At 38.5% G+C, this 288,358-nt stretch overlaps 5 protein-coding genes across 23 annotated transcripts in view; 2 read left to right on the top strand and 3 right to left on the bottom strand.

The window, feature by feature from the left end:
• The window catches only part of LOC127452713 (triple functional domain protein-like), a 226,143-nt gene extending 191,809 nt beyond the window's left edge, over window positions 1-34,334 (top strand). For 2 of the 6 annotated variants that reach the window (XM_051718336.1, XM_051718339.1), the window contains 23 exons: window positions 6,020-6,303; window positions 7,869-8,039; window positions 9,878-9,967; window positions 10,045-10,193; window positions 16,329-16,395; window positions 17,263-17,366; window positions 17,778-17,847; window positions 19,219-19,308; window positions 19,409-19,501; window positions 19,651-19,701; window positions 20,261-20,338; window positions 20,677-20,868; window positions 20,964-21,144; window positions 22,353-22,987; window positions 24,001-24,248; window positions 26,022-26,160; window positions 26,717-26,744; window positions 26,860-27,025; window positions 27,337-27,458; window positions 27,653-27,725; window positions 32,423-32,623; window positions 33,023-33,161; window positions 33,596-34,334. In XM_051718336.1, coding sequence (XP_051574296.1) covers window positions 6,020-6,303; window positions 7,869-8,039; window positions 9,878-9,967; window positions 10,045-10,193; window positions 16,329-16,395; window positions 17,263-17,366; window positions 17,778-17,847; window positions 19,219-19,308; window positions 19,409-19,501; window positions 19,651-19,701; window positions 20,261-20,338; window positions 20,677-20,868; window positions 20,964-21,144; window positions 22,353-22,987; window positions 24,001-24,248; window positions 26,022-26,160; window positions 26,717-26,744; window positions 26,860-27,025; window positions 27,337-27,458; window positions 27,653-27,725; window positions 32,423-32,623; window positions 33,023-33,161; window positions 33,596-34,141 — 3,917 coding nt within the window. In that variant the 3' untranslated portion in view covers window positions 34,142-34,334. Of the gene's footprint in view, window positions 1-6,019; window positions 6,304-7,868; window positions 8,040-9,877; window positions 9,968-10,044; window positions 10,194-16,328; window positions 16,396-17,262; window positions 17,367-17,777; window positions 17,848-19,218; window positions 19,309-19,408; window positions 19,502-19,650; window positions 19,702-20,260; window positions 20,339-20,676; window positions 20,869-20,963; window positions 21,145-22,352; window positions 22,988-24,000; window positions 24,249-26,021; window positions 26,161-26,716; window positions 26,745-26,859; window positions 27,026-27,336; window positions 27,459-27,652; window positions 27,726-32,422; window positions 32,624-33,022; window positions 33,162-33,595 lie in introns of those variants that run through there. The other 4 variants (XM_051718338.1, XM_051718337.1, XM_051718340.1 and 1 more) reach the window with 4 other exon arrangements.
• Window positions 1-73,102, bottom strand: part of LOC127452718 (C-C chemokine receptor type 4-like) — a 218,248-nt gene extending 145,146 nt beyond the window's left edge. The window contains exons 1-2 of one of the 2 annotated variants that reach the window (XR_007899298.1): window positions 72,966-73,102; window positions 68,160-70,270 (exon numbers count right to left, since the gene is read on the bottom strand). Coding sequence is in view for 1 of the 2 variants with exons in the window: in XM_051718360.1 (XP_051574320.1) it covers window positions 69,241-70,270; window positions 72,966-72,988 (1,053 nt within the window). In the remaining variant the exon portion in view is untranslated. Of the gene's footprint in view, window positions 1-66,535; window positions 70,271-72,965 lie in introns of those variants that run through there. The other variant, XM_051718360.1, reaches the window with a different exon arrangement.
• On the bottom strand, window positions 52,980-57,034 carry LOC127452716 (C-C chemokine receptor type 5-like). Of its 4 annotated transcripts, none has more exons than XM_051718355.1 (4): window positions 56,937-57,034; window positions 55,329-55,376; window positions 54,903-54,971; window positions 52,980-54,460 (listed from the first exon to the last, which is right to left on the bottom strand). In XM_051718355.1, exons 3-4 carry the CDS (start codon window positions 54,968-54,970, stop codon window positions 53,377-53,379), a joined length of 1,152 nt encoding a protein of 383 aa, XP_051574315.1. In that variant the 5' UTR covers window position 54,971; window positions 55,329-55,376; window positions 56,937-57,034; the 3' UTR covers window positions 52,980-53,376. The 4 variants fall into 4 exon arrangements, with proteins under 4 accessions (XP_051574315.1, XP_051574318.1, XP_051574317.1 ...); XM_051718358.1 differs by having other exon boundaries at window positions 52,980-54,415; XM_051718357.1 differs by lacking the exon at window positions 56,937-57,034 and adding an exon at window positions 56,641-56,911 and having other exon boundaries at window positions 52,980-54,415.
• Window positions 73,103-91,674: 18,572 nt separating the features above from the next.
• On the bottom strand, window positions 91,675-94,215 carry LOC127452717 (C-C chemokine receptor type 5-like). Its single transcript, XM_051718359.1, has 2 exons — window positions 94,144-94,215; window positions 91,675-93,245 (listed from the first exon to the last, which is right to left on the bottom strand). Exons 1-2 carry the CDS (start codon window positions 94,175-94,177, stop codon window positions 92,212-92,214), a joined length of 1,068 nt encoding a protein of 355 aa, XP_051574319.1. The 5' UTR covers window positions 94,178-94,215; the 3' UTR covers window positions 91,675-92,211.
• A 2,424-nt stretch (window positions 94,216-96,639) lies between these two features.
• Window positions 96,640-262,341, top strand: LOC127452714 (protein cordon-bleu-like). 10 transcript variants are annotated; one of them, XM_051718344.1, is made up of 16 exons: window positions 96,640-96,719; window positions 97,033-97,166; window positions 176,294-176,485; window positions 180,274-180,484; window positions 189,068-189,296; window positions 191,789-191,833; window positions 194,107-194,195; window positions 194,524-194,601; window positions 204,785-204,955; window positions 216,602-217,133; window positions 240,090-240,366; window positions 244,404-244,522; window positions 244,766-246,564; window positions 246,720-246,839; window positions 260,106-260,372; window positions 261,033-262,341. In XM_051718344.1, exons 2-16 carry the CDS (start codon window positions 97,129-97,131, stop codon window positions 261,114-261,116), a joined length of 4,251 nt encoding a protein of 1,416 aa, XP_051574304.1. In that variant the 5' UTR covers window positions 96,640-96,719; window positions 97,033-97,128; the 3' UTR covers window positions 261,117-262,341. The 10 variants fall into 10 exon arrangements, with proteins under 10 accessions (XP_051574304.1, XP_051574305.1, XP_051574302.1 ...); XM_051718345.1 differs by having other exon boundaries at window positions 194,104-194,195; window positions 244,407-244,522; XM_051718342.1 differs by having other exon boundaries at window positions 194,104-194,195.
• The last annotated feature ends 26,017 nt before the right edge of the window (window positions 262,342-288,358 follow it).

The following is a 288,358-nucleotide window of genomic DNA, read 5'->3' as shown; positions in this document are numbered from 1 at the left end:
AGAAGAAAGCACCTTTTCTTTGGCAAAGGTCATGGGAAATGTCAAACAGCTGGTTCTCTTTCAGCAAGGACCATCAGTATTTATAGAATGTGAAATAGGAACCGTCATAACTCACGATGATCAGTGTGTTCAAACCTCTTCAAATTGCTGACCAGCATAATGTGTTAGCTGGAATGTTCTAGGTATATTTGTAAGGCTGCTGGTGTGTTGCAATGTATTCATAGGAGCTGAAAAATCCAGCTTTTCAATGTGAGACTAAGGCAGAATGTTGATTAGTCCTGGCATGAGCAATTACCGGTCTATTTGTAAGAGTAACACACACTCTTATGTGTGTATATAGGCAAAGGAAGCAGTCTGACTGGCCACAGCCCAGCAACTGTGAAGCAACCAAACACACTTTAACAGGGAGATCTTTGTGGCCACTCGCCCCAGTGCAGGCTCTGTGAGAGGCAGAGGTTTGTTTAGATGATATAGAAGTTTTATAGAAAAATAAGTTTCTTTTCTTTTTTCTTTTTATCTTTTTTCTTTTTATTATTTAAACAAAATATGATTTCTTCATAATTTTTTTCTAATGATTTTTGGGGTTAAATTTGACCTGAAATGTTTTTTTATGAGATTTACCCAATTAGAAGACACTCTGAATAAGTTGAGATGGTCTGGCTCTTCTAGAATGCCATCTTTCATATTCAGCATGGAGGTTGTAGATTACACCTCTGCTGGCTCTAATTCCTCCTCTTTGAATCTTCTCATCCGGCCTTCTCTTCCTCCCTCCCTCTCTCTCTCTCTCTCTCTTTCTCTCTCTCTCATTCTGAGCATTACTCACTCACAGCTGTGCATGGAACACCAAACCTTGCTCTTTTTTTTTCCGCCCCCTCCCTCCTTCTCTCTCCCTCTCTCTCTTTCATTGTCCATCACTCTCTTCTTAGCATTATGTGGTAAAATCCATTCAGTCTAGAGGAGTAGTTTAAGTTTGCATATCCCGTTCAGATCGCTTTTTGACATTGCACATGGAATATAACAATTTTTGTCAGTCAGTCCATTCTGTCACATGGGTTCGGCTTCAGGACGCTCAGAGAACTGCAAGTATTGGCTGCTGGATTTAGGTATGTAATTTATACTGGACAAAAACACTGTCAGGACTGAATGCAGTATCATCCATCAGTATCGTGAATACAGTCATACATTCTGGTTTATTAAAGGTTTATTGAAGTGGTTTAAATAAATTTGGTTTGAACTTAGCTAGAAGGTTTTGAGAAAGTTTAGAAAAGAACACAATGTATGTTGATATGCATTTAAATAATATCTAAAGTTTTATTTTATCGGTCATATTAGATGCTTTTTTGGGATTTATACAGAAACTGCATAAAGAGTCAAATTTAAATAGGATTCCGATGGTATTCTGATGAATTATTGGTCAGTGATCTATATTATACAGCATTTATGAGAAAAATTATTATATTATAATGCAACAGTTAGTTATTTGTCCTGATTAGACAAGCAGTGCTTCAAGAGTGCTAATATTTAGCATAACAGCATAATGAATCATTCCACTATTTCTGTAGTTGACTGGTGACACGCACAATCTTATATATATTAATGACTTCCTGGTCAAAAAAATAGCTAAAACAATTATTCTCTGTTCGTCCTGTTCCAGAATTTTGTAGATGTTTGGTATTGAGGTCTATTAGTTTAATGGATGTCTATAAAACCTCATGCTCACTGCAGTTAATTTTTTACACAATGCTGATTTTTATCTAAGGGTTGGACTGCCATACTTTTAAAAGGAGTCTATGGCAGCCTGCTTTTTATATTTACAAGGCCAAAGTCAATAGAATACATTATTGATGATGTTTACAGTATATTAGACTTTTGTTCACAGCCTGATTGACTGAGATGTTTTGTTGCTGTTTACATGCAAGGGCACTGTCTGCCATACAGTAAAGTTTGCCACACACATCTAACAAAATAATATGAAAACTATGTTTGTAAATGGGTTTTACCATTGTTCATTCAAAACTAAGAGGCTTTTTGAGAAACAGACCAGATTTTGAAGCTTATTTGAACATAAACATTTCTGTCATAAATCAGAACTGCTCGTAAGGTGTCAAGCAAACCTCTTTGTAATATTACCTCTGAGACCTTGAAGTTAGAGATTCAAAGAATGTGACAGCATCCTTCTGCCATGCCTGCACACTGTGATGTCACGCCCCTTCCTGGTTAAGAAAAGTGTAATGTACAGTACAAAAATATGCTAACGCGGTAATGTGCCATTAAACACGCTCCTTTAGCCTATTTAAAGCGTTACATTTCAATGTAAATGACAAATTATAACAAATGCATTACAAAAGTATGCATTACTAAGTGTTTTTTACGTAGGTCCCTACTGAAATCGGTTTTATTTTTTCCTAAATCCTGTGTTTTCCATTTAATTTTATGCTTTTAGAATTTAATGTTTTAAAGTTTAATTAAATTTGTATTATCAAAATAGTGTCTAATCAAATTAATTCCTAAAACGTTCAACCAAAGAATATTGAACAACTACTTTATAACATACCATTGCATTTTTTTTACCTAACTTTTGTTCAGTGCAACAGCACTCTTGATTTAATATGTATTGTTTAATTATTATTATTTAATAATGATTCTATTATTATTATTAATCATTGTTATTTATTTTTATTATTATTACACCAAGTGTTAGGACGAATGGGAATCGAAACTAGAATCATTAAATGCCTTGCAATTCCCATCACTATGTGTTTGGCTTGTGTGTGAGGAGAGTGAGACCCTTCGAACTTGAGAAGAGCACATCAACACAAACATACCCGCTTTTTAAAACACATGCCTGAACAAAAATGATGTATTCATCAGCTCTTGATTTTTCCTCTCCTCCTCTGAAAACGGTCTGTCAGAGGCCATGGAGGTGGTTCTCCTGCACATCAGTAGAATGAAAAGAATATCTTATGCAAGCTTTATGTAAGGAAGTGCTCTCTGAGGAACAGAGCAAGGTCTTTACAGAGCGTTTCGCCGTTTCAATTTTGAAGAGGACTGAAAATACAAAGCTCTCTGAAGTGAAAATTAGAGCCACAATTTGCATCACTATGAGAGTCACCTTGCTGAGAGAAAAACACATTCACACACTTTAACCTGATAAGAAACTCCACAATACATGTTAGTCATTAGTGTAACTCTTTTCCAACTTTACAATGAAAATACTACAGGTACATTTTTTTGTAATTATGCAATTTCAGGTTTTCATATAGATACAGTATAGTGCAAAAGTCTTAGGCACATTACATGTTTCACAAAAGTATTGTTATTTTATATTATCTGCTTTAGTGTGTCAATAGGAAATATACATGTTAGATTTCCAAACATTCCTTTTGCGAATAGAATAGAAGTAGAACAAGAAGTCCTGCAACCGAATCTCAACATCATTGAGTCAGTCTGGGATTACATGAAGAGACAGAAGCAGCTGAGACAGCATGAATACACAGAACTATGTCAAGTGCCCCAAGATGCTCTGAACAATCTTGAAAAACTGTGTGCATGTGTACCTTGGAGAATTGGTGCTGTTTTTAAGGGGCCATGACATGAGGAATCAAAATGTCCTTGATCTTTTAACATAAACAGGTCATTGTACAATAAAAACATATTGTAAGTTTCAGAACTCAAAACTTCCTCCACGCCATAAAAAGAGCATTTGTTGAAACCAAGCAGCCAAAACTACTCATTCTCTTCTTCCTCCATCTAATGATGTCACACTGTGCATCTGACCACATTTCAAACAGAGGGTCAGAATGAGAGTGGAAAATGATCATGTTTTACAAGTAAATGACTTTTTTGTGTGCAAATAATTTAACTGATAATACAAGTGAACCTCAAGGTAAGACTGGGCAGTTTTTCCGATTTTTCCGATTAATTCAAATTTGCGTTTTGATTCAATTTTTTTATTTCCTTTTTTAATGGAGATTTTGCGGCTGAATAAGGAAGAGAAAAAGAATTCACAGCGCTTGTCTTAATGCCACTCCCGATCTGATCAGCTGCACGTATATGGCTTGCTCCAAATGAACGTGACAGGTTAACAAAATGGAGACTGATATAAAAGACAGTGGTAATATTCCCAGTACAATTGTACACAGTATGATTGTAGCACAGCTTCGTCCATCATGCAGGTGTACACCAGCTTAAGACCATAACTGGCCTCAGCGTGCACGTTGATGAACGGTCTCCTTTCTTTTAACCCATAAAAATCGTTAGTTCAGTGACAGCTATGGGTGCTTCATTTCAAATCATGGAGAGGCTATATATGGGAGAATCAAACATTCGCCTCTCATTTTACCATGATGGTACAGATAGATCGCTAACTATTGCTTTGTTCTGTGACGTGTTTCAAGTGTACTGCACCTATAGCCAACATTTGGCAAGCTATCATTTTGACAAACTTTGCGAGTTGAATTAGGAAAAATTATTTCATATTGCTGCGCTGCTCAGCGTGAACCGCTAGAGGGCGTGTCTCTATCTGCAGGGGTTTATGAATATACGCACAAATTGTTTGATATACAAAGAGTACTTTCTAGATAAACTTGATAATTTATAGATATTGATTTCTAGATAACTTTCTAGATAGACTTGATTTGGATTAAATGAATACCTACACTGGCTAAGCATTATTTAGCATTATTTATTAGATTTTAATTTATTTTACATTAACTCTCTGTTGACAGCTTCCCCCTGTGGTGCATTTGGTGTGTTTGTACATTTTTCTTGCACACCTTTGTTTCCTATAATGAAAAGTAATTGGATTTCTCTAACCAGGTTGCCTTCTAATAAAAAAAAACATGCAATTTGAATCATGTTGGAGTACATTTTAAAAGTTGCAAAAAACAAAACATGAATTGTCCATAAGTTTGATAAAAATCGAGATTTTATTTTTTTGTCATATCGCCCAGCCCTACCTCAAGGAACATATTAAAATAATAAAAAAGGCATGACATGACCCCTTTAAAGGCATAGGGTGGTCACATCAAATACTGATTTAGTTTTTTTTGTTTTATGTCTTCTGCACTTTGCATGAAGTTAATTGATAAATAAAAAATATTCATGGCATTATTTTTGAAAGCATCCCCTGCCTAACTGTCTTAAACTTTTGCACAGTACTGTAAAAAAACATTTAAAAAAAACTTGAGTGCACCTTTAAAACATACATTACAACATTACAACAGTATACTGTATTTATAAATGTGTTACAGGTGGCACTTTATAATAAATTTCATTAAAAATATTATCAGCGACATTATATAATGCTGATGAAAACAGATCATTAGTTAATGTATATTTAAACAGTTTTAAATATCTGTAGCCTTGGAGTCATATATATTTATATCGTATTTGAATGCTAATGATCTGTTAAGCATTACATCATGTTTAATAATAAATTATTAATAAGTACTGAAAGTTATCACAAAGTGTTATTGTGTTACTTGCATAGGTCTGTACTTCATCGAAATATACAATAGCCACAAAATGTATTCAGACCCTTAAGCCACACTTAAAATGTCATGGATGTCATTGCATTAAATAACAAAATATCACACCATGTGGCATTTATTTTAAAGAAATGTAGCACAAGTACACTTAAATTTTTTCACAAAAATAGTTCAATTATAAAATAATATGTTGTTAAACTTATTTGCAAAAATGGCTCCAAGTTATTTCTGAGAAAAGGTCTAGCAAACCACTTTGTTTGATATTTTGCTATACAATGAATTGACATTCATACATTAAGTGTAACTTAAGTGTCCAAGTACTTTTTGGGACCACTGTTCAAATCAAAGCGTCATTGAAGATGGACAATTTAGTTTTGTTTAAGGTAGTAAAAACAATTATTTGTTTTCTTCTCAATTAAATGTTCCCCGTATTTAAATGGGAAAACACATTGACCTTCACTCTATCTAACTGTAAAGTTCAGCTAAACAGCTAAAATGACATCACTGTTTTTCTCTCACTCTCTCTTTAGACACACTGTCAGTGTCCAGTAATGAAGGAGGTCTGTCAGGCAGTGCCACACTTCAGCCGGGTCATTTGCAGAGTTCCCCTGGACCCAAGCGACCCGGAAACACTCTACGTAAGTGGCTGACCAGCCCCGTCAGACGCCTCAGCAGTGGCAAAGCAGACGGACACATAAAGAAACTCGCACACAAGCACAAGAAGAGCCGAGATGTGCGAAAGAATGCAGACCCTGGCTCGCAGAAAGACTCTGACGACAGTGCCGCCACACCGCAGGATGAGACTATAGAGGAGGTGAGTGACCTGGAAACCAAACACCTCCAGATTGCCCTGCCCCTTTAGTTTTGTCAGTTTAATGAGTAGTTGATATGGAAAAACTTGTGGGAACTTGACATGTTCTGCACTGTGATGTGCTTTACTACATCTAAATCCATTTTAAACAGCATTATTTTATCATTATTAAGAATGCATTTTACATGACCTCATATTAATTGAGAGACTGCATGCAATAGTTGTACTAAGGAAGGCAAAAGGTGATTAAAATGGTGATAAACTGAAATTATGACCAGTCGCAGCATCTAAAATGTTCAATCTTTAAGTAGTGGACATTTTAAGAAATAAGCATAATGTGAAGTATTTAATTTAACTTAAACTAAAATACATATTTGTGCCTAATTATTAATAAGGTACATTATCCAGTTTGATGGAAATTTGTCATACAAATAAAATACATAAATCTTACAAATAGACAGAAAGTGTGTATATATTGTCTACACAAATGTTCATTGTGAACATTCATATAAATTGGAACCTAAAATCTTGATGTTGACAGTGTTGGGTAGTAATGCCTAATGTTATGTAGATTATGTAGTTTGAGTACAAAAATCAAGTACTTGTAATTATATTACTTATTTCATGTAATCTGATTGCAGTTACTTTTCTGTGGATTAAATGTTTACATAAGGATTATGTAAGGAAAGTAGTGGCACATAATGTGGCACTTAATACACTTTTTCAGTAAAAAAATGCAATGAGTAATCCAAAAGTAATCAGATTAGATTGTCTAAAAAGTATATCATAGATTACATTACTGATTAAAGTTTTTTTATAATGTATATGAATAATTTTTAATTAGTACCAGATTATATTTCAGAAGTAAACTTCCCAACACAGGATGTTGATAAAAAAAAAAAGCGCATGAAAAACTACCCTACATATTTTATGTAATATCATTGTAACGGGTTCAGGATGGGCAAGATGGAGGCGGGAACTGGCAGATCAGTCAACATAACTTTAATGACAGAACTGAAACATAACATAAAACACATAGACACACACACACACACAGTGGCCGCGTATGTCTCTCTCTCCCTCGATCTGGCACCCCCGGCTCGTCTTTATCCCCCTACTGGCTGATTAGGTGACTCAGCACCGGCCACACCCTCCTCCTCGTCACACTCATAAAGGTGAACAATTAAAATTAAAAATGTTTCCTTATGCATTTTGCCTAAGAGTTCTATTGCAACAGTGTGTAAAGTCAAAACAGCTCCCAGACGAGTAAATGTGTGTTATTACAGTATATGGTAGTTGTCAGTCATATCCTGGTTACTGCATCATTTGAAATGTCAATAAAGGCAAAAGAGAACTGTATCTGTCTTATAAATGCTCCACAATGTCATAAGTGTTATTTATGTCTTGTGGTTTCCATTGTAGAGCAGTTATAAATACAGTGTGGTGCTTCCGCTGGAACTGTTTTGGTTTAAAAATGTGCCACAACTGCTGAGCTGTTTAGTATAAGAATGTTATCTAATTTTTCTCTCTCTCTTTCTCTGTTTTTCTCTTTCTCTCCTTTTTCACAGAGGATGAGAAACGAGGGATTGAGCAGTGGCACTCTGTCGAAGTCTTCTTCCTCAGGGATGCAGAGCTGTGGTGAGGAGGAGGGCGAGGAAGGCCCAGACTCTGTTCCTCTGCCGCCCCCCATGGCCATCCAGCAGCACAGCCTTCTGCACCAGGACTCACAGGAGGAAAAGGTAAATTTCACTCATACACCTAGACTTATTGTGCAAGATTCATTGGTGTTAGTTATTCCAAAGGGGAAGAAAATATCATTTTTTATTCATCATATTCTTTTATGTTTATGTAGCTCAGCTGGTTGAGCATGGCACTAGCTATGTCAAGGTCATGGGTTAAATTCTCATGGAACATGGGGGCAAATTCACTAAACAGTTGCGCCACATTTCTGCATGGTATTTTTGTATGGTATACAAAAAACCCGCTCCTCGCTCCAGGCAAAATCATGCCGCTCTGCTTGCTCTCCGCTCACATACTCTGATCCAGATGCGCGGTGTAATCAAACGCACTTTCAGCATGTTAAAGATGATCCAGGTGTCTGGTTCACAGCATTGGAGTGATGCTGTAAAGTCCTGGCAGGGTGTACCATGATCACATTGGTCTGCTGCATTTTCCGCTATTTAGTGCTCAGTACTGGCCAGTGAGAATGGAATTGCGTTTGCAAAATGCATTCAGCACAGATTTTGTGGGCATCTTTGCGCCGTTGCATGATCTGCATAATTCCTTTAGTGAATCGGGCTCTAAATCAGCGCAGACAGTGCGTGCAAATAACTGGTGCTTTTACCGGCCACAATTCATTCTTAGTAAATTTCCCGCACAAATTGTCAAATATCTTTTTAGGCTTTGTTTTAGACTACTGTTGTATGTGATGCAGCCTTTCTAAAATTTTGCCATTAGGGAAAACAGTCATTTAATATCGGTTTATGTTAATATAAAATAGGTTATGACAAAATGAGCAAATAATGATTACCATTGGGATATGTCAAGATGTTCTTGAGGGTGAAATAGACCTTCAGACTCCATGTCCCAGTCAAAAAGCCTCTTCAAAAGTGGGTGCCGGCAGTGTTTCAGGAGGGGAGGAGTCCTCCACAATTGACATGCAAACTTACATTCCAGTCTGGCTCCATTGTGTTATGACACACCTACTCTTCATGATACAATCAGAACCTGATAGATAGATCAAGTCCAACCTGTTTATTTTATTTTTTTCCTTTTTTTTTCTGGTTTTGAATGCCGTTTCATGTTGACTTTAACCTGTGACCCTATGATGATATAGCTTAGAAGATCAGTGAGGTGTCTGATAGATCTCTAACTGCTGTGCATTTTCTCTTTGTTTTTAATGTTCTCCAGCATTATGTTGATTTCTGTTCTGCCTCTGTTTTGTCTCAGTTTCCCTATCTTTCCATGTAGTCTTCTCTCCTTCAGCCTTCTCCTCCTTTTTCTTTCTACTTTCAAACCTCATCCTCATGTTACTTTTTTGCCTTCTCGTCCTTTAACCTTTGTTTGAACACAATCAGTTGTGCTTTACCAGAACGTATTTCTTGAGGCGCAGAACTGATCCTGTCCATTAGTATTTCTACAAATGTAAACTCATGACTGTTATAGCTTGAGAAAGCCCTTCTGTTCATGACCCGTCATGTGCTCTTAATGGAGTGTACATGCAGCGGATGGTCATGTGTGGTGCACTTACTCTTTACCTAAAACAACCCAAATCTTCCAAACCAAAGTTCCTACTTCCATTCCACCCCGTATTACCTCCACCACTCTGAAATCAGTCCCTGATTGGCTGACGAATCGAGAAACCACACCCATTACAATATTTGGACTGGAACGTTTCCACCCTCAGTGTCAGAGTACTACAGTGGTGAGCATCATTACAGATTTACATTATAAATGGAGACTGAAGCCTGGCCAAGCTTGTTAAAGTTGTTTATACGGCAGGGTAATCATAACAAATGGTAATACTTCCACCTCAGTGAGACCATGAACATTGCTTCTTTCTTCTGTTGTTGCATAGGCTCGCCTCTCTGGACATCCCAGCAGTTCAGAGACGCCGAGTGCAGCTGATCTGGTCAGTGCCATTCAGGAACTCGTCAAGAACAAAATGGTAGGAGAGGTGTTTTAACTAATGTCTTAACATTTTATATTTTATATGATCCTCTAAATCACCTTCCTCTCTCACAGAGTCTAGAGGACAGGCCCAGTTCTCTCCCTGTTGAGCAAGGAGACAGCAGTAGCCCCTCCTGCAACCCCTCAGATAACTCCCTCCTGTCTTCCTCCTCCCCCATTGATGAGATGGAAGAACGCAAGACTGGCTTCCTCAAGAGACGACAGTGCGTCCCTCTCTTACATTATCTCAAATATTTATATATTTTCTGCTGAAAAGACCAGCTTGTGCCATCGTGGAAATTCATTCTGGTCAGGTCAGAATGAAGCAGGTTTTTTCTAAAGGTTTATGTTGATTAGTGTTGGTTATGTCATTGTTTGCTGGTTGGTGTTTGATGTATGTTGTTCAACAGTAAAAAAAAAAATTCTGGTTAGCCAGCATGGTCTTTCTGATGAACAGGGTTTGCGCAAGGTCCTTAAAGTGCTTAAAATGCTTGAATTTAGCTTTTATGAATTTATGTCTTGGAATATCTTTGAAAGTGCTTGAATTTTTCTTCTGTTTAATGTGTGTCACCATTCTGGGTAAACTCTAGAGACTGTTGTGTGTGAAAATCCCAGGAGATCAGCAGTTACAGAAATACTCAAACCAGCCCGTCTGGCACCAACAATCATGCCACGGTCCAAATAACTGAGATACATTTTTTTTTCACCATTCTGATGGTTGATGTGAACATTAACTGAAGCTGTCTGAAGAATGAAGATACTGACCCATATCTGCGTGATTTTAAAGTGGTCACTGAGTGTACGGTGTATACAGGTACAGCTCTGGAAAAAATTAAGAGACCATTGCAAATTTATCAGTTTCTCTGGATTTACTATATATAGGCATGTGTTTGAGTAAAATGAAAATGTTTGTTTTATTCTATAAAGTACTGACAACATTTCTCCAAAATTCCAAATAACAATATTGTAATTTAGAGCATTTATTTGCAGAAAATGACAACTGGTCAAAATAACAAAAAAGATGCAGTGTTTTCAGACCTCGAATAATGCAAAGAAAACAAGTTCAAATTCATTTTTAAACAACACTATACTAATGTTTTAACTTAGGAAGAGTTCCGAAATCAATATTTGGTGGAATAACCCTGATTTTCAATCACAGCTTTCATGCATCTTGGTATGCTCTCTACCAGTCTTTCACATTGCTGTTGGGTGACTTTATGCCACTCCTGGCGCAAACATTCAAGCAGCTCGGCTTTGTTTGATGGCTTGTGGCCATCCATCTTCCTCTTGATCACATTCCAGAGGTTTTCAATGGGTTCAGGTCTGGAGATTGGGCTGGCCATGACAGGGTCTTGATCCGGTAGTCCTCCATCCACACTTTGATTGACCTGGCTGTGTTGCATGGAGCATTGTCCTGCTGGAAAAACCAATCTTCAGAGTTGGGGAACACTGTCAGAGCAGAAGGAAGCAAGTTTTCTTCCAGGATAAACTTGTATGTTGTATGTGGAAATACCAGGAAGCCAAAAGGATACTGAAGGAGCATGACATCAAATTCCAGACACGATTCCCGGCCAAGCTAAAGGTTTTTTACGCTGAAGACACAGCTCTCTACAATTCCCCAGAGGAGGCAGCGACCGATATGGAAAAAAGAGGTCTTCCGATGACAGTAAACAATTCACCTCCCTCAGTGATTGAGCGGATTTGGCAGCTGACCTGGAGACAGACCGGTAAACAACGCGGAGCTTCTGCCTCCATGTGCCCATCCTACAAAGAAAAACTCCTCACATTTAGAAGTCCACAAACAGAAGATGAGTGAGTGGAAAGCTGTGAAATATGCGCAAAATTAATGTAGATACCTTAAGTTTCTCTTTAATTACCTTCTTTGGTTTTTTGCCATATTTTATTTTTAAGTTCTACTTCCTGAAATAAACAGACAAGAAGTAAAAATTATGTATTTCAAGTGCAAATTGAGCCAATGGAAAAATGAATATTTCCAGAGACAATAGAAATTCAAGTACATGGGCCCTCAGTACATTGCAAGTACAAGAGGCTAATCCCGTGGAGCATTTTTATCATCAATGCTCACTTAAGGGTCGATATAATTTGACCCCTAACTTGGAAGTCATGGTGTTATCTTTATTTTGGTTTGTTTCTTTTGACTTGAAAGTTCTTATTGTTCTTTTTTACATGTTGATTCATTTTCACTATTAAACCAGAAGGGGGCGTTAAAACACAACTATTATAAGAGCTTTAGGCATAGGGGACAAAAAATAGGGAAAATAAACAGATAAAAGAAAATGAGTAAATATACAAGTAGCATCGTTTAATGTCAACGTCTTGCTGAATCCTGTAAAGAGAAGTAAGATCCTAACCAAACTTAAAAAAGAAAAAATTGAGATCGCAATGCTACACGAGACACACCTTAATGAAATAGAACATAACAATTTGAATCGGATGGGGTTTAAATATGTTTTTTCAGCTTCATTTGGATCTGGACATTGAAGAGGGGTTGCAGTTTTAATCTCTAACAAAATTACTTATGAACACCTTTCTGAATTTAAAGATCGAGAAGGGATATATATAATGATAAGAGGTAGAATTGAGGGCACCCTAATAACTATTCTTAATGTCTATGCACCACCAGGCAGTAATTGCTCCTTTTTTAAGACTGTGATAAGTCTGATAGCATCTGAATCACAAGGAATTTTTATATGTGGGGGTGACTTCAATGTCACATTAAATCCCAAATTGGATACTTCAAATCCTTCTGCCCAAATAGCGAACCTAGTGAGTAAACAAATAAACATAATGTTGAAGGAAATAGGATTGACTGATGTATGGAGAGAGTTTCATCCAGGGCAAAGAGACTACACAAATTATTCAAATCCACATTCATCATACTCTAGAATTGATTATTTTTTTGCATTTGGAAAAGACAAATTTAGAATTGAAAACTGTGATATGGGATTAATTGATATCTTTGACCATGCATTGGTATCACTTTCACTCAATTTAGGGAGTAAACCAAAAAACACTTTATGGAAATTAAATTCTGCCATTCTAAATATTAGAGAGATTAAACAACAACTTATAACAGAAACAGAACAATATTTAGAGCAGAATGATAATGGTCAAGTGTCCCCTATTATATTGTGGGATGCTTGTAAAGCGGTCTTCAGGGGTAAAATTATAGCTATTACTTCCAAATTGAAGAAATGTAGACAACAAAAACTAAACACACTTAAAAATAATTTAAATCAATTAGAAATGAACAATAAGCAAAATCCTAATAAAAATGCATTTCAGGAAATTAAGAAAATTAAAGTGGAAATAGATCATTTATATACTCAGGAAATAGTGAAAAAACTAATGTTTTTAAAGCAGAAATATTACGAATCTGGAGGAAAAGCAATGAAATTACTGGCTAGAAAGTTACGCAAACAACATGCTGATTCAATTATACAGAAAATACAAGATCCTAGGTCAAAACTAATATTCCATAAATCAGAGGATATTCAGAGAGTGTTTTAAAGCTACTACAGGAGACTGTATTCCCAAACACAGATTGTAGATCCTTTGAAAATTGATTCTTTGCTCTCATCTTTAAAACTTCCCTATATTAGTGATATCCAAAATGCTAAGCTATCAGAAGATATAACTAAGGAGGAAATAAATAAAGCTATATCCAGACTCAAAACAAATAAATCCCCAGGCCCAGATGGATTTACTTCTGAATGGTATAAGATATTTAGGCAACAAATTACTCCAATCTTATTATCATCTTTTAATTATGTGTTACAAGGTGGCGAATTGCCGCCCTCATGGCGTGAAGCTGTTATTTCTGTGATTCCAAAGGAGGGGAAAAAATAAACAGGATTGTGCAGCATATAGACCAGTTTCTGTTTTAAATGTGGATTATAAGTTATTTGCATCTATTTTAGCAAAAAGGATTGAAATGGTAATGCCGGAACTAATAAATTCAGACCAAACAGGTTTTATTCAAGGTAGACAAAGGCAAGACAATATTAGACAGACCCTCCATATTATCAACCATATCCAGGAATGTAATTTACAGGCTGTACTTTTAAGCCTTGATGCCGAAAAGGTCTTTGACTCAGTTAATTGGCTTGTTCTTAAGAGTGTACTTTCGAAATTTAAATTTCACAAAAAGCTTATACAAGTAATACAAAACATATATTTTAGACCATCTGCAAGAATTAAAATAAATGGTGATTTATCAAAATTGTTCACACTGGAAAGGGGCACAAGACAAGGGTGCCCTCTTTCCCCACTTCTCTTCGCATTGTTTATTGAACCCCTGGGACAGTGGATTAGGCAAAATGTAAAAATTAAAGGAATCAACATAGAAGAAGACAAACATAAAATAGCGCTATTCGCTGATGATGTGTTATTGTTCTTAAATGATCCATCAGAATCATTTGTTGAACTCATGGAAATACTAAAAATCTTGGGATCCTTTTCAGGATTTAAATTGAACATTTTAAAAACACAAATATTGACTTTTAATTACAACCCCCCAAAAGAAATAAAAAAGGAGTATAACTTAAATTGGGATCTTAAATATATTAAATACTTAGGAATACACATCCCTAAGGATATAAAAGACTTATAAATGCTAAATTATGGTCCCATTAATAAAAAAAATTAAAACAGACATAGCAAGATGGAATCTACTACCTTTTTTTAATATGGGATCTAGAATAGACTCAATTAAACAAAATATACTTCCAAGGCTTCTATATTTGTTCCAGTCTCTACCCATCATCTTGCCTAAAGGGGCAGTGGTGGCTCAGTGGTTAAGGCTCTGGGTTACTGATCAGAAGGTTGGGGGTTGAAGCCCCAGCACTGCCAAGATGCCGCTGTTGGGCCCTTGAGCAAGGCCCTTGACCCTATCTGCTCCAGGCGCACTGTATCATGGCTGACCCTGCACTCTGACCCAGCTTAGCTGGGATATGTGAAATAAAGAATTTCACTGTATATGTTTTAAAAAATATTTTTACCATGGAGAAAATTACATTCTATGTGAACCTTCAGAGAGAAGTATTTGTTGAGTACTGGTCCAATTGGATTGAATATATAACCCCTATTGAGCCAAACACTTTCTGCCTATAGATTGTATTTTGCATGAGCTTCTGTGATTGTTGCGACCCCTTCCCCCTTCTTTGTACATCGTTTTTAGTATTGAAACTTTAAATGACTTTAAGAGATACATGTAATTGTTATTTGTGAGGAATTTGTCACTTTAGAAATCTGTCACTCTTGTTTTAAAGATTAATGCATTTTGCTTTTATGGGAGTAATCTTACTAGAAGATATGTGTAGGTTGGAAAACTGTAAAAGTGACAAATGTCATAAACAAATGTTGAAAAAATGTATCCTTTAAGCAAGAAAAACTTAAATAATAATAAAAAAAAATATTTGTGAGAAATGTTGTCAGTACGTTATAGAATAAAACAAAAATGTTAATTTTACTCAAACACATGCCTATAAATAGTAAATCCAGAGAAACTGATACTCTTCTTTTTTTCCATAGCTATATATATATATATATATATACACACTTACATACATACAGTATATATCTTATACAGTTTTTAATAATCTGTTTGTGCCATATCATAATTACTGTAATTATGAGTTTCCTACTAGTAAATTCTGTTTACGTCACTCATAATACAAGTTGGAAACTCTTAATTATATGTATGTGCTGAGTTCTCTCATTTGTTTGAAGTCCTTAAAAATGAAAAACTTTTGCTGAAAAAAGTACTTGAAAGGCCTGGATTTTCATTCATTGTAGCTTGTATGTACCCTGGATTAGGCTGGTTTACCAAGGTAGGCTTGCTGGTTAGGCTAGTCAAGAAGCCTGGTGGGGACCAGCATCTCAAACTTAGTGAACTGCCTTACTGTCTATTGCCTACATTTCCTAACATCCTAACCAAAATGGAACTTCATAAGTGACTGATTTGGAACAGTGTTTATAGGCAGCAACTCACATGACACACCAATAATGCTCCTCACTCTGCAGCTGGTTGCAAGAAACCCCTTAAGTTAAGTAAACCCATAGTGGCAATAGCCTAACAATTATACATGAATAAGTTCAGGCATGAAACTGAAAGTTTCAACAAGTATATTTATAATTGACATTTCCCTTGACTCGTCTGCCATTATAGATAAATATTTTCACTGAGCTTGTCAGGAATTGCGTTCTCTGCAAAGGGTACATGCAATGCTGCATTTGGAACTGAGCTGCTGACTATATACTGTATATATATATATATATATATATTAATGATTCATTTGAATTTGAAGATCATGTGTGTCTCTTTTTGTTGTGTTCAGTTATGTTCTGCTGGAGCTAGTAGAGACAGAGAGAGACTATGTGAGAGACCTTGGTGCAGTTGTGGAGGTGGGTGTATCTTCTGTTCTTATGCTCCCAATAAATACTGCTGTGAGATCCCTATGGTGACCACATGTGACTGAAGAATATTTCTCATTTGTTTTCTCAATAGGGAAAACTAACCAGCTTAATCGGACCATTACAAATTGTAAAAAAAAAAAAAAAGATATATATCTTTTTATATATATAAAAACTGTGTACTTTATATATTATATTATATTATATTATATTATGGAATGAACTGCACATCCCATGAAGCATTGCGAATTACATCTTTTGATTTTTTCAAAACAAGTATAGATATGATTATTTATATAATATATGATTATAACACACACAAAAAATACATACACAATATGTTTACTTTGCAATATGTTAATTTGTGGTTTGAGAATGTAGGGAAATCAACTCTGCTTTGTGTGAATGGGTTGTGGCAGCTCAGCTCTTTTGCCTTTTTACATTCAGTTGTGGTTTCTACAAAAGCATATATCATTGCTTAACAATCTCGAAGCTCATGGTTGGTCTTTTTTGTTAAAGGTTTATACATCATCGTTAAAAATCTTTTCCTCTGTGGAGAAAATGAATGGGATTTTTACTTCTGAAAGTCAAGTGTTGTGCTCTGTTGAGGGATTTGTTACATACTGTTGCGATACTGTTGTTGAAATGATCACATGATGTTTTTGACTGGTAAGGGTGTCTCTGAATGCCCTGTGTCAGCAGTGTTAGCACAGTTTCGTATAATGCCAAAGTGTTGCAGAGGAAGTGAGAGTGGTTTGAGTTTGCTACTTCCTCTGAATGGTAGCTCAATGAGATTGCATGTTTTGTACGTGTCACTGTCTCCATGGTAACCGTGTCCATGTGTTGTGGCACCTGCAGGGCTACATGAGCAGGATGAAAGAGGAGGGGGTACCCGATGATATGAAGGGCAAAGACAAAATCGTGTTCGGGAACATTCACCAGATCTATGACTGGCATAAAGAGTACGTAAAGATAAGATGCAGAGCTCCCATTCCAGAGATTGACCAGTTTTGATTTGTTTTGTTTATTACCAATACTGATTATTATTTTATGTTTTAGTGTCCAATAAGCAATATACAGAAAAATGTGTCATTGTTTTATTTCTGCTTTTTGAAAACACTGGTAACTAAATAATCTGTAGACTACATAAAAAAAACAACATTTTATTTATTTATTTATTATGAATATTTTAAGAATAATTATGAAAATAGTATTGTTGATGAACTAAGTCAATTAAGACAAAGAATGATTTGGGATGATTTTGGAATGAGAATAAGCAATTTATCGGTAGACCCAAAATGAAGAACCGATAAGAACCGATTGAGTCCCAACTACTGTATTTTTTCTGTCATTAATGTCTCTGTATTTTATAGCTTCTTTCTAGGTGAAGTAGAGAAGTGCTTGGAGGATCCTGATAGACTTGCACCCCTGTTTATCAGACAAGTATGAAATGGTTCAATGTGTGGTTTCATTCTTATAAAAAAAAAATAATAATAATTCTTAAAATTACATCAATGAGCAACTGCACATTTGTGTTAGATTTAAGGCCAAGTTTGTATTTCTGCTCTACTAGCACCACCAAACAGAATTACAAAGATAATGGCTGTTTTTGAATGTTAAAGTTTCCCAAACACTCACCTCTCTGCCTTTAGTCAAGAAACGGATAGTTCCTCCCTAACTTGTCATTAATTAAAGAGATAGTTCACCCAAAAATTTAATTCGCTCATCATTTACTCACCCTCATGCCATCCCAGATGTAAAACTTAATTTCTTCTGCAGAAAACAAACAAAGATTTTAAAAAGAATATTTCAGCTCTGTTGGTCCATACAATACAAGTTAATGGTTGCCAAACTTTGAAGCTCCATAAAGCACATAAAGTCAGCATAAAAATAATCCATAAGAGTGTCTTTTGAAGCGATACAGTCAGTTTTGGTTGAGAACCAACCAAAATGTAACTCCTTTTTTACTGTACATCTTGCCAGTGCAATCTTTTGGCACAATCATAATTTCAAGCTTGATTACACTTCCAAGTGGTTGATGCATGTGCAGAGCACTACATGGCGCTATAGGAAGTGTAATCGAGCTTGAAATCTATTAAATCTGTAAAGATTTATAGTGAAAAAGTAGTTATATTTTGGTTTGTTCTCACCCAAAATCAATAAGATCACTTCAGAAGACATGGATTAAACCACTGGAGTCTTATGGATTACTTTTATGCTGCCTTTTTGTGCTTTTTGGACCTTCAAAGTTTTGGTCACCATTCAATTACATTTTGAGGACCTACAGAGCTGAGATATTCTTCTAAAAATCTTCATTTGTGTTCTGCAGAAGAAAGTCTTACACATCTGAGATGGCATGAGGATGAGTAAATGATGAGAGTCTGTTCATTTTTGGGTGAAATATTCCTTTTAAGTTTTGTCACAGCATTATTGTGCTGTGGTGAATGTAGTCACCGTTGTTAGGCACAACATTTTAGCATGACATAGAAAGTCCTATTCCTTTTCTAAAACAGTCCTACCATATATGATAAAAAAATATTAAGAACACATTTTTATTTAAAAAAAATTTCATCAAGCACATTTATTAAATGTCATTATATTGCTAGAATTGTAAACTAAAGGTAATAGTTGGGTGCTGTGCAGTCATATACAGTATCTAGTTTATCTAGTTTACCTACTTTTTAGTTTATTTCAGCACTACTGGAAAGCTATTGACCAATCAGCATTCACTTTGAATGTTTTACTATCTTTTTCAACAATTGTATTTAACACAATAATTATGTTCTGTCTGAAATGTTTTTATTATGTTTACAGGAACGGAGACTGCACATGTACATTGTCTACTGCCAAAACAAGCCTAAATCAGAGCACATTGTTTCTGAGTACATCGACACATACTTTGAGGTAAGACCCATGTTGCTGCCCACGTCCTGCCCGACATGATTCATGGAAAGTGTCACAGACTGTCTTGACCACACACTCTCATTCTCTTTATCTGCATCAGGATCTAAAGCTGAGGTTGGGTCACAGACTACAGATCACAGACCTGCTCATCAAGCCAGTGCAGAGGATCATGAAGTACCAGCTTCTGCTGAAGGTCAGGCAGGGGAAATGACATGCTCTTCCAGTACTAATGACCCACACAGTCTCATGCTTGTGTAACGAATGGTGTTTTAAAGAGAAGCAATCATTATCTTGATTATCTTTTGATTGTTTCTCATCATTATTCTGGTTGGTTAATTTTAGGATTTCCTCAAGTTCTCCAAAAAGGCTGGTTTGGACACCATAGAAGTAGAGGTAAGATTGTTAGTTAAAAGGATGTCATTTACTCCCCCTTTTGTCACTCCAAACCCGTGTGACTTTCTTGGTTCTATTAAACATAAAAGGAGTCACCATTCACTTTCATTGTATTGAAAAAAGATGCAATGAAAGTGAATGGTAACATTCTGATTTGAACAAACCCCTAGATATTATTAAACTTTGGTTCATTTTAGACATAATTATACCTGTAAATAGTGCTGCTTGTTGAGCAGAGGTGTGCTATTACTTCACTAAGTATTCAGACTTAGAATGTCCACCTGATTGACTATAGAACAGTTGACATTGAGTCCCATAGACTTCAATTTACACCTTAAGACTTCAATAAGCAACCACCCAAATCACTCAAGCAACCACATAGCAACATGCTAAAATGCACTCATAACAGCTTAACAACCATATAGCAATGCTCTGCAACACCCACAACATCCTAGCATGACATGAAATAGAGTTTTGCAATGGCAAGGATCGCTGAGTTTGTCTATTTGTTGACATTGTGTTGAAATATACCTATGTTCTCTCTTGTGTTTTCTCACAGAAAGCAGTAGAGGTGATGTGTGTGGTTCCTAAACGCTGCAATGACATGATGAATGTTGGACGCCTTCAAGGCTTTGATGTAAGAAGCCTTTCTCTTTACTTCTTTCCAAAAGTTATGAGCAAATTAAAGCAATTCAAAATTAAACAGGGCATTGACAGCAGATTATCTGCAACTAAACCAAAAAAAAAAAAATAAGCACCAAAAAATAATAATAATAATCTGATCATCACTGTACAAAGTATGAAGACATTCATCGAGGTGCATTCTTTCCTTTTAAAGTCTTGCTGTACCGTATGTATGATTTCAATTTCATTTGCACTTTTTGTTTTACTTTTGTTCTTTTGTTCTATTTGCATTTGTTTTAACACAGGGTTCTGTGGTCTGAACACTGTTTATTGTGTTATGTATATTTTCAGGGTAAAATCGTAGCCCAGGGCCGACTGCTTCTCCAGGACACCTTCATGGTCTCGGACCAGGACGGTAGTCTTCTTTCCCGTATGAAGGAGAGGCGTGTCTTCCTCTTTGAGCAGATAGTTATCTTCAGTGAACCTCTAGATAAGAAGAAGGGCTTCTCCATGCCAGGCTATCTGTTTAAGAACAGCATAAAGGTGTGTAGAACCTCCTGAAATGTGCTAAAACGCACCTTGTGACACTTGTACACTTTCTTCACAATCCTTACAAAAATCTTTCTCTCTCCCTGCAGGTCAGTTGGTTGGGTCTAGAGGAGAGTCCTGACAAGGACCCTTGTAAGTTTATTTTGACGTCGAGGTCATCGACTAGCAGTACAGAGCACTATGTCCTCCACTCCTCCAACCGGGCAGTTTGCCAAGCCTGGATACAGCAGATCAGCAGCATCCTGGAGAACCAGAGAAACTTCCTCAATGGTAATGGCCAATTTTAGAGCAGTGCCTCTCAACTAGTGGGTTGCGACAGGGCAAGACAGTGCTAAATGCAAACATTAAAATGCATATCATAATAAAATCCACATAATTGTGCATAGTTAGGATAACAAAATAAATACACTTATCAACTTTTAAAAGAGAGGAGAAAATGATTCACATATCTTTTGTTTTTGAAATCAAAGGCGGTCCATCCATTCGAACTCTACGGCATCCTGAAGCAAAACCATTGAGAACTACGATCTTATAGTTCAACTCGAACAAAAATGCCCTTTTGGTTGATAGGCGTTGCAATTTGTGATGTGCTGAGGTACAGTAGATTTGATGTAAGAATTGAGTAATAATTGAGGAGGTAGCCTAGTGAATACAAAATGGGCTGATTACCACTGTTAGGACAATTAAGCTGTTGAGACTGTCCCCTGACAGTGTACTGTTACTCACTTTAGATAAAAGTGTTAGCTAAGTGAATAAGTAGTTGTAAATAAATATTAATTATATGAAGAAAACTGGAAATTATGGGTGGGAGAAACAAGCAAAAATGTACATCGCGTTATTCTTGACATTTTTGGTCGTTAACGAAATACAGTATATCATGACACGCATTTTTATGGAAAGTAATTAAAAACTTGAAATGAAAGTTCCTTTTTCGATTTAAATAAATGCCCAAAGTAATGGAACACCTGTCGTGTCCAATGCGATGTTACAACTTTATCAATACTTATTAAAAGTAATATTTTATCTATTTTATCTTCTCTGCATCATTTCAATCCAAGCATTAAAAAAAAATGAGGCTTCTCTCTTTTTAGTTGTACATACAGTATACGCATTTGCTTTTATTCTAAGCAAACCGCTCACACATTTGTTTTGGATTAGCCTTCCATTGGATACTGGAAGCATTTTTGGTGACTATATTCTATATATTAATGCAGGATCTACAAATTCCTGGGGTAATTTACTCAGTGCAATTGCTTCTCTCTCCGTGTTTGCGGCAGAACACATGCCAGTCGAAATGCTTGATGGGGTTTTGAAGGCATTTTGCATAACTGTGTTTCTACCTGTTAACACATTTCTAGTGGTAAATCGATTTAACTGGTATATCACCTACCCATTATGGCAATGTTTATAGTTTTGCTCTTCGACTTAACACTACTACATTCATCAATACAAATGTCTTCAACAATGTTTCCTCTTAGCACTCACGTCACCTATTGAATACCAACGGAACCATGTTGGGGCGAGTGGTCTTGGGGGACCCAGCAGCAGTGGACTCCCGGGGGGTAGCAGCAGCTCAGCCATAGGTCCCGGCTGTGGCTCCCGGTCCCGAGGTTCCAGAATCCCTCAGCCTTCCTCTCGTCTCCCACAGCCTGTGCAGCACCACCATGCCCCCGCCCCAGACGACCGCACCTCAGGTACGTGCACTCTCCCTGACCAGGACCTAAATGGTGAGGTCCCAAGGATGCGAGTCTTGAAGGAGCTGCAGGAGGAGGCCCAGTCAGGGGCGCCCATCCCAAGAGCCACAGTGGCTCCCCTGTCTCTCACCCTAACGAAGCCCCGTCTCGGGGTCCCCTCGCCCATTCTTTCCCCCCTGATCCCTCAGACTTTCACACCCTTCATGCCAGGTATCCTAGTCCAGAAGGGCTCCCCGTTTTGTGACTCCATGCCAGTCTCGCCCACTGGCAGGCCTGGCTCTTACACAGAGCAGAGTAACACACTGAGTCGCAGCCAGAGTCAGACCCGCCGGCACTCCACCCACAGTAAGGAGCTGGACCGCATCAGCACCTGCTCCTCCACCAGTGAGCAGTCCCTGCTCTCCACTCACAGCAATGGGGTAAGAGCCAAACTCTAGCTCCAGGCTTCAGTGAGACCTAGTCCTGCTTCACCTGCACCTCTGGCTTCATACTAACCTGCTGTGGGTGTGTATGCGTGCATCGTCCTGGAGCTAGAAGATGATTCTCACAGGCTGTTGTGGATATTAACCAGCCTGGTTTGATTGTGCTGAGCAACTAACAATGTACACTGTAACCTGGATAACTCCTCAAGAGTTTTTTAGAAACTCAACACTGCCCTTGAGCATCTCTGCTGACTCTGTATGCTCTGAACTTGCAGGATTTTCTGCAAACAAGCATTGTGAGCACATAAACCAGCAAACTAACAATTACTAACACGTACTTCTTTTTAACCATGCTTTTTTTTTTTTTTTTTTTACAGATTTCCGTTTAGGCGTTGCGTTCTTGAGATGACTTTTACAAAGATTGCAGCAGTGTTTTAAGGGTGTTAGATTTCTTCTGTTAACCAACAGAGCTTTCAGTGTAGCTCTGAAGAGGATCTTCTAAAGTGAAGCTGAGACAGTATAAGGAGAAGGAAACCGTCCACTCGCAGAAAAAATAAAAAGGGAAAAACCGTTATGCTCAAAATGGCGGCCGTAAGAATGGAAGTCCTGCCTTTCTATTAAAAGAGTCAATCGGCTTTTGATAGAGTTTGGTTACCCAAGAATGCACTGGCACTTTCAATGGACCAGCCTGAAAAATAAAATTTTGAAGCATATTTTGAATTAAAGGAGCCAAATTACATAGAAAATAGCTACCGGGGGGGCATTACCAAAATGGTCACCGAGTGACCTGACTTGCCTTAAAGGGACTTTGACTGCAGTGTCTTTGCCATGTAAACTGTATTTTCCTTCAAATGCTGTCTTGCTTGATTATTACTCTCTAACATAGCCAGCTCTCTAAATGTCTTCAACACTCCAGATTAATTTTTTTTATGTGGTTTGACATACTCAATATAGCTTAAAATGTAGAGCTTAATAATAATAATGTAAAATGTGCGTGTTTCTGTTCTCAGAGTGAAAACAGCAGCAGCAGCAGTGTGTCCACCATGTTGGTGACCCAGGACTACGTAGCTCTAAAGGAGGATGAGATCAGTGTATATCAAGGAGAGGTTGTGCAGATATTGGCCTCTAATAAGCAGAATATGTTTCTGGTTTTCCGCGCTGCCACAGAACAAGGCCCAGCGGCCGAGGGCTGGATCCCTGGCTACGTTCTGGGTCACACCTCCACCATCATTCCCGACTTCCCTGACGGAACCCTCAAGTGAGGACTGTTTATTGATTGTTATTGATTGACTGATCATTAAGGTGTAGAGGAAGAATTGTGGTGTGGCTCGACTATATATCATGCCACTTTCGTGAAACATGTTAACTTGGCAAAAAATTGCCAGTATAACTTTTCCAGTAAAGGTACCACATCTGTTATTCACTCAAGCAGGGGCTTTCCATTTTTTTTACATGTTGCTATTGTTCACACACCACCATCTAAATGCTGTCAAAACTCTATATTTTTCATTTGCCGAAAATCACCAGCTGTGCTTGAAATATCATAAGATACAATCGTTTGAAAAATGATGGGCATGATTTATTTGCAGCTGAATGCAGAATGTCCACAATGTAATGTCTGCTAGTTAAATCAAGATAATAGATTTTCAACTACCATGTCACACTGGCTACTACTAATTGGGGATACTACTATACCTTTAGAGCATTGTGATTGACTTAGACTTTTTTTATGTCAGAGCGTTTGAACTTTTTATAGACTTGAAACATTAATATCATTGCTTTGTTCACACATTAGCATCAATATAGAAATTCAATTTTGCAGCTTTATTTCAACATCAGGTTGTGTTTACACAACCTATTAACAGACAAATGCTGTTAAAGTCAACATGAAATGGCATTCACAACCCATTTTACTTACATGATATGATGTATTCCAAAGTAAAACAGGATATATAACAAAAATAAATAAAAATAGGGTGGGACCTGATTTTATCCACCAGGTATTAATTGAATTGTGAAAAATTTGTAAAAAAAAAAAAAAGTAAACAAATTAGAGGGCTTTGTGACATCAGCCAAAAAAAAAAGTATTCAGTATTCAGATGCAGTGAAAGATTGCAAAGATAAGTTTTTTCTTTAAAATACTATGCACGAGGAATTTATATTAAGGATAGATGGATGGATGGATGGATGGATACAGACAGAAAGATACAGACGGACACACAGAGACAGACAGATTGATGGATGGACAGACAGACAGATAGATTATACTGTAGACAGAAAGACAGATTAATTGAATTGTGAAAGTATTCAGGATTCAGATGCAGTGAAAGATTATAAAGATAAAAGTTTTTTCTTAAAAATAATATAAACCGAGTAATTTATATTAAAGATGGATAGATAGATAGATAGATAGGTAGATAGATAGATGGAGACAGACAGAAAGATACAGACGGACATACAGAGAGGGACAGACAGACAGACAGATAGATTATACTGTAGATAGATAGGTAGATAGATGATGGATGGATGGATGGAGAGAGAGAGACAGAAGATACAGATGGACACACATAGACAGACGGACTGACGGACAGACAGACAGACAGATAAATTATACTGTAGACGGACAGACAGACAGAAAAATTATACTGTAGATGGACAGACAGACAGATAGATGGATGGATGGATGGATGGAGAGAGAGAGAGAGAGACAGAAATATACAGAGGGACACAGAGACTGATGGACAGACAGACAGATAAATTATACTTTAGACAGATAGATAGATAGACAGATAGGTAGATAGATAGATGAAGACAGATAGATAAACAAATAGATAGAAAGACAGAAGGACACACAAACAGGTAGACAGTTAGATAGATGAAGATAGACAGACAGACAGATAGATAATTTTCTATATATTTTCTGTCTCTGTATTTTCTGCTTTACCATCCGCTGTGATTTACCATTAGTTATTCTCTTAAAAAAAACAATGCTGTGTCTAAGAACTATATTTCTCTTCCACTGTCCATTCAGGAAGTCTTCATCATGGCACACAACTCTCCGCATCAGACGAAAGTCTGAAAAAAGAGATAAAGAGGGCTGGAAGGAGAGCAAACCGGAGAATGGCTATCGCAGGTCTAGAGATGCAACGGACAATAAGGTTTCTGTAAAGGTGCTGTTTTTTTTTTGTTTGTTTTTTTAAATCCCCCTTTTTCTCCCCAATTTGGAATGCCCAATTCCCACTACTTAGTAGGTCCTCGTGGTGGCGTGGTTACTCACCTCAATCCTGGTGGCGGAGGACAAATCTCAGTTGCCTCCGCTTCTGAGACGTCAATCCGTGCATCTTATCACATGGCTCGTTGTGCATGACACCGCGGAGACTCCCAGCACGTGGAGGCTCATGCTATTCTCCGCGATCCACGCACAACTTATCACGCACCCCACTGAGAGTGAGAACCACTAATCGCGACCACGAGGAGGTTACCCCATACCCTCCCTAGCAACCAGGCCAATTTGGTTGCTTAGGAGACCTGGCTGGAGTCACTCAGCACACCCTGGATTCGAACCCGTGACTCCAGGGGTGGTAGTCAAAGTCAGTACTCGCTGAGCTACCCACGCCCCCAAGGTGCTGCATTAAAAGTAATCCATTATATAATGAGTTCATTTCAGGGTTTTTACACATGAGACATCACGCTGTTTTTCATTATAATATCTGTTCAATTTTACAGCTTTTGAATCCCAACTACATCTATGATGGTAAGTTTAAATACTGTTCTTTTGTTCTTGGAAGTCTCTCTTCAATGAATGAAACATGCTCATGTGTCATAATGAGAAACAGCTAAATGACTGTAAGTTTGTGTATTTCTGGCAGCAGTCCCCCCAGAGATCGTGGTCCCTCTGTGTGAGGTGGTGTGTGACAGGGGCAACAGCGTGACTCTCCGCTGTAAGATCTATGGGCAGCCCAAAGCCTCGGTCTCATGGAGAGGACCAGACCAGAGCACTCTCAGCAATGCTGGCAGATACACTCTCACACACAGGTGAAACCAGCAAACGTATGCACAGCATTATACATGTCATGCAGTTATATGGGCTGCAGGTGGCACTTTCGCTCTATGGTTTCTGTTCCGACATATTGAGTGGGTTGAATGCAGTCATTTTGTGCCTTTCATGTTGATTTTGCTGTGTTTACTGAAAAAAAAAATCGTCGAAAATTTCTGTGAAATTGTCTAAATGTTAGTTTATCTGATTTAATTTGCTTAAAAACACTTTCAAATGTTAAACCTCAATTGCAAAAAGAAATTTCAAACCGTCTATTGGTTAGTCGCTTAATTGTTTCCTTTGTGTTCAGTGAAACAGGTGAAGTGACCCTTCGTATCTCGCCTGCCACTCTAGAGGACAGCGGCACTTACACCTGCATCGCCTCTAATGACGTGGGCTCAGTGACATCATCAGCCTACCTCAGAGTGCTTGGTCAGCTGATTTGATCGTAAAACCTCCACAACCTCTCCTCTTCAACTCTCTCATATTTACCACTACCTAACTTGTTCTAGACTAAATGAATCCTGGAATAAATGAAACTTTTCTTTTGAAAGCCTAGACTTGATCTGTGTTGAAGTTGAATTTTAACGTTGTTAAGACACTGATTTTGTTGGTGTTTTTCTCAGGCACGTCTTGTGACGGTATCCTCTGGAAGGATAACTTTGAGTTCCTCTACACTGAGGTCATGGAACTGGGGAGGTACAGTACATACAGTATTTAGGCCTACTCACATCCTCTAAATGGCTAAATAGAACTAAACAACAATTACCCATTTGTCTCTCTGCACATTGCAAAACGTATGTGAGACTACACTGCAAGACACTTTCTTAATGAGCGTTTTTGCCTTGTTTTCCAGTAAACGTTTAATAACTTTAAAACAATAGAAATATTACGTTTTATATTTTTCACCCCCTTTTTGTTAGATTTAGGCTTAAAAAAATGAAAATGGGATAAGAAATATAAACTTTAAAGATATTTTGTATAAAAACAAATCTTATTGTCTTAAAGAATTTTCCTTCTGGATTTTTAGATACTTTTACTGGAAAGCAAGACAAAAATAGTAGGGCTGTCGATTTAACATGTTAATTTGGTGTGATTAATTATATAAAGAAATTAAGCGTGTCATAATAAAGGGGTCTCGCTATGCGTTACGACAGTGAACTACGTCTTGTAATTTTAGTGGTGCAATTTTCGTGCCTAGGCAAAAGGTCCTTGTAAATTAAGTGGTGCAAAGCCTTATTTGCTTTTTTGATGAAAAATATGTCAATGCACTTAAGACGTCTGAGAACCACGTCTATTCTTAGCGCAGTCTAAACTCAGTCTGTGCATTTTTTATTTTGGGGATTTCACCAGCAGGTGTTATTATAAGTTCATGTCTCTGGAATTACAGTAGAACATAAAATTATGTCATTAGCAATTACAGTTAAAACATGATGTTGTGTGTCAGTAGAGCAATATGACGAAATACATTATACTTGCCATTTCTATCATTTAATGGAGCCTACATCCAATTTAGGGCTGCCCCCGACCAAAGATTTTCCTAGTCGACTAGCAGTCATTAGTTTAGGCCGACTAGTTGTCGCACATTTATGACATTCATTTAATTACTTAAATATATATTTTTTGGCGGGCATCAGAAAATGGTTTGAGTTCCAGGGCTGAGAAAGAATGTTCTAAGTAACATTGCTAACACTGTTCTACATTACAGAGAAATACTAAACCATAATAATGAGCCTTTAAAATGTTAATTTTACAAGCGCACACAAGAAAAAGAGGTAATGGTTCTGAATGTGTCAGTAAAACCAGCAAGGACTGTCTGAACATTTTGTTCATTTATCGAGAGAAATGCACATTAGGGTTGTGCCAAACGACGATAATCTCAGGGATCGACGATGGTCAGAGTGATCACCAATAGCTGCCTTTGACGATGTCAAGATGACATTTGGCTCCTTTTCCCATTAATGTATTAAATTATTATTATTAGGCTATTATTATTATCAAATTAATATTACAAATAATTTGCCCGTAGACACACAGACATGTGCTTTAAGAAACACACTTTATTATATTATTAAGAACAGATGACAGAAAAGCCGTCTATGCTCATATATGACGCGCTGATACGGAGGCGTGCAGTTTCGTGGAACACGCGTATGTAAAACTTTGTTTCTGTCATGTTTTTTTTTTTTTTTTTTTTAAAGAACAGTATTGTCTGAGTGCTGAAAATGACCTCAGACATCTCAGCTCAGGAGTTGCTTTGAGTTCAGTTCACTTTATTTCTACAGAGCAGTTCATTATGAACGCAGCTCTGCAGCCTGTAAAATAATACAAAATATATCAAATAATACAAAAACACATTCACCTTGAACCATAATTTATATTTCAGTGATTATTATCATCATTATAATTATTATTTTTACATTTAGAATTGTTTTTATGTCTTCATTTGTGTAAGTAATTTTCCGCCTGCATGTTTAGACGGATTCTTGCCTGACGGTAAATGGAAAGGTGTATATATATATATATATTATTCTTTTATCACTTCATTATTTTATGTGCTTTTTTGTATGTTTGGAGTGCAGTTTGAATTTAGAAAAGTATTTGATTTAAGTTTTTCATTTTTTAAATAAATTAATTTAATTTTCAATGCAAAATCACTAAAGCAAGAATATTCACCGATCCCTCAGCCCAGGGGTTGACGATGTAATTGTGTGTGTGTGTGTATATATATATATATATATATATATATATATATATATATATATATATATATATATATATATATATATATATATATATATATATATATATATATATATATATATATACAGAGTTGGGGAGTAACGGAATACATGTAACGGGATTACGTATTTAAAATACAAAATATAAGTAACTGTATTCCTCTACAGTTACAATTTAAATCATTGGTAATTAGAATACAGTTACATTCAAAAAGTATTTTGATTACTGAAGAGATTACTTTGCATTTTATTGTCATTTGTTTCATTTAATATTTAGTCCTTTCAGATGGAAAACATTTATACATATAAATGATGAGATCCAAAGTGCATTTGAACAGCGGTGAAACACTTTCTTATGATGTGTTACATTCATATGAGCAGACAGAGAAGTAAGTTTGAAGTAAGTTTAGAGCAGAAGAAATAGAAATAAACCTTGTGTAAATTGTCAGCTTTACGCTAAGCTAAAATGCTATTTCTAGCCATTTTACATGCACATGTTACCAGGCACGATCATATTTTTTTATCAAGAAAATTCTCGTTAGATCATAATTTCTTTTTTTCTAGTAAGACCTTTGATATTAGGGCAAAACTTGTATTCTTGAAAATAATTTTTGTATTGTTTTCATGTAGAAATATCTAAAAATCTTTCAAACAAGTTCAATTTGATTTATCTTGTTTTAGAAACAACACTGCATAAGATATTTAGGTTTTTCAGAGAATGTATTTTAACGTGTATTTTGTCTTACTGTACTGACAGAGTTTTTATAGTCAAAACAAGTGAAAAAATCTACCAGTGCTGAAGAAGTAATCCAAAGTATTTAGAATATGTTACTGACCTTGAGTAATCTAACGGAATACGTTACAAATGACATTTTACAGCATGTATTCTGTAATCTGTAGTGGAATACATTTCAAAAGTAACCCTCCCAACCCTGTGTGTATATATATATATATATATATATATATATATATATATATATATATATATATATATATATATATATATATATGTATGTATCGTGAAGGAGGGAACAAAACAAATTTATTCACACACATGATGTATTTTCCCGGACAACGAAATTGGTAGAGAATGCACAGATGAAGTAAGAGATCTTGCCCTTCACAAGTGTTGTAAAGCCATCTTTCAAAAAGCTGAACAACACACATTTTAATTTCACTTCATTTTTTTTCCAGTTTCATTTGAATTTTTGGTTAAAATAAATAAAAAATAAAGTTTAAAGTTTGAAATCAAGGTGTCTTGCTTTATTGTGTAGGCTTAACCATAACCCTGCTTAATGAAAATTACCCCATAGTACCACCTAGCGTCCAGCCAGTGGTAATACCGGTGTTCGTCAATTTCCTGTGGAGTTGTTTTTTGCGACCAACCGACCAATCAAAACTTGGTTGACCAAGACTCTTCTCATTGACTAAGGTTTGGTCGACTATCAGGGGGCAGCCCTAATCCAATTAGTCCGGATGAGCACCACCTGTTCCATGTGTATAAAGAGCGTGTCATAGATGTATACCTGACATTCAAGAATGACACAGTTACTTTGTTTTTGATTTCAGTGGGACAGTCAGACAGTTTTTCCAGAGTCTAATATACAGTATATGCCTATGTTTTGTGTTTGATCGGTCGCTATTCATTTCCAGTGGTGCTGAAATACTGCGTCTTCACCATTTACTGGATCTTTAATCTCTTCTTTCTTCATGTTTGCTTAAAACTGCAGTTGCAGTGAGCCTTTCAAATCTTAATTTTAAACTAATCTGATAGAAGATATTTTCTTTCTGAATCCTCCTCGTACCAGTCGTTAAAACATTAAACTTTGCTCCATTAAATATTATCCTTCACTAGTCAGTAGGCATGGGATCCAGGATCCTCTCGATTGTTTAGGTTACCCAGCTGCAAGAACATAAATCGGCACCTCTGCTTTCAGCCCAATTACACTACCAAATTCTTAAGAATGGGCTGTCCTCATTTATTTTGTCAACCCATGTACATGTAGACTTAGCGAATGCTTGCACAAAAATACCAAATCATCACGGCCATTCCCACTGATTTCGCATAGATGAGGTATCGCACAGCACAGCCTTAAAATAGTGCTCAGTGTCTTAAAAAATGCTGTTTATGGCATAAAACGCTGAAAAGAGAAGCAACACAACAAAAGTGAGGTGCTTCAAAATTGTCCATCTGACACATGTGCACATAGACTATAAATAGCGTAGACGCAATGCAAGAACATGTCCTGTGAAAACAAGCAAAGTCTACCTCGAACAGATCAACAAACTCAACTGCAAAATGAACAGATGTGGATTATAAACCAGTAATAGGCCTATGTTCAATTATATAGAAAAAAGCAATATATTGACTTCTAAAGCCACTTTTTTATTGTCTAATCTATGTAGTAATGCATTGGGATTATCTGAATGATTATATTTATTATACACATTACATATATAATTGGTTGAATAACCATATCTTGAAACAAATTTATTTGGGGGGGGGATAGATGCGATTTAATTGTGATTTGATTAATTAATCAACAACTTAATTGATTCGATTCAAAATATGAATTGATTGACAGACATAGAAATACTGATTAAGGAACTGATTTGTTGCAGTGTAGCTAAAGAATGTTGTCTCTCTGTCTGTAGAGGCAGGTTTGCCGTCACAAAGTGGTGTGAGCAGAGAGGGAGCAGGCGATCAGTGGCCGCTAAACTGGTGAATAAGAAGCTAATGCATCGAGAGCAGGTGATTCAGGAGCTGGGGGTCCTGCAGTGTCTTCAGAATCCACATGTGGTGGGCCTGCTCGACACCTACGAGACCCCAGCCAGTTACATTCTCATTCTGGAGATGTACGTAGACTTCTCTGGTTCTTTTCTATTACTATTGTGTTATTATGTCAAACCAACATTATAAATGCTTGACGTAACCTTTTCTGTGTTAAGTTAAATCCAATATAGTAAGCGATTTTATCACCCTAAACCTCATGTTTACACATATATTGTTTACGTTTTGTGAATATACTTATAATACACAATGTGTATTTTTTAGTGGTTAACGCCGGCCCTATTCACGTCCATTTTAAGTGTCATTTTTGCCTTTTTATATAAATGAGGGACGAGTCGAACTTTTGTGGTAATCAACATTATACCACAAATGCTGTTGATTGAGCATAACTTGTATTGAACCCGGAACATTCCTTTAGTTTTTCTGTATTGTTGTAACATTTGTTCTCCTTTTCTCCACATCAGCGCTGATCAAGGACGTCTCCTCGACTATATTGTTAGCTGGGGGAACCTGACTGAAGAAAAAGTGGCTCTTTATCTGCGGGATATTCTAGAAGCTTTACACTACCTTCATGCATGCAGGATAGCTCATCTAGACTTGAAGGTGAGACAGTGGGCCTTCCTGTGGAATTATTCATAATAAATTAGTAGATCACTTGAAGTTGCAGAACCAAATTCATTTTGAGAGCATGGATACAATGTACTTATGTACACACATGTTGTTGCATTGTACTTACATTTAAAGTACCCTGTTAACCTTAACCCTAAACCTAACCCTATCCCAACCCTTACCCTATCCCTACCCGTACATCAACCTCAGTAGGAGCAAATGTGAAACTTGTGAGAATGTTGCAGAACAACGTGTAGTTACACAATAAATACATTGTATTGCATATAATTAATGATAGTACATAGTAGTTAAAGACACTTAATATAAAGTGGGACCATAGTTTTTCTAAGTTCCCTCTATATTGTTAATATCTTTGTGAATAATTCAGTTACAATGGCCAATACATTTATATTGTGTTACTCTTCTAGCCTGAGAATGTACTGATCGAGCATACGTCAACCCAGCCTCTGGTCAAACTGACGGACTTCGGTGATGCGGCGCATCTCTCCAACATCCCGTACATCCACCCTCTGCTAGGCAGCCCTGAGTTCTCCGCCCCTGAGCTGGTCTTGGGGGAGCCCGCGGCTCTAGGGTCTGATCTCTGGAGTCTGGGTGTGCTGGCGTACGTGATGCTCAGCGGGGCGTCCCCATTTCTGGATGAAAGCGTCGAAGAGACCTGCCTGAACATCTGTCGCCTCGACTTCAGCTTCCCGGATGACTACTTCCGTGGCGTGAGTCAGGCGGCGCGGGACTTCGTATGCATCTTACTGCAAGGCAAACCGTGCAGACGTCCCTCTGCGCTGGTTTGCCTGCGGAAGGAGCCCTGGCTGCAGCCGAACGCAGCATCTGGAACAGCTCGCCTCGACACTTCCAGACTCATCTCCTTTATAGAGCGGAGGAAACACCTGAATGACCTGCGACCTGTTGCCAGTCTCAAAGCCTTCCTGCATAGTCGCCTCCTCAGCCAGGCCTGAAGGAATAGTAATCACATTTTCTAGCTGGTTCTGAGAGTATAACCCACAATAATCAAACCATAGTCTCCTGAGTTAAAGGGATAGTTCACCCAAAAATGAATATTCTCTCATGATTTACTCACTTGCGCCATCCCAGATGTGTATGACTTTATTTCTTCTGCTGAGCACAAAGATTTTTAGAAGAATATTTCAGCTCTGTAGGTCCTCAAAATGCAAGTGAAAGGTGACCAAAACTTTGAAGGTCCAAAAAGCACATGAAGGCAGCATAAAAGTAATCCATAAGACTCCAGTGGTTTAATCCATATCTTCAGAAGCGATAGGTGTGGATAAGAAACAGATCAATATTTAAGTCTTTTTTTTTTTTTTTTTACTATAAATCTACTTTAAAAAATAGCCCTCATGCAAGTTCACGAGAGTTCTTCTTCTGTTTATTTGCCGATTTGCATTCTTCATGCATATCGCCACCTACTGGGCTGTTGTGCAAATATGATTTATTTATTATTTTCCTTTGCTTTATCCCTCACTATTTTTCTTTATCCTAGGTGGCGATATGCACAAAGATATGCAGGAAGAATGCAGTTGCTAAAATACAGAAAAAGTAGAACTCGGTTCTCTTGTAAAGGAGCGTAGGAGGGCTGGTAGATTTATTGTAAAAAAAATACTTAAATATTTTTCTGTTTCTCACCCACACTTATAAAATTGCTTCTGAAGAAATTGATTTAACCACTGGAGTCATATGAATTACTTTTAAGCTGTCTTTATGTGCTTTTTGGAGCTTCATATGTCTGGTCACCATTCACTTGCACTGTATGGACCTACAGAGCTGAAATGTTCTTCTAAAAAATACTCACTTGGGTTCTGCAGAAGAAAGGAAGTCACACACATATGAGATGGCATGAGGGTGAGTAAATGATGAGAGAATTTTCATTTTTGGATGAACTATCCCTTTTAGGTTACAGTGGCAAAAAAATATCTGTATTAAAGGAATAGTTCACCCAAAAAATAAATAAATACATAAAAAATGGAAAATGTTAATTTCTCACCCTCATGTCTTTGGAAACCTTTCTTCATGACTTTCTTTCTTCAATGAAACACTAAAGGAGAAATTTACAGCTTAATAACATAAACATTCAGTCTCTTCCTCACAAAGCTATTGTGTGGCTTCAGAAGACTTTGAAAAATAGTGTATGAGTTGTATAGACTACTTTTATGATGCTTTTTTTTTTCTCTTTGGAGCTTGACAGCCCCTGTTCACCATCCACTTTTAATTGTATGTAAAAGAGCAGCATGGACATTGTACTAAGCATCTCCTTTTGTGTTCCATGGAAGAAGAAAAAATATAGGCAGACAGGTTTGGAATGACGTGATGGTGAGTTAATCACACAACTAACTATCCCTTTAATGACAATCTCTCCTCCAGTTAAGAGCAAAACATTGAAGACAGCAGGAGAAAATATGGAAAATGAAGAAAGAAAATACTATATGCTGAAATCTCATCCTTGTTTTAGAGCCAATAATGAAATGGTTCTGGGTCTCTATAAACTGCTGCTGAAAAAACTCTGAAGTCCCCTTCCCTACCCTTCAACAAATCATTTCAGCTACACATATGTGCTCTATTTGTATGGATGGCATTCACAAGAAATAAAATGTGAATAAAGAAGGGAGGAAAGGTTTTCTTTTTTTTTTTTTTTCGGGTATTGTTCCCTGAGCCAGAAAGGTTTAGCTTTGTGTTCAGACAGTATTTAAATCAGGTTGTTTCAGTGGAGTACTGTAATTTGAAAGCTACATTCAGGAAAGATTACATTTTGTACAAACCATGTATAGAAGCACAGTAAAGATGATATCTTTATCCTGAACATTTTGAAAAAAAAAAAAAAAAAAAAAAAAAAGCTTATTTAAAGATAAGGAAAATAAAATTAGTTACATTATGGCATTCATCTCAAGACCATTATAGCTGTACGCAAGTTTTCATGTTTGATAAGCATATTTGAAATCATACTGTAATGAAACAACTTTTAACAGCTGCAACTCTTTTCATATAGAGTAAAAGATGAGCTTTTCATTTCGATTCACGTGTCTATAAGCCTTATGTTGTAAATAAACTGGACCTGCCTTCATTCATGTCCATTTGCAGTGTTAGAAATGCTATCTCGTTGGCCACTGAAGGCAAAAAGTGTTGGTAACCACGGCAAATGTGCACTCTTTGTAATTTGTTGAAATTTCTATGTGCAATGTTGGGGCTTTAACATTTTGCAGCTATTTATAACATTTTGTGTTAAATCAACATTGTTAGATACATGTATCAGCCACTGCGAGTTGAGATATGACGTGTCTGTGGCTCTTTTGCTGGTTTCTCTGTGTTCAGTATTATTTTGTAAAAGCTTAAGCCTCGTTGGTGAAATTGAATCATTTGTGTCTACGTCACACTTCCGTTATGAATGTCGTTATTGATTTTTATCGTTATACCAAAGTTAATCCTCATGTACCTAAACAATTCTCCCTGTTTGGTGGTTCTAATTTGTAACAATAAGTTATGAATGCAATTCTGACTCCAAGAGCTGGAGTTTACATGTATTGATTGTCGATTTATTTATTGCGTCTTGTTCGGTTTTTGTTAATCGAATTTAAGTAGTGTTTCATTATGTCAGATTAAGAATTTTCATTTGTGTATCTGCTCATAGCAGTAGACTATTAATGTAAGTTTGCATGACTAAATGACAAATTAGAAAATATTCCATTCCCATGAGATGTGTTTGCTTTCAGTTCGTTTTGTTTGAAATACTCTAGCTGTAGTACAAGGAGAAAGCAGCAAGTGAATTCTAGTTCCTTCCGTACCAAATCGTGGGTTTAAGAGGCAAGTTGCAGTAGTACAATAACCCAAAAAAACAACTGTCAACGCATGTCACTAAAACCTATTTGCAATTACTCTATTGCTGAATTTAAATAACATGATTGGTCAGTAAAGTGTGGGTTTACAGGTTCTTAGTTTTATTTAAGTTAGTTTCTCATATTGTATAGATGTACAGACAACATGAAACCTGGACGTAGCAACACCCTGTTTTTTACATTACAGTATAATGTCATTTTGAATGTTTTTGACTCTATATTAATTTTGCATGTACATTTCTTTGTACAGAACCCATACTTGTTTGCACATTCTGTGCTGTACATAAGTTACTTTACCCTCAGTTATTTTTTAGATTAAACATCTGAAACATTTTATTGGTATGCGTAGTCTCTGATGTTTTTATTGTTTACAATTATGGTTTGGCTTCTGTACACGCCATACTGTCATTTTGAAGTTTTATACATTAAAAATGACCTGAGAATGAGTATTTTTACATTATTTCGTGCATAGGTCTCTGGAGGCCTCGCTCAGACCATGTGAAAATCCTGGCAGATGTGAAATGTTCAGCTGCAGGTGTTCTGAACTGCTTTAGTCCCAAAAACAGATAAATGGCAAATTAATTCTCCCCTGATCTTACCGCAGATGTGTCAAAATGTGCAGACAACTGTAAATGCATGACACAGAGAAGTTATGTTTCCATATTTCAGTACGATATATTTTTCAGAACAAAAAGTCCCATGCACTGACAACGCAGCATCTAGATTTGTATCATTTAATCAGACACAGACATTTATGTTTGTAGTTTGGCCTTTTTGTTTATGCATAAACACTATATGGGTAGTTGATATACAGTATGTCCATTGACTTTTATTCTGATAAGATTTTTGGTTGTATATTTTAGGTCCTGTAACCGGCCACCATTTCTTTTAAGCTTTTAACCATCTTTAATCACCCTTTTGCCTTCACCAGTTAATTTTAAAAGGTTCTGTGGAGTGAAATTATTATTATTATTTTTTTTTTTTTTAATAAAAATATATATATTAGCCTATTTTTAAGATTTACGCATTTCAATTTGATAACACAATTTCATCAAACTGAATTGTGTAATGTTTGACCAAATTAAATTAATAAAGCCTAAAATATTTAATTTTGTATAAAATTAAAGATTACTTAAATTAAATGGAATTTTGTTATGAAATTTAAATGTGTATGCCTTAAAAATATTTTTCTGAGTGCATTTAGGCACTCAATTAGCAGCAAGTATAATAATTCCAGAAGAACTGGATGGAAAACATTTTGTGTGCATGTGCAAAAAAGAGAGAGAGAAACACGCACAGGTATGCATGCATGCATGCATGTCAACAAAGATATGTAACACCCAAAAAAAATGCATAAGTTGGTGTTACATGTCTTTGTTAACATGCATGCATGCGTGTTTTATTTTATTTATTTAAAAAAAATAAAAATAAAATGCATTTACCTGAAGGGTTTGTGATTTGAACTTGGGCTGTTTTTTACACTTGTAGCTTTTGTGGTTGTTCGTCTGATTGTGTGAATATAACTGCCCTGTTTTTTAAGAGGTATGAGCAGAACATGGGGGTCAGAGTATATGCTGTGGCTACTGTTGCTCTGCAGGCACCCACACACTACTATCAGTTTATACTGTTTTCTCTTTGAAACACCATGCGTCCCTCCCTCTGATTTAATGTACAACACTTCTGAATTATTCTAAAAACATTTAATGGTATCTGCCCCATTTAGGCTTTGAGATGTCGCTTAACGTGCAAGCTCGCTAACCAAAGACTGATAAGATCTTGCCTTTTACAATGAGAACAGACCTCCAACTCACTTCCAACTCATATTTCCAAAAATCTAAAGTTCCCCATTGAAACAGCTTTCTAAGAAATAGTGAACGTAGTTACTTTGACTCATTTTTGTCATTTGCTAATAGTCATTCATGTTTTAAATGAGTTGTCTGTTAACAATGTTGTAATGGAGGGGATTTTAGATGTGCACTCAAAGTACCATCTAGCGGCACTCTTGAATAGGATGGGCTGAGGTTTCAAGCACTTATTTGTTATCCTGTTTGATCTTGTTGCAACTTATTAAAAGAATGTTACATTTGTGGTTTGTAACTGTGGTATTGATTTAATCAGGTCTCTTCCAAGATCACTCATAATTTAGCAGAGATACTAAGTTGTTGGTTCTTCTCTGCAAATGCAATTTTTGATGGAACATGGAAACATAATGTGATCCAGATGTTAGTTTAGGTCATGTACAGGAGCTTCAAATAAACTATCAGTCAATGTTTAAAAGGTAAGAATGCCTTTTTTAGTTGTATTGAAGCTTATTACAAGGCAAGATAAAACAAATGAACAACAATAATGTAGCTGATAGTTTCATGCATTCAACAGAAATCTATATTTTAACAGAATAATAATTTCATTCAAGACCTTTTTGTAGATATAATTTTAGATCAAAAGTTTAAGGAAACTGACAGATCAAGTGAAGTATATAACCATGTTGTTTGTTTGTTTTTTATATGTGGATGTTGTGTACAGTAGCTTCTCTACTGTTTTTTCCAAAGTATTTTTTTTAAATAATTTTTATTGCAATATACAATTTAATAGGAACATATCAACAAAAAAGACAAAGATATAGATAAACGCTAGTCCTGCATAATGATATCACAATTCTTATGGAATACAAAGACAATTGACAGGATATTTCAAGAGATTTCTGGGCATTGTAATATGTAATATACATTACACATATTAAATGCATAAAATGTGCCCAGGCAATTATTGGGTCTTTTTTTTTTTTTTCCAAGAGAGAAGCTACAGTACTTCATAATGTTGCCAAGCAAGTAGTGTCAATAAGATGACAAATCACTCAAGCAAACCGTTTTGTCACATTGAGTAACTACTATTTCTATTTTAGATTGTTTATTAATTTTGTTCATAGTGTTCATATTAGTCAGACATTTAGCTGTTTTCAAAAGATTATTTTTTATATAATCTATTTTCATATCTATATGTTTAAATGATCAAATTAAATAACGGAAAACAAATATAAGTAAGTACATTATATTGTGTTCACGATACAGTATTGTGCAATCTGCAATCTTACATCTGTGACAAATACTTACAATTTCCAATGTCATTGGAGTGTAGAAACAACTGCATCAAATAAAGCACTGAACTCATGATTTTTCTACATTATTTTTCGAAATGCATACTTTGTTTTTGTTTTGTTTTTCTCTCCCCCTTTTCTCCCCAATTTGGCATGCCCAGTACCCATTGCGCTCTAAATCCTCATGTTGGCGTAGTGGCACGCCTCAATCCGGGTGGTGGAGCACGAATCTCAGTTTCCTCTGAGACAGTCAATCAGCGCATTTTACCACGTGACTTATTGAGCGCGTTACAGCAGAGACATAGCGTGTGTGGAGACTTCACGCTATTCTCCGCTGCATCCACGCACAACTCCCCACGCGCCCCACCGAGAGCGAGAACCACATTATAGCGACCAATAGCTGGAGTCACACAGCACGCCCTGGATTCGAACTCAAGGCTCCAGGTTGTTGTTGTCAGCGCAACCCCTGGTCATGCTTAACTCATGTTTATTCAGAATCACCAAAACTTAACAGTCACTCCACTTAACAGGTTTGCCAACATACTGTATTTGCTCTGTACCGAATTTGCAAAAGAAGGAATAATTTCCTGTTACCTGTTACACTCTTCCAAGCCTTTTGGTGTTGGTGTCATCTCTTTCAAACCTGCTACTGCACAGAGGACCTCAAGGAGGCGACATCTGCTCAAGCAATTTCGTTCCTATGGCAACAATGAACTAGAAGTGTTTAGGTGTGTGTGTGTGTGTGTGTGTGTGTGTGTGTGTGTGTGTGTGTGTGTGTGTGTGTGTGTGTGTGTACAAATAAGATTCTCTGAATTTTCAGGCACACCTTCTAAATTTGACTGAGGACCTAAGACAAGAAGTCATGGCCAATTTTGAGGACAATATACAGTAAAGGTTTTGTTGTTGTTGTTGTTGTTGTTTTTCAAAATCAAGATTTAAGGTTAAAATGCCTATACATATATATAAGGGAAAGTGTATGTTTTTACATGATTTCACTAGTTCATTTCAATGGCCCTGCAGTATGACAAATACAATTTTAAAAGTATTCCATGTAGTATCTCAATTAATAAGAGGTCACGAAAACTGGATGTACAATAAGTACAATACAATTTTTTTTATTTTATTTTATTTTATTTTTTATGCTGTTTAAAATAGCATTAGATGGAGTTTAGCATGTCCCACTGCATTTGACCTTCAGTGCATTATTGACATACAGAGGGTATAGAAAATAACTACCCCTTTAAAATATTCACCTATGCACGGGAAATTCTGCAGGCAAATTACAGTCATCTCAATGGAAATCCAATAAACAATTACAAGACTGTTTGAGGAAGTAATTTTTTTTGTTCCTTGAAAATTTCTTGCTAGTTGTGTGCAGTGCTGGGAGGTAACTGATTACATGTAATCATAATCAGACTGCTGTTACTTTTTATAGATTACATGATTACATATTAACAAGGCAACGGCAGTAAATTGTTAATAATTTATTGATCATCCTAATCCTCTTTTTATAATCATTTACATTTTTCATTCTAAATCAGATGATATACATTCGGTAAGTCTTTGAGTTTTTTTGGAAGAGAGCATTTAACCACTGGATCTACAGAGATCATTTAATTTTAAGAATGAAATTACACCAATGGTGTGCAGCTCACACACTGAACTTACTGTAATTGCTTCAAAGGATCTAGTGGATGCCATCTCTAAGGGTCCTGCCCACAGGGTACGCAATAGTTCAACTGAAAAATGTGCAGTAATATGAAATAAAACTGATGCAGTGGAGTTCACTGCATGAAACTTGACATAAACTTGACACAATTGTTCCTTGTGTGACTTGGTGGAACTCTGCTGTTTTAAAATATTCTACTCTTTTAGAATATTCTTGTTGTTTAAAAGATAATATCTTGCTTTTCAGCTTTGGAATAGGTGATGAACCATCAGTAAACAGTAAGGGTTAAAAGTGTTTCAGTGTTTTAGATGAAAGCTTTGACCTAGCAACATCATTGCTGTTGATTTCATGATCATTAATGTTCGAAATGTTGCCATTGTTTTTTTTCATGGTCATTAATGTTCGAAATGTTGCCATTGTTTTATGCACTTAAAAGGAATTTGATGTCTCAGTGATTTGAATTTTAAACTTAGGCCACATGCACTGTCATTGCTGTTAGATTTAATGTTTATTTAATTCATGTAATGTTTAATACACTTTTTAAAAATGTCATTAGGAGCTCTTTTTGTGAGGATTTATGTTAGTAATAAAGAATGGAATACATTTTCTTCACATGACATAAAATAAAATAGAATTAGGTTGAAAGTAATCCAAATGTAATCAGATTAGATAACTCAAAAATGTACAGTGTAATCTACAAGATTACATTACTGATTACATTTTGTCATATAATTTGTAATCAGCACCGGATTACAAGTAATCCGCCCAGGACTTGTGTGTTCCAAATGGGATAAGTCACCCTCCGAAGGGCACTTTGAATGGAGAACAATCTTGATAGTCATGCTGTAAAATTGCTTCAAACTGAATTTCCAATAAAAGGGCAGATTGTATGCTGCTCATTTACATACAGCAAAAAGAAGCTGCCCGAGAGCGTTCCAAAGATGTCCATCGAGTGACATGACTTCAAAGTCTTTCTAGCAAGTCAGTCCACTGTTGGCCATCTTTGGAATGCTATCGGGAGGCTATTTCCAGTAATGCCAGTGCAGCTCCTATCTACTTAAATGGGGAAAACCCGAAATCACAAAAACGGTTGGTCAAAATTACAATCGAAGGACATATTTCAAATCAGCAATCAAATCTGATAATGTTGGAATCATAAATTGTGCTTCTTTACCTTTTATTATGCTAAAACACGCACTTTGCCTGGCTTGTACAGCTTATGCAAATGTGTGTTAGCAAGCTGATTGACAGGCGATGTCTGTATCTAAAAGGTGATTGGCTCTTTTACCTGCAAAGCGGAATATAATGGATATTGCAGTCTAGGTGGACAAAGTTAGTAGATACATATTCAAAGAGACTCATGACTGTAATTCAAGCAAATGGCTTGGTGGTTCCACCAAGTATCAGCTCAGGGGGTTGTTCACTTGAGGTTTATTTTTAATTTCAGTGGGATATTGTGAGTTATTGTGTGTAAATACACTGGCAGCCAAAAGTTTGGAATAATGTACAGATTAAACAAAGTGGCATTCAGCTGATCACAAAGTATAGTCAGGACATTACTAATGTAAAAAACAGCACCATCACTATTTGAAAAAAGTCATTTTTGATCAAATCTAGACAGGCCCCATTTCCAGCAGCCATCACTCCAACACCTTATCCTTGAGTAATCATGTTAAATTGCTAATTTGGTACTAGAAAATCACTTGCCATTATATCAAACACAGTTAAAAACTAGTTGGCTGGTTAAATAAAGCTTAACATTGTCTTTGTAAAATGTAAATGTAAAAAAAATGTAAAAACATCTTTATGTTTGTTTTTGATTGCCACAGTATGCAATAGATGCATGTCTTAAGGTCAATATTAGGTCAAAAATGGCAAAAAAAAAGACGCATTCTCTAGAAACTCATCAGTCAATCATTGTTTTGAGGAATGAAGGCTATACAATGCTTGAAATTGCCAAAAAACTGAAGATTTCATACAAAGGTGTGCACTACAGTCTTCAAAGACAAAGGACAACTGGCTCTAACAAGGACAGAAAGAGATGTGGAGGGCCAGATGTACAACTAAACAAGAGGATAAGTACATCAGAGTCTCTAGTTTGAGAAATAGACGCCTCACATGTCCTCAGCTGACAGCTTCATTGAATTCTACCCACTCAACACCAGTAAAGAGAAGACTCAGGGGTGCAGACCTTATGGGAAGAATTGCAAAGAAAAAGCCACTTTTGAAACAGAAAAACAAAAAGAAAAGGTTAGAGTGGGCAAAGAAACACAGACATTGGACAACAGATCACTGGAAAAGAGTGTTATGGATCTTAACCCCATTGAGCTTTTGTGGGATCAGCTGGACTGTAAGGTGCGTGAGAAGTGCCCGACAAGACAGCCACATCTATGGCAAGTGCTACAGGAAGTGTGGGGTGAAATGTCACTTGAGTATCTGGACAAACTGGCAGCTAGAATAACAAGGATCTGCAAAGTTGTCATTGCTGCACATGGAGGATTTTTTGATGAGAACTCTTTGAAGTAGTTTAAGAAGTTCTGAACATTTTTTTGTAAAATTGTAAAAGTAATTTTTCATGTTATTAATGTCCTGACTATACATTGTAATCAGTTGAATGCCACTTTGGTGAATAAAAGTACCAATTTAATTCCATAAGAGCAAAATCTACATTATTCCAAATTTTTGGCCGACAGTGTACATCGAGAAAAAAGTCTAGTTGTATAGTTTTTTTTTTTTTCATTTTATGTTACAAGACAACTAAAGGTGAATATTTCACCTATAGAAGTCCACAAATTATATTTATCACTATATTGCAGGACATGACAGAGATATGAACATTTGTCCATTCAAATATATCCAATATATATATATTTTATCTCTCTTAAAAAAAATAAAAAATAAAATAAAAAATAAAACAGGTGGCATGTAATTTCCATTCGCTGATGTGTGTTTTGTTCACTGACTTCACTTTTACCTGTAGTCTTTCTTTCTCTCTCTCTCTCTCTCTCTCTCTCTCTCTCTCTCTCTCTCTCTCTCTCTCTCTCTCTCTCTCTATCTCTCTCTATTAAGAAAACTTTCCAAATTTGCAGAAGGCAAAAACAATGTTAGTGCCAGTTTCATGTCAGCAGTAGGGATAGTCCCTCAGGAGGTTTAAGCATGTTTTTTTTATTTAAGTCTAGTAAATGACTGATGTCTACCACACAGTGATGTTTAAACTTGACTGGCCATTGAATATCATAACCACCAGTATTTGTCAGAGATGAGAAGAGACCACACATGATTTCATTACAAGAGCCATTATGAGAATACTACACAGAAGTCAAGATATGATGATAATCTATGTTTGAGTCTTTGTGGAGTCTGCTCATCATGAGAGAAACATAGTTGAGCATAGTTTTAATCACTCAAGGTTTTGCTGCAGTAATGGCTGGTGGTCTGTGGTTAAACTTGTGACCCAGTTTCTACGTTTGCAGCTCTACATGAGTTGAGTGCTGGGTCTTTTTAGTGCTTTTTTGCAAGTGATGTGTTAAATATCGGTAACATTCCCTATGATTTGGACATGTACCATATATATATTCCCTGTGAACATGTGATGGGAAAACTACGTTTGGCAACCAAGTTTCTCATAATTTACAGATGACAAACAACAGAAAAGCTCAGGGACATTTTTAGACTTTTATCAGCATATACAGTATATATATATATATATACTACACACACACACAGTTGTGCTCAAACGTTTGCATACCCTCGCAGAAATTGTGAAATTTTGACATTGATTTTGAAAATATGACTGATCATGCAAAAGAACAAAAACAAAAAAAAACTGTCTTTTATTTAAGGATGGTGATCATATGAAGCCATTTATTATCGCATAGTTGTTTGGCTCCTTTTTAAATCATAATGATAACAGAAATCACTCAAATGGCCCTGATCAAAAGTTTACATACCCTTGAATGTTTGGCCTTGTTACAGACACACAAGGTGACACACAGGTTTAAATGGCAATTAAAGGTTAATTTTCCACACCTGTGACTTTTTAAATTGCAATTAGTGTCTGTGTATAAATAGTCAATGAGTTTGTTAGCTCTCACGTGGATGCACTGAGCAGGCTAGATACTGAGCCATGGGGAGCAGAAAAGAACTGTCAAAAGACCTGCGTAACAAGGTAATGGAACTTTATAAAAATGGAAAAGGATATAAAAAGATCTCCAAAGCCTTGAAAATGCCAGTCAGTACTGTTCAATCACTTATAAAGAAGTGGAAAATTCGGGGATCTCTTGATACCAAGCCAAGGTCAGGTAGACCAAGAAAGATTTCAGCCACAACTGCCAGAAGAATTGTTCAGGATACAAAGAAAAACCCACAGGTAACCTCAGGAGAAATACAGGCTGCTCTGGAAAAAGAGGGTGTGGTTGTTTCAAGGAGCACAATACGACGATACTTGAACAAAAATGAGCTGCATGGTCGAGTTGCCATAAAGAAGCCTTTACTGTGCCAATGCCACAAAAAAGCCTGGATACAATATGCCCAACAACACCTTGACATGCCTCACAGCTTCTGGCACACTGTAATTTGGAGTGACTAGACCAAAATGGAGCTTTATGGCCACAACCATAAGCGCTATGTTTGGAGAGGGGTCAACAAGGCCAATAGTGAAAAGAATACCATCCCCACTGTGAACATGGTGGTGGCTCACTGATGTTTTGGGGGTGTGTGAGCTCTAATGGAACAGGGAATCTTGTGAAAATTGATGGCAAGATGAATGCAGCATGTTATCAGAAATTACTGGCAGACAATTTGCATTCTTCTGCACAAAAGCTGCGCATGGGACACTCTTTGACTTTCTAGCACGACAATGACCCTAAGCACAAGGCCAAGTTGACCCTCCAGTGGTTACAGCAGAAAAAGGTGAAGGTTCTGGAGTGGCCATCACAGTCTCCTGACCTTAATATCATCGAGCCACTCTGGGGAGATCTCAAATGTGCGGTTCATGCAAGATGACCAAAGACTTTGCATGACCTGGAGGCATTTTGCCAAAATGAAAGGGCAGCTATACCACCTGCAGGAATTTGGGGCCTCATAGACAACTATTACAAAAGACTGCATGTTGTCATTGATGCTAAAGGGGGCAATACAGAGTATTAAGTACTAAGGGTATGCAGACTTTTGAACAGGGGTCATTTCACTTTTTTTTCTATGTTACCATGTTTTGTTTTATGATTGTGCCATTCTGTTATAACCTACAGTTGAATATGAAACCCATAAGAAATAAAAGAAATGTGTTTTGCCTGCTCACTCATGTATTCTTTAAAAATGGTACATATATAACCAATTCTCCAAGGGTATGCAAACTTTTGAGCACAACTGTATATCACAGTTAGTTCCGTTCCTTGAATCTGACCGGACGAGAGGCGTTCCAAAAGTGCTGATAGCTTAGACCATCAGCACTGGGATGCTTTACTGTTTGTATCACTCTGCATGTGTTTGTTGTGTTCCAAACTAAAGTGTAAGAGCAGTGCAGATGTGTAAGAGCAGCTAGATGTGTGAATTTTCAATCATCCCTGTGACTTAAAAAAATTTGAGCCAGCAGGTGGCGACAAAAGATTATCTGACATTGAAAGAGACTGCACCATCGGTGCACGAGTTTCTTTGAAATCATCCAGTGCTGTGCCGAAATCTGACTTCCCTCCCAGAATCCTTTCTCCCTGCTAATAGGGAGTCAAAAATCAGTATGACACCAGCATTGTCACTCACTCCATGATTGCTCGGATTACTCCAACACTATAGATTAGAAATGGAGATAAACTAACAACTCAAGCACTCTTGCCTATCACAGCTGAGAATCGCGACAGATAGAGTTATTACATATGCTCAGGGCATCTACCTATCAGTTTCTGAATTGGGAGTACACATAAACTTTCCACATGGCAAAGGAGAGAACGCCTGAAAGTGAGTGAAATACTCACAGGACAATTCCGATAGCACATATGGCAGCATCACTTCATGATCTATTGTGGAATACTACCACATTACAGTTGAGAATTAGAGTTAAACTAACAGCTTCTGCATTACTGCTTATCACTGCAATAGATGCAGGTGTAGTGAGAATCACCCTGGCACCAACTGAAATGTACTGGGCCTCACACAAGACACCAAAGTATTTGGTGATTTTTAATCACACTTCACTTAAGGTGAATGTCTGTGTGATTATTAATATAAGAAGGCCCCTCCCTCCATCCTTGGGACACCAGCTAAGGAGTTTCACCTTAACAGTAAAAGAATGATCCAAATGGACCATTCAATAAATTAAAACAATGTAAATTGTAGGGAGTTGGTCATCTGAATAATCTGAAGGATTCAAGAGCAGCATAACCCTTTAGGGCTCTTCTGTATCATCAACACAAGGAACACACAGTTGTAATACAAATTAGTTTTATTTTCAAAAAGATAAACAAGAATAACTAACAAAAACTACAAAATGGTACTAATATGCTAAAAGATTCAATAAATGAATAGGTAAATAAAGTGCATCGGATGGAAAGATGTAAGTGGTTCAGTTGGATGTATGACTAGCAATGGCAAAGTATGACTGTTATCTTATGGAGGGATAAATAATAATAAGGTGAAAACTTTGTTTCTATTTAAACAAATAACTCAAAATGTATTTGCTAGACATTTGATACACAGGCTATGCAATCTAAGGAACATTAGATAATCATAAACAGTATACACTAATGCCAAGGTCTCTGGAAAGAGGTTTAGTGATATATACTTTCTCCTTGATCGATCGATGAGTTTGGTGATGATGATGTCTTCCACTGGGACTCAATGCCACATTACAGTGGGGAAGGAACTGGATTACATTTCAACAGACTTGGACACAAAGGAGCTGAGGAATGTTGATCACCTGGAAGCACAGAGAGGGTTCTTGCAATCTGGAACACGCAGATATACAGCCCTTATATTGGTGCAAGATTCATCATCTGGAACACGCAGATACACAAAACTTGAAGAGAAGGTTTGCTTGCCAGATCTAAACCTTGTCGCTGTAGTTATCTCCTTCGTATAGGATTCCAAACTTGGCATTGCAATAGTCTCTTGTTGTGAGACTTGGTACTTGGTCAATCTTCTTCTGTCTCTCGGATGGACACTAAGAACGTTGGGTGATTTGTTATCCTCTCTCTCTCTGTGAAACAGAGATTTAGCAGAGAAGTGTTATAGAAGTGTATCCTGTTAATGACCCTCTGGACAGGGACTCAGGACAAAGGTGTTTTAGAAGTGTGTCTGGTTAATGACCCTCTGGACAGGAACTCAGAACAAAGGTGTGGTCATCCGGAGGATAGATTTATACGTTCCTGATGAGGAGGAGATTTCAGTTTGGCACTTCTTGTTTCAGGGTTATGATTGGCTGCTGACATCGGAGGGGGCCCACACAGTGTGACTTACCCTCCCTTCTCTGTGTGGAACATTTGCATATTTTAAAGTACATAGTTAGAACAATGTTTTTAAAGTTTTATCTATGCATTGTTCCTTTTCCAAACCTCTTCAAAAATACTCTTGCCATTTTTCTGAAGATAAAGAGACCAAACATGATATTGAAAGATTACATATTACGCATGCATTAATTTATATCACCATGGATCAGTTTGCGTGAACTATTGTGCTAATTGAATAACTGCAATTTACATAAACAGTTCTGTGAACAAACATGGAGTGGATGTGTTGCAGTTAGTGTTCATGTTAGGAATAAATGTTTGTGTATAAAGATTTGTCTTTTTGGCTTCTTTGTTTCAACTTTTGCCACATGGTAAATTAATGCTGCTTCGAGAGGTCTTAAAGAATATTTATGGCCTTTATCTTAACTCTGGTCTTGGGGAAAACCTTAGGATGGGGGGTTGAGTGGTTGTTAACCCTCTGGGGTCTGAGGGTGTTTTTGGGACCTGGAGAAGTTTTGACATGCCTTGACATTTGTGCTTTTTTCAGTTGCTTAAAAACATATTAATGGCTAAAGTCTGTAGCCATTAACACTGTATAAACTGTATAACACTGTATAACACTGTATTCAGCATAAACTTGGCTACAATAATATGTGAGCAACATGTATGTACATGTTTGTATTTTTGAGAAAATAACGTTTATGCGTGGTTTTTGAAAAAAACTGAAATAAGGCCATATAACACATACTAAACATTTGTTCACAAGACTTTTGAGAACTGGATCTTATAACCTAGAGTTTTTGCTACAAAATGATGTGAAAACCATCCTGATCACTCATTCATACAAAATATAGTTATTTAACTTTTGTAAGACACTTTTAGCGTTAGAAAGGCCATATGTGAGGAGGCGTGAATGATAATGAATATTGATGTGATTCACACCTGAGGAGACAAAGACCCCTCCCCTGGGAACAGAATGAAATGTAATATCTGATATAGGGCATATACACAATATATTAAAAAAAAATCAGGATTCTTTGATGAATAGAAAGTTCAAAATAACAGCATTTATCTGAAATAGAAAGCTTTTGTAACATTATAAATGTCTTTACTGTCACTTTTGATCAATATAATTCATCCTTGCTGAATAAAAGTATTAATTTCTTTCCAAAAAAATTTTTTTTTAAAAATATATTACTGACCCCAAACTTTTGAACGGTAGTGTATAATGTTACAAAAGCTATCTATTTCAGATAAATGCTGTTATTTTGAACTTTCTATTCATCAAAGTATCCTGAAAAGAAATTGCACACAACTGTTTTCAACATTGTTAATAATAATAAATGTTTCTTGAGCAGCAAATCAGCATATTAGAATGATTTCTGAAGGATCATGTGACACTGAAGACTGGAGTAATGATGCTGAAAATTCAGCTTTACATCACAGGAATAAAGTGCTTTGTTTCATACAGATTACATTTCAGGAGAATATTTGTTTTAAATTTGAATTGTTTTATTTAAAAGTAGACATTTTAAGCTTTCTTTAGACATATGTTTCATGTTTGAGTGATAAGTATTCACTGAGTTTCAGTTCATTTTTGTGACGTGTTTCAGAAAGATGCTTGTGGAGACAGAGACGGCTGAAAGCGCACCCTGTTTATTTTCTTTATTTTACAAAAGCATAAGGTTTTGTTGTTATTGTGAGTGTACACAAATAAAAGTAGACCCTTTATGGTTTCTAATAATATCTTACACTTATCTGTATGCCCAAAATGACAGAGTATTTTAAGTTGTTTCCACTGTTATAAGGAACAAATCCAGCAGGATGCGCCGGCGAATCCGCCGACCCCTATGGGTTAAGAAACAACCCATGGACCAATGAGAATTCTTTTCCAATGTATTGGAAGATCTTACTGCCTTGTGAGGGGTGCCTAGCAGTTGTCCGAGCAGCTTATCTGATAGCTGTGCTTGGTATTTGTTTGTGTTGGTCCTGCCACGATCCAATCAAAATGGAGCCACTCTTCTTTGCCTTGACAGTTAGGTAGGGGATCTGCCATAAACTGGCTCATGGAATGTCATCTGGTCCGATTGTTCACCACACAGGTAATTACATGCTCAGTCTTTCTTTCCCTCTTGTGCTCTCTCTCTCACTATCTCTCTCTCTCTCTCTCTCTCTCAAACACACACACACACACACACACACATATATATATATATATATATATATATATATATATATATATATATATATATATATATATATATATATATATATGTATATACTGTATATTGTTATGCATTTATGTGCATGAATGTGCATGAATGTACAAGGCTACAAAGCATTTCTAAAAGACTTGTTCACATTACACAGCACTTGTTGAAGTTTCTAAATATTACCATTTTAAAAAGTAATAGCCTGTTACTAAATAATTACCATATTCATGCACCATGTTATTTACATAATCCAATAATAATAATGCAATGGCACTTTGTGCTTTCATGTCAAGTTAGAGTCTTGATTCTCTTTTGTTGGAAAATGTCTTTAAAATGAGTCGTTCAAAAACTGCACATGCAAGTGTTGAACTTTCTGTTATACAGACCTTCTTTATCGCTGACAAACAAAAGGATGCTTTTGCATATTTTATTTTCAAATTGATTATAGGTTAATGTTCACTTCTTCCAGTGCTATGTTTGTTCACTGTCTCCTAAAGCAGTGGTTCTCATCATGTTTCAAAACATCCTCTGGGACAGCAAAATCAACCTTTTGACATTGTACCTCTAGGAATCAGGAACATTTTGCAGTGCATAGTGACACAATGTTAAAGAAAAGGGGCTGTGGTACTTTATGCTGCTATTTAGTGTCTTGGGAGAAAAATCAAATCAAAGGGGCCTTTAGCCCCATTGTACCCAATTCATTAACAATCCTTCATCATACTTTACAATTTAATCAGAACCATATTTTTCTGGCACAAATACACAGATTTTAAATGAATAAACATGAATCATTTAGTGAATCATTTGGCTAATAAGAATTGTCTGAATGAACCAATTTACTCTATTCAGTTCTGATATAGATTAGAAAATAGAATAGGAAACTGTATCAGACTTTTTTTCCAATTCTATATATGAGGATACTTGAGAGTGCATTGAGCTTGCATGCACAATAGACCTTATTCAGAGTAGCGCCATATTTAATTTTTTTATTTCAATTTAACTAAACATTTACTGAAACACTTTCCATTTTGTGACTGATAGAGTTTTGATTCAATTCTGTGGAGCTTCAGTTCAGCAGATTCAGAAAATAAATAAATAATATGAATTGAAAAATGTAAATTGATGTTGTTCTCACTGTTGTACAATTGTCACTCTACAATGTAAGTCACACACTTATATACATGTTTATGGAAGGTATTTCTTTTATTCATTAAAATATTGTTTATCTAGTCATACTTTTACTAAGCAAATACTTGTTTATAAAGAAATGAGTTTATTTTTAGACAAAAACAAAACCAACCTCTGCCCAAACAAGCATGTAACATAATTACGTTTAAGTCCTTTTTGTGGTAGTTACATTATCTATTGATGATCCATTGCTAGGAAAACAAACAAAAAACAATAAACAAACACAAAATAAATGGCCAAATAAAAAAAAATTATATGTATGTTTATATATACAGTATATATATATATATATATATATATATATATATATATATATATATATATATATATATATATATATATACAGTATATAAGTCTTTGAATGCAAAACCTGCCCACTTATAGCCAACAATTTTTTTTATTTTTTTTTGGTAATTCCTAAACTTGTAGGCTGAAATAAATAATAATAGCAGAATAGTATAGGTAGATAATGGTAAATATATATGTTTAAAATGTCAGTGCAACATAAGCATTAATTTTACTGAGTGCACTTTTAATAAACCAAGCAAAATTATAACAACATTAGTGGATGTATATTAGGAATGGGGGCACATGTGATCACATATTTTGTAATTGCATTAGACTGTAGAGCAGGCCACATATAAGCAATAATGTACCCTGTGCTGCCCCAGAAAACTGTGCCGCACCATGCAAATAAATCCTTGATGGTTCTTTGCCTGTTTTCCCTACCCAGATGAATCCTCCAATCACACTGCTGTAGTAGATCTCTCATCCACACTTGTGGTCTGTGAATAAACAGACCCTGTGGCCTGTGTAAGGTAACTCTTCATGAACTGTAATCTGATGCAGGGTGTCTTGTACAGGAGTCTGAACAGATGCCTCCTAAATTTCTCTCCCACAAACACATAGAGAATGGGATTCAGGCAGCTGTGTGAGTAAGCTACGGCTTCTGTAATCTGCAGACTAAGAGTGATTGCATTGCTGCTTTCACAGGAGTGAGCTATGAGCTCTTTAAGCTCTAAGGCTTTCACAAAAGCTGCAAAATTGTATGGAGCCCAACAGATGAAAAAGACAACCATCACCACAATGACAAGGCGCATGGCCTGCTTCCTGGAAGAGCGAGCTGTGAGGAGTCTGCTCAGAATCATTGAGTAACAAAATCCAATTACAATGAGTGGGATAATTAAGCCTAAAATATTCATCTTAAAGATACCAAAAGTCTTTGAAAAATGTTTAGAACTTTGATCATCTGGGGGATAAGAAGTACAGAGTTTTTCTGTGATATTTTTATAACTGATTTTCAGATACATTAGCTCTGGAAAGGATGATGAAACAGCAATGATCCAGATGACCACACTGGCTAAGATCCCATATGTTCTGGTTCTGACTCTCAAAGCAAACACAGCATGAACCACAGCTAAGTATCTATCAACACTCATGAGTACAATGAAGAAAATCCCACTGTAGAATCCAATGTGGTAGGCACTGAGAACGATGGTGCACATGACCCCTCCGAAGATCCACTGGTCCCTGGCATAGTGTGCCAAGAAGGGAAGGGAGGAGACCAGCAGCAGATCAGCTAAAGCCAGGTTCAGGAGACAGATGTCAGTCATGCTTCTCAGCTTTACACCCATCAAGAGCACCCAGACCACCAGAATGTTACCCAGAAAACCCACCACGAAGAACAGGGAGTATAACACAGGGAGGATGTTTGCTCCATGACCTCCATATTTACAGGGAGAGAATGCAGATGGATCCAAATTTCCATTGTAGTAGTCATCATAGCTGTATGAGGGAGAGGTTGGTTCATCATCTACGTGCCCATTCACACTTGATCAAAAAAACAAAAAAAACAAAGAAAAGAAAAGAAATGAAAAAGAATATATATATATATATTTATAGGGAAGATGTTATAAGGCTTCCACCCTCTAGGGGAAGCTGTAATTTCTTATGTTCCAAATTGTGTTACTGAGCCCTTCATTAGAGTGTTGAAGCTGTTGCTATGCAACAGCTTTGTGTTCCCTCTGGGAAGGTAAGAAGTGTGCTCTTAATCTAAGAGGTAATCTAATTAATTTCTTTATCAATATTGCCCATCCGTGTTCTGCAGTACAATTATTCACATGTTAAAATGTTTGTAGAAAGGTAGATGGTGTTATTTGTACATATAGATACTATAAGCAAAGCAGAGTTCCACTTTCAATTGTGTATAATAAATATAGCTTTCACTATGTTTACAGTCATTATGTGATATAAACATGTGATATGACATCACCTGGATGATGTATACAGTTGAGGGGTACTGTTGGATACCAGTCCTTTCCATGGAGTCTGTGCAGTCATCCTGTTCATGACAAAAAAAAAAAAAAAAAGTCAAATAAATGTATTACTCTGTGCATATGCCACTTCAATTAACAAATAGTTGATAGTGGGAACTGTACATCTGAAATAGCAAGAATAACACTCTGGTCAGGTATAATGCATCAATGGCCATCAGTTATGGTTTCCAGAAATTACAACTCTAAGCAAGCCATCCGTAGGTAGATTCCTTCTGTAAGTGTAAACACTGTGGCTCTATGCCACTATCAAAACATTTTAGGAGGACTGTTTTAGCTGAAAAAATGCTGACTGGGGGAGTGTTTACTTTTAATGCTCTGCTGTACCTAATTGAAATATTTTATGAGATGATGTTTGGTCTTACCTCAGCGGGATATCAGAAGAATTCACAATCGAACTGGATGTGTTATAACTGTGTGATAGACCACAAATAGTGTTTACAATAATAAAGCTAATAGACCATATTTAAAGCAATAGTACAAACTGAATTACAATAACTATGTGTGGCTGATCAAGCATTAGTAACATTAGTAGAAATATCTGAATTAATGTATTTATATTGTTACCAGCATAATGCTCAATTTTTACAGAAGAACAGCAGCATGCATGGACCATCTGATCCATAGTGCTCACAAAAATAGCAATAGCTGGCAAAGAAATTGCCAGTTCCAGTCTGATTGAGTGTCTTTACACAAGTGGCTTTAGGGTCCACAGGTTTTTATCAGTCATGTTTACAAGGTGCCAGACTATTACAAGAAGCGCTTCCAACAAACCACTAATTGCTGGATTGAATCACTTTGTTTTATACTGGCCTGTTATTGTGATATCGTTGATCTAGTTATGCAAAGTTATTTTATTTTTATTTTTAGATGGGATAATCACATTCCTTTATAATGGAATTAAATATGAATGAAGTACTTATAATGTACCATGAGATTAGTTTTATCATCTATTTTATTTTATTTTATTTTACTGTTGTCATTTATTTTAAATAATTGAGGCACATAATGTATAGAAAAAGTTGCTGTTTTCATACATTTCAACACAGCTTAATTTCTTATCATGGATTGCAATTTTGAGGAAAAGCAACTCCCTGAAATAGTGTGCACCCAATAGGGGTGAAAGATTGAGTCTACACGTCATGCACATTTTTATTTAGTGATATCTACATATCATGTATTTACATTCTTGTCTTGCAGACACTAGCAGTGGAAAAATGTCCTTGCTCATAAAGCACAAGTGTGAATCACCAGGCACTTATACTGGTTGAAACATTTCCTGCTGTTCTATTCTCTTTCTATTTCATATTCAATGTTACTGTCCTACTAATAATACAAGTTATTATTATCATCATCAGAAGAAGATGAATCAGTTATTGTTTAGTATCTTTCTGTGGTAAAAGTAAAAGATGCCTCATTTTATTACAATAGCTGGTGTCCATCTTAACACATTGTTAAATGTTTAACCCACCACAAAATCATGGCTTCTCATACTGGCCAAACATATAAAAATAAAACTGCCTGCATTACTGTAGTATTCTGTGGAGATATCACCAAAATTGTTTTACTACTTTTATGCCTTATGTCTCCCAATGCAGGAAATTATAATGTCTTTTACTTTGTACATAATAACTGAAGTTATATAACTATTATTGTTACATAGAAGGTTTGACATACCTATGCACTCTCCAAGCATCGATTTGTGGTGCAAACCACTTGTTGACATTCAGGTTTATTCTGACACTCAGTGTTTCCAACAACTGGTTTACCAACTTAAGAGATGAAGTGTCATCATGGGATGCTTTTAAAAAAGTGTGAAACCATACTTTCACAGGTGTTTGCTATGAAGATGGGGGTTACAGTGCTCCCCAACCATATTCATTCCAATATTAATCAATTATTTCACCTAGCATATACTTGTGTGGATTATTTAAAAACAATGACAAGTCAATCAGCATTTCAGCAATACTCACACAACTGTGATAAATGGAGTTGCCCTCTGACCTTCCAAGCCAAGATGGGAGGTTGCGATGAGAAGAGATAAGATTGTTTGAGATCAGACAAGCTAAATGAGATCTAATGTAGATATTTTTTTTTAGGGCATTGGTTTGACACTTCCTCTGGGTAAATTGGGGTAGGGTCTTTGCAGCTGCAGGACTAGTTTCACAAGTGCTCAGTTCAGTTGCAATGACATGATTGGCTCCCACCATGTTTCGAAAAGTATAGAGGAAAGTTCTTCAGTAAACACCTATGTTCAATCTTTTATATGAGAAAGGGAAAAGTACAGGTGCAGTACTGCAATATAAATTTAGTGCTAAAATGAATTGTACAACATGTTCTGGAACAAGTAAACAACTCAAAAACACATCAAAAATTACACAGGTTTTCTAATAGCTGAGCAATGGTGTTTCTTGCGGTTTACACACTCTGCACATGCCTGGCAACTGCATGAAAGGTGCTCAAGTGACATTTATAAAAGACAGGCATACACTAAACAGCCTGACACATAGGTTTTTCCATTTTTATTGTAAGACGGCCTCTAGTATTCTTCAAGTACTGTATCATTACATGATGTCACGTTTGACATCAACATATTTGAATAGTAACACTTAATGAAGTGAATGGAGGTGATGGATCACCTTTGTTCTTTTGTGGGTTTTTGCTTGCCTTGTAAGCATTCAATATACATTTTTTTGCAGCACACTTCTTTGATTCTATACACTTTCCTCCCTCTTTACATCTGGCTTTAACAGATTTAAGTCATTTTTTATCTTTTTGTTAAGGATTAATTAGGAATATGTTAATAAATCACGTTTCATCAACTGCAGATCTCTTATGCACACCAAGGTAATGCAGCTGCACAAAGATGACGCTTTGAAGTGAGAATGACATTCTATTTTACGAAAACATCTCCCTTTGATTCATCCGTCTTCACATCTCATCCTTTCTGAGTGCCCTAAGGTGAAGGAGCTAGGATGCAAGGAAATGAAATGAGAATGCACAGTTTTAGAAATGAGAAGCACCCTTTGTTTTAGGTACTGTAAAAATTAAAAGATATTCGATGCACCATTTGGTGTTCCTCTGCTGCAACATGGTCGCAACCATCACTGTAAAATAAAAGGATGTAAAATAGTGGTAGATGCATGGCAGCACAGGCTGCCAAACATTTACCATAAACTGAAATAACAGTTGTAGACCATGAAGTGAATTAAAATGTTTAGACTGCAAAGTTTAGGTTTTTCAACCATAAACTAAAATAACATGTTTAAAATGTAATTTCAAAGAACATGTTTCAACTATTAAATGAAATTATTTGTTTTGACTGTTCATTTAGAAAAATAAACATGTGTAGACCATAAATTAAAAAAACATGTTTTGACTGTAAATAGAAATAACATTGCTAGACCATTGATTAAAAAACAACAACAACATGTTTTCACTGTAATTATTGTGCCTTGCCAACAAATTCATTTCTGTTTTTTAACCCTAAGAGTTAAAGTGGGTTTACTCCACCATGCACTTTAAACTAATTTAGACTAAGACTTATAAACTTTTCATTTCAGGACATTTTAAGCTCAAGCTCGACTCTACACCACAGTGGTAACCCCCAAAACGCCAACATTACAGAAACTCTTCTAAATCTCAACAGAACATAAAATACTTACAAATCGCCCCCTTTATTCATCTTGCACCAAAACACATAAAATTGCTCTTAATTTTAATATTTACTCTCCCCATTAAGTCTCATGCAAAGCTTGCTGGTAAAAAAATCCACAGTGAAATACCGTAAATTACAGTTCATTACCATTTATATTATTAAATGTTAAAAACTTCAAATATGAGCCTGCTGGAACTACAAATATCTGTTTTTCACTTTATCTGCTTTTCATTTATTTTTAGTCTATAAGGTTAAACACTGTTAAACACTACTAAAGGCCACATGATGACTTAAAGTTCATCATGAGTGACTTTTCCAGGAACAATAATTCAGAATCAAAATCAGCTTTATTGCCAAGTATGCTTACACATACAAGGAATTTGTCTTGGGGACAGGAGCTTCCAGTGTTCAACAATACAAAAACAGCAGCAAGACATAGATGATAATAAAAAATAAAAAATAATTATACACATACATACATACACACATACACATATATAGTGCAAATCTAATACAAATCTGTTATCTGTTATGTAAAGTGCAAATACAATCTGTTATGTACACTGCAAATGTTTTTTTTTTTTTTTTTTTTTCAGAGGAATGAAATGGCAGAAGAGGTTGGATGTGTTAGATACATATAAAAAAGACTAAACTGTGTATTGCACATAGTTATTGCTCAATGGGGCAATTTAACTGTTCATGAGATGGATAGCCTGAGGGAAAAACTCTTCCTGTGCCTGACGGTTCTGTTGCTCAGAGCTCTGAAGCGTCAGCCAGAAGGCAACAATTCAAAAAGGTAGTGGGCAGGGTGAGTGGGGTCCAGAGTGATTTTTTCAGCCTTTTTCCTCACTCTGGAAGTGTACAGTTCTTGAAGGGGGGGCAGCGGGCAAGCAATAATCCTCTCAGCAGTCCGAACTGTCCTTTGTAGTCTTCTGATATCTGATTTCGTAGCTGAACCAAATCAGACAGTTATAGAAGTGCAGAGGACAGACTCAATGACTGCTGAGTAGAACTGTATCAGCAGCGCCTGTGGCAGGTTGAACTTCCTCAGCTGGCAAAGGAAGTACAACCTCTGCTGGGCCTTTTTCACAGTGGAGTCAATGTGTGTCTCCCACTTCAGGTCCTGTGAGATGGTAGTGCCCAGGAACCTGAATGACTCCACTGCTGCGACAGTGCTGTTTAGAATGGTGAGGGGGGACCGTGTTGGGGTGTTCCTCCTAAAGTCCACAATCATCTCCACCATTTTGAGCATGTTCAGCTCAAGGTTGTTTTGACTGCACCAGAGAGCCAGCTGTTCAACCTCCCTTCTGTATGCAGACTCATCGTCATCTCGGATGAGGCCGATGACAGTGGTGTCGTCTGCAAACTTCAGGAGCTTGACAGAGGGGTCCTTGGCAATGCAGTCATTGGTGTAGAGGGAGAAGAGTAGTGGGGAGAGCACACATCCCTGGGGGGCACCAGTGCTGATTGTACAGGTGCTGGAAGTGAGTTTCCCCTGTCTCACAAGCTGCTGCCTGTCCGTCAGAAAGCTGGTAATCCACTGACAGATAGACATGGGAACAGAGAGTTGGTGAAATTTATTCTGGAGTATAGCTGGGATGATTGTGTTGAAAGCCGAACTGAAGTCCACAAAAAGGATCCTTGCATATGTCCCTGGTCTGTCCAGATGTTGCAGGATATGATGCAATCCCATGTTGACTGCATCATCCACAGACCTGTTTGCTCGATAAGCAAATTTAAGGGGATCTAGAAAGGGTCCAGTGATGTTTTCAGGTTGGTCAACACCAGTCTCTCAAATGATTTCATGACCACAGACGTCAGGGCGACAGGGCTGTAGTCATTAAGTCCTGTGATTTTTGCTTTCTTTGGGACTGGAATAATGATTGAGCATTTGAAGCAGCATAGGACTTCACACTGCTCCAGTGATCTATTGAAGATCTGTGTGAAGATGGGGTCCAGCTGGTTAGCACAGGATCGAAGACACGCTGGTGAGACGCCATCTGGGCCTGAAGCTTTCCTCGTCTTTTGTTTCTGAAAGACCCGGCTCACATCATCTTCACAGATCTTAAGTGCAGGTTGAGTAGCAGGAGGGGGGAGGAGGGGGGTTGCAGGAGGTGTTGGTGTTTGTGTGAAGTGAAGGTCAGAATGGGTGTGGGGTGTGAGATAGGGCCTTTCAAATCTGCAGTAGAACACATTCAGGTCATCAGCCAGTTGTTGGTCCACCACAGGGTTGGGGGTAGGAGTCCTGTAATTTGTGAGTTGTTTCATGCCACTCCACACTAATGCAGGGTCATTAGCTGAAAACTTGTTTTTCAGCTTCTCAGAGTATCTTCTTTTAGCCACTCTGATTTCATTGTTCAGTGTGTTCCTGGCCTGATTGTACAAGACTTTATCCCCACCCCTTTAAGCATCCTCTTTGGCCTGACGAAGCTGCCTGAGCTCTGCTGTAAACCACGGTTTGTCGTTGTTGAACTTTAAATAAGTCCTAGTAGAGATGCACATATCCTCACAGAAACTGATATATGATGTAACAGTATCTGTGAGCTCGTCCAGATTGGTGTCTTCAGCCTCAAAAACACTCCAATCCGTGCAATCGAAGCAGGCTTGTAGTTCCCGCTCTGCTTCATTGGTCCATCTTACAGTCCTTACTACTGGCTTGGTTGATTTTAATTTCTACCTGCAGGTTGGAAGAAGATGAACCAGACAGTGATCAGAGAGTCCCAAAGCTGCTCTAGGGACAGAGCGATATGCATCCTTTATTGTTGTGTAACAATAATCCAGTATGATCCTGTCTCTGGTGGGGCATGTAATGTGCTGTTTGTATTTGGGCAGTTCACATGTGAGATTTGCTTTGTTAAAATCCCCAAGAATAATAATAACAACTGAGTCCAGGTATTGTTGTTCTGTGTCTGTGATTTGATCAGTCAGCTGTTGCAGTGCTGTGTTCACACACGCGTTTGGCGCGATATACACACTCACCAGAATAAACTAGGAGAACGGCTTACAGTTAATAAAGAGTGCTTCCAAATTATGACAGCACATCCTCTTTAACGTTGTTACATCTGTACACCAACTTTCATTGATGTAAAAGCATGTTCCACCACCTCTCATTTTCCTCATTATTTCTGCGATGCGATCCACTCTAAACAGCTGAAAGCCCGGCAGATGTAACACGCTGTCCGGAATGGCTTCACTCAGCCAGGTTTCTGTGAAGCACAAAGCAGCAGAGTTTGAAAAGTCCTTGTTTGTGCGGGTGAGGAGATGTAGTTCGTCCATATTGTTAGGAAGAGAGCGGAGATTCACCAGATGAGTACTCAGCAGTGCTGTTCGAAAGCCACGCCGACAGAGCCTGACCAGTGCGCCTGCTCGTCTCCCTCGCCTGCTCATAGCGCGTTTAAACAACATAGCCACGCCTCTGACTAAAATGTCCAGCAAAACGTCAGAATATTCAAAAACCGGGAAAAGGTTGTCTGGTATATGCTGCCGAATGTTCAGCAGTTCGTCCCTGGTAAAACTGACAGGAAAAATATTACTAAACACAGGACAAACAAACAAAAACAACAAAAGAACTGAAGAGCTACACACCGAGGCAGCCATCCACGGTACCATCTTGTATCATAATAATTTATGAACACATGTATAGACAGTGAGAGCACAGTGTTACTCACACAAACACAAAACACCATCCCGGTAACACGTGACACTAAAATTCTGTAATTAACATTGACTAAACTGCTTAAAATATAGCATAGAACAGCCCATTGTACATAACTGATATAAAAAAAAATAAGATGAAACATATCTTTTTCCATAAAATACAATGAAATATGATGGCTCACGCAGGGAATTCTGGGAATAACCAATTATTGTTTTTCACCGTGATTTTAACAAAAGTTTACTGTAAAAGTACATGTAATCTCTTGTTAGACATAATATAAATTTTTACCATTTCTTATTTGGTACTTTTACATCTAAAAAAATTTTTTTTACCATGTTTTACTGTAAAATTACATGTATTGTCGTATTAAATATATTATAATTTTTTACTGTATATGTTAAGATTACTACTTGTTAACCAATTAAAATTTTTTACAGTAGCATTTTTGCATTCTTTTTCTGTTAAATTACAGACATTTTTTACAGTTATAGAAATCCCAACATAAATGGATTAAGTAAACTTGTATACAAAATTTCTACATTAAGTTTTTTTCACTAAGTGAAATTTTGTTTGCTTTCATTTTAATAAAGTTTAATGAGTTTTTTCATTATTATGAATATAGCATAAACTTAATATCTTGTGTTGCAAATGTAACGACAAATAAAATACAAAACATAACTTTATAAGTAAAATATTTTTTTTCCAATGAGCAATATTTGCTGAAAATGTACATTTGTTGTGAATAAATGTATTTTTATGGGAATTTAACACTTTTATTAAAAAATGTTGAATTAATGTTCAATTATACTGTATTTTCAATGTAAAAATATATTTTTTTTACACTGGAAGAAATCTTTATTTATGGACATATTTTTACAGACATCTCAGGTTAAAAGTTCATATTCACATGTAAAAACATGGCGTTTACCTTCATTTAAAGGAGAATGCCTGTTTTTGTTAGTAACACATATTATCAGTTAAGTAAAAGGGAAAATGTAAATTTAGTGTGAATAAATGTATTTTATTTTAGGAATTTCACACTTTTAATGAAAAATGGGGAATGAATGTTAAGTTAAACTGCATTTTCTCTGTAAAAATACATTTATTTTTTACAGTGTAGAGATCCTTCACACATCCTTTCAATTCTCTGATAAACTTCCTCTTAGTTCCTGCAAGAACGCTAAAGAACTCCTTAAAACTGTCAACAGTTCCTTCAGTAACCCCATCATTAGGGATAGGCTTTGAGGCACAAGAAATGTACAGTATGTTGAAGGTCCTTGAGTACATAAACAGTTTTTTTTTAGGCTGTCTGGAGGTTCTACAAAGGGTTCCAATGGTGTAGTATGTATCTGTTTGTATCCCTGTAAAACCTTTATTAATGCTTATCCTTGCTAATCACATTCTCTAAAATTTCAGATTACTCAATAAACTGGAAAAAATCAACCATTTTACCTGTACACGGCAACATCTGCAAACATAACCTGACATTTCCTGTCAATATAGGCAATATCACTTACCTTGGCTTAAACATTTCCCCCAAGCAATCAGAAATATTTAACCTCAACTTTACACCACTTTTAAAATCAATAGAAGACAAATTATCACGCTGGTCAGCTCTACCATTATCAATTACTGGCCACATCGCAGCAATAAAAATTATAATACTACCAAAAATTAACTATCTGTTCAAAATGATACATATACAATCACCAAGCAGCTGGTTTAACAAACTAGATAGATTAATTAGTACATTTTATTGCTCACTCCAGGTAACAGATACTTACATCCATGCATTGTGGTTCTGTCCCCCCATATATCTCTTTTGGAAAAGGACCATCACAAAAATGTCACAAATATTTAAAATGAATATACCAATATGCCCAAGTATTTGTATCCTCTATGATCTTTCCGAGTTAAAATTTGCTGCTGAATCTACCACTGCTTTACTGATAGTCTTGGTCATCACAAAAAAATAAATAAAAAAAATAAAAAAACAATCCTTATTAATTGGAAGACAAAAATACAACTCAACGCATCATTGTGGTTGGACCTTCTCTCTAAATATGTTAATCACGAATACAATTAATCTCTACAGAAAAACCAAACTGAGAAGAAATTTTCTTTATTCATCAAAGAATTCAACTTGCCGGTGAGCTGATACTTGCTCTCACTTTCTCTCTTCTTCTTCCGTGTGTATAGACGTTATAATAATGAAGTATATGTGTATGTATTTTTTTTTCTACCCCTACGGGTAGTATCATTTAAACATATGTTATATTACATTAACACTTACGACATAATATACATAATATACAACATAATACTTACACCATACCACATAATACACCACATAATACTTTACTACAGATAGGCTCCAACTTATAGACACTATGAAACTTACAATTCACCATTACTTCTAACCTCCACGAATTATAGCTGAATTATCAGTGACCCACGGATATACTGTAGATATAGATATTTCAAGTTCACTTCTACCCCTTGAACCACCTAATTATAACCTCACAATTACTGGACGTATTCTTTATTCTTTATTGATGACCTTGGACTGCTGGGCGTGGTGTTGGTATGGGGCAGGTGTGTTCCGGCTGTGGTCGCATGAGCGGTGGGCAATGGCCTGTCTTTGGTTGGGATGTTGGGCCCCTCGCTCTGCGTGGTGGGCCTCTGCAGTGAATTACTCCTGAGCGGTCAGGGTGGTGGAACCCTGCTTTAAATCTCTTATCTATTTTCAATTAATGACCTAAATCTGCCAGAAGTAAATGGCCTCCACACTGATATATATTATAGAACAGCAGACCTGCCCTATTATGTTCCCATCCTGTGAACACAAACCTTGCAACACCTGTGCTGTATAAATGGAACTCTACACCGGGTGATGAAGGTGTTGACCACACTGGTTGCAGTGACCCTGGAAATGAGTTGTGCTCTCAGAGTACATTTCACCCAAGTAGCAATGGTGATGACCACACCAACCAAAGGGACCTGAGAGGCAGAACATATTCCTGCAAGGCAGGACTTATGGCCTTTGATCTGGGAGTGGGTTGCTGCGGGGACACAGTGTGTGGAGTGGGGGGTCCTGGTATTGCAGCTGGGGACGGGTTTGTGGACCCTCGCTTGGGTGGCCGTGGCGGGGGCAGCGTGTGCCCTGGATCACCACCATGCACGATAGCCTGGAGCTATTAGTAAATACAGAATTGTCCAAAATTTCCTTCATATTCCACATCACATAAATATACATACACGCCCCTTGTCTAAGGCAAAGCCAATATATACATAGTTTTGAATGTATACGCTTATTATTACATCTCTACACATATTAATGTTAGAATACATATATCAAAATACATATACAAAAGTTAATTTGCTAAAGTTGTACGATATAGCCACCATTTATTTGTTCAACAGGTTTTTTTAAAGAAATATACACACACACATATATATATATATATATATATATATATATATATATATATATATATATATATATATATATATATATATATATATATTAGTCTTTATTCACTGTTACTCTCTTACCTTTTTCCCCCTTTATATTTTGAAACTATATGTATTTATTTGCTGCACATATATTGCAGTTCTTTATTTGTACTTATCAATCTCTTGTGTTTACCTCTCTTTTTGTTCTCTCTTATTTACTTATTTATTCATGTATTCTCTCTTTTTTTTTTTTTTTACTGTAGAAGGGTTGAAGGGAATTACCATGCATTTTGCATAAATACTGTGCAACCTCTTGAGCAGTGAAAAGGAAATGTAAATTGTTGTTACTGTCTTTAGTTAAAAGGTGCTTTTTTTTTTAATTGTTGATCAGCACAGAATGTGGGCGTAACCAAAACATTTGCATGCAAATAAAATCACATGTACCTCATAATGAGGAAGTGGTTGTGTGTTATGACACACGTTTGATCAAAGAAATCAATGAATGAACTCATGCATGTCTCACATTATGGTGTATTTTACGAGCTGCATCAGATACTTGAGTAAACAATCCTTTTGATAGATATATTTGATAAATTTATTATGAAGATAGTAGATCTTGTTCTTATAGACAACGTAGTGCTACTTCCTTGAAGTATAATAGTCATGTCAGCAGTCTTCATGTACAGTGTTTGCATCAGAGACAACGCACACAGGAAATCCGTCTCTCTGCAAGCATCTCTCTCAAGTCCTTCCGAAACCTGTGGCTTTCTGCTGTATCTTTAAAGATAAAGTCAAAGTTTAGGGTAAAGTGACATTTTAAAATGTTATGTTCCCAAAATACATACAGCATAAGTTATTTTCAACAGTATTAGAATAGTTATACTATAGGAGGCTACATGTAGAGGCAGTGAAGTGTTATTAAATTATTATTATTATTATTTAATCATTCATCAAGGACTGCTTAGTTATTAGTGTAACTGAATATTTGACTGCAGTATTACACTTTGTGTGTAAGGGAGGACTTGTGAGATCAAATGTAGCATTGCAACATGTTTTAGAAACAGAAGTTTGTGGTTTAATTGTTTATTTACATATTGATGAATATCTTGATATGCTGTATATACATTTCTCTGTCTGAAACAAGTAGTTTAGGCAAAAGAAAAGTGACAAATTTTATGAGTATAACACACAGAGACATGAGTGCAGTTACAGTATATGCATTTTTTTTTTTTTTTTTTAGTAAAGTACTAAAGTTTTTTACTAAAGTAACACTTTAAATTGACATCTTCCTCCCACGCATATTTCAGGTGATGTCAATGTATTTTGTTTATACTGTATACATATATATATACACTACCGGTAAAAGTTTTGAAACATTTGACCGAAATGTTTCCCATGATCTTAAAAATCTTTTGATCTGAAGGCGTATGCTTAAATGTTTGAAATTAGTTTTGTAGACAAAAATATAATTGTGCCACCATATTAATTTATTTCATTATAAAACTAAAATTTTATAAAAAAAAAAAAAAAAAGTTTTTGAAATTGATGACTTGGACCAAATAATAAAGAAAAGCAGCCAATAAGTGCCCAACATAGATGGGAACTCCTTCAATACTGTTGAAAAATCATCCCAGGGTGATACCTCAAGAAGTTGGTTGAGAAAATGTCAAGAGTACATGTCTGCAAATTCTAGGCAAAGGGTGACTACTTTGAAGATGCTAAAATATAACACAGTTTTGATTTATTTTGGATTTTGTTTAGTCACAACATAATTCCCATATTTCCATTTCTATTATTCCATAGTTTTGATGACTTTACTATTATTCTAAAATGTGAAAAAAAAAAAAAAAAAAGTATAATAAAGAATGAGTAAGTGTTTCAAAACTTTTGACCGGTAGTGTGTATATATATATACATACTGGCGACCACAATTTTGGAATAATGTACATATTTTGCTCTTATGGAAAGAAATTGGTACTTTTATTCACCAAAGTGGCATTCAGCTGATCACAATGTTAGTCAGGACATTAATAATGTGAAAAATTACTATTACAATTTGAAAAAAATTTCACAACTTCTTAAACTACTTCAAATAATTCTCATCAAAAAATCCTTCACGTGCAGCAATGAAAGCTTTGCAGATCCTTGGCATTCTAGCTGTCAGTTTGTCCAGATACTCAAGTGACATTTCACCCCACACTTCCTGTAGCACTTGCCATAGATGTGGCTGTCTTGTCAGGCACTTCTCATGCACCTTACAGTCCAGCTGATCCCACAAAAGCTCAATGGGTTTAAGATCCATAACACTCTTTTCCAAATATCTGTTGTCCAATGTCTGTTTCTTTGCCCACTTTAACCTTTTTTTTTTGTTTTTCTGTTTCAAAAGTGGCTTTTTCTTTTCAATTCTTCCCATAAGGCCTGCACCCCAGTCTTACAGTCTTCTCTTTACTGTTGTACATGAAACTGGTGTTGAGTGGGTAGAATTCAATGAAGCTGTCAGCTGAGGACATGTGAGGCGTCTATTTCTCAAACTAGAGACTCTGATGTACTTATCCTCTTGTTTAGTTGTACATCTGGGCCTTCCACATCTCTTTCTGTCCTTGTTAGAGCCAGTTGTCCTTTGTCTTTGAAGACTGTAGTGTATACCTTTGTATGAAATGCTTGCAATTTCAAGCATTGTATTGCCTTCGAGTAACCATTCCTCAAAACACTGATTGACTGACGCGTTTATAGAGAAAGCTGTTTCTTTTTTGCCATTTTTGACCTAATATTGACCTTAAGACATGCCAGTCTATTGCATACTGTGGCAACTCAAAAACAAACACAAAGACAATGTTAAGCTTCGTTTAACGAACCAAATAGCTTTCAGCAGTGTTTGATATAATAGCAAGTGATTTTCTAGTACCAAATTAGCAATTTAGCATGATTACTCAAGGATAAGGTGTTGGAGTGATGGCTGCTGGAAATGGGGCCTGTCTAGATTTAATCAAAAATTACTTTTTTCAAATAGTGATGGTGCTGTTTTTTACATCAGTAATGTCCTGACTACACTTTGTGATCAGCTGAATGCCACTTTGGTGAATTAAAATATCAATTTCCTTCCGAAACAGCAAAATCTGTACATTATTCCAAACTTTTGGCCACCAGTGTATGTACATATATATATACAACCTCTGAAACATAATGGGCCTTAATCATGAAATATGAGCAGAATTACTTTTTTACATAAATTGTTGCATTCAATTCAATGGGAGAATAAAGTATATAGAAAGCAAAAATAGTATATATGGTAAAGATTATGGACTAATGGCTTTAACAGAAGCATATACCATTGATTAAAAACCTCTGTGCTTAAGATAGGTCTGTCTTTAAAGGTTTATAATAGATTGTAAAAATTAATTTGATTTTTTACTTCCAGAACCATACTGTTGTGCTCTTTTGCTTTTGTGGATCATGTAAAAAATTAAAAATAAAAACACTGAAGAAAATCTGAAATATCCATTCTTTACAAAGCCGTGTTGGAGGTTTCATTGTCTGAAACTTTTGAATGAATAGAAGAAGTTGCTTGGTAGACCTTCACACATAGGAGATGTCTTGAAAACATGCTTGCTAGACATTTCTGAAACTTCTCTCCAACAAAAGCATAAATCACTGGATTTACACAGCAGTGCATTAGTGCTATTGTCTCGGTCAGATCCATGGCCATGTTTATGTGATGTGAAGCTTCACAGCTGCTTACAATATTAAACTCCTGCAAGGTTTTCAGAAACACCACCACATTGTAGGGCACCCAGAAGATCACGAACACAACAACAATAGCAAAGATAAGTTTTATAGCCCGATCCTTTTTTGAGTTTTTGGTTTTCTGCACAACCAACAGGACCCTGATATAACAGTAGGCTATAACTGGCAAAGAAATAAAAAGCCCTACTGTATTTTCACTAAAGTTCCGGAAAAGCTTCCATGTCCGGGCCGTGCCATTAGGATATACTCTCTGGCAGCTGGTAATGTTATCCTCTGTTACCATTGCTGCAAATATTGCCTCTGGGAGGGCGGTACAGATCGAAACCACCCATATTATGAGACTCACCGCAACTCCATGCCGTAGCATCTTTGCTCCCAGCACTGCTACGGCATGTACGATAACCAGATAGCGATCCACACTCATCAGGGTCACAAACAGGATGCCACTGTAAAATCCCACTTGGTATAGACCTGCCATAGCTCGACATATTGCGTTGACTGTTAAGTAGTGACCCTGGACATAGAGAGCCCAGAAAGGCAGTGAAAGGACCATTAGTAGGTCCGATAGAGCCAGATTCAATAGGCAGACATTGGTCATACTTTTCAGATGCATGACTTTCAGGAGAACCCATATAACAGTGATGTTGCCAATGAAGCCAAGCACAAAGACCATGTAGAAAATGGCAGCCTTTAAATCCGAGTTCAGGTATGAATCTTCAGTACTGCATAAGCCATTGATTCCGTTCTCATAGTTTGTTATTCCATAGTCATAGTTCAGTGTTGTATCTATTCTGTAGCAAATGTTATTTAGGGAGATACATAAAAACAATGTTAATATGGAATATCCTAATACAGTAGATGATACTGCTTATTGAAACTACAAAGGGAAACTACAGAACTGTGACATTGACAGGGTAAATATGCAATAGTGACAGAGTGTGAAGGTACTGAAAAGGGTGCCAACAAGTTATGATGCATTCATTTACATATGGTATCTATCATTGGGAAATTTATGAACTTATGGAAACTGTGAGTCATGAGACACGTGCCAGTTTTCAGTGTACTTTTTATATTAATCATGCACAGTAACAAAGTGCTGAATGTAGACTAACATTTCGATTTCATTCTGAGCTATTTTAGTGTTTTATGGATGGTGTAGGGATATTGGAAGATGCACTCATAACAGGATGCAAAGTTATTGTTATGGCGAATTGATGGAGTGCATAAGACTTACAAGACATCTCATCTAGTGTGTGTAACTTTTACAGTAAATGCTGGCAACACTACAATAAATTTCTTTTAAAGTGAGTTATTATATTAAGAATTACATAATGAACTAACAATGAACAATATTTTTTCACAGCATTTATTAATCTTGGCCCATGTTAATTTAGAAATATACTATTGTTCATTGTTAATTAATAATGCACTTAATGTAAAGAAACTTTAAAGTAAAATATACAATATATACTGTGTGTGTGTGTGTGTGTGTGTGTGTGTGTGTGTGTGTGTGTGTGTGTGTGTGTGTGTATATATATATATATATATATATATATATATATATATATATATATATATACACTACCGGTCAAAAGTTTTGAAACACTTGACTGAAATGTTTCTCATGATCTTAAAAATCTTTTGATCTGAAGGCGTATGCTTCAATGTTTGAAATTAGTTTTGTAGACAGAATATAATTGTGCCACCATATTAATTTATTTCATTATAAAACTAACATTTTATTAAAAAAAAAAAAAAAAACTTTTTTGAAATTAATGACTTGGACCAAATAATAAAGAAAAGCAGCCAATAAGTGCCCAACATAGATGGGAACTCCTTCAATGCTGTTTAAAAATCATCCCAGGGTGATACCTCAAGAAGTTGGTTGAGAAAATGTCAAGAGTACATGTCTGCAAAATCTAGGCAAAGGGTGACTACTTTGAAGATGCTAAAATATAACACAGTTTTGTTTAGTCACAAAATAATTCCCATAGTTTAATTTATGTTATTCCATAGTTTTGATGACTTTACTATTATTCTAAAAGGTGAAAAAAAAAAAATTATAATAAAGAATGAGTAAGTGTTTCAAAACTTTTGACCAGTAGTGTATACTGTAAGTATATGAAGAAATTAACAAGTGCTTGGTGTAATCTGATTACAAAGTAATAAACTACTGTAATCTGATTTCTTTTCATTAAAAAAAAGTAGTGCAACACATAAAATGTTTAATTCTTGTAATCAGATTACAGTTACTGATTTTGAATGAAGTTACTTGGATAGCACATTTTTCTAAACAATTGATTAATTATTTAGAATAATACATTGAAAACGTGGATTATTTTAATTTGCATGTCTGTACATGTTTACTTATGTGTAACTATGAACAAGGATAAAATGTATAATTTTTTATTCGTTAAGTGGAAAAACAAAAACGTTTCAGAAAAAGCGTTTTAGAGAGTAGCTTAAAAGTAACGTAATTAGTCATGTGACTACTTTTCTTATATAATTAGTAAAGTAATATGACTACAATATTAGAGAAGTACTGTAATTAGTCATTTGTTGTTGTTTGTTTTTTGAGTAGGCTAACTTACCCAACACTGAAATTAACATTTACCAGTTAATAAACATTAACTGATTAACAAATGTTTTTATTATTATTATTATTATTATTATTATTATTATTATATACCTTTATTTTGCCAGGTCAGTCTTTGAGATTAAAATCTCTTTTCCATGAGAGACATAGCAAAATTAGAAGCATAAAACACTGTAACAATTAATGTAAAAAAAAAGTACACAAGTACTGTACATAAAACAAATTAGATAAATTTATGCTAACTATACATTAAAACACTAACACTGGCCAAAGTTGCTGAAGTATTGTTGTGAAAGCATTGTTCTTAGTATTGTGTTAAGAAATGTTAACATATACAATCTTAAGTCAACCTTAAGTGTTATCTAAATGTTTAACATGAAGGCACGCACTTTGTAAAGACTTGTAATATCTTAAATATTTTTAATTAAAAAATAAGAAATTTCACAGGGAAAATGTTTTGATAGTGCCACTAACTTAACCTCAGACCTGTTACATAGAGACCACAGTGTTTTCAAATATCACTATGTACAAACCGAAGGAGGTCGCAACAAGCTGATTAACCACAGGCCTCTGAAACATCCCACCGCAATCCCACTACTAACAACAGATACACTGTCTGTAATCTCAGCTACTATTTTTTGTAAATTACTTTCCATAAGAGTACATTAAACATGTTTTACCAGGAATTAACAATAACTCCCAATACTGTGTAATAAATGTTTTGTATGTTATAACAAAATTGTTTAAAACAACTTTGAATATAATGTATTGGGTTTATACTAAAGCACACTGGTTATATTTCAGGGCTGGTCTCTCTTTAATCAATTAAATTATGTCATCTTTTAAATACAACATAAAAAGGCAATCTAGTTTATCAAAATCCTGTTTACCTTTCTGTATGCGCCTCATCCATGATGATAAATTGATGCTGTGAGATGTTGACACTAACGCTTGTTGAGACTTGATGCTTATGCTCATGGAAGTGAGGCTAGTACATTTCACCTTCTTTCTGTACATTTGTCTTCAGCAAATTTCCTGTAAAATGAAGCCTTTGTATGCGTGTGTGTGTGCTTTTGTACATCATTGTATCTTGCAAGGGGAAGGTGAGGTGTGAACACATTTCCTGTCATTGTACTGAGGTTAGCAGATCTGGATGCACAGAAGAAATTCCCATGGAGTCATCAAACACTGTGAATGTCTTAAATGACTATATGTATAGATATCATCAGAACCTAAGGTCATTCCACACCAATGAACACTGCTCTTTCAACCTTCAACAGTGAGTCAGTTTTCAGGAAGCTTAGTAAAAACAAGATTAATTAGAAAATGAAAAATGGGTTTGTTTCAAGAATGGATCTCTGTTGCCTGTTTTTCATATGCAAATGTACCTTGATATAAACAAAAATAAATTAAAAAAAAGAATTATGATTTTTAGATGAAAGTTGACTAAAGTAACTTTAGGCAGATATACGCATTTAAATTTTACAGACTTTCTCTTTCAGAAAAAAAAAAAAAAAAGAATTATGATTTTTAGATGAAAGTTGACGAAAGTAACTTTAGGCAGATATACGCATTTAAATTTTACAAACTTTCTCTTTCAGAAAAAAAAAAATAATAATAATAATAACGGAGTGACTATTTGCAATACTTTTGTAAATAGCATCTGCCACACAGTGCAGCCATCTGAACCCAACTTGTCTGGTAAAACCACAGGAATATACAGTACAACAAACATGACAATATGTGCCATTGCAGTGCCGTGAGGTTTAAAGATGGTGTGAATGTGTTCTGTTGTCCTAGCGACCGCGGTTCAAATCTGTCTTTTGTCCCACTGTATTTCCCAACCGATTTCCTGTTTCCACTCTTAATATTTCCTTTAATAGTACTTACAATAGAGTCACGTGACGCCATGCGAGGTTCGGACGTGTGAATGGCGAGACCTGCGCACTTTGCTAGTTTTAAAACTTTTCATGTCATAAACCGGTGAGATTTGATACACCCTGATCCTTAACTGTTCTAGGAAGACAATTTGTCAAAGAATTCAAAATCCTCAGGCTCTGGAGACATTAAAAGACAATTACGTGCTCAAGCTGACACCCCTCAAGCATTGTCCTTCATAAAGTAAATGGAGTAAGTCATTTGGTGATACTCATGTTGCAGCTGAGTGGGCCTGACTCACTGAACATTAATTTGACCATCCGAGGAAGCTGAGCGCCTTTTTTGTGTCTTTTTGTGCTGGTTTTGCCTAGCGACTGGAGTTGTTTTGTGTAGCAGCACTCCTTCGGGACAGTGTTGTGGATGAATCTGCATGTTCTTTGTGCTTACGCCTCCTGTTGGTTGGAGTTTGTTTTGTGAAATATTTCTTGAAGGAAATTGGAGTGATGGGTCATCTGTTGCACTCATGTAGCAGTTGAATGGGCCGGCTCACCGAACATTCGTTTGACTATCTGATATGTTTTTTTGTTTGTGTGTGTGTGCTGGTTCCGCTAGATGCTGGAGTTTGTTTTGTGGAGGAACACACCTTCAGCACAGTTATGTGGATGAACCTACATGTTCTTTGTGTTTATCCCGTCTATTGGCTGGAGTTTGTTTTATTTATTATTTTTTGTCATGTAATTCTGTTTTACAAATTTTGTATAGATACACTGGACTTGAGCAATCCATCGGCAAAGTTATCACGGGGGCTCTCGTAGGCGTACATGGACTGTTTGAGTTTAGAGGGATGGACGCTGGTTGGCGCTGTCGTGCGTGGGGTTAATGTGCATGTTTTTCTTTTTTCTGTTTGCTTGGTTTGGGGGTAGGTTCTGGGTTTGATTGTTGCACTAATGTGGAATGTGGTCTTTATAATTTTATTTTTGACACACAATCTATTTTTTTCTAATATGTCAAAATGTCAAATGTTCAAATGAATGCATTGTCTCTCTCTACGTGGAATGTGAATGGGTTGGGGCACCCCATAAAAAGAAGAAAGGTTATTTCTCTTCTTAAATGTAAGAAAATTAATATAGTGTTTCTTCAAGAAATACATCTTTCCCCGTAAGAAGCTGAAAAATTTGGGAAGATATGGGCTGGACGTGTTTTCATTAGTGCTGGCTCAAGTAAGAGCAGGGGGAGTCATTACACTGATAAGTTAACATCTACAATTCAAATGTCTCAAACAGATTAAAGATAAATTAGGAAGAGTCATTGTTGTTTTAGCAGAAATTCAGGGGCAAAACTTGATTTTGGCTAATATTTACGCACCTAACACTGATGATCAGGGCTTTTTTATAGATCTTGAAGGGATGTTGCGAACTGCTGGCACCCCACATGATATAATATTGGGAGGAGACTTTAATCTTTTGATGGACTTAATCCTTGATCATAGTGAAGCAAAAGTGTGTAAGCCCCCTACAGCAACACTGACGCTTCACAGGATGTGTAAAAATCTTGGTCTTACAGATATTCGGAGACTTTTGAACCCATCCAGTAGGGACTATACATTTTTTTCAACAGTCCATAAGATTTATTCTAGAATAGATTTTTTTCTCATATCTAAGTCCTTCATTTCATATGTTGTTGATTGCTCAATTGGAAACATCTTAGTCTCAGATCACGCCCTGGTGAGCTTAGAGGTGATGCCACATATGGAGAAAAGGAAATCATATAGTTGGCGCTTTAATGTATCCCTTTTGCAAAATCCTGAATTCCAACAAATGTTAAAGGCTGAAATCCCTGTTTATATGGAGACCAACTGGTCCTCAGTATCCTCTGTGGGCGTGGCTTGGGAGGCACTTAAGGCGGCTCTTAGGGGCCAGATCATACAGAATGCCTCATTCATCAAAAAATCCAAAGCACGAGAACTCGTGGAGTTGAAAGGGAATATTAAAAGCGCAGAGGCAGAGCTGAAGCACCGAATGTCATCTGATGGCTTCAGAGAATTGACCCGATTGAAATACAGATATAATACTATTTTGTCACGGTAGGTGGAGTTTTGGCTATTCAGGGTAAAACAGTCATACTTTGAGATGGGGGAAAAAGCAGGGAAGCTTTTGGCTAGATATATAAAGCAGAGAGACTCTTTTTCCCTCAGCCATTGATATTAATAATGCTAAAGAATTCTATCTTGATCTTTATAGTTCCACATCTTCTTCTACTGATGAAGATATTAGAAATTTGTGGAACCATTAGAACTCCCTAAACTGACGAAAAATTCTCTTGATTCTGAGATAAAATTGGAGGAGCTTGGCGAGGTAATTAAAGCCATGCCTACAGGCAAGGCTCCAGGGCCAGATGGCTTTGCCGCTGAATTTTTTAGATCTTATGCTACAGAACTGGCTCCACTTTTGTTCGAAATTTATACGGAATCATTAAAGAAGCCCGGATCAGTCTGATTCTTAAAAAGGACAAAGATCCAAGTGAGTCTAAGAGTTACCATCCAATTTCTCTGATCCATCTAGACGTTAAAATATTGTCAAAAATTCTGGCTATCCGATTAAGTAAAGTTATGACATCTCTTATACATATAGATCAGGTGGGGTGTAACAAAGGTTAAGGTTGGGAAAGGAGGAGGCGGGAACCGGCTGAACAGTCAAAATAATATTTAATAAGAACTTAAACAGAAAGACACACAACACAAACACACACTCTGCAGCTGCATGTGGCTCTCTCTCTCTCCTGAACTGCCACGTCCAGCTGCACTTCTCCTCGGCTGATCAGCCCGATTGGGGGCCGGGCATGCGTAGTCACAGCTAGGCCCCGCCCTCCTCCTCGTCACACTCCTCCCTCCTTTGCCTCAGGCCAGGGAACCCCCGGCATGACGTACCTTTCCGGGGGGGTACACTGCCCTTTTGGCCCCGCCTGCCGGTAGGCTTTTCCTCGCCTCTCTAGGGCTGGGGAGGGGAACGAGGGGAGAAAAAAAAACAGGAGAGGGAAAGGGCAAAGCAGTGACAGTGAGTGAGAGAGAGAGAGGAGAGAGAGGAATAATCTGGTTTGCAGACACCCAGATATGCTGTTGCCCGGCCCTAAGCCACTCCCCAACCTCTGGCGGACGACAGCCGCTCCTCCCCGGGTGGATCGGAGCAAGTCCTCCGACCTCTGGTGGATGGAATGCCCCTCCATGTTTGGCGGCCGGTAGAGAACTCCACCGCCTCTGGCAGTGGCTCCACAGCTCCAGGTGGCTGGCAGCGAGCCCCTCCTCCCCTCACGAACGGCGGCCGTTCCTCCGCATCCAGGCGGCCGGCAGCTCCTTTGGGTTGGCTGGTAGTGGCGAGGACTCCACGACAGTGCATCCATCCTCCTTCCTGACTTCAGCACCAATATAACAAAGGTTAAGGTTGGGAAAGGAGGAGGCGAGAACCAGCTGAACAGTCAAAATAATATTTAATAAGAACTTAAATAAAAAGTTTAAAAACTGCCACGTCCAGCTGCACTTATCCCTCTCCTCAGCTGATTAGCCCGATTGGTGACTACGCCCGCCCGGCCCCGCCCTCCTCCTCGCCACATAGGGTTTATTTGGGGTCGCAGCTCTTCTGATAACATTAGGTGTTTCACAATATTATGTGGTCACTGACGAATGATCAGACTCTGGTCGCTGCCATCTCACTTGATGCTGAAAATGTGGTTGATATGGTAGAATGGGATTATCTTTTTAAAATTTTGGAAATATACGGGTTTGGGAATACTTTTATTGGATGGATTAAGTTACTTTATAGACACCTGGTAGCGGCGGTACAAACAAATGGATTAATTTCAGATTATTTTACTCTGGATTTACTCTTTCCCCATTATTGTTCTGTCTTGCCCTGGAACCATTAGCAACTGCGATAAGAAGGGAAGATGATTTTCCAGAGGTGGTGGCGGGAGGTGTGGCGCATAAGCTTTTGCTTTACGCAGATGATATTTTATTATTCGTTTCCGACCCCATAAAATCTATGCCTTGCCTCCATAGAATTATTAATTCCTTTTCTAAATTCTCAGGTTACAGAGTCAATTGGTGTAAATCTGAAGCTTTGGCTCTGACAGCATACTGCTGAGTTCCAGTGGCCCAAACAGGGCATTAAGTATTTGGGCATTTTATTCCCAGCAAATTTGTCTGATTTAGTTAGAGTTAATTTTGACCCCTTAATAAAAAGGTTTTTCGTGCGATGTGGGCAGTTGGGCTTCATTACATTTATCTATGATTGGGAAGGTTAATGTTATTAAAATGAATTGTATTCCAAAATTTAACTACCTGCTACAATCTCTCCCTATAGATGTCCCCCTTTCTTATTTCAAGCAATTTTATAGCATAGCGAAGTTCTTCATTTGGAATGATAAGCATCCTAGATTACATTTTAATAAGTTACATAGGCTGACTGACAAAGGTGGGCTAGGCCTACCCAAGATTTTGTTTTATTATTATACATTCGGTCTCAGATACTTGGCTCATTGGTTGCTTCCACCTGAGAGAGCCCCTCCCTGGTTTTGTATTGAACAGGAAGTTCTTGCCCATATTTCGCCATTGCAAAGCCTTTCTATCAAACTTATCGGATAAGATAAGTTACACCCCGTTATCTCGCATTTGCACTCGGTATGGATAAAAGTGTCCAGAGTGTTTAATTCGGACCTTTATTTAAATGTTGCCTCAAGCATATGGTTGAACCCTAAATTATGTATTAATAAGTCCCCTTTCTGCTGGTCAGAGTGGATTGTGAGGGGGATATGAGAGTGGAGTGTTGAGATCTTTTGAAAATTTGGTTCAACATTTTGGGATTCCCAGATGTCAGTTCTATAGGTATAGCGCCCTCATTTCCGGAGTGGTGTGCTGAGATGGGGAGGGTGGCTGCTTTCGAGGAGGGGTCAAGCAGAATGCTGGGTGTTCAGAATTTGTTTGATAGGAAATGGGGCAAGTACTTAGTGTTTTGGGGGGACTCTCAGGGAGGGGCTGTGGAGAGAGTAGTTTAGTTTTACATTATATATGATTATTATATTTTCTTTTTCGATTTCTTTTTGTGTGTGTGTGTGTGTGTGTGTGTATTCTTATTTGTGACCACAGGGGTGTTCGTTGGGGGTCAGGGTGGGGTTGGTGATTGGGGAGGGGTTATAGTGGGGGTTAAATGTTAAAGGTTGATTCAATGTATATACAGTATGTTGTGTTTTTTCTTTGTTATATGTCTATGAATCAATAAAAAAATGTTAATTGAAAAACAAATACTACCAATAAAAAATAAAAATGTATATGAAGGTTGATTTCATTGCAGTGATTTGGTCACAATGAATGTCGGGGAGTGCAGAGAAGGGTTTGATCCGGAGGCGGGGTCTGTCGATCATATTCGTTCCCACGGATCGGCATCGCTTGTGTGTAGATTGCATCACTGTATTACTATAGTAATATTGTATTAACCATGTTTTTTGGCAGAAACCATAGTTTTAATGCAATTAGCCATGGTGTTACTACAGTAATATATATATATTACAATACAAATCATCCCAAAGCAGCTTTATTAAAATTAGTGGCTTACAATCTCTAGCAAACAAGCCATTTACATTTAAGGATTCATTTGGCAGACGCTTTTATCCAAAGTGACTTACAGTAGTAAGGAGACAGTGGTACGAAATGTGCTGCATTACGTGTTTCACTAGCATCAGAATAGTAGTATCAAGACAGATTAGAGTGCAACAAGAATAAATAAAATATATATTTATTTATTTATTTATTTATTTATTTATTTATTTTTTATGAGTAAACGGTTAAGTGCTCATTGAAAAGATGTTTTTTAAGCCGTTTTTTTGAAGACAGAGAGTGAGTCTGCTTCACGGGTGGAGTTGGGAAGGTCATTCCACCAACATGGTACAATGAAACCGAAAGTCCGGGAAAGTGTTTTGGTGCCTCTTTGTGTTGGTACAACAAGGTGCCACTCATTAGTCGACCACAGGCTTCAGGAGGGAACATAGCTCTGCAGAAATTATTTTAGGTATGCTGGAGCAGACCCAGTGACTGTTCTGTATGCCAGCATCAGAGCCTTGAATTTGATGCATCAACCGGCAGCCAGTGAAGAGAGACAAGGAGTGGTGTAATATGTGCTCTCTTTGGTTCATTAAAGACCAGACGTGCTGCTGCATTCTGGATCATTTGCAGGGGCCTAATTGCACATGCAGGGAGGCCTGCAATGAGAGCTTTAAAGTAGTCCAGTCTTGTGTGGCATGTTCAGTGAGGAAGGATCTTATTTTCCTGAAATTGTAGAGAGTAAATCTACATGATCATGCTGTCTTTGAGATGTGGTCTGTGAAATTAAGTTGGTTATTGATGGTTACCCCTAGATTTCTGACCATTTTGGAAGGCGTTACTGTAGTTGAACCTAGCTGAATGGTGGGTTCCTTTATCCAGGCCGAGATGTCTGCCAAACAGGCCAAGATTTGAATAGTCACCATGGTATCATTGGGTTGGAAAGACACACAGACTGTGTGTCATTGGCGTAGCAGTGGTAAGAGAACCCATGTGCCTGAATGATGGGTCCCAGTGATGTTGTGTATATAGAGAAGAGAAGTGGCCCAAGCACTGAGCCCTGAGGTACCCCAGTAAGTAGCTGATGTGACTTGGACACCTCACCTCTCCAGGCTACCTTGAAGGACCTACCTGAAAGATAGGAATTAAACCAGTCAAGCACAGTTCCTGTGATGCCCAGAGTAGAGAGGGTGAATAGTAGGATCTGATGGTTGACTGTGTCAAAGGCTGAAGAAAGGTCCCGTAGAATCAGTACTGATGATCTGGATCCAGCTCTCGCGTGTCTCAGCGACTCATTGACAGACAGCAGGGCAGTCTCAGTGGAATGTCCACTTTTGAAGCCTGACTGATTGTCATCCGGCAGCTTATTCTACAGAGATTTGATTGAAAACTACCCTTTCAAGTGTTTTTGTCATGAATGGGATGAGAGAGACTGGTCTGTAGTGTTCTACTTGTGTGGGGTTAAGTGTGAGTTTTTAAGCTGCAGGGTTACTCAAGCCTGCTTAAATGTAGAGGGAAAAATGCCTGTAAGTAGAGATGTGATAATTATGTGTGTGAGTGCAGGTAGGATGGACGGGGGAGATGGCTTGGAGAAGGTGGGAAGGAATGGGATCAAGGGGACAGGTGGTGGGGTGGTTGGAGAGGAGGAGTTTAGAGACCTCAGTGTCAGTCTGTGGAGGTGATGGCGTGGTCGAGCGCCCATATGGAGAGAGAGAAAGCAGTAAGGAGTTCAATGAGAGATGAATTGCTACTAATTACCATTTCTATGTGAACACAATGAGAGATGGGGAGATAAAAAGCTACCCAGTCCACAGAGAGAGGAGAGAGAGTTGCACACCAGAGACTGCATATCTGTGTTTTAGAGTGTTGTGCTGAAAAGCTGATCTGTGCTACCTTTTATGCTGAAAAGCAGACTTTTGTTTTGAGTGTGAGCTGAAAAGTGATTTCTGTTATTTTGATAATAAACCCTGACTCACATGGACTGTGGAAACCAGCTCCTGCTTCCTCCTTTATCCATCACACAACGAACCTTGTCACACAGTCAGAGGAGAGAACATAGAGATAGAAGGGCTGCATACAGGAGGTGGGTGTTTGAGAGGGTGTGATGCTGAGAATGTATTACTGATGGCTGTAACCTTATTAGTAAAAAATTTGGTGAAGACATCTGCTGTGTGTGAGGTATCAGGCAGTGGAGCGGGAGGACAGAGAAGTGTGTTGAATGTTCTAAATAAGCTGCGAGTGTCTGTGTTGCTGTTGATCTTGTTTTGGTATTAGGAAGTTTTTGCAGATTTAATGTTTTCTGAAAAAGATGCAAGCAAGTGAGAGGAAGGAGAAGGAGGGAAGGAGGACAGCAGGACATCCAGCTCCTCAAGAAAGTTTGCCAGCTAACCTGGAGGGCGATAGATGACAACAACATGGATTTTTGTGGGTTGCATTGTAGTAATAGCATGGAATTCAAAACTAGTATTGTTACATAGTGAAGAGTGTGTTGAAAAAGTCCAGTTGTTATGAATGAGCAAACCTGTTCCCCCGCCCCTACCGGTGTGTCGAGGGGTGTGAGAGAAGGAGAAGTTGTTGGAGAGAGCACCAGGTGTTGCTGTATCCTCTGGACGTATCCATGTTTCTGTCAGTGCGAGGATGCTGAGGGTGGACTGTGTGGCGAAGGCTGGATTGAAGTCAGCTTTGTTCACAGCTGACTGCCAGTTCCAGAGTCCCGTCTAAAATGAGAGTGGAGCAGGTGCTGATGTGCAAAGTGGGCATAGGTTGTGTGGGTTGCATTGTGTCCTGTGTATATATTCTGTAAACTGTCTGTAACAGATAACAGGGATGTGCTTGAGGGCACATGTTATGTGTGGAGTAGACATATGGGAATGTATCAAGAAAATATAAAAAATAAAAAGATACTTACTGTAAGTGCTATGGTGAGTGAAACCTTGTCGGTGTCCTTGCTCAGTGGACTCGCACAGGTAGACTCGCTGGTCTTTACACAAGTAGGCCTTGACACGAGGAGGGCTTTACATGAGGGCTGCCACTTCCGCTGTTGCTTCTGCATCAGCATTCACGTTAAATATATACACGCTGCTATCGGGTTGTTAAGTGAAAAAAGTTAATCACTGTTTAGAGACACACTAAAAACAATGCTAGTTTTACACACAATAAAGAAACAACTCTAAACCTAGCAGTGATTACCCTAGGACAAGTCAAAACAATGTAGCACACATGCTTAAGCGACACAAGTTCAACACAGTACAACACAGTACAACACAGTAAACAAACAGCACAAGTCTAGCGATGAATACTACTCTAAAACAAAGTGAAACAATGAAATAAACACACACTTACATGCAACTGCAGATAGATCGCTCCTCCTGATCAGTTCTCCTTCAAACCAAAGGCAACATTGGCAAGTGACAGATATGAAAGTGCCTACAAGCCAATAAAAAGTACTGGAGAAAATGGAAGATGTGTAAATGCCTTTTTTATTTTTCTCCCCAAGCCAGTACACAGTTTAGGTGCAAAAGTGCCAATACGGGCAGATAAGTAGCCTATGTCTTGGCCAGTTTTGCTGTTTCCTCTGCAGTGGCAGGATTGTGCTCCTTATTCCACACAGAAATGTCTGGATTTAACACCTTCATGACCTGCTCCAGTATGTTAAGCTCAGACACCTGTTGGGTTGTGCATTTTTCTGGCTTAACCCATTGTAACAGTTCACAGTTTTGAGGTGGAAAGGAGGACATGGGAGCCGGTGTTGCATAACAGTCAACATAAACTCAGGGATTCTACATAAATAGCTTTACAGCATGCAGCTCCAGTTATGGTTGTGTGTGTGTGCGACTCAAACTCTCTCTCCCGGTCTTGCGTTCCGCCAGCCTTTTAAAGCTCGTCTCCACAATCATTGAAATGAGACACAGGTGTTTAAAGTCAATAATCACCAGGTGATGGCTCTTACCGTTTCCTCTCTCGCCACTGACAGACACAAGACCACGTCCCCCTCCACACCCATTTAGAGAACGGTCCTTTAGGTCTACACACAGCCCATTGGGGGTCTCATCTGGGAGGATCACCATAGAGTGGAACCTTTGACGATAAGTCAGCATTAATCTCATATTTTAAGGATGGCATCTTTGACTTTATCTGCATCAGCAAAGTCCATAGTCACTTATGCACTGTGGGCCTTATGCGTCAACAAAATCACCAGTCTTATGACCCAATTAACTTTAAGCCACCTGCACACTTCTGTCATCTTTTCAAAAACAGTCAGATAATGTTCAATGTAATCCTCAATTGGTTAACGGATGCATTTATAGGCTCCATCTGTCCTATTTGGCCTTGAAGCTGCTGGAATTAATGCTGCATGCTATGCCATCTGGTCTTGTCTGGACATTTCCTACTCCCACTGTCATCCTGGGCTGCCTAAGACTGCAAGAGAACCCTCACCAGGCCTGCCAACTCGGACACCATGCCTCCAGCTGAGCTCTTCGGAGGGCCCTTGGTGGGGGGATCTGGAGGACTCTGCTCCTTGGGCCTCAGTTGAACTGTGTGCCGCTATGTCCAATTCCAGATGCAAACCTGGCACTGCACCATTTTCTTGTCTGATCTTGGGTGGCATTTTAGGTCCCTTTTATGACAGCAAGGAAATAACTTTGTAATATTTTTAGGTAATATAAGGAAGAAACCTTGGGTGGAATCAAGACCCCCACCTTCTCAGACTGTAGATAAGAAATCCAGTTAATATTGTGGGATGCAAGCAGTGATTAGGAACATACTTCTTATGATGACAGAGGCAGGTTAATGTCTGACACTGAATGAGACTCAACATGCAATTGTATGATATGTCCCTGTTCTAGCCAAGGAGTCAAGGTTCACTTCTTCTTAGCCTCGCATACCTTAGCCTAGCATTACTTCATCTTGTGTGCATGCCCAAAAAGCATCTTTCTAGCCAACATCTTTCTAGTTGCTTTTATATACACTACCGGTCAAAAGTTTTGAAACACTTGACTGAAATGTTTCTCATGATCTTAAAAATCTGAAGGCGTATGCTTAAATGTTTGAAATTAGTTTTGTAGACAAAAATATAATTATGCCACCATATTAATTTATTTCATTATAAATCTAAAATGTAATAAAAACATTTTTTTAATTTTTTTTAATTGATGACTTGGACCAAATAATAAAGAAAAGCAGCCAATAAGTGCCCAACATAGATGGGAACTCCTTCAATACTGTTTAAAAATCTTCCCAGGGTGATACCTCAAGAAGCTGGTTGAGAAAATGTCAAGAGTACATGTCTGCAAATTCTAGGCAAAGGGTGACTACTTTGAAGATGCTAAAATATAACACAGTTTTGATTTATTTTAGATTTCGTTTAGTCACAACATAATTCCCATAGTTCCATTTATGTTATACCATAGTTTTTTCCAAAAAAAAGAACATGGTTACTGCAGTTTTACTATAGTAAAATCATAGTTAATTTGTGCTACAAGTACCATTTTTATATTGTAACAGAAAATTAAGCTATAATGTCTGTAATATCTTTGTCTTCATTGTGTGGTTTAAAAAAAAAAAAAAAAAACGTGATTGTATATTATACCTTTAAAATGTTAAAAGTTCTCCTCTGGCTAAACAGCTTAAATATAATGCCAATATTAGTTATCTATGATGAAAAGAAATTACATCCAAGAGCGCATCTGGTACTGAAGGATGAAAAATACATGAAAAATAGTAATGGATGTTTCCCAATAATGAAAACATGAATCCACATCCAGGCACTCATGTGGAATTTCAATATTAAAAAGCCTTTATTAGAGGGGCTACATCATAAAAAAGCACCAATGTGTACTGGCCCAAACAGCGCTTCATCAGGGTGTCAAACAATGGAAAAACAGGAGGTGGCTGAATAGCCTCCCTTGTGTCTACAGATGCTCTGCTGCAGGTGCTGGCCACTAGAGGTCTTCAATTACATAACACCAATAATAAAAAAATAAATAAAACATTTACATATACTAACATTGTAATATAAATAGAGCAGTATAAAGAAAATAGTATTTGTACAAGCCCAACTTAACGCTTTTTATTTTAATTTTATTCTGATAATTTTTTCATGAACGAAATACCAAAGGGCTTATCACAGTAAATTTTCAGAATTACACTTCTTCTCGCCCGATAAATGAGGTTTCTCTCTTTGTAGTAGAACATAAGCATGCACTTTGCTGGACACTGCTAGTCTAAAATGTAAAACAATAAAAAAATGTTTGGCTCAAAAAAAGGTGATGTTTAATCCAAACACGCCCATGTAGTGTGTGCATGCATGCAGGAGAGAGAGATTTAGGCTACTGATTTATTTTAGGTGGCCAAATGATTATTTGAATTTAATTATATTATTTATATTTAATATTAAGAATACATTTATTGAAAAGACATTACTTTATATAGGATACTGTATAATATGCTTGCTATGATTTCTGTCCTGAGAACTGCTTTTTCTTTTTCTTTATTTTTTTTTTTTTTTATTATTTCAAAACAGGTTCCTTGTTTCTCTAGTGAGATCTGGAAACACTACAGCTGGTATATCATCCACCCTTAGCACAAAGTACTGTCATTTTAAAAAGAACATTATTAGTCATTCTTTTATTTCATCCTAACCGGTTACCATTAGGAAAAGATGTAGCAGAATGCCACCTCTTTTCCAAATGGCTTTCCAAAAAATACAGTTTCTACTCAAAACTAACCGAAATGAAAAACATTAAATTTTTAGTCCCTGGTCCAAGCAAAGACTTTCTGACTAGGTTGTTGATGCCACCGCGGCGCTCACTTACGCAATGTCATTCAGTGTCCATGGGTGTTAAAGCTCATTCCATCAAGAGCATGGCCTCCTACTGGGCTAGGGTGTGTCCATAAAGGACCTCTGCCTTGCAGCAGGTTGGGCTTCACCTTACACATTCTCCATGTTCTATAATTTGAATGTTTCCCCCTTTTCTTCACAGATTTTGACTGCAAAGGAGGGCTGAAGTATCAATGTTTCATAGCCTGATTACTAGTTTCATTATAATTTACGGCAGGTCTTGGGCCTTGCCGTTTTCTCTCCATTCCCATTGTGATGCGAAGGAGAGCTTTTTATTATTAAACTATTGCAAGGAAATGCTTTTTTTGTGTGTGTGTGTTTTTGTGAGAGACCACAAATCTGTTGCGAGGGAACCCAAAATAATTGCGAGGGAATACAAAACCATTGCAAAAACTTAAGGCATGGTCACACGGCTAAATTCTGCAGGACTTGCAGTGGTGAAGATTTTTTAAGACGATAAAATCACATTTAATTCTTCAAAATCCAACAAGTAATTTCTTTTTTTTGTAATTAACATTTTATTGATTCATGTGCTATGACAGTGAAAAAAACTCAACACATATATAATGAATCAACATTTTACATTTAAACCCTACTAATACAATCCCACCCTGACCCCTAATGAACACCCCTATGGTCCCACATAACACACACACAATCCAAAAAATAATATATATATATATATATATATATATATATATATATATATATATATATATATATATATATATATACACACATACATACACATATACACACACACATACATATACATACATACACAGATACATATACATACACTTACATAAAATAAAATATATTATATATATATATATATATATATATATATATATATATATATATATATATATATATATATATACACAAATAAATAAAATAATAAACATACATGATTAAACTACACTCTCCACATCCCCTCTCCGAAATTCCCCCCAAAAAACTAAATATTTGCCCCATTTTTTAGCAAATAAGTCCCTCAACCCCAGCCTTCAACTTACCGCCTCTTCAAATGCAGCTACCCTCCCCATTTCCACACACAACTCCGAAAAAGAGGGTGCTCCATTTGACTTCCAACCCCTTAAAATGTCGCACAAATACCTCTGAACCCTCAACCAAAACTCCTGGATCTTAACACACCCCCAAAAGACATGTGTAGTGTCTCCAACTTCTGACTGGCATCGCCAGCAAGTGGGTGTGTCTTTAAGACCAAGCCTATATAATCTAGAGGGGGTCCAATAAAATATATGTAAAATCTTAAATTGCATAAGGCGAACCCTTGCATCTCTAGATACAGACTTGACATTTTTAAGAATCTTAATCCACACTCCATCCTCCAATACCAAATTCAAATCTTTTTCCCATACTCTCTTAAGAGAAGTCAAGGCTCCATCCCCCAGACTCTGAATTAGTAGGGAGTAATACACTGATGCTTCATGGCCTTTTCCAAAAGCAGCAATCACCTCTCCCAAAGCACCTGCCGCCTTAGGGGGGTGCGTGCCACTCCCAAAAATAGTGCAGAGTAGGTGGCGAAGCTGTAAATACTTATAAAACTGAGATCTGGGAATGCCAAAATGTTGAACCAAATTTTCAAAAGATCTCAATACTCCACCCTCATATAGGTCACCAAGTGCATTAACCCCCCTCACAATCCAATCTGACTAACAAAAAGGGGACTTATTAATACATAGTTTAGGGTTCTGCCATATGCTCGAGGCAACATTTAAATAAATATCAGAATTAAACACTCTGGACACTTTTGTCCATATCGAGTGCAAATGCAAAATAAAGGGATGCGACTTAACCTCTCCGGCTAGTTTAATCGAAAGGCTATGCAGTGGCGAGATAGGGGCAAGAACTTCCTTTTCAATACAAAACCAGGGAGGGGCCCTCTCAGGTGGAAGCGACCAATGAGCCAAATGTCTAAGACCGAACGCATAATAATAAAACAAAATCTTGGGTAGGCCTAGCCCTCCTCTGTCAATTGGCCTATGTAACTTATTGAAATTTAACCTGGGGTGCTTACCATTCCAAATAAAGGACTTCGCTATGCTATCAAATTGCTTGAAATAAAAGAGAGGGGGACATCTACAGGTAGGGACTGTAGCAGGTAGTTAAATTTTGGAATACAATTCATTTTAATAACATTAACCTTACCAATCATCGATAAATGTAACGAAGCCCACCTGCTGACATCGCTTGAAAAGCTTTTTATTAAAGGGTCAAAATTAACTCTAACTAAATCAGACAAATTTGCTGGGAATAAAATCCCCAAATACTTAATGCCCTGTTTGGGCCATTGGAAGGCGCCCGGCTGGAAAGCCGTTTCTGGGCAGTATGCTGTCAGCGCCAAAGCTTCGGATTTAGACCAATTGACTTTGTATCCTGAGAACTTGGAAAAGGAATTAATAATTCTGTGGAGGCAAGGCATAGATCTAGTAGGTTCAGAGACAAATAATAAAATATCATCTGCGTAAAGCAGAAGCTTATGCGCCGCACCTCCCGCTGTCACCCCTGGAAAATCATCCTCCTTTCTTATCGCAGCTGCTAATGGTTCCAGGGCAAGACAGAACAATAATGGGGAAAGAGGGCAACCCTGTCGAGTGCCCCTATCTAGAGTAAAATAATCTGAAATTAATCCATTTGTTTGTACCGCTGCTACAGGGTGTTTATAAAGTAACTTAATCCAACCAATAAATGTACTCCCGAACCCATACATTTCCAAAATCTTAAAAAGATAATCCCATTCTACCATATCAAACGCCTTTTTGGTGTCAAGTGAGATGGCAGCGACCGGAGATTGTTCATTCGCCACTGACCACATGATATTGATGAGACGCCTGATGTTATCAGAAGAGCTGCGGCCCCGAATAAATCCCACCTGATCTATATGTATAAAAGATGTCATAACCTTACTTAATCGGTTAGCCAAAATTTTTGACAATATTTTAACATCTAGTTGGATCAGGGAGATTGGACGGTAACTTTTACACTCACTTGGATCTTTGTCCTTTTTAAGAATCAGACTGATCCAGGCTTGTGTCATGGTTGGAGGAAGTTTTCCCTTCTTTAATGCTTCTGTATAAACTTCTAACAAAAGTGGGGCCAATTCTGTAGCATAGGATCTAAAAAATTCTGTGGCAAAACCATCTGGCCCCGGAGCCTTGCCAGTAGGTAGGGACTTAATTACCTCATCAAGCTCCTCCAAAGTTATCTCAGAATCAAGAGAGTTTTTTTGCTCAGTCGTCAGTTTAGGAAGATCTAATGGTTCCACAAAGTTTCTAATATCTTCATCAGTAGACGAAGACGTGGAACTATAAAGATCAATATAGAATTCTTTAAAGGCATTATTAATATCAATGGCTGAGGTAAATATTTCACCACCAGCAGATTTCACTGAGGGAATGGTAGAAAAAGACTCTCTCTGCTTTATATATCTAGCCAAAAGCTTCCCTGCTTTGTCACCTGACTCAAAGTATGACTGTCTTGCCCTGAATAACCAAAACTCCACTTTCCGCGACAGTACAGTATTATATCTATATTTCAATCGGGTTAATTCTCTGAGGCCATCAGATGACATTCGGCGCTTCAGCTCTGCCTCGGCACTTTTAATATTTCCTTCCAACTCCACAAGTTCTTGTGCTTTGGATTTCTTGATGAATGAGGCATACTGTATGATCCGGCCCCTAAGAACCGCCTTAAATGCCTCCCAAGCCACGCCCACAGAGGATACTGAGGACCAGTTGGTCTCCATATAAACACTGATTTCAGTCTTTAACATTTGTTGGAAATCAGGATTTTGTAAAAGGGACACATTAAAGCGCCAACTATATGATTTCTTTTTCTCTATATGTGGCAACACCTCTAAACTCACCAGGGCGTGATCTGAGACTAAGATGTTTCCAATTGAGCAATCAACAACAGATGAAATGAGGGATTTGGATATAAAAAAAAAAATCTATTCTAGAATAAATCTTATGGACTGATGAAAAAAATGTATAGTCCCTACCAGATGGGTTCAAAAGTCTCCAAAAAAGACCAAGATTTTTACACATCCTGTGAAGCGTCAGTGTTGCTCTAGGGGGCTTACACACTTTTGCTTCACTGTGATCAAGGACTGAGTAAGCGGATGATTCCCTCTCCGAAGATTCCAGAAAATCGATTCATTTTTCAACATCAGACACTCTTGTACCTAACTCAGAGAATTTTATTTCCATCGCTGTGATCGATCGACGTATTACAGCGAGATCCTCCAAGTCAGCAAGAATCTTCGTCAACATCATCGACATGTTGGACAACTGACGCTGGATCTCCTCTCCCGCCGCGCCATCCAAATCGAGTCCCCGGTCTGTAGGCCTGTCGGGGCTTTCATCCTGAACAAGTAAGTGTCTTTTAATATCTCCAGAGCCCGAGGATTTTGACTTCTTTGCCATGTTTTGCAACAAAGGACAAATGTGTAACTGGGTGTTTCAAATTTCACCAGATTATAACATGAGAATAATCAAAAATTCAGCAAAGTGCACAGAGCTCGTTGCTCACACGTCTGCTCCTTGCATGGCGTCCATTTTCCCCCGATATCTGTGTGTCTTGATAAAAACTTCAGTTATGCTTTAAGTTCATCAAAAACATCAAACATTAATTTTGCTGAAATATAATTTACTGTTTTTGCTTTTATGTGTAATGCATCACTATTGCCACACACAGTGCCATTTGCAAGGTAGGTTCAGATATCGCAGTGGCGAAGATTTTGAGTATCATTATGTCACTCTTTAAAGTGCAGCCTAAAAAGAGACTGCTTGGCAAGTAATTTTCAGGTTTCACACGCACTTAATATCTGCCCATGCCTTTTGGTCTGTGGAATTTTGCTGTGCAAAGGTAAAATGTGACTGTGCTTATATTGTGAGGGAAGGCAAAAATTATTGTGAGGCAATGTAAAGCTTTTTGTGACAGAAGGAAACCCATATTTTATAAAATAAATTCCTTCCCTGTCCTCTAAGTGTCTCCGTACATAGATAAGCATGTATACACTGCTGCAGCTAACATGGTTTACAGCTACGCTTCAAACTACTTCCTCTCTATGAAGGACAGTGTACCCTTCACTATCCCCCACACCGAAACCACACACATACACTTTTACACATCTTTCTTCCCTTTATATTTCAAGGAATACTACTTTGAACATTACATGAGCTGCAGGAATCTTTTTGATACATAACAGTAACTGACTGTTTGTTGAATAACCAGCACTAACACAACAATTAATAAAAATCAGTCATGAGTAAGATTTTTTATTATTATTATTATTAAAAAGCAACCCACTTAGCAAAACACTAAAGAAACAACAAGAAAAACTTAAAACATAGACTAACCTAAATATATTTCTTCAAAACTTAAAAAAACTTAAAGGCTTTTTTTGTTTGTCTGTTTATTTGTTTTAAATCCCCTAATAAAAATAAATTAGTGAACTTATTTAAAATCGCTGATGAAATCATTTGTCTCAAAAGCATTATCTGCAGCATTTGCAAATCTGAAATGTGAGGACACAGAAACAGAGAATAAAATCTTTAGCCTCGGCAACAGCACTAATTTCAACTTCTGCATTATCATGAGAGTCAAACTTAGACTTCACGTATGTCAATAATGCTATCAAAACACTTAAAAATACAAAACAATGAAAACATTCAAATATATACAGTGCACATAGTAGAAATGGCATTTTTGGATTGAGAGAAATAGAAGCGATTCAGAATGAAAATAACAATTTTACTCTGAAGGAATGAACAGTATCACTTTGAATCATGCCAGCAGCGCACTATGCAATCCGTGTGGTGGAATATTCTGAAGATCTGGAGAAGGCTGAGCTTCTGCGTTCAGATAACTCTCGTGATAAAGTTGAGCAATGGCTGAAGCACACTGGAAACTGCTCTTTTAAGACCTTAAAGACTTCTCTTCTGAACTTCTCTCCAACAAAGGCATAGATGATGGGGTTGAGGCAACAGTGGCTGAAGGCTATAGTTTCTACCCATTGCATGGCCAAGCTCAAACCTTGATGCCACTCACAAGACAGCAGGTAGTTGTGAAATTGAAGGAAGGAAAGGAACGTAACAATGTTGTATGGTGTCCAGAAAAGGAAATAAACACCCACCACAGCCAGGATGAGTCTGATGACTTTGTGCCTTTTTTGTGATTTTATATGGAGCAGAATTGGGATGATCCTTGCATAGCAGAAGCCCATTATAATAAGAGGGAGAATCAAACTCAGGATGTTCAGTAAAAGGTAAGTAAATGACTTCCAGGCTTGACTTGGAAAATCATATCTGCATGATGTTCGATTATTCTCATCCCTCAACTGGGCAAAAATAATATTAGGGAGAGCTGCAAACAGGCTGAGTATCCACACCAATGAGGCCAGAACCAATCCCATTTTTACAGACCGATTTCTGGAAATGATACTGTGGGCATGGACTATGATGACATAGCGATCCACTGTCATAAGGACCATGAAGAAGATACTGCTGTAGAGACCCATCATGTATAGACCTGTTATGATGTGACACATGAATTTGCCAAAGATCCACTCAGCCATAGCTCCTTGAGCCCAAAAGGGGAGTGACACAAGAAAGAGTAGGTCAGATAAGGCTAGGTTGAAAAGGCACACATCTGTCATCTTGGATTTCTGACGGTGTCTGAACAGGATCCACACTACCAGGCCGTTTCCGATGAAACCGATGATGAAGACTATGCTGTACAGGGTTGGAAGAAAAACATCACTGAAAGCCTTTGTGTTGCCATTGTTACACGCTGGTACAGTTTCGTCTGTATTGTAGTAGTCCTCATAGTTGTATCCTAAATGTTGGAAGAAACACAAAACACAATGTTGGGTGAATAGATAGTTGTTTATAATACATTCTGGATTGATCCTAAAAACCTTTCGTTTGGAAAACAGCCTAAATAAGATGTAAAGGCCAAGAGAATCTAGCAACAGACTTGACTTTTTAGTCTGGGTTTTCATGACATCTACTGGTCACAGCAGGCGTGATGTCATTTTAACATTTAAAATATTCTACGCTTGTGGTTCTCAGCCAGGGTGTCGGGGCCCTCTAGAGGGCCTCAGCATACTTCCAACCGCCGGCAAAATGACTTAAAATGATATAAAAATAGGTTGAATTAAAATATCAATCAAACTGAATTAAAATGCTAAAAACTGATGAAAAATCCGCCATATATATATATATATATATATATATATATATATATATATATATATATATATATATATAATCATATAAATAAATCAACACAACATAAACTGATAGTTTTTTATAACTAACTTTAATAATCATGAAATTAATCTTGATTAAGTGTTTTAATCTTTTGACATCTCTAGTTTCGGGATGATGGTGGCCTTCACATTTTGTCTTGAACAACTGGGGTATTTGGAGTCAAAAACGTGTTCTACATTGCGAGTTATGTGCAGAGGTTAAATGTATAGGTCCATATAAAAAAGTATTTCATGTTTAAATGGCTCCCATAATAATATTATAATAAAAATAGTAATGTCATGCATTTATTTTTATTTTCCAGATTGTTTACTTTAGTAACAATGAATGATTTAAAACAGTTTGGATGAAATAAATCATATTTATTTTTAAATTTTAAAGTTTTTTTTATTTGTATTATTATTATTTAAAAATTGTAATAGGTAACATAACTACATTGAATCATAGAGTATTTGGTCACATACCATTATCATTATCAGTCTCTGGGTGCTCTGTCATGTCTCTTGGTTATGGCAGTTGAATATGTGAGATTTGTGTGATACTGTTTGTGAAAAACTATGCAGAACACAGAAAGTGCTATTTCCTGAACCTCCCAGAGGCAGGACTTCATCTCACTGAAAAAGAAAATAATGAACCGCTATAAAGGCTTTTTAAATGTTCTAAACATACTAGCACAGACCCATGTTTACAAGAGCATACTGTCTGATCATTCATTCCACCTTTAAATGGCCCAAGATTAACACTTTTCTGCCGAATACTTTGGGATATTAATGTGTTGAATATTTTAATAACACATATATACAAACATTTATAATACAATACAAATGCATCTCCAACAACTCTATAATTTAGACACACATTTGTTTTTAAATGCATTAAAACGATTCCATTTACATAACCAAATTTGAAACTGAACATTTAAATAATTTCACTGAAATGACAGATTTCCTGTGTTAAAAATATCTATGATAATATTCAAGTTGTATGGCTCTAAGCGAGTGGATCTGAGGTAAAACCTATGAGAAGTGTTACAACGCCCCCTTAGGGTTCCTTACAATGACGCACAGACATCTTTCCATAAATGGCAGTCATTCTTGAAAGGCATTGGTCAAGTGGTGGCGGCAGTAGTTGTAGGAAGAGACACTTAAAGAGGATTTGTTTGACCATGAAAAGTATATTTGCCAACTTTTTGCATCAGTCAGCAAACAAAGATGCATAATGCTGTCCAGCTAGTGCACTTCACATACAGTACAACAGTTTATAGTTCATAGAAAAAAGCTAATCTGTGTTACACTTTTCATTTAATTTCACCGTAGAGAATTTTTCCTTGGTTGCCCTTACATATACAGTCAACACACAGTGTATACCATTAGATTCACTTCCACACATACCCACAATACCTTCATGACTTTATTCTGTAACTTTGTCGAAAGTGGCATCATGGAAGACTTATTTCTATTTCTCTTGCATACCTAGTGTATACCATTGTCCCATAGGCCTACTCCTTATACACGACATGGTCTGGGTTTGACATAGTTTTCATCGTCCTCAAACACAGCTTTCTTGGACAGAGGAAGGGGGCAAAGTGCCCTTTTAATCAGTCTTAGGTTGTTGAACTTTAGTTTAACTTAAAAATTAACATGGCATTTTGTACGCGTGGCTCAGGGGTGCACAACACAACAAAATTAGCAAAAAATAAATAAAAAATACAAATAAAAATAAAAATAAGAGAGGAAGCTGAAAACACAATGACATTAAGCTAAAACACAACAAAATTAAGCCACAACACAATTAAGTCACAAAAGAACAACTTTATCAGAAAAAAAGCTTAATTTTGTTTTGCTTTGGCTTTTCTGTTATGTTATGGTTTAGTTTCATTCTGCATTGGCTTTTCTGTTACGTTGTTGCTTACATTTGTAATTTTGCTTTATTTTCCATTGTAAGTACCTCACTGTAACCCAGATTTTGGCTCTTTGTAAAGACAAGGAGGGGCAGATCAAAATTAATTTTTGTGGTAATCAATATTATCTTGTAATATTGTCAATATTCAATACTTCACTTGTACTGAACCCGGAACATTCCCAAAGTCTTTCTAGCAAGTCAGTCTACTGTCGGCCATCTTTGGAATGCTCTCGGGAGGCTATGTCCAGTCATGCCAGTGCAGCTCCTATCTACTTGAATGGAGAAAGACTAATATCTAAAAAAACAGTTGGTCAAGATTGCGATCAAAGAACATATTTCAAATCAGCTGTAAAATCTGACAATACATAAATCATAAATCGTGATTCTTAACCTCACATTACGGAAAAAAACGCAATTTTCCCGTCTTGTATTGCTAATGCGCATGCGCGTTCTAGAGTTGATTGACAGGTAATTTTTGTATCTAAAAGGTGATTGGCTCTTTTAACTGTTAGGCGGGACTTCTTTTCTACATCCATAGACCGTTGGGCGCTCAGAGCTCTTCGGGTTGAGTGTTCCAATTTCTCCCATTCATTTGAAATAATCTCTGATATTCCTTTAAATTGACAAAGGAGTCAAGGAGCTCTAATAAATCCTTATTAGGGCGAGTCGCCAATGAGGAATAATTAACGCTAGGAAGCTGAAGTAAGCAATATTTGAACGGAATGATGCTGTCGCAGCAGCTTAACGGTTACCATGGTAAAACAGTGTATTATCATCAGCAGTTAAACATTGATATTATAAAAATCCTACTGTTATTGAGGTAAAATTCATAAACATGTTCTTTTCAAAGAGAAAGATGACTGTTGTATTTACAGTTACGTTAGAGTGTAGTATTCTCAAAATAAAACTTTTTGAAGTGGTGGAAGTCATTTATTGACAGTACTGTATCAGTAACCGTTTACTGTCACGGTCACGCGCTTCCCGCGGTTCGTTCTCTAAGGCGCGTTCTCGTGCACTTAAGAAATCTTTGTGGCGCGGGCTGCCGTTGAGCGCGTACTCGAGCATTCGCGGGAACGACGCTGGACGGATTAGAACAGAGAATTCACATGCACAACTCTTCTGCCGCAGCTGAATCCACGTAAGTATGTTCAGAATGTTTTATATGTCAATATTTCGGTGACAATTTTGCCTTTGCGTAGACCTCGCAACTTGTATGTCAATAGTTGCGATAACCAGTTTTGAATGTAGTACTTAGCGGTTTTCGGCGTGAGGTATTTTAAAAAGGGTTTTATTTGTTGTTTTCTCTTGTGTGAACAAAAGTATGAACATTAAACACTTGTCATAGACTGAGGTACATGGATAAATAAGGTCAGATGTGTTGTCTGCAATGGAAGAGCGAGAAAAGTGCTTGTCTCCTTCTCCTAAAGTGTTTACTTGCTCTTTCTTTAAAGGTGACATACACATGAATGGTTTAGAATTATATCCCAATATCCCCGCCTGGACTGGAGAGTGAAGCGTTGGAATAAAGAGGATTCAGTTTGTGATAAATGAATTTGGGAGACGCTGCTGTCAGACCTCCTGTAGGGTGAGTGGACAAAGCTCTTACCGAACTCTTTGCATGGATTTGATTGGAATATTATATGATCTAAACCCACACCGTGCACTGACTTATCAGGATGGATGGATAGATAGATAGATAGATTGCATTCCAGTGTGCCTATTTTATATCACTTTGACATGATGACAAATATTTCAAACGGTCTTGACCACCTAGTCTGCATACGATTAAGCCACACAGTCACTGGTTGAACACTTGTGTGGATACCTGGAAAGGAGTTAAATGGAGTGGAAACTCAAGGCACAACATACTGTGCTGGGATGAGATCATGGACAACAACATACAGTATTACTCCGTCAGGTGACTTAGTGTTTTTGCACTTATTGGCATCCTAATTCTGATGTATTTGCAGTTGTGTTCATTTGTAAATCAAAAGTTGGATTTGGTTTATATTAATAACACATCTAAACAAAGAAATGGCATGATATTTGACTTGTTGGTTTAAAAGCTTTATTCTAAGCTACATGAGGGGAGAGTAACCAGGAAATGAAAAACAAACACCTGCTCAGTCATTCGCCAGTGATGCTTTTGTGTTCCACTCTTGCACCTTTTGTCACCTCTATTCTTGACTCAATAACTCATTATTCCATTTAAATGAGCAACGTGTTTGCCTTACTTTTCTACCTAGCCTATAGCCAAATTAAATACCTTGCCTCAAACAAAAATGTTCTCTGTTTTGTAGAATTCAAGTCTAGCCTTGTGAGTTGTTTGTCGCATAAACACAGGTGTGACATAAACTTCAATGGAACTGCTTTCTCACAGAAACCTCTGGCAGTGGTAAAGTATCTCATCAGCCATTTAAATGGCAACACAACAGTCTGCTTTGTGGATCGTACTCACTGCCCTCCTTTCCTTTTATTTAATCAAACCCCATTACATAGCAAAGGCAGTAGATGATTGTCGTTATTTAAAGCCTGAACAGTTGTTGAGCATTCCCACGACTATCTACATTTTATTTCTATTGCAGTTCCATTGTGTATCAGAATAGATTCTTAAAGTAATAAATACGATTCCGAATCAGGTATCATTTGTTACATTGTTGGCTTTTTAGATAATAAGCAATATGCCCATTAAAGATAACTTTTTAATTTAAAGTTTGAATTTAAAAAAGTGCTTTAACACATCATTTAGGGGCTTTGAACAAGTGTACATTGCAACTTAAAATACTTAAATCAATTCTTTGTAGACTGTGCACAATATTCATTTTGTAAAGCAGGCTATTCACCTTCAGAGGATCGTGATAAATACTACACACTCTCATGGCGAAATCGTAAGAATTCATACGACTTTTCTAAATTTGGCTAATTCGTATGATATCATACGACTACACACGTATGAATTCGTACGACTTTCACTACAGCCAATGACATCGCTGGACATCATTTCCATCTAATGTGTGACAATTACTTGCTTCTGTCACACAAAACATCTTCCTATCATGTTTACACACTCTACTGATCGGTTAGGTTTAGATAAGTGGTATGGGTAAGGGCATAATATTAATAAGCATTTCCTTAATGCCTCGTGTGCGAGACTCGCGCTTACTTCCGCATTAGACATCCGGGCATTTGCACGTGATGAAATCATTCAAATTTATACGAACGAACTCGCCAACTCTAAAAATATATGTACGAATTTTCATGAGACTGGGTTGGATTAATTTGTTATTGTGCATTAAAGCAGGAATAAAACAAGAATTGAAAATCAGTTAAGCATTGGACACAAACGAAAATAATCAGTGCTGTATTAGTCATTAAAAACCAATATCAGTTGATCTCTAGTTTTTAGATGGCTCATTGAGAACTGGGTGATTCCAGAGAGGTGTAAGGCCTTCACCAGATGTCAAAACACACTGGCTGTCCTCTAATTATTAACTCGCATATCGCACAGTTCAGCTGTCTTTTCTTTTCTGTTTTCTTTTTTGATTTTTTTTCCCCCCTTTTTCTCCCAATTTGGAATGCCCAATTCCCAATGTGCTTTTTAAGTCCTCGTGGTTGTGTAGTGATTCGCCTCAATCCGGGTGGTGGAGGACGAATCCCAGTTGCCTCCGCGTCTGAGACCGTCAACCCGCGCATTTTATCACCTGGCTTGTTGAGCGTGTTGCCACGGAGACATAGCATGTGTGGAGGCTTCACGTCATCCACGCTCAACTCGCCATGTGCCCCACCGAGAACGAACAACATTATAGTGACCATGAGGAGGTTACCCCATGTGACTCTACCCTCCCTTGCAACCGGGCCAATTTGGTTGCTTAGGAGACCTGGCTGGAGTCACTCAGCACGCCCTAGGATTCGAACTAGCGAACTCCAGGGGTGGTAGCCAGTGTCTTTTACCACTGAGCTGCCCAGGCCCCCCCAGCTGTCTTTTCTAAGCTTCACTGTTTTTCATTAGTATATATTCAATGTAATTTCAAAGTGTTAATCCTAACACAAGAACCAGGTATATTGGAAAACCATGTTACAAGACCAAACACTGTGCTTAAAATTTCTGTTGTAGTAATCAAAGCTGAATCTGATACTCTGCCAAACTCTGTCAAACTATGGCTAGTATCCTTTAAATTCTAGTATGTTTTTTTTTAATTGTACAGGTGTTTAGATGGAACTCTGAACAGGTCTCAGGCTTGTTCCCAGGCATGTGGGTGTTTCACTCTTAATTAGTTTTCTTGCACCATAAGGAATTATGACTCCTGCTGGATCTCACAGTACAATAAGTATTTTCCACTACTATACACAATACAACAGAATAAAAGTCCACAATACACAGTACAACAAAACACAATTTGCAAAACAAGGTAGAGAATGGTTTTCTGTTGTAGTTAATAATCTCTGAAGAGACAGCTAACATAAAGAGAGCCCAATTGTATATCAGTAACCTGTAGTCTATAGTAGGGATGTAAATTTTCAGATATTTTCACAATCGTTCATCGTGGAAATTAACTATCATTTTATTGATTAATCGTAAACGTTAATACCGCAAAACACTCGTGGAGGATTCCAAATAATATGTGCAGGTAGCCTAGTGTTTAAGTCTAATTTAAATTAGTACACTTAATGAAAGTATTGGCATTTTCCTCTTTAGGCTGTGTTTAGTATGAATTTGTGAATTGTTTAATTACTGTTAATTAATTACTCTGTTAACAATAACTTAACATATCTGAGTTCATTAAAACTTCATGTTGTGGATCGTGATATATTTCTGACTTTTTGTAATTAACATTTTTTATTGATTCAAAAAGAAAGCACAACAGAGAAAAACACAACATATACACACCGAATCAACATTTAACTTTTAACACTCATTAACATCCCTCCCCAAACACCAACCCCACCCTACCCCAAAGAACACCCCTGTGGTCACATAAAATAATACACACACACAAGCAATAAAATAAAAAATAAATAAAAAATAAAATATATAATAAATATACATAATTAAACAAAACATCTCCCTCCTCATCCCTTCCCCTAGAGTCCTCAAAAACTGCCAAATACCTACCCCACTTCCTGAAAAATAAGTCCTCCCGCCTCAGCCTTCCATCTATCATCCTCTCATAAGCCGCCACCCTACCCATCTCCGCACACCACTCTGGAAATGGTGGCGCTCCGTCTGACTTCCATCCCCTTAAAATAATTTGTCTACCGATCATCACGCTAGTCAGAACCCAATTTTGTATATATTTGTCACCCGAATTTATAACTTCCCCATCGCCCAAAATGCAAAGTCTGGGGCAAAGTAAAATTTGAGTGTCCAGAATGTCACGCAAATAATTCTGAATCTTTAACCAAAAATCTTGGATCTTAACGCATCCCCAAAAAACATGGGCTATGTCTCCAATTTCTGATTGGCATCGCCAGCATGTGGGTGTGTCTTTAAGACCAAGCCTGTATAATCTAGAGGGGGTCCAATAAAGTCTTTGTAAAATCTTAAATTGCATAAGGCGAACCCTTGCATCTCTAGATGCAGACTTGACATTTTTCAGAATCTTAGTCCACACTCCATCTTCCAATACCAAATTAAAATCTTTCTCCCATAATTTCTTAATAGAAGTTAAAGCTCCATCCCCCATACTCTGAATTAACAGGGAGTAGTACACTGATGCCTCATGACCTTTTCCAAAAACCGCAATCACCTCTCCCAAAGCATCTGCTGCCTCAGGGGGGTGTGTGCTACACCCAAAAATAGTACAAAGCAGGTGGCGCAATTGTAAATACCTATAAAACTGAGGTCTGGGGATCCCAAAATGTTGGACCAAGTTTTCAAATGATCTCAACACACCTCTTTCATATAGGTCACCAAGTGTAGCAACCCCCTTCACAATCCACTCTGGCCAGCAGAAAGGGGACTTGCCAATACACAATCTTGGGTTCTGCCATATGCTCGAGGCAACATTTAAATAAGTGTCCAATTTAAACAATCTGGACACTTTAGTCCATACCGAGTGTAAATGCGAAATAACGGGGTGTAACTTAACTTTTCCAATTAGTTTGATAGAGATGCTTTGTAATGGCGAAATAGGGGCAAGAACAGCCTGTTCAATAACAAACCAGGGAGGGGCTCTTTCAGGTGGAAGCGACCAATGAGCCAAATGTCTGAGACTGAACGCATAGTAATAAAACATCTTGGGTAGGCCTAGCCCACCTTTGTTAATCGGCCTATGTAACTTATTAAAATGCAATCTGAGACGTTTACCATTCCAAATGAAGGACTTCGCTATGCTATCGAATTTCTTGAAATAAGAGAGGGGGACATCTACAGGTAGGGACTGTAGCAGGTAGTTAAATTTTGGAATACAATTCATTTTAATAACATTAACCTTCCCAATCATAGATAAATGTAATGAAGCCCACCTGCTCACATCGCTGAAAAATCTTTTTATTAAAGGGTCAAAATTGACTAACTAAATCAGACAAATTTTCTGGGAATAAAATCCCCAAATACTTAATGCCCTGTTTGGGCCATTGGAAGGCACCCGGCTGGAAAGCCGTTACTGGACAGTACGCTGTCAGAGCCAAAGCTTCGGATTTAGACCAATTAACTTTGTATCCTGAGAACTTAGAAAAGGAATGAATAATTCTGTGGAGGCAAGGCATAGATCTAGTAGGTTCAGAGACAAATAATAAAATATCATCTGCGTAAACTTCTGCGTGAAGTTTATGTGCCACACCTCCCGCCACCACCCCTGGAAAATCATCCTCCTTTCTTATCGCGGCTGCTAATGGTTCCAAGAGAGAACAATAAAGGGGAAAGAGGGCAGCCCTGCCGAGTTCCCCTATCCAAAGTAAAATAATCTGAAATTAATCCATTTGTTTGTACCGCTGCTACAGGGTGTCTATAAAGTAACTTAATCCATCCAATAAAAGTATTTCCGAACCCATACATTTCCAAAACCTTAAAAAGATAATCCCATTCTACCATATCAAATGCCTTTTCGGCGTCAAGTGAGATGGCAGCGACTGGAGACTGATCATTCGCCACTGACCACATAATATCGATGAGACGCCTGATGTTATCAGAAGAGCTACGGCCCCGAATAAACCCCACCTGATCTATAAAAGATGTCATAACTTTACTTAATCGATTAGCCAGAATTTTGGACAATATTTTTACATTTAGTTGGATCAGGGAGATTGGACGGTAACTTTTACACTCACTTGGATCTTTGTCTTTTTTAAGAATCAGACTGATCCGGGCTTGTGTCATGGTTGGCGGAAGCTTTCCATTCTTTAATGCTTCAGTATAAACTTCTAACAAAAGTGGAGCCAGTTCTGTAGCATAAGATCTAAAAAAATTCAGCGGCAAAACCATCTGGCCCCGGAGCGTTGCCAGTAGGTAGGGACTTAATTACCTCATCAAGCTCCTCCAAAGTTATCTCAGAATCAAGAGAGTTTTTTTTAGCTCAATTGTCAGTTTAGGAAGTTCTAATGGTTCCACAAGGTTTCCAATATCTTCATCAGTAGACGAAGACGTGGAACTATAAAGATCAATATAGAACTCTTTAAAGGCATTGTTAATATCAATGGCTGAGGTAAAAATTTCACCACCAGCAGATTTCACTGAGGGAATGATAGAAAGAGACTCTCTTTGCTTTATATATCTAGCCAAAAGCTTCCCTGCTTTATTACCCGACTCAAAGTATAACTGTCTTGCCCTGAATAACCAAAACTCCACTTTCCATGACAAAATAGTATTATATCTGTATTTCAATTGGGTCAATTCTCTGAGGCCATCAGATGACATATGGCGCTTCAGCTCTGCCTCTGCACTTTTAATATTCTCTTCCAACTCCACAAGTTCTCGTGCATTGGATTTTTTGATGAATGAGGCATACTGTATGATCTGGCCCCTAAGAACTGCCTTAAGGGCCTCCCAAGCCACGCCCACAGAGGATACTGAGGACCAGTTGGTCTCCATATAAACACTGATTTCAGTCTTTAACATTTGTTGGAAATAAGGATTTTGCAAAAGGGACACATTAAGGCGCAAACTATATGATTTCTTTTTCTCTATATGTGGTATCACCTCTAAACTCACCAGGGCGTGATCCGAGACTATGTTTCCAATCGAGCAATCCGCAACAGATGAAATAAGGGATTTGGATATAATAAAAAAAATCTATTCTAGAATAAATCTTATGGACTGATGAAAAAAATGTATAGTCCCTACCAGATGGGTTCAAAAGTCTCCAAATATCCATAAGACCAAGATTTTTACACATCCTGTGAAGCGTCAATGTTGCTCTAGGGGGCTTAACACACTTTTGCTTCACTATGATCAAGGACTGAGTCCATCAAAAGATTAAAGTCTCCTCCCAATATTATATCATGAGGGGTGCCAGCGGCTTGCAACATCCCATCAAGATCTATAAAAAAGCCTTGATCATCAGCGTTAGGTGCGTAAATATTAGCCAAAATCAATCTTTGCCCTTGAATTTCAACTAACACAATAATGTTTCTTCCTAATTTATCTTTAGTCTGTTTGAGACATTTGAATTGTAGATGTTTATCAATATAATAACTCCCCTGCTCTTACTTGAGCCAGAACTAAAAAAAACATGTCCACCCCATATCTTCCCAAATTTTTCAGCTTCCTGCAGGGAGAGATGTGTTTCTAGAAGAAACACTATATCATAATTCTTATGTTTAAGAAAAGAAATAACCTTCCTTCTTTTTATGGGGTGCCCCAACCCATTCACATTCCATGTGGAGAGAGATAGTACACTTATATTAACAACTGACATATTGATATAATAGAAAAAATAAATTGTGTGCCAAAAACAAATTATGAAGACCACATTTCCCATTAGTGAAACAATCAACCCCTGAACATCCCCCCGAACAAAACAAACAGAAAAAAGAAAAATGTGCGCATTAACTCCGCGCACGACAGCGCCAACCGGCAATAATCCCACTAAACTCAAAAGGTCCATGAACGCCCACGAGTCCCCACGACAACTTTGCCATCGGATTGCTCAATTTTGCCTCACAAATTACATAACAGAAAATACTTTGTAAAATAAACCCAGTAAATAGGAAGCATGAACACAAAGAATGTGTAGATTCATTCACAGAACTCAGTCTCAATGGTGTGATCATCCACAAAACAAATTCCAGCTGATATAAAACCGATCAGATTCCTCGGACAGACAGACGAATGTTCAGTGAGCTTGCTGTTATGAGTTCAGCGGATGACGTAATCATTCCAATGTCTCGTAAAAAAAACTCAACAAAACAAACTACAGCCAGCAGGAGGAATAAGCACGAAGAACGAACAGATTAATCCACAGCTGTTCCAAAGGAGTGTTATTCAATAGAACAAGCTCCAGCCGCTAGGCGGAACCAATACAAAAAGAAACAAAACCGGCATCTCTGTTCCCCGGATGCTCGAGTCAGTTCACTCGGAGGCCGCATAAACGTATATACCATGACTTACACAATCCGTCAACTTTATAAAAGACATCCTTTGTGTGAGCATGTAGATATTTTGCGGTCTTCCGTAATGTCCACTCTCAATCTGTCCGGGAACTTCAATGCAAAAGTTTATTTAAGGAAAAGTATTATTCACAAAACAAGCTCCAGCCGCTAGGCGGAGCCAACGCAAAAAATCCAAAATGTCGCCCAGCTTCCTCGAGTAAGTACAGCGAGTCAGGCCCACTCACATGAGAAACATCCAATAGTTTACTCAGACATTGATTCTATAAAAGATATTGCCTGTTTTGGACATGTAAATACTTAGAGACCGACCTTCATTTCTATTCTCAGTTTGGCAGGAAACATCAGAGCAAACGAGATCTTTTTCTGATGTAAGAGTTGCATTCCTTGAACCGATCGCGTTTCTCTCTTGTCGAACTTGCAAAGTCCGGGAACAAGAAAATATTATGGTTCTTCCAAGAAAGCTTCCCTTTGCTCCTCGCCTGGCGCAACACAAGACCTTTATCGGATGATCTCAGAAATCTGGCCAGAATCGATCGGGGCCTGTCTCCCTCAGCAGATCTGTGAGCCGGCACTCTGTGAGCTCGCTCGATTTCCAGCTTGTGGCCTGTTATGTCGAGCAGACTCGGGGAAAAACTCGTCTAGGAATTTCACCATATCTTTGCCCTCCTCATGCTCAGGAATTCCAACAATTCGAACGTTATTCTCAAGATCTTCGATGTTCCAAATCAACTTTGGTCGCGGGCAGATTAGCGGTTAATTCCCTCTCCGAAGATTCCAGAAAATCGATTCGTTTTTCAACATCAGTCACTGTTCAGTCAGAGAATTTTATTTCCATCACCGTAATCGATCGACGTATTACAGCAAGATCCTCCAAGTCAGCAAGAATCTTCGTCAACGTCACCGAAATGTTGGACGACTGATGCTGGATCTCCTCTCCCGCCGCGCCATCCAAATCGAGTCCCCGGTCTGTAGGCCTGTCGGGGCTTTCATCCTGAACAAGTAAGTGTCTTTTAATGTCTCCAGAGCCCGAGGATTTTGACTTCTTTGCCATGTTTTGCAACAAAGGACAAATGTGTAACTGGGTATTTCAAAATTCACCAGATTATAACATGAAAATAATCGAAAATTCAGCAAAGTGCTCAGAGCTCGTCGCTCACACGTCTGCTCCTTGCATGGCGTCACCATATTTCGGACTTTTGTACTTACAAACATAGCCTACCGTTTCTCTGGTGCTGGTGATGCACATAAGCAGTGATAATTCAACTGCCATGCTCCGACTCCATTGTTTACAGAGCTGACTCTGTGCTGACGTGGTTCTGCAGGCAGGAGTTAAACAGTGTGGATTTGAGCAGTCTCTCTTTCTTAAACTGCTAACTAGTTTGTGAAATACATACTGGAAAGTTAATAAAAAATGACCCCATCATTTTATATAACAAATATAACGTTAACCCTGTCCCTGAGAACCATGTCACTCATATTTATCACATCTGTTTGCTGTTAGCCAGCTATAGTTTGTCAGTGCAGTCAGTAATGTAGCAGATTGAAAGGTAAACATCAGAGCATCTTTTTGCAGCTCAGCAAACAATGGTGCGGTGGTGGATTGTGTGTTGTGAGTGTTGATTTCAAGCTTTGCTTTTACCTAATTGGTGAGACGTAATGCTGGAAAGTAAATAAAGTCCATCTTTTACTCACCGTGGCAATGAGCTTACAGCTAACTAGCTAACCACGTAGCTACTTTTGTTGTCAGCGTGTAAACATGTATTCACTAGGGATGTGCGCTATGACTAATTTGACTGTCGTTTAAACGGAAGTTTTGTAACCGACTAATCAACTAGTCTAAAGAGAAACCAACCTTCAGAAAAAAAAATGTTTTTATGCGACCCATTTAAAATACTTAATCTATTCCAAATCCAATGCTAAATTCTACTGAAAAGGGGCATTTATCTGCGACATGCTCGCCTTGAATTATGATCATTGTACGTTAAATATAGAACATGACACGCATTCACTGAATCAACATTAGCGAATGTTTAACAGACATATTTATTGAAAACAATTGAATGAATAGTGCAGGATCAGCGGAACAACCATTAAAAGCCTGTTCTAAACGGAAATCACCAAGTAAAAGTTACTTAACATATTAAAACAGTCAGGACATTGTTGAAAATAATTAACAGGTAGACTAAGCCAAATCTATGAGAGAGAAAAAATGCGCTGAAAAGTTGCGCGTATTTCACGACGTGCAGTCGTGCATTAACCATTGATCTAATATGACAACGTTAACCTATAACAGTTACGATGTAAAAAAAAAAAAAAAAAAAGTAGCTATAGGATAGAAAAAATAGGCCTGTGATGTAGCCTGTAATAAACCTAATGTATAAAAGATAGTTTAACACGTTAAGCAGTCGGCACATTGTTGAAAATAGCCTTCTTGATCGGCAGATTAAAAAATGGCATAACTAGCCTAAAACAGTTATTTTCTAGGCTACTTACTCAAAAGCATAATTTTTTGGATGAGCAAAATTAACCCGTCGACATGGTCCGGTGAAAGACGGGACTTGACTCACCTGAGGCGTCTATCCTGCGCTCGAAAAAGCCCGCTCAGCGGAAAAATAACGTACAAGCATGCACAGATTTAAAGAAGACTCAAATGTGAAAACATCCATAGGGACTTTCAAACGTTTGGAAAGCCGATTCCCGCACCACTGAAGTGATTTCATTACTACTTTGCTGAGTTTGCTTGTCTAGCGAGAGGACATTTTCCTGCGCGCGCCGCGAGTGAGAGGGGGAAGAAGCACGTGCAGCCTGAGGTGAAATTAAACTCTGTATCTGCTCCAGATATCCTCTTTTTTTTAAATGATATTTGTATTATTAATTCTATTTAAAATATGTAACATTAATATGACAGTAATTTAAGTGCAGCCTCTGTAAAAAAATATAAAGCCAAACGTAAATGTTTAAAAATTATGATCAGTTTAATGGGGGGAAATATTAACGGACTAGTAATTCCAGTGTCGACTAGCAGCATCAGAACCGTTTAGTCGACTAGTATCGCACATCCCTAGTATTCACCAAACTGTTTTGTTCAGGATTCACAGTTTGTTACCCCCTTCAACCGAACAATTCCAGCCATTGCATTTATAAAATGTAATATTTAAAAGTCTGGTTTTCCAGACATTAAAATAGGATACGTAATAAAAATAGATTTAATAAATAGTATATTTGTCCTGTGTAAATAATAATACATAGGAACTGTATCTAAAATAAATGAGGGGTGATAAATAAATACTAATACAATAGGCTGGAAAAATAGACATTTATTCATTTTAATATCCTATATATATATATATATATATATATATATATATATATATATATATATATATATATATATATGAAACCGTTCTAACAGTGCAGTTTTTAGGGTGCGTCGCCTGGTGTCACGTTTCAACACATTCAATATATATATATATATATATATAAATAATATATATATATATATATATATATATATATATATATATATATATATATATATATATATATATATATATATATATATATATATATATATATATATATATATATATATATATATATATATATATATATATATTATTTATATATATATATATATATATATATATATTGAATGTGTTGAAACGTGACACCAGGCGACGCACCCTAAAAACTGCACTGTTAGAACGGTTTCATACTGAAGAGCCGCTTAAAAGTAATTTTTTTTTTTTCTCTCGTAAATGTAAATTAGTGTAAACGCCAACATCATCATATATGTCGAAAGGACTGATGCCTGTCAACCAAAACATGAGCTCACTGTTGTCATTAAATGAGTCTGCTTTTTTTATTCCATCAGTTACTCCTGATCGGAGGCTGCCGTATATATTTAGTTTATATGTAGGGTTACGTCCTACATACATTTAATGGTGCAACGCTCAAATATTTAGTAGAGTGTAAATTGTGACTTAGTGCCCATTTACGCCACAACTAGGCTAAGTTGTATTGTACGTATAGTTGGTGCAACTGGCCCCTGATTTTTATTTAGCTATTTTATTTTTATTTATTCTTTTTTAATGGTCAGCAATTGACATACTAAACATACAGTACTGATGTAATTAAGCTATTTATTTTATTTGTATTTAATCTTTATTTTAATGGTCAGCCATTGACTGATACTAAACAGTACTGATGTTTATTTAGGTATTTATTTTATTTGAATTTATTCTTTATATTAATGGTCAGCATTTGACTGATACTAAACATACAGTACTGATGTTTATTTAGGTATTTATTTTATTTTTATTTATTCTTTATTTAAATGGTCAGCCATTGACTGATGCTAAACATACAGTACTGATGTTTATTTAGCTATTTATTTTATTTGAATTTATCATTTTAATGGTCAGCATTTGACCGATACTAAACATAGAGTACTGATGTTTTTTAAGCTATTAATTGTATTTTTATTCTTTATTTAAATGGTCAGCAATTGACTTATACTAAACATACAGTACTGATGTTAAGCTATTTATTTTATTTTTATTTATTCTTTATTTTAATGGTGGGCAATTGACTAATACTAAACTTATAGTACTGATTTTTATTTAGTTATTTATTGTATTTTTATTTTATTATTTATTTAAATGGTCAGCAATTGACTTATACTAAACATACAGTACTGATGTTAAGCTATTTATTTTATTTGAATTTATTCTTTATTTTAATGGTCAGCATTTGACTGATACTAAACATATAGTACTGATGTTTTTTAAGCAATTGTATTTATATTTATTCTTTATTTAAATGGTCAGCAACTGACTGATACTGAACACACAGTACTGATGTTTATTAAGCTATTTATTGTATTTTTATTTATTCTTTATTTTCTCAGTGTTCATTTCTAGGATTTGTTGACAATGTATAATAATAATGTCAAATGTTCTTTGATGTTTAAGAAATTAGCCTTCTGAGTACCTTTGCATAGTCATATCGGTGCAAAATTGGTGCACAATCCAAATAGAAAAGGTCTGTTTTCATTCCAGCTCAAAAATTAACTATATCGGTCACCATATCGGTAATCTGTGAATTTTCCCTCTCTAAAATCGGTATCGGTCTAAAAAAATCCCATATCAGTCGGGCTCTAATACCTCCTATTTATTTTAGGACTGCCTTTAGCATCCACATATCCTCCAGAAATATGTCCACTAAGACGTTCAATTGTGATATGATATGAATTTTTTGCATTAGTGCTGTTGTATAATGAAAAATTGCAAATAATCGTAAAACCAGTTAACCGTGATTTTTATTTTCTCAGACGGTAATCTCAACATCGAAAACTCGCACCACGGCATCCCTGTTCATATGAAATAATCTATTAGGTAGAATCTATTAGACCTAATTTTTATATCAACAGTGGTGGTTGTAGTTAAAGTATCAAAATGTGTTTCGGCTAGTATTTTTTTAATTAATACTATATTATTATTATTATTATTATTATTACTACTATTTAAGACTAGCTACATTGACCTAACCATGGTAATGAGGAGCCTTTCCTCCTGTGTAATATGTATGTTCTATTTGAATTAGAGGTCGACTGATAGTGGATTTTGCCGATACCGATAATTAAGGTGGGAAAACCTTACAGATAACAGATAACTGAGTAATTAGCCGATAGTTTTAAAAATGTATAATATAAATGAAAACTTTCCACTCAATGGAAAATAGTGCTGAACTTTAGTAAGAATTACTTTCCATGGCGATACTTTAAGAAATTTCTCCCACACTTATACCTTGTTCAAAGCCTTTGCCATCTGAAATTAATGAGAATATTAATGAAAGTGTTACAGGTCAAATGTGTTTGTAGTTCAGCAGTAACATTAAACACTGCCTTACAAAGCCAAATAGTGACTGAATGCTTCATAACTACTGACAATATTTATTATATTATTTTATTGTCATATTAAATCTATAAATGATGTACAAGAAAGGGAGAAAGAAAAAGAGATAGAAATAAAATCAACTCAAGTCTTGTCTTTTTAAAGGTAAATTTAGAATGGCATTGTCTATAGTATATGTGCCCTCACATGAACACATTGTATTAAATAACAATTATTTCAGATGGTTATAGTTTACCGTGCTCCTAACATTTTTTTGTACATAACTATGTCATAAAATAAGGAAGTTTGGAGTGAATTCATTTTGTCAGAAGAGAGAAAATTGTGGGAAACTTTATAGTCAAAAAACTATAAAACAGAAAACTATAAAACTGTTCCTGTGCACGTGCATTCACACAATGGACTTCTGAAGCAGACGAACAGCTGAGCAAAAACAAAAACTCAGGCAGCATATTCATATAAGGTTGGAATTAATGATGGATTTACTACTGATAATTAACTTATAAATTCACTTAGAAACATAACCTCTTCGGAGCACAAATTCATAAGTGACTTTTTTTTTTATTCAAAACAGCATAATAAATGGAACAGAAAGCAGTTTCCATCATTGACTTAACATCATTCTAACCATTCGAACAGCTAATGTCCATTTGCCCATCTTCTCCACCTTGTCTGCAATGCAATTCTCCAGTGCAGCAATTAGTTATAAACAAATTAATTAACAAACCACATTTGGTTGTCTTGAATGACTGATTTATCATACCATGACAATAATAATAATAACAACGTGTATTGTATACATACCTAGGATTTTGTTGATGTTTTAAACCCGCGTTTGAACCGTCTGTCTCTATAAATAGCCTAGTCACGTTGCACAACAAACTCCACGCAGAGTCAGTGATTGTTTTTTATTTAGCCTCTATTAGGGCTGGGCGATAGGACGATGTTGTAGGGTATTGATGATGTCTTACAAAGATCCCGATGCCGATTGCGACACTCATTGTCAGATGATGATCGACAATATCGAGAAATGCCAAAACCATGGATCTGGGAAGTCGCCAAATATATTAAACAGTGGCCAGGGTGTGAAACTAGCATCCGCCATCAGCAAAATGCGACGAGTCTGAATCCAGTTCGCAAGCTCCTCATCCAAATGTATTTCAAGTGTGGGTAATTTTGCTCATCTACCAGCAACAGGTGGATGACCTGTAAGATGTCTCGGAGTGACACGTGACCAGAAATGCTGTGTCACAAAGACACGCGCTTGAAGAAACATACTTTATTATATTTTTAAAAACAGACAAAAAAAAGCGGTCATTGCTTGTGTCTGATTCGCTGTCTGTTCAGAGGCGTGCAGCACGAGTCTGTCTTGTGGAACACATGCATAGCATGGGCCTGTCTCATGGAACAAGCGCATGTAAAGTGTTTTCACATTTTTTGTTTCATTCGTCTGAAAACTGTTTGCAAGAATAATGTTGTCTATGAGAATGCTGCAATTTATCTCCCATCATCTCAGGAGGTGCTGTGAGTTTAGTTCGCTATATTTCCACGCGGTTACCATGCATTGTGAACACAGCTCTGCAGGTTCAGTAATATATATCTTTGTATCAAAGAAGCCACTTCTTTGCCACTTGATATCCTATGTATAATCTGGGTCCTAAAGCAAAACCAGTTGAGAACCACTGCTTTAGTGGATGACTGTATAGACAGCCTTCTCAATGTCTGCTGGCAATATTAGGCTACTTAACGCATTTAACATATCTAGTCTATAGTGAATGTTTAGATGTTTCATTGACCATTCAGTATCTTTCTTTGAATTTGTTGGTTTGTGATGCTATGTAGCCTTTGGCCACACCTGGATTCTACATGAGGTCACACGGGAATTCAACATGTTGCTACCGAATGTTCCAGTACCCTGATATTGACCCCGTTCTGACAAGTGTCATCTCCTATCAGACATTTGTGCATTAGTTTAAGTGTATTTACCTTCTCCTGGGCCATGACTGTTTACATGTTGCGTCACATACCTCGGTTCGCATCCTGCGATGAAACAAGGAAGTAATTGCATTCACATTCATTTATGATTCGGTGTATGATTACATTTTTACCCCACTGACAGTTAGGTTTAGGGTTTGGGTTAGGAGGTAGAGTTCATAAAACAAGCATACATCTTCACTACATAATTTACAACTATGGAATTTCTGTGGAAATTGGAGCTCACACGTGCCCATACATTCAGCAACACTTCTCTCTTTGGCCACTGGAGGCAATAGTTTGAATTTTGATTTCAGCAGCAAAACTATTGATCTACTGTTTCCAAATTTACAATTTTCCTGCCTGTGCTGTTGTCTTGCCGGTAACCCACATAGATGCTGCAGATCAGTGATGCTGTTTTCAATGAGACTGAAGTTCACAAGTGTCCAGATACTCAATTTTCCTCTGGCACTGTAATATTGTAAGATGGCATAATAAATGAAGGTATGGATACGCCTTCTTCAGGGTTGTGTCAGTGTTCATATTGCTGGCATCATCAGGAACTTAAGGCATCTCACAGTTACCACTATTTTGGCGTGGTGTACTCTTACCATATGCACGTGTTGCTCCGCTATGAAAGTAATTGACCTGAATGAGAAAACTGGCTGTAGAAGAAGGCAGTTAATGCTCCACTTGTGGCAATGCGCATGTTCTTGCGTTGTGTAATGAATAGCCCTCTGACACATTTCGGAAAGCAGTGATGCACAAAATCGAGCTTGTGTTGCTGCATTTACATACTTGTGTAGAATAAGTTTCTGGCCTTAGTCATTGTAAATCCAAAATGATAGATTTTGGTCTTCCAGGGACATTTAGGAAAGGAGTTCTCAGAGTCATTCAGTTAGTCTCTGCACTTATCTTTTTCATGTATCAAGTAGTCTATTTATTTAGGCATTAAGGTTTCACAATTTTAGTCTCACAAATTTCAATCAGAATTAGGGCTGGACGATATGGCTACAAAATGATTTCTCTATATTTTTCAGCCTATTGACGATATTCAATATACAGGTGCATCTCAATAAATTAGAATGTCATGGAAAAGTTCATTTATTTCAGTAATTCAACTCAAATTGTGAAACTCATGTATTAAATAAATTCAGCGCACACAGACTGAAGTAGTTTAAGTCTTTGGTTCTTTTAATTGTGATGATTTTGGCTCACATTTAACAAAAACCCACCAATTCACTATCTCAAAAAATTAGAATACATCATAAGACCAATAAAAAAAAAAATTTTAGTGAATTGTTGGCCTTCTGGAAAGTATGTTCATTTACTGTATATGTACTCAATACTTGGTAGGGGCTCCTTTTGCTTTAATTACTGCCTCAATTCGGCGTGGCATGGAGGTGATCAGTTTGTGGCACTGCTGAGGTGGTATGGAAGCCCAGGTTTCTTTGACAGTGGCCTTCAGCTCATCTGCATTTTTTGGTCTCTTGTTTCTCATTATCTTCTTGACAATACCCCATAGATTCTCTATGGGGTTCAGGTCTGGTGAGTTTGCTGGCCAGTCAAGCACACCAACACCATGGTCATTTAACCAACTTTTGGTGCTTTTGGCAGTGTGGGCAGGTGCCAAATCCTGCTGGAAAATGAAATCAGCATCTTTAAAAAGCTGGTCAGCAGAAGGAAGCATGAAGTGCTCCAAAATTTCTTGGTAAATGGGTGCAGTGACTTTGGTTTTCAAAAAAACACAATGGACCAACACCAGCAGATGACATTGCACCCCAAATCATCACAGACTGTGGAAACTTAACACTGGACTTCAAGCAACTTGGGCTATGAGCTTCTCCACCCTTCCTCCAGACTCCAGGACCTTGGTTTCCAAATGAAATACAAAACTTGCTCTCATCTGAAAAGAGGACTTTGGACCACTGGGCAACAGTCCAGTTCTTCTTCTCCTTAGCCCAGGTAAGACGCCTCTGACGTTGTCTGTGGTTCAGGAGTGGCTTAACAAGAGGAATACGACAACTGTAGCCAAATTCCTTGACACGTCTGTGTGTCAGTCCATTCCTTGTGAAGTTCACCCAAATTCTTGAATCGATTTTGCTTGACAATTCTCATAAGGCTGTGGTTCTCTCGGTTGGTTGTGCATCTTTTTCTTCCACACTTTTTCCTTCCACTCAACTTTCTGTTAACATGCTTGAATACAGCACTCTGTGAACAGCCAGCTTCTTTGGCAATGAATGTTTGTGGCTTACCCTCCTTGTGAAGGGTGTCAATGATTGTCGTCTCGACAACTGTCAGATCAGCAGTCTTCCCCATGATTGTGTAGCCTAGTGAACCAAACTGAGAGACCATTTTGAAGGCTCAGGAAACCTTTGCAGGTGTTTTGAGTTGATTAGCTGATTGGGATGTCACCATATTCTAATTTTTTGAGATAGTGAATTGGTGGGTTTTTGTTAAATGTGAGCCAAAATCATCACAATTAAAAGAACCAAAGACTTAAACTACTTCGGTCTGTGTGCATTGAATTTATTTAATACACGAGTTTCACAATTTGAGTTGTATTACTGAAATAAATGAACTTTTCCACGACATTCTAATTTATTGAGATGCACCTGTATACTGTATCTTGATAATTATGTATTTGCTGTGAAAAGGCTCATAAGTGATTTTAAATCAGAGGAACAATCATTTCATCTAAATAGATTCAATTTAAAGGCATTGTATAAAAATCATTTGAATTGCTTAATTTTATGTCATCAGCAAAATCATTGCGATTATATTGTGATTATTCAGTATAATTCTATCATTCTAATCAGAATCACCAAATTAAGGAAATTGGTTTTCAAGTATAAGGACATGCATCAATGACATTATTTTGTTGTAGACAAAAGCTACAGGAAGTTTTCTTTCTCCCCCTTTTAAAAAATAAAGGGCATATTAATTTAAATGAGCCCATTATTATCCCGTTTGTTTCCTAATTTCAAAAATCATTCAAACAGAACATCCATATTACACAGGAGGAAAGGCTCCTCATTACTATGGTAAGCTCAATGTTGCTAGTCTATAATAATATATAATAATAATAATATACTATAGTATATATGAAAAAAATACTAGCCTAAACACATTGAAAGTTTTATTACAACTGCCACTGTTGATAAAAAAATGATGTGTAATAGATTCTACCTATAGATTTATTTCATATGAAGCTATAACATTTTGTAAAAATACATCAGTTACTTTTACTCATGTAAAATCATAAAACAATTTTGTAAAGGTGATGATGCATAATGGAAAAAAATTGTAGCGCATAGCACAGTGTTGCTCTTTTCCTCCTCAGTGCTGTTTGGCATGTCCGGGCTGCCTACTGTTTGAGAGGTTTGACTTGAGTTTCTCCATAATGCTTTAAACTAGAAAAGTCTCACTAGAATTTAAATTGATCTTATCAGTTTTGAGATCTGTGCTCCGCAATATCGAGAGAAGCACGATTGTTGGGTCACGACCCACTAGTTGAGAAACACTGCTGTATACTGTTTTTTTTAAATAATGGATACTGCAATGTAGGGGTGGGTAAAAATATTTTTTTTCAATTCAATCTCTATATCGATTCTTAAATCCCAAGATCGATTGTTTACTCTATGCGCAGCTCTCTGCTACATTTGCAACCAAATTTCACGCTATGCGACTAAAAGTTAATATATTTGGCAACTTTCTGGTAAATGTTTACATTTCACTCACCAGTGATCGTGTAGCATAGTGGTGGAGTATTCAGCAGCGAGATCCTTTCACTGCATGTTGAGAGTAAAAGTTTGGTTTGACTTGTTCTGTGTGTATAAAGACGAGATCCATGCAACACAGGGTTTTTCCTGGGTCAGAAATGGTCTTCGGTGGTGGCTGACGTACATCTTCATCACGATGCAGTTTTTTTTAGTAATTGCAATTAATATTTAAGATATGTTGCTGTATTTCATATCTGTAATGAATTGTATTTAATTTTGATCATCTGAGAATCTAGAAACTTCTGAATTCAACAGAGTTTTGTGCTACAAAATGCTGTGGGAAATCAAACTACCATAAATTAACACCTTATTTCTATAGGATTAGTTATAATATTTATAGTTAACCACTTTACTGATTTGGGACTTTGCTTCTAAAGTAAATATATTTGTATCTTATGGTGCGTTCCATTTACCTCGGAAGTCTGATGTCAGAGCTGGGAATGACGTCACATCCGAGTTGGCCACGTTCCAGTACACAAGTTGGAAAACCAAGATGGATGCATCCAGGCAAACCTTTGTTCTGCTTGCTCTTTCGGAAAACAAACAACTACAGAACAAATATGAATCCATTTATTTCCATGGTAATCCATTACCAATGCTTCATGGCAAATCTAACCAAAAAATGTCCCGCTTTAGCTGATCTAACGAGTTAAAAAAAACGTTTACTTTCCAAATAACAGGGTGGGGGAAGTAGCCATTGTTGGCAATACCAGTCGATAAAAACACACAAAAAAGCGGTATTTTGCACAGATAATGCCAAAGTATCATGTCCACAGATAGAGTTTGGATAGTACTGTGTGCACCACTGAGTTAATTGAGACACAGACAAACAGAAGTGCTTATAAACAATATATTACTACTGTTTCACTTACAGTTGATGCTCTGAGCAGTCATTTTGGATTCTGAAGTAGGGGTTGTTGCGGTTCCTCCGAGTTTCCGAGTCGGAACTCCGACTTGATGGGGCGTTCCAGTTCCTACTGGAAGTTCCTACTGGGAACTCTGAATTTCCGACTTCCAATTACAAATGGAACACACCATTACTCCATAACAGATGTTAACCATGGTTAACCCTTTATAGTTCAGGGTTAACCCTATAATAGCTGTGCCCACTCCATCCCTCAGGTGGGTCTGCCAGTTAAGAGGTTTTAACCCTTCAGGGCTCGACATTCAGCATTGTCATGTGCTTGTCCTTTGGACAAGTAAATTGGTCAATCACTTGTCCGAGTAAAAAAGTTACTTGTCTGAATTTTTGTTAACACTTTACAATAAGGTCCCATTCATTAACTTTACACTTTTGTATTGACATTTAACTTGTAAGCCAATATCCTGAACGGTTCACCTAGATCCAAACTTAACGTAGTCTCAGCCTCAGGCAGCACAGCCACAGACCACCCAAAGTCCGTTTACTGATTGCCTGAAGCATATTGTTCACAAAAATGCAAAGTCGCATTTGAAAATCTATTCACTAGATTTACCAATTGAAAGATATTCTGAATTGTATTTGAGGTTTTTTGTAGCAATTAAACTAGATATCCATGTGCAGAATAGTGTATTCTTCTTTGTTTTCAGGAATGTATTCAAAATTATGAGTACTTATAACCTTTTGTATTAATAGAAAAACTGATCATAAACACATCTCAGATAAACATGCTCCTGAGTGGCATGCAAGCATAAAACACACTGGGTTTAATCGCTTTGTATGTTGACAGTCAGACAGTGGGCATTTCTTGACCGGAATAAGATGCAACACACTCCAGACTTCATGCCAGTAGTAAATAATCTGGCTACGCAAGACCAGTTTCCATGAGATCTGAGCACTCAACGTTAAACTCCAGAGTACAAAGTGTTTCCATTGACACCATGAGCATAAACCTCATCTATATGCCTCAGTGCACTGCATCTCATATTACTACTACCCTGGGTTTGCCTACATGTCTGTTGCTTAAAATAGATCCCACAACAGATAATCCTATCCATCAGATGCACTAACCACTGAATCACCACAACCTATCCACACACCCAACACAATCCTCACTGAAGACATACACTCTTCTGAGACATACCCTGCATGTGAAACATAACTCAAAGATGTTTGATCTTCTGAAAAGTAATGATTCCCTCTTAATTTTTGGTAATAATGTGCTTTTAAAGACTTTTTTACAGTTATTTTTTAAACATTATTTCATTTTGTAGAGGTAAAAATATGCTTTACACAATTCACAAATGAGCGTGTCCCATAGATTGAAAGATGAGAAATAGGTTTTGCATATACTGGGAGCAGCACATGGCCTCTCTCTTTTAATATTAGCTCAACAAATATACCAGTATTCCTTGCACAGCACCACACCAAATGAATTGCATTGATAAACAACTTCATGAACTTCAACTGTTGTTACCAAAACTTTACTGTAAAAATAAATTGACAATGTTTCAGGCATTATAGGATTGTAGTTATAATCACTCTTGGCCACCAATTATAATGCACACAAGGCACAGGACACCACATACGGTGATTTTTGATAACGTCACTTGAGGTGTTATGTGTTTGTGTTGATGAATGTCTGGCCCCTCCCTCTATCTTCAGGGGCACCAGCTAAAGAATTTCATAAGAATAATTCAAATGGACCATTCAGTAAATTAGTAAATTATGTAAATTTGAGGGAGTTGATCATCAGATTAATCTGAAGGATTTGTGAGATTCGACCTAACCTTTAGAGCCCTTCTGTATCACCAACACAAGGAAGACACATTTGTAATAATAATCTTACTTTTATGAACGTAAAACTTCCCAAGAATATCTATTCAATATCTCTGGAAACGTTTTGAACCAGTTATACACATCAAACTTAAATGTGATACGACAGGTATATACACAAGAAAAGTAAGTGATTTGGATTGACAATCAAGAAAAAAACAAAATTGCAATTGATATTGCCTCGTCCGCAATAATTTTTTTTTTCCAGCTTGGAAACTCCAGTCCACTTTAATTGGTCATGAGGATCAGCAGTGGGGACTGTTGGGTAGTAGACTGCTGTGGAGCTCACACTGAGCCGAAAGGCGCACTGAGGCCACAAAGGAGGAACGCACCTAAGCGTTCTTCGTGAAAATGCACAAATGAAGGCCACGAGACCGCACGTCCACATCAAGTGTGCCATTTGGGACAGGGCCTTAAAGTTAAGCAAGAGTGGCCCATCCAGGAGCAGTGGCCAATAAACATATATTGACACTGCACAGTGTCACATACAAAAACAAAACACCATTAGGGTAACACATGCGACACTAAAATAATACAATAAACATTAATTAAACTACATCAAATGTTACATAAAACACCCCAATATCAAAACTGATAACAAACATAATAAGAAACATAACTATTTCAGTTCTATAGTGTATAATCAAATGTACTGCATCAAGGCAGGGACTTCAGGAAATGCCTGATTATTGTTTTTCAACGTCACAATAAAATAGTTTAATAAGAACATGCATTGTCTTGATAAACAAAGTTTCACCATTAAGGGGCCTATTTTAAGTGCTGCATTATGCTTTAAGTCATACGCACTAAGTCAATGAGTATGGCCATGAAGTTTTGGTATTTTCGTGCAATCATGCGCTAAGTATAGCCGCAAGTGGGTTTGGCGATATTGCGTGCAAAGCGCTAATGGATCAAGTGCAGTTTAACTTGGAGTTTCTTCTCCGTTATTATACCATCTGTGTCCTTTTATATAGTCCATTCCCTTAAGCACCAGCGATATAAACAAAGACGGCACATTCATAAGAAGTTGGTTGTGTAAATGGATTGTAGGACATACAATGAAATAGAAGAATAAAAATATGGACTTGTCAATGAGACAATGAGAGGAAATCACTCGCATTTGCAACCAGATTTTACCCTATGTGACTTAAATGTATTTGGCAACTGGTTGGTAAGTGTTTAGATTTCAATCACCAGTGATTGTGTAGTTTAGTGGTGGAATATTCTGCAGTGAGATCCTTTCACTGCATGTTGAGAGTAAAAGTTGTTCTGTGTAATGCGTGTCCAAAGATGAGATCCATGCGACCCATTTGTCATTATTTATGTCTCTTTTAATACCCTTTCTGTTCTTTACAGTCAGTTGTTGATCAAAAACAACAAAAAATAAATATTTAATTTTAATCATGTAAAGCATAGATGAGATAAAGCTGTTCGAGTGTCTCGTTAACATGCTCATTTACAGATGCTCTTTACAGAAATGCCAGTTTTATTAAGGAGACAGTACCGTGTTCAACAAATCAGTGTAAATATTTGTAAATAGTACAAATGATGCAATTAAACAAAAAACATGTAACAATTCATTATATATGAAATACATTGTCTTATTTATTGATTGAATACATGGATTTTTTAAATTTTTTTTAAAGCCAAAATGCGACCAAAATTATGAAAAACGAATAAAATATAATTAGTAAAATGTATATATTCATTAGGTACCCAGTTAGAAGGTCCCCTGTATAATTAACAGCATTAGCTTGGAGAGAATTTCTTTCATATTCAAGCAAAAGGGACATTATAACTGAAATATACGAATATATTATTTTAAATCGAATCAGAATTGAATTGAGAGCTTGTGAATCAGAATCTAATTGGTTTTGGAAATCTGTATCGATACCTAGCCATAACTTTGATTGTCAGGAACTTAATTTTTTTTTTCTCCCCTTTTCTCCCTAATTTGGAATGCCCAGTTCCCAACAGGAGCTTAATTTGATGTTCCAGTATATTTTTAGGGTGTGGACATTAACTTTAAAAAATGCAGTAAAAATGAAATGTTTTGTGACAATTTATACTAACACAAACTCACTCCAACACAAAACATCCTTTAAATGCCTATGAACTTGTGTTTAATGAAATACTGCAAAACAGAGCATTTCAGTAGTATATTTTGAAAAATACTGGAAAACAAACTATCAACATACTGGAATACTGGAAAACAACATATCAACGGGGGGCGAGTACTCTGTTAAATCAGTCCTTATCTCTGCTGCCCATCTATATTGCTGCTCACTGTATTTCTCCATTATGGTCTACTGTCGTTGAAATAACCGTGTCTGCAGCTTTACTCTACGGTGCCTCATGTCGCGGGCTGGGGGAGAGAGGCAACGCGTGCAGAGAGCGAAAGAGCATTAGTGAAGCGTGTTCGGTGCTAGAGAAAAAAGATATAGCACTGAAAGATCAGTGCTATCTATGCCCCGGAGCGCTTGCAGCATACACAGCACCGTTGTTTTGTCGCGCTGCTAACCTAAAGTGTAAAAATGGTGAGATGGGGCAACCGTTGTCCGTTAATTAGTGACCGCTGGCGTGGAGTATTGTGATGTTTATTGCAACTTCAGTATCTGCATTCTTACCTTTTGAAAACAGCTCGTCCTCTCAGCGATGCATCTTTCTCTCACTCCTCTTTCCCACCTCTCCTCCACGAATATGGAATACAGTGTTGATTGGCTATTTACTCGTGACATATAACCAATCCGATAATACTGTGGACGGGACATTGAGCCAGACTACATGCAGTAACCTTTCAGAGAGGCGGTAGCATCAGAGCCAACGGTGTAGGATTATCCATGAACGAAGCCATCAAATGAACACAACACCACATTCCACAGATCAGAGTGATCCCCCACCTAGCCATTAGAGAGTCATAAAAACAAATCCATGGCGCCTAATTGCTGAAGGAGACCATCTCTCCCATGCTTGCTTAATCTCAAACTAGGATTTGTAATGACATAGCTGACCAAAAAAGACGACCCTTCTTTGATCCACAAGCTTAAACCCTCTGTAAGACCAAATGGCCAAGTAACATCTTGTGACCTTAATGCATAAATCTGCGGTCATATCAGGAAATGGAGACTCATGAAGACAGTCCCAAGGCCCGAAATCAACATAGACCTAAACAGTGACATTTGTTTCTCACCGGGACACCTCCTCTCCCCATCTGCACATTCCAAAGACATTCTCTCTTAGCTCAACAGAAACTGCATGGATCCACCTGAATTACAATGGGAAAAAAAACAATGGCAATTCTATGACTCTATATTCTGGACGATAATTAGTCATGAGATCCTCATTCTGCAAACAGCAGCTAAAAGGGAATGAATGAACATTTCACACAAAGTCCCAGTACTTGGGATTTAACCCTATAAATATACAAGATGCATTTGGACCCAAAAATATATACACCATACCTAGCCTTACTGGATAATTCTGAAAATGACTCTATGACCTGTGATCACTTTTATAACTGACAAATTAATGATTATAGCTGATGTACCTTTTAAAATATGTGTAATGATTTGTAATCACTTCTAACTAACAAATCAATAAGTATAATCGTTAATCTTGTATTATTCATCTCATTCTACTAAGAATGATAACTATTCAAGGCTTAACCTGATAATATACCCTGGCAGTCAGGTTTCTCATAACGTGTAATGTTTTATCGATGTTGTAAAACCAATGAATTTACCAGTATGATTTGTAATCAGGGATTTTCATATTTTGTTACTTACACGTATAATATTCATGAAAGAATGTCATATTTAGTATGTAAATGCTTGCTTGTTTACATAGAGAATGTTGATGTTAACAGATGTCATGTCTCTTGCACTGTTTTCAAGATATAAAAGTTCATGATTAAACAAAATATTTTGAGCAGGAATTTGTAAGAATCCTCCACACAAAGGATCGTAAATCAACATTGAAAAGGACAGACCAGTCGACCATATGACTCTGAAAAGCCACTTTTGATTGGCTTAGGACACCTTTGGGGTGCGGCCAATTTCAGTTCAAAACTTCCCTACCACGGAAGAACGTGCTCTTAGAACTTCTTTCTTAGGAATTCTCTTGGAATGAGCGCAGCGGTCCCTTGGTCACCTCTCTTCGGCTCTCTTGCTTCTTCCAGATCCTCCGTGCCATGTAGAGTCCTAGGAAAACTCGGGACACAAAGTTCCGAGGAAGCCTCTACGGTTCACACACCCAACGGGAGTCACAAGTCTTCCTTGCAGAAGGCCTCGCTTCAAAGCCCACTTTATCAGCCATCCAGACAATAACTATCCGCGATCATAACAGAGTCCAAGACATAGAAGGAATGAACTTTCTTCAAACGCCAAAGATCCAAGCAACACAATGAAATGCAATGACACGCAAGTACATCTCCAAACGTTTGCTCAAAGTGCTGGTGTATTAATTAAATACTTTGGGTAATCCGATTGCAAATCGATTTTGACTCAAAGAAGGATAAATGGTTCTTAAGGCATTGTCAACAGACTCCATAAAGCTCATTTTCTCTGTATTGATCATTTATTTCACATTCTGTCACTTTACTCACCAACCTGTTTCATGTTGTATGTGTTAGATTAGTTTTATGTTTAGAATAGCAATAAAGTTTGTCTGTATTCTAAGATAATTTGACTGTGGTATATTTTGATAAATAATCTCATCCCTGTTTTTAAAAGATTTCGCTTCATAGCTATACCTAAAATATGTGTAATAATATTACTCCAATAAATGAATTAATCATAATTCCCTTATTAAAGGTAATTCCTTTCAATAGAAATTGTGAGCGGATACAATGAGACGTTGTATTACGATTTTAATGGAGAATTTTATTCAGACAATTAATCTAGGTATTTGTCATTTAGCTAATTTATAATGGTTGTCGAACGCGACTAATTCCATTTATAAATGTCCTTTCATAATAATGTAGAATAAGAACAGTTTAATTTAATTCCCAGCTCACACATACTGTGTCCTACAACGGAGTGCATTTTAAAATTTGGAATCTCCAAACTGCAAATGCAGGAACTGAATTTCAACATGGAAAACAGGCGTGGTTCTGAAATGTCTTAATTCAACATCAAGATTTAAATCCTTTTTCACAATAAATTTTCACTTTCACATTGTTCTTTTGTTTTTGGCAATTTGCATTGTTCGTTCATATCACCTGTGCAGGGAGGAGAATTTATAGATTTATAGAAATGATCTGTTTCTCACCCACACCTATCATATTGTTTCAGAAGACCTGATTAAACCACTGGAGTTGTACAGGTTATTTTTATGCTGCCTTTGTTCTTTTTGGAGCTTCAGAGTTTTGGCCACCATTCACTTGCATTAAATGGACCAACTGAGATATTCTTCTAAAAATCTTCATTTGTGTTCAGCAGAAGAAAAAGTCTGGATGGCATGAGGGTGAATAAATGATGAGGGAATTTTTATTTTTGGGTGAAATATTCCTTTAAGGAAGGCAAGGATCATACCTAATGCTGCTACTACAGTGCCATTTTCAGCAGTGAGTGATCGGATTAAAAAAAATGTAGCTTATTTAATGATCAAAATAAATAAGGAAAAGCGACAAAAAATATATAGATCTATCATAGACATATACGTATACCTAACCCTACTTGGACAGGATTAGATTTTTTAGAAGACCCCTGAGTTAGCCAAAAAACAGTATGTAATTTGTTCCATTTATTTTTTTACGGAGGCTGTATGGAAAAAAACAAACAAAGACTTGCTCAATTCATGCAGGGTAAAAAGCACAAAATACACCTGCAAACAGGGTTGGGCAGATTACTTTAAGAAGGTATTCTGGACTGAATACTAAATACTCTCTCTAAAATGTGTTCAGTAAAGTATTCTGAATACATCAAATAAGAAGTTACTAAACATACATTTGTGGAGAAACTTTGCCGGCTGCATTGGTGCGCAGCTGACAGCACGCTGTTTTTTTTAAGAAACCGTTGTGCTGTGTGGTTGCCAGATATTTAATCCGGCAATCATTATACAAAAAAAAAAAAGATGTTGTATTTTCATTTTTTAGTGCCAACCCATGATTCTATGATTTTAACCCGCGATTGTGTTTTCAAATAAGCCCAACTTGGCATGAAACCCTGGCAACACTGCTCACACGCTGCAGTTGATCTGGGGAAGAGAGAGTGAGAGGATGCTTTTGTAGCATGCATCTGCATTGTTCAGAAAAACTCTTCAGAAAAACAAAAAAAGTTTCTCACTTGACTGACAAGAATTTTTTTCTTTCTGCCTTATTTTATGGTCATTATGAGAGTTGTATTCTAAAAGTATTCTAACAAAATTGTATAAAGTAACTGTATTCAGAATACAGGTGCTTGAAAACTTAATGGGGATTGAATATAGTTACTTAATTTTTGTATTCTGAATATGTAACCCCGTTACATGTATTGTTACAGCCCAACCCTGCCTGCAAAACACATTTACTTGACCTCCTCAGGAAAAACTAGTCCTATCCATATAGGGCTAATGTTAGGTCTTAGTGGAAGGCCAGGATTTTAATAGATGAAAATGCATTATCTCTATATTACAAGTGATCCTAAGTCACTTAAGCTGGGCTAACATGCTGATAAGAATGGACTCAAGATGGCGCAGAGTATGGCTGCTGTGTTGTGAGCTCTGACACAACATTGTAGTGTTTTGTTTGTTTTGTCTACAATTCTTATGTTTTTTGTCTTGGATATTGTCTGCCTTATTGTCTACGACAGACAAACACTTTTGGATATTGGTTCTGCAATTACACACCGTAAACCGGACTTCAGATTCCTCAATGCCGACCCGCTGTTTACAAACACACCAGCTGAGCCCTTTGTCTGGGCTGCCCGGCCGCGGAAACGCAAAAGGAAAAGGGGGAAACGGAGCCGGCGTTCTCATCAGAGTAAGGCGTCGTGCAGATTGACCTCCGCTACTCAGTATTCTACTGGCAAATGTTCAGTCTCTGGACAACAAGCTCTGCGAACTGAGAGCGCGGATCTCTTTCCAATGAGAGACGAGGGACTGCTGCATTATCTGCCTTACGGAAACTTGGATGTCTGCTGAGATTCCAGACTCATCCATTGAACCCGCGGGGTTCTCCGTGCACCGAGTGGACAGAGCAAAAGACCTCTCAGGTAAAAGCAGAGGTGGTGGTTTGTTTTATGATCAACAAATCCTGGTGTGATCAGAGGAACGTACATTCTATCAAGTCTTTCTGCTCTCCTGATGTGGAATTTCTCATGCTTCTGTGTCGACCATTCATTCAGTCATTATCACTGCTGTGTACATCCCGCCACATGCCGACACAGACCGGGCACTCAAAGGGTATGGGATTATAAGCAAGCAGGAAACCGCGCACCCTGAGGCTGCGTTCATTGTGACCGGGGACTTTAATAAAGCCAGTTTCAAATCAAACCAAAATACCGCCAACACATTCGTTTTAACACACGAGGGGACCGGATTTTGGACCAATGCTACTCTCCCTTCCGGGATGGCTACAAATCCCTCCCCGCCCACCATTTGGCAAATTGGACCACTCTTCCATTCTGCTTCTGCCCGCTTACAGGCAGAAACTGAAACAGGAAGAACCCACCCTCAGAACGATCCAGTGCTGGTCGGACCAATCAGACTCTATGCTACAAGACTGTTTTGATCATACGGACTGGGAGATGTTCCGGTCCGCCTCTGACGACGACATCGAGCTTTACGCTGATAGCGTAACGTGTTTAATCAAAGTGCGTAGAGGACGTTGTTCCGACCAGAACAATACGGATCTACCCGAACCAGAAACCTTGGATTAATAGTGATGTTTGCGCGGCACTTGATGCGCGGACCTCCGCTTTTAATTCCGGGAAGGCGGAGGAGCATAAACGAGCAAAACATAAGTACAGGAACAAGATTGAAGGACAGTTCAACACCACCAACTCTAGAAGCATGTGGCAGGGAATTAATATCATCACAGACTTTAAAGGGAATAAAAACTCCGCCGAGAACACCGCTGCCTCTCTCCTGGATGAGCTAAATACTTTTTATGCTCGTTTTGAGGGAAATAACACCGCCCTCGCGGAGAGAGCTCTCGCGGCCGAAGCTACAGGGGTAAGTTCTCTCTCCGTCTCTAACCCGATCCTTCCGACGGGTGAATATCCGCAAAGCTGCGGGTCCAGATGGCATTCCGGGCTGCGTCATCAGAGCCTGCGCGAACCAATTGGCTGGTGTTTTTACGGATATTTTCAACCTTTCCCTCTCTTTGTCTGTAGTCCCCACATGCTTTAAAACATCCACCATTGTGCCTGTTCCAAAGCAATCCAAAATCACTTGCTTAAATGACTGGTGTCCTGTTGCTCTGACCCCCATCATCAGCAAATGCTTTGAGAGACTAATCAGAGATTACATCTGCTCTGTGCTGCATCCATCACTAGACCCATTGCAGTTTGCTTACCACAACAACCGCTCCACTGATGATGCCATTGCATCTACAATACACACTGCTCACTCCCACCTGGAAAAAAGAACACTTATGTGAGAATGTTGTTTGTAGACTACAGCTCAGCATTCAACACCATAGTGCCCTCCAAGCTTGATGAGAAACTCCGGGCTCTGGGCTTAAACAGCTCACTGTGCAGCTGGATCCTGGACTTCCTGTCAAGCAGACGCCAGGTGGTTAGAATGGGCAGCAACATCTCCTCATCACTGACCCTAAACACTGGAGCCCCGCAGGGCTGTGTTCTCAGCCCACTCCTGTATTCCCTGTAGACGCATGACTCTGTGGCAACACACGGCTCCAATGCCATCATTAAGTTTGCTGATGATACGACGGTGGTAGGTCTGATCACTGACAATGATGAAACAGCCTACAGAGAGGAGGTGCACACTCTGACACACTGGTGTCAGGAGCACAACCTCTCCCTCAACGTCAGTAAGACAAATGAGCTTGTGGTGGACTTCAGGAGAAAAGATAGAGAACACAGTCCCAATACCATCAATGGAGCACCAGTGGAGAGTCAGCAGCTTCAAGTTCCTGGGTGTCCACATCACTGAGGAACTCACATGGTCCATCCACACTGAAGCCATTGTGAAGAAGGCTCATCAGTGCCTCTTCTTCTTGAGACGGCTGAGGAAGTTTGGAATGAACTGCCACATCCTCACATGGTTCTACACCAGCACTGTAGAGAGCATCCTGCCTGGCTGCATCTCCGCCTGGTATGGCAATAGCACCACTCACAACCGCAAAGCCCTGCAAAGGGTGGTGCGAACTGCCAGACACATCATCGGAGGTGAGCTTCCCTCCCTCTAGGACATATATACCAGGCGGTGTGTGAAAAAAGCTCGGAGGATCATCAGAGACTCCAGCCACCCGGGCCATGGGCTGTTCTCACTGCTACCATCAGACAGGCGGTATCGCAGCATCAGGACCCGCACCAGCTGACTTCATGACAGCTTCTTCCCCCAAGCAATCAGACTTTTGAACTCTTGATCTCCCACGATCAAAATACATCAGCACTGCACTTTATTACTCTTATATCTCACACCGGACTGCCATAAATTATATTATTATTATATTATATTCTCTCTTAACAACACACTAGCAACTTACTATCAACCGACAGCCTGAATGTCAATACAGTACAATACAACCTACTGAACATTTTATATATACTGTATATACTTTTTTATTGTATAATGTGTATTTTATATTTTGTGTATTGTATACTGTACATTGTTATTATTTGTATATTGTGTAATTATGTGTATATTAGATTTTAAATTGTGTTGTGCTAATCTGATGTTTATTGTAAATTGGTATATGTCTCATCACTGTCACGACTACTTTGTTGCTCGGAACTGCACCCAAGAATTTCACACACTATTGCATATTGTGTATATGGTTGTGTGACAATAAAAGTGATTTGATTTGTGTCATAGTTTATGTCATGACTAATTTGGGAGTCTGCTGTCAGGCGGTGTTTAACGAGAACTGTTCAGCTGCGTTTACAGTTGAGGCTACAGAGTAGAGCACGACTGATAAGGGATTTTTGAGACTGATACCGATTTTAGAGGGGAAAATTCACAGATTACCGAAATGGTGACCGATATAGTTGATTTTTGAGCTGGAATAAAAACAGACCTTTTCTATATGGATTGTTCACTGATTTTGCACTGATTTGACTATGCAAAGGTACTCAGAAGGCTGCTTTCTTAAACATTTTTATCAAAGAACATTTGACATTATTATTATACATTGTCAACAAATTCTAGAAATGAACACTGAGAAAATAAAGAATAAATAAAAATACAATAAATAGCTAAATAAACTTCAGTACTGTTTAGTATCAGTCAAATACTGACCATTAAAATAAAGAATAAATAAAAATAAAATAAATAGCCAAATAAACATCAGTACTGTTTAGTATCAGTCAAATGCTGACCATTAAAATAAAGAATAAATAAAAATAAAATAAAATAAATAGCTAAATAAACAACAGTAGTACTGTTTAGCGTCAGTGAAATGCTGACTATTTTAATACTGCAAGTCAATTATTGGCAGGTTGTAAAACAAGAAGCATTTACACCTGCTGAGACAAGAGAAAAACAGCGGCAGCGGTGTTACACAGTATTCTGCTATACAAGTTCAGGGGAACCTTTCAACGGTGGAAAACCAGACTTTTAAATATTACATTTTATAAATACAATGACTGGAATTATTTGGTTGAAGGGGGTAACAAACTGTGAATCCTGAACAAAACAGTTTGGTGAATACATGTTTACACATTAGCTTCCACTCAGCTGACAACAATGAAAGTAGCTACGTGATTAGCTAGTTAGTTATGAGCTCGTTGTCACGGAGAGTAAAAGACGGACGTAGTTTATTTTACTTTCCAGCATTGTGTCTCACCAACTAGGTAATAACATAGCATGAAAACAACACCCAACAGACAAAATCAACCGTTGTCTGCTGAGCTGAAAAAATATGCTCTGTTGTTTACCTTTCAATCTGCTACATTATTGACTGCACTGACAAACTATAGCTGGCTAACAGCAAACAGACATGAGTGACATGGTTGTCAGGGACAGGGTTAACGTTATACTAGTAATATTGAAAAAGGAAATTGATGGGGTCATTGTTTATTAATTTTCCAGTATGTATTTCACAATCAAGTTAGCAACTTACCACGAAGACAACGCTTAAATCCGCACTGTCTGCAGAGCCACCAGCAGCTCAGAGTCAGCTCTGTAAACAATGGAGTCGGAGAGCGCTCTGCTAGACAAACTACGTTATGACACCAATTCAAGCATTGTTTTCTGCATTATATGTTCTGAAAAAAGTTTTCATATCTGCGCATATCGGTAAACATATACGCCGATACAATATATCGGTGAAAGGCTAATATCAGCCGATAATATCGGCAGACTGATATATCGGTCGGGCACTACTACAGAGCAACAGGTCTGCCAGAAAGTTTGTCTGTACTCTCTAAGATCAGTCTCAAAGTTATCTCACCACCCCAGTGATATCAACTTAATTTAAAGAGATCACCATGGAAGCGCCTTTCACAAGAATGGTCGAGGTTCTTTCTTATAGGACAGGACCTACATTAAATATCAGTGTCAGGACTGTACTGTTAGTGATTACCTGTAACTGTAGCAGCTGCAATAAACTACTATATCTGTGTTGCTTCATATCATCCGTATAAATAACATTTAGAGTAGGCCTAGACTTATTGGTGCAGAAGGTGTTAATAATGCTGAGTACAAGGAGAAGCATATTTAGCATCTGGGTGTGGGTCCAGCAGGACCAGGTTAAGGAGCAGTAATTAAAGATCTGCAACTGGGGCATACTCCTAATTCATTTAATTGATTTGGGGGTTTGTGACAGGCTTATTATTATTTCTTGCTGTTCCCTCCACGCATCCGCTGATCCCATTGGGGCATCTTCTATCTGACTCTGCCTGAGCAAATGCTGCTTTGCAGCAGTTTTCCCAAACACCTGCCATCCACTTCTTCAGGTGCAAGATTGCTCTAGACCAGGGGTCGGCAACCTATGGCACGTGTGCCAGCATTGGCATGCTGAGCGGTAATCGCTGGCAAGAGAGATAATCTATTTTATTTATATAAATTCCGCACCTGCATTCCAATCTACATTTTGATGTAATCCTTCCTCATGATCAACAGTGTTTCCAGTCAGCGTGTTTTCATGAGCGGGGGCGTCGGCACAGCCATTGACCAGGAAAATAAAAAATGGCACTCCATGTCAAAAAGTCATGTCAGAATTTGGTAAGACTTGAAGACCTTGAGAATCTATTTTCAGGCCTGTTTCTGGATAATTCCACCTCTCCCTACCGATCTATACTTTTTAAAGCACAGCTGCATTATATAATCAGTGTCAGAGATTAGGAATATTAAGTTACAAACCAGTTAATCAGTTCTAATCTGTGTTAGAGACTGAAGAAGACCAAATCAACAAACATCTCCTCTTTAAGTAACTCATGAGGTCTGTACAGAATGAACACTTTTCGCATCTTGTGATGATGCTTTTCTGCCCTTTTTAGCAGTGTAAAACTAGCAAACTTTTTATATATATTTTTAAGTCAGTGTTCATTCAGAACACTATTATTTAGTTATCACTCATTAGATTAAAAAAGAGACACTCTACTGCTGTGTTTCAAATACAGCTGCTGACCATGTTCCAGTAAATTTTACGTCCTTTTCTCATCTGACTGCCGTAATCTATCTTTCTGTGTTGTTTCCACATTTAGAAAATTGTGAAACATTTTTGTTGATATTTTTTTTTTTCACTGTGATCTAGGGCTGGGTGATATGACTGTGTGTGTGTGTGTGTGTGTGTGTGTGTGTGTGTGTGTGTGTGTGTGTGTGTGTGTATAGTGTGTATATATATATATATATATATATATATAGTGGCGACAATATAAAGTGTCAATCAATAGATATTTTGCTATATCATGATATGTAAATGTCCATGTGCGCAGCATGGGCTTATCTATCAGTGGGCAGGGCTTCACGTGAGACTAAGAATTTAAGAAACATGGACAGGCTTTAAAAAATATTCGGTGGCCGTCCAAGCAAATTCAGTTAGCATTCAACGTTTCATAAGCACTTAATAAGCTTCTCATCTGACGTGCGCATTTGTGGTGAGCGTCGTGTACACTTTCTCTGGAGCATGCAAGTGTGCGTGAGTCCAGCAGGATTCCTGATATTTACTGGAGAGCGCAGAGCAGGATCACTCGTGTTATTCAATCATTTTTTACACAGGAAAAACCCTGAGAAAATCATCTCCAGAACGGGACGACTCCCAAACAAGTCAAGAAAAATAAGAAAAGCTTGTTATTAAAACAGGTGCAACGTCTGTGGTGTAAACCCAACACAAAACCCAACATGGAGCAGAAAAATTTAATCTGCATGATGGTAATCACTTGTAATAAAAGCAATTTGTTTTACCTCAAAATGAAGAACATGAAAGAATATTATGAAAGCCAAAAGATGCGCTTTGCATTAATTTGGCTATAATTTTTTTTTTTTTGCAAGAAGTGTTTATATTTGTTGCATTATTATTATTATTATTATTATTATTATTATTATTATTATTATTATTTATTTTTTAGTCCTCGTGGTGGCGTAGTGACTTACTCAATCTGGGTGGCGGAGGACGAATCTCAGTTGCCTCCACATCTGAGACAGTCAATCCGCGCATCTTATCACATGGCTTGTTGAGTGAGTTACCGCGGAGACATAGCGCGTGTGGAGGCTTTACGCTATTCACAACTCGCCACGTGCCCCACCGAGAGCGAGAACCACATTATAGCGACCACGAGGAGGTTACCCCATGTGACTCTACCCTCCCTAGCAACCGGGCCAATTTGGTTGCTTAGGAGACCTGGTTGGAGTCACTCAGCACGCCCTGGATTCGAATCGACTCCAGGGGTGGTAGTCAGCATCTTTACTCGCTGAGCTACCCAGGCCCCCTAATTAATGCATTTTTAAATTAATATGTATTAATGTAGATTTGTCCAAAGTTATATGTATCCACTGCCACTTGTGTTTTTTATTGAACATTCTAGCTATTTTGATGATGCCTTCAGCTACCAACAACTTCATCAGTGCAGTACTCTCAGCTCTGTTAAACACATTCTACCATGTTTTAATTCATGCTGCAGAATTCCACAGATTTTGTCTCCAAAATGTCTGCAAATTCCTCCTGGGCCTGCTGATAAGTTCAGTAGCCCGACTCATAGACAAATCAAATACAACCAAACTCGTTTAGCATTACTGAGCAAAAAAACAAGGATGCCAAATGATCATTATAGACATGCTTTGAAAATGTTGCCCAGCAGCCTACCAAGGAAACACAGGCTCAATGACATTACTCTGAATTGTAGTATAAATAATCATTGTGAAGATGAAAGCCATAAAAACAAGCAAAGTAGACCAAATCAACATTTCAGTAATTACTATTGAGCATCATGTACATCAATATACATTATTTTTATTGTTATGCTGCTGACATTGTGAGCCATCTACGTATGACTCCTCTAATTCTCATACCCTAATTAGTGCAGGTAGATGGATCATGCGGTGACACACAACACACTTTGGAAGAGTAAGTGCAGTGCTGGCTAAATCCATGCAGGCATTGGATTAGGAGGTTGTTTAAAACAGAGTCAGTAAAGACAGCTCAGGAATCAACCCATTCATTTCACACCAGACCATCTGCTGAGGAGGTCTTCTCAACTATGCCAGGCAGCTCTAGATACAAAATGCATTTAGCCATAAAGTTAGCAAGTATTATAAATGATTAAGCCTTAACCATGTCTTAATTTGTGGATTATCTTTGTTCATTTGGAAAACACAGATGAGACTCATGACCAGTGCACACAAATATCAGTGTTACTTCAGTGCACACCAGAGTCGGGAAGTTGCTACAAGAACAACTACAAGTAGCAATAATAATAACTTAACTACATTTTGCAGTAGCGTGACAGTGGCTCAGCTATTTCCAAAATAATGTAGCCTTTCCAATAACTAGCTACTTTTTCCATGAAGTAGCAGTGTGATGTGACCAAAGCCATTCCTTTTTTATGCCGTATTTTAGAGTGTCGTTGCCACAAACAAGCTGCTATTGAGTGAGCCAACAACGACCAATTGAAGACACAAAGTAGAGTACGTTAAGTGAGCTGAGGCATAACGTAATTCTGCTAATTATTATCAGTATATTGTATTGTTGTTGATAGGGATATAAAGATAAAAAATGCTGCACTAAATTGAAGTAGAGCTAACTACTTTATCAAAAGGGTAGACTAACTGTATCTTAAACACTTTAAATTATGTAGTTTATACTTTGGCTAGCTACAGTTTAAAAGTAGCTTCTCCAAATTTGGTGCACACACAGTTGATGTGACTTTGAGTCACCAAGGGGTAGAAGACATGACTTTTCCACCCTTAATAAATGTCCACCAGAATCTATGTTTAACTGGCTACGGTGTTCCTTGTGTGCTTTTCTTTATTTTTTTTATCCATTTACAGACAGAATACACCTTCACCCCACCTATACTCTCACTCTCTGGCTTTCCGTCACCTTCACTTTCACTCTGGAGAATGTAAGTAATTGGCTCCAGAATCCCAATGTGTGTTTGTATCAAAGGGTCTAAGTTTTCTGTCTCCCAGGAGAATGCACTGTGTTTGTTCCAGCAGACACGGAACTTAAAGACCGCCTGCTCTCTCTGTCTTTCCATGTGTGGGTGTTTGGCGCGAGAGAGAATAGCATTGTGGGGTAGACAGAGGGAGTGAGGAGTGTCATGTTATGTGCCATGTCGTGAAACACCCTGGAACCTCAGCAGTTTATATGGAGTAGCCTGCTATTATCAAAATATAAAAATTATTCTGAAAAAAATATTTTAACCGTACTTTTATTTGAGTAGTTCGCGCATAACATGCCCATGAACGTTATTCATAAATATCAAGATTTGAAAGGTTAAAGTTTATCTTAATGTATATGAAAGACGGTGTATATTTTAGGGGGTAATTGCATTTGGTCACTTGTGTTTTTACTGATCGGACTGCTTTCCGATTAAATAAGCACATTCCATTTACACTTGGCCACATCAATGTGTCTCCACCAAACGGATATAAATCCGATCTTCAATTCCCACACTATATGCAAATAAAACGAGAGTTATTTTCTGTGATTATGCTAATGCCGGGCAGTGAATTTAAAAGATGGGATTTATTAATTGGTTCCAAGTGACTTTGCCCCACGAATGCATATCTGTGTGTGTGTTTTTCCCCTCGGGGCTTGTCAGTATGTAAGATATGTCCATGCACGTCAGCTCAAACCACCTCTGGAGGTGGTTCTTTTTGATTCTTATTCTGATTCACAAGCTCTTGATTAAATTTGATTCAGATTCTTTTGGATATATTTCTGTTACAGAATAATATCCATTTTGCCTACATATGAAAGAAATTGAAAGAAACTTACCAGAAAGTGGCTAATTACATAATTTGTAAATGATTTACTTGCATTGCAGATGGTAACTCATTGAGTATTATATCAATATAAAATGAAGGTTGCATTTAATCAGAAATCAATATTTTAATCAGCCCTAGTGTGTATTTTTAAGTACAAATATTCTGTATGTCCTCTATTAGCATGTGTTGATAAAAACTACATGTATCATAATTATTACAATTTTAGCAAAATACTGCTTAAAATGGTTTTAGATGGAGTGTAATATGTTACACCACAGGACATGTTAACTCCCCATTGATGGGGATAGTGAGAGATAGGACAGGAAGTAATGGGGAGAAGAGTGGTGAATGGACTCAAGCTTGTGGTGCCAGCATGAACACCACAGCTCAGTGGGTTGCAGCACATGTGCTAACTGCTAGGCCACAGCTCCAACATGATTTTTAACGTTTCTGTGTTGGAGCACACAGTATTTTATAAAGCACTACGGAACAGCTGTTCAAAAAGACTTGAATGTTTTATTTTGGTATGATATTGTTTAAAAAATATGCCATTCAGGTCTTCAGTCTTTATTTCGCTTTTACATGAAGCGTTAGTGTTGTCAGTATGGTAGCATTGCTGTGAGCTGTTTATAGCTTCTCAAAAGACAGGGAAGTTTTACCCCTCAGCAGTAAAAGGGTGGGGATTTCTGCCAGAAAAGTGGTCCTGTAACCAGAAATCAAGGGTAGATGCAGCACCAGTAGGCAGTGTGCTTGGTCATTCACTCCTTGCGTGACGCTTCAATCATAAATTTGCAGCCGCTTGGGTATGGAGTCACTCTCTCTCTTCCCTCTCTCTCTTCTTGGATATAAAAATAGTTTGCTATGTGAACACCATGACTCCCCAGAGGCATGTGCCTGTTGTTACGCCCTGCCGAGACACTGAGAATAAGGGAACTTTCTTCCTAAATGGAGCAAAATGCACACCAAAACTCATGGGACAGGTGGCAGTGTTTGAGGAAATGGACCATAAATGAGAGAGTTAAATCTGATAAAACGTTTCAGACATTTATAGAGATTTTGTTGATCATGGTGACAGACACAACTTTTGTGCCTTTTTTCTTTGCTACAACTTATTTAAATTTTTTGGAAAAGGCAGCAAGTATCATGCTATTGTGTAGAGGTGTGAATCTTCACTGGCCTCATGATTCGATTACGATTCAAAGGGTAACTGTTCGATTATGAAACAATTCTCACTGCATCACAATGCATATTGTCCTTCAATTTCTTTCTTTTTTCAGTTTCTTTTTATTTAACAGCTGTTTTAAAAAATCAGAACGAGTCATTACATAAACTGGCCTTTTACATTCAGTATTAGCTGTGAACAAAACATGGAACATCCACAAGATTAAATAAATGGTTCTATAGTTTAAACGAGTATCTCAGTTTTTCAGTTTCTTTCTTTAGAACCTTATAAAAAATCTCTTAAGCACAAGACATTTTTTTTAATCAAAATTATATATATTTTTTATTTTTGTTTAAGCATTGTAAATCATTTAATAGTATTTAATTATTATTTAAAATGAATCTATGCCATGCTATTCATTTTAATTTTTAACCACAACTGGAAGTTGCTGCTCCAGGATGAGAGAGATATCTGCTTCTGTGAGAGAGCACCTGTCAGCTTCTCCTCTCCTCACCTGCACAGGTGATGGTAAAGCGGTTTAAATAGCTCAGTTGTTGCTTCAGAAATTTATCAAGCGTCTCGTATGCACTGTTCCATCTGTCATGTGTTTGATACAGCTGGTCTGCAAACAGTCGTGTTTGTGCACTTTAGTGTATGCACTTAACTCACGTCTTTGGCATGCGCCACTGCTCTGCCGTGATTTAAACTGAACTCAGAATCGATTCTGATTCTTTTGAGAATCGATTCAGAATTGTTTGAGTATGAATCACGATGCATCGCTGAAACGATTTTTACCCCCACCCCCTACTATTGTGCTGGCAATGGATTTATTTTTGTATGTAACTCAGTTCTCACATATTTAAGCAGACATTTCTGTTATGTAGCAACATGCATTCAAGCTAAATGAATGCCCTGGCATTTGGTTTGTTATTCAAAGGCAATGGTCAGCATGTTTAGTCATTGATCTCTGGAAATAATGACTAACTGTACATAGTCACACTCACAAAGGCCTATTCTGAAAGAGAAAAACAAACACTCTGGACCCTTCAGGTTGAATCCTACTGTTTGCTTTGGGCTAAAACAAAAGCCCAAACAACAGCAGGATTAATGTGAACTAATAATGGTGCTATTGTTTGCTGTGTTGTTCAACTCACTAGAGCATGTGCTCAGGTCAGATCTCATGTCGCATTTACACATGGAGGCCCTTGATTAATTTATTTAACTAACATTTGTTATCTTCCCCTAGTAATATTTAATAATAAAAATAAACTTGTTAAAATAAAAATAAAAAAAAATAAAGATGTTAATATCAATAATGATAATATAACTGAGAATGAGTGCAATACTACCTTTTCGGTGCTCACCGATACTGATACAATTCCTGTTTTTTAGTTTCTTTTTTCTGAATTCCATATTCAGCAGTTTATTTCAATTTTATAATCAAAATGGTGTCTAAATAAATGAACTCATAAAACTTCAATCAAATGAAAATAGAACAATTTATTTTATTTATTTTTTTCTCCCTTTTTTCTCCCCAATTTAGAATGCCCAATTCCCAATGTCCTCTAAACTGTAAATTCTACGGTGTAGAATGGCGTAGTGTCTCGCCTCAATCCGGGTGGCGGAGGATGAATCTCAGTTGCTTCCGCGTCTGAGACCGTCAACACGCGCATCTTATCACGTGGCTTGTGGAGCGCGTTACCGCAGAGACATAGCACGTATGAAGGCTTCACGCCATCCACCGTGGCATCCACGCACAACTCACCACATGCCCCACTGAGAGCGAACCACATTATTGTGACCACGAGGAGTTTACCCCATGTGACTCTACCCTCCTTAGCAACCGGGCCAATTTGGTTGCTTAGGAGACTTGGCTGGAGTCATTCAGCATGCCCTGGATTCGAACTCACGAACTCCAGGGGTGGTAGTCAGCGTCTTTACTCTCTGAGCTACCCAGGTCCTATAATATTTGATTATTTTTATTAAATGAAGTGCTTTTATACAGAACCTCATAGCATAATCCAAAATACAACATTGGAGTTATTTTTGTCAAATACATTTCTGCACAACAGAGCATCACAGATGTGAGATATTGCTTTAATATAATTATTATTGATTTATTGTTATTATTAGTAGTAGTAGTAGTAGCAGTAGTAGTAGTAGTAGTAGTATTACAGTGAATATTACATAACTGTAAAATAGTGATATTTCTGTTGTACATTTTTTTCCATTGTAATGCAGTATGTATTTCAGCAGAAGCTTTCATTTTGGAGTGAGGTCCTTTCTGTTTCTGTTTAAATTTTTTTTAATTATGGTAGCTTTTCACTGCTGGAAATGCAGATGTGTTCCATTCAGAAGTGATCATCCCTATTCCCTTTGTAGACTTTACCATCCACTGTTTTAGAGGGCTGAAAGGGGTGTGGCTCATAAATAAAGGTCAGTCGGAACTCACTTTTAAAATCATTTTTATGGGAAATGCTGTTTGATGTGATCTAACAGCATGCCTATCATGATTGTTCTCCTCTCAAAATGCCCTCCGGAGGCTGATTTATCCCATTTGGATTGCAGGGCCAGTGTGATTAAACTGCAAAAGGCTGCTATTTAATTATTAAATATGTAGTCTGTATGTGCTGCACGCTACAAAGTTAATTAGCACTTTACTCGCTGCCATCTGCTACAAACAGAGCATGCGATGCTTATGATGGTGTTTTCTGTATATATCTATGGTTTTCCATGTATGAGCAGCCGGCTTCACACATACACTTTAAAGTGTGCAGTACATGCACACTATATATTCATCTAATTAAATCGCAGCCTTAATTTTAATTGGTGTGCTGAATGTTTACACAGTGATATTCGTACATCAGTTGGTATTGTTTTTTTGGTATGGGAGCATTTGTACGAGTAGGAGTTCAAATACAAATATCAGACTTGATTCTGATAACTGTATCGGTATCGGGACATCCCTACTAATAATAAATAACAATAATTAATTAGTGTCACTATTGCTCATACTTTTGGTTAGGAATTTGAAGAAAGCCCCAACACTAAGCATTAAACTTAAGTTTGTAACTGGTCCTGCACCTTTTGTGTTACATTCTTGAATAATACCTCAAATCATGAGATTTGTTGTGGAGAGGTGTGCAATTAAGTTTCTAAGTGATTGGACTTTTCTCCTGCCATATGAAAAAATGGGCGAAAAAATCCCATAGACTTGCATTGAAGGATGACCCCGAGCCATATCCTTGGACCAGAATATCACTGGTCCAAGGATATGGGCTCTTTTAACTTAGGCTAGTAGGGAAACACCTAGCAATGACCCAAAATATCACAGCAACCGTATAGCAGTCAGTGCCCTAACAACCACCCAGAACATCCTTGCAACTTCATAGCAAAACTGGTCAGTGAGTTCTGCACGGGCAATGACCACTCTCAGAAAATGTATAAATCTAGTTCATAGTACCCTACTGTACTGAAACATAGTTTTTTTTTTTTTTTTTTTCTTTTCTGTTCTCTGTTTACATTTTAAAATGTATTATAAAGGAAAAAAATGTCCTATGTTTATATCAGCGTTATATAGACTTAGGGTTTCCATAGTAAGTGCTAAACGTCAAGAACAGGACTAGAACTTCACGAAAAAGTACAGCCAGCATCACCTATTAAGGACAGCACTCTGAAGAGGTCTGTGAACTCTCCTTTGAGGAAAAGGAGCAGCTTTGTTTGTGTGATGGATGAATCACAGTGCTGTTTTCTAACGACTGTTTAGAAGACCCTCAGTGACTTTGTGTGAGGAGTGTCTGCATTTTCCAGGAACATGATTTTTATTTGCACTTTCACTCTGGCTGTGGTCTTTTTTTAGGATATGTTGTCATGACAACTATGAGAAGAGCGGATGTCAGCAAATATAAATTGTAAAGTGTGCTAAATTTGCACATGAAAGAGGAAGATTTGTAGAGTTCTTAGGTTGTTATTTAGAGTGGGCCTATAATAAAACTCATTGGGATTGTTAATCTCTTTTGTTGACTAAGCAGAGCTTTGTATCTATAACAATCTCAGATGGGCCTTGAGTTAAGATCTTTTCTGCACACATCTATATTCTAGCTATGATACAAAAGTTACTCTTACATTAAAGATATAAACTTTGTTTAAACATCTGGTCCTGTGAGTTTGATAGAAAGTCATGTTTTCTTATAAATGTTTAGTCAAAGGCTATGCTTGGGATGTAATGCTAGTGTAGAACTATACAGTATACTGTACACTAGGGTTGCCATGGTGTACAGTGTTACCAGTTTTACTTGGTACAAGGAACAACACCGGTGTAAAATCTTATACTGGGTAAAAGGGGGAAATATTATGAATGGAACTTCCGATATCTATACAATAGCCTAACGAATAGAATAGCCTTAAAGAATAGTTGCCTAATGAAGAGTTTGTGACCCATGATAAATGAACCTAAAAAACGCATTGAAAGTCAGATGTTCTTTACCAACGTACCAAATTACACAGGCAGCAAAGTACGCACACTGACAGAAGACGTTTAATTGCAGGTAGCAAATACAATGTGCATGGTGGTTGTTAGAGCCAGTTGTCCTTTGTCTTTGAAGACTGTAGTGTACACCTTTGAATGAAATCTTCAGTTTTTTTGGCAATTTCAAGCATTGTATAGACATCATTCCTCAAAACAATGATTGACTGATGAGTTTCTAGAGAAAGCTGTTTCTTTTTTGCCATTTTTGACCTAATATTGACCTTAAGACATGCCAGTCTATTGCATACTGTGGCAAGTCAAAAACAAAAACAAACACAAAGACAATGTTAAGCATCATTTAACGAACCAAATAGCTTTCAACTGTGTTTGATATAATGGCAAGTGATTTTCTAGTACCAAATTTGCAACTTAGCATGATTACTCAAGGATGATGTCCTGCCTATACTTTGTGATCAGTTAAATGCTACTTTGGTGAATTAAAGTACCAATTTCCTTCCAGAACAGCAAAATCTGTACATTATTCCAAACTTTCGGCCACCAGTGTGTGTGTGTGTGTGTGTGTGTGTGTCTCTGTGTGTGTGTCTGTGTCTGTGTGTGTGTGAGATATATATATTATACATTTTTGACCACTTCATTATTTTAATTGCTTTTTCGTTTCGTTTGAAGTGCAATTGGAGTTTTTCATTTTTTAAATAATTGAATTTAATATTCAATCCAAAATCACTAAAGCAAGAATATTCACCAGTCCCTCAGCCGGGGGGTTGACAATGTAATTGGATATTGTGATTTAAAAAAAATAATACAGATATTGTGAACATATTTCTTACATATCGCCCAGCCCTAAGAGGGAACAAAATTAATTAATTTACACACAAAGTCATTACCCTTCCGAAGCAGCTAAACTGGGTCCTGGGATGAAAGGTAGTAAAACACCAACTTTAATCCCGAAACAACCCACAATAAGTGATTGTATTTGCTCGGAAAATGAAGTACCCGACCAGGAGCCCATGATAGAGAGAATGCACAGATGAAGTAAGTTTATTGCCAAAGAGATCTTGCCCTTCACAACTGTTGAAAAGCCATCTTTCAAAAAGTTGAACAACACACATTTTAATTGCACTTCATTTTCTTCAGTTTCATTTGAATTTTTTGTTAAAATAAAGTTCAAAGTTTGAAATCATGTTACTGTATAGGCGATTGCTTAATGAAAATTACCCCGTAGTACCACTTAGAGTCCAACCAGCGGTAATAGCGGTGTTAGTCGGTTTGAATTTGAACACCACACCTGTGTGAAAATTATTATATTGTGGCAAGTCTACTGTACACTGAATACTACCTGTTACTGTATCTTTTAAAAAATAAAAGTGAAGCATTATTATGCAATAACAAACATTTCAAATAGTAGATATTGTTGACAAAAGACCATTTACAAGGGCTGCAATAGTACACAAAATTCATGGTTTGCACCTCGGTTTTGGGGTCACGGTTCGGTACGGTTTTGGTACTGCAGGGTAAACAAACAATCTTTCTTTAAATTAATTATTTTGAAAACAGTGGCTCATTGGCAATAATTCTTATTGTGAAGGCTCATTTATGCATGACTGCACTCCAATGAAATACAACACTTAAGAGCCTCTTATATGCACATTGTATAAAAACATAATAAAATAAAAAGTTATAATAATTGTAACAAAATTAAGACATTAGCAGTGCAGATTTCTGTGTCTTTTGACTTTCAGCTCACCACTTGCACTTACCACTCAATTTTCAAGTTTTCTTTCAGGAAAACCAGAATATCCACTTTATCAGAGAGGACAATTTGTGGACAATTACATTGCTTGCTTGTTTAGAGCGGACGCTACAGAATTGCTGAAATGCGTTCTTGTAGGAACTATATACACGCATGCGTGAATGCAGCACTGCAACAACTGGCTGATCAGATCACAGACACGAAGCAACAACACCCGGACTCACTTATTATTATTCTGGGTGATTTCAACAAAGCCAATCTCACCCATGAACTGCCAAAATACAGACAGCACATTACATGCCCCACCAGGGACAGAAATATACTGGACCACTGCTACACAACATTAAATGATGCATTTCGCTCTGTCCCTAGAGCAGATTTGGGACTCTCTGATCACTGTCTGGTTCATCTTCTTCCAACCTATGGGCAGAAACTTAAATTAGCTAAACCTGTAGTAAGGACTGCAAAGAGATGGACCAATGTAGCAGAGCTGGAACTACAAGCCTGCTTCGATTGCACTGATTGGAGTGTTTTTGAAGTTTCAGACACTAATCTGGACAAGCTCACTGATACTGTGACATCATATATCAGTTTCTGTGAGGATATGTGCATTCCTACTAGGACTTATTTAATGTTCAACAATGACAAACCTGTCAAACTAAGACAGCTTTGTCATGCCAAAGAGGATGCTTACAGAAGCGGGGATAAAATCTTGTATAATCAAAATGAAAACACACTAAGGAAATTTAAGTGGCTAAAAGAAGCTACTCTGAGAAGCTGAAAAACAAGTTTTCAGCTAACGACCCTGCATCAGTGTGGAGTGGCATTAAACAACTTCCTACCCCCAACTCTGTAGTGAACCAACAACTGGCTGATGACCTTAATGTGTTATACTGCAGATTTGAAACGCCCAGTCTCACACCCCACACCCACTCTGACCTTTTCTTCACTTCACACAAACACCAACACCTCCTGCAGCCCCCCTCCTCCCCCCTCCTGCTACTCAACCTGCACTTAAGATCTGTGATGATGTGAGCCACATCTTTCGAAAACAAAGGATAGGGAAAGCATAGGGCCCTGATGGCGTTTCACCTGCATGTCTTAGATCCTGTGCTAACCAGCTGGCCCCCATCTTCACACAGATCTTCAATAGATCACTGGAGCAGTGTGAAGTCCCATGCTGCTTCAAACGTTCCACTATCATCCCCATCCCAATGAAACCAAAAATCACAGGACTTAATGACTACAGACCTGTCGCCTTGATGTCTGTGGTCATGAAGTCATTTGAGAGACTGGTGTTGGCCCACCTGAAGGACATCACTGGACCCTTTCTAGATCCCCTTCAATTTGCTTATCGAGCAAACAGGTCTGTGGATGATGCAGTCAACATGGGATTGCATCATATCCTGCAACATCTGGACCGACCAGGGACATATGAAGGGATCCTTTTTGTGGACTTCAGTTCAGCTTTCAACACCATCATCCCAGCTCTCCTATGGAATAAATTAACCCAGCTCTCTGTTCCCACATCTATCTGTCAGTGGATCACCAGCTTTCTGAAGGAACTGGCTGCAGCTAGTGAGACTGGGGAAATTCACTTCCAGCACATGTACGATCAGCACTGGTGCCTCCCAGGGATGTGTTCTCTCCCCACTACTTTTCTCCCTGTATACCAGCGACTGCACCACCAAGGACACCTCTGTCAAGCTCCTGAAGTTTGCAGACAAAACTACTGTTATTGGCCTCATCCAAAATGACAATGAGTCTGCATACAGAAGGGAGGTGGAACAGCTGGCTCACTGGTGCAGTCATAACCTGGAGCTCAAAACAGTGGAGACGATTGTGGACTTTAGGAGGAACACCCCAACATTAACCCTGCTCACCATTCTAAACAGCACTGTGGCAGCAGTGGAGTCATTCAGGTTCCTGGGCACTACCATCTCGCAGGACCTGAAGTGGGAGACCCACATTGACTCCATTGTGAAAAAGGCCCAGCAGAGGTTGTATTTCCTTTGCCTGTTGAGGAAGTTCAACCTGTCACAGGTGCTGCTAATCCAGTTTTACTCAAGAACTGTACACTTCCAGAGTGAGGAAGAGGGCTGGTAAAATCACTCTGCCTTTTTAAACTGTTGCCTTCTGACCGATGCTACAGAGCTCTGAGCACCAGAACCGTCAGGCACAAGAACAGTTTTTTCCCTCAGGCTATCCATCTCATGAACTGTTATAACTATACTATAATTACGTGCAATACACAGCCTTGTCAGTTATATTATTTAACATATCCTACCTCTTCTGCATTACATTCCCTTGCGCTGTATATAACAGATTTGTATTTGTACATACTATATGTATATTTTTGTCTTATTGTGTATTGCTATATATACTTTATATTTCTATTCACTCTTTTATTTTTATTCTATTTTTTTTTATCTCTGTCTTGTATTGTTTGTGCACTGGAAGCTTCTGTTACCAAGAAAAATTCCTTGTATGCTTTGTGTGGCATTAAAGCTCATTCTGATTCTGATAACGGGGCTGAAGCACGTTAAGCAAATCTATGGCGCTTGTTATTGCTTTAGCTCTGTCTGAGCTTGCAGCGAGAGGCTGCTTGAATGCCGTGGCGAGACTAAATTGCACAGGCTCTTTATGCTTTTCTCCTGTAAGCTGATACAGTATCTAGAGAGCAGGTTGGCCGATGACTGATATAAATGTAGACATATCACATATTAACAACAGCAAATCAGATGTAATCAAAATTTCTAAAGTGAAATGAACGTATGCAATATTTACTCAAATTTGCATATATTTTAAAGAAAAAAACTTTGTGAATAGAAAGTTTTGACTGACAACTGAAAAATATATTGGTAAATTTTATGAATTGACACAAGGGAAAGTTACCTCTCTTGTTAATCGGCCAAGCGAACAAGAATATCGGATGATTAATTGGCATGGCCGATATATCGGTCTATCACTAATTATCACTACTGTTATTAATACTTTTATGATTAGTTAATTGTGGCAGACGTAATCACAATCTCGATTAATTTCTCGATTATAGCCCTATGAATAATGTTGCATTTACAACCATATCATTTTTTTGATTGCGTTGAACAACCTTGGTGGTGTAGAATTTAGCTAAAAATTTTCTTTTAAAGCACTGGTTGTACGCTGTTAAGTGGGTAATTCACCCTGAAATGATAATTCTCTCTTCATTTACTCTCCATTATGCCATATCAAACTTGTATGACTTTCTTCACATACGAAATTATTTTCATACATGTATGATGTGTTTCTGTGTATACAGTGCAAGTCATTGGGGTCCAAACTGCCAAGTTCCAAAAAGAAAATAAAGGTAGCATAAAAATAGAGCCTGACCGATATGGGATTTTTGAGACCGATACCGATTTTAGAGGGGAAAATTAAGTTTTTTGAAAAATCATATTTTAATAAAATACAGGAAATCAAATTTAATTTTTCTCTGATTTAATCGTATCAATAATCGAAGATTAATCGATTATCAAAATAATCGTTAGTTGCAGCCCTAATGCCATTACATGTACACTACCTGTCAAAAGTTTTGAAACACTTGACTGAAACTGTATGCTTAAATGTTTGAAATTAGTTTTGTAGACAAAAATATAATTGTGCCACCATATTAATTTATTTCATTATAAAACTAAAATGTAATTAACCAAATAATAAAGAAAAGCAGCCAATAAGTGCCCAACATAGATGGGAACTCCTTCAATACTGATTAAAAATCATCCCAGGGTGATACCTCAAGAAGTTGGTTGAGAAAATGTCAAGAGTACATGTCTGCAAATTCTAGGCAAAGGGTGACTACTTTGAAGATGCTAAAATATAACACAGTTTTGATTTATTTAGGATTTTGTTTAGTCACAACATAATTCTCATAGTTCCATTTATGTTATTCCATAGTTTTGATGACTTTTATTCTAAAATTTAAAAAAAATAAAATAAAAAAAAATTCTAATAAAGAATGAGTGTTTCAAAAATTTTGACCGGTAGTGTATCTGTGAAAGGCTAATATCGGCTGACTGATAAATCGGTGGGGCACTACATAAAAGTAATCCATACAACTCAAGCTTGCACAGCACTCTGCTCATACTTCAAGCCCGAGTAAGTATAATCAAGCTTCAAATCATGATCGCACCAAGGAGACGTCAAGATTCATAGTGAAAAAGGACTAACATTTTGCTCTGTTCTCACCAAAAACATATCGTATTGCTTTAGAAGACGTAAATTAAACCTCTCGAGTCTTTGCTGCCTTTGTTCTTTTTGGAGCTTAGAAGTTTGGACCCTCATATATTGGGTGACTGCTTGTGGAAAACGGGACAACCCCCTCCCAGCAAAAATAAAATTGACGTATCCTTACCTAGGTGCAGATCAGTGCGAAGTAGAAGGTGCATCTGCATCTGTAACTGTTGTCACCTTGTTCTTTTTGCTGGCAGCAATTTTTCTCAGTGTGCGCTTGTTTTTCAAGATTTTATCGTAAAATGCAGAGCAGTCCAAAATTAAGACGTACGAAAAGCATTGCCTTCATGACTGTTTCACTGAGTTGAGATTTATCCGGTGTCCATGCTGCATTCATTAATGAGAACACACTCCACAGATGTAGATGTCAGGCAGGCATAAAACAAACTCCACGACCTTGGCTAAGACTCTGAAGTTGATGGTCTTACTCTTCAGCTCACAAAAAACGTCTGTCCATCTCTCAGACAAGGCCGTCTTGTTCATGTTCGACAATGTTTTTCGCACAAGCCCACTCATCAGAGTGTGGTTTTGTCAATCAAACTGAGAGCGAGGATTCTGGAGTAGAAGTGTTTGAGACTGCTCTGAATGTTTTTCCACTTTGGGATGTCTCTTAGTAGGGCCCACTCAAGTTTTTCTATGTTCTCCAAAGAGCGGCTCCAATTTTGGAGGTAATCCACTGATGCTGAATAAAAGTTTCTCACTGCACAAAAGAAATCATCCGCTCGCGTGTCACCAGCTTCAAACAGGGCATCCAACTGCTTTTTAATGTCAGATGGTATGAATGATTCCTCCAGCCTGGCCTGCAAGACTTTTCTCAGGTCATGAATGTGCAAAGCTATGGCCATGCACAACAGAATGATAAGCAAAAAGTCCTTCACTTGCGTGCACCTTGTCAGATTCTGAACTTTGCTTTACAAAAAAAATTGCTAACACTTGGTGTGGCACACTTTACTTTTAGCAGCATCCACATGCTTTTTTGTATGAACATGCTGTTGGTGTGGCCTCCATAGGCTTTTGTCTGACTCCTTTTTTCAGAAATGTAAGCTCTTTTTGAAGATCCTCATTAAATGTATATGCACGCTTCCTTGGCATTTTTCCAGCCACAGTTTCATCTGTGTGCTCTTTCAAACTGACTCTTCAGTCAGTTCACTAAATGGACGTCTTGATAGGGGATTGTGATTGTATAGTTTAATCCATTCATGTACTTCAAATAACACTGTGTGATCTTATTGGTTTTACAAGCTGTATCCTTTGATTAGAATACTCATGTGACTGAGAAAGCTGCATAGGCGATAGAGAAATTTTAGGAGAGGGGAAATATGGGACAAAACACGATTTGTTCAGAATAAGTCGGGACACTAGAAAAAGTGCTTAAATACGGGACTGTTCCGGGAAAAATGGGACGTCTGGCCACCCTACCCATATACCTTTTTCACAGTAGTGTCATCTTCGATTTTTGATGTGAATGCAAACGAGGCTCTGAGGGATAGTCTTGCAGTATCTTCAGTGGCATCAAGTGAATAAAACAGAATAAAGCTTCTCGATCACATGGTATTTTCCAAAAGTCATGTTTCCAAAAGTTTTTTCTATGTTGCGTTAGCATAACAATCCAAAACACTTTAAACAACAATATAACCCATTGAAGAGACGGTAAGTCAGTTCCTCACAGCCTCGTTGTCATTCAAGTCAAAAGTTTAAGATGGTCGGGGGTTAAATTGGGGCAGAGCATTCCGGAATGGTGTTCTGGCACCACGGCATTCCAGCACCTCCGATTCCAAAAAGAAAAGCAATCGATCAGTCTGTTTCACATCAGAAAATGCTATGTTATAAAACCCGCCTGAAAACACACATAAGTTGGATGTTTCTGATATTTGCAACCATCTTTGCTATGCACTAATTATCCAGTTCACTGGCTGAAAGTTTTTTCACTGCGAGTGCAACGAAACTTAATTTTGTGGGCATGTGAGGAGTTATGTTTGACAGTGGTTTGTTAGAATAATAATGTTATAATGGGACAGAATATTAAACTTTAAAATGCTTCCAGCTTCTCTATGACTGATGTTTTTATATCTTTGTTTGAAAGCATGTGTGTTTTGGTGTGCCTGTGTTTGAATGGCTGATGTGAATAACGTATGAATTATGCAGTGTTTCCCCTATATGCATTCATCAGCGGTGCAGAGATTTCACATGGTTCATTAATATTCTTTAAGCAGCGTAACATTTGCTAGCCCTAGTCAGCTGCCTGTTTTTTACACTGCGTGCATTTGAAAGTGGCTGGTATGAAATGAAAGGGACCCCACCACATACACACACAAATACACACACGTACTCACAGTGACCTCACCATATAGCAGTCCAACGTGAGTGTGTCCTGCAACGGAGAAGCAGGATACCAGCAGGGCCTGAAATTCTATCCATTCTATCCAAAAGACTATCCATTAAACCCTCTGCAGCAAACGGTCTGCATGACATGACACTACCTAGTGTAGACTAAAAGAGTTTATGCATTCTTCTTATCTGATTTTTAAAGAGATACTTTAAATAATATTTTGAGGTTTTCCTGTTTGCATGTGATGGCTCACAGCTGAGTGGACAAATAAAGCAATCAGATAGGTTGAATGATTTAGACAACCACTTCCTTTGACAGCACTAGACACACTATCAGCATCTGGTTCAGTTATACTGCATACAACTACATAAAAGATTTAATATATGCTAGTAAAAAGCTTACTGGAGATGGATTTGTTAACTGGAGCAGAGAGTATGATGGATGGGGGGCGGTGAAGTGGGAGTTTGTTGGGATCGTGATTTGGGTGATGTAGATGCTCATTCTAACTAAGCCATTAATCTGGCTTGTGCTTCAGCAGTGTGGTGAAACAGGCAGGTTATTGGATGGCTATTCCTTCAACACTAGCTGATTAGGCACATTTAATATGTGATAATCTAAATATGTTAGGCTATATTTCATACTGTAATCTAGTAGATGAGACAGTTTAAGTTAACATTGATTGACCCTCTGCATCTATGCGTTTATCTTTTTTATGGCGGCTTAGGCCTATTTGTTCTAAATTCTTTGGGAGTAAATTACATACACTATATTGCCAAAAGTATTCGCTCATCTGCCTTTAGACACATATGAACTTAAGTGACATCCCATTCTTAATCCATAGGTTTTAATATGATGTCGGCCCACCCTTTGCAGCTATAACAGCTTCAACTCTTCTGGGAAGGCTTTCCACAAGGTTTAGGAGTGTGTTTATGGGAATTTTTGACCATTCTTCCAGAAGCGCATTTGTGAGGTCAGACACTGATGTTGGTCGAGAAGGCCTGGCTCACAGTCTTCACTTTAATTCATCCCAAAGGTACTCTATCGGGTTGAGGTCAGGACTCTGTGCAGGCCAGTCAAGTTCTTCCACATCAGACACGCTCATCCATGTCTTTATGGACCTTGCTTTGTGCACTGGTGCGCAGTCATGTTGGAACAGGAAGGGGCCATCCCCAAACTGTTCCCACAAAGTTGGGAGCATGGAATTGTCCAAAATCTCTTGGTATGCTGAAGCATTCAGATTTCCTTTCACTGGAACTAAGTGGCCAAGCCCAGCTCCTGAAAAACAACCCCACACCATAATCCCCCCTTCACAATTGGCACAATGCAGTCAGACAAGTTCCGTTCTCCTGGCAACCGCCAAACCCAGACTCGTCCATCAGATTGCCAGATGGAGAAGCCTGATTCGTCACTCCAGAGAACGCGCCTCCACTGCTCTAGAGTCCAGTGGCGGCGTGCTTTACAGCACTGCATCTGACGCTTTGCATTGCACTTGGTGATGTATGGCTTGGATGCAGCTGCTCGGCCATGGAAACCCATTCCATGAAGCTCTCTACGCACTGTTCTTGAGCTAATCTGAAGGCCACATGAACTTTGGAGGTCTGTAGCAATTGACTCTGCAGAAAGTTGGCGACCTCTGCGCACTATGCGCCTCAGCATCCGCTGACCCCGCTCTGTCATTTTACGTGGCCTACCACTTCGTGGCTGAGTTGCTGTCATTCCCAATCGCTTCCACTTTGTTATAATACCACTGACAGTTGACTGTGGAATATTTAGTAGCGAGGAAATTTCACGAGTGGACTTGTTGCACAGGTGGCATCCTATCACAGTACCACGCTGGAATTCACTGAGCTCCTGAGAGCGGCCCATTCTTTCACAAATGTTTGTAGAAGCAGTCTGCGTGCCTAGGTGCTTCATTTTATACCCCTGTGGCCATGGAAGTGATTGGAACACCTGAATTCAATTATTTGGATGGGTGAGCGAATACTTTTGGCAATATAGTGTATGTTATGTGTTGATTGAACACATCTAATTTATTTGTATCTCTTGTAGTTTTTGCTATCTTAGGTGTAAGGGGAATGTGTGTAAAGATCTTGGGCTGTTATTTAGAGTGGGCCCCTCTTTCGATGACCAGACACAGCTCTGAAACTGCAATCTAAAATAGGCCTTTGTCAAAAAGCTTTTCTACATACATCTAACCACTGGCTTTGATACCATTGATTAAAATTGCTCTTACATTGAAGATATAAAATAATGTTTGTTTAAACTACTGGTCCTTTGAGTTTGAGAAAAAGTCATGTTTTATAAAACAATATTGTACACATGAAGTCAAAGGCTCTGTTTGGAATGGAATAGTGTATTGCTTACTGTATACTGTGCAATACACACTAAATACTGCATTCTGTTAAAAAAAGAAAGTATGTTCTTTATGAAGGTAAACAGTACACATTATGCAATAATAAACATACAAATCTTAAAAAGTCAGGGAAAAGTCATGAACATTTCTATATGAATTCAAATGTTTCTGGTTGTGCTGCACTCTGAAATGTTTAATTGTCTAGTAATTGCTCTTGGGGATTGAGTCCTCTGTAAAATTATTTTTAAAATTCCTTATCCAATAATCTAGATGACTAGGAAAAATTGTGGGAAGAGTTATGTATATATCATAAAAATTTTTTTGTCAAAATGTGTAGGAACTTTGAATTATACACATTTTACATTTTAACAGACATTGTTGAATTCCTCGAGTGGCATTCAGTTATCATCTCAGAAATAGAATAGATTATTTTTCATTTTTAACCCTTTTTGGGGTAAAAACATCTTGTATTCCGATCAAATAAGCAAGAAAAATATGTTAAAATTGCAGCAAATATTAATTCTGGTTCATTCATCACACTGGAAATGTGGTTAAGATTAAGTTGTGCACATTGCAGGAAACAGTACCCAGTGCAGTGTGCCCTGTTATTTACTGCGTATTTTGGCAAATGTAGTACTTGTCATCCTGGTATTACATAGCCTACATGCATAAATAAATAATGGACACAATATACATACTGTATACTGCAAAAATTGTAGTATGTTGTATGCTTTTCAGAATATAGATAAACACTGACTCTGTTACATCAGTAAGAATTATATGGAGCATTGTGAAAACTGATAAATCAAGCAGTGAAAGCCAAGTCATTTCTAAAGGACAATGTCAATCCATTAGTAACCCAGTTGCAGTGAATGCTGTGTTTGGAGCTGCCAGCTTAGTAACTGAGAGTTTCCTGCTCTCCCAGGGAATCTGGCTCTCCACTAAAGGCCTCTTTGTTGGACAAGGTGTGTGATGTGAGCAGCCAATAACTTGACTCCAAAACACTCTTTCAAAACCCCTGTTCCTTTTAGCACTGGAGATGTGTTCTTCCACAAACACATAATACACATGCACACACATAAGAGCATAATCCCATCAGGTGCCACACTTTTGCCATGATCTTTCTTGGACCGAACACTTAAAAATGTGATTATACACACACACACACACACACACACACACACACTACCGGTCAAAAGTTTTGAAACACTTGACTGAAATGTTTCTCATGATCTTAAAAATCTTTTGATCTGAAGGTGTATGCTTAAATGTTTGAAATTAGTTTTGTAGACAAAAATATAATTGTGCCACCATATTAATTTATTTCATTATAAATCTAAAATTTAATTTAAAAAAGTGGACCAAATATGAAAGAAAAGCAGCCAATAAGTGCCCAACATAGATGGGAACTCCTTCAATACTGATTAAAAATCATCCCAGGGTGATACCTCAAGAAGTTGGTTGAGAAAATGTCAAGAGTACATGTCTGCAAATTCTAGGCAAAGGGTGACTACTTTGAAGATGCTAAAATATAACACACTTTTGATTTATTTAGGATTTTGTTTAGTCACAACATAATTCCCATAGTTCCATTTATGTTATTCCATAGTTTTGATGACTTTACTATTATTCTAAAATGTGAAGAAAAAAAAAATATAATAAAGAATGAGTAAGTGTTTCAAAACTTTTGACCGGTAGAGAGTGTGTGTGTGTGTGTGTGTGTGTGTGTGTGTGTGTGTGTGTATATGTATAGCAAAGATGACTCAAAGGGCATGCCTCAGAATGCTCAGTGAGGTAAAAAAGAGTGACAGCTAAAGACTTGAAGGAATCATTGAAAATGGATAACATCTTTGTTCATGAGTCTACTATATGGAAAACATTATACAGGCATGGTGTCCATGGTAGGACGCCACGAAGGAAGCTGCTGTTTTCCAACAAAAACATTGCTGCACACCTGAAGTTTGCCAAAGACCACCTTGACACTTCACAATACTACTGGGAAAATGTTTTGTGGGCTGATGAAACTAAGGTTGAATTGTTTGGGAAGAACACGCTGCACTACGTATGGCGTAAAAAGGGCACTGCATACCCACATGGAAATATCATCCCAACGATGAAGTACAGTGGAGGGAGCATCATGATTTGGGGATGCTTCAGGGTCTGGACAACTTGCCATCATCGAGGAAAATATTAATTCCCAAGTTTATCAAGATATCCTACAGGACAATGTCAGGATGGCTGAGCACCAGTTGAAGCTCAGACGTTGGGTGAAGCAGCAGGACAATGTCCCAAATCATCGAAGTAAATCCAATACAGAATGGCTTCAAAACAAGAAAATCCACCTTTTGGAGTGGCCCAGTCAGAGCCCAGACCTTAACCCAACAGAGATGCTGTGGAATGACCTCAAGAGAGCCATTCAAATTAGACATCCTAAGAACATGGTGTTGCTGAAGCAGTTCTGTAAGGAAGAATGGTCCACAATTCCTTCTGAACATATTGCAGGTGTAATCCGCCGCTACCGGAAACGCTTGTTTGAGGTTATTGCTGCCAAAGGAGGATCAACCAGTTATTAAATCCAAGGGTTCACTTACATTTTCCACAGCACTGTGAATGTTTAATGGGATGTGTTCAATAAAGACATGAAAGATTATAATTGTTTGTATGTTGTTAGCTTAAGCACATTGTGTTTGTCTATACTTGTGACTTTGAAGATGTAGGAATTGACTGTGTGACTTTCTGAATGTGACTGATGAAGATGTAGATAGTTCCAAAGGGTTCACATATTTTTCTTGTCTCTCTCTCTCTCTCTCTCTCTCTATATATACATATATATACACTATATTGCCAAAAGTATTCGCTCACCCATCCAAATAATTGAATTCAGGTGTTCCAGTCACTTCCATGGCCACAAGTGTATAAAATGAAGCACCTAGGCATGCAGACTGCTTCTACAAACATTTGTGAAAGAATGGGCCGCTCTCAGGAGCTCAGTGAATTCCAGCGTGGTACTGTGATAGGATGCCACCTGTGCAACAAGTCCAGTCGTGAAATTTCCTCGCTACTAAATATTCCACAGTCAACTGTCAGTGGTATTATAACAAAGTGGAAGCGATTGGGAATGACAGCAACTCAGCCACGAAGTGGTAGGCCACGTAAAATGACAGAGCGGGGTCAGCGGATGCTGAGGCGCATAGTGCGCAGAGGTCGCCAACTTTCTGCAGAGTCAATTGCTACAGACCTCCAAAGTTCATGTGGCCTTCAGATTAGCTCAAGAACAGTGCGTAGAGAGCTTCATGGAATGGGTTTCCATGGCCGAGCAGCTGCATCCAAGCCATACATCACCAAGTGCAATGCAAAGCGTCGGATGCAGTGGTGTAAAGCACGCCGCCACTGGACTCTAGAGCAGTGGAGGCGCGTTCTCTGGAGTGACGAATCAGGCTTCTCCATCTGGCAATCTGATGGACGAGTCTGGGTTTGGCGGTTGCCAGGAGAACGGTACTTGTCTGACTGCATTGTGCCAACTGTGAAGTTTGGTGGAGGGGGGATTATGGTGTGGGGTTGTTTTTCAGGAGCTGGGCTTGGCCCCTTAGTTCCAGTGAAAGGAACTCTGAATGCTTCAGCACACCAAGAGATTTTGGACAATTCCATGCTCCCAACTTTGTGGGAACAGTTTGGGGATGGCCCCTTCCTGTTCCAACATGACTGCACACCAGTGCACAAAGCAAGGTCCATAAAGACATGGATGAGCGAGTTTGGTGTGGAAGAACTTGACTGGCCTGCACAGAGTCCTGACCTCAACCCGATAGAGCACCTTTGGGATGAATTAGAGCGAAGACTGCGAGCCAGGCCTTCTCGTCCAACATCAGTGTCTGACCTCACAAATGCGCTTCTGGAAGAATGGTCAAAAATTCCCATAAACACACTCCTAAACCTTGTGGAAAGCCTTCCCAGAAGAGTTGAAGCTGTTATAGCTGCAAAAGGTGGGCCGACATCATATTAAACCCTATGGATTAAGAATGGGATGTCACTTAAGTTCATATGCGTCTAAAGGCAGATGAGCGAATATTTTTGGCAATATAGTGTACATATATATTATACACACACACACTGGTGGCCAAAAGTTTGGAATAATGTACAGATTTTGCTCTTATGGAAAGAAATTGGTAATTTTATTCACGAAAGTGGCATTCAGCTGATCACAATGTATAGTCAGGACTAGGGTTGCAACGGTATGAGATTTTCACTGTATATGGTATTACACAATTACTATTATCAGTTACAATGACCCTAAAGGAGTGAAAACAAGTTTTTTTTTTTTGTTTTTTTTTTTTTTGGTTGAGCAAACACTTTATTATAATTGAAACTTGAAACCATTTTTTAAAAAAAAATGTTTTATTGAAGTATGTGTAAAAAAAGTCTCCCTTTTGAAAATAAAATAATTAGAATAATAAAAAAGCTAACAGAATTATAATAATAAGCCGAATTATAAACATGATAAAAAATAGCATATATAACTATAACATGTTATATAACTAAAGCATGTTAGTTTACATGTTAGCAAAGCATGTTAAATTAACTACTAAATGAAAAATAACATCAGCTGTGTGAGCTTTTAAAGTAATGTCCTATGATTATTAATAATTAACATATACTGTTGGTGCACGACAGCGCAGCCAGACTGTTCCTGTCTGTACCTTTAACTCAGTGGTTCTCAACTGGTTTTGCTTCAGGACCCAGTTTTTACATTGGAAATGAAGTGGCGACCCACCATAGTAAAAACGTAAACTGTATTTAATGTATCCTGGGTCTCATTTCCTTATGTTGCATGGTTTTTTTCAAGGTTTTCAAGTACAAGGACATGCATCAAGTGACGTTGTTGTTGACATCAACAACAAAAGTGACAGGAAGTTTTCTCTCCCCCTTTTAAAAATTGAAGAGCATATTTACTTAAATGAGCCCATTATTATCCCGTTTGTTTCCTAATTTCAAACATCATTCAAACAGAACATCCATATTACACAGGAGGGAAGGCTCCTTATTACCATGGTTAGGTCAGTGTAGCTAGTCTTCAATAATAGTAATAATAATAACAAATTACAGTATTTATGAAAAAATAAATACTAGCTGAAACACATCTTGAAAAATGCCACTGTTGATGTAAAATGAGGTCTAATAGATTCTACCTTTAGATTATATCATATGAAACTAACATTTTGTCAAAATATAACAGTTACTTTTACTCATGTAAAATCGTGAAACAATTTTGTAAAGGTGATGATGCATGATGAAAAAAAATTAGCGCATAGCACAGTGTTGCTCTTTTCCTCCTCAGTGCTGTTTGGCATGTCAGGACTGCCTACTGTTTGAGAGGTTTGACTTGACTTCCTCCGTAACTCTTTAAACTAGAAAAGTCTCACTAGAACTGAAATTGGTCACATCAGTTTTGAGGTCTGTGCTCTGCAATATCGAGGGAAGCCCGGTTTTTGCACGTGCGTGCCAGAGAGAAGAACAGATCTTGATCGCGAGCTGGTTCTGTTACACTCGTGCGAAAGTGCAGATGAGAAGCCTTTAGCTGATCGTGAGATTATCGTTAAAGCTGCCTCGGCAGTCCTAAATAGGCTATAACTTGGGCGTCTGCCGAAATATCTTCAGTGGGAGAACCATGGCATTGTTCTTTTCCTGCTGTTCACGACCCAGTCTGAAAAGACCTGTGACCCACCAGTTGAGAAACACTGCTTTAACTCACACACACACTCACTTATGTCAGACCCCCTCACCTCGCTTCTCTCTGACATTTTCTCTGCTGCATCTGTGTGTGTGTGGGACAAGTTGACGAGTCTGACAGGCAGACGAGGAGGAAAGGAGATGCGCACGCGCAGGTGAGATTCTCCGTCCGGTTGCATTTCTTTCTCAATACCGTAGATAAGCAAATGTACATGGTATGATAACCGTCAATTTTCACACCGTGGTATACCACTGCAACCCTAGTCAGGACATTAATAATGTGAAAAATTACTATTACAATTTGGAAAAAAAAGAAAAAAAAAGTCAGAACTTTTTAAACTATTTCAAAGAGTTCTCATCAAAAAAATCCTCCACGTGCAGCAATGAAAGCTTTGCAGATCCTTGGCATTCTAGCTGTCAGTTTGTCCAGATACTCAAGTGACATTTCACCCCACACTTCCTGTAGCACTTGCCATAGATGTGACTCTTGTCAGGCACTTCTCACGCACTTTACAGTCTAGCTGATCCCACAAAAGCTCAATGGGGTTAAGATCCATAACACTCTTTTCCAGTTATCTGTTGTCCAATGTCTGTTTCTTTGCCAACTCTAACCTTTTTTTTTTGTTTTTCTGTTTCAAAAGTGGCTTTTTCTTTGCAATTCTTCCCATAAGGTCTGCACCCCTGAGTCTTCTCTTTACTGGTGTTGAGTGGGTAGAATTCAATGAAGCTGTCAGCTGAGGACATGTGAGGCGTCTATTTCTCAAACTAAAGACTCTGATGTACTTATCCTCTTGTTTAGTTGTACATCTGGGCCTTCCACATCTCTTTCTGTCCTTGTTAGAGCCAGTTGTCCTTTGTCTTTGAAGACTGTAGTGTACACCTTTGTATGAAATCTTCAGTTTTTGGGCAATTTCAAGCATTGTATAGCCTTCATTCCTCAAAACAATGATTGACTGATGAGTTTCTAGAGAAAGCTGTTTCTTTTGCCATTTTTGACCTAATATTGACTTTAAGACGTGCCAGTCTATTGTATACTGTGGCAACTCAAAAACAAACACAAAGACAATGTTAAGCTTCATTTAACAAACCAAATAGCTTTCAGCAGTGTTTGATATAATAAAGTGATTTTCTAGTACCAAATTAACAATTTAGCACGATTACTCAAGGATAAGTTGTTGGAGTGATGGCTGCTGGAAATAGGGCCTGTCTAGATTTGATAAAAAATGACTTTTTTCAAATAGTGATGGTGCAGTTTTTTACATCAGTAATGTCCTGACTATACTTTGTGATCAGATTAATGCCACTTTGGTGAATTAACGTACCAATTTCCTTCCGAAACAGCAAAATCTGTACATTGTTCCAAACATTTGGCAGCCAGTGCGTGTGTGTGTGTGTATATATGTGTGTGTGTGTGTGTGTGTGTGTATATATATATATATATACACACACACACACACACACACACACACATACACACACACACACACAAAAAAAGCAAAAAAAGAAACATTTTCAGGACACTGTGTTTTAAAGATAATTTTGTAAAAATACAAATAACTTTACAGATCTTTATTGTAAAGGGTTTAAACAATGTTTTCCATGCTTGTTCAGTGAACCATAAACAATTAATGAACATGCACCTGTGGACACTAACAGCTTACAGACAAGGCAATTAGGCAATTAAGGTCACAGTTATAAAAACTTAAGACACAAAATAGACCTTTCTACTGACTCTGAAAAACACCAAAAGAAAGATGCCCAGGGTCCCTGCTCATCTGCGTGAACGTGCCTTAGGCATGCTGCATGGAGGCATGAGGAATGTAGATGTGCCCAGGGCAATAAATTGCAATGTCCATACTGTGATATACCTAAGACAGCGCTACAGGGAGACAGGAAGGACAGCTGATCATCCTCGCAGTGGCAGACCACGTGTAACAACACCTGCACAGGATTGGTACATCCGAATATCACACCTGCGGGACAGGGACAGGATGGCAACAACAACTACCTGAGTTACACCAGGAACGCACAATCCCTCCATCAGTGCTCAGACTGTCCGCAATAGGCTGAGAGAGGCTGGACTGAGGGCTTGTAGGCCTGTTGTAAGGAAGGTCCTTACCAGATATCACCGGTAACAATGTCGCCTATGGGCACAAACCCCCCTTCGCTGGACCAGACAGGACTGGCAAAAAGTGCTCTTCACTGACGAGTCGTGGTTTTGTCTCACCAGGGGTGATGGTCGGACTCGCGTTTATCGTCGAAGGAATGAGCGTTACACTGTGGCCTGTACTCTGGAGCGGGATCATTTAGAGGTGGAGGGTCCATCATGGTCTGGGGCGGTGTGTCACAGCATCATCGGACTGAGCTTGTTGTCATTGCTGGCAATCTTAACGCTGTGCTTTACAGGGAAGACATCCTCCGCCCTCATGTGGTACCCTTCCTGCAGGCTCATCCTAACATGACCCTCCAGCATGACAATGCCACCAGCCATACTGCTCGTCCTGTGCATGATTTTCTGCAAGACAGGAATGTCAGTGTTCTGCCATGGCCAGCAAATAGTCCGGATCTCAATCCCATTGAGCACGTCTGGGACCTGTTGGATCGGAGGATGAGGGCTAGGTCCATTACTCCCAGAAATGTCCGGGAACTTGCAAGTGCCTTGGTGGAAGAGTGGGGTAACATCTCACAGCAAGAACTGGCAAATCTGGTGCAGTCCATGAGGAGGAGATGCACTGCAGTGCTTAGTGCAGCTGGTGGCCGCACCAGATACTGACTTTTACCTTTGATTTTGACCCCCCCCTCCCCTTTATTGAGGGACATATTATTCCATTTCTGTTAGTCACATGTCTGTGAAACTTGTTCAGTTTATGTCTTAGTTGTTACAAATAGTCTTATGTTCATACAAATATTTACACACATTAAGTTTGCTGAAAATAAAAGCAGTTGAAAGTGAAAGGACATTTCTTTTTTTATGTTTATATATACATTTGAAGGCAGAAGTTTACATACACCTTAGCCAAATACATTTAAACTCAGTTTTTCACAATTTCTGACATTTAATCGTAGAAAACATTCCCTGTCTTAGGTCAGTTAGGATCACTACTTTATTTTAAGAATGTGAAATGTCAGAATAATAATAGAGAGAATTATTTTTTATTATATTTCAGCTTTTATTTCTTTCATCACATTCCCAGTGTGTCAGAAGTTCAGTGTGTACATACACTTCGTTAGTATTTGTTAGCATTGCATTTAAATTGTTTAACTTCGGTCAAACGTTTTGGGTAGTCTTCCACAAGCTTCTCACAATAAGTTTCTGTAATTTTGACCCATTCCTCCAGACTGAACTGGTGTAATGGAGTCAGGTTTGTAGGCCTCCTTGCTCGCACACGCTTTTTCAGTTCTGCCCGCAAAATCAGATTGAGGTCAGGGCTTTGTAATGGCCACTCCAGTACCTTGACTTTGTTGTCCTTAAGCCATTTTGCCACAACTTTGGAGGTATGCTTGGGGTGATTGTCTATTTCGATGACCGATTTATGACCAAGCTTTAACTTCCTGGCTGATGTCTTGAGATTTTGCTTCAATATATCCTCATAATTTTCCTTCCTCATCATGCCATCTGTTTTGTGGAGTGCACCACTCCATTCTACAGCAAAGCACCCCATAACCTGATGCTGCCACCCCCATGCTTCACGGTTGGGTTGGTGTTCTTTGGCTTGCAAGCCTCACCCTTTTTCCTCCAAACATAACGATGGTCATTATGACCAAACAGTTAAATATTTGTTTCATCAGACCAGAGGACATTTCTCCAAAAAGTAATATCTTTGTCCCAGTGTGCATATGCAAACTGTAGTCTAGCTTTTTTATGGTGGTTTTGGAGCAGTGGCTTCTTCCTTGCTGAGTAGCCTTTCAGGTTATGTCGATATAGGAATTGTTGTAATGTGGATATATAGGTGCATCTCAATAAATTAGAATGTCGTGGAAAAGTTCATTTATTTCAGTAATTCAACTCAAATTGTGAAACTCGTGTATTAAATAAATTCAGTGCACACAGACTGAAGTAGTTTAAGTCTTTGGTTCTTTTAATTGTGATGATTTTGGCTCACATTTAACAAAAACCCACCAATTCACTATCTCAAAAAATTAGAATATGGTGACATGCCAATCAGCTAATCAGCTCAAAACACCTGCAAAGGTTTCCTGAGCCTTCAAAATGGTCTCTCAGTTTGGTTCACTAGGCTACACAATCATGGGGAAGACTGCTGATCTGACATTTGTCCAGAAGACAATCATTGACACCCTTCACAAGGAGGGTAAGCCACAAACATTCATTGCCAAAGAAGCTGGCTGTTCACAGAGTGCTGTATCCAAGCATGTTAACAGAAAGTTGAGTGGAAGGAAAAAGTGTGGAAGAAAAAGATGCACAACCAACCGAGAGAACCGCAGCCTTATGAGGATTGTCAAGCAAAATCGATTCAAGAATTTGGATGAACTTCACAAGGAATGGACTGAGGCTGGGGTCAAGGCATCAAGAGCCACCACACACAGACGTGTCAAGGAATTTGGCTACAGTTGTCGTATTCCTCTTGTTAAGCCACTCCTGAACCACAGACAACGTCAGAGGCGTCTTACCTGGGCTAAGGAGAAGAAGAACTGGACTGTTGCCCAGTGGTCCAAAGTCCTCCTTTCAGATGAGAGCAAGTTTTGTATTTCATTTGGAAACCAAGGTCCTAGAGTCTGGAGGAAGGGTGGAGAAGCTCATAGCCCAAGTTGCTTGAAGTCCAGTGTTAAGTTTCCACAGTCTGTGATGATTTGGGGTGCAATGTCATCTGCTGGTGTTGGTCCATTGTGTTTTTTGAAAACCAAAGTCACTGCACCCGTTTACCAAGAAATTTTGGAGCACTTCATGCTTCCTTCTGCTGACCAGCTTTTTAAAGATGCTGATTTCATTTTCCAGCAGGATTTGGCACCTGCCCACACTGCCAAAAGCACCAAAAGTTGGTTAAATGACCATGGTGTTGGTGTGCTTGACTGGCCAGCAAACTCTCCAGACCTGAACCCCATAGAGAATCTATGGTGTATTGTCAAGAGGAAAATGAGAAACAAGAGACCAAAAAATGCAGATGAGCTGAAGGCCACTGTCAAAGAAACCTGGGCTTCCATACCACCTCAGCAGTGCCACAAACTGATCACCTCCATGCCACGCCGAATTGAGGCAGTAATTAATGCAAAAGGAGCCCCTACCAAGTATTGAGTACATATACAGTAAATGAACATACTTTCCTGAAGGCCAACAATTCACTAAAAATGTTTTTTTTATTGGTCTTATGATGTATTCTAATTTTTTGAGATAGTGAATTGGTGGGTTTTTGTTAAATGTGAGCCAAAATCATCACAATTAAAAGAACCAAAGACTTAAACTGCTTCAGTCTGTGTGCACTGAATTTATTTAATACACGAGTTTCACAATTTGATTTGAATTACTGAAATAAATGAACTTTTCCACGACAGTCTAATTTATTGAGATGCACCTGTACATACTTGTCTACCTGTTTCCTCCAGCATCTTCACAAGGTCCTTTGCTGTTGTTCTGGGATTGATTTGCACTTTTCACACCAAACTACATTCATCTCTAGGACAGAATGCATCTCTTTCCTGAGCGGTATGATGGCTGCGTGGTCCCATGTTGTTTATACTTGCGTACTATTGTTATTACAGATGAACGTGGTACCTTCAGGCATTTGGAAATTGCTCCTAAGGATGAACCAGACTTGTGGAGGTCCACAATGTTTTTCTGAGGTCTTGGCTGATTTCTTTTGATTTTCACATAATGTCAAGCAAAGAGGCACTGAGTTTGAAGGTAGTTCTTAAAATACATCCACAGGTACACCTCCAATGTTAACCATTGACGCCAATTAGCCAATTAGCCTATCAGATGCTGATTGCCTAAAGGCTTGACATCATTTTCTGGATTTTTCCAAGATGCTTAAAGGCGCAGTTAACTTATTTTATGTAAACATCTAACCCACTGGTTTTGTGATGGTCATTAAAAGTGAAACAATCTGTCTGTAAATAATTTTAGGAAACATTACTCATGTCTTGCACAAAGTAGATGTCCTAAACGAATTGCCAAAACTATAGTTTGCTAATATGAAATCTGTGGAGTGGTTAAAAAATGTGTTTTAATGACTTCAGCTTAAATGTATGTAAACTTCGGACTTCAACTGTATATATATATATATATATATTGTAAAATGCTTATGAAGGCATTATAAAGGTTTTCACTTTGCATTATAATTAACATTATCGAATTTTTCCTTTTCATGAATAAATGTATTCAAAGTTATGGTACATTTTAATACGTAGCTATAATAAAAAAGACTATAATGCATTAAAACACAATGATCACCTAGTTTCATGTGCCATATCATGTTTTTTAACTGCACAATACTTTTTAAACATGTAACTATTTGTACACTGGCAGCCAAATGTTATATATTATATATATTATATTTATTTATTTATCACACATTATACATTTGCACATATACAGTGAAATTCTTTTTTTCACAAGCTGGGGTCAGAGTGCAGGGTCAGCCATGATACGGCACAGTTAGGGTCAAGGGCCTTGCTCAAGGGCCCAACGGTGGCATTTTGGCGGTGCTGGGGCTTGAACCCCCAACCTTCTGATCAGTAACCCAGAGCCTTAACCGCTGAGCCACCACTGACCTTGGAATAATGTACAAAAGTTTGGAATAATGTACAGATTTTGCTGTTTCAGAAGAAAATTGGCACTTTAATTCACCAAAATGGCATTCAACTGCTCACAAAGTATAGTCAGGACATTACTGATATAAGAAACAACACCATCACTATTTGAAAAAAGTCATTTTTGATCAAATCTAGACAGGCCCCATTTCCAGCAGCCATCACTCCAACACCTTATCCTTGAGTAATCATGTTAAATTGCTAATTTGGTACTAGAAAATCACTTGCCATTGTATCAAACACTGCTGAAAGCTATTTGGTTTGTTAAATGAAGCTTAACATTGTGTTTGTGTTTGTTTTTGAGTTGCCACAGTATACAATAGACTGGCATGTCTTAAGGTCAATATTAGGTCAAAAATGGCAAAAAAGAAACAGCTTTCTCTAGAAACTCATCAGTCAATCATTGTTTTGAGGAATGAAGGCTATACAATGCTCGAAATTGCCAAAACACTTAAGATTTCATACAAAGGTGTACACAACAGTCTTCAAAGACAAAGGACAACTGGCTCTAACAAGGACAGAAAGAGATGTGGCCAGATGTACAACTAAACAAGAGGACAAGTACATCAGAGTCTCTAATTTGAGAAATAGACGCCTCACATGTCCTCAGCTGACAGCTTCATTGAATTCTACCCGCTCAACACCAGTTTCATGTACAACAGTAAAGAGAAGACTCAGGGGTGCAGACCTTATGGGAAGAATTGTAAAGAAAAAGCCACTTTTGAAACAGAAAAAGAAAAGGTTAGAGTGGGCAAAGAAACACAGACATTGGACAACAGATAACTGGAAAAGAGTGTTATGGATCTTAACCCCATTGAGCTTTTGTGGGATCAGCTAGACTGTAAAGTGCATGAGAAGTGCCTGACAAGACAGCCACATCTATGGCAAGTGCTACAGGAAGTGTGGGGTGAAATGTCACCTGAGTATCTGGACAAACTGACAGCTAGAATGCCAAGGATCTGCAAAGCTGTCATTGCTGCACATGGACGATTTTTTGATGAGAACTCTTTGAAGTAGTTTAAGAAGTTCTGAAAAAATAAAAAATAAAAATAAAATTGTAATAGTAATTTTTCACATTATTAATCCTATTAATGTGAAGACATTGTAATCAGTTGAATGCCACTTTGGTGAATAAAAGTACCAATTTCTTTCCATATGAGCAAAATCTACATTATTCCAAACTATTGGCCACCATTGTAGGTAAGTATTATAATGCATCATAACAAATATTTTTGAGAGCAAACTGTACACCTGATTACAAGATGCATTTTAAGCAGGTTCACCAAGAATCTATGCTCAGCTCCACTGCAGAAATGCGAGGTCTGTTATTTATAAAAGTTGTACATATTCTGCCCCCTTGCGTGATTGTTTATTAAATGTTTTGGTTATCTTTTGTATTCTTTCAGCTACTAATAAAGGTGCTGTACTCTCTGCGCCACGTAACACATTTTACTTCCACAGAGTTTTGCATATTTTCCCACAGTGCAGAAAATGTGAAAAATGTCAGCAGATTTTTTTCTGGATCTAATGGTGTTGTTCATGTCATGTCGGATTGACCATAATTATGAGATTCTGATGTTCATGCCTTTTAACCTTGAAATTCTATGAAAGCGCTGGCCTAACAATTGTTACGTGATGTAAAAAGAACCAAAATGGTAGCAGCCCCAAACATTTAAAAGTAGTTTACACATATTTCTGTTTGCTATGACATTTTATTAAATACAGTGTTACCTTGTGCAAAACATCTTGTAAGAACAGAGTGGTGAATTAATGTAGTGATTAAATATTTTACGGTCATCAACGACAAAGCCGCACATGGATCTGTTTTGGCATTATGAACATTGCCTTAAAAACAAATATTTTCTCAATTAGAGCTTTTGAAACTATTTCAAGTGGAGCAACAATAGACAAAATAACTGGCCATATTGTGTATGAAATGACTTGATAGTATGTCTTGTTTAGAACAGTTGTAAATAAGTAATATCACATGAATAAGTGTGTTGTTCTGAATATCAACATGACTGTGAATACCTTCTGCCTTGTGTCTGAAGCAAAATCACTGCTTTGTTTATATTCAGTACAACACCACTCTTGTGTGATATTGCTCAATTATGAATGTATTAGGTATACCTTAATTCATGATATAGAGGCTTCAAGTCAACTGTTACGGAATTGTTTGTCCAAGACATTCCGTTTTAAAATCAAATCTCTTTAAATATCAACTACGTCCAATGTGGTGACTTATTGAAATCATTGTGGTTTAGCATTCATTTGGTCTGCTTTGGAGTTGTTGGTCATTCCTTTGACACAGTGCCGGGGCAGAGGGTAGCCCTAGTTGCATAATCGTTGAGTGACACAACAGCACGTTGATTGCAGGCATATTGGAACAAGTCTTTATTAATCATTAACTGGACATGCTTGAGGTCTAAGCATTTTGTCATTCTCACATGCTCTACACCTCTCAGCTGCCCACAAGTGTCTTCCAGGATTGAAGACGCTCCATATACCAGTAGCTCAGCTCCTGTGTGGCTCCTGGATACAGACTACAGACAGGCTCACGCAGCTGCTTTACAGAAGTAGGACAGTTTTATCTACTGCTAATATTTGCTCTATGGAAAGGGAATTAGCTTTTTTGAGCAACTGAAACTTATCTGAGAAACTGAAAGGGCTTATCATTTCTCTCTGTGTTTGGGTGTCAGTGTGGGAAGTAAGACTATGCTTTGTGGGATGATGTTTGTGGCCTAGTTAAAGTTAAAGGAAGAATGCAATATGAATTCCTTCAAAGTGTTAATGTTTCACCGGTTTCCCACTTCAAAGTCATGACTGATATTGTTGTATTGAAATCAGATCTGTAGTTGTATGTTGCTGTCTGTGCTTATAATTGTGGCTTATAAGAAAAATCAAAGGGTGTCAGTTGCTTAGCAGTATTCTAGAGAAAATCATTGTTGGTTAGTTTACTTAAATACATTGGATTCTCAAATGTCAATAATATGTTGTGAATAGGTTTTAGTAAAAGTAAAATATGCTGTTATTGTCAGTGTATTTAACTTACACTGCCTCTTTTATAGTGAAGTTTGATGTATGTATTTCCACTTAGCTTAGTGAGTTTAAGAATAATTAAAGATATTTTGATCTATTTTATGTGAGACATTTTAATCTTTTTTTATGTAATATAGAATTTCAACTAGGTAGTAATTACCATCTTGTCAAATGCATGGACTGTTAGAACTACTAGTCCATATACGTCTAGAGATTTTCGTCTAAGTAGTTGTTGATTATCTGAAAGTATATTATGTGTTTTACTGCCTCAAGGGCAGTGTAATAAGGAAAGCTCATTGACAGACATTTTGATACACAGTCTTGTGTTGACAGGTTTTTAAATTGCCTGTCTTATCCTCTAGTTTATTATGTAATGTCTAAAGTCCTTAATATAGTGCTTTTATGGTCAGAAAATGAGGATTTATCCTCCTTATCAGCGGAATGGATCTGGTAGCGTGCTACAAACATGTAGACCTATGATTTCTTTTACTGCAGTGTGAAATGTACCTATTGTCATATTACACAATTTTTATTACCTTAAATGTACATTTGCTTGTTTATTAACTCATGACATCACAGTGCAGTCAGGTAATTCAGGTACATTCTGATGGGTTGTCTTACATTTATGGCTCAACCATTGGAAACATTGATTTTTTTCAATGGCAGATGCCAAAACCAATATCTAGAGAGCAGGTGACTGGTGGCCAATATAAAGGATACTATTTACATAATTTAATGACAAGAAACAGTATACAGTATTTACAAAATTGCTGAAATTAAATACTTTTATTTACTCAAAATTCACAAAAAGGGAAAACGGTTTCTAAGGGAAGCTGTTGGTAAATTTAGGAACTGACAAAAAATGAAATTGGCTGATGCTGACCTCAACAGCAGTTGGCTGATGCTGACCTCAAAATGGCCAAATATTGGCTGAATAACTGGCCTGGCAAATATTTAAAGCAAACAATTTGTCTGCTGCCTTGTTGTATCTGCATTAGGAAAAAGTATTTTGGCTTAATTTATGAAGTTGTTATTCCTTGTTTGGATAATTGGCATGCTGCTTAACCAAACATGTACAGTAGTCAAACTGATGCCAAAACTAGTGGCATACACATTTTTACTCCCAAGGAGTGCTTGGCAGAAGCCTGCATGCCCTGCTGATGCCAAATAAACTCAGTGACAAAGTTATTTACATTTACATTTATTCATTTGGCAGACACTTTTATCCAAAGCGACTTACAAAAGAGGAAAACATAAGTGAATCATCTTAAGGAGACAGTGGTATGAAAAGTGCTGTATTACAAAGTATCACTAGCATCAGAATAGTATTAAAAACAGAATAAAGTGCAACAGGGATTATTTTTTTTATTTTTTTTAATGACTGGTTAAGTGCTCATGGAAAAGATGTGTTTTTAGTCGTTTAGTCTCTGAAGACAGAGAGTGAGTCAGCTTCATGGATGGAGTAGGGAAGGTCGTTCCACCAACTTGGTATGATGAAGCTGAAAGTCCGGGAAAGTGTTTTGGTGCCTCTTTGTGTTGTACATCAAGGCAACATTCCTTAGCCGACTGCAGGCTTCTAGTGGGTGCGTAGCTCTGCAGAAATGATTTTCAGAGCCTTGAATTTGATAGGTGCATCAACCGGCAGCAAGTGGAGATAGACAAGGAGTGGTGTAACATGTGCTCTCTTTGGTTCATTAAAGACCAGACGTGCTGCTGCATTCTGGATCATTTGCAGGGGTCTAATTGCACATGCAGGGAGGCCGGCAATGTGAGCATTACAGTAGTCAAGTCGAGTTATGACAAGTGACTGAACAAGCAGTTGTGTGGCATGTTCAGAGAGGAAGGGTCTTATCTTCCTGATATCGTAGAGTGTAAATCTACATGATCATGCTGTCTTTGAGATGTGGTCTGTGAAATTTAGTTGGTTATCGATGGTTACCCCTAGATTTCTGACTAATTTGGAAGGTGTTACTGTAGTTGCACCCAGCTGCACGGTGATGTTGTGTTCAATAGTAGGGTTGGCTGGAAAAACAAGGAGTTCGGTCTTGGCTGGGTTGAGTTGCAGGTGGTGCTCCTTCATCCAGGCCGAGATGCCTGCCAGGCAGGAAGAAATTCGAGCAGTCACTGTGGTGTTGTTGGGCTGGAAAGACAAGTAGAGTTGCGTGTCATCAGCATAGCAGTGGTAAGAGAAACCATGTGCCTGAATGATGGGTCCCAGTGATGTTGTGTATATAGAGAAGAGAAGTGGCCCAAGTTATATTGGCATGCACAGTAGACCTATTACCATGATCACTATGCTATTTGATTGAATGCAGAATTAGATTATTTGTATTATATATTGTATGTATTTTTTTAGGGCTGCAACTAACGATTATTTTGATAATCGATTAATCTTCGATTATTTCTTTGATTAATCAGATATTTTATTTATCATTTGATTTTCTTAAAAACAGAAATGATAAAGGGCGTTAGGATTTGGTTTGATTTACCGTACTGAATTCATGATTCTATACTTTCACAGAACTTTGAACAAAGCCTGAATCATGAAAAGTTAAGTTTGAATTTATTATTACTATTACTTTTAGGACATATGAAAACAGTTCCTTTCCTTTAGTTGTAAAACTTTTTTTTTACTGTTCATTAAATTGTAAAATTATCCATCTTGGATGGAGTGGGAATAAAATCAGCCCAGCAGAGGTCAATAGTGACATGAGAACAGAAATATTAATAAATCTGCCCAGCTGAAAAATACATAATTATGTTAGATAGATATGCTTGTACACTGTCACTGATCACATACATTTGAAGTATTTTAACCCTTGTGCGACCTTCGGGACATTTTTGTATTTTTCATTTTTGCTTTTTCTCATTTTGGTTGTGTTATTGTGAAATGCATACATTTTGCCAAAGGTGTGTATTTTTGGGGGAATTTTGATATTTTAACTTCAGTTGCTAAAATACATCTATAATACATTGTGTACACAAAATAGTTACACTCAGGACCTTCAGGACAGAAATGTCCCCATTGAAACCCATTAAAACTGCAATATTTGAACCCAGTGCCATTAAAGCATAAAATCATGAATTCTATGATATTATGCTTTCATTCCAGAGTCCTTGCTTCAGAATTTAAATTTTTAATATTTTCCACCAGATGGCACAATTTTTCTCATGTTTAGCATATGGAGCAAATACATTTTTACTATTTTCTGTTTGCAGTATTATAGAGCACGGCAGGCCAATTGAATAAATGAGGAAGCTAAAATTGTGTGGGTGTGTTGGTATGGATGTCAGAGTGTGTTTTGTTTTGAGAAATTTGTGTGCGTGTGTGTGTGTTAATGCAACTGTTGCTGTGTTTTTTTTATTTATTTTTTTTTATGTAAACTGGCATTTAAAGGGTTAAAATCCTGAAAATGAATTAATATTTGGTAGTTATGATCAGGACTGATGTTGGTTAAAAAAAATCAATGTCAGTCAGTGAAAGTGGAAAATAAAAAAAAATTTCTCCCCTTTTCTCCCCAATTTGGAATGCCCAATTCCCAATGTGCTCTAGGTCCTCGTGGTGGCGTAGTGACTCGCCTCAATCTGGGTGGTGGAGGACGAATCTCAGTTGCCTCCACATCCGAGACTGTCAATTCGTGCATCTTATCACGTGGCTTGTTGAGCACATTACTGCAGAGATGTAACGCGTGTGGAGGCTTCATGCTATTCTCCTCGGCATCCACGCACAGCTCACCACACGCCCAACCAAGAGCGAGAACCACATTATAGCGACCATGAGGAGGTTAACCCAACGTGAGTCTACTCACCCTAGCAAGCGGGCCAATTGGTTGCTTAGGAAGCCTGACTGGAGTCACTCAGCACTCCCTGGATTCGAACTTGATACTCCAGGTTTGGTAGTCAGCGTCTTTACTTGCTGAGCTACCCAGGCCCCGGAAAATAATATGAATTTTTATGGCAGTTTTTTGACATGGACATTTTTGTCCTCTAAGTTCGTGAGTGTATTATTTATTTATATATATATATATATATATATATATATATATATATATATATATTTTAAATCTGACACTGCACAAAAAAATTATTCAGCAAAATCAGGGTTGATGCTAATCATTGACATATCCCAGACTGTGATAATACCCCCCCCCCCAAAATAAATAAATAAATAAATTTAAAGGGTTAAAATCCTGTTTGGTAGTTATGATCAGGACTGATGTTGGTTAAAATAAATCAACTAATTGAAAGTGGAAAATAATATTAATATACTGTATAATATTATTATGGCATTGTCATAATATTGACACTGATTTATAAATATATATATATATATATTTGTTTTTGAAAGTGTGTGCTTATCCTGTAAAATAATATTTGCCATAGTATAAATTTACTGGTGAAATCAAACAGTACATTTGTCAGTTATCAGGAGGACTATCTAATATCAGGATCCTTAGAATGAATACACATTATATTCAGCATTATATACAATTTAATGTAGTACAATCATCTTTAAACGCAGTGCTGATACACTCTCATGCTGGGAAGTCAAAGTTGTGGTGCTCATTTTATTACATGTGCTTACATGAGGAGAAATGTTTTTAAACAAGTTTCATCATGCAAATGCATTTTTCACTCCTGTAAACTGACGTCACTGAAGCTTCTCCGTGCTTGCTGCATATATACAACTAATTGATAATGAAATTATAATGATTTTCATTATCGATAATTATCGATTTTTATCAATTAGTTGTTGCAGCACTAGTATTTTTATTATATAGCAAACATGCTTATGCTTTTATTTTTCCCAACAGCATACAGTACTGTTTATTGCAGTAACATTTCTCATAGGAGTGCATATACACAATGCAATTATATAGCAGGGGTGTCAAACTCAATTTCAGCTCGGGCCACATCAGTGTTATGTGTGCCCTCAAAGGAACAGTTGAAGATGTGGCACCAGCACCTGATTTTGTAGCATCCATGCAATTACCTATAATATTTTGTGCATCGAAATGCACATTTGACAGTAAAGCATTGATTTTGAGGTGATGTAAATTATGATATTAACAACAGTAACGTCTGTGAAAAAATTAACACCTAATTTATGAAGAGCTAAATTTAAATATCCTGACAGTGCGGCTAAGTTGGCTTTCCTTTACAGAATCCTTTCATAAGGCTTCTTCTGATTAAAGTAAAGTTATCATCTCTTTGAATTTCTGAAAGCAAACAAAACCAGTAAAATTTCCCTACAAACAGAGCATTAAAAGAGAGCAGATTTTACACATAAGGAAAACTGATAGCTTGGTCCATAATAATTAAGAAAATTTACAGTAGTTATTTTTTCATAGTATCCATAGTTCTAACAATGGTTTTGTAACAAAACCATGGTAACCACAGGTAAAACCATGCATGGTTCCTCAATACAATGGTTAGTACCTATGGTTTCTATAATAATTAAACTATGGGATTTTTTTAATGTAAGAACATTAGTCTAAAACATTTTTAAACTATTTCTGCCAAAATACCATAGTTAAAACAGTTATTGTTACTACAGTAAATCCATGGTAATTTTTTTTAAGGTTTGTGATGTGTGGATTGAAAAACTTTCTAATTTATTGTCTTTTTATTGCACAGTGTTTCATCCGGTTTGTTTGTCAACACTGTTTAGAATGAAGGGGCTTTTTAATATGGTTTTAGACTAGTTTAATCGCACAGACATTGAGTTTTGCAACAGACAATTCTGAGCCGCATTCAAAGGGTTTTGCAATCAGTGTCACACTTTTCAAATGTTCACAAGCGTGTGTGCACTGTGCAGTCGAGACTAGTCCATGAGTAAATGCACCAGCTCTGCGCTCGCAAGACTTCATGGTTCCCATGGTACGAATATTAATAGTAATAAACAGCGCCATGGAAAAAAAAAAAATTGTGCTCATGTAAATTTATATAATTTGAATATGTATGGGTTGTTAAAGTGTTAGTTCACCCAAAAATGAAAATTCAGTCATTGTTTACTCACCCCTGTGTTGTTATACCTCCATATGTGTTTCTGGTGAACTTGTTGGAACATTACCTCGACCCTGAAAACGTGTCTATGGCCATGCCACGCTAATGTTTAAGCACTCGAAATTTCGCGATAGCAAAGTAGTTGTGGATTTTCCAAGCCCTAGAAAACAAAACTTCTCACACGTGCAAATGGGTTCAAATTTCTATTTTATTATCCTTTTTCTATTTTAACCGGCCCTAAGCTGGTGCCTCTGGGCACTCGCTCAATTGCCCATATGGTTAATCTGCCCATGGCGTTCACACCACTCTGTCCATTGAATCGTGGTGATGATTGTTCCAGGTAGCGTTCTTTCATATTCAAATATCATTGTGACATACTGGCAACTAGTAAACATCATGAGAGCATCACACACAGAAGAGAAACATTCAAAAAATAAGAGAAATATCCATTACAAGCTCCAAAACTGCTTTAGTGAGAAATCATTAGTATCTATAAATTGTTACACTCTTTGGCATTTTGTTGTAACACAAATCAATAATGATTAATTAATCAACAGCTTGAAGACGCAGTGCCGTTATTGAAGGTTAAAATGTTTTTAGTGGTACTGTGATGAACATGTACAGTATCTCTGATATAAATCGGAATTCTCAAGAAATAGCGCTTGGTAATTGACTGATGAGAGATTGAATGCACCTGGAGTGGAGAGCTCACATGTTGGAGTGATTGGTACTGACTCTCTCCACGAATCTAGGCATGATTCCCAGTCAGATTTAAGACGATGATCGATTTAGATTGATGCAGATAAACTGTTACATCATTGGTATCATTTCAGTGATCCCAGTATCCCATTAAATTAATTATACTAAAAGGGTGTGTAATGATAGTGCCTTAAGGGTTCATCTCTAGTTCACAAGCTATTTTTAGTCTGTCTTGCTCACATTAAATGTATAAGGACTTATTTTATTGAAGAACTAATCAGTTGTCTTGGCAGTTTTCCTTCAGCAGGTTTTATCAGTTTGCATGGAAACTAAGTTGTACTTAGTTGCTACAATGACTAGGACTCAGTAAAAATATTGATTTTCTGATGTATCGCGATGAAGATATTGATTCTTAAATCTGAAGATTGATCTTTTACTATATGCAGCAACCCAAAACAATGCAAGTAAATCACTCGCAAATGCTTCCAAATTCCATGCTATGTGACAAAATGTCCTTGATTAGCCACAGGCTGGTAAATTTATAGATTTCACTCACTAGTGATTGAGTTGTGCATTGGTGAGGAAGTTCAGCACCAAGATCTTTTCACTGTGTGTTAAGAGTTTGGCTTGACATTCTGTGTAATGTGTGTCCAAAGACAAGATCCAGGCAATCCATTTGTTACTGAATAATGTCTCTTTTAATGTCTTCTCTGTTCTTTACAGCAAGCTGTTGATTAAAAACTATTAAAAATAAACATTTAATTCTAATCACGCAGAGCACGGATGCGGTCTAGTTAATGTCTGCTCAACCAAAACAAAGAGATGCTCTTTACTGAACTGTCGCCATTCTTAAAGAGTTTTAGTTTTGTTCTACAAAACAATGTAAACACTTGCAAATAGTACAAATTATGCATGTAAACAATTAACACGTAACTAAATATATATGCAATATATATTCAATTTCAAGACATTTATTGATGGAGTACATGGATTTTTACATAAAAAAACTAAAATGTAACCAATATGATGAAAAACTAATGATAAAATATATTTAGTAAAAATGAATATTTTCATAATATACCAAGTTACAGATTCCCATTTACAATTAACAGCATTAGCTAAGATAGAATTTCTTTCATATGTAATCAAAATGGACATTATAACTAAAATATATCCATCAAGAGTTTGTGAATTGGAATAGAATCGAATAGTGAAATATGTTTCAATACCCAGCCCTAACAATGACCCCCATGTGAGGAATAACTAGTCATTGGATTTGCCAATTGGAATTGCCATTAATTTCATTGTTTTCTGTACAACCATTTACAGAGACTTCGGCATTTCGAATAAGCTACCACTTGTAGTATCACCGCCCCTAAACGTCTTTAAGAAAAGGAATTGTACATTGTACAACTCAGTCAGAAGGCCTCTTTCATTCTAATTGGGCCATTCTTAGGATTGTAGCTGTGCAAGCTTTATTCTTTAACTATTTGGGCTTGATTAGCCAATTTAGAATTAACCTTCATTTCACTTGATGATATTTTACAACAATTTTACTGTCATCAAATGTAATTTTACAATCATCAAACCCTTATGTCTTTTCTGCACTTATTCCATAGGAAGCGAATGAAGGCCAGGGCCCCCCCTCCACCTCGGCCTCCTCAACCTGCCCCACGCAGGATCTTCCGTAATGTGCCTGATGGGGGAGGGTCTTCAGGGGGAGACAGCAAGGAAAACATACTTCGACCCTGTGTGGATATCCACATCACTTTGCCTACAGGCTACAAGACCACCGTCAATGTGGATGGCAGGTGAATATGCTCATTTGATTGGCACTAGTGCCCGAGTATTCTAGTAATCCAATGTTTTTTTTTCATATTTGGTTCAATTACTTGGTCCGAAACCAGATTCTTTTCCTCCCCCTGCCCCGCTGGTCTCTGTTCACATCATAATATTTGGGTCCGAACTGCGGTCCAATTGCATCACCCCGAGTACATGCGGCAGCTGTTTACCACTGTAACTAGGTAACTACTCGATAATACATCAGCTTCACTGTGTTAAGTAAAGAATTAAAGTTTGTCTCTTTGGATTTACCACCATAACTTTACATGCACAAAACTTCACTTGCGTTTGTCTGCCTTGGATGCGTTGAATGTGCAAAGATGTCAAGAATGTGAGCTGTTCTTTGAAGGTGATTTACTTGAAAGATAAGCAGGTATTAGAAATGCATTATAGCTTGTGGCAAGGTGAGCAAGAGACAGCCAAAGTGGGCGTGGTGTCAGGCCTCAGAGAGGCATTTATTTGAAATAATAACAATGGAAAAAGGGAATAATAAAGTGTCCAAGGGCCTAGTTTCCAAAACAAAGTGGAATCTGGTGTCCTCGCGGTGAATTGGGCTATGTGAAGGAAGGGTAGTGATGAGAGGGTAAGGTCCAGGTATAATGGCCGTGGTCCAGTGGCCACGACATGCTCTCCCTTCTTGGTCCAAAGCGTGAGGGGCAGCAAATTTTCAGACCGGCCCGGCATCCCTGGACCGGTGTGTGTGAGGTGAATGGTGGCCCGGCATCCTGGCCCATCGGCCGTGATGTGCGCTCCAGTCCCCCGCTGTCACATCTAATTTGTGCCGCGGGTCTGGGGTGCGGGTCCGGAGATGCATCTAACTCATGCCGGACCCTCCCCGCCCCGTTCCTGGACCTACGAATACATCAGTGGGTAGAGACCGGTTTCCTGAGGAGAGGTACTCTCGGTTTTTAAAGGCAGTGGTGATGAGGCTCTTCATTGAGTTCAGGTGCGCCCCATCACGCGCTGCCAAATGGGGAAAAGTCACTGCGCCCTTCCTCTCTCCCCTCTGCCCACTCCAGTTGTGAGCCTGGCTGAAGAACAGCCCTCTGAAGAGGCCGGGTACCGATGATCCATGGGAGGGGCGTGTCGTTCCGTCACAACCATTATAATTGCAATCGGGAGCATGCAAAGGCACACATTATGCACCATCAACAGCGGTTAATTTCTGTGATTTATGACGATTGCGTTCATATCAGCAGTGGACCGTACCAGAGTTCACATGAACCATACCCCAGACCACCTTTTCAAGTGGATTCGGGCAAGTTAAACAAACAGCGTTCACAACATCCAAACTAACTGAACTTTGATGCCATACATAACCGGATGCGCACCAAAAATGCTAGTGTGAAAGCACCTAGGGGTTAGGGGTTGTTGATTAGCCTACACATCCATTTAAGTGATTTGGTAAACTTCAGTGTTATGTGAACCTGATAGTTCATTGCCTGATCACGTCCGTGATTAGAGCAGCACAAGCACAGGGACTCTGCGCGTGCATCTTTATCAGATGTGGTGCGTTTCTCTGAAGGATTCCTCTTGCATTCTAAATATGCTTCTCATCTCTAGAGCAGTCCAGCAGGCCTCCCTTTTGTGCTCCAGAGACAGGAGAGTGCAGAGCGGGACGATTTGCGCTACTCAATACGGTTTCTCTCTATCACTGCACAAGCCACAAAACTTAGTGACTCATTTGAGTTTTTTTTTTTACCTTAAAGCACTATGGAGGAAGTCAAACATCTCAGGCAGCTAGACAGCCTGACATTTGAACCACCAGGAAAATGAGAAAAAAATAAAAAATATATGTGCCAACAATTACTGTATATGTATGAAGATTTTTTTAAACTACACATCATCACCCTGTGACAAATCACGAACTCTCTTAAAATGGAGGCGGCGGGAGCTGGGTAAACATCCAAAACGTAAAACTTTTATTAAAAACACTTTTCAGTGTGACGGAAAATAAAATGGCTTTTCAGCAAACAATCCTTAATCCACACACACACAGCTCCATGTGTCTCTCTCACTGTTGATGTTGGCCACATACCCCCATCATCTGGCTGGTCTGTTCCTTACTCCCCCATTAAATACTGTAATAGGAAATAGTTTTCATTTATAAAGTATTTAATTTACTGACTGGATTACCCAAAAATAGGCCATACAATGTGGTTATTTAAAATATAAACCAATTTGTATTGATTTCTTAGAGAAATTTAACTATATCGTGATATACTGTATATTGTTATTGTGATATAAAATTACTTATGTCATGATATAAGATTTTGGTCATATCACCCACCCCTAGATACAGTACAGTTTTTAATTTTTTGTAATGAATCATTTGGTAGTCCGACATTATGTTTGTTCTTTCTGTCACACTCATAAAGCAACAAATGGATTTAAGTGCTTATATGCAACATTCCGATGCTTGTTCATGCATTTATTTGCTTGAGTGCAGTGCAACAGTAGGCCTAATGTGTGTTAAGTAGGCTACAAATTATAATATCTTTTATTTGTAAAGGTTTATGAAGTGCTTTTGCAGTGTTTTTTTGAGCCAGAGTAGTTTAATGATTTACTAATCATATCCAAGTCAAAGAGGTGTGAGGAATTTTTATGATTTGGAAATTCAGATGTTATTAGGTTACATTAAAATGCTTTGAAGGAAGTCAGTCCCCAGACAACTAGTTGTAGTCATGCAAGTTCAGCTCATATCTGCTTGAATGGGGAAATAGAAATCTCCAAAACTGTTTTGCCAAGCATGTGTTGCAAATCTCAGATCACCCAAGACATCTCACAAAAACGTTGCTTCTTAACTTCAACTCAGGCTAAAAGAATTCATGTTCAGGTTGGTTCACCTAATGTTGGTGATGTTTCTGAATTTCTAGGTGACAACGTGGAGATTCTACTAAGAGCTGTTCTCATCAACAGACTCAGAAATTATTTATTTTTATGGCCACAATCATGAAACCAGAATGGATCGATGTGCAGCTTTGTTTTTTATGACTTCATTAATTAATCTCTGGATCCTCTCTCAAATTAAAGCACATAGCTATTGATTCAAATACAATGGCACTTCAAACAAAAATACGTGAAGTATAGCTGCCTATCTACCTTGAACTGCTGCAGCTGCTGCCATTGTGGTTGTTTACATGATATCACACACAACTCCTCTACAATTACGGACAATTCTGCTCTAAACTTAATGTTTGCGCTTGAATTATATCCAAGAAATTGACAAACTATGTGCCGCTTTTTCACGCTTTCATTTTGCTATTTTACTTTTTTGTGATTTATTATAACAAAGTAATAAACTAATGCAGTAACACACTAACATAATGACATATGAGGTCAATAATTCAGAGACATAACACACTTAAGTTTCCTCAATGAATGACCCCGGTCATATTGTGCAATTAAAACCATAAATTTTGTTCAAATATTTATCAGCAGAGGTTTAACGCGGTGGTTGAAGGGTGTCCGTATAGCATTTTTTTGCTAGATGCAGGTTGAATTACTGACAGTTGGTGAGTGAAGAGAAACATTTAGACCAGCATTCATGTAGCAATTTGCTGCTTTACGTAACACCTGTAATCCAAGTTGACTCTCTCTCTCTCTCTCTCTCTCTTTCGCTCTCTCACTCTCTCTCTTGCTCTTTTGCTGTATCGCTCTATCGCAGTCTTTTCTGCATCAGATGATGTAATTACAAGTCTAATCCGTCAAGTAACTCGATCTTTCTCTGTCCTTGTATCTCCTCGTGTCTCTTCAGAAAAGCTCTGATGGATCTGTTGGTGGACCTATGCAGCCAGTACCATCTGAATCCAGCATATCACACCCTGGAGCTGCTGTCACCTGATGCTCAGCATGTTAGCTTCAAGCCCAATGCCCTGCTGGGTGCCCTGGACATCTCCTGCGCCCTGATCAAAGAACGAGTGTTGGAGGACAAGGTGGTCCAGAAGCCTCCACCTAAAGTGCCAGAGGTGAGTGTCTGTCTGAAACAGTGTGTTATTGAGGTATTTGTCTCTATGCCTTCTGCTTATAACATTTCACTCTTTAGGATCTTTCAAATAGCATTCTAGACCAGCCAACAACAGCGACTCTGATGAAATGTGAAGTCAAAACTGGTTACGCTACTGTTGACAAGTGCTCACTACTGTCAGCAGTGGGCGTATGTCCCACTACCGTCTACTTCTCATTCCACCGCATCAGTCATATCAAATGCTGTCATTGAACAAGCAAGTGTTGTCTTTAAGAGTTTCAAGCACTTGCATGTTCACAGCACTTGCTAACTAAATACATAATCATAGCCACACATAATTAATAGACAAGCAAAGTGGAGATTTGATGACTGTACAATGCATTATGTGCATGATATACAAAATATGATGTTTGACATTTTGTATTTTAATAAGAACTATTCCACTCGCTTCTTGTGCACAGATCTTGTCCTGTTCATATATTATTTGTACCAACATAACATTTCAAGCAGTCACATTAGTGTCCTGCAGTGTGACATGCTAGACTTCCTAAAACCATTTTAAGGAACAATATTCCCAATTCCTTGTATAAAAATGATGCATGCAGTTTTTCATGACTTCATTCTACAGAGACTACATGGAATATTTTCACTTTAAAAATTCATTTCTCACATCCCAGGACTATAGAAGTGAAATGCAAATAAGACAGAAGTGTTATTTAAAATGGTTAAAAACAACAGAAATGGTGACTAGTCACAGCACCTAAAACATGCACTATTTCATATGCATTCATTATTTCATATACATTAATTATTTCTTATACATTCATGTCTCAAGGAAAAGAGTCATGTCAATGTTTTTTGTCAACAACAAATATGCATGATTCCATTAATAATGTCATTTTTTAAAAGCTCTTTTTTTCTGAATTAAAAGTGTAATAAGAACATTGTTACTCCTGTGTAACTCATAATGTTTTTAAAAAGCAAAGTAATTCTTTCCTTATTACATGTATGCATCAGGAGGGTGGAGTGATCATAAAAAGGGTTCGAGTAAAGGTACAGTGAGTCTTTCACAGGCTCTGAGTGTGCACTCTCTCTCTCTGTTTTTTTTTTTCTCCTATTCTCGAGTGTCCTTTTCTCCTCCCCCTCATGTGTGAATATTTGATGAGAGTCTTACCTTTAGTTACCATGCATTATTTCTTCCTCAGCCTGGCTGGCCTCTCTCTCTCTCTCTCTCTCTCTCCCTCGTGTTTGACCTCTGGGCAGAGTTAGTGTAAGGATGAGGTAGGATCCATTTGCGGATATTTATTAGAGGGGTTACTCAAACAATTCAAACAGTATTCTTTAAACGTAGTCAGGTCACAGGCTTGGGTCAAAACACAGATAAATCGGTCCTCAGGCAACAAATCCAAAAACAGTAATCCAGAGACGTAAATCCAGCAAACATAAGCAATGGTCATAACAATAGACAAAACAATGGCAGAGAAACAACACTTGGTAAGGCAGATAACCTGGTCCTCGATCAGTGACTGTGTCATCAGGTAATCCGTAGATTCTAAACACTTGATTGAACAGTATTTGAGTAGTTTCCATGGCAGTGGGTAGACCCTTCAGAGGTATAAGACAGCATGATTTTGAGAAGCGATCAATGGTGACCATGAGAATGGTGGATCCTTGAGAGTTAGGCAGATCAGTGACAAAATCAATGGACAAGTGAGACCAGGGTCGTTGTGGAATGGGTAGAGGTTCTAGTAGTCCTGCAGGTAGTTGACGAGGTGTGCGGGATTGTGCACAGGTCTGACAGGCACTTACATAGTTCTTGATGTCAGTGGATTGTGTTGGCCATCAGAAAGAGTTCCTGACTAAAGTAATAGTATGGTTAATTCCAGGATGTCCAGAGGAGAGTGATGAGTGAACCCATTGAATAATTCTGTTGCGTAGTCTGGAAGGAATGTACACTTTGCCAGTGGGACATTCGGGAGTAGAAGGTTCCTCTTGTTGAATGCGTTGAATCTCCTCCATGATATCCCACCGGATGGGTGCGATGATGATGGAGAAAGGTTGAATCCTCTTCGGACTAATATGTGTCTCAACAGATTCATAGATATGTGACAGAGCATCAACTTTACTATTCTTACTTCCTGGACGATATGTGACCGTGAAATCGAACCGAGTAAAGAAGACTGCCCATCTGGCCTGGCGAGGATTTAATCTCTTGGCTTCCTTGATGTATTCAGATTTTTGTGATCGGTGATGACTTGAAATGGATGAAGTGCGCCTTCTAACCAGTGTCTCCACTCCTCTAGAGCGGCTTTGATAGATAGTAACTCTTTGTTACCGATGTTGTAATTGCGCTCTGCTGATGTTAATTTCCGGGAGAAGAATGCACAGGGGTGTAGTTTGCCTGGGTTTCCATGACGTTGGGAAAGGACAGCACCAATTCCAGTATCAGAGGCGTCGACTTTTACGATGAAGGGAAGTTGAGGGTCGCGATGCTTGAGAATGGGGCAGAGGTAAAACTGGACTTGAGTCTGTTGAGGGTGGTTGATGCTGCCTCTGTCCATGCCAACTTCTTGGGTTTACCTTTAAGAAGAGAGGTGATGGGTGCAACAGTGGTACTGTAGTTACGGATGAATCTGTGATAGAAATTAGTGAAGCCTAGAAATCATTGTAATTCCTTTACCGTTGTGGGTGTGGGCCAGTCAGTGACAGCTTTTACCTTGGTGAGATCCATCTCCACTCCAGAGTGGCTAATATTATACCCCAAGAATGTGGTGGAAAGGACATGAAATTCACACTTCTCGGCTTTGACGAAAAGATTGTTCAGGAGAAGACGTGATGAGACATTCCTTACTTGGTCAATATGCTCCTCCATAGACCGGGAATAGATCAGAATGTTGTCTATGTAGACTATCACATATTGATTCAGGAGGTCTTTGAAGACCTCATTGATGAAAGATTGGAAGACGGAAGGTGAGTTGGATAGTCCGTATGGGATTACCAAGTATTTGTAGTGCCCCCTGGTGGTGAGAAAGGTGGTTTTCCATTCATCACACTCGTATTCTGATGAGGTTGTAAGCAGATCTGAGGTCCAATTTAGTGAAGTACCTGGCCTCTCGTAATTGTTCTAGGGAAGAAGGAATAAGTGGGAGTGGATGGCGGTTCTTGACAGTAATTGCGTTGAGGCCCTCTCCTTACTAAAAACCTCGGCCAAGTCAGCATACTCATTGGGGACATTGTTCGGCAATGAAGAGAGGTTCTCGGTGAGATGAGTTGTGCAGACTGTAAACTTGGGTGGCAGATCCAGACAGTGGAGATGACAGTGAGGAGACCAATGGATTAAATCCTTGTTCTTCCATGAAAACAGGTTCGTGAGCGGATAACAAGGGATATCCGATAATTACTGGGTTTTGTGGTGAGGAAATGACGTACAGAGTGATTTGTTCAATGTGAAGCAGATTGACTTGGAGTTTTATAGGAAGAGTTTGATGAGTGATATGACCTTTACCGATGGGACCATCATTGACAGCAGTTACTGTAATAGGTGGTTCACACTTGGTCGTGGGGATGTTCAATTGCTTCACTAAGTCCTGATTTATAACATTGGCAGCAGCTCCAGAGTCTATTAATGCTGAAGAATGATATTCTTGGTTAGCTATGGACAAAATGATGGGTAGTGACAAGCCTTGACTGATTGTTAGAGGATTAAAGATGTGACTCACTCGATAACATTGTGTAGAGGTGGTAGTAGGTTTGACGGGGCAGTTGGAACAGTGATGACCTGGTTCATCATAGTAGAAACAGAGGTTATGGAGTAATCATCTTCTATGTTCGTCTTGAGATGCACGAGTTTGTCCTATTTGCATAGACTTCCTAGGTTGGTGCTGACTTGGTACCTGAACTGAGGTTGTAGGTACATGACATGGCAAGGAGATATTGAAACATGGTTGTGATCGTAAGAGATTGTCTAGTCTGATAGTGAGGGTAATGTATTGAGAGAAGTCGAGGGAGTTATCTCTGCACACCAATTCTGCCTGAAGTTTGGCTGACAGACTAGAACCAAAGATGTGTTTCAACGCAATGTCATTAAATCCGCTCTGTGCTGCAAGAGTGCGAAACTGCATGGCATGGTCGGAAGCATGTTATTGCCTTGGCGTAACTGAGTGAGCTGAGTTGCTGCATCCTTGCCCCCCACAGGGTATTGAAAAACATCATGAATCAACACAGAAAATGACTATAAAATTGATGAATAAGTGTATCATGATTCCAAACAGCCGTAGCCCACTCTAATGCCTTCCCAGTTAGTAAAGTCATGATAAACGAGCATTGTTGCAGGAAACCAGTACAGTTCTCAGGAGAGCCATCAAACTTATCGGGAAGAGCAAATCTTACTGGATCATGGTGTGGTGTAGGAAGAGACCGAATATATTGTGTTAGCTGGTCATTGGTGGTTTGAAGCGTTAGCAGTTGGTGTTGAAAACCCTTGAGTACCTCATTCTGATACCCGATGGTTGAAAGGAGTTGAGAGACATCCGCTGGATCCAAGCCAGGCGAAGTATTCTGTAAGGAAGAGGTAGGCTGAGTGGGATCCATTTGCGGATATTTATTAGAGGGGTTGCTCAAACAATTAAAACAGTATTCTTTAAATGTAGTCAGGTCACAGGCTTGGGTCAAAACACAGATAAATCGGTCCTCAGGCAACAAATTCAAAAACAGTAATCCAGAGACGTAAATCCAGCAAATGTAAGCAATGGTCATAACAATAGACAAAACAATGGCAGAGAAACAACGCTTGGTAAGGCAGATAACTGGCAATACTTCAAGGTGATACTGTGGGCATATGGCTTATATACATGGAGAATGTCCAAACAGGAACTGATGTGGCAGGAACAGGATGTGACAAGAGTTCAATATTCAGGTGAGGGCTCCCTCTGGTGGATGGGAGCCTGTTCAGACATTACAGTAAGAGGCTCTTCACAATACTCTGACCTTTGATTCTGTTGTTCAACAGCAAAGGTACAATTTGTCATTGGTTGCAACAAGCACACAATACACAGGTTTGAATAAGCACAAGATGTGTCAGGAGGGTTGACTAGTCATCTAAAAATGGTCAGTTAGTGAGGTCGAACAGTGAATTTATCAAGTATTTTCTTTTTTTTTATTGCTAATATTTTTAGTGGCTGTGTTTTCAAGAAGATTTTTTTTTTTTCTTTTTTTTTTTCTTTTTTTTAGAGGCGCATTAGCCATCAAAGCACAACTTTTGTAACAAATTCACTGCCCACTACAATTACACTGTAAAAGGTGGTTGTTAACTTAAGGAACTGTTTCTACCTGATCTAACCCTTAAAATTTGTTTTGTTGGTGTAACCTAAATGTATTCAGGTCGATTCAGTGATGTTAACCCTATAAAGCCTGACATATGAAATCTCAGAATTTTTTTTAAAAGCTTGATTCTTTTTTTTTTTTTTTTTCTTTCTTTCTTTCTCATATGTGGTACATCAGGCTTTAAAGGTCATTATCATCCTGAGACCCAACAATTAATTTTTCTATAAGACCTTTGAAATTTCTCTTAGTCCATACATGCCACAGTAGTAAGTCTTGGTGTATCATAAGAGGACTCCCTGGGCTTTTCAGAGATGTCAAATGTTTGGGAGTTTGGCCATGACAACTTCCTCTACTTGGTCTCTAGAAATATATGATAATTCAGCAAATCAAATATGAAAACAATAATTTTTCTCAATAATAATAATAATAATAATAATAATAATAATAATAAATTATCATATGCTTATGCACCAAACACTATACTGAGGTTAAAAAAAGCTAAATTGTCTTTTAGTGTTAAATAATATTTTGGACTTAAGACTTTATCAAGTGAAGCACATTTTTAAGGTTATATTTTTTCAGTGTATTGTCATGCTTCAAATGGCCAGTTGTGAGCAACTTTTCCATTATTATTATCCATAATACATAGTTGTCTGTTTTGTTGTTGAGGACTATAGCCCCTTTTACACATGCAACCTGGTCATTTGCAGTGTTTTACTTTTAAATTACTTTTACTGGTAAATGTACCACTTCTGCTATTCACACAGTCTATTTTCCATTTTGCAACAATTCCCACATCAGCACCAAAATGCCAGATGTAGTTAGTTATTTTATCAGTGACAAATTTAAACAGGTGACTGTCTAGAGATAACTTTTATAGCAATGCAAGACATAAACACCTCCACATCCTCCTATGTTACAAGTACCTATATTTGTACAGCAAAAGTTTTCCTTTGAGTGTGCTATGTCTGAAACACATACCCTGCATACAAGTTCTCACATCAATGCATTTGTGACAGTGTGTGTTATTATCACACATGTGACCAAGTTACATAACACTTTTTCTTTAAGTGGCATTACATTTTAACTGAAGTCACTAGTGAAACAAAACAAAGCATGTGTTGCATTTCACTGTATCATGGCACATCTGCCTTCTCTGGTGTGTGTGTTTGTTTGTCTGCATGCTTATGTATAGGAAATGACACACATTAAGTGCCTTGTGTACCTACCATTAGATAAACAGCAGGGTTTTTTACCGTTAGCGAGGGTGAAATGTAGCTGCCTCTGGGGCTAGCGATAAAAGGTTATTTGAATGTTTCACATGAGCAATGCAAGTTTTTGCATATGAGTAATTCCGTAATATCAGTATGAAAATTGGCATTCTGTATAACCTAATTAGGTTCTCTGATGTAGCTTCTCTCTATGAAATACACTACACTCCTCTATGATACACTACATGTGCTTGTACAGAAAGAAGGTCTAATTTTGAGCACTTCTCTGAATGAAACTGCAGCTTCAGAGATCTGTGTGGCATCTTATCTTGATCATATCCTGTTAGCAACAAAAGCGCAATTGGTGTGACTTTTACTACACAGCTGTCATTTACAGGAGAAAACATGTGAGTGTAATGTACCATGCTAGTTCACAAATTATGTTTCTTCTTCAGAGATTTATATGAACCCTTCCTTTAATTTCTTTCCTCCTTTAAATAATATTTGAGTTTAAATACAAATTCTTGGCATGTATGGTTATGATGTGATAATTGTATATTCCCTGAGAATTGACAGCATAAAGCTTAAAGGAATGTTCCGGGTTCAATACAAGTTAAGCTCAATCGACACCATTTGTAGTATAATATTGGTTACCACAAAAATTAATTTCGATTCATCCCTCCGTTTCTTTAAAAAAGGCAAAAATCTATGTAACAGTTAGGCACTTAAAATGGAAGTGAATGGGGGTCAATTGTATTTTATTTTTTTCAAATACTCACTGTTTCAAAAGTTAAGCCACAAGACATAAACAACATGCTTGTTAATATGATTTTAGTGTGATAAAATCACTTACTAATCTTTTCTGTGTAAAATTATGCAGTGGTGGCCAAAAATATTGGCACCCTTAGTAAATATGAGCAAAAAAGGCTGTGAAAAAAAATCTGCATTGTTTATCCTTTTGATCTTTCATTAAAAACAAATCACAAAAATCTAACCTTTAATTGAAGTAAAACAACTGAAAGAGGGGAAATATCTCATTATTAAACAAATGTTTTTCTCCAAAACACTTTGGCCACAATTATTGGTACTCCTAGAAATTCTTATTAGTTAGTATTCTTATTGAAGTATGTTCCCATTCATATTTTAAATTTTTTAATGCACCTGGGTGACTAGGAACATTAAATTGTTCAGCCATGACTTCCTGTTTCATAGGGGTATAAATATGAGGTAACACACAAGCCAAATTCCCTAAATCATCAATCACAGTGAGTTAGAATATAGCTCTGATATGCGGCAAAAGGTTGTTGAGCTTCACAAAATGGTAAGTGGCTATAAGAAAATAGCTAAAGCATGGAAAATGCCCATTTCCACCATCAGGGGAATAATTAACAAGTTCCAATTAACTGGAGATCTTAAGAATTGGCCTGGAAAAGGACATGCGTCTATGTTTTCTCCACGCACAGTGAGGAGGATGGTTCAATAAAATGGATGGTTATTGAATAAAGGGGTGCCAGTAATTATGGCCAATTCATTTTGGAGAAAAATATTTATTTAATAATGAGATATTTCCCATTTCAATTGTTTTACTTCAATTAAAGGTTAGATTTTTGTGAATTATTTTTCTTTTTTTTTTTTTTTTTTTTAATGAAAGATCAGAAGGATAAACAATGCAGATTTTTTTTTTCACTCATGTTTACCAAGGGTGCCGTTATTTTTGGCCACTACTGTAGCAAATTTGACATTTCTGTTGCCATGACAAAGTCATGTCAACAAACCATAAATCCCTAAAATGACTGTATTAATGCACATTTCTTCTTTTAAACCCCCCAAAGATTGGACACATTCACTTCCATTGAAAGTGTCTCACTGTAACCTCCATTTCTGATATTTCTGGCGAGTCGAAATAAACTTTTGTGGTAATCAACATTATGCCACAAATGCCACTAACTTGTATTGAACCCGGGACATTCCTTTAAGTTGTATTTAACTTCATTAATATTCCATTAAAGGTGAAGTGAAGTTTTTCTTTCCTTCTCTCTCTTATCTTGCAGAAAACTGTGCGTTTGGTGGTGAACTATCATCGCTGTCAGAAGGCTGTGGTTCGAGTAAATCCATTGGCCCCCCTGAGTACCCTTGTGCCTGTGATCTGTCAGAAGTGCGAGTTTGACCCGGCCCATGTTCTGCTGTTAAGAGACAATATCAGCCACCACAAGCTGGACCTGGATAAGTCCCTGAGCGAGCTCGGTATCAGGGAACTCTATGTCTTGGATCAGACTTTAGGTATGGGATAAAAAAATTCAGGCTTGTTGGTTATTTGCCACTTTGTGGTCCTTTAGATATGCCTAGCAGTACAGTCTGTTCCCTTACATCTCTCTTACAAGTAGCCAAAATATTAGATGTATAATTCATCAGTTAATTAAAAAGCTACTCCTCCTAAGTAAACAACTCCTATTGTAAGCAAGCAGTTTAAATCAGTGGTTCTCAACTAGTGAATTGCAACCCAAAATGGATCTAGAGTCTGTTTTAAGAGTCGCAACTGCAGGGAAAAAACAATGCTAAATGAAAAAAAATTAAATAAATGCAACTAACCATATAATCCTGCACAGTTATAATAAAAATAAGTAGGCTTATCAACTTTTAAAAGGCAAGAGAAATTTCCCATGTCAAAAGCTGTGCTTCTAACTTTATGGTATTTTGATGCAAATTCATCTGTCAGTGTCTAAAACTATACACATTTGTCCCAATGTTTGTTTGTTTGTGTTAGGCTGGTAAATCACACTTCTGTTGTATATGTATTAACAAAATTGTCTGCTTTCCTATTTAGCATTAATTTTAATAATTTTACATATTAAATTCACATAATGCATATGCACATAATGGTAATATTAATACAATTTAATGTTTAAATTATTCACCTTATGCGCCGGAGAAACTTATGCACAGCCATCTTGAAAATGTTGTCTCGGAACTTCCATTCTAGCGGTTCTATATAGAACTCTATGGTGTTGATGTCAAAGTGTAATTAGATTACAGGATATAGAGTTGTCAAAAGCTATCATGACTATTTTAAAGTGTTCAGGGGATGTCATAACTGGAGGCAGAGCGGGGAGATTTTAATACAAGAATACTTCATAAATACACAAGATCTTACCTTCAAGCTGTGGACACACTGCCTCTGTGCTCATGAAACTCCAAGAGACAAAACAAAGTCATTCAAAATATCTCCGTAAGGGGGGCCTGGGTAGCTTAGCAAGTAAAGACGCTGACTACCACACCTGGAATCACAAGTTTGAATCCAGGGCATGCTGAGTGACTCCAGTCAGGCTTCTTAAGCAACCAATTGGCCCGGTTGCTAGGGTGGGTAGAGTCACGTTGGGTTAACCTCCTCGTGGTCGCTATAATGTGGTTCTCGCTCTCGGTGGGGCACGTGGTGAATTGTGCGTGGATGCCGCAGAGAATAGCGTGAGCCTCCACACACACTATGTCTCTGCTGTAATGCGCTCAACAAGCCACGTGATAAGATACGCGGACTGACTGTCTCAGACACGGAGGCAACTGAGATTCGTCCTCCACCACCAGGATTGAGGCGAGTCACTACGCCACCATGAGGACTTGGAGCGCATTGGGAATTGGGCATTCCAGATTGGGGAGAAAAGGGGAGGGAAAAAAAGAAAATCTCTGTAAGGCACCTCTGGCCATCTTCTCGTGTCATGCAACCATCGTGTTTTAGTTAAGGTGAGCAGATTGTTTGAGTGTTAAACCGGGACGGGGGAGGGGTGCAACTACAGTATATTTATATACACACACACACACATGTGAAAGTGTGTTTTATTTTATATTCCGTTTACAACCATTTTAATCACATTTAAGCCTCTAAAAAATGTAGGGTGACAAATTCATTTTATAAAGAACAATTGTAATTTTCTTTAATGTTGAACTTGCATGTGTAATAATACGAGCTGTCACTGTTGGAAATTTCATATCAACTACACATTTTAACACAAATTATTAACAAGCTGAAACCTAAAAATAAAGGAGAATTACACGTATAACAATGAAACGCTTGTATTATAAAAATGTGTAGTGTGTCACAGCTGTCTGAATGTGATCTGCCAGGTCCAATTTACCTCCTTGGGTGTCAGAAAAAACGAATATTTAGAGTGACAGAAAAAACACCTCACTAGCATTTTCAGTAGTAACGTGATGATGTAGACTCACACCATCAAGTCTTGCTGAATAATACTTTCTGTGCTCCCACACGTAATCCATTTTGATCGACTCTTCTCTGTAGCTTCAATACAAACAGGAAGTTAGATTACAAAATTCGGAAGAGCGGAGTGCAGAAAAGGGGCAGGGGTGAATAAGGATATAATTCATTTACTTTTGAACAATAAACAATTTGATGCTGGGTTAAATTTGGATCTTTAAGCAAAACTAGTTGAGAACCACTACAAAGTTTCAGTTTTGGTCATGGATATTTGATTGGCAGGTCCAACTCTTCTTGTTCAGACAAACGTTTTCTAAGGTATCACTCATAGTATCAATTTGTCTTTTAACGTAGAGGCAAAATATAAGTTTACCTAGTGCTGTTATGACATGACATAAACTCAAAGACAGCACGTAGAGGCACTTAGAGCCCATGACACTTCGCTGTTAAAGCTGAGAGTCCTTCACTGTCTAGTGTTGTACCCATAAGGTGGAAGCCAAGCATAAACACATCTTTGTTCACTCTCTTTTGTCTTTAAATGTTCCAATGGTTTGATTGTTTTCAGTTCTGCAGCCTAAAATGGCTTCGACACCTGCTCTAAACTATTCAGGTACTGATGCGGTGTAGATAACTCACAGTGGCTCTGTGTGTAGTTTAACCACCTTGAATGTGCTGAGAGTTTGATTAAACTCTGCCATACTTCATAGAACATGCATGAGCTTTTTATGCTGTAAATAACTTGTTAAAAACTAAACATAAGACATGTAGTGTGCATGATTTATCTTTATACTCCCATGCATATTGCAGTTGTGATGCTTATGATTCCTTTTTTATTGCATTTTGAATAACCTTGCACATTTTTGGTTGGTTTTGTGTCTGCGTCAGGGTGCTTTTAATATAGTCTGCTTAAGTAGTCTGCCCAAATGGATTGACATAGTGGCTTTATAGCATTGCAGAAGTGTAGCGCCATCTTATGTCAGAGTTTTGTTTTACTTTTGAGGAAAACTTTTCATTTAGCCTAAAGGCTTTCAAAACACATCACATGATTCCTTGTTATATAGACTGCACAATTGTTTAGGATGTGTTAAGTATCTACTATTTATTAAGCTCTTTTAGTTAATGCCACAATGCAAACACTAAAAGCGCTTATGTAAACTTTTTTTGTAGTCTTGATTTAGCGAACTGGCCACTGTGGACATTCAATGAAGTGTTTGGGTGTCTTGTCATACATGATGGGAAAGCATTATTTATAGGACTGTTAGGCAGCTCTGCATTTATATCCATCAAACATTCTAGCTAGGGTTTGTTCTAAACCCTGAACCCTAATTATAGAACTACTGCAATTAATTCAGTCTAAACTCCTTAATCTACACCAGGGACTAAAAACGGTTGAAGGAACGGAAACTGAAAATGAACGAAATTTTTAGCAGAACGAAGCCGAAAACCGGAATAAAGTGATTTTCAATTGTTCCAGAGTGAAATTTTTATTTTTAAATGCAGGTATCCGGTTATAACTGGTTAATTTTTTTTTTCGGAAATTTTTTTCATGAAACTAAAGGCCAAAGGGTTTATCACAGTACATTTTTGGAACTATACCACTTCATGTTGTCCAAAACATTTTACGTGCTTTGATCCTGAAGGAAACTGCTGCATCACGCATGTCTTTGCCTGATTGCCCGTTGTGGATGTCGAATTCTGTGAATCAAGACCTTTTTAACAACTATGTGTAATTACTACATATACTGTTCATGCACAGTTAATCCAGGTACAAGGAAACCATTATTAGAGGTAAAAAGTACATTTCTCAGTTGTTTCCAAGTCTTCACTGAATAATTGTTAGATATGATGCAGTAATACAGATTTGATGCTGTTGGTTTTTGACTCAGAAGCAGATCTGTAAATAAAATTATACTTAACTGTTAATTAACTGTATGCTTGTTATGATTTCTATGCTGATAAATCCACCATACAGGGAAAAAAAAATTAGTTGCTTATTTTCGCAAGTGGCTTATTTTGGGCTTGTTTTTCCTGACCATGTTGCGAGATCTGGCAACACTGCAATTGGTATTTCACACAACCCTTAGCGCAGAGTACTGTCATTTTAAAAAGAATGTTATTAACCGCTATTTTATTTTGTTCTAACTGGTAACATTTTGGAAAGGAGGTTGCGGAACTTCTGAACCGAAAAAAGAAAAGAAAAAAAAAAACAAATACAGTATTTGCTCAGAATGAATCAAAAAGAAAACATTTTGTTTTTAGTCCCTGATCTACACACACTATTCAAACTTTGTTTTGTAGATAATTTCTTAGCCTTGGGTATGCTATGTTTTTGTATTTTGAAATGTTATGTTTTAAGAAATTTAAGGTTAAAGTTAGAATGTTTAGCATTTGAAATGTATCAAATATAAGTCACGAAGGACTTCTTAAAGTTTCTAATACAATTTTAATGTGACCTTCAAATAAATAAAATTAAATAATAAAAAAAAAAAAGTACAAATCTGTTAGTTTTAATAAACACCCATATATAAACATCTACACACTGCACAGTGACTATGTTGATTCCAATGTGCAGCTGACAGAAAAAACAAAACATGTGTTGAGTATCGTGACAAAGGTAAAGTGGTTCTGATGCAGCATTTCATGTATACAAAACGAAAGAAAACTAAAAACTTAATCTTACCTAAAACTTTAGCACTTTTATTTTGCTGTCTTTTAAGCACTGGCATTTTCTTCAGGAAATGCCCTGGGCATTCAGTAGCCAGCTCAAAATTAACACCTCACGTATACGTAACAAAAATAACATTGCTGGACTCAATGCTAGACTGACAGCTTCTCTTGTATGTTTGTGTAAGATTCTGAATGAATATGTTTCTCTTCCAGCAGAATCTCTTCACTCTAACAGTCAGAGCCTGAGTGGATCAGAGAAGAGGGGTCTGCTGGGGTTCCTCAAGTCTAATCGCAGGAAATCAAAGGTAGAACAGATGCTCACAGATGCACATACACTCAAACTCAAGCGTTCATTCATATTTATTTATTTATTTATTTGTTTACAAACCTCAACAATTCTGTATATTCATAGAAGCAAGTCAAAAACAAATACACTGAAAAAGTTTGTCTGAGATGTGGACCAACAAACACTGGAACTGGAAGTTATTAGAACTGAGAATTATTAGAAATGGATAGCCAATGAAATTGTTTGAAAATGGATCATTACATTTTTATTTAAAGAATATATATTGCAGTGTTTAGACCCTGGACTGCATGTCTGTCTGCTGTGCTAGTGTTACATTCCTATTTCAGACTGGAGATCAGTCCTCTGAGGACATGGAAAGTCTTGATGATGATAGTGTTGTTGACAATGCAGACACTAACATTAATGTAAGTACTAACCCATGAACTCCATTGCATTTGACTAATATACTCTCATCTACGCATCTGTCATACAGTCTACACTCTTCACACACATTTAGTATCTGCTGATTAATTCTTTGATTTCTTTTATTTGTTCTTTTCAGACTTTTATGCCAAATAATAATAATTATTATATTTATTTTTCACACATTATACATTTGCACATATACAGTGAAATTCTTTTTTTCACATATCCCAGCTAAGCTGGGGTCAGAGTGCAGGGTCAGCCATGATACGGCACCCCTGGAGCAGATAGGATCAAGGGCCTTGCTCAAGGGCCCAACAGTGGCATCTTGGCGGTGCTGGGGCTTGAACCCCCGACCTACTGATCACTAACCCAGAGCCTTAACTGCTGAGCCACCACTGCCCACTAAAATACTGTAGCACTGCACTTTTTCAATTTGAGTGAAGATAGGCTTTATCACACCAATGAACAATCTCTATTTTTAATATATACACCGATCAGCCACAACATTAAAACCACCTGCCTAATATTGTGTAGGTCCCCCTCGTGCCACCAAAACAGCGCCAATCTGCATCTCAGAATAGCATTCTGAGATTTTGTTCTTCTCACCACTAGATGTCCCTCTGTGCACACAGCATGTTTGACCTAGATGTTACAGTTGAACTTTTTATCAATATGTGAATAAAACATATTTCCTTATGCTTTTTTCTTGCAAATCACTATCACTATATTATTATCTTTTCTCATTCAAATGAACATATTTACAACAGCCATTCAAACTACATCTGAGTGTGTTGGATGACTTTGTTGTGGATGACTTGTCACAAGTGCATGTTAATGTTTAGCTGGCTTGCTCAGTGTGTATCAATAGAGTTTTCTGCTGGTGCTTACCACGTGCTCCTCAGTGACCCTTTTATGATATCACCCCACAGCAATCACACACACACACACACACACACACACACACACACACACACACACTCGACCTGCCAGAGATCCTATCTCCACACCCAGATTGCTCTGACCATCTCTTGCCTCGACTCCGAAGAGCAAATTGTGTTCCTGAGCACGCTCACGCACATGCGCTTAACTACTTGGACATCCATAATTCATCTTTAATGTGACAGATATTTTCTCTCTGTTTCTGTTCACCCTGCCAAACCCTGCCATACCAATGCCTTTATTTTTTTTTTAAACAATGTTTTTGTCAGACATAATAAAAACCAGAGATGGTAGATAGCAAATGTGATTTGTTTTTTTTTACAAGGAGATAAAAAAAAACTACAATTAGTACAACTAAAATAAATTGTAAGTACTACTAAAAATAATAAATAATACATAAAACAAATATACCATGTGTAAACATTTAAATGCAGCTTTCAGCTTCAAATAGCTCTACACTTCCTTGAGATACAGTCTTCAAAGTTTGGAGTCATGAGATATCTCTTTACCAGTGATTTGAATAAATATCTCTAATACCATTACCTAGAAACAGCTTTGCCTTTCATACAGTGGAATAAAGTTCCCATATTTTGTTTACATTTATGTCATTCCAGTGCCTTATTTTTTTAGGTTCTTTTCGCTGCTCTGGGTACTGTTACACAGTTACACAAGTTTAGGGGTATGCTATTTAATATAATCATAGACTGAGCTAAAAGACTATTTTTAACACGCTGCAGTAACTGATTTCCGATTATATAACCTACTAATAGCCATTCCTACTTTGAACATTATGTTCTTAAGGCAGAGAGAGGGATGAGGAAAAAAGAGGGAGATACTGTACACTGAACTTTTCAGGGAGAGGTTGTGTAGTAATGAAAGCAGTCATGACAGGGCATGATAGGAGAGCTGTGTTTATTTTGTCTTGCCACTATTTCCATGTATTAGTGTTTATTTGTGTAAATGTGAATGTTTGTGTCATGAAGTTTTTCAGGATGTCTGGTTTGGATCCTAAGTCTGTGTTTTTCACTATTTTTTTTCTTTTCTAGTCCAGCTGTCTGTCTGTCTGTCTGTCTGTCTGTCACTCTGTCTCTTTTTTATGCTGTCTCACTCCAGCTGACAGCTGACTACTCACTTAAGCACTCATGCCAGTTTCTTGCAGATCCAGTTTCATCCAAGGCAGTGTTTGCCAGATCTCTCTGCTGTCTCTCAAAGGAACATGGATGCATGTCCCTCCTTTTATCTCTCTCTCTCTCTCTCTCTCTCTCTCTCTCTCTCTCGCTCTTATTTATTTATTTATTTTAAAGGTATTTGACATTAACGTAACACCACTGGTTGAGCCAGCAGTTGTCATATTGAACAGCTCCAACAAACAGCAATGTTTTGAAAGTGCCATATAGCCACACTCTTTGAGAAGTTAATCTATGAATTGTTTACTTATTATTGTCTCTGCCAGGGTTGGGCAAAATTCTGAATTTAAGGGCATTTTTAGACCCGGTGCCGGATTCACGAAACGTTCTTAAGAAATTTCTTCTTAACTACCATTTTCTTAATTTGTAACTTAAGAAAAAAGTTAAGAATATTTTGTATTCCCGAATAAACGTCTTAAGACAGTTCTTATCTTTTTTCTTAAGATTGTTCTTAAAAATCGTTGTAAATATCATCATAAAGTTAGGATAACCTCACAGTTGTCTTAAATCCTAAAAGGTAAGATGTTAAATGAACTTACTGGGTTCTACATGTCGAGTCTGAAGCCGCAGTGGGCTGTTTAAGTAGAAATGTTATTTTAGACAAAAAAAAAAAAAAAAAAAAAACCTTTTTTGACTGTTTTGTGTTTAATTATATTTAAATTTTCAGCTTTCAAACCATGTTATCACCAAATTCACTATGTTATCACCAAATTCAATCAATACAAGCTTATTAATGTGGTGACCAATCATGCTAATGGATGCGCTGCATATATAGCTCTCCGTGATCTTTAAAGTTCATAGTAACAAAATAATTATAACATTAGAAAGCTGAGACTTTCTTTTTCACCACCCATCCACATCCCTATCGGAGTTGGCCACAGCGGAGACAGCCTCTGCCACCCTTTTCCATTTACGCACCTCGTACTTTCCGACGTGATATTATTATCAAGCTTCCCAAGGTGAACTTTTTCCTTGCAGTCGTTTCCTCAACAAGAACATCCAGCTCTTGTCTGCTAAAGTTTTTGTTTCTTTTCTTTGCCTCCGTGTTAAATTAAAAGTTATAAAATGGTTAGCTGCAAGTAAATTCTCCTATGACGGTTAATGTTGTTAAACTAACACATCTCACGCACTTTACATTAAAGAAAATTATCACGAGGTGCTTCTCAAAAAATGTTAATAGATCAATTTATCGTTACGATTTACCAGTGTTGAAGTACTGAATTTGTTGTAGGCTATTAGACAAGGCAAGCTCATGAGCAGGCTGATCAGACAATGTCAAAGCCTATCTTTTTATTCTTAAGAAAAAAATTTAAATGTTCTTTAGAAAATATTTGAGAACTTCTTAAGAATTTTTCAAGAATTGCCCTTAGGAACGTTCTTATGAACTACTTATAATTTATCCTAAGAACTTTCTTAAGAACATTTTCGTGAATCCGGCCCCTATAGTTCATTTGCTCTGTTCCGTAATGGAGGCTAAAATTTTTATTTTTGTTAATGTTTGTTTATTTAAAATGTTGCATTTTGTCCTTGTTTCGATTTGCTTTCTTAAGGCATTTAAAACAGACAATTTGTTGATAGAAATCACATGTGAGCACACTGTCCCCTCATTGGTCAGAATATTTGTGTGCTGTTCTGGGGTTTAGGTCATAGTGGCATAGGGTTGGGCTATATACTAGTTAAAATGATATACTGGTAGAACTGTGCCAACCATTACAAATGTTCAAGCATTATTTACAGTGCTGTTATGCAAAATGCTGCTGGATGGTATAGAATGCACATTCCAATTAGAGGTTGCGCTACAAATAAGCAATATCCGTCACTTGGATTACAATTGAGATTCTATGTGTATTTGGAAAATATGTTTTTTCGTTTTGTCATTGCCACAGGAATAAAGTAAGCAGGTGTCTCCTCCTGCATGCCATTAACATAGTATGTGAAAGAACCTAAAGCATTTGCCATTTTGCGAACGTTAAATTAAAGTATAATTAATGGGAGTTCAGCACGAACCTCCACACGGGCATCACAGTGCTTCAGAGCGGTTCATCTTCACACACTCTTCAGAAGCTGCAGTCAGCTGTTGGTTTGATGTGCTCAGATAATACGACAAGACCGGAAAAACACGGTCATGGTAATCATGGCATTTCTACATTAGCTTAAAATTCCATTATTTGGACAATAAAATGTGATTGGAATTTAAAGTACACATTAATCGCAATTAGATCAAATAATCTTGATTAGGTGATTTTATATATATATATATATATATATATATATATATATATATATATATATATATATATATATATATATATATATATATATCGCTCTGAGACTGTTTGGAGTGAAAACTAGGTGTGAAAACACCTTTGGTATTTGAACTGATTTGGCTATGCCTCACCATATGTTGAATTGAAATGACAGGAAGAGAAATGTACTGAATTGCAATTCAAAGAAATGTAACAGTCTCACAAGAATTTCATTAATCTAACACGTTCATTAATCTAACACATTTGTTTCTCAACTGGTTAGACACCTCTGTCAACTAATACTTTCAAACTAATTAACACAACTTTTAAAAAAAATGTATGTATTCATATTAAAAGTGTATATGAAAATTCCACAGTTCATTAAAAAACTATACTTAGTTATGAATTTCTTTCATATTTTGTTCCATTTTAATTTCACTTCCTTAAATTCAAATTTAATTGACGATTCTGCATCCTGTTTGCTACCTCAGTTTAAATTAAATTTAATTCAAATTCAGTTACTGAATTGGAATTTACAAGCCATACATTATGTAATTCTGAATGGCTCATTACACAGGGATGTAGTGGTTCTTAACCCTGTTCTTGGAGGCCCCAACTCTGCACATTTTGTAAATTTCCCTTTTCTGACACACCCAATTCAGGTCTTGGAGTCTCCACTAACGAGCTGATGAGTTTATTCAGGTGTGTTTGATTAGGGAGATATCCAGAATATGTAGTGTTGGGGGGGGCTCCAGGAACAGGGTTGAGAACCATTTACTAGGGCTGTCAATAGATAAAAATTTTTAGTAGAGATTCATCTCATAATTTCTCATAATTCTCATAATCTCATATTTTTTAATAGTTAATCGATTAATCTCAGATTTTAAAAGTAGAAAAATTTAACTCTATATATACTTATAGTATTTATTTGCATTTATTTGTTCATTGGAAAGAACAACACAATAGAACAAAACAATACAATATGTAACAAAAATGCTTTATTAACATTTTCCATGGTAAATGTTCATGGTATAAAGACAGAAATTCACTAAAATAGCATCAATTCAGGTAACATTAAACATTTGCCAAAGTCGAACTGGGGTGTTGACTGATTGAAAGATCTAGTATTCGTGGCAATGTGCATTAAACCCTCATTTAAAATTAGTCAGTCAGCGGGCTGCCTTTTCATTTTAGATATGGAAAACACGATTCGTGTCAGGGTGTCCTACGCTGCATTGAACTCCATATGAAAAGCGCATATTGTTCTGCTTTTAGCGGTGGCACTTTCAATATAAAAATATGTAATTAATTCGAACTGTCTGGTGATCATTAGCTGACACTTCAAAAGCTCGGCAGCAATGGGTACAAAGTTAAAATTATTAAATTTGAGCAGAGCGTCAACAGGGAGGAAAAACTAGCTGCACAGTGGGCTTGTAAGAATTGACATGCTTATGTGGCAAAATGCTGTCTTACAAAAGACACGTGAAGGAATTCATTGAAGTCCTTACACACTGTAAACCGGACTTCAAATAAACAAGCCAGTTTTGCCCTCTGAAAAACTATCAGAGCAGGCAGGCACGCAGCTGCCGGCTTATAGACGGGCCCACGGCTGCATTGGCACATCAACTGCCTCGAGTTGTTGGCAATTCTGCTCACCCTGCCGAGGTTCCGGCCATTGATCCAGGGCAAGCACGTGATAGTTCGGACAGACAACACAGCAACGGTAGCATATGTCAACCGCCAAGGCAGTCTGCGCTCTCGTTGTATGTCACAACTTGCCCGCCGTCTCCTCCTCTGGAGTCAGCAGCACTTCAATGCGCTGCGAGCCACTCCCATCCCGGGCAACCTCAACACTGCAGCGGACGCGCTGTCACGGCAGGTTACCCTCAGGGGAGAGTGGAGACTCCACCCTCAGGTGGTCCAGCTGATCTGGAGTCGATTCGGACAGGCACAGGTAGACCTGTTCGCTTCCCAAGAATCCTCCCACTACCCACTCTGGTACGCCCTGACCGAGGCACCTCTCAGCGTAGACGCACTGGCACACAGCTGGCTTCCTGGCCTACGCAAATATGCGTTTCCCCCAGTGAGCCTACTTGCACAGACTCTGTGCAAGGTCAGGGAGGACGAGGAGCAGGTCGTCCTGGTAGCACCCTACTGGCCCACCCAGACGTGGTTCTCGGACCTCACACTCCTCACGACTGGGTTAGAGTGTCTTTTGGGTTGTCGACTTGTCCCCAAAGGGCCGTTCGACACTCATAACTATGTTGGGGGAGGTTATGTGTCAGCCTGGTGCACTGGCTACGAGGCACACGGTTGTCTGCCCGTCACACACCGCCAGTTCATGTAACACAGTTCAGCCAGTTGCGGCATTTTGTATAGGGACCACTAGTGTCATTACATCGACACAACGTCGAGTGAGTGACAGATAGGGAATGTCATGGTTACTTGTGTAACCTCCGTTCCCTGATTGAGGGAACGAGACGTTGTGTCCCTCCTGCCACAACGCTGAACTACCCGCTGAAATGGCCAGACCTTGTCTCGGCTCCTCAGCATAAAACCTGAATGAGTGGTTGCATACCAGCTCCTTTTATACCCGTATGTCCGGGGGAGTGGCTTGCAAATACCACTCGCCAATTTTCATTGGCCTTTTATCAAAGACCAGAGGTGTCTCGGGCTCCCAAGAATGACCCCTAGTGTCACTACATCGACACAACCTCTCGTTCCCTCCACCAGGTTACGCAAGTAACCATGACGATTTTTGTTATTTATTTTTTTTACCATCTTGATGCTCTCTCATTTAAACTCGGCAGCATTTCTGAGCACCAAGAAGAGATGAACATGTGCGCAGAGCGCCCTCATGCGACTGTAGTACAATACTGAAGTTATTAATAACATCCTTTGATAATTAGGCAAATTCATATTATGATAACTGAATATTTGAGTAATATCCACTATGTGCAGTCTTCTGAGTTAACAGTAATATCACCTCAGTGAATTAGTGAAGAAAGAAATCACTTAGCATTTATTGGGGATAGGGAGCGATTTCGGACACAGCTTATGTCTTGCTCATAAATGCTGTATAAACACAAAGAATATGTAAAATAACTGGATTTATTTTCAAAGGCACATTGATCTAGTGTCCCCATTCTTTCATTGTCTTGCAGCTTACCATCTCTTACTCACTGTAATTAAACAAAGTATAGCAAAATTGTATGCTTATTCTTGTTGACATTGAGAAATTTAGCACAAGAGAATAACTTCTTCAATTTAGAGATTTCCAAACTCCTAAACTTTCATAGCAGGTTCAGGCCTCTTAAGATATCAGCTAAATCCTACTATAATCTCATAACACAGTTGCTGTGGTGTACTGCATGTCCCTCCCTGTTAACTGTCTGCTCTGAACGGCTGTTTAATGAGCTGTAAACTCGGGATCATGACCGGGGTAAAACCCTCAGAACTCAGACACTCTCCGAGAGCTGGTCTTGACATTTCCATCCCAAATGATATTGATTTGCTTTCTTCTGTTAAACCTGCTGCCCTTTAAATGGCATTCAGTGTCTTGGAGCTCTGCGGCTCTGAACTTACAGTGGCCTTCTGCCTTACCTGCCTCCCCTGAGGTCTCAACTCTGGTTATATTGCCTCTTACACTGCAGGACTCACTACTGTCTCACACACACACACACACACACACACACACACACACGTTGGTGCGGCTATCCTTATGAGGACTCTCCATAGACATAATGATTTTTATACTGTACAAACTATAGATTCTATCCCCTAACCCTGCCCCTAAACGTAACCCTTACAAAAAACTTTCTGCATTTTTACATTTTTTAAAAAACATAGCTTAGTATGTTTTTTTTAAGCAATTTGAATTATGGAGACACTAGAAATGTCCTCATAAATCACATTTATAGCATAATACCCTTGTAATTACCAGTTTGTAACCTAAAAAAATTTCTTCTTAAACCACCCAAACCCACCACACACACACACACACACACACACACACACACACACACACACACAAGAAAGAGGATATTAGACCACAATGCACTGTGTTGAACTGGTGAAGTAAAAAGTAATACATATGGATCATTCTCAGGAAACAATGCTATTTCACAAACAAATAAATAAACATTTATTTATTTGATTTTGGTATCTTCTATAATAAAAGTGAATCTGTTTTAATACATTTTACTACAAATAATTGTTTTATTTTTAAATGTATTTTTCTAAATAAAGTTAATAATAACATTTGTAAGTTTTAGGACACATAGCCTATTGTTACACCTTTAAAAATAAAATGTTACAAAAAGTTGCAAGACAGGAGACAAGAGTTTTACACATTTATGGACAGTTCGGTGTATATAAAAACAGCGTTCTCCAAAGTTCGGACAGTGATAACCACGTTTCCTCTGCTCCAGCAGCGGGGACCGGGAAATGTGTCAATATACGCCCGTGAGTGGGGGCCTGGGTAGCTCAGCGAGTACTGACGCTGACTACCACCCCTGGAGTCACGAGTTTGAATCTAGGGTGTGCTGAGTGACTCCAGCCTGGTCTCCTAAGCAACCAAATTGACCCGGTTGCTAGGGAGGGTAGAGTCACATGAGGTAACCTCCTCGTGGTCGTGATTAGTGGTTCTCACTCTCAATGTGGCGCGTGGTAAGTTGTGCGTGGATCGCGGAGAGTAGCATGAGGAGTCTCCGCGTTGTCATGCACGACGAGCCACGTGATAAGATGCGCGGATTGACGGTCTCAGAAGCGGAGGCAACTGAGACTTCTCCTCCGCCATCCGGATTGAGGTGAGTAACCGTGCCACCACGAGGACCTACTAAGTAGTGGGAATTGGGCATTCCAAATTGGGAGAAAAGGGGATAAATAAAAAAAGATGTGCACCCGTGAGCAAGATGGCTCAGCTCACGAACACGTTTCCAATCGCACAACCCAACCATGGAGCACTCGGCTTACAGTATATTAGATGGGATCAAACTATGTGTTCAGCTCCATAGGCTACAGAGGGCACAGATGGCCATCACACTATACACATATAACAGCCAGTTCCTGCGAAAAGCCAATATACATTATTTTTAACTGGAAGGTAATACATTCTCTACTTTTTTTATGCTATTCTACTTTGTTCTGAACTATTCTGTTCATCAGATGGTCAATTCTGTGTGAAAATACATATGTTTCTGTGAGCTGTCTATAATGTGAAGATAAATACAAATGTGTGTGCACACAAATGCATGTATGCCTTATTTTTATATGTATGTACAGTACTGTGCAACATTTTTAGGCATTAATGCCATAAATAGCTTTCATTTATGAGTTAACATCATACAAGGTCCAGTAAACATAAAGCTAAATCAATATTTGGTGTAACCACCTTTGCCTTTAAAACAGCCCCAATTCTCCTAGGTACACCTGGACACAGTTTTTCTTGGTTGTTGGCAGATAGGATGTACCAAGCTTCTTGGAGAATTCACCATAGATCTATTTAGTCTCAATAGCTTCTGTCTCTTTATGTCATCTCAGACTGACACAGTGTTCAGTGGGGGGGGCTTTGTGGGGGCCATGACATCTGTTGCAGGGCTCGCTGTTCTTCTATTCTAATCTTTTCTATTTGCAAAAGTAGTGTTTGGGTGTCTGAAATGTATTTTTCCTATTGACACACTGAAGCTGAAGATATAAATAACCATCTTAAGACAAATGTTTTTGTGAAACATCTTAAGTGCCTAAAACTTTTGCACAGTACTGTATATATACATCTCTAACCTGTAGCTCTTTATGTGTTGTAAACTCAGGGTTTGTCGTTGGTGGCAAGTGGCCCATGTGGTGAGACCCGTCCTAGCACTCTGGGTCAGTCTCAGTCTGTGATGAACATCTCCAGGATGTCCCCGAAAGTGGAGTTAAAGAAACGCAGGGCACCAGCACCCCCACCAGCTCCTACACAGACTATGCCGCTGGCATCACAGGTTTGAGCAATGACACACACAAACACACACATAAACATACCGGTACACACCATCACAACCAGCATTGGCTAATAACAGAGAACACATTCACACAGTCTGACAAATAATTCTTTGAAATATCTTTCTGTCATTTTGGGACCGTAATTGCTTAAAACCCCCTGTTTACCGTACATACCTGTATCTGTGAATTTATCCTCTGTTCTGCTAATATTGAAGCTTACAGGAATGTATAACTTGCCATACAAAAACACACTTTAATTGCTATGATTGCAAAACCACACTGAAATGAGTTTCTTCACATCAGCCTGAAAGGCTGAGAGATATCTGTACAAACAGAAACCATTTTAGAGGACCAGTGACAAACTAAGCATTTTTATTGCCCTGTTTCGAACCCTTGCTTTTAACACAAGACAATACTTATTTTCCAAAGCCTAGTGAGTTGCCTACCAAGGCAACATTTTTAAGTATCATAGCCGCACTCTCAGTGTGACTATAGCTGCGTAGCCAAATGAGGGTGTGCTAGTGTTTTCCAGGGCCAGCTGCGTTCCCACTTGCTCTTCTGGGGCTTCATTGTGCCTCCTCTAGGCTTCATCGGGGCCGACGGCCAAGCACCTTTGGCCTGCCGATTATCCTTGGGCCAAAGTGGGCCAACTGGGGATTGAGGCGAGATACTAATGCTGCTTTCCACACAAGTCAGATGTGGGATATTCCTACTTGATATCTCAGATTTCTGACAATAAAGGCATTCCATTGCCAGATGCTCTGAAAATGATGTTTAAACAAACAAAACTGCAATGCACCTGTTTTCTTAGCAGGGGTTCGACTGTCACCAGAGACGTCTCCTAGCAACCCAATACATAAACAATGCTGCAACACTAGCATTTGTGCTACAGGTGTACGATCATCAAAAGAGTTTAATTTACCATGTTTTGTACACCTGTCTCTGCAGTCGTTTATTAAACAAGCTTTAATATCCGGTAATGTAGGAACTTTGACTCATTTATTGATATCATGTAATAAAAGGGAATGTTTATCACTAATGTCATGGCCGGCTCGTAAGCCGCAACAATAAGGGAGACTACACATTGGATAAAATGTATTATAACAGAAACCAAAAAGATCATGTCTGAATGAGGAAGAGGCGAGAGTAAAGACTGGAAGGCATATCTCATCAACCATCTGCAACCAATCTGCAACACAAAGCACAAATGCAGAAGAAAAACCAATACAGCCCAAAAGGGGCCGTAACAGCCTCCTCCAAAAAAAGAGATCTGTAAGAGTTCCAACTAATATTAAACAAAATAAAGAAATAACCAATACCCTGCATCATCCCACCAATTGGTCCACCCTACGACTTCAGTCCTCAGCAACCATGGGCCCTGTGGAAGCAAATTAAGAAACCAAAGTGTAGGGTAGAGAATTAAAGGAATCAGTAGAGGAAGGGAAACAAACAGAAAATACAAAATTTGGGCAAGGAGGTTTTAGATGAGGCGTCAGCCAACATGTTATCAGAGCCTTTAATGTGTCTTACATCCAGCACATAAGACTTTAAGAACAAACACCACCAGGTAAGGCATTGATTTAATCGCTTTAACATAGCGGGGGCATTGCATAAACCAAAACTCATAACGTTATACGAGAATAATCCTGCAGGTGTAATAAGATATCTCAAGCACATGGTGTCAAAGGGACTTGCCAATAGCCCTTCAGTAGATAGAATTTACTCATAAATTTAGCGGTTCCAAGTAGGTTGACACAATCATGCATGCGGGGAAGGGTAAATGAGTCATGTTTAGTTACCCTGTTCACCTTCCTATAGTCAGTACAAAAACAAAACATACCATCAGATTTACTCACCAACAAGCAGGGTGATTCCCAGCTTGAGAACAACGGCTTTGCAATATCATGGTCAAGCATATACTGAACTTCAGCATCAAGATGCTTGCGCTTCACTGGGAAACATGATAGAAATGCTGGCGGATGGGCTAGCAATGCATCCAGATTATTATTTTTAAATGACCGAGCAACACATCCTCATCTGGAGGTGAAAATCCCTCATCCACCTCATTCCCCAAAGAAGTAGTGCATGAGACAGTCTCAGCTACCAGAGCAGTTTTAACATCAGTAGTCCTCACATCCCACAACCCAGAAGAACGGCTGTTATATGGTTTTAACAAATTAACATGAATCAATTGTGTAGACTTCCTCTGTTTAGGAGTAGCGATCAGATACTTCAAATCAGAAATTTTTTCCACTACAGTAAATGGGCCAGAAAACTGGGCTTGAAAAGGTGAACCATCAATTGGTAAAAGAGCCAAAACCTGGTCACCAGGAGAAAACTGTCGGTTTTCAGCTCGCTGGGCAAAAAGAGACTTCTGTTTCGATAACTTACCCGCCTCAAAGTCTGAGCCTAAAATCACTCACGTAATTTATCAAATTTTGAGGAGACTCAGTCTCTGTTTATCCCGCAACACTGCAAACGGACCTTGAACATCATTGTCTATGTTACATGTATGTTTTGGGAAGGAATAAGGGAAAAGGTGACAAAAAGACACTTCTGTTTATTATATTTACTGTATGCATGTCTGTGGGAACACAGCACAAGGGTTAAGTAAATGGATTGTCATTGTGTACTTCCCTGCTGAAAATACCTACTTAGACAAGCATAAATTTCCATTTAAAACTACCCTGATTAAACTGGATTGCGGGTTGCTAGTGAATAAGAGGCAGGTTTTTGCATTGAAATATTTTGCAAAAGTGACACAACTGTTTAGTAAATTCTCAGCATTCACAACTTAACAATACCAGTTAACTTTCGCAGTGATTCTGGAAATTGGCACACCATCAAATTTGTGGGTTTAAATAGTGAGTTTACAGAAAATATTAGAGTTTCCCCACATAATTCAACATTACTTGAAGGCAGCATAACACCCATGCTCATAGTGGATCCTGTATTGTACCTGTACTATATCCAGACCACAAGCAACCTACATTCCTCTATGACAACCAATTATCTTTTCTAAAGTACCGGTGCAGTATGTTTAACCTGTGATTGCATGTGTGCGCTTGTGCATCAGAGCAACCTAGAGCATGCTGTGTTCCTGTGCAGCTCCAGCTCCAGCTCTGAGCACTATGTAGAGGAAAGCTGAAGCAGTGCTTAGTGTTAGGGAGAGAATAGGAAGATGAATGATCGGCCAGCCGTTGGTGTAATGTAACCCAGTGGCCCTGTGCAACTGCAGAGAGACCCTGGCCTTCATAGCCTGCAATTAAGCACTCTCTCTTTCCCCTCTGTCCTCCGCTTTACTTTAAAGCTTTAGCATACCGGAGGGGTGAAATCAGTCATTGTACTGCCCTGTTGTGGATTAAAGGTCAGATGTTATGTGTGTGGTACCCACACAGATTGAGAGCACCTTTTAAATGTACATTAAATTACTTAATTAAAAGACTTTGTGGAAGAAAAGATAACACATAATGACTTTGAACTTTAACCCATTGAAAGCAAACCACATGTAACTGGTGAACATACATCCCATGGCACCATACAGTGTGTGCGTATATAAAATATATATACAGTACTGTGCAAAAATCTTAGGCACATAAGATGTTCACAAAAGCATTTGTCTTAAGATGGTTATTTATATCTTCAGCTTTAGTGTATCAATAGGAAATATAAATGTTAGACTCCCAAACATTACTTTTGCAAATGGAAAGATTAGAATAGAAGAACAGGGAGGCCTGCAACAGATGTCGTGGCCCCCACAAAGCCCCCCCACTGAACATTGTGTCAGTCTGAGATGACATAAAGAGACAGAAGCTATTGAGACAGCCTAAACAGATCTATGACGAATTCTCCAAGAAGCTTCGAACATCCTCAGCAAACTCAGCAAAAAAGAAACGTCCCTTTGTCAGGACACTGTATTCAAAGACAGTTTTGTAAAAATCCAAATAACTTTACAGATATTTATTGTAAAGGGTTTAAGCAATGTTTTCCATGCTTGTTCAATGAACCATAAACAATTAATGAACATGCACCTGTAGAACGGTCATTAAGACACTAACAGCTTACAGACAGTAGGCAATTAAGGTCACAGTTATAAAAACTTAGGACACTAAAGAGACCTTTCTACTGACTCTAAAAAACACCAAAAGAAAGATGCCCAGGGTCCCTGCTCATCTGGATGAACATGCCTTAGGCATGCTGCATAGAGGCATGAGGACTGCAGATGTGGCCAGGGCAATAAATTGCAATGTTCGTACTGTGAGACGCCTAAGACAGCGCTACAGGGAGAGAGGAAGGACAGCTGATCATCCTCGCAGTGGCAGACCATGTGTAACAACACCTGCACAGGATCAGTACATCCGAATATCACACCTGCGGGACAGGTACAGGATGGCAACAACAGCTGCCCAAGTTACACCAGGAACGCACAATCCCTCCATCAGTGCTCAGACTGTCCGCAATAGGTTGAGAGAGGCTGGACTGAGGGCTTGTAGGCTGTTGTGAGGCAGGTCCTTACCAGACATCACCGGCAACAACGTCGCCTATGGGCACAAACCCACCTTCGCTGGACCAGACAGGATTGGCAAAAAGTGCTCTTCGCTGATGAGTCGCATTTTTGTCTCACCTGGGGTGATGGTCGGACTCGCATTTATTGTCGAAGGAATGAGCATTACACCAAGGCCTGTACTCTGTACTCGATTTGGAGGTGGAGGGTCCATCATGGTCTGGGGCGGTGTTTCACAGCATCATTGGACTGAGCTTGTTGTCATTGCAGGCAATCTCAACGCTGAGCTTTACAGGGAAGACATCCTCCTCCCTCATATGGTACCCTTCCTGCAGGCTGATCCTGACATGACCCTCCAGCATGACAATGTCACCAGCCATACTGCCGTCCTGTGCATGATTTCCTGCAAGACAGGAATGTCAGTGTTCTGCCATGGCCAGAAAAGAACCCGGATCTCAATCCCATTGAGCACGTCTGGGATCTGTTGGATCGGAGGGTGAGGGCTAGGGCCATTCCTTCCAGAAATGTCCGGGAACTTGCAAATGCCTTGGTGGAAGAGTGGGGTAACATCTCACAGCAAGAACTGGCAAATCTGGTGCAGTCCATGAGGAGGAGATGCACTGCAGTACTTAATGCCGCTGGTGGCCACACCAGATACTGACTGTTACTTTAGATAGATAGATAGATAATGGGGGTGTAACGGTTCTCTGTAAAAAAATAAATAAAACGTACCATACTGTTCGCCACCCACGATTCGGTAAGCACTGGCACACACAGTTACAACCTCCGCTAATGCACCTGAATGGATCTGTAGATGGATATGCTCCGCCTGTGTTTCATGTGGGTCAGCTTGATGACATCACTGCTCTGCAAGCGTCGTGTGTCTCTGCATTATTCAGGTCTCCTGTTTGTAAACATTTTCTTTTTGCAGTCCATTATAACAGCGATGGTCAAAAAACATTTACAAAACAGGCACTGTTTGCAGACATTGCTCAACACGAGTACTGTATACTGGTAATATGCATTGACATATGATCATTTACGCCGAAATCACCGGGGAAAGATAGCGCGCACAGAGCCGCAGATGAGCAGAAACAGCACAAACTCCCTTCTATTTTTAAGCAAGTACTCAGTGCTGATTTGGACAGGCATAAAACAATAACTAAAGCGATTGGGTTGTTCATTGCCAACGATATGTTTCCCTACTCCGCTGATGAAGATGTGGGATTTCCGTGTATGATTAAAACACTCAAGCAGCATCACAACATCCCTCGTATCCATTTTATTAGCAAAATTCCTTCTATATTGATGTACAATTTCCGAATATTGACTATGTTGATGCATGTAGCATAATTGTGCAGGTATTAAGTTAAAATGCTGATTTATTAACTAGAGAAAATAGTTTTTTAAAGACCCTAATGAAAATTAACCATGGTTTTACTATAGTAATATTATCGTAACCATGACTGCTGTCCACATGGTTTTGATACAATTAACCATGGTTTTACAATAGTAATACTGTAGTTTCCATATAGTAACCATGATTATATTACATATTGTAAACGTGACAGTAACCATGTTGATTTTGTGGTTACTATGTTTTTACTACAAATACAATAGTTAAACTTTGGTTACTGTAAAACAGTGATTTTCATTAAGGGCAAACCTGTTGAAGTGTTTATCAAATATAGTATTCTGACTTTGGATTTGGCAGTAATATATATATAGAGAGAGAGAGAGAGAGAGAGAGAGATACACACACACACACACACACACTACTGGTCAAAAGTTTTGAAACACTTACTCATTCTTTATTATAATTTTTTTTTTCACATTTTAGAATAATAGTAAAGTCATCAAAACTAGGGAATAACATAAATGAAACTATGGGAATTATGTTGTGACAAAACAAAATCCAAAATAAATCAAAACATTGTTATATTTTAGCATCTTCAAAGTAATCACCCTTTGCCTAGAATTTGCAGACATGTACTCTTGACATTTTCTCAACCAACTTCTTGAGGTATCACCCTGGGATGATTTTTAAACTGTATTGAAGTTGTTTCCATCTATATTGGGCACTTATTGGCTGTCCAACATTATTTTGTCCAAGTCATCAATTTCAAAAACTTTTTTTGATTTTTTTTTTTTTTAAATTAAATTTTAGTTTTATAATGAAATAAATTAATATGTTGGCACAATTATATTTTTGTCTACAAAACTAATTTCAAACATTTAAGCATACACCTTCAGATCTAAATATGAGAAACGTTCCGGGGGGGGGGGGGGGGGAGTGGTGTATTTATTTTTCTGAACATGGCAAATACCAAATCGAACTAAAACCGTGACCTTAAAACCGTGATACAAACTGAACCATGAGAAATTTTAACCGTTACACCCCTAATAGATAGATAGATATAAATCTCCACTGATATTGAATTAAAATTTAATTAAAATGTGCTTGAAACTACAGTGTGCATTACGTGATCAAACCTTTTATTATACAGTATAATAGAGTGCAATAAACATTATATATAATACTATATAAATCACTGTATCACAACAAAATAATCAAAATGATCATAACCCAACAGAAATATTATAAAAATAAAATGTGATGTACCACAGAATACCTTATAGAAGTTGACAGATGGTGGATTTTGCAGATACCAATAACTAAGGTAGAAAAACAGACAGATAACCTATTAATCGGCCGATAGTTTTTAAAATCAATGTTTACACTTTCATTACATGTTTTACAGAATTAACAATAATGACTTAACCAAGAAAATTTTTATAATTTATAAATAAAAATAAATAGAAAATACAGATATATGTCCAAACTGAACAAAAAAGGTTCAGTTCAAGTAACATTAATAAACTCCAATTAACAGAAAGGAAATAGTTATATGCAAAATGAACCAAAGAACAGTCCAAAAAGCATACCATAAACATAATTTGAAGTTGTAAGAATGTATCTGTTAGAAATTTAACAGTCCTGTAAAACAAAATGTTACTTAACAACTAAATGTCTTCGGAGTGCTTATGCTTAGTATCTGAAATTATTATCAAATTAGCCAAAATAATTAATAAACAAACACACAAGAAGCAGGGGATGTGTATAAGTTTATAAATGATGGGCATTTGAGATCTCCAAAACTTGCTGTGGACACAGATCCAGTGCAAGTGTAGATGCTAGGTGACTGATTTGATTCCAGTAATAGGCAGCAGACCTTAGTCTGTTATCCAGATTCTTTTAGTAATTTTAAACTGTGTGCCCTTACTACACATTACTAGTGGCACAATATTTTGTAATTTCTCTTAATACACAAGTACATTTTAGAACTGTAACCACCACAGAAATTCTTTATCCTCTATTCCACTCAACATTTGCTTCAGATGATTGCAGCATTTCTTCATCTTTCTTTGTTTCTCGCACTGTATTTTTGCCTGTCTCTTTTCCGAGTAACTTAGGCCACTCAGGTTCAGTTCAGGTCAGCAACACCCATGAACCGATTGACAAGCGTATGGTCAGCACAGTTGTGTTAACTGCAACAATTGATTTTGAGGAGCAGAACATGAACAGTTACAAAGGGGAGGCACATTTCAAACAAACACTGTAACAGACAAAGTTGACCCACTTCCTTTGTCCTCAACACACCCCGTGTGAATATGTCATTGAGTTCAATGTTTTGCTCACCTCCGACCCACATTTCAAATGAATCAAATCACTTTTATTGTCACACAACCATATACACAAGTGCAATAGTGTGTGAAATTCTTGGGTGCAGTTCCGAGCAACATAGCAGTCGTGACAGTGATGAGACATATACCAATCTACAATAAACATCAAATTTACACAACACAATTTAAAATCTAATATACACACATATTATAGACAGAAATTTAAATGTATGAAGAAGTCAGTCTTACATTTGAGCATACATGTACTTAGGGGCATTCCTTCTAGCCTTGTTTATGTGCAGTGTAGCTTGTTTTCGATTTCATGATTCATACATGGAATTCGACTGGAATTGTGTCTGTCAGTCTGATTTCTGATGTTTCGACATGCCAAATCTGTACAACACATTTTCTGGTGGCTTAATTTCTTTAAACAGATAAACTGTACATTTCAGTAAAACTGTGCTTTGACTTTGTCTGTCCTGACCAACCTGCAGAACTGTACAAAGTGTATTGATTTAACAATCAGTAAAATACAAGCTAATGTACCACAAGAAGTAGTGGAAAATGGCCCTCTCTTAAAGAGAGATTGACTTCTTCATACATTTAAATTTCTGTCTATAATATGTTTTACCTCTTCTGATAATGCAGCCCTGTCTTCTTAGTCATTTTGAATCTTCAATCATGTCAGACCCGGACCCTTGGAATCTACAGCGTAAGAGTTCATCAAGTTTTTTTGTCTCCTCTGGCAAATTTCTGAATTTGATGGAAATTTGATTACAATTGTGCTGCAGGGCTGTGATTCACCCTTCATGGTGTAAATGTACACCAGTAGGCTGATAGGAACTTTAAAGAAATTATTTAGTTGATGAGATGTTGTGGAGTTATCACTCTATTCAACCTCTACTATACTTTCTTTTGATCTACTTATCTTGTCAGCTCTAAGATTGGCTGCTTCATACAGAGCTCCCAGATGAAGTTTACTTCCTTCTGTAATATCTCTGGACAAGTTGCGATCTGTTCAATCATCTATTGTTGAAGTTTCTCTTTGGCTTACTTTTATATTCATGTGCGGCTCTTGAAATATTTTTGGTCTTTATTATTAATGCTCGTACTCCACTATTCACCATTACTTTTTACCATACACCATTCAATATACTTTTACATTATTCACTATAGTATCACTATTACTACAATATTGCTTGTATTTAGAGTTAGGGATTTGAACAACCCTCTAATCTTAAATATTTTTTTTTCTCTCTCCTTTTCTCCACAATTTGGCATGCCCAATTCCCAATGTGCTCTAAGTTCTCGTGGTGGCGTAGTGACTCAATCCTGGTGGCAGTGGAAGAATCTCAGTTGCCTCCGCATCTGAGACTGTCAATCCGCGCATCTTATCACGTGGCTTGTTGAGCATGTTACCGCGGAGACGTAGCGCACGTGGAGGCTCATGCAATTTTCCGCGGCATCCACGCACAACTCACCACACACCCCACCGAGAGCGAGAGCCACACATTAAGTGACCACGAGGAGATTACCCCATGTGACTCTACCCTCCCTAGCAGTCGGGCCAATTTGGTTGCTTAGGAGACCTGGCTGTAGTCACTCAGCACGCCCTGGATTCAAACTTGCAACTCCAGGGGTGGTAGTCAGCATCAATACTCGCTGAGCTACCCAGGCTCCCTTCTAATCTTAAATATTAAACTTCAGCATATAACTCATCCTGCACCATTTGTGCTTCAGACATAGACACCTCAAATCATGTGACTTGTTGAGAAGTGTGCTATAATTTTATAAGCAATTCAACAATTTTATCACCTGTTTATCGTCCAATAAAATGAAAAACTTAGTAACCGCAAAATTAACCATGGTTCCTACAGTCACGTTTACTACAATATTAATATAGTTGAACCATGGTTAATAAATGTATACTAGAGTATTATTGTAGTAAAACGTTTCGGTTACTCACATAACCTTGGTTAACTGAAAGGAGGGAACAAGGCGCTGCGTCAGAAGCTGCCACTATGAGTGCACCCTTCAAGGGCGGGACTTTAAAACCCTACCATCACGCCAAGTTGATTGGCTGGTGAAGCCTGACGCTCAGCCTATGCTGACATCATAGTGAGCGTTCAAGCCAGAGACCAGCTTCACACAGTGAGGATTTTCTGACTAAAGGGAAGGAGAGCGTAAATCAGTAGCTGCTCTCGAGCTTGCAAGAGCAGATCTGTCCTCAAAGAAATTTCCATTTAGCAGCTCTACCATCTTTAGAAACCAGTGGCTGTTGGGCCATTTCGGTGCAACTAGTAACACTGCGTCCTTGTTTTCCCATATCTTGCACAATACAATAATAGGGGACGGGGAAACAGATATTTTTGTGTCCCGCTGGCCATTTTGTGAGCTAAGGCTTCCAAGCCTATTGGAGGTAAATACCTCCCAAATCATCTGAATTGACTGTCTCAATCCCCCCCCCCCCTGAACTGACACCCTGATGTGAGAGTAAATCTGCTCTGCTGCTCAGGTGGCAACGTATGAATAGGAGACATAACTCACTCCAGAGGATAATTCGGTTTGCCAGGTTCAGCACGGGCCGTGACCTCACTTCTCCTTGGTGATTTATGTATGCCACGACTGCTGTGCTGTCTGAGTGGATCAGTATGTGAGACCCCAACACATCTGAACGAAAGGCTTTCAGAGCCAAGAGGACTGCTAGCAGTTCCAGGCGATTTATGTGCCACCTCACTTATGCACCTTTCAAGGTGCCAAATGCCTGACGTCCATTGCACAGGGCTCCGCAGCCTGTGTTGGACGCTTCTATAGTTACAATTTTGCATCTGCCCATCTTGGCGAGCATCACATCTTTCCCATAAAATTCTGTCTTCCTTCAAATAGTTAGCATGTTTAAACAGTGACACATCACAAGGAGGCAGTGAAGGCCCTATTGCCAGAGGTGATGCTTGGGTCGAGCCAACACTGGAGGGTCTCATCTGTAGCAAGTTTAGCGGGGTGACAGCAGCTGCAGCAGCCATCAATCCCAGCACTCGCTGAAATTGATGCAATGGCAGGGTTTCCCCCAACTTTAAATTCTTCAAGTGTAAGAGAATGGATTGAATGTGTTTGTCAGTCAAATGAACCGACATGGCTATAGAGTTACGTTTCATTCCTAGGAAGGAAAATTGCTGATTAGGCGCATTTTGTCCAGTTGACCCTGCATCCCAACTGCTCCAGATGTGTGAGCAATCGATCTCTGTGCTTGCACCCCTGTGCCTCTGATTGAGCTAATAACAACCAATTTTCGTGGTAATTTAATATACGCACACCGCTCAGCTACTGTGGAGCCAGTGCCGCATCAGCACATTTCATGAATGTGCAAGGTGCCAGGAACAACCCAAAGATTATGACCTTAAATGTTCAATTCTTCAATGTAATTTCAAATGTTTATGCTTATCTTCTCACTCTCTAGATACACCATGGCTCTCCATGCTCACACAACCAGCTAACAAAGCGCAAGGCTCCAGCACCTCCGCCCACTCCATCCCCCAGTACACCCGAGCCAGTTATTCCCACCCATGAGCCCACTGCAGCTGTTCGGGGCCCAAGCATCCCTGTGCCAGTGGAAAGAATACTGCTGCAAGCTCCTGCCACCATGTCTCCAGCCGACGACTCAGCATCTGATGTGAGCCACAGTATTGAGGATTCAGAGCTGTCCGGATCCATCTGCAGTAGCTCCAGTGGTGATAATGTGGCTGGAGGATCATGCAGTAGCAGTCTGGCTGAGGAACCTCTGGCACATCAGGCTCATGTGATTGCTGCTTACACCATATCTAAACCAAAAGCTGAACCAGTGCCCATAGAAGAAAAGGAAGAAGCAGCTCCCCACACCATGACAAAACAAGAATTAGGTCTAAGTACACAAAGTCCAACATCAGAAGACACGGAGGCAGCGCTGGAGATAAAAATGGATGAGATGGAGAATAATCGCAACAGTGGAATAGGTAATGTAACAATTCCTTTTTGTAGAGATACCCCAAAAATGTTTTATACAGTTTTAGATATAAAATGCAGCACTGTTAGCAGACACAAGAAACCTGTGAAAGTTATGGAACGCTGGCGTATTTAAATTGAAGTATGTAATTTTTTACGAAGTTAGCATACTTTCGCCTATCCCAGCTTAATATGCAGAGACAACACTATGGGCCTATTTACACTTGGCCACTTCATGCATTTTTACTGATAAGATTGCTATCCAATTGAAAAAGTTGATTCCATTTACACTTGACCACATCAATGCATCTCCGCCAAACGGATATAAATCCAATCTTAAATTCCCACGCTATATGCAAATAAAACAGAGTTCACTTCCTTGAGTATGAGTATATTATTTGTTTCCAAGTTACTTTGCCCAGAGTGTGTGTGTCTGTGTATGGGTGTACTGTGTTTTTTCCCTTGGGGCTTCTCGTAGGTAAGAGTAAGTGCATCAGCTGCGCTTATTGTCAGTGTTTAGTTTCAGTTTCATCAGCGATCTGCATCAAATAAATTAGGAAAAAAGATCTGTCTCTCCTACTACAGTATGTGTATCCATTTCTTTCTCTGTTATTTTATACTGCATGATGCAAGTCCTATGCAAATATTCTGTAACAGCTGTTATATTTAGCATTTTCCCTTTGCTGACGCAGCACTGTTTGGGCGGAGCAAAGTTTACATATGCGTCTTGAACAGCCAGATGCATTTACACTTGACCAGTTTTGTCTGAAATGCATCTCAAACCACCTGCTGAAGTGGTTTGAGTGATTGGATTGCAATCCGTCTCGAATGCATTTCGGAGGACATTTACACCTGATCTTTTCATGATCGGATAGCCATCTGATCACTGAAAGTGGCCAAGTGTAAACAGGCCCTAAGTCAGTTTAATATTGAATCTAGAGTGCAAACGTTGAGTGGGGGCGACAGATGAAGACCAGTATATCTGGTTTCCATTTTCGGTTACAGGCCAAAGTTGTAATGCATCACTGATTTTTGTAAGCCTAACATATCACCCCCTGGAAAAACATGTTCTTGGCAGGACACAATGAATAGTTCCCAACCGGCAAATTAAATCCTATTTCACTAAATGTAAACTAACTGGATTTTCTGTCAGATTTACAGTATAAAGTTTAATGATGATATTTTTGGACAAGCAGAAGCTTGTCAAACTTTTAGCACAGAGACATCATTTCAGGTTTGACACAAAAGCATTGTGGTTACTGTGGAAACAGAAACATGCTTCCTTGAAGCATCAACCCTTAGGCTGCCAAAGTTGCATAACACATCAAACAGCACTGATTGATTCAACCTTTAATTAAGAGGTGGCGTGATCAGAGATGACAGCAGGTGAGGACATATGTTTCGTTCATGTGCCAGGTGAGATGAGGCTTTGTTGTGTAATTGGCACCATGGGCATGCTTGCAAATACTCCGTCAACTCTCCTTTTAATAAAAAATGAACCCCAAAGCTTTCATCTACACTGCTATGTTTTAAATATGGGTCAATTGCAGTGCACACTGTTTGTACAAAAAAAAAAAAAAAAAAACTTTTTAATTTAGCTTTTAAATGAAGCTCAGCAAACAAATAGATCTGTCTCTGTTTGAAAGACTAAAAGGGAAACACTCTCAGCATTAAAAAACTGTGCTTTTATAAAATGCTAAGCAAGCATTGGCTGCAGACTTAGGAAGCATCTACTGTAGAAAATTTCATTGTGAGAGCTAAAAGGAGTAAAGGGAGTGTGGGAGGCCATTTATAGATCCCTCCCTTACTCACAGGGTATCCGCAGGTCCTTAAAAAGTCTTAAATTTACTTTTTAAAATTTAAGGCCTTAAAAAGTCTTAAATATCTTAAATAAATTACAAAAAGTCTTACATTTCGTTTGCTGAGGTATTAAATTTTGGGACGTGAATAGAGGAGACGCTTAAAACAGCAGAATCTGCGCGAGTCATAATCATCTCTCTCTCTCTCTCTCTCTCTCTCGTGCATTTAGCAGCTGACGCTTGAGTTTAGTGTGAGCGCGTGCAGGGAAGCGCATTTTTACTGAACTTACGATGTTACACATGTATAAACCTTCATAAAACCGTTAATCCGAAATGCAAATGCAGTTATTTTGCGTCTCAAACTCTGTCGCTCCTGCTTATAATCGACAAAGCGGTCAACGTTAGAATTTGCAAGCGCGCGAGGTTGGAGCGGTCTTTTGACGCCTTTCAAATCTCGCCGCTTCCTTATTTTACACTACCTTTGACAGTAATTGTAAAGCTAACAGAACTACTCAGCTGCAGAGTTACACCTGTTATATCTCATCTCTTGAGATCTAGGGCTGCCAACGCAGTTGACACTGTTCTCACGCTCTCACGCCACACGTCCCTTTTCTCGCGCAGTGATAACGATGCGGAGCAAAGAGGACACTGACAGCGCACGGACAGACAAGACAGAGCAAGCTGCATGATGCTGCGAGTTATTCAGACCAATCAGGGGGAAAACAACAACAAAGCGTCTCTCCATCTCCTTTCATAATTTAATCTGTTAACATTTTCAATACATCTTGTCAACTTTAAATGGCCATTTTTTATGAGTTTTTATTTGAGATATTCCACTCAAAAAATAAAATTGTCATCACTTCATGCTGTTGCAGACCTGTATGACTTTATTTCAGTGGATATCAAAAGGAGATATTAGGGAGTTTCAGTCACCTTTCACTTACATTAAATGAAAAACAAGATGCAGTGACAGTGAATGAGACTGAGACTAAATGTTTTGCTTAACATCTCCTTTTTTGTTCCATGGCAGAGAAAAATTCATACAGACTCAAGGGTGAGCAGTGATGACAGAAATTTAAATGAACTGCCCTTTTAACTACCTGTTAAAATATTTGTTAAAGGTATCTGCTAAGAAAAAAAATATATAAATGTTATTCAGCACATGCTAGACCTTATTCACAGCAGCGATATCTTTGATTTTTCATGACAATGACAATAAGGCTGATAGACTTACAGTCTCTTCAATGAGATATACTGCAGCTTAAATGTTTTGGATCGTTCCGTGTACAAAACATTGAAAAAATATCTTTTCAAGGGCACTCAGTAGACAAAAAAACTCCAGACAACATGAGCTGTGGAAAATCAGATGGGATATTGGAGCTTTATACAGATTTACACCGGCATGCCATTGAACAGATGGTAAGTCTATCCCTCACAGCCTCGTTTCCATTCCCATTAAAAATCAAACATGGCGCTACTGTGAATAAGATCTATAGACCAATCCTCTTATTTACAAAAATGTGAGCGCATGCGCAGTAAGTGGTGGCAGAAAGCTCGCTGATTGTTGTGTTAGATTTGACAGATTAGAGGATTAAACGAACGTATGACACAAAACCATCATAAATACAAACATACTCTTAGCGATACAATTACTATAACGATATGAGTTAATAACAAACATGTAATCATGTTCGCTATAAATTTATGCTGCAAAGTTGTGAGTTGAAATGATCTCCTCAGTCCAGTCAGCTCTGTTGATGATCTTGAAGCCAGAGCAGTCAACAAGAGCCCTCGGAATAAATTTTCAACAATGTAATCCAATAAATTTATTTTTTGCGCATGGTTTTCGCCACCACTATTTGTGTTTGACATAAGTGGTGACGTTGCCAAAGCATTGGTCTATTGCGTCAAGTGACTAAAGAGAATGGTCACGATATAGGCTACGTACTTTAGGTTACTTGCATTCTTAATGATTTCATTGAGTTTTAATGTTGTATTAACTTATTAACCCATAAATGCACAATAAAATATCTAAAAATAAATAAATAAAAAAAAACATGCCCAGAGACATTCAAGTAGCCTCAGTGGTTTTGTATTTACCAGCTAATTAATTAATGTATTTTTTTTTGTTTGTTTTATTTATTGCGAAAGTGGTCTTAAATTGTTCTTTTATTTGGCCTTAAAGTCTTTAATTTCATTCCTTCGAACCTGCAGATACCCTGTACAGTGTCTCCTCAGAAGCAGGTTAAGGGAATGAGATGTCTGGTTTGAGGAGACTAGACAACAATACAGAGCAAGCTTTAATGAATCTACGGTATTTAACACCTGTCTAATAAACTAATGCTTGGTCTGTCTCTTGGGTTTGTCACACTTGAAATTGTTTAACCCTGGGCTACCGTAATCTGAGGTTATTTTTAAATTTTACCTTGGGTTAGTAATTAAACCTGGGTTGGCAAGTTTCGAGATTTTACACTGCACATTTGTAAACCTGTTTTTTTATTTTTTTTATTTTTATTTTTTATCAGTGAGTATATTCATACAATGCATTCAATATGCTATTTTTTTAATTGTTGTTTTATTAAAAGTAGTAAAAAAAAAAACATCAACAAAAATGACATTTTGTTGCACTCCATCTAGCAGTTTTTGAATGCAGGAGCGACTTTCGCCTGAACAACCCAAATATTCCATTGCTGATTCTTGAGACAGTGTTGTAGTCAAAACCACCTAAACCAAGACCAGAATGTATTGAGACTGAGACAAGACCAAGACTTTGAGGGGTTGAGACCAAGTCAAGACCAAGACCAGTGTGAGTCCTCTATTGACACACAATAAAATGTGGAACATGCAAACCATAGGCACTCCTCAAATTGATCTGAAAGATCCACATTCCCATAAAAACACCCACAGAAAACAAATGAAGATTCCTCTTCATTCACCTCTTTTATTGCTATATATATATATATATATATATGTGTGTGTGTGTGTGTTTGTGTGTGTGTGTGTGTGTGTGTGTGTCAGTGTACCATGAGAAATGTCTTGATAAAATAATCAAAAGGCATTGCAGAGGTGAATTTTATGTGTGTGAATGTTCCTTTGTTTTCTATGAGCAAACAAATTCAAACAAACACTAAGGAGCTGAAATCAACTTAACCATATTTATTCAACCCTCCTTTTCCAAGTTTTACCATCCACCTAAAGCAATACAATTTTTGTTATTACGTCAGGTTTTCTGGATGACTCTTGTCTTCCCCTAGAAACCTTCATGAAGTACAGAATATATCAAACAATTATTCAATACTTAAGTCTTCACTTTTCTCTGTCTTAAACAATATGGTATGTTTTTTGTCGTTTTTCAACCAACAACAAGCCTTGTGTAAATGTGTGCAGTTTTCTAACCAGAGGAACAAAAAAAAAAATATACAGTGGATGTATCTTTAAAAGGTTCACAATAGGTCCTTAGGGTATACTTACAGACTCAAAACAAATTATAAATTTTAACTAGAAGTAAAAAAAAAAAAAAAGTGCCTTTGAGGGTACAATACCAATGACGGCCCTTTTACATTTAACGATACCTTCTTTTTTTCTGAGAGTGTTTTATAATTCAATTTAATAACACTGTTTAAAAGATTAAGGACAAAATTAATAAGTCAGCACATTTAAAAACAGTTTCACAGAGATTGTAATTCATGTCCATTTCCTGTCCCCTGCAATTTGGCTCCTCGTGAAAATGGTTTTGTTTTTATCTTTATTGTTAAAAAGCCAGGCCCCTCAGTGGGCTTAAAGTAGGGGAGTAATAAATTTAAAGCTTTACTCATCTTTAATCTTTCATGCACATTGATCAATCTGTATGTATTTACAGTAAAGAAATGCCCCCATAATCTACAAAACCTCCCTGTTTTGGCCTTGGTACCACCATTATACATTGCTTTATCACTGTGCTCATTGATCATTATGTCTAATGAGCTAATCCTTGGTCATCCAAATAATAGAAACCTCCATAAATATTTTAAGCATTTGAAAGTGAGCACTTTTCTCCTATGAATTTAGTTATTTCAGTCCTTAGGTGCCATTTACTGATAGCAGAGAAATTCATTATTTTAGGACTGTCCATTAATTAAAACAATTAAATTAATTACATGATACGCTTATTAATTAATTGCAAATATTTGCATATATCAATATTTGCAGAAAGCCTCCAGATGAAAATAATTAAAAATATATTTTTTTGGCAATTGACTTTGGAAAGCGCACCTCAAGACTTGTATTCTATTGAGTTGCACTTCGTCTTGCTGTTTTTAAACACAAGCATGCATCCTTTGTGAATGACCCAAGAGTGATTTGGCTGTTTACCTACTGTGTAACTCACTAAGCATGCTGTAAATATGGTATTTCAAGCTTGAGTTGCTCTGATGGTATGAAAATATATTTTTAATTATGTAATGTAGTCATATATTTTTTAAATCTGATTTTTTTAATCACATATTTTAAATTTTATATATGTATATTTTGTAATAATTAATTGTACTAAATTAACACATTAAACTTACTGGCCTATTAATATCGTGTTATTTATACATCATGGCAGTGTGAGTGGACATGTGTCCTGCAGTAATTGAATGGAGCTTTCCCCAGTTAGCTGCTGAGCTAGCACTACTGATGCTGACATATCACTCACTAAGCTAAATGTTGTTCTACATGCTCTCCAAACACCCCACAAGTGTTCTTTTTTCTTTAAACTCCTGCTAACTTCAAGATATCCTCCACAGGAGATAATGAGTAAACATTTAGACACCATACCGGGACCCGTGTTCCTTTACACATGTTCTTTCTCCTTCTGATTTACTCTTTGAGTACAAGTACATCCAGAATCACATTATCTGACTACCTACAATTGTACCTAATATAAAAGTGCATAAATGTAGAGGATTGCTCTGTGCTCTTAACGCAATTGATGGATAAGCTTGTACTCTGTGTATACCACTGGTAATTTATGTAGTGCCTTGTAAAAGTGTTTAGACCCTTAAACAGAATTTGATTATCAAAACAATGAAGTTTAGCTTCGCTAGCATTAAAATCTGAGTGATTATTTTAATGTTACATTGTTTTATGATGGAAACAAAAAAATAGAACATTGAAATATGCTGTTTGCAATAGCAGCTGTAAAATCTTGTAAAGCCACCTTTGGCAGCAATGACAGCTTTCAAAGTCTCTTGGTAGGGTTGAACCAGGTTTTTAGACTGTTCAGGTGTAATTTTGGCCCATTCTTTTCTATGTATTCTTGCTGGTTGTTCAGGTTACTCAGATGCTACAGATTCTCAATTAGATCGCAATCACTGGGCCATTTCAGGGAGTTCACCTTTATGTTCTTGAGCCACTCCACTTCATTCCTTTGTAATCCAGTCACTGCATATGAAAGCAGACCTACAGCATGATGACACCAACACCATATTTCACTATTTAAAGGGTATGGGCAGTGTTAGATTTAGCACCACACATCACTTGAAATTTCCTTAAAACCTAGTTAGTCTCATCTGACCACAAAATCCTACTTTGCAAAAAAAGAAAAGAAAAATTGTGTGCTCTTTGTATTCAATATGGTTCATTATAAGTAATAGTTTCTTTTGTGACGTGCTCCTATACAAGCCAATGTAATGCCCCTAATGTAGTTGACTGTTTTCTCAGTTACGAAACATTGTGACTTCTTCAAAGTGATCTTTGTCCTCTTTGTGGATTCTCTCATATTGTATGTCTCCTTCCTATTTGCAAAGAGTTTTTTGAGGGTCACTTTGTAAACTTAGACACCGGTACACAGAAACTGAATGCCTACAGACAGCATATTTCAGTTTTTATTTTTCTTAGGAATATTTAGTGAGAAATTTAGAGAGGGCATCTTTAATCGTATACATTTATGAAACACTGTGCATGCCATTTGAATATACTTAAACCAATACTGGAAACAGTGCCTGATTCAATGTATTTGTTTTCAACTAAAAGACTAAACTCAGAGTTTATTTATATATTGGAGTGTTTGGTGATTAGCCCAATAATCTAATTAGGTGGGTTATTCAAGATGGTGCACAAAGGAAACAAAAGTTTTTTTCTTGACTAGAGCTGAACGTTCTTGGACTGAATAATCCTGATGTATTCAAGAAACAAACCTGCAATATATAACCATATATTTAGAACCAGCAATATTTTTATATGTATATACAGCAGCACTCTGTGCTGCATAAGATCATCCCACTTTAGAGCTGAGAAAGATTCCTTCCTGTAACCAATCATACTTATTGTATTAGGGCAGTGGTAGCTTAGAGGTTAAAGGCTCTGGGTTACTGACCAGAAGTTTGGGGGTTCAAGCCCCAGCACTGCCAAGATGCCACTGTTGGGCCCTTGAGCAAGGCCCTTGACCCTGTCTGCTCCAGGGGCACCATATCATGGCTGACCATGACCCCAGCTTAGCTGGGATATGTGAAAACAAAGAAATTTCACTGTATATATGGAAAATGTATAATGTGTGACAATAATAAAGGCTTTCTTCTTCTTCTTATGAACATTTACAGGTGCTAACCATAAATTGCTACCTAACCGAGCCCTATTTCTCTAAGATGCCTCGTACAATGACAAACAGAAAGCCACTCAGTGTTTTTCCCAGACTTAAACTTAAAATCCCCTTTCAAAGCTCTCCAGATAATCTTTTCTCCTTTACATCTGACAAAATAGTTTCATCAGTTTTCTTCAAAGTTCTTCTCCCACAGATCTACTACCTCAATTGAGTCTCACTCTTTTTTTCCTTTTTGTTTGGCATCACTTTTTCTTCTCTCAGCCATTCAGTCTCTGTTTATGGTTGAAGATGTGCCCCTGTAAATGGTGATTATCATGTGACATTCGTTTTCCACTTTGCGTGTGAAAGCTGTGACTCATTACCCATACGTCCATGGTTCCAACTTTCTGCACTGTTACAGGTTCAGAAGAAATTTGTCATTGGTAGAGTTAATTTCAGCATGTATCATTTCCTGTTTGCTCTGCCTTTTTTTGATGAGAGGTTGGTGCAAGCTGTGTTATCCAACTTGTGTTGTAAGAAGTTAGATGAACAAAGCTGGACTTCTGTTTGGAGAAAATTAGTCATTGTGTTGGAAGAGCAGATCTCTGGACTTGTCTGCCATGACTTCACAAACACTTTTAGATTTGGCATAGCAGCATTATTTGGCATGCTCTTCTGTCCTTGAATTCTACTGACAAACTGGCAGAAGATTGTCTCTGTGTAGCTAAGACTTGGTGTGTCGTTCAAACCTGCATTCTGTCAAACGAAGAGCAAAACCGTAAAACATACCTGTCAACTCAGAAGGTTGTCTAAAAACAGCGAACTAGGTACTTTAAGAAGAAAAGCACACTGCTTTTACATTTACATTTATTCATTTGGCAGATGCTTTTATCCAAAATGACTTACGAAAGAGGAAAACATAAGCAAATCATCTTAAGGAGACAGTGGTATGAAAAGTGGAGCAAGAAAGTAGCAATGATTAATTAAGGTCTATTTTATGCACGCTAGTAATCCACAAAGGGGCAACTGGGGACCATATGTGTTTTATTTTGTTGTCTAAATAATAATAACAAACATTAATTAAAAAAACAAAAACATTTATATAACAGATAGTTGGCTGGCTTTAAATTTAGGATGAGCCACATTATTGGTCATTGTAAAACAGCCAACGTATTTTGACTGTACATTTTTTAATTCTATATTAATGGCAACCGTAAACAGCTAATGCCTTATAAACTGTATTACTTGCCGAATTAATAGTTTGTGTTTTTTGAAAAGTCTTTTATCATTTCATTGTATCTGTTGTTTTATATAATTAATAAGCCACTCAGGGTTGTGCATTAAAATTATTTTACCAGAGTTAAGGGGTGTTGTGAGGGCCTCGAATGGCTTATTGTTTAACCAAAATTAGTAATGGAAGCATATACTGTATACTGTATTATATAATCAGACAATATTTGTTTTTTCCTCTGTTTCTTTTTTCTCTGCAGTCTACTGCTGTGCACCTGTCTCTCTGCGCTCTGGACGCCAGTGAAATGACATCTCTCTCTTCTTCACCCTTTCCTCCTCTTCTTCACCTTCCTCTGCCTGTTGGGTTTCTACTCATCTGTTTCTGTTTTCTGTTTCTGCTGCTCCCCCTCTATAGCCCTATTTGGATGGGACTTATTTTCTAAGCGACATTTGAGTTACAGTTATTATCATCCGATGTCTGTGATTTCATGTACTGATTCGGACAGGACTAAGAAATCCATGTTTATTACGGAGGTGGGAGTGTCTGTTTTCTAGATGTGGGTGTTACAGAAGGTTGAACACATCAATTTAGGTGTTAACACATCTTTTAAACGTTATCTGTTTAAATTTAAAATTACTTCTCATAAAAAAAAAATACAAATAAAATAAAATAACTAATTATTTGATTTAATTTTAATTTATTAATTATGCATTATAAATTACTTATTTTAAAAAGCCTATTAAAATAAACTTCACATGAGTTTATAGAAGTGGCTGCTTATAATAAACTCACTAAAATAAACAAGACTAATCAGTGAATTATATAATTATAACATTATGTAATTGATCGGAAAAAATAAGATGAGTATCTTGCCTGACGCTGATTTTACAGTGGCCAGTCTGAGCAATTTTTGCGATTTGGCTCTCTTTGTTGATTTTCTTTTCTTTTTTTTTCTTCGGCTGGCAAAAAAATCTATATCAATATTGAAAGGTGTGCAGCAGGCAGAAGATTGCCGTGCATAAGTACGATCTTAACGGTAGTTCATACAGGACAAAATACTTGCGGAGATGTGTTGTGAAAATTCAGTATCAGCAGTCACAAACATTCGTATTCAGATGGGATTAGATTTCTCAGAGGATCTTTGAGTTAGCCAAAAAACAGCAGGTAATTTTCTCTGTAAATTTTACCGAGGTTGTGAGAGAAAAACACATATTTGTCAGATTCAGATGAGATTAAAATCACAAAGTATGTCTGTGAAACACGAATCTCACTAAACTCCTCTGGAAAACTAGTCCAGTCTGAATAAGGCTTGTTTAGTTCTCTAAAGTCTAAAGCAAGCCAACTTGTGAGACTCAAGCACTTTTTTATTTGTCTGTAAATAAAAGCCTTTTTATATCGCCTGTGATTAGCTTGAAAAATCTGGTGATGGAATCTAAACTTACAGCATGGTCAGAGTTTGGCATCAGGCCTGGAGGGCTGCTCTTTATTTAGCTTTATTTAAGAAGCTTAAATTGATCTTTGGAAATGGTTTGAGGGAAGCAAGTAATGTAATGTTCACAGGTCAATCACAGTTCCCTATCTGTCACTCACTCGACGTTGTGTCCATGTAGTGACACTAGGGGTCACTCTTGGGAGCCCGAGACACCTCTGGTCTTTGATAAAAGGCCAATGAAAATTGATGAGTGGTATTTGCATGCCACTCCCCCAGACATATGGGTATAAAAGGAGCTGGCGTGCAACCACTCATTCAGATTTTCTCTTCGGAGCAGAACGGTCGATGTTTTCTGAGCTGACTGTTCATTCACCTCTGCTTGATCTGACAACGCATTTCAGCGGCTTCTCCCTCCTCTGCACTGGTGCACTGCAGAGAACGCCCCTGGGCGCTTCGGCAGAAAAAAGAGAGTATATTTTCCTGAAAGATATATTTCTCTAAAAGAGTGGCACACACGGAACGTCTTTTTAAAGACGCATCTTTTTAAAGATGCCTTTCCGTTTGTGTGTTATTCCTGGTTGCAGTCGTTACCTCGATCGCTGTCTTTCGTGTCTGGGCGTGACCAATACGGAGACAGCGTTCATGGATGGTTCATGTTCTCACTGCGAGAACATGACCATGGCAACGTTGTGGTCGCAGCTTGCTTTCATAAGAAAGCAAGCCACCCCAGCAGCTCCCTGCCTCGGTCCTTCTACCTATGGGTATGAGGCCAGCGCAGCTAGCACTGGGGGCGATTTGGGGACCCCAATGGGACCGCCTCCGCCGGGTATCCCCCCGCGGACCTCCCATTCCCCAGCACGCTCGTCTGCCCCCTGATCGGGCTTCCGGATGAGTCCGCCGTCTCGTCTCACGGTTGGTTTCTGGGCTCGCAGCGCTGCTCAAAGAAGCCACGCCCCGCTCCAGTGCCTTTCCTCCTGGAAGTGCATGAGGAGCTGACAAAATCATGGAAGGCACCTTTTACTGCCCGGTCCTGATTTCTCAGTTCCCCTGCCCTCACTACCCTTGATGGCAGGGCGGCCAGGGGCTATACGGCGATTCCCCCGGTGGATAAGGCGCTCGCGGTGCACCTGTGCCCGCAGAGCACCGCCACCTGGCGCGGACACCCAAAGCTCCCGTCCAAGCCCTGTAGGTTCACGTCGTCCCTGATGGCCAAAGCCTACAGTGCTGCCCAGCAGTTCTCGACGGTGAAGCAGCAGACGGAGGCTATCCGGCATATCCTGCCCCGGCGCGGCTCAAGATCCCGCACCCCGTCTGCTCGTCACCAAGGGCGTCCCCCTGCGGTGACTGCACCAGCTCCTTCGCTCCTTTGGCCTGGCCCCGGCGTGGAGCCCACTGCAGGAAGCAGATGCCACCCATCTCACGGCCGGCCGCCAAGAACCCGTGAAGGGCTTCAAAGCGCCCCTGAGACAGGCGACCCAGGGTCGATGAAACCCACTGCATTAGAGCTGGTAGTAAGACCACTCCATCCCCCGGTTGAGGGCTGGTTGGAGAATCTTTTGTTGCCTTTTCATTTGATTTCGCCACATGCCCAACTGGCTGCGGTACCCAACAGTTCAGCAAAAGAGCGGTTTCCTCCTTCCCTTGGTCACATACTCGGTGTGCACGGATGTCATTTTACCCTTGCAGGATTGACACTCCAGTGGCGGTCTCCCCACCCCTGCGTGCCTAGATGTGGCACACATCTGCCCCCGATGTGACAGTCTCCACGGGTTGCGAGGACAGGCCTCTTCCTCCCCCGTCCCAGGCTGTTCCGGGGGTGGTCACAAGGAGCCAAGTAAGTGCTTCAATGTCCCCCTCATGCGGAACTTGGATGCGTGGCTTGCGCTTTCCAATCCATCGCGATGGCTGATCCATCGCGATGATGTTCACCAGGCATCCGCCCAGGTTCAGCGGTATCCGTTTCACCTTGGTGAAGGACGAAAATGCTGCTACCTTGCGCGCGGAGATCTAGAACCTGTCCCTCCGGCCGAGATGAAGAAGGGGTTTTACAGCCCCTACTTCATCATACCGAAAAAAGGCGGTGGGTTGCGGACAATCTTGGACCTGCGAGTACTGAACCGGGCTTTACACAGCATCAAGATTGGTTCACGGCATTAGACCTGAAGGACGCGTGCTTTCTACCTCGACACAGACCCTTCCTCTGGTTTGCATTTGAGGGTCGGGCATATCAGTACAAGGTCCTCCCTTTCGGTCTGTCCTTGTCTCCTCGCGTCTTCACGAAGGTCGCAGAGGCAGCTCTTGCCACGTTAAGGGAGGTGGGCATTCGCATTCTCAACTATCTTGACAATTGGCTAATCCTAGCTCACTCTCAGGACATGTTGTGTGCACACAGGGACTTGGTGCTCTCGCACCTCAGCCGATTAGGGCTTCGGGTCAACTGGGAAAAGAGCAAGCTCTTCCCGGTTCAGAGCATCTCTTTTCTTGGTTTGGAGTTGAATTCAGTCTCATTGACAGTGACTCACGAACGAGCACGCACAGTCAGTGCTGACCTGTTTGAAGGCGTTCAAACAGAAAACAACGGTTCCACTGAAACTCTTTCAGAGGCTCCTGGGGCATATGGCATCCTCAGCGGTGGCCACCCCGCACGGGTTGATGCATATGAGACCGCTTCAGCACTGGCTTCAGACTCGAGTCCCGAGATGGGCATGGCACCGCGGGACACATTGCGTGGTCATCACGCCGGTCTGTCACTGTCTCTTCAGCCCTTGGACCAACATCACGTTTCTACGGGCAAGCGTTCCCCTAGAGCAGGTCTCCAGGTGCGTCGTGGTCACGACAGACGCCTCCAAAACGAGCTGTTTACAATGGGCACGCAGCCGCCGGCTTATGGACGGGTCCACGGCTGTGTTGGCACATCAGCTGCCTCAAGTTGCTGGCAATTCTGCTCGCCCTGCGGAGGTTCCGGCCGTTGATCCAGGGCAAGCACGTTTTAGTTCGGACAGATAACGCGGCAATGGTAGCATATGTCCACCACCAAGGCAGACTGCGCTCTCGTTGTATGTCACAACTCGACCGCCGTCTCCTCCTCTGGAGTCAGCAGCACCTCAAGTTGCTGAAAGCCACTCACATCCCGGGCGACTTCAACACTGCAGCGGACGCACTGTCACGGCAGGTTATCCTCAGGGGAGAGTGGAGACTCCACCCTCAGGTGGTCCAGCTGATCTGGAGTTGATTCAGACAGGCACAGGTTGACCTCTAGAATCTCCATGTCTGGCCCCTGGACGGGACGCGGAAGACCTAAGCAGTCTACCACCCGCAGTGGTAGACATGATCACTCAGGCTAGGGCCCCCTCTACGAGGCGCCTGCATGCCTTTAAGTGGCGTCTGTTCGCTAAGTGGTGTTCTTCCCGACGGGAAGACCCGCAGAGATGCGCAGTCGGATCTGTGCTTTCCTTCCTGCAGGAGAGGTTGGGAGGGCGGCTGTCCCCTTCCACCTTGGTGTACGTTGCTGCTATAGCAGCACACCACGACACAGTGGACGGTAAGTCCTTAGGGAAGCACGACCTGATCATCAGGTTCCTGAGAGGCACCAGGAGGCTGAACCCCTCCAGACCGCACCTCGTTCCTGCATGGGACCTCTCTGTAGTTCTTCAGGGTCTACAGAGAGCCCCCTTTGAGCCTTTGCAGTCAGCTGAGCTTAAGGCACTCTCCTTGAAGACTGCCCCCCTGACTGCGCTCACTTCCATCAAGAGGGTAGGAGACCTGCAAGCGTTCTCTGTCAGCGAAACGTGCCTGGAGTTCGGTCCGGGCTACTCTCACGTGATCTTGAGACCCCAACCGGGCTATGTGCTCAAGGTTCCCACGACTCCTTTTAGGGACCAGGTGGTGAACCTGCGAGCGCTGCCCCAGGAGGAGACAGACCCAGCCCTGTCGTTGCTGTGTCCGGTGCGCGCTTTACGCATCTATTTGAATTGCACGCAGAGCTTTAGGATCTCTGAGCAGCTCTTTGTCTGATTTGTTGCACAGCAGAAAGGAAGTGCTGTCTTCAAGCAGAGGATTGCCCACTGTTTCATTGACGCCATAGCTACGGCATATCTCGCCCAGGACGTGCCGGCCCCGGTAGGGCTACGAGCCCATTCTACCAGGGGTGTAGCGGCCTCCTGGGCCCTGGCCAGGGGTGCCTCTCTAGCAGACATTTGCAGAGCAGCAGGCTGGGCAATACCCAACACCTTTGCCAGGTTCTACAACCTCCGGGTGGAACCGGTTTCGTCCCGGGTAGTGGCACGCAATACAAGCGGATAAGCCCGGGATAGCCAGCCGGGAGTATCGCTTGCACATAGCGCCTTTCACCTCCTCTGAGCTGAAGACATGCGCTATTAATTCCCAGTAGTGTTCACAAACTATTTTCCCTGGTTGACTTCCTCCGAGCCCTGTGGCAGTCGAGTTTTCGGAGAGACTCGCTGCCGGCCCAGTACACGTGCTAACTAAGAGCCCTGTTCTGGGGAAGGTGCTCCGCATGTGGCGATTCCCTGTAAGGTAACCCCATGCGATGTATATCTTCCACTAATTCATTTCCCTGTTGGCAAACTGTGTCTTCCTTGGGCAGAGCCCCCTCTGCCACAGTCTCCATGTTTGTAGTAAATCCTCCCCCGTTGGGTAGAATCTACAATGAGACTTCTCCACATGACATACTTCCGACATAGTTCGGCAAGACCATGTGACGTATTTTCCACTTAAATATCCCCCCTCTCTCTGGGCGAGGTGTGGTCTCCATGGTGTCCTCCCCTTGGGAGGGACACCCCCCGACTTGTGTCCCTCTTGCCACAACATTGAACTACCCTCTGAAATGGCCGGACCTTGTCTCGGCTCCTCAGCATAAAACCTGAATGAGTGGTTGCACGCCAGCTCCTTTTATACCCGTATGTCTGGGGGAGTGGCATACAAATACCACTCGCCAATTTTCATTGGCCTTTTATCAAAGACCAGAGGTGTCTCGGGCTCCCAAGAGTGACCCCAAGTGTCACTAGATCGACACAACTTCTTGTTCCCTCCATCAGGGAACGGAGGTTACACAAGTAACCATGACATTTTCAAACCTCATGTACACCGGTCAGGTCATACAACAGAAACGGGTTTTGCTTCCCGCTGTTGCATGCTGGTTTGCTTCACAAGGGAAAAAGAAGTGTTTCTAAACAAAAGAGAACTGTTTACTGTTCCTTTGTATCACTCTCGTGATCAGTGTATCTGTGGGTAGGTAAAGCACAGATTTACAGGATGCGACAAAAAAAAAATACTGAGAATAAAACTGTCTATGTTTACAAAAATTGGAAATGCTGTTTTGATTTATGGTTTAACCCTGACGTTCATCTGGCTGTTGATAACCTTTTGAAAAACATTTAAACAGATTTTGGGCACTTTGTTTTGACAAATGCTTGTTAAAGGGATAGTTCACCTAAAAATGTACTCGCCCTCGTGCCATCCCTGATGTGTATGACTTTTTTTTTCTGCTGCAGAAAACAATATGAAAACACAAATTAAGATTTTTAGAAGAATATCTGAACTCTGTAGGTCCATACAATGCAAGTGAATGGTGGCCAGAACTTTGAAGCACCAAAAAGGAGGTGATGTCAGCATAAACATAATCCATCAAACTCTGGTTTTGGGTGAGAACAGACCAAAATGTAACTCCTTTTCACTGTACAACTTGCTATTGCAGTCTCTAGACATCATCATGATTTCAAGCTTGATTACACTTCCTAGTGCTTGATGCATGCACAGAGCACTAGATGGCGCTGTAGGAAGTGTAATCGAGCTTGAAATCACGATCACCCCAAGGAGACTGATGATGACGTGATGTACTGTATAGTGAAAAAGGAATTACATTTTAGTCTGTTCTCACCAAAAACCAACTGGATCGCTTCAGAAGACATGGATTAAACTGCTGGAGTTTGATGGATTATGTTTATGCTAACTTGATCTGCTTTTTGGAGCTTCAGATTTTTGGTTAGGGGTGGGTAAAAATATTGCATTTTTGCATGCATTGGTTTTCCCAACTGACTGGTAAATGTTTACATTTCACTCACCAGTAATCGTGTAGTTCAGTCGTGAAGTGTTCAGCAGCGAGATCCTTTCACAGCGTGTTGAGAGTTAAAGTTGTTCAATGTAATGTGTGACCAAGATGAGATCCACGCAACCCGTTTGTCACTGAATACGGTCTCTTTTAATACCCTTTCTGTTCTTTACAGTCAGTTGTTGTTCAAAAATTATTATTTTTTTTTTTTTATTCTAATCATGCACTGCACAGATGAGGTAAAGCCATTCAAGTCCTCTCTAGTTAACATGCGCTCATTTAAAGGCACTTTTTACAGAAATGCAGAAATAATATATGAAATATAATATCATATTTATTGGTTGAATACATTTATTTGTTCATTTTTAAAAAGCCAAAATGTGACCAAAATTATGAAAAAAGTAATAAAATCTAATTAGTAAAATTTATATTTTCCTAATGTACTTAGTTAAAAGGTCCCCTGTATAATTAACAGCATTAGCAAAAGGGACATTATAACTGAAATAAACCCAAATGAATTGATATCGAATCGGAATCTAATCGAGAGCTTGTGAATCAGAATCGGGAAATCTGTATCAATGCCCAGCCCTAGTTTTGGTCACCATCCACTTGCATAGAATGGACCCGCAGAGCTGAGATATTCTTCTAAAAATCTTTGTGTTCTGCAGAAGAAAGTCGTTCACATCTGGGATGGAATGAGGGTGAGTAAATGATGAGAGAATTTTCATTTTGGGTGAACCTAAGCCTAAACCTGTGATATATGGAGAGTTGGGAGAACATGATTGATATAATGCCGATGTACATTTTATAATAACGAATTGAATGTTCATAAAATTGGTTAATTCTAATGAACATTATTTTACAAATTTAAAGGAATATTCCTGCTTCAATTCAAGTTATGCTCAATAGACAGCATTTGTGGCATAATGTTAATTACCAAAAAATTTATTTTTATTTGTCCCTCAAAAATCAGGGTTACAGTGAGGCACTAAAAATGGAAGTGAATGAGGCCAATCTATAATATGTTTTATATAATATTTTGTGGAATGTTAATTGAAATTCTGTTGATTGAGCTAAATTTGAACCCAGAATATTACTTTAATATTAAAACAATTCACAAAAAAAAAAAAAAAATGACAAGCATTATTGACTGTCATTTGATGTTTGAACTGACATTAGTCGTAATGACCACCTAATCTGCAAATTGGTCACAGTTATTTGGCACAGGTATTGGTTAATTGTCTAACTGATGTATTGATCTATTAGTAATTATTATGCATAAGTCAAGTTTAGTATACCTGTCTCCCTACTCAACATTTATGTGGCAATAGGTAGTTTTTTTCTGTTTAGCTTGCCAGTTTACTATGATCAGTCTGCTAAGTGATTGCTAAATTTTATGTGAAGTAAATGCTCATTTAAAAACGCTTTTATTAAACTATCACTGCAGGACATTACATAATTACAATCTATATTAAGTACCACAAAGTGCTATTAATTTCTTAGGAATTTTTTATTAAATGCTACTTATTGCTTCTGTTAGTTATGTATACATTTAATGCCAAATCACTCTGGAAATAAACCAAGGATTCAGTACAATGGAACACCACTACTGTGCAACGATTTTTCCCCTGGAAGGATGTGGTTTACCCATAAGATGGTTTGTTTTATTAGCATGCTTGCATGAAGGTGAGAGCTTTGAATGGGTGTTTGTATAATCAAGACAATGCTACTATTTAATATTAATTGCAATAGTAATAATAATTGTAATTATTATTGTAATTATAAAAAAAAAAAAAAAAAAGCAGGTGCACTCACTGTATTGCAGTGTATTTGCATGAATAAGTGTGTATAATTTTACTAAACGAGGACCTATGCAAGCACGTTGTCATGTTTGGTGTGGTTGTAATGGTTAGCAACTTGGGAAGGCACTGTGTTTTTAACTTGCATTTCTGACCTAGCAGTGTGGGTTACGGCACTTATTTCATAAAACAATTTAAAAAAAAATTTTGTATGTTACATTGTTAACTCGTGACACAAGATGCCATGTGCCACTAATCGATAGTATTAAAGTAAGTCTGTGTGTGTGTGTTTGTGTACAGGTTTCACTATATTTGTGAGTGCCAAATTTGTGAAAATGTCCTCACTAATATAGTGAAACTGGTAGAAAGCCTACTAGTGAGGATTTTATTAGGTGGTCCTCACCAGAAAAAAAGGCTCATAAATCAGCCAAATCATGTTTAGCTATACATCTACATATATGCACAGGTTTCTGCAATGGTTAGGGTTAGGGGATAGAAAATATCATTAGCCTGCAATGAAATCAGTGGAAGTCTATGAGATGTCCTCACTAATATAGTGAAACAAACGTGCGTGTGTGCATGTGTGCACGTTTCTACATAGATTTTCTATGGTTGCAGCTGGTGTATATATGAGCTCTGCTGGGAAAGTGTTGGGAAACAGCTTGTGAGTCACAATGAATCCAGGAACAGGCCTCTTCTCAGCCTAACTACTAAATACAAACCTTAACACACACATATTCACTCACTGCACTGAGTTCACCCAGAGGTTCCTCCAGTAAAAACTACTTTGTTATCTCTCTGGTTTGTTTTGAATGTTCTGAAAAGTTGGATGCATTTATTGTAATAGCAGATGATTATGTGAGTGGTTTTAGGGTTTTGATCAGTGGTTCTCAACTGGCTTTGCACCAGGAGCTAGATTTTACATTGGACATTGAGTTGCAACCCTATATAGTACCAAAAAATAAAATAAAAATTAATATCAAAATGTATTATTGGGAGCATTTTTTCATTCCTTTTGAAAAGTTAAATAGCCTATTCATTTTGCGATCCTAACATTGTCCAGTGATGTGGTTTGTTGCATTGTATTTGCATTTAACAATGTTTTTTTATTTTCTTTTTCTGTTGCCTGTGACCCTATCAGAACAGATCAATGTGCAGAAACAGCAAAATGAGAGAAAGAAAAAGCGTGCTGTACTTCAGTTTGAAGAATAGGAGGGTGTTGGGACACACTTATTTGCACAAGCAGTTTCTTGAGAACAAACTGAATTCTGTTTGGTTTATTACGTTTGGCTTGAATCCATGACCCGCATTTCACCTGATTTTATTTACTCTATCATAGCTTTGGTGAGAATGAAACATAAATAACGCAATACAGATCTACTGGTATATACATCTAAAAAGAGCTACTATATTTAAGCAATATCACACACACAATTGTGATGTTAATTTGTATATCTAAATGGCTGTGATTCGGCTGTTATTGAACGAACAAGTATTAAATAAAGTTTGTTTCAGACAAACCTGGCCAGCAAAATTATTCCAAAAAAAGCCAAAGCATCAAGGACAACTCCGGTCTTTTCACTGTACTCATGCTCTGGTATTGAACAAGTGGTGTTTCGTTTTTTTTTTTTTTTTTTTTTTCAGTGTTTTTGAACTAATCTTTGAAGTGAACAAATCGTTCTTGTTCATTTCCAATGACTGTGTTTACGTGGACATCACAAATCGGCTTATTGCAAGAAAGCTGCGTTCTAGTTTACTTACTGTATTAGTGGCATTCTCTTTACTCTCGTATATATGTGGTTCAGACAGTAAGCAACTTTTTCCACAACAACAACGTAATTTCCCCTTGACGCTTTTGTATATAACAAACTTGGCATCTGAGGAAGATGTCACTATTTTATGCTCTATTTTAACATTTACACAGCATGAAGAAACCGCTGCTGCCACGAAAGAAAAAACAATAATATAATGTTTAATTTAATTTATAGGCATATAGGTTCACAGTAAGAACATACAGGCTTATTCATTTTAAAATAATAAAAATCTATATATTTATCTAAAATGTAAAAGGTTTTATTTTAATTTAAAAGAAAAGCCCAATATAATTTAATGAAGCGCAAGCAATGTCACTTTTTGTGATAGTCTACAGTATAATTTTAACCAGAATATTTGTTCATGTGCAAAGACTCGTCACACATTAAATCTGTCTTTAAAATGTGAGAATCATCTTACACTTTTGAAAGCAGTATTTTTTTTTTTTTTTTTTTTTTTTTTTTTTGAGGTTCTCAACATCACACACTTCATACAGGTACAGTTTGTAAAGGAATGCAAAGACACTCAAAAATAAATTGTAATGTGCTGCTCAAAAGATACAAGGTTCCCCGATCTCTCAAATAAACCATCTTATAATATCTTAATTTACAGGTCTAATAATATGTAAAATCTTAATATATAAATATAAATGAATGAAATGTATAAATTTTCCTGTGAAGGGTGCTTTAATTTGGAGCAAAAGATACAGTGGGAGTGACTTCATTGCATCAGAGATATCACGTTACTCACAGCTGATTGGTTCGATATCAGTATTCTGTAACCTAGAATAAAACCTGCTCCGGAGCAGGTTAGCCTTGTGACGTAAGTTGCATTGGCGATGAACACCGGTAAAAAAAAACGACCCTCCTTCTTGAGGAAACTGGCTTTGTACAACAAGCCACTGGTGTGTTAAACCACTTTCTCTTAATCCCTTAAGCGGTGTAATGAAAATGGCATTCTAGTTTACATGACGTTTCAGAACGCTGCTTTCTGCAAAACCCTGGAATAAATCTTTTTCTGAAGTGCATGTAAATGTGGTCATTGTTTTGGTGCTAAACCATTGTGTATTTTAGCAAATTAGTTGATTCAACAATTAAATGACTCATAACATAAAAGATGCTCATTTGTCACCACCGGCTGGTGTAAATATGCAGTCCCAAGAAATGTTCACTGTTTGAATCAGTGAATAAATCAAAATTAACAATAAATCAAAATCCCCACCACTGTCTGGAAAGCAACAAACACGGAGAAACAGTATGATACAAATAGTGAAACATCCCAGTGCTGTTATACTGTATATCAGCACTCTTGGAATGCTATTTGTCCAATCAGATTTTTGTATATAACTATCTAGATTGGATAAATATATTATGTTTTCTGAAGAAAATGTAATTGGTGCTTGCCCATTCAAAACTCGCTGCCTCAATGCTTGGATGCAGTGGTGTTGAGAGTAGTTACCAGGGCATTGATATGCAAATGCTAGGTGATTGCTTAAGCCAAAATATTGCTTATAAATAGTAATAGCACACCATTCCTCAACAAGCCGTGTGATTTAAGGTATCATTCATGAATGTAACACAAAAAAGTTAAGCAGGTTAAGTTACGCCCTGAAGTTGAATACTTAAGGAAAGGGCTTTGTTCAGGTCCCTAACCCTGAGTATGAACAATAGTAAAAGTGATGCTTGCCTCAGCATAATGTTTGCAGTATAAAGAAACTTCAAACATTGAAGATTGATCACTTGTTCTGAAGGTTCAAGTACTCCATGTGACGTCACACAACTTAGTTCACCCAAACATTAAAATTTATTTACTCACCCTCGCATTGTTCCAAACTCATTTGAATTACATTCTTATGTGAACCATAGTAGGTAAAATATAAGGGGACTGACAGCCTTAGTCACCATTCACTTTTATTGCATCTTTTTTTCTATACAATGGAAGTGTATCATGACATAAGACACTTATATATGTTTGGAATGACATTTGGTAGGTGAGTAAATGGTTCATTCATTTTTGGGTGAACTATACCTTTAAAATAATTTTGAAAGGAATTAATGATTGACTGCCTGCAATCTCACACCTGTCTTTGTTAGATTTGTCATCTTTTTCCCTCATCCCCTCTTTTGCAATGTGCATGCTTTCATAGAATATGTGTACATGAACGTTTTTGACTCCTCTGTGTTCTTGTGGTCCTGGTGACTTGATGAATCATGTAACATAATTTACCCAATCTAAAATACCATCATGGCATCAATGACAATGCCATTTTATCTCCTCTTTCAGCCTGGCAGCATTCAGCTCACAAGACTGTGTTGGAGAAGAAAGCAGAGCAGGAAGTAGAGACGGTGTCTTTGGCCAGCAATGAGAGTTTTGCAGACCAGGGCTATGCAGCATCAGAGGGCATGGCTGAAGAGCCGGGTCCAGTGTCTCCATCTGAAAGGATTCAATCTGATGTGGACATCATGTCTCTAAACAGTGGCTCAGCTCTGCGTGTAAAGCAGTCCAAAGACTCTTACAGTGACAGCGATGAGGGCTGTGCCACCTGGGACTCCAGACACAGGTATTCCCATGTGCATGCACATACATTCACCTTTCCACTTAAAAAAAAAAAAAGGTAAATAAATAAAAAATTAAAAAACTCTTGCAAAAGTAAAACTACTACTATATGTATTTTAATACCCCCTGTGATACTTCCTACTGGGAAATCCAGATACATTCAGCATAATGAACATAGTAGGTGGTTATTTGCTGGTCTAAGATGGTCTACCAGTTCAGCCAGGTTTCCACCTACTGGTAGTGAAGCTGGTCATTGTCCTAAACCAGATTGGTTTCAGCTAGAAACTAGCTACCACCTGAAAGTCATCATGAAACAGCATTCGCAACCATTTTAGCCTTTCACAATGTGATGTATTTCGTGAAACAGGATATTCAACAAGAAAAAATATGTATGACGGGGCTTGATTTTATTTCCCACAAACTGATTAGATCATGAAAAGTGGGCATTCCATGCTAGAATGAAGCCAGATCTAAATGCAAGCTTACAGTAAATTGTGGAGGACTTCTCCACACCTGAAACACAGCCATCACAGCATTTAGTGGATTGCACAAAACAGTGCCTAAATAGCTATTTGGCTGTTGATTAACATTAACCAGTATTAATTGGTTAACATTAAGCGTGACATTTGCCAAAATGAAAGTTGTTTTAGAGATAGAGTAAATTAAACATTTTCGATAAAATTTGATAAAAGCATTTTTTGTCTTCTTAAGAATACTGTGCACTGATGAATAGATAACAATAAAGATCAGTAATGTGTATTAAGAAATTAAATAAAGTCAATTTTGATCTCATGTTGACTTGTTGTAGCTGGATTTTTCAGCAGGGACTGGTATAAATACAATAAAAGTGAAAGACACAAGGCTCTGATAAATTTTACCCACACATTTGAATAGGAATAGTTTTCATCATAGTTTTAGATGTTTTGCATCTTCAAAACAAACATTGCTGAAGTCATTTTTATATTCACAATGTCTAATCTGTGCTCCATTATTTGAACTTCTAAAATGCAAATAGTCCTATCCTTTTATTGGCTTTTTATTCCTCGACTGGACAGCAATCAATAGCACTCCCAGGCAGAGTAGAGACAAAGCGGAGGACTTATCTCTCTCGTTCTCCCTAGTCTCACGTTTATCCATTTCCAGCCAGTTCCTCCAGGGCTGACTGTGGAGTCTGGCTTTTCAAAACTTTGCTTTTTGGTGCTGAAAGTGCTGACTGGGATCCAGATGTATATGAGCGGAGCCTCCACCAAAGCCTGCAGACTAAGCTCCAGCATCTCGCTCCATTAAAATTGGCTTATGTATTAAATAACCTTATACCACAGGTCTGTTGAATGCTTGATTGTGATTGGTTGACAGACGTTCTAAGGTGTGCAATTGTTTTTCAAGTAAATGCACAGCTATGAAGTTGTTCCAGGTCTTGACCGCATAATGGTTCCATATCATTTCACCAAATTATTTCAGTTATTTCAAAGAGCCTCAGCAAAATAACCAGTTAAAACAAAGACATTGGTAAGTACATCAGAGAAGAATGACAAACAATGTCTATAATATCCTAAATTTATTTCAATTTCGATTGAAAAGCACCCTTGCACTCCCTTACTCTCTCATCTCATCCACACTCAAACACATCATACAGACTACCACAGCAAAATAACCACTTAAAACAAAGACATCGGTAAGTACATCAGATAAGAATGACAAATAATGTCTATAATATCCTGAATTTATATCAATTTTGGTTGAAAAGTGCCCTTGCGCGCTCTCTCTCTCTCTCTCTCTCGTCTCACCCACACTTACACACGCTTATACACATGCAAACGCACATGCACACACACATAGAGACTCGAGACACGACCATCAAACAGAGCCGCACCCCCAAGACTTGATCAGTACGACAGTTTCTATTATCCGAAATAACTTTTAATATGGGCAACTTTTAATGTTTAAATATATTTCGCCCTAATCAGCCTCTCATAGCGATAGTGGAAAGCACCGTCGTGCTCCCCCTTCCCCTCTCTTTCGCTCTCACACAAACACTCTCGGGAGATTGGAAAAGCTATATACAAGAATGGCGACACTCGCTGCTGCTGAGAAGTATACTTAAACTTACATTTTGGCTATTTGAAGCAATGTTATTTCTGATGAGAGCCACTTCAAACACAGGTAATTCGGTTAAGATCTCTCATGATCTCTATCAGTTTCTCTCTTTCTCTCGCTCACACACATGCACTACCTTGTTACTTAAATGCTGAAAGGCAGTGCATCTTCCGTTGCTAGTTCTAAAGTGTTGTTTTTTGAACTAGCAATGAAGACTTGAGCTTGATCAAAGCTAGACGCTGATTCCGTGGCGGAAGAAAGTAGTTCCTCCCACAAGAGCTTTTTAGGGACAAAACAAAAACAGAAAATGTCTTGAGATAAAAACCTGAACGATGTCTTAAGGTGTGGTAACCTTGGTATGAGCGGAATAATTGACTCCGGTCCGTTGACAATTATTCCTTACATATAGTAATGCATATTTTTCTGTAATTCAGTCAGTGAATTAAATACATCCAAATATTTCCTCTTATATAATTTTCTCTTTATTTAATTCCTGACAATAGTAAAAGTTAAAAAAAATAATAATATATATATATATATATATAAAATCATTCTTACCATAATGCTAAATTTCACAATATGCCACATTTCAATCTGATATGTTGCTGCCAATATTATTATTATTATAAAATATTCTCAATAAACTCGATCTTCCCAAAGCAATACAACAAAGAAAATAATACAAAAGGGAAAAAAGGGGGGACAAATGCAACAACAATTAACACTTCTTGCTGAAAATGATAGTCGAATTAATACAAAGCGCATCTTTTGCCTTTCATAATAATATAATTTTGCGTGCTTCATTTTTAGGAGGTAAAACAAATTGCTTGTATTATGAGAGATTATCGTCGTGTGACACAGTTTGCATATTATATTTTTCTGCTCTCATTTGGCTTTTGTGAACCTACACCACAGATTTCGAACCTGTTTTTTAAAATAACAATGTCCTCTTCATTTTCTTGACTTGTTTGGGTGTCATCCCTTTCTGTGGAGATGTTTTTCCTGGGTCAAAAATGTTTGAGTAGCATGAGTGATCCCACTCTGCACTCTCCTGTCAATTTTGGGAATCCTGCTAGACTCGTGCGCACTTGCGTGCTCCAGGGATAGCGCATGCAGCTCACCTGTCAGATGAGAATTAAATTAGATTAAATTCTCTCAGTCTCACGTGAAGCCCTGCCCACTGATAGATAAGCCCACGCTGCGCACAAGGATAGTTACATATTGCAATATACATGATATAGCAAAATCTCTATCGATTGACACTTTACATCGTCGCCACGATACATAAATTGTCACATCGACCAATGAAAATGTATTGGTGAGTAAATAAAATTAGTTACTCGGTAGTTGACGGGTTACTATTTCTGGAACTGTAGTAAGTAATCATTTCAAACCATTTACTAGTTTTTATAGGATCCAGAACACCATATGGCAACACATATGTTGAATTTTCCTAGTATCAAGCCACCAAAATGAAAATACACACACAGTCATCATAGGTCTTCATATTTTTGTGCATTTTTACCAAGAAGGACACTGGCTCATCTTGTAAATGATGCTGCGAGTGACACAATGACCTGCCGTTTGTTACAAATAGGCATGAAAAAAAAAAACTGCTGAATAATTCCATTGTCCAAGGATCACAAATAATGCTAAATATAGTTTCTTGGTCATTACGAAATAATGATGGCTAATACATTTTTGTCATTTACCCACCATTGGTCTGACTCAAACCTTCTGTTTGAGACTTCTGTTTGCTACAGACACAAGATACACTGAAGGCACATCCAATAGCTTGACAAATATGCCACAGTTATCACCTGCAGTATTACTGTGAGTTTCAGAGTAATAGGAACAGCTTTACAAAAGTTGATCATGCCTTTTGTTTTGTTGCTTTTTACAAATGCCCAACCGGCTGAGATGTTTATTCACTTCTTTTCCAAGTAGTGCGAATACTCAGCGAGGACATCAGCCAGTCAAGAGACAGAATAGCTATGAAGATGATCCAGAGATCACCGCTCAGATACACCTGACCCTGGCCGATTTAGACGCAAATCTTGCAGGCAAGTTATCTATGGGTAACATCTGGCAGAAAGACTTCAGCCAAGGAACATTTTCAACCACTCAGTTGTGCTTCTTAAGTAATTGATCATAACTGTTCCTAGGTTTTCCTAATGGAAGCAGTCTTCAATTTGATGTATAATAACTGTCAGAAAACTTACTTTGTTTACTTAGACTTGATAATATGCACAATATTGCCCTATGAATGTCTAAATTACTTCAAAACTGTTTTTCCTGCATATTAGACATCATTCAGTCAGATGGAGCATCTGATTTTGTAGACGATGAAATCCCAGTGTCCATTGTTGACATGGACATTCCAGTTACAACCATTGACGAAGTTCCTGATGACGACCGATACAGCATGAGTGAGTTTAAGGCGACGCTGCTGTGCAGCACGCAAAACGTCATCCGCCAATCATGTACACCATGTGAGGCTATCCAAAACAAAAACAACAATGCCTGCCTTACAAATGAGACAAACCTGAATCCATCTTCAGCCACTCAGAAGCAGTCCCAAAACATTAAGCTCACAGGTATTGAGAAAAACGTGAGTCCATCTTCAGCTACTCAGAAGTGGTCGAAAGAGACAAAGCTCACGGATGATAAGGAACAGAAAGTTGTCTTAAACCCTGACACTAAGAATAAAGCTGAAACTGAAGACCTAAAGAGCCAGAAAGACATTGTATCTCAGAAACCTCAAGGTCATGTTGTGCATCAGACAGTTCAAAGTGTGAAAAAGATTCCTGAAAATAGATTAAAGCCTGCACCTATGGTCCGAAGACAGAGCACAGAGACTGCTAATGAAGACACAAGACCTATTAACAGAGCCCCGGCAACTCAGGGTAAGATCACCCAGAGTTCCTTCTCTCGGTTTGGAATGAAAACTTTCACAGTCATTCCTCCCAAGCCAGCTGTGTCCCAGACTACCAAGCCTGCAGGCTCTCTAGTCATAGGTGCCATTAAGATTGATGAACAAGGCAACATGGTTACAAAAAGAATGATTACCACGGCCCCAGAAAAACACTGCAGCCCTGAAGGGGCCACTTGTGCAACAGAATCCTCACTGGGCAAAGCCAAAGCTTTCTGGAGCTCTGCAGAGAAGCAAGACCAGTCATCTACAACCAGCCGAGGACCTGTGGTGAAGAATAAAGATGCTGATGTGGTCAAACCCTCACTTGTATCTGGAGTCTCTAAACTTTCAGAGAAATCACTTCCTGAGGAAGCACTCAAAGAGATGAATGTATTAGAAAAGAACTCCATATCAGTAGTGGCATGTAAGCCATTGATTCCAGAGCCTGTAGAGAATTCCTATTTCACAGCTGAAAAGCGTGATCTCTCTTTTCTTAAACCCTCCAGAAGAACATCTAGCCAATACGTAGCTTCGGCCATTGCTAAAAACAATGGATTGCTCAGCACTAAAATAGATAGCATTCCGGAGCGAACGGAGTCTAATGTTGGTGTTCAAAAACAACTTGTCTATCAACGTTTTAATAATGAGATTAGACCTACAAACACACTTCCAGTGAGGTTGCATAAGTCTGCTACTGCTTTCAAACCAACAGAAAGTTCAGTGCCGCCTTTTGCTGGCTCTAAACACTCGCAAAGTTACCTCAGTCATGTAGCGGAAAAGCCAACAGGTTCTGAACAGATTAGTAGTGTTGATAAAGGCACTCTTCATGGGAGAGACGGAACCAAATCTATGGACTCACAATCCATAAATAACAAAGTCCAGCCTTCAATATATATTTCCACTCATATTATACCCTTGAAATCCTCATCAGAAGAAGACTCATCAATCAATAAGTTCCCAGACACATCCTCACTTCGACAGATGCTAACAGACACCACACGTCCACCACTTACAAAGAAGCCAGAGTTAAACGAATCCGATATTCCATCTGAACCAAACCAGGGTAACACGTTTGGACCAGTTAAGAAGTTCAAGCCTGTTGTTTTTAAACCTGTCCAGAAGGAAACTTCTCTCCATAGCTCGCTAATGGAGGCCATTCAGTCTGGGGAGGGAATTGAAAGTCTCAAAAAGGTGAGAATTGAGAATCACAGCATGTACTGTATTGCGCAAATGAAGTTAATACCTATTTTGGAACATCCTTATAAGATTAAATAGTTTTGCTGAAAAATAAGTTTACTTGAAGGAAAATGATTGGAATTTTAAATCTTGCTTTGTATTTTGTCCAGGTATCTGATTCTTCTAGCAGTTACATTGCTAAAAATCCATCTTTCATTGATGTAGAGAGTGAGTATTCTGCACTTCTATCTGCGATAAGAGCTCCAAGAAACTCCACCAGACTGAAGAAGGTAAGCTAAATATTTGTCAGACTTACACAACTTACGAATACAAAAATATATTATAAAGGGAGCAATCTAGTTTTTTTTTTTTCATCATATTGCATCGCTAACTTGCAGTGTAGCCAGAGTGTTAAGGTGCGTTCAGTTTTAGCATGTTTACATGCATGATCTTACACCGATTATGCTTAATAAGCCGACAAGTTATTAAGGTCATGCTTTAAGCAGATTTCCTATATTATAGGAAGGTCTTGAACTGGGTAAAAGCAAAAACCAGTCGACACACATAGATTTTTGCACATTACCCCAGTTTCGTGATGTATAAAAACACCTTTACCAGCATCCTTACTGACATATCTAATGTGTGTAAGTGTTGAATATATGCCTGTTTAAATTCTGACTTTAAAAGCAGAGAATAACACGATGATTTCAAGTCTCATGTAAACACGTTTTTCTTGCGCTGTCGTATTTTTTAAATAAGATGTTTTTGATAGTTGCCAGTATATCGGTGTGTATAGCCCTGTTTGGATGGGATTCGTTTTCCTGACATATGTCTGTAAAGTACTTTGTATGTCTGTAATGTTTACAGTCGATTTGCGATGAATAAGTGATGTCCATAGAAATCGCAGAGATGGGTGTGTGTTTACATATCAACGTCACACATAACTGACCCGTTATATAGCTGTACTGATTAATTATGCAGGAAAATATTAAAAATGATCATATCCTTTATCTGGGATTATTAGAAGAAATTAATTGGAATATCTGGCAAAATACAACAGAACTGGTGAAATTAGTGAGCCTGTAATCCTATATTACACTCTTGAATTAAAAGTATGTACAGTCCATTCACATTGTATTGATTTATTTGACCCTCCGGAAAGAAAAAAAAAATCTATTAGAAAGACTCAAGATTATTGGATTAAATATGAATGAAAAGATACTTATATCACTTGGCGTAATCCCCGTTTTATGGTTGAGTTTACCCCTACTTAGGACGAGACCTAAACTGGTGGTGATTGGGTGGGGTGGTGGTTGGGGGGTGAAAACACGTAACTATGCGAACAATGAGAGGCATCTGTGCAGGTTTATAAAGTGGAAGTTGTACTATGATTAGATGAGATGCCTGATATCTTCCTGTGATCCTGAGATCTTCCTTCTAGGACTACACTTACGCTTACATTTCTATCAGAAAGACTTGAGATTATTGGAATAAATACAAACAAAAAGATACTTTTATCATTTGGCATAAGCCCCGTCCCACGGTTCAGCGCTCCGATGCTTACTTGAACTGTCAGATCCTGCCAGAGGCTATGACGGCAGGGGAGCAGAGCTTACCCCAAAAGAAAATATAACCTAATTTAAACATATGCCCACAAAAGAAAATACAAAACCTATTCATTAGACTCAGGACAGCAGCCAGGTCTTCAGAAGGTGAGGGACAAATCTGAAAGAGGAAATATAAATGAATGATGTAAATATAGCCTGTATATGACTGTAAAACTTACTACAATTGTGCCATACCCTACAAAGGCTGCCTATGAGAATTGTTGAGCCCTTACGAATGAGTGAGCCTTGTTTGTGCAGTATCTTTGCAGAAGGGTAAATGATACTTTGTGATTGAGCCATTCGATAAGGGCAAAGGTTGTTTGTGCCATAGCCCTTGCTGAAGGATATACAATGTTTGCGTTTGAACCCTACAATAATGATATTGTTGTGCAATACCCTTTGCCAGAAAATAAATAAGGTTTGATTATGAGCCCTCAGACAAGGGTGGCTGATTTTTGTGAAATATTTTTGTCAAATGATGAACAACATTGCGTTTGAGCCCTATAATAAGGGCGACGTTGTTGTACAGTATCCTTTGCCAAAAGATAAACTACATATGCGTTTAAGCCCTTCGATAAAGGTGAGCGTTAATGGTGTAATATTCTTGCCAAAGGATAACAACGTTGCGTTTGAGCCCTACGATAAGGGTGACGTTGTGAAAAACCCTTTGCCGAACAGTAAATAACGTGTGATTATGAGCCCTCTGATGAGGGCGAGCAGTGTTTGTGCAGTACCCCTGCAAAGATAAATGATGCTTTGCCATGTGAAGGGAATTCATTTCTTTATTTATAAACCACATTTGCTGTGTCGTGGGATGCTCTAAGGAGATGGATTGGCCACTAGCAGGAGCACCGTGGTTGTGGTGTTGCAAGTCTTAGACACACTGCCCAAGGAGAGAATGTAGCAGTGAGTGCCGGGGAGGTATGAAAGTGTTGGAGGAGCCTACTTGCAGTTGCAAAGTCGGGACTGTTCAGCTGTGAAGAAGCATAGACATCAAATAATATGAAAGTTTTGGAATGGAAAATGCCTATATGGTTTATCTTACTATTGAATTCTTAGACAACTGAAAGGTGCAGGGACTGGCAAATGCTGCAAGATGCAGATGGAAAGGGCAAATAAGTAATTGCGAATAATGGTCTGCACTTATATAGAACCTTTTTTAACCTTAGCGGTTCCAAAGCGCTTTACACTGTGATTCATTCACCCATTCACACACACACTCACACACCAATGACAGCAGAGCTGCCATGCAAGGCGCTAGTATGCATGATCCATGACGTATAAAGCTTCAGTCAACTGAATATTCGGTATCTGCTTGTAAGAAGTGCTAATACGGCACAGGTTTATCCCAATAAAGTAATACAAATGCCTTACTTACCAACTACTAAATGTTATTGCCCCGACAACGAGCACATACAGGTGCATCTCAATAAATTAGAATGTCATGGAAAAGTTCATTTATTTCAGTGATTCTACTCAAATTGTGAAACTCGTGTATTAAATAAATTCAATGCACACAGACTGAAGTAGTTTAAGTCTTTGGTTCTTTTAATTGTGATGATTTTGGCTCACATTTAACAAAAACCCACCAATTCACTATCTCAAAAAATTAGAATATGGTGACATGCCAATCAGCTAATCAACTCAAAACACCTGCAAAGGTTTCCTGAGCCTTCAAAATGGTCTTTCAGTTTGGTTCACTAGGCTACACAATCATGGGGAAGACTGCTGATCTGACAGTTGTCCAGAAGACAATCATTGACACCCTTCACAAGAAGGGTAAGCCACAAACATTCATTGCCAAAGAAGCTGGCTGTTCACAGAGTGCTGTATCCAAGCATGTTAACAGAAAGTTGAGTGGAAGGAAAAAGTGTGGAAGAAAAAGATGCACAACCAACCGAGAGAACCGCAGCCTTATGAGGATTGTCAAGCAAAATCGATTCAAGAATTTGGATGAACTTCACAAGGAATGGACTGAGGCTGGGGTCAAGGCATCAAGAGCCACCACACACAGACGTGTCAAGGAATTTGGCTACAGTTGTCCTCTTGTTAAGCCACTCCTGAACCACAGACAACGTCAGAGCTTACCTGGGCTAAGGAGAAGAAGAACTGGACTGTTGCCCAGTGGTCCAAAGTCCTCCTTTCAGATGAGAGCAAGTTTTGTATTTCATTTGGAAACCAAGGTCCTAGAGTCTGGAGGAAGGGTGGAGAAGCTCATAGCCCAAGTTGCTTGAAGTCCAGTGTTAAGTTTCCACAGTCTGTGATGATTTGGGGTGCAATGTCATCTGTTGGTGTTGGTCCATTGTGTTTTTTGAAAACCAAAGTCACTGCACCCGTTTACCAAGAAATTTTGGAGCACTTCATGCTTCCTTCTGCTGACCGGCTTTTTAAAGATGCTGATTTCATTTTCCAGCAGGATTTGGCACCTGCCCACACTGCCAAAAGCACCAAAAGTTGGTTAAATGACCATGGTGTTGGTGTGCTTGACTGGCCAGCAAACTCACCAGACCTGAACCCCATACAGAATCTATGGGGTATTGTCAAGAGGAAAATGAGAAACAAGAGACCAAAAAATGCAGATGAGCTGAAGGCCACTGTCAAAGATACCTGGGCTTCCATACCACCTCAGCAGTGCCACAAACTGATCACCTCCATGCCACGCCGAATTGAGGCAGTAATTAAAGCAAAAGGAGCCCCTACCAAGTATTGAGTACATATACAGTAAATGAACATACTTTCCAGAAGGCCAACAATTCACTAAAATTGTTTTTTTTATTGATCTTATGATGTATTCTAATTTTTTGAGATAGTGAATTGGTGGGTTTTTGTTAAATGTGAGCCAAAATCATCACAATTAAAAGAACCAAAGACTTAAACTACTTCAGTCTGTGTGCACTGAATTTATTTAATACACGAGTTTCACAATTTTAGTTGAATTACTGAAATAAATGAACTTTTCCACGACATTCTAATTTATTGAGATGCACCTGTATAAAGTGAACAAAGCAAAAAGAAAGAATTGCATTTATAGCTTAAAATAAAATGTTATGTTGTTAAACTAATGTGGTTGTTAAACTATTTAGAGAGCATTAATAGGGAGCTTGTGTTTTGACCAGCAGATGCAGAAAATGAACTGTATGCAAGAACTTGAGTAATGCAGCTTTGGAATATCAAATGTTTGTGATAAAGCCCCATTGCTTAGAAAGGCTGCATTGTTTAGAAACATAGTCCTATCACTAATATGGAATTAATAGATTACAGGAACCCATAATAAAACAACTCTCTACACTGTAATGATGCCAGAATTACTCTTAATAAAATATGAACATAACTGTGATATAGGAATTAGTACCCCCGGGTTGATTTGGTAATTTATTTTATAAGAGCAGCAGAATGCATTGTGCTGTTAATAAAATACAGAAATGTAATGAGCAATGCCTACTGCTGGTGTGAGAGACATGCAGCATCGTATGATGCAACTTATGCATTATGACATGCATGAATATTGGATCTTGATTCCCTGATGAAGGGTACACTCGGGCATGCAACACTATGGTAAACAGATCAATGTTTGCAAACCTATACTCGGTTACCCACGTGACGCGGCCACTGTGCTGTAGAACACACAATCACCTATCATGATCGGGGAGAACCGAGTTTTCAAGAAAAATGAAATATTGGTGCTTGAAAGCGATATTAATGCAGTATAAGGCTTATGGTGAACAGAGAATTGGGAAAATTGGCAGTAGAAATCCTGAAACCCCATCAACCACCAACCCCAAAAGAAGAATAGACTGAGAACTTAGCATTTTTCCCTGATGGAGACCGGCTGCTGAGGAGCGTAAACATCAAGGTGAGTCATAATTCAACATGAAGCATCTGTTGCTTGGAGAATCGAGGCGTAGCATGTGACATGATTGTGTGTTTAACTCGCATGTGCATAAGTAAAACGCAGAAGTATGTGAACAATGAGAGGCAGCTGAGCAGGCTTATAAAGCAGAGGCTGTATTTTGATTGGATGAGAGGCCTGATTGAATGAATCCCGTGATCTTCTTGCTAGAGCTATGTTATCGCTTACCTTTTCAAAACGTGGGGGTGTAGTGTTCGAACAACACATGCAAATCTCAATGCAATTTCCCCCCAGTCACTCTGCTCTAATCACAAAATTATATGCTTGTGTACTTTTCCAAATTTCCTAACCAAAAGAACACACTTTTGTTCCTTTCTGTTTTTCATGGGTAAACACTCAACAGCATAAATTCTTGAGAAAAACATGCATCAGTCTATATGCAACAGTCAGCATTATATGAAGTTGTGAAGTGTGTCTTTCATTTTCTAGTGTCTTCTCATTGGGCAATATCCACTTCAGACACTTGTCTTGGAGAACCTGGGTTAAAAATATTTAAAGGGCTTATAGACTAGACAGTGGAGATTCACTGACTTTTTACCAGCATGTAAATTCGTGCAGGATTATTATAACCTTGGGTAGTTTTAAATGGACGTTTTCAGTAAAAACAGTTTAGAAAAATACTGACATGACCAATTTGTACCAGATTAAAATCACACAGAAGCTTTGGTAATTACTACATTACACCATGTCGACATATAAAACTATTTCTCTCCGAAAAGGGCTTGTAAATGCACTTATTGACACTGATACTGTTTACATGGTCTTCAGAAAGCGGTTTATTCCAGAGTTTTTTGCAGAAAGCGGGGTTCTGAAACTCATGTAAACGAGATTGAAACTACAATCCCAAAATTTATTCACAAACTTAAGCACAAAGTAATGGGAGAGCTTGTTTGTGAAAACATGTCAACAAACAAGAAAAATTGGCTCCTGCTTGTTATTGCACAGAAAGGGAAAAAACAGCTGAAAATAATGATGAGACAGCGGTTTGGGAGATATGGGCGATGTTTTATTTTATAATTATTTTTTGTCTCCTGTATCCTAATGCCTCTCTCTCCTCTTGCGCTCTCTAATACTTTTGCTCTTTTTCATTGTCGGTCTCTCAATTATCGGAACAGTGCACATACGAGATGCTTGATTGATTTCTTGAACAGCAACTTCACTATTTGTGTCACTTTACTATCAACTGTGGTGTTGAAAGGAGAGGCTTCTCAAAGAACAGATATCTCATGTAGGGATGGACTAATTATACATAATTTATTACTATTCAATACTGAATGTGTGTATTGATAAATAAATTGGAGGACAAGATGCACTGTGATGCATCAAAGATTGTTTTGTAATCGAATCGTTACCCTTTTGAATCATAATTGCATAACAAGGCCAGTGAAGATTCATATCTTTAGTTAGTGTTGACGTCCATGAGGAAAAATTAGGTGCTGCACAATATTCAATTTATTCTCAGAGGAATAAACATAGCGAATTAAAGTCAGAAAATTTTTTTAAAGCTAATTTTCTTTTATTATGGTGTTTTATTATGGTTTTAATTGATGACACATTAGCATTGTAACGTAATGGAGTCTCAGAGAGCAAGGGTGTGGATCCAGACATAGTTTATTAAAGAAAAGGTAAAGTACAACACAAAGCAAGGCTCAGGCAAGACAAAAAACTAGAACTGAAGCTCACATACAAATGTACATTAAGGACAAGAACTGACAAAGACACAGGAAACACGAGGGCATTATATACACAAACTTCAAACTAAAAGTCTTAAACCTCCTAGCGACCTCTAATGGCCACTAGGGAAAATGTCCCAAAAATATTACAGAGCCCCCCCTTTAATACACCGCCCAAAAACCAACTAAAAATGAGAAACATGGGGTAGGAACAGAAGGTGAACATGGGAGCTCAGGAGGGCGACCTGGAGACTACGGTGGTGAAAATGGACTAAGCGGGCAGCCAGGAAGTGAGGAACAACCAAGCAGACGGACAGGAGGTGAAGGACAGACAGGTGGATGGCCAGGAGCCATGACAAGCAAGGCAAGGCAACAAGAGACTATGGTGGGCCAGGCGGAGGGCCAGGAGACCACTGTAACCTCAGTGGTCAAGGCAGCTGGGGATGAAGAGGTCAAGGTAACTCTAGACTCGGAGGTCAGGGCACCAGGGGACCTAAAGTTCACAACAACGGGGGACTCGGAGGGCTCAGAGGCCAGGGTAGCTGGGGACTTAGAAGGCTCAGAGGTCAGAGTAGCTGAAGACTCAGAGGTCAGGGCAACAAGGGACTTTGAGGGCTTAGAGGTAAGGGTAACAAGAAACTCAGAGGTCAGGGCAACTGGACACTCAGAGGGCAAGGCAACTGGACACTCAGAGGTCAAGGGTACAGGGGACTTTGAGAATTCAGAGCGCTCTAAAGTCAAAGCAGCTGTGGGCTTGGAGGGCTCAGAGGATTCAGTGTTCAAGGCATTAGGTAACTCCGAGGATTCAGAGTTCAAAGCACTAAGGGACACAGAAGTTTCAGAGAATTCAGAGTTTGAGGCCCTGAGGGATTTAGAAGGTGCTCTAAAGTCAAAGCAGCTGTGGGCTTGGAGGGCTCAGAGGATTCAGTGTTCAAGGCCCTAGGTGTCTCAGAGGGCTCAGAGTTTTCAGAGTTCAAATGACTAAGGGAAGCAGAAGGTTCAGAGAATTCAGAGTTCAAGTACTAGGGAGAAAAGTACAAGGAGACTCGCGGGGCGGAGCCACTGGAGAATTGGGGCGGGGCCACTGAAGACTCAGGGGGTGAGGCCGCAGGAGGCGGAGACTCAGGGGGTGAGGCAGCAGGAGGCTGAGACTCGGGGGGACCAGGCCGCAGGAGGCAGAGTCTCAGGGGCGAGGCAGCAGGAGGCGGAGATTCAGGGGGTGTGGCAGGCGTGGATGCTGGCTCATGCTTCACGCTGGGACCACCGATGTTGAGACCACCGAAGCTGAGACCACCAAAGCTCAGACCACCGGGACCACCAAAGCTGGGACCACCGAGGTTGAGACCACCGGGACCACCGGAGCAGGGACCACCAAGGTTGAGACCACTGGGACCACTGGAGCTGGGACCACCGATGTTGAGACCACCGCTGTGACCTCTGCCACCTCTGGTTAAGTGGCTGCAGAGGGAGCAAAGGCCGCTTCTGGAGAATAGGGAGCTGCAGCAGCCTCTGACAGCTCCAGGAAAACTACAGCTTTACTCCCTCTTTTCCTCCTCTTCTTGGAGGTTGCAGGCATGGACTCAGGCATCGACTCGGGCATCTCACCCACTGTAAGATCCGATCCTTCTAAGTACATGGCAGCGTCAATAAATTGTGCCAGAGACCATCCCACTCTGCCACCTGGCATATCAGACCGGATGGGCTGTTCTAGTCCATGCCTAAAAATGTCCTTCGGCACTACCACGTCCCAGTTCATCAGATTGGAGAGCTCATAAAAGTCAGCCACTTATTCCTCTATGGAGCAAGCTCTTTGATGGAGACAAAGGAGCTTTACTGCTGGATCCATTGTTGGTCAGTTCTTCTGTAACGTAATGGAGCAAGAGTGTGGATCCAAATGCAGTTTATTAAAGAAAAGGTAAAGTTCAACACATAGCAAAGCCTCAGGCGAGACAAAAAAACAAGAACTGAAACTTGCACTATGGACATCCATGAAGGACAAAAACTTGACAGAGACACAGGAAACATGAGGGCATTATATACACAAGACCAACAAGTTTAACAAAACTAATTATTAAGACACAACTGGGAGCAATAAAGGGGAGCACAGAGAACAAAGACAAGACAAAAACCAAACTTCAAAGTAAAAGTCTTAAACCTCCTAGGGACCTCTAGTGGCCACTAGGAAAAATGTCCCATATATATTACAAACATTATGTTTATTTCCTGTTTGTATTTCAAATGTAATGCAATTGTTGGTTTGTATATTTAGAGCATTCAACACAGGGGCGGTTCTAAGGTCACTGGATATTAGGGGCTTTGCCCAGACCTGTGTGGAAACCAATGGGGCCATCCTTTGATGAAATATCGAAATTTAATACAAGTTTAAATGTTATATCTGTGAGATGTCACTTACATAGTAAATCTTTAAATATAACTAAAACTAAAAGATCCCTTTAACTTCTGTCTCAGCTTCAAATAAGCACAAAAATCAGAAACTGTGTGCTTTTAACACTATGTACTTTAAAACATTAAAAAAATAACACTATATTGTCCCTTTCTGCTTTCCATAGTTCTAATCACATTTTGTACAAATGATGTGATGGAACGACCCACCCCTCCCTTGCGTCATCGTCGCCCTGACTCTTAGGGCTGCCTTTCAGCCAGGCTCACAACGGGAGGGGGTAGGACATAGGATAGATGAAATTTAGTATGCCTCGTTTGGGCTTAGGATGATGAGACACACCTGATGTGAATAGAGCCTCATCACTGCTGCCGCTAAAATGTAGGCAGCGTCCGAAACCAAAGGTAGTTGTCTTGTTGCCTCGCTGCCCTATTAGTCAGTGACTCAACGGACAGCGTTTGCGTACAAAAGGACCTCAAGAAACTGGTTTCGGACATGCGACTGAGGCAGCATAATGTCACATCATTGCTTGGATTTCAGCAACTGATTATCGCCATCTGGTGTCCAAAGGAGGCAATGCATCTGCTTCATTCAGTCCAACTGAACCACAATGGTCTAATAATCTAGAACAAAATCAAGAGAGTTTTGGTGAAAACCAAGTGTATATTTCATAATACAACACTAATTTCTTACTAGAAATGGAATCAAAAGTTTGTAAAAGTGGGGGGAAAAAAAACGTACATTTATATACAAATTGGCTTTCGGCCACCTCTTCGGCCTCTTTTTTTTCTTCAGCTCAACTGCCATGGATCCACATGCACAGGATTGTGGGATGTCATAAGCAGCGAAGGATACATCTATGGTGCCTTCAGATATCGATAAGATGAAGGTATCTCAGTAGACAGGATGTGACACGAACATTGAATTCAGATCTGCCTTGATCCCTTCCTGCCTACATACATGGCCTCTGAAGGCAGCATTTTTCTAGTTTCGGACGCAGCCATAAAGATGATGAGCTGCCTTTCCCTTCGCACGCCGTGGCTCTAGGGAAGCGGAGTCGCTACGAGGAAGTCTCCGCCCCTCATGCCTGAATCCAGGAGGGGAGCGCTTCTCAGCTGCCAGACCCCACCCATTATTTCTGGGCCTTACCCTATCATCACCACCCATTTTTTACATAGCCACATTCATCGCGAGGGCACCAGAACCCCCTTAATTTTTGGACACTATTTCCCCATGGACACTTTATTCCCCATTTTTTAACATTTTATGTTTATTATCATTTCAAATAAACAGTTCTCTGAGGCCTGACACCACACCCACTGTGTCTGTCTCTAGTTGCTTCAAGTTAGTTTAGAAGATAGCAGGCTGTAAGTAGGCTAAAATAAGTGAGGAAAAAAATAGTTGCTACTTTTGGCAAAGTTTTTGAGGTTAATGGTATCGTGTCTTAATAAAAGAGTTTTGCAAAAAATGCAAATGTCCCGGCTTGTGACTTAAAGTTTGCAAGGTATTAAGACTTGAAGTACAGTATTAGGGTTAGGGTCATAAGTATAAATATTTGGTGCTTACTGTCAGGGTTCTGCCCTAAGTTTTGGGCTTTTTCCCCTTTGTGGTAGAGCCCTGACATGTACATGTTCTATGCCTGTTTTATGTCTGGATTCAGCCACTTTGTTTGATTTGATTTATTTAATCTGTGGCTGCATCCAGGCATTTGTTTTGTCTCGTGTTGTGAATGCACTTGGTTTTGTGTTTTCTCATTTCCTTGTTCATTCATGTCTGTCTTGTCTTCAGCGATAACCCCGCCCTCTCGTTTGCCTTGTTATCTGTCTGATTATTGGTTCATTGTTTTCACCTGCCTCCTCGTTTTTTCCTTGTTACCCTCCTGATTTCTCTCCCTTTATAATCTCCCTTTGTGCTCTGTCTGGTGCCAGTACATTGTGGAATGTATTGTGGATTTTTCCTTGTTAAGTGTGTTAGTCGGTTCCTGTCCTGTTAGTTTGATTCCAACCCTGCTCCAGCCCAGCCCAGCCCAGAGGAGGAGAAGGGCCCCTACTCTTCAATCACTGCCAGTGCTTACAGCCACGGAGGCCGTTCCACTGCCAACGGCCACAGAGGCTGTTCCCCTGCCGCTGCCAATGGTCACGGAGGCCGTTCCGCTGCCAGCATCCACGGCCATGGAGGCCGTTCCCCTGCTACTGCCAGTGTTCACAGCCACGGAGCCCATTCCCCAGTCTCTGCTAGTGCTCAGCCATGGAGGTCGTTTTCCTGTTTGATTCCGCTCCCGTCCTGGAGCCGTCTGTCCTCGCTCCCATCCTGGAGCCATCTGTTCTTGTTCCCATCCTGGAGCTGCCTGTCCAGTTCCCTGTGGCTGTCGATAAGTCCATCCAGTTCCCTGAACCTTTTCAGTTCCCTGAGACTGTCGATAATCCTGTCCAGTTTCCCATGGCTGTCGACGATCCCAGTACCTGCCTGACCTCATCCCTGTCCTCAAGCCTCCTCTAGGCTGCCGGACCCCACCCCCTTCCTGGAGCCTCCTCCCAGGCTGCCTGACACCACCCCCTTCCTGGACCCTCCTCCCAGGCCGCCTGACACCACCCCCTTCCTGGACCCTCCTCCCAGGCCGCCAGACCCCGCCTCCTACCTGGATCGTCCTCCTAGGCCGCCAGATCCCGCCACCTTCCTGGACCCTCCTCTCAGACTGCCTGACCCCGTCCCCTACCTTGAGCCGCCTCCCTGGCCACCAGACCCCGTCCCCTTCCTGGACCCTCCCCTCAGGCCGCCGGACCCCGCCCCCTTCCTGGACTGTCTTCTCAGGCCGCCTTGGTGCCACCCTGGACTTTTTTTATTTGTCTTGTCTTCAGTGATAACCCCGCCCTCTCGTTTGCCTTGTTATCTGACTGATTATTAGTTGATTGTTTTCACCTGCCCTCCTCATTTTTTCCTTGTTATTCTCCTGATTTCTCTCCCTTTTAATCTCCCTTTGTGCTCTGTCTGTTGCCAGTTCATTGTGGAATGTATTGTGGATTTTTCCCTGTTAGGTGTCTTGTCAGTAAGTTCCTGTCCTGTCCTGTTAGTTTAATTCCAACCCTGCTCCAGCCCAGCCCGTCATCTGGTTTTTCGCCCTGAACTGTGTTCGTTTTTCCCCTTTGGGGTAGTTTTGTTTGTTTTTTGTTTTATTTTTTGTTTTAATAAAAGCCCATTGAATTGCCTCCTGTGTTTGGGTCATTCCCTCACTCCAAACCTGACACTTACTGCATCTGGATGGACCAATGCAGCACAGTTTTCAATATCTCACCAAGACAGGAACGTTGACCATACACACTGCCACAATTGCGTGTCGTGAACACTCTTCCTTCATGCACGCACAAACAGTACATGAGAGCTGGAAAGCAGCTTCCAGCAAGACAGCATTTGTGTACTGATTTGGTGTTATCAATACTGTAGAAAGACAGGTATCATTAATTTATACTGTATATATTACTTGATATTAAAATATGTTGTTAAATTATAAAAATAGAATATGTTTTAGTATCAAATTGATACTGAAATGCTGGTACTTTTGACATCACTACAAGGTGATAAAAACATTCAGGGCTTTATGGAAAACAATCGTCACTTAAGCCCTGGTATCTCAGCCCTAGTTCTGCCCATGGTGTAGCATGCAATAAAGTGAGGCAACTATACTAAAGTACTATGATTTATTACTGAAAACCAAACATTACAAAGGTAATGTTTCCTTGTTGTTGTTGTTTTTTACATATATATTTGTTGATATTGCATATAAATCAGATGAGGACTCACAAATTCAAAATTATGTCTGGAATGCGTTTTGTCATAATCATTAGTCACTGGTGAATGTTTGCACTGATTTGTACAGAAAAAAATATGATATTTGCTCAAAGTACAAAGCTGATTTAACTACATGTAGTTTGGTTGTCAGTAGACTATTTCATTGTTGTTTCTTTTAGACCAAATCAGGAGCAGCTAAGGAGCTGGAGCAGATCAGGAAAGCTGAGGAGGACAGAAATGTCCAGATAGATATTATCTCACCTCCTACCACCCCTCCTCCTGCTTTTGCGGCACCCCAACCTCCAGCCTTTAGTGTTCCCCCACCTCCACCTCCTGCTCCATCCAAGCCACTTCTAGTGCTGCCCGCTGTGGGGAACCCAGAGGTGGCCCGAGAGGCTCTTCTGGAGGCTATCCGCTCAGGCTCTGGAGCCCAACGACTGAGGAAGGTAAGATTGTGTCAAAAGTATAGGGAATAACAATGATTTTACAGTACAGTACTTATTAACCATAAGGTTCAGTTTGTTAACATTTAGTAAAGTACATTTGTTAAAATGAATAACAATGACCAATACTTTTATAGCATTTGTTAATATTGGTTAATGTTAATTTCAACTAATATATTTTTTAAATGAAATGTTGTATATGTTAACATTAGTAAATGCAATATAAACTAACATGAACTAATAATAAACCATAGTGTTATCAATTAACATTAATCAAGATTAATAAATGCTTTTGAAAATTATTGTGCATCCATGATGCCTAATGCACTATCTAATGTTAACACATGGAACCTGATTGTAAATTGTTACTGCATTGTTATTTTATAAATTTCTGAAATCACACATCTTGAGTAACATTTAAATCCTCACAAAATTCAAAAATCATTTCTAAAATAATATTGTATTATATGTTATTATTCGTGCAGAATTAATAATACATTTTATTAATAATTATTGTAATTAACAAACTGTACTTTAGAGAAACTTATGTTTTGGGGCAAAAAAAGAAAAAAGGTTGTGATTTCCTTGCAACATATTTGTCAAAGCATTTGTTTCTCAGATCAATGACAAAAATAGTGTAACCTCAGTCTTGTCATTTCACAGGTACCTGTCACACACACAAGGCGTCAAGTGAATGGGAGACTTGGCACCATTCAGGCAACGTTGCCACTTTCTCATGGACACTAGAAACTTTCACTGGATCATTGTTTGGGTTTTCAGCAAACCCATAGCCAAATCTGGTGTTTAAGCATTTATGCTAATGCTGTTGCAGATAATGCTAACACAGTAATCATAGCCTTCTTTATTTATAGTGATATGCTGCTTCATGTCTGTGCCAATACTAATTTGCTTAGATTAATGCAGTTCAAGTCCTGCTACTGACATGCTAATGATGATGTTGAATAATCTAACCCTATACCCTAACCCTAATCAACCCTAACCCTAACCTGGTGTTTGATATTGGTATCTCATACATCTTAAGTCTGCCTGACCTCTATATCTTTATTAGTATTAAACCTGTATACATTATGCAGGTATTTTCTGTTGAATCACAGTATAGGTGACTGTAGTTGAATCCACCTGCCAATCACAATGGTCTTTGGCAATATTCTTGTTGATTTTTCTTTTTTTAAACAAACACTAGGTTGAAAAGTGGGAAATAAGTTAAACCGACAGATTTTTATTTAATTGTTATATTGAAAGGTGTTTCTTTAAAAAAAAAAAAAAATTTTCACAACATTTTCAAAATGATCAATAGATAGAATTTATTTCCATTAGAAAAGGTAGAATAAATAGCAGACTATGGACCGTTATTGACAATGTGAATTGTTTTTGAAGCAGTGTTGATACACATGCTGCATGTTTGACCAATACTAATGCATCTTCAAAATCATTCTTTAAAGCAAATAAAAATAAAAATAAATGTTGTTGCCTTATAGTTAATGACATGGTTAGACATAATTACAATGTAGTCAGTACCTTCTTACCAAGCTGCTGAACAACTGTAATCTAGAGCTGTCATGGTGCTTCACCTTTAATTTATACCATTGGGGAAATGATACACTACTAGACTTTAGAGTAAATTGTTTAATATATTTACACAAGTTGCAAATCGTTTTTGTTGTTGTCATTTAGTACTAAAGACTAGATGACAGACCTGTATGGTTATAATCTTATTGAATCAATGACTTGTGTATACAAAAGTTGTATAATTTGTAAAAATATGTTTGACACTAATATATAGTTTCAGATTTGACATTACAGCGTTAGTGTAATGAAAAAGATTTTCAGATTTTTCAATAATGCATTTGTAATGTAACATTTTTGCTTTTATTTTTATTTTTTTATTGCTGCACAAACTGAAACAAAAAAATAAATAAAAAATAAATCAATAAACTACTTTTACTTGTAATTGAAGCCCTCTCTTTTTATTGCAGAATTATCCTGAGGAAAAACAAAGTGCATGCATACTCTCCCAAAGGAATTTGCAAGAATGCAAGATTTTCTTCAATTTCATAAACAGCTTAATAGTGTGTCTGGAAGCTATGCTCCCCGTGTCATTGTTTAGTCTAGATGCTTTAGACATTGCTTGTATTTTTAAATGTGAGTCATATCACTGCTTTTGAACTAAATATAACCCTAAATATAAACATACTGGAGTACCGAGTTGCAAACCGTAGTTCACGGAGTCAAAATAACAGAGAGGAAAAAAAGAGAAAAGAATTGTCCCAAGTTCACAGGCTAAAATGTACCAAACTACATTTAGAATTAATGCCATTTTAAAATAGATATGATTTACGACTAACAAAAAAAAAAAGTTTCAAAAGTCTCAACTCTTGCTTAAAGGGTTAGTTCACCCAAAAATGAAAATTCTCTCATTATTTACCCTCATGATATCCCGTGTGTGTATGACTTTCGTTCTTCAGCAGAACACATTTGAAGAAAAATAGCATAGCTCAGTAGGTCCTTAAATTGCAAGTGGATGGTGATCAGACTTCTGAAGCTCCAAAAATCACAGACAGTCAGCATAAACGTAATCCATACAACTCCAGAGATTAAATTAATGTCTTCTAAAGGGACACGATCGTTTTTGGTGCAAAAAATATCAAAATTTAAGTACTTTTTAACTATAATCCATCACTTCTGGCCAGCAACGGTATGCTTGTTTGATGTAATCGCATTGGCTTGTGAGACACGCAAGTGTTAAATTGGGGCGGTACGGTCCGGAATGGCGTTCCGGCACCTTCGATTCCAAAAAAAAAAAATATTCTACTCTCTAGTCAGTTGCGGAGGCTGGTTAAGGTAGCATCTACGAGAGCAGCACCAAACAACACGCCCCCACATACAGACGTGTGTTCCGCTTCTATATCGTGCCGTGGTCCGATCTCTGTTTCATAGAAATCACGTAATATGGAATCAACCGTTCACCCGTTTCTTAGATCCACTGATATGCAGCAGCGATTTTGCTTAGTTTATTAAAAAGCTACCCGAAAGGGTTTTGAATCCGGAATCACTGGCATCCAAATCGACTTCAACATAGATAAATACTCTGTGTTATAGGGGGGCCTGGGTAGCTCAGCATGTATTGACACTGACTACCACCCCTGGAGTTGCGAGTTCAAATCCAGGGTGTGCTGAGTGACTCCAGCCAGGTCTCCTAAGCAACCAAATTGGCCCGTTTGCTAGGGAGGGTAGAGTCACATTGGGTAACCTCCTCATGGTCGCGATTAGTGGTTTTCACTCTCAGTGGGGCGCGTGGTAAGTTGTGCGTGGATGCGGAGTCTCCACAATGTCATGCACAACCTGATAAGATGGGCAGATTGACAGTCTCAGAAGTGGAGGCAACTGAGACTTGTCCCCCGGCACCCGGATTGAGGTGAGTAACAACGGCACCACAAGTAATGGGAATTGGGCATTCCAAATTGGGAGAAAAGGGGATAAAAATGAATAAATAAATAATACTCTGTATTAAACAACTTGAGATCAAAAGACCACTCGACCAACACACTGTAAAAGGTTTCACTGTTATGTGTATATTTATGTATGTACTCCATTTTTGTTGATTCAGCATTTATTTTTATTTTGTGTATTTTTTTTTTCTTTTCTTGAAACTTTTTTTTTCTAGCAAATATACAGTGGGATTCACTAGTGAAAATGCTTCTTTACGCCACAGTAAAGAATTTTAAACTCTTTTATAATTTAATGCAGATGTTTTCCTTACAAATTATATTATCAGAATAACAATTTGATTAAAAGGTAGCTGTGTAGAAATTGTTTGTTTCCCCCTGTTAAGAACAATGTTGTAGGGGAACAATATGTGTGTTAGGAATTAAATTAAACTGTCCACGTCTACGCCATTATATTGTTGGCCGCTTCGTTCAGGAGCGGGTTTGATTATTAGCAATGATCAATAATTATCAAAAATAATTAATGTTGATTAAAATCAATAGAACATTGATTAGAATCAACATTAGCATATTAATCCTTCAAATCAACAATCATCAAAGATAAATATTAATTATCAAAATCAATAGAATAATAATTATTATCAAAGACAACCATTCATTATTAAAATAAATGGAACATTGATTAGAATCAACATTAGCTTATTAATCCTTCAAATCAACAATCATCAAAGATAACCATCAATTATCAAAATCAATAGAATATTAATAAGGATTAATATTGCTGGGATTAATAACCAGACAGTATAAGTCTCAATATAGGATTGTTCTCTTAAGAAAGTCAATGTCCGGAGAACATCGACATTCAAAAGGAAAACAATGAAGGCTTGAATCCGAGCACTGACATCCCCTGCCAGCCCTTGACACGGGTACATGCAGAACAATACCAAAACGCTTCACTTTAAAGTATAACAGAGTTTATTTATGCAGTAATATCAATTAATAATCAATACAATGCAGTCGATAAACTTCTGACTTCCAACTGCAAACTAAACAGTAACATGATTAGATATGGTAACAAATAAGTCTATAATACATGAGAGGAGGGTGTGTGTGTGTGTGTGTAAGGAGAAAAGGAGGGCACAAAATGGCAGATGTGGCTCTCGTGGAGAGTAATTCACGCAAGGTTTCCGGCCAGCGAATATGGGTGGAGAGACTGGTTAATGGCATCTGCCCGTTTAACGTGTGTCTCTGCTGGTACGATAACTTAGGGACAAAGCAGGGCTCTATCGCCAAGTTATCTGCTCACCAAATGTGTGTGCGGGTATGTTTGTGAGGTTTCGTGTGTATGTGTGGTTAGTACAAGAGAGTGAGAACAGGGTAACTGCACCGAAGCCGGTTTAGCGATCGTGGGAGAGACGGCAACCATTCGTTTTATCACTCAGAGACGTGGTGAATGGCTCGTAATCTGTCTGCCGTAGTCGTTGGTTCTTTAATGGATAAACTCAGTGTGCCGGTCTCACCCGCGATGGCGGAAATGCACAAACAGCCCAACTTGGTTGGACGACAACACAGCAAATCTCATTTTTGGTAACAGTAAGTTATATTAATACCTTGAGTATTATTAGCCTGGAGATCCGCTGAGGGAGACAGGCCTGATCAGTTCTGGCCAAATTTCTGAGATCATCCGATAAAGTTCTCGTGTTATGCAAGGCAAAGAGTAAAGGAAGGCTTTCTTGGAAGAGCCACAACATTTTCTTGTTCCAGACTTTGTGAATTTGACAAGAGAAACGGGATCGATTCAAGAAATGCAAGAAACTCTTACATCAAAGGAAGGTCGCTTTTGCACTGCTGCAACTGGACGCTGCGAATACTGTCGCTGGAAGCCAAGCTTAGAAGGATCTCCGAGGTTTTATACTCTCGATGACGTCATGGTTGAGGGACGCGTTCTGTTGTGCGTTTCATCCAATAGGAGTTGAGAGTTCGATCCTTCAGAATTTCACACCTAGGTGTAAAATGAGCAAGGCTTGATGGGATCTGTAGTCTGTTTTGGACTCCCATTGTTTGATTTTGGCACCATTTGCGTTATCAGGCTTTGAGTGTTGCTTCAGGCCACAGTCAGGCTGTATGACTGTATGTAGGCCTGCCTTTGTCTCCTATCTGAGTACATGAGGCCCAACAATATGTAAGGAAATTTGGTTAATGTAGATGTACACGGTACGGATTAAAGTGCCGCGTACCTCCATCATTATGTAGGGAAATTTATAATGGAATAAGCCGTGTTCGACAACCATTATAAGAAAGACAAATGACAAACAATTAGATTATTTATCTGAATAAAATTCTCCAGCATTAAAATCGTAATACAACATCTCATTGTATCCGCTCACAATTTCTATTGTAAGGAATTAGCTTTAATGAGGGAATTATGATGAATTCAATTGAAAATATTATCACAAATATTTTAGGTATAGCTTTAGCGCTGGATCTTTGAAAAACAAGTGACGAGATTATTTATCAAAATATACCACAGTCAAATTATCTTTGAATACAAACAAGACTTTATTGCTAATCTAAACATAAAAATTAATCTAACACATACAAACATGAAACAGGTTGGTGAGTAAAGTGAACAGATTGAGCATGGAGGAATGAGGAGCTGCCGAAGAAGAAGAAGAGCGCATTCCTCCTTGGTACTAGAGTCTTGAGTGTAGACTGGCTGCATCCCAAAGGTGTCCTGAGTTGATCAGAAGTGACTTTTCAGAGTCACGTGGTAATTTGTCTGTCCTATTCAGAATTGATTTACAATCCTTCGAGTAAAGGATTCTTAAAAATTCCCGCTCAAAATAGTACATGTTTTAGCTATACATATTATATCTTGGATACATCTGAATATATCAAAAATTAATTAACATAAACATTCCTGAAATGCAGAAAGAATTTCAATGATAGTAAACATGAGGTTTTTTATCCTGAATAGTTACCATTCTCAGTAAAAATCACACAAATAACACAAGATTAAAGATTATAATCATCGATTTGTCTGTTATATCTGATTACAAATCACTACACATTTTAAAAGGTACATCAGGCTATAACCATTAATTTGTCAGTTATAAAATTGATCACAGGTCATAACGTCATTTTCAGAATTATCTAGCAAGGCCTAGGTATTGTGTACATTTTTGTCCCAAACTTATTCTGTGCATTGTATAGGGTTAACTCAGCGAAGTACTGTGACTTTGTGTGAAATGTGCCTGGAGTAAGATGAGATGTCCTGAGATACACTTGTATTGAAAAGTTAATTTGTACATTTGAAGTTATGAGCATTAGTTTGCCCTCCTAAAGAGCCGTTCAACAGTTCAGATCCAGTCTGTTCAATCTCTGTGTCTTGAACACTGACGATAGTCATGTGATACAGAAAATATCTCAATTTGTGAAAAGTGTTCATGTGTTACCAAATGAATGAAACAAAGGGACTTCTTTTTTAGCTGCTGTTTGCAGAATAATGATCAGATGTCTCGGGGTCTCCTGATCATTTAGTTTAAGTGTAGCAAATTGGTTTATATCGAAGGACAAAAAGAATGTGTCTTAGCCTTTCCTGGGGTTTCCATGGAGTGTGATCTAACTCATAGGGGATTCCCTGATTTACGACATGTACGAGAAAGGATCCTCTGCATTCACAGATCTTCTTTTGTTCGTTTTATTGGCCAGATGTGGTTCATCTCATTTAGATGGGCCATGCCAGACTTTAGGGAGTGATTTTGGCAGCTCTTAGTTTTATGGCTCTGAGGAGTTTCTGGTGCTCTAGGACATCTTGGTGAAATTCTGATTTAATTCTTATTAATTCCCTCCTGCTGGCCTACTCTAATCCTACAATGTGCATTTACTATTAAATTGTAGTCCTGTAATACAGTGGGACGGTGTGGGGTGTGCATTGTGCTGACGGGGGAGGTGGAGCCGGGGCCATCTACGTCAGCTCTGCATCAGGATGATGTAAGGGAGGGGGAAGCCTCTGCTTCCCCAGCCCTTTGGGGAATTCCCGCTGGGGATTTCCTTCTGGAGCAGACACCAGACGAGACTCTTAAGCATGCGTTTGACCAAGTGAAAGTAATTGATGGTCAACGCCTTCAGCCGTGCATTGCACTCACATATCCGTATTTCTCAATTATAAATGATCGGTTGTATCAAGTGACACAGGAAGAAGATACAACCCAGTTGTTAGTACCAAGAAGCCGTTGGGAAATGTTGTTCCAGGTGGCTCATCATAGTCCGATGGCAGGTCGCTTGGGACAGGGGAAAACAATAAGCTGTCTCATGGCCCGTTTCTGTTGGCCGGGCATTTGCGGGGATGTTAGCCGGTGGTGTGCGACATGCAGTGAATGTCAGCTGGTGAAGCCGCCGGCCACTCCAAAAGCACCATTGCGCCCTCTTCTGTTGATCGAGGTTCCCTTTTACAGAGTTGAAGGTGAACTATGCAATGTGATACCCGGAAGCAGGGCCTCTTCGCAACATCTCAGTCTGGCCATTCTCTGTTGACCTCTCTCATCAACAAAGCATTTCCATCTGCAGAACTGCCGCTCACTGGATGTTTTTTTTGTTTTTGGCACCATTCTGAGTAAATTCTAAAGACTGTTGTGTGTGAAACTCCCAGGAGATCAGCAGTTACAGGAATACTCAAACAAGCCCATCTGGCACCAATAATCATCCATGCAATTATCTAATCAGCCAATCGTGTGGCTGCAGTGCATAAAATTACGCAGATACAGATCAGGAGCTTCAGTTAATGTTCACATCAACCATCAGAATAGGGGGAAAAAAATGTTATCTCAGTGAGTTGGAGCATGGCATGATTGTTGGTGCCAGATGGGCTGGTTTGAGTATTTCTGTAACTGCTGATCTCCTGGGATTTTCACACACAACAGTCTCTAGAATTTACTTAGAATGGTGCCAAAAATAAAAAACATCAGTGAGTGGCAGTTCTGTGGGCGGAAACGCCTTGTTGATGAGAGAGGTCAACAGAGAATGGCCAGACTGGTTTGAACTGACAAAGTCTACAATAACTCAGATATCCGCCCTGTACAACTATGAAAAGAATAGCATCTCATCTATTCTGAGATGCGGGTTGGCGCATGAGGGGGACCTACACAATATTAGGCAGGTGGTTTTAATGTTGTGGCTGATCGGGGTGGACACATCACCCGATTTTAGGGTTTCCCCCACCTCCAAAATCTCAATTTAACCCCTGGGGACATGTGAGAACTGACGCACATGCGACACACCCAGAAGAGCAGCATTTTTTATAACTGAGTAGGAGGATGTTGTACAGAAGCTTGGTTAGTTTTGGTTTAGATCTGTATCTGTTTCTTTACAATGGTGTGTTTGTGTGCTCAGCCTGGATGTTTCAAACGAGAGAAGAACATGAGATTACATCCATAACATGCCAACGTGAATGTGTCACATGAGAGACCGTGTGAACTCGTGAATGTGTATACTGCTGCTGACTGGAAGCGCTGGTTTATAGTACTTAAATGTTGATCTTTTCAGCACCAAAAGTGATCGTATCGCTTTAGAGGACATTAACCACTGGTGTCGTATGGATGACGTTTATGCTGACTGTCTGTTCTTTTTGGAGCTTTAAAGCTCTGATCACCATCCACTTACATTTTAAGGACCTATTGAGCTGAGATATTTTTTTTTTTTTTTTAAATGTGTTCTGGTGAAGAAAAAAGTCATACACACCTGGGATTTCATGAGGTTTAGTAAATTAGATAATTTTCATTTTTGGGTAAACTAAACCTTTAACATGTTTACGTTGTAAATATTGTGTTTCCCAATAATAATCTATGTCCTATGTTACTCAGATGTTTTCATTACAAACAGCTTGACAGTGTATAGAACAGCATTTTAAAGCACTAATATATGATTTTGAAGGTTCATCTCCAGTCATGGCAAACTGGCTAATCATGCAGGATTATAGAGTACATCATGTCTCCATGTATTGCTCAACTTGTACATCTTGGTCTTCAGCTGTATCTGACAACAAGTCTGGCATATGTTTGGGCAATTACCATGAAACCGTTGCATTATCCATATGATGAACAAAACTTTTACAAAAAGCTTTGTCATACAGCCAATAGGCCTTCCTGACATGGGTAATCATAAGATTGATTACACAAACTGAAAATGGTGAGCAACTTTCTTTGTTCAGGCTGACTGAAATGATAAACTTTAACTGCAAAGTGATTGGATAAGGACCTCAGATAAGACTTTTACTAACCCTTCAAGTCGCAGTAACTCGACATGGTTCCCAGGATTCCCTGGGATCAGAACATTTTTTCAATGTTGATTTCCAGGACTGGAAAAGTATTGGGAACTAATAATATCCTACAAAGTCATGGACAAGAGTACATGCCCACTTTTACATCCATCTTTTTTCTGGAAGTATTTTTAAAATAGGGATTTCATAAAATCCTCCATAAAAGAGTTCTAAGCCATGAACCAAACCAACCAGCTCCGAGGTGAACACTTCAAACTTGGATTTGAAGCTAAAAAGTATTTGAAAATTAATTGGCACAAAAAAAAAAAAAAAAAAAAAAAGGTACAAGACTCTGTACAATTGTTGCTTCTATTGGGCTTTGGGCCAGGTTTGGATCAGTTTTTCCTGTTCGGTTATATTTATATTGGACGGTACCAGTCAGATTGGTTCAGGACCAGTCATATAGTCTTGATTACAGCATTGTTTCCCAACCTTGTTCCTGGAGGCACACCAACAGATGTGCCAACACATTTAGGGTGTCTCCCTTATCTGATGCATCAATTTTGAGTACTCTACTAATGACTGATGAGTTGAAACAGGTGCTTGATTAAGGAGACATCCAAAATGTGTGCTGTTGGTGTGCCTCCAGGAACAGGGTTGGGAAACACTGGTTTACAGACCATGTTTGGGCTTCAACTTAATACACATCCAGACCCCTGTCGAAATGCAAAACCAAACCAGGGGTTATGAGGTTATAATAAAGGTAGAGACTCCTTTACTGGCAATGAGCAGATCAGTCTTACTTGTAACGGATGACCACATCAGTCAATTCTCTCATCTGAATGAATTCACACATAAACATCCTAGTCAGCCTGATTCTTGTAACTGGAAATCTCCCCCCCCAATCCCTCTGTTGGTCAGAATTCCGGCTCGTTTGTGGCCATTCTGATATGTGTTACGAAACTGCAAAATGACTGTTTGCTTCCAAACCAGGACATCCATTAGTAAAGGAAAACAAACTCTGGAGAAATAGGATCAAAGTCACTTAAGTATTATATTCATGCATCATTAGAAAGTAAGGCATCAGTATTGTCCAATCATTTATGGTGGGGAAGGGTAGTGGATCAGCAGGTATTCTAATCTGATCATTTCATTTACAGAGATTTGACTCATGGAGGTCAAATATGTTTGACTGAGTTTATGCAACATTTCAGAGACAAAACAGGGTGGCATAATATTGGTTGAATAACTAAGATTAAAGGGCAACATATAAAGCTTACAGTGGAATAAGGCAAGGATCTGCTCCACTATAGGTAAATATAAGCTGACTTTTGGTGATTATCAGTGTATTACTGTGCATGTAAACATGCACATTGAGGTAAAGTGAGTAATATTCGGCTGGTCATATGATCTTATTATGGCGGCACTCATGAATGTGCAACCAAGTAGAATAAAGCAGCGACTGATATATAGTATTTATCTCATATGAGTGAACATCAATAGGAATGTGCACGAGTAATCAATTGAGTACTTGTTCATCTTTAAATATTGGACTAGTAAAAACACTACAGTAGTCTCACAATATACAATTTATACAAAATATACAATATATTTATTTGATCATAATATGCATAACTATATACTATTTATTAAAAACAGGCTTACATAAAAGAACAGGCTTTTGTGTTGATAAAGAATAATCTTTGATGAATAGAAAGTTCAAAAGAACAACATTTATCTGAAATAGAATCTTTTGTAACATTATAAATGTCTTTACTGTCACTTTTGACCAATTTAATGCATCCTTGCTGAATAAAAGTATTGATTTCTTTAATTTCTTCCCCAAACAAATAAATAAATAAATTCTTACTAACCCCAAACTTTTGAACGGTTGTGTATAATGTTACAAAAGATTTCTATTTCAGATAAATGTTGTTCTTTTTAACTTTCTATTCATCAAAGAATCCTGAAAAAAAAAAAATTGTACACAACTGTAATAATCAGAAATGTTTCTTGAGCATCAAATCAGCATATCAGAATGATTTTTGAAGGATCATGTGACACTGAAGTCTGGAGTAATGATGCTGAAAATTCAGCTTTGATCACAGGAATAAATTAAATTTTACTATTGTATTATTATTATTTTAAATTGTAATAATATTTCACATTATTACTGTTTTTACTGTATTTGGAACAAATCAATGCAGGCTTGGTGAGCAGAAGAGACTTTTGAACTTTTGAACAGTAGTGTACATCCAACAGAATTATTCTAGGATTATTTACCAATGTAGTATTTAATACCCTAAAAACAACTGGATGATTGATGTGACACTTTGTGATAATAATGTTTGTTCCAAAAGACTTGTTTAAATGCATGAAACTAGTTTATCAGATATTAAAAATATAAATTGTGGAGAGGTCCACAGATGCCATGCGAGAAGCAGACGTGTGAGACACGAGCTTTGCGAACTTTGCTAGTTTTTTAATTATTTTCATGTTATAATCCAGTGAGATTCGATACACCCAGTTACATACTTGCTCTGAGGTAAACATGGCAAAGAAGTCAAAATCCTCAGACTCTGGATACATTAAAAGACATGTGTTCAAGCTGAGTCCTCTGACAGGCCTGCAGACCGGGGACTCGATTTGGGCAGCACTTCGGTAGATGAAATTCAGCGTCAACTGTCCAACATCTCGGTATTGCTGACGAAGGTTGTTGCTGACTTGGAAGATCTCGCTGTAATTCGTCGATCGATTACGGTAATGGAAACAAAATTCTCTGAATTGGTTACAAGAGTGACAGAAGTTGAAAAAACGAATCGATTATCTTGAGTCATCGGAAAGGGAATTATCCGCTAATCTGCCCGTGTCCAAAACGGATTTGGAATTAATTTTGGAAAACCGAAGGAATAATATACGAATTGTTGGAATTCCTGAGCATGAAGAGGGCAGAGATATGGTGAAATTCCTGGATGAACTCTTCCCGAGTCTGCTCGACACAACAGGCCATAAACTGGAAATCGAGCGAGCTCACAGGTTAGCTGAAGGAGATATGCCCCGATCGATTCTGGCCAAATTTCTGAAATCATCCAATAAAGATCTCGTTTTGTGCCAGGCAACGAGCAAAGGAAAGCTTTCTTGAAGGAATCACAATGTTTTCTTGTTCCCGGACTTTGCGAATTCGACGAGAGAAACGCAATCAGTTCAAGGAATGTAAGAAACTCTTAGACCAACAGAAGATCACTTTTGCACTGATGTTCCCGGCCAAACTGAGAATAGAAATGAAGAATGGTCGCCAAGTATTTACATGTCCAAAACAGGCACTCTCCTTCATAAATACATTGGAGTAAGCCATTTGATGTTTCTTATATTAGTGGACTGAATTGCGGTTCAGGCACTCTATTCTCTGAGGAAGCTGGGTGCCATTTTTGTTTCTTTTTGCGCTGGCTCCGCCTAGCGGCTGGAGTTTGTTTTGTGGCATAACTCCAAGAAACTTTTGAATTGACGGAAGATCGTTTTTTACACTGAAGTTCCCGGCCAGATCAAGAATGGACACTATGGATGATCACAAAATATCTACATGCTCACATAAATGACGTCTTTTATAAAGTTGATGGGCTGAGTAAGTAAAGGTGTATTTTTCTTTTCTTTTTTTTTTTTTTCTTTTTTTTTGTGCGGCCTCCGAGTTAGTTTGGCTCTTGATCATCCGAGGAACCAGGATGCCGGTTTAGTTTTTTGTGCTGGCTCCGCCTAGCGGCTGGAGCTTGTTCTGTTGAATAACACTCCTTTGGAACAGCTGTGGATAAATCTGTTCATTCTTCGTGTTTATTCCTCCTGCTGGCTGGAGTTTGTTTTGTTGAGAATTTTTACGGGACATTGGAATGATTATGCCATCCGCTGAACTCATGACAGCTGGCTCACTGATCAATTGTTTGTCTGTCCGAGGAAACTGAACGGCTTTATATCAGCTGGAGTTTGTTTTGCGGAGGATCACACCTTCGAGACGGTTCTGTGAATGAATCTACATGTTTTTTCTGTTATTCTGCCTGTTGGCTGGGGTCTGTTTTACAAAGTATTTTCTGTTATGTAATTTTGCCTCACAAAATTTGTATAGAAGCACTGGACTTGAGCAATCCGATGGCAAAGTTGTCGCGGGGCTCTCGTAGGCGTACATGGACTCTTTGAGTTTTAAGGGATTGACGCCAGTTGACGCTGTCGTGCGTGGGGTTAATGCGCACATTTTTCTTTTTTCTGTATGTTTTGTTTGGGGGGAAATTCAGGGTTTGATTGGTGCATTAATGGGGAATGTGGTCTCTGTAATCTTGTTTTTGACACAATTAATTTTTTCTATTATATCAATATGTCAGTTGTTAATATAAGTGTACTATCTCTCTCCACATGGAATGTGAATGGGTTGGGGCACCCTATAAAAAGAAGGAAGGTTATTACTTTTCTTAAACGTAAGAAATAGGATATTGTGTTTCTTCAAGAAACACATCTTTCCCCGCAGGAAGCTGAAAAATTTGGGAAGATATGGGGTGGACATGCTTTCGTCAGTGCTGGCTCAATTAAGAGCAGGGGAGTCATTTCATAATAAGTAAACATCTACAATTCAAATTTCTCAAACAGATTAAAGATAAATTAGGAAGAGTCATTATTGTTTTAGCAGAAATTCAGGGGCAAAGGTTGATTTTGGCTAATATTTATGTGCCTAACGTTGATGATCAGGGCTTTTTTATAGATCTTGAAGGGATGCTGCAAGCTGCTGGCACCCCTCATGATATAATATTGGGAGGAGACTTGAATCTTTTGATGGACTCAGGCCTTGATCATAGTGAAGCAAAAGTGTGAAAGCCCCCTAGAGCAACAGTGACACTTCACAGGATGTGTAAAAATCTTAGTCTTGCAGATATTTGGAGACTTTTGAACCCATCTGGTAGAGACTATACATTTTTTTCATCAGTCCATAAGATTTATTCTAGAATAGAATATTTTTTTAATATATATCTAAGTCCCTCATTTCATCTGTTGTTGACTGCTCAATTGGAAACATCTTAGTCTCGGATCACGCCCTGGTGAGTTTGGAGATATTGTCACATACAGAGAAAAATAAATCATATAGCTGGTGCTTTAGTGTATCCCTTTTGCAAAATCCTGATTTCCAACAAATGTTAAAGACTGAAATCAATGTTTATATGGGCATGGCTTGGGAGGCATTTAAGGTGGTTCTTAGGGGTCGGATCATACAGTATGCCTCATTCACCAAAAAATCCAAAGCACGAGAACTTGTGGAGTTGGAAGGGAATATTAAAAGTGCAGAGGCAGAGCTGAAGCGCAGAATGTCGTCTGATGGCCTCAGAGAATTGACTCGATTGAAATACAGATATAATGCTATTTTGTTGCGGAAAGTGGAGTTTTGGTTATTCAAGGCAAGACAGTCATATTTTGAGTCGGGGGACAAAGCAGGGAAGCTTTTGGCTAGATATATAAAGCAGAGAGAGTCTTTTTCTACCATTCCCTCAGTGAAATCTGCTGGTGGTGAAATTTTTACCTCGGCCACTGATATTAATAATGCTTTTAAAGAGTTCTATCTTGATCTTTATAGTTCTACGTCTTCGTCTACTGATGAAGATATTAGAAACTTTGTGGAACCATTAGAACTTCCTAAACTGACGACTGAGCAAAGAAATTGTCTTGAGTCTGAGATAACCTTGGAGGAACTTGACGAGGTAATTAAGGCCTTACCTACAGGCAAAGCTCCGGGGCCAGATGGTTTTGCTGCTGAATTTTTTAGATCTTATACTATAGAACTGGCTCCACTTTTGTTAGAAGTTTATCCAGAATCATTAAAGAACGGAAAGCTTCCTCCAACTATGACACAAGCCCGGATCAGGCTGATTCTTAAAAAGGACAAAGATCCAAGTGTGTGTAAAAGTTACCGTCCAATTTCCCTGATCCAGCTAGATGTAAAAATTTGTCCAAAATTTTGGCTAATCGTTTAAGTAAGGTTATGACATCTCTTATACATATAGATCAGGAGGGGTTTATTCGGGGCCGCAGCTCTTCTGATAACATCAGATGTTTCATTAATATCATGTGGTCAGTAGAGAATGATCAGTCTCCGGTCGCTGCCATCTCACTTGACGCCGAAAAGGCGTTTGATATGGTAGAATGGGATTATCTTTTTAAGATTTTAGAAATGTTTGGGTTCAGGAGTACATTCATTGGTCAGATTAAGTTATTTTATAGACACCCTGTAGCAGCGGTACAAACAAACGGATTAATTTCGGATTATTTTACTCTGGATAGGGTCACTTGGCAGGGTTGCCCTCTTTCCCCATTATTGTTCTGTCTTGCCCTGGAACCATTAGCAGCCGCGATAAGAAAGGAGGATGATTTTCCAGGGGTGGTAGCGGGAGGTGTGGCGCATAAGCTTCTGCTTTTCGCAGATGATATTTTATTATTCGTCTCTGACCCCACTAGATCTATGCCTTGCCTCCACAGAATTATTCATTCCTTTTCCAAGTTCTCTGGATACAAAGTCAACTGGTCTAAATCTGAAGCTTTAGCTCTGACTGTGTAATGTCCAGTAACGGCCTTTCAGCTGGGCGCCTTTCAGTGGCCCAAACAGGGCATTAAGTATTTGGGTATTTTATTCCCAGCAAATTTGTCTGATTTAGGTAGAGTTCATTTTGACCTTTTAATTAAAAAGTTTTCGAGCGATGTGGACAGATGGGCTTCATTACATTTATCGATGATTGGGAAGATTAATGTTATTAAAATGAACTGTTTTCCAAAATTCAACTACCTGCAACAGTCACTCCCTATAGATGTCCCCATCTCTTATTTTAAGCAGTTTGATAGAATTGCGAAGTCCTTCATTTGGAATGGTAAACGTCCCAGACTACATTCCAACAAATTACATAGGCCGATTGACAAAGGTGGGTTAGGCTTACCCAAGATTTTGTTTTATTATTATGCGTTTGGTCTCAGGCAATTGGCTCATTGGTAGCTTCCACCTGAGAGAGCCTCTCCATGGTTTTCTATTGAACAGGAAGTCCTTGCCCCTATTTCACCATTGCAAAGTCTTTCTATTAAACTAACATTTGCACATGATTGGGACAAGAGTGGCCAGAGTATTTAATTCGGACATTTATTTAAATGTTGCCTCAAGCATATGGCTGAACCCAAAATTATGTATCAATAAGTCCCCTTTCTGTTGGTCAGAGTGGATTGTGAGAGGGGTTGTTACACTCGGTGACCTGTATGAGAGTGGAGTGTTGAGATCTTTTGAGAATCTGGGTCATCATTTTGGGATTCCCAGATCTCAGTTTTATAGGTATTTACCGCTGCACCACCTGCTCTGTACCATTTTTGGGAGTAGCACACACCCCCCTAAAGTGGCAGAAGCTTTGGGAGAGGTGATTACTGCTTTTGGAAAAGGTCATGAGGCATCAGTGTATTACTCCCTGCTGGTTCGGAGTCTGGGGGATGGAGCTTTAGCTTCTATCAGGAGATTATGGGAAAAAGATTTGAATTTGGTATTGGAGGAAGAAGTGTGGACTAGGATTCTAAAAAATGTCAAGACTTCATCTTGAGATGCAAGGGTTCACCTTATGCAATTTAAGATTTTACATACATTTTACTGGACCCCCTCTAGATTATATTGGCTTGGTCTTAAAGACACACCCAACTGCTGGCGTTGTCAATCAGAAGTTGGAGACACAACTCATGCCTTTTGGGGGTGTGTTAAGATTCAAGATTTTTGAATGAAGGTGCAGAGCTATTTGTTTGACGTTTTGGGCACTGAAGCTTTGCTTTGCCCCAGACTTTGTATTTTGGGCGACGGAGCGGTCATAAATTTGGGGGACAAATTTATAAAAAAAATTGGGTTTTAAAAAGTGTTATGATTGGCAGACAAGTCATTTTAAGGGGTTGGAAGTCAGACGGAGTGCCATCATTTCCAGAGTGGTGTACAGAGATGGGGAGGGTGGCAGTGTTTGAAGAGGGGGTATCTAGAGGACTGGGTAATTTGGACTTGTTTATGGAAAAGTGGGGCAAATATTTGGCATTTTTGGAGGGCTCTCGGGGAGGGACAGTGGAGAGAGATGTAGAGGTTATGTGTATGATTTATTATATTTTATTCATTATGTTATTTTTAATATTTGTTTTTGTGTGTCTATAATTATGTGGGACCACTGTGATGTTCTTATGGGTAGGGTTGGGGGTTGTGGGTTGGGGAGGTAGTATTAGAGGGGGTTAAGAATTGATTCTGTTTGTATATGTTCTTGCTTTTATGTGTTAATATAGGAATCAATAAAAAAATTAATATATAAAAATATATATATATATATATATATATATATATATATATATATATATATATATATATATATAAATTGTGACAAGACAGACACACAGTCAGTCTGTGTGTTAGTGTTGGTGGGAATTTTTCAACAATTTCAGTGCAGTTACATTGTTACGTCAGTAGGTGGCGGCAAGGGACTGTTGTGAGTGAGTCAGTCAGCAGACTATTCAACCATTTCAGTCAAAAAGGCTGCTTTATTCAGGAACAAACAGTGCTATGGTTATCAATATGTCAGTCATTGCTATTTCTAGAGTGAATCCCACATTTATAAGCAGATGTAATTCCCGAAACTTTGCAGCGTGTACGTGGCCGTTGATCCTCCTCTTAGCAGCATGAAAAACAAGTTTTATACAAATTCTGAATGGATTATATATAGCATAGGAAGCGCACAAGGAGCGCTCCCTTTATAATCACTAAAAAGCTGTCACTCATTTTCATTGCGATCTCTAGCACCCCCGTAGAACCAGGCCTATTAATAATGATCAATGAGTAAGCCCTAATGTTTCCAATTTATGCAAGGAATACAAAAGCCCCGACATGAAAAAAGTCAGTAAGAAGCTTTCTCTTCCCGACTGCGAGTGGAGGTTTATTATTCCCCATTTTTTAGCTAAAGTTAGCTTCACCGGAGCGGCATCAAGCAAGCAGTCATGTCAATGATGTCATGTGCTTAGCAGTCTTTAGATGTGGGGCGGGGCATTTACATTTTAAAGAGACATGACAACTAGCCTATAAACAAACTTAATATAAATTATTGTAAATAATTAATTCACGAAATGTATCGTATCCACTGCATGAATTTAATCAGATTTGTCATTATTATTTTTACTAAAATATAAGTATCTTGGGGACACCCCTAAGTCTATTTTTTACTTCTTATGGGGGGTCCCTAATGCCTTATGGGGGGTCCCGGATCCCCCCAGCACCCCCCCCCCCCCAATTCGAGCACTGCCGGTAGTGTATATACAGTTGTGCTCAAAAGTCTGCATACCCTGGCAGAAATTGTGAAATTTTGGCATTGATTTTGAAATAGGACATATCATGCAAAAAAACTGTCTTTTATTTAAGGATAGTGATCATATGAAGCCATGTATACATATTCTGTATATACAGTATATGTATACACACACACATACTGTATATACAGTCTATATTTACAGTTGTGGTGATGTGGGCATGGACGAGCGACATCTGTGGAGAGCAAGGCTGGGAGAGGAAGAGCGGTAAGGATTGACACCTGTGGAAAATCATCTCTTACAGCTGTTTTGTGTTGCAGTGAGAGCTGGAGAGGGATAAAAGGGCAGTCCAAACCACCGGAGGAGAGGGAGAGCTATGCTTGAAATGCTTATGTGTGTGTATGTGTGCTTTTAAGTATGTGTGTGCTGAAAAGCCACACTGAGTCCTGCTTCCTTCTTCCTACAGATCCAGTGACTTGTTAGAGTGGTGCCGAAACCCGGGATTTTGGTGTATCCGGGGGCCAGCGAGCCCTCTTCTTCTTCTCTCTCTCTCCCTCTCTCTCTCCTCCATCCCCCTCTCCTTCCCCCCTGTCCTGTTCTGGTTCCCCAGAAATCGGGAATCATGTCCCCAAAACCGGATCCCTGGTCCTGTGGACCATTCAACCCACTGGTTTGCCCTAACTCTCTCCAGTCTCCCCCACAGGCTAGTGAATCCACTACCGTGGGTGTGAAGTCTGGGTCGGTCTGCTGGAGCTGCAGGGAATCTGGGCACTTCCAGGAACGATGCCCCGCGATGGAGGTGGAGACATTGGTCCAGATCCCCGATGCGCCACAGGCCAACCCTGATCGAGCAGGAGTGTACCGGATACCTGTGTGTATTTAGGGGGGTACATACCAAGCCTTGGTGGATTCAGGTTGTAATCAAACCTCCATTCACCAAAGCCTGGTTCAGTCCGAGGCTTTGGATACAGGCCGGCAGGTGAAGGTAAGGTGTGTGCATGGGGATATTCAAAATGACCCTTTCAAAATGGCTGCGGTTAGTCCCTGCTGCTTCCATCCACTAATCTTGAGTACAAATTGGCCTGCATTTACTACATTATTACGGGGAATATGTGTGGATGGGTCCTGCAACAAAGCGTATCTTTGTGTGGTGTGTGATTCGCTGGCTGGGGAGGCAGTGCCAGGGCCATCTACGTCAGCTCCACTTCAGGAGGACGTAAGGAAGGGGGAAGTCTCGGCTTCCCCAGCCCTTAGAAGATTTCCTGCAGAGGATTTCCCTCTGGAGCAGATGCAAGATGAGACCCTTATGCACGCCTTTGACCGAGTGAAAGTGATTGATGGTCAACACCTCCAGCCAGACTTTGCACTCGCATATCCGTATTTTTCAATTATCAAGGATCGGTTGTATCGAATGATGCAGGACAATCGGACAAAGGAGGATACAACCCAATTGTTAATACAGCGGAGCCATCGGGAAATGTTATTCCAGATGGCTCTTTATAATCTGATGGCGGGTCACTTAGGGCAGGATAAAACATTGAACCATCTAATGGCCCGTTTCTATTTGCCGGGCATTCGCAGGTGGTGTGCAACATGCCGTGAATGTCAGCTGGTGAATCTGCTGGCCACCCCAAGAGCGCCATTGTGCCCCTTTCTGTTGATCAAGGTCCCCTTCAAAAGAATTCGTATGGACCTCGTTGGGCCATTAGAGCGGCTGACACGCGGGCATCGCTTTGTGTTGGTTCTGATGGACAATGCAACGTGATATTTGGAAGCAGTGCCTCTGTGCAAAATTTCAGTGTGAAGTGTTGTGGAGTCACTCTTTATTATTATCTCCCAAGTGGGGATTCCGAAAGAAATCCTCACAGATCAGGGCACTGTGTTTATGTCACGTACACTACACGAACTGTCGGAATTATTGGGGATTCAATCAATTCGGACCAGCGTTTACAACCCCCAAATGGACGGCTTGGTCGAACAATTTAATCAGACCCTAAAGAATATGATTCGTAAGTTTGGGCACGAAGACGCTCGAAATTGGGACAAGTTGCTCGAGGCCCTATTATTTGCAGTACGAGAGGTCCCGCAAGCCGCCACGGGGTTCTCCCCATTTGAATTATTATTATTATTTTTATTTTATTAAATTTTTTGCGAGGATTCATTTTTTCCCTTTTTTTTTTTCTCCCAATTTGGAATGCCCAATTCCCAATGTGCTTTTAAGTCCTCGTGGTCACGTAGTGATTCGGTGGTGGAGGATGAATCCCAGTGGCCTCCATGACTGAGACCGTTAACCCGTGCATCTTATCACGTGGCTTGTTGAGCACATTGCCACGGACATAGCGCGTGTGGAGGCTTCACACCATCCACCGCGGCAACCACGCTCAACTCATCACTCGCCCCACGAGAAAGAACCACATTATAGCGACCACGAGGAGGTTACTCCATGTGACCCTACCCTCCCTAGTAACCGGGCCAATTTGGTTGCTTAGGAGACCTGGCTGGAGTCACTCAGCATGCCCTGGGATTTGAACTAGCGAGCTAGCAAACTCCAGGGGTGATATCCAGCATCTTTACCACTGAGCTATCAAAGCCCCCCCCCCCATTTGAATTATTGTACAGGTGTCGACCACGTGGCATGCTCAATGTCCTATGGGAAAATTGGGAGTAGAGTAATTCAGTACGTTCTTGACCTAAGAGCAAAACTCCACACAATGGGGCAAGAATGTCAAAGCTGGCTGTATAATGGGGTACTCGACTACGGGAATTTACATCTGGAGATAAATTCCTTGTATTGCTCCCCACATCAAGCTCTAAATTACTCGCCAAGTGGCAAGGACCCTTTGAGGCGAGTTGGGGAAATCGATTATGACGTGAAAAGAATGGATAGAGGTGGAGCACATTAGATTTACCAACTCAACCTGCTAAAACTGTGGAGAGAGGCGGTCCCCGTGACTTTAGCGATGGTGGTTCCAGAGAGGGAGGAGCTCGGACCGGAGGTAAACTTAAAAGCCACCAATCAAGTCACCCCGGTCACTTGTGGAGACCACCTCTCACCATCCCAAGTCACGGAGGTTGCCAGGTTGCAAGCAGAATTCTCCGACGTGTTCTCGCCTCTTCCCGGTCGTACGAATCTCATAAAGCACCATATCGAAATGACCCCAGGGGGAGTGGAACGTAGTCATCCCAACCGATTACCCGAGCACAAGAAAGAAGTGGTTCGTGAAGAATTAAAGGCCATGCTGGATATGGGGGTAATAGAAGAATCCCACAGTAACTGGGCCAGCCCGGTGGTTCTTGTTCGTAAGAGCGACGACTTGGTCCGATTTTGTGTGGATTATAGAAAAGTCAATGCGGTGTCTAAGTTTGATGCATACCCGATGCCTCGGATTGATGAGCTGCTCAATTGGTTTGGCGCGGCTCACTTTTATTGTCGAAGGGATATTGGCAGATCCCCTTAACTCACATGTCTGTGTGTATGTGTGCGTTTAAGTATGTGTGCGCTGAAAAGCCATGCTGATTACTGTAAATAAGTTGATTTATTGAGAAGAGAATATGCCAAGTCCCACTTTCTCCTTCCTACAGATCCAGTGACTTGTTACAACAGTACAGTATGATATATATATATATATATATATATATATATATATATATATATATATACTGATCAGCCACAACATTAAAACCACCTGCCTAATATTGTGTAGGTCCCCCCTCCTGCCACCAAAACAGCGCCAACCCACATCTCAGAATAGCATATATATATACAGTGCATCCAGAAAGTATTCACAGCGCTTCACTTTTTCCACATTTTGATATGTTACAGCCTTATTCCAAAATGGATTAAATTCATTATTTTCCTCAAAATTCTACAAACAATACCCCATAATGACAATGTGAAAGAAGTTTGTTTGAAGTCTTTGCAAATTTATTAAAAATAAAAAACGAAAAAGTCACATGTACATAAGTATTCACAGCCTTTGCTCAATACTTTGTTAAAGCACCTTTGGCACCAATTACAGCCTCAAGTCTTTTTGAGTATGATGCTACAAGCTTGGTACACCTATTTTTGGGCAGTTTCTCCCATTCTTCTTTGCAGGACCTCTCAAGCTCCATCAGGTTGGATGGGGAGCATCGGTGCACAGCCATTTTCAGATCTCTCCAGAGATGTTCAATCGGGTTCAAGTCTGGGCTCTGGCTGGGCCACTCAAGGACATTCACAGAGTTGTCCCGTAGCCACTCCTTTGTTATCTTGGCTGTGTGCTTAGGTTCATCTTCCAACAGGACAAAGACCCTTCACCCCAGTCTGAGGTCCAGAACACTCTGGAGCAGGTTTTCATCAAGGATGTCTCTGTACATTGCTGCATTCATCTTTCCCTTGATCCTGACTAGTCTCCCAGTTCCTGCCGCTAAAAAACATCCCCACAGCATGATGCTGCCACCACCATGCTTCACTGTAGGGATGGTATTGGCCAGGTGATGAGCAGTACCTGGTTTCCTTCAGACATGATGCTTGCCATTCAGGCCAAAGAGTTCAATCTTTGTTTCTCATGGTCTGAGAGTCCTTCAGGTGCCTTTTGGCAAACTCCAGGCGGACTGTCATGTGCCTTTTAATGAGGAGTGGCTTCCGTCTGGCCACTCTACCATACAGGCCTGATTGGTGGAGTGCTGCAGAGATGGTTGTTCTTCTGGAACGTTCTCCTCTCTCCACAGAGAAATGCTGGAGCTCTGTCAGAGTCACCATCGGGTTCTTGGTCACCTCCCTGACTAAGGCCCTTCTCCCCCGATCGCTCAGTTGGCCGGGCAGCCAGTTCTAGGAAGAGTCCTGGTGGTTCCAAACTTCTTCCATTTATGGATGGAGGCCACTGTGCTCATTGGGACCTTCAATGCTGCAGACATTTTTCTGTACCCTTCCCCAGATCTGTGCCTCGATACAATCCTGTCTCAGAGGTCTACAGACAATTCCTTGGACTTCATGGCTTGGTTTGTGCTCTGACATGCACTGTTAACTGTGGGACCTTATATAGACAGCTGTGTGCCTTTCCAAATCATGTCCAATCAACTGAATTTACCACAGGTGGACTCCAATCAAGTTGTAGAAACATCTCAAGGATGATCAGTGGAAACAGGATGCACATGAGCTCAATTTTGAGTGTCATGGCAAAGGCTGTGAATACTTATGTACATGTGATTTTTTTTTTTTTTTCGTTTTTATTTTTAATAAATTTGAAAAGATTTCAAACAAACGTCTTTCACATTTTCATTATGGGGTATTGTTTGTAGAATTTTGAGGAAAATAATGAATTTAATCCATTTTGGAATAAGGCTGTAACATAACAAAATGTGGAAAAAGTCAAGCGCTGTGAATATTTTCCTGATGCACTGTGTGTGTGTGTCAAACCAGCCCGTCTGGCACCAACAATCATGCCACGGTTAAAATCACTGAGATCACATTTTTTTCCCCATTCTGATGGTTGATGTGAACATTAATTGAAGCTCCTGACCCGTATCTGAATGATTTTATGCACTGCTGCCACACGATTGGTTGATTAGATAATCGCATGGATGATTGTTGGTGCCAGACGGCTGGTTTGAGTATTTCTGTAACTGCTGATCTCCTGGGATGTTCACGCACAACAGTCTCTAGAATTTACTCCGAATGGTGCCAAAAACAAAAAAACATCCAGTGAGCAGCAGTTTTGCAGATGGAAATGCCTTGTTGATGAGAGAGGTCAACAGAGAATGGCAAGACTGGTTCGTACTGACAAAGTCTATGGTAACTCAGATAACCGCTCTGTACAATTGTGGTGAGAAGAATAGAATCTCAGAATGCTATTCTGAGATGCGGGTTTGCGCTGTTTTGGCAGCACGAGGGGGACCTACACAATATTAGGCAGGTGATTTTAATGTTGTGGCTGATCGGTGAATATATATATATATGTATATACAGTCAGGGTTGGGGAGTAACGAAATACATGTAACAGAATACAGTTAGAATACAGTTACATTCAAAAAGTATTTTGATTACTGAAGAGATTAATTTGCATTTTACTGTCATTTGTTTCATTTAATATTTAGTCCTTTCAGATGGAAAACATTTATACATATAAATGATGCAATCCAAAGTGCATTTGAACAGCGGTGAAACACTTTCTTATGATGTGTTACATTCATACGAACAGACAGAGAAGTAAGTTTGAAGTAAGTTTGGAGCAGAAGAAATAGAAATAAACCTTGTGTAAATTGTCAGCTTTACACTAAGATAAAATGCTATTTCTAGCCATTTTACATGCACATGTTACCAGGCACGATCATATTTTTTTATCAAGAAAATTCACGTTGATTCATAATTTCTTTTTTCTAGTAAGACCTTTGATATTAAGGCAAAAATCGTATTCTTGATAATATTTTTTGTATTGTTTTCCTGTAAAAATATCTATAAATCCTTAAAACAAGATCAGTTTGATTAATCTTGTTTTAGAAACAACACTGCATAAGATATTTAGGCTTTTCAGAGAATATATTTTTAACGTGTATTTTGTCTTACTATACTGGCAGAGTTTTTATAGTCAAAACAAGTGAAAAAAAAAAAATCTACCAGTGCTGAATAGGTAATCCAAAATATTTAGAATACGGTACTGACCTTGAGTAATCTAACGGAATATGTTACAAATGACATTTTACAGCATGTAATCTGTAGTGGAATACATTTCAAAAGTAACCCTCCCAACCCTGTATACAGTATATGTATGTATGTGTATATATATAATAATTAATAATTGTATTTATTTATCACACATTATACATTTGCACATATACAGTTAAATTCTTTTTTTCACATATCCCAGCTAAGCTGGGGTCAGAGTGCAGGGTCAGCCATGATACAGCACCCCTGGAGCAGATAGGGTCAAGGGCCCAATAGTGGCATCTTGGCAGTGCTGGGGCTTGAACCCCTGACCTTCTGATCAGTAACCCAGAGCCTTAACCGCTGAGCCACCACTGCCCCCCCCCGTGTGTGTGTGTGTGTGTGTGTGTGTGTGTGTGTGTGTGTGTGTTTGTTTGTTTGTTTGTTTGTTTGTTTCTTTCTTTCTTTCTTTCTTTCTTTCTTTCTTTCTTTCTTTCTTTCTTTCTTACACTAAAATCTTTTGATCTGAAGGCGCATGCATAAATGTTTGAAATTAGTTTTGTAGACAAAAATATAATTGTGCCACCATATTAATTTATTTCATTATAAATCTAAAATGTAATTAATAAAAAAAAAGTTTTTGAAATTGATGACTTGGACCAAATAATAAAGAAAAGCAGCCAATAAGTGCCCAACATAAATGGGAACTCCTTCAATACTGTTTAAAAATCATCCCAGGGTGATACCTCAAGAAGTTGGTTGAGAAAATGTCAAGAGTACATGTCTGCAAATTCTAGGCAAAGGGTGACTACTTTGTAGATGCTAAAATATAACGCAGTTTTGATTTATATTGGATTTTGTTTAGTCACAACATAATTCCCATAGTTTCATTTGTGTTATTCCCTAGTTTTGATGACTTTACTATTATTGTAAAATGTGAAGAAAAAAAAATTAGTGTGTTTCAAAACTTTTGACCGGTTGTGTGTGTGTGTGTATATATATGTGTATGTGTATATATATATATATATATATATATATATACACACACACACACACACACACACACACACACACACACACACACACGTCACACTCTTAGAAACAACGCATGAAATCATAACTGGAGTTGTGTGGCTTTTAGTCCATATCTATTGGCTTTGAGCCCATCAATATAGTGTGTATATAAAATAAAGTTGACAAAACTGAAGCAATAGCAAGTAGCAAATCATGGGTCATACCTGTGACATAAAACAAAGTTAAAAGAAAAACCATTTAATAGAAATGGGACGATGTCCTGCCCCAAACACAAAGTACGTTGACCCAGGAAAAGAAAACTGCCTCCTTCAAGCTCTTTCACTTCTTAAAATAATGTTCCAGTTTGAACCAAAACATGTTCTACAGTCTGATGTCATAGCAGAACCATAAAAGATCCGCAAATAAATTTTTATTCTGTAGTTTATTTATAGAACCATGTATCTCTTTTGAAGAACCCAGAAACCAACACTGATATGAAGATTGTATAATGAAACAATAACCTTTTTAATCTCAAAACATATAGCTACCTTGTGAGTGAAAAATTGAGCAAAACAAGCATAAAATGTCTTAATAAGTAGAGGATTTCCTTGATTAACCTAAGCTAAAACAAAGTTGTATCTAATTTGTGTGAACTCTTGTGACAAGAATACTTTCCTCTCATGCTCTAGCAAGGCTTTTGTTCTGATTATTACCCCTGAATCTACGAGGCATCACATAGCCAGACCTATTACTGTAGCTATTTGATTTGATTGGCACTCTACGCCATCAGCCTTTCTAAAAAGCAGTACTTATCTAGGAGATACAATTATAGGGAGCGAAACTGACAAAGTCTGCAGGGCAACAGACTTCTGTGTGCTTGGATGGGTGAAATATAAGACGATGCATTTATCTGTAATCTCATGACCTTACACTGCAATGCTGCATGTTTCTTTACAGGTGCATCTCAAAAAATTAGAATATCGTGGAAAAGTTATTTGGTCAATAATTGGTCAGGGCTCATTTTGTACGAATTACTGCATCAATGCGGCATGGCATGGAGGCAATCAGCCTGTGGCACTGCTGAGGTGTTATGGAAGCCCAGGTTGCTTTGATAGCGCCCTTCAGCTCGTCAGTATTGTTGGGTCTGGTGTCTCTCATTTTCCTCTTGACAATACCCTATAGATTCTATATGGGGTTCAGGTCAGGCGAGTTGTCTGGCCAATCAAGCACAGTAATACCACGGTCAGCAAACCAGTTACCAGTACTTTTGGCACTGTGGGCAGGTGCCAAGTCCTGCTGGAAAAGGAAA

The sequence above is a fragment of the Myxocyprinus asiaticus genome, chromosome 15, assembly GCF_019703515.2.
Source record: "Myxocyprinus asiaticus isolate MX2 ecotype Aquarium Trade chromosome 15, UBuf_Myxa_2, whole genome shotgun sequence".
Classification (NCBI taxonomy): Eukaryota; Metazoa; Chordata; class Actinopteri; order Cypriniformes; family Catostomidae; genus Myxocyprinus; species Myxocyprinus asiaticus.
Note: the sequence above shows the minus strand (reverse complement) of the source record. Positions and strands in the feature narration are given on the sequence as shown.

Bases quoted from the DNA above. Each gene is read 5' to 3' on its own strand.
- LOC127452716 (XM_051718355.1), bottom strand. From the start codon at position 54,970: ATGACTGCACAGACTCCATGGAAAGGACTGGTATCCAACAGTACCCCT. The intron at 54,461-54,902 runs GTGATGTCATAT...TTTTTGATCAAG, and splicing joins CAACTGTATACATCATCCAG to TGTGAATGGGCACGTAGATG.
- LOC127452717 (XM_051718359.1), bottom strand. From the start codon at position 94,177: ATGACAGAGCACCCAGAGACTGATAATGATAATG. The intron at 93,246-94,143 runs GTATGTGACCAA...TCCAACATTTAG, and splicing joins AGAGACTGATAATGATAATG to GATACAACTATGAGGACTAC.
- LOC127452714 (XM_051718342.1), top strand. From the start codon at position 97,129: ATGAATTTGGGAGACGCTGCTGTCAGACCTCCTGTAGG. The intron at 240,367-244,403 runs GTATTCCCATGT...TTCTTTTCCAAG, and splicing joins ACCTGGGACTCCAGACACAG to TAGTGCGAATACTCAGCGAG. The intron at 246,565-246,719 runs GTGAGAATTGAG...TATTTTGTCCAG, and splicing joins GAATTGAAAGTCTCAAAAAG to GTATCTGATTCTTCTAGCAG.